The sequence below is a fragment of the Microcaecilia unicolor genome, chromosome 8 (genome assembly GCF_901765095.1).
Source record: "Microcaecilia unicolor chromosome 8, aMicUni1.1, whole genome shotgun sequence".
Classification (NCBI taxonomy): Eukaryota; Metazoa; Chordata; class Amphibia; order Gymnophiona; family Siphonopidae; genus Microcaecilia; species Microcaecilia unicolor.
The window spans coordinates 198,747,210-199,035,567 of NC_044038.1; the positions used below are offsets into that span (position 1 = coordinate 198,747,210).

Consider the following 288,358-nt stretch of genomic DNA (forward strand, 5'->3'; position numbering starts at 1 on the left):
GGAGCGATAGGCAGTCAAATCTATCAGCAATCATATAATCATAGACTCCTACATAAAAATAGATAACATCAAATATGAGTTATATTTAAATTATAGAGGAAAAGCCTCAATCCTGGCGTGGGCTCCTTGTGTTGTGAAACAACGTTAGGGAGCACCGCCCGATCATCACTGGCTCAAAAACCTCTATTAAAGTAACCCACTTGTATTTTCCAATTTTAATCAATTTTCAACTTAATGGGTACTTAGCTTGCTGCTGAAAAAATTCAGATGAAGCTCATCTATTATTGGTTAATGTTATGTTATATTATACAAGCTTATTGTCTGCAAATACCAGTATATAGTTCATTGCGGATTACATATCATGGAAAAAAAAATAACTGACACATAACCTCAGGAGTAACATATCTTGGATCAAATTATCAAAATTATGAAAAACAGGTTATAAACGTAACTAATTATATACTACTAGTAAAAAAGGCCCATTTCAGTTTTTAAGGAAACGGGCGCTAGCAAGGTTTTCCTCGTAGTGTGTATGTTTGAGAGAGTGTATGTGTGAGAGTGACTGTGAGAGAGAGAGAGAGAGTGACTGTGCGAGTGTGTGTGTGTGTCAGAGAGAGAGTGAGATTGGGTGCGATTGTGTCTGTGAGAGAGTGTGTGTGTGTCAGAATGACAGTGTGTGCGAGTGCATATGTGAGACACAGCGAGACCGAGAGTTTGCTGAACCCCCTTCACCTCCCCTCTTCCACCCCTGTCTGAGTTCCTGAAACCCCTCCCACTTCTTCACATGTCAGTTCCAGGACCCCCCTGCCACTTCTTCCCATACCCCCTCTCCCCTTCCCACTCCGCCTCTTCCCCCTCTCAGAGTTTCAGGACCTCCCTCCCCCTCCTCCTCCCCTTCTTTCCCTCCCCCTTCTTCTCATCCCCCCCTACCCCCTGATCCAGGACCCCCCTCCCCTTCCAGTTCCAGGACCTGCCCCTACCCTTCCAGTTGATGTCCAGGAATCCCCTTCCCCCCGTGTCGTTTCAGGACCCCCCTCTGTAGTTTCATGACTTTGCGAAACAACTGATAGTTTCTGAGCATGCGCATTTCTAAAGGTAAAGAATTCTACAAAAACTTACCTACCTTTGCGGAGTATCACCCACAAAAACCAGGCCAGATCAGGATTGCGTTCGATTCCAGTACTCAATTTCAAGGAATCTCACTCAACAATATGCTGATTTCTGGGCCTGACATGATTACTAGCCTAATAGGAGTCTTGAATTGCTTTAGAAAAGACCCTATCGCCATAACGCCAGATAGCCAGCAAATGTTCTACTGCTTTGTTGTACACACAGACTACAGAAACTACTTGAAATTCCTGTGGTACCATGAAAATGACTTTAACTAGGAAATTGTAGAATACAGACATTGCCTCTGAAGACTACTCCAAACAAAACAAAACACCAGTGCTGCAAAGGACATGGGAAATAAAAGAAAAGGAACACTTCTGAGCTGCACATCCATAGGTGGTATCATGTTTCAATAAGTAATATTTTGTTCTTGAACTTGAAGAGAGAACAAGAAAGAAACCTTCTGTCAGTGGAAAATTAAGCCATGAAGAAATGATGGCAGCATAGGAAAAATAAATATAAACATCGATTTCTATAATAGCAATTTGGTATACTTAGCCCCATCATAGGGAGGGAGAAAGCAATAGTGAAATAATAAGATAAAAGGAAATCAATAAGACTCAAAACAAATCTATCCATCTGGTGGAACATCTATATTTCGAACCTATTTAATCCTCTATGCTAAATGGGGAAACTATACTATATATATATATTTATTTATTTTTTTGTCATCGGAAAACTCTATAACTAAGAGGGGTCAAAACAGACAAATTGATTCCCTTGCCAACATATCAAACGTGTATAGGAGAATCTTAAAAAAAAAAAAGTTCCCCCTATTTGCAAAACCTTTAATTTTAAATCCAGAAACTGTTTCCTTCTCAGCTGTGTGGCTAACACCACATGCCTAGGATAAAGACATGGAAAGATCCAATTCTGTACACCGCAAGTATTATGTCCTCCATGACCACATGTCCTGTGTCCATTTGACAGATATACCAGTTTATTTTGCTGCAGAATCAAGCGATCGACAGACCCCGCCTCCACTGAGTCCCCCTGCCCCGTTAGATTCTTCAGAGCTTCCAGCTCTTCCAGATTCCTCAGAGCTTCCATTTACTCCAAGTCCATCATCACCACCACAACTCCAACCACAAGCGGCAACAGCAGTTCAAGAGGTGTTGCCTCTGCCTTTTCAACTTCCACTTCCACCTACCAAGCGACGTGCCTGTATTGAAAGTATACGGGTTGCGATTGGACAATTGATGACTCCTGAATCTCCAGATTTCTTTGTCCTCCAGAACATCCACATTGAACTTTCCGACCTGCTTGACAATTGGCATCTTTTCTTTCCCCCACAAGACTAACCAAATGCTACGAGAACCTACTGTTGCTGACCTCTCCGCCAGAACCCCCGGCAAAATACAGTCAAGCAAAATCAAGAGATTATTAATTTGAGATTCGCAGTTGCTATTTATTGACATTATGGACGCATAATTTGTTTTATTTTCAGTTTAGCAATAATTCTGTTTGAAAGGTTTAATTTTATTTTATTTTCTTATTATTTTCTTTTTAGCTAATGACACATCTTCTATCATGAATGGACGCTCATAATTGAACCCTTATTGTTTTTTTATTGTTTTTACTCCCGTTTTAGCAGTGACTTCCCCCATGTCCATCTCAATAACAGACTATTGACTTTTCCTCCAGGAACTTGTCCAAACCTTTTTTAAATGTAGTTATAGTAACCGCTGTTACCACATCCTCTGGCAGCGAGTTCCAGAGCTTATTCTTTGAGTGAAAAAATATTTCCTCCTATTTCTTTTTAACAATCCATGAAATTTCATTGAGTGTCCCCTGGTTTTTGTACTTTTTGAAATGCTATCTCTAACTGCCAAAGAGCCAGTAGTCTGAAAATTGGCAACCTGAGGTGCTATTTTTTGGAGTCTCTTCTCTAACAAAGAAAACTTTTTTTATCTAAATCCTCCATTTTTGTGACTGTCTCTTGTGAAAACTGACATAGCTGTCTCACTCTCTCTCCCAGCTTAGATTCAATCCTAATATCCACCTTCCAAATATCTTTCAAAGAAATTTCAGAAGCAATATCTAAATCAGTTGAGTCCCCAGAAGGGAGAAGCGGCTTAGGGAGTAGAACTGAACTGTCTCCTGTTGAGAAACGACTGTTTGTGAAGCTGTTTGAGAGTGCTTTGATTTTAATGCTGGTACTGAAATGTTTGAAAGAGTGAAAACTTGAAATGAATTTGATTCTGTTTATTTGAAAGAAAACAAAAATTGCTTTTATTCCTTGAAACTTCACTGTCAGAATGAGTTTGGGAAATATTTAAAAGGAAATTGCTGAATTTCTGAAAGGGTATTTTGAGATTTAAGGCTGATTTGATGTCCTCTGTGATTGAAAAGTAACATCAAATGCTAAAACTAATTAATGTCAATTTAATGTGAAAAGTTGGGATTATGTTGGACATAAAGGGCACTTTTTACTAAGCCATGCTAGATGTACATTAGCGTTTTTAGCATGTGTTAAGCATTAGATTACGCTAACCGTATAGATGCCCATAATATTCCTATGGCATCTGCATGGTTAGCGCATGCTAATTTTTAGTACATGCTACAAACACTAGCGCACCTTAGTAAACAGGGCCCAAAGTTGTTTTCAGCTTTAAACTTCAGAGGGTTATTTGCTTTGTCTGATCCGAGGTTATGAATTTTTGTGTAGCAGTGTTGAACTGAATTTCTACTGTTCCTTTTTTAAAAACTTTGGCTGAGATGTTAATCTTTTCCAAAGAAGAACAGTTTATTTTGGATCTGCTAAGTATTCTGTTGCTGTGCTGAATTTTTGTAGTTTTGTTCTGCTGGAAATTTCAAAACTGAGGATTCTTAACTGAAGTGTAAACATCTGAAGTGTTCATCAGTGCTAATGTTCTAATATTAGGTGCTTTAGAATTTTCACAAACTTTGAGGCCCTTTTACTAAGCTGCATAGGCGCCAACGCACGCCCAATGCATGCCAAAATGGAGATACCACCCAGCTTCCACGTTCGCTATGCGCTTCTGGAAAATACATCAAGCATACATAACATAGTAACATAGTAGATGATGGCAGAAAAGACCTGCATGGTCCATCCAGTCTGCCCAACAAGATAAACTCATATGTGCTACTTTTTGTGTATACCTTACCTTGATTTGTATTTGCCTTTTTCAGGGCACAGACCGTATAAGTCTGCCCAGCACTATCCCTGCCTCCCAACCACCGGCTCTGGGACAGACCGTATAAGTCTGCCCAGCAATATCCGTGCCTCCCAACCACCAGCCCCGCCTCCCACCACCGGCTCTGCCACCTGATCTCAGCTAAGCTTCTGAGGATCATTCCCTCAGAACAGGATTCCTTTATGTTTATCCCACTCATGTTTGAATTCCGTTACCGTTTTCCTCTCCACCACCTCCCGTGGGAGAGCATTCCAAGCATCCACCACTCTCTCCATGAAAAAATATTTCCTGACATTTTTCTTGAGTCTGCCCCCTTCAATCTCATATCGTGCCCTCTCCCGTTTATTCCTAAATCTCCATTATCCTACCTGTAATGGCCTCAAATATAAATCCACTTAAGCTTCATCCTTTTCCTTTATCAGCACCCAATTATGGAATGCACTACCAAAAGCTGTCAAAACTACTCAAAATCATCTCAACTTTAGGAAATTACTCAAGACCAGCCTATTCCGGAAGGCCTACCCTCAGGCTCCAACATAAAACCCAAAGTCCTTGAAAAAAGCATATAAATGGACCATTTTGGACTCTCTTACCTTTACCCCTTTTCCCTCTATACCCTGTTCTCTCTATCCACTCTGATTACCACAACCTATTGTATTTGTATAACTACTGGACTGGTGATAGCCTTTTCGGTCTATTGTAAGCCTCATTGAGCTTGCAAACATGTGGGAAAATGTGGGGTATAAATGTGATAAATAAAATAATTTTCTGACGTGCATAGCCGGTGCGCATCAAATGGCATTCTACGCACGTAGGTCATTACTGCCCGGTGAGTGCGCAATTTGAGGGAGAGTACTTTTGGATTTTGTGAGCTGATTCTTTAACAGAAAACATTTTCTGTAAATGGGAGGTTTAGCTTAGGGTATTTGCTTACCTGTTGTTGTTTTTTTTTTCAATTAGCTAGCTATACATGGCCTTAGAATAAGAAGACACTGATTTAGTTTACATATATACAGGAAGAATAAGGTTTTGCTTCCTTTCATTTTGTTTAAGATAGAGTAGTAACTAACAGTGTATTCATCAAAGAAGTGGCTGGTTCCAGATTGAGAGCAAAGTTACACTTCATTGGTACCCAATGCAAGAAAGCAGCGTTGACACCGGTGAAGAACAGGTTTTATCTTTGCAAGTTTAATATTTTTGTTGTGCGTACACATATTTTACATCTGTTTGCATAATTTATTTTTTATTTGAAGTAGACAGGATTTCTGAGGTTTAATAATCACTTGGTCAAAGTACTTACCTTTGAATTTGAGAATCTTGGTTAATCCTGAGGGAGTCCTGGTTAGTTGAAATCTGTGAAACGAACCAATTCCACAAATATGTGATAGTGCAAATTTTTGGTAAAAGTATTAATTGGAAATACTTATCTGATCCTGTGGTGAAAGTTTGTTCTGAAGGTGAAGATATAGGTAATTTGAAGTTTGGCTTCAAGCTGAAAATTTTAAATACTTGAAAGCTGACATTTGGTACATAAATCTGAGTGAACAATATAAATTTGATTACGCTTTTAATTTGTTATTCTAAATGTAAAACTGATTTCATCTGAATTGTTGCAACGTCATAATAAAACTAAGGGCCCCATTTACTAAGCCACGTTGTAGGTGCACTAGCATTTTTAGCGCGTGCTAAAATCGTTAGCGTACCCTAATAAACAGAGCCCTAAGATTGTTGATTTAAACATCTTGTTTCTGTTTTAATTATCAGAATACTGCTGCCCATATAATTTGCCACGCTAAACGCTATGGTCATTTATCACCTTTACTGCAATGTCTTCACTGGCTCCCTGTCGAATTTCAAATTAAATTAAATTTTCTTACACTAATGCACAAGGTTTTCTACTCTACCACTCCTCCTTATCCAGCTTCTCAGATCATCCCTTATACACCTGCTCGAACTCTCTGGTCTTTGACCAATAACTGCCTCATCCTTCTAAAACACATTGGGAATCCACACATTCTTCTGGATTTTTCTTCATCGCTCCCACTCTCTGGAACTCGCTTCCAAAGCAGCTATGTCTCGAAAGCTCCTATCCTGCCTTTCGAGCATCTCTAAAAATGTACTTTTTAAAGTTAGCTTTTGAATACTAATGGTTGTTCCGGTGAGGTTCTCTGTGATGAGGGTTGGGATCATAAGATTTTAACTAATGGGTTCTATGAACTACTGTTTTAAAGTTGTGTATATTCTTGGAGTGTTTTGTCTCTTTTCTAAACATAATGAGCTGATTGTCTGGATGTCTGATTGTTGCCTGTTTTGTCTCGAGTGACTGCTTTCCTATTATATTATGGTGTTCTTTTCCTTCATTTAAATGTTATACTTATTTGTACACTGCTTCGATTTGACTCAATGAGAAAAGCTATATCAAACCTAATAAACAATAAATGATTATATTATTATTATTATTACAAATAAATAATTATTTTAATGTGTTAAATTTCTGTGTTAATGTAAATTAAAGGGGAAACCATTTTAACATCCAACCGTGACTATAATAACATCATGTGCAATTAATTGTAACTGTTAATTTGTAATGTAATTACATCACCACTAGGAGGTTGACAGTTAGAAGGACCTTTGATTTTTCTTTCCTTTTTCCCTTGATACATCAGACTCATAGTTAGGCGAAGTTCAGCAGGGTTTCCTCCTTTGGTGCTCCAAGGAGCTCCCGAGGGACCTGGCTTACCCCTTTGGCCATGCCCTGAAGCTGCACCACAGGATATTTGTGCTTTAACGATCTGATGTCCCAGCAATGTCAGGATTCTATTGACTCCCCTTGCACCGCCGGTCATGCGCCTTCAATTAATACCACTGTGGCTTCGTCAGTTCATTGCTTCCAACCTCCCATAAAGCTGCTTTATAGATCTTCCGCCAGCAGTTGCTGATATCCCAACAACGTCAAGACTCTAACAACTCCTCTTGCACAGCTTCTCATGCACCTTCAGGTAACACCGCCATAGCTGTGCCACCTTACTGCTTTCAATCTCCTCCTTGAGGGGCCCTTTTACTAAGCCGTGTACATAAGTACATAAGCACCACCATACTGGGAAAAGACCAAGGGTCCATCAAGCCCAGCATCCTGTCTCTGACAGCTGCCAATCCAGGCTTCAAGAACCTGGCAACCCCCCCCCCCCCCCCCCCCAAAAAAAAAAATTTTTTTTTTTTAAATAAAGTTCAATGGACTTTTCCCTCAGGAATCTGTCCAAACCCCCTTTAAATTCCATAAGGCCAGCTGCTGTCACTACACCCAACATGCATCAATTTGGAGTTACCGCGTGGCCCATGTGGTAATTTCTTTTTTACTTACGTCCACTATGCTTGCCAGAAAATATATTTTATTTTCTGGTGTTGCGAAAATTGGGCGGTAACTCTGACTTGACGCGTGTAGGCGATTACCGCATTGTTAACGCAAGAGACCTTACCGCTAAGTCAATGGATGGCGGTAAGGTCTCAGACCCAAAATGGATGCGCGCCAAATTTTATTTTGCCACCTACACTAGCGCAACCCATTTTTCAGCGCACCTTAGTAAAAGGACCCCTAAGTTGAATTTCTGATCAATCTGAAAAACTTGTAGGGAAATCTATGCCAGAGATCCTCCTCAATTGAAGGGATCATTGCCACCAGAACCAGAGTTATCATTGCTGTTGAGCTATGACTTAATGCAAAATAAGATGCCTTTAGAATAAGACTTGTATTTCTTAGGCATTGTTGAGTTCAGGCATATCTCGGCGGGAGCCCCTTATTCCACCACCCTCACTCCTAGAAGAGGTGGAATTGTATATTAATAATCTCATTTTTTGTATTTAATTTTTGTGTTTTTCGATAACTATGATTTATATCCCTTTTCTCCCATGTCCAGACAAAATACACGAATATTATCCTGGACCCTATACAGCACTTCTGTTTTCCTAGAATCTGCACTGCATACAGGGTTAGTGTCTCTGAGTTGAGGCCAAAACAGACCCACAATTCTGAGATGAAATCTAGAAAATCTGTATAGTTTTTAAGGAAATTTGTCACTAGTTATTTTTCCCTTCACAGATGTCCCTTGACTGTTATCTTTCCTTTGAAGTTTTGTGCCTGTGGAGGTTTGGAAGAGGGACAGCTTCTGACAGCTAAAAAATACAAGTTATTTAGACATTATAAAGTGTACATCCAGCTGTGATATGACCTGTTGCACACTGTCCTCAGCAAATAGCACAGGATTTGGAACCAGTTCCAAAATCCCAGTGGGATCCTGTTTGGAGAGGTGGTATTAGCAGGGTGCTCAGTCTAGCCTGTGCTGAGTGAGGGAAAGACACATAATAACATTTTCTTCTCACTGGCAAGGCTCAACGAAATTTTCTTCTTCATGACTGCAAAAATTCTGAGTAAACTATTGCCTTTGTAGCCTGCCTGGTAGATCAGCCCGCCAAGTTGAAGGTTCGTGGTATAATTCCTGGGTCAAGACTTCTATTCCCTGAGTTGGGCAGGGAGGTAAGTGTGGCCAGTGGGTGGACTAATGATGGTCAAATTCAGGTCTCCAAAGGGAACCAGGTTACATGTTTTCCTGCACAGGAGGATTCTTGCAATAACATGTGTTTAAAAAGGGGGGAATCCCTGGGTGAAGTGAATGAAAGCTTATGACACCAGTTCCCTTCCTAGGTCTGAGTGAGCTGCAAAAAAAATAACAGAAGTAGGAATCTTTGTGAAGTGATTAAAAACTTTTGTGTGGTAGCAACATAGGAGTAGTTTGCCTGCTTAATTGGGGGTTACAAATTGTAAAGAAGTCATATTGGCAATAGGGAAAGTGGCTCTCAGCATTTAGGGTGGGGGCCATGCCTTCCCATGCCCAATCCAAATATGCCTGTGGGTACCAGGACACACTATGTTGTCAGCGAAAGGCTGTAATAAACCTGGGTTTGTCCCTCTTCATTCACTGTAGGGACTTGTAGTTAAGATTTGAACATGGGATAGGAGTGTGCCTGATGATCTAATGTAAACAAACTCTTCCTTAGATGGATGGATATTTCTGAACTAACAGGGTAGCCAAGTTTGAGGTTTATGGACCCTCATTTCTCATTTTCCCTGGGAAAGCAGTACCACATCTCCAGAAGCAGAGCAGGATGGGAGCCTTAACCAATGCTGCTCCAGTCTGGTGAAGAAGAAGCGCATGATCTGGTGCAAAAGGCAGTGGCATACCAAGGGGGGGGGGGCGGTGGGGGCGGTCCGCCCCGGGTGCACGCCACTGGAGGGTGCCGCGGCACGCGCCTGCTCTGAGATCGCTGATTTTGCGCGTTCGCTGCAGCTCCCCCTCTGCTCTGCCCTGGAACAGGTTACTTCCTGTTCCGGGTCAGAGGGAGCTGCAGCGAACGCGCAAAGTCAGGGAACTCTGAGCAGGCGCGCGCTGCGGCACCCCCCCAGCGGCCTGCACCCGGGGGGGGGTCCGCGCTGCATGGGGGGGATGCTGCACCCGGGGGGATCCGCGCTGCATCGGGGGGGTGCTGCACCCGGGGGGGGCGCCGCCCCGGGTGTCCGCCCCCCCTAGGAACGCCACTGGCTAAAGGTAATGGTGCTGGAGCCGTTTAACAACAGTGATCATAACATGATCAGATTTGAAATCAGCTCATGAGTAAGTACACACAGGAAATCCAATACATTAGCATTTAACTTTCAAAAAGGAGATTATGATAAAATGAGAAGAACGGTGAAAAAAAACATAGAGCAGCAGCTGCGAAGGTCAAAAATTTACTTCAGGTGTGGATGCTGTTCAAAAATATAATCCTAGAAGCCCAGGCCATTTATATTCCATGTATTAAAAAAGGAGGGAGGAAGGAAGGCCAAGCGGCAGCTGACATGGTTAAAAAGTGAAGTGAAGAAAAGTAAATCCTTCAGAAAATGGAAGAAAGATCTGACTGAAAATAATAAGAAACAGCAAGTCAAATACAAAGTGTTGATAGAGGGGAAATGGGACTTGATATACTGCCTTTCTGTGGTATTTTGCAACTACATTCAAAGTGGTTTACATATATACAGGTACTTATTTTGTACCTGGGGCAATGGAGGGTTAAGTGACTTGCCCACAGTCACAAGGAGCTGTAGTGGGAATTGAACCCAGTTCCCCAGGATCAAAGTCCACTGCACTAACCACTAGGCTACTCCTCCACTCCAGAGGGACTTTGAAAAAATTGCATTGGAGGCAAAAACACGCGGAGGGGCATAATTGAACGTGAACGCCTATCTCCATGGGCGTCTATGTCCGGAAACGGGTAAGTGAAGAGGAGGGACAGACTGTATTTTCGAAAAAAATGGATGTCTTTTTTTTTTGTTCGAAAATACGGTTTGTATGGACCAAATGCCATGTATTTGTTCGTTTCTGAGCTGGGCGTTTTTTTTTTTTTTTTTGCGATAATGGAAACTAAAACCGGCCAGCTCAAAAACATCCTAATCCGAGCCATTTGGTCATGGGAGGGGCCAGGATTCGAGGTACACTGGCCCCCCTGACATGCCAGGACACCAACTGGGCACCCTAGAGGTTAGTGCGGTGGACTTCAGAAACAGCTCCCACATGCATAGCTCCCTTACCATGGGTGCTGAGCCCCCAACCTCCTCTCCCAAAACCCACTACCCACAAATGTACAACACTACCATAGCTCTTAGGGGTGAAGGGGGCACCTACATGTGGGTACAGTGGGTTTTGGAGGCCTCCCATTTACCAGCACAAGTGTTACAGGTAGGGGGGATGGGCCTGGGTCCGCCTGCCTGAAGTGCACGGCAGTACCCACTAAAAGTGCTCCAGGGACCTGCATACACGCAGGCCTCTAGGACTTGTTGCTGCTGTAGAACCTTGGCACACCAGTTGACACCTGAAGACTAATGTCTCCGAAAACGTCCTTTATTGGAATAAGCACGTTTACTCACAGTTAACTGCAGATCAGAGGTTGTGCCCCACTGGCAAAGAGTCTCCCTGGTACTGAGATTAGCAGTAGGTCAGAGCTGGCAGAATGCTGTACAATGCCCACTTTCAGTAACGTGGGTAACACATGAAAGGGAGCTAAAACTGGCTTACAAAAATGGCCACTACCTCATGGACTACAGGAAACAAAACAGGGCACACTCTGACCCAGTAAGCAGAGGGAAAAGCACCATGGGAGTAGAGCCTACCAACTACCAACATCATGAGCATTGAACACAAGCTAGTGGAATCACGGAGCCCAATTCCCTACACCCACCATAAAGCATTGCTGATGTGACTCTGCAGTGTGCATAACAGAAAAGGTGTCACACTCACCCGAGAGCCACATCAGAACCAGGGAAAGGCTGTCACAGGATAGAACACATTCTGCTGTCATAGAGGTGGGTACGGCATTTGAGGCTGGCATACAGGCTGGGAAAAAAAGTTTGTAAAGTGGGGGTTTTTTTTGGTGGGAGGGGGTTAGTGACCACTGGGGGAGTCAGGGGAGGTGATCCCCGATTCCCTTCGGTGGTCATCTAGTCAGTTGGGGCACTTTTTTGGGACTTGGACCTGAAAAAAAAGGGTCCAAATAAAGCGGACCAAATTCTCGTCCAAAACGCCCTTCTTGTTTCGATTATCACCTAAAGATGCCCATCTGTCCTCAGCTGATAACCACGCCCCAGTCCCGCCTTCACCACGCCTACGACACGCCCCCGTCCACTTTGTTCGTTCCTGTGACGGAGTGCAGTTGAAGACGACCAAAATCGGCTTTCGATTATACCGATTTGTTCGCCCACGGGAGAAAGACACCCATCTCCCGATTTGGGTCGAAATATGGGCATCTTTCTCTTTCGAAAATAAGTTGGATAGTAAAAACTTTTTTAGGTATAATAAAACCAAGAAGCTGGCAAAAAAATCAGTTGGACCGCTAAATGACCAAAGGGTAAAAGGGACACTCAGGGAAGACAAAGCCATAATGGAGAGATTAAATTAATTCTTTATTTCGGTCTTCATCGAGGGATATTTGGGAGAGATACCAGTGCCAGAAACGGTATTCAAAGCTAACGAGTCAGAGAAACTGAATGAAATCTCTATAAACCTGGAAGGTGTAATGGTGCCTAGCTGAGATAATATTTAACCATCTCTCTGACCTCACGTGCAACTTTCTTCAAATCAATCACCTTACATAACATAGTAGATGACGGCAGAAAAAGACCTGCACGGTCCATCCAGTCTGCCCATCAAGATAAACTCATATGTACTACTTTTTGTGTATGCCTTGCCTTGATTTGTATCTGTCATTTTCAGGGCACAGTCCGTATAAGTCTGCCCAGCACTATCCCTGCCTCCCAACCACCGGTTCTGGCACAGACCGTATAAGTCTGCCCAGCAATATCCTCGCCTCCCAACCACCAGCCCCGCCTCCCACCACCGGCTCTGCCACCTAATCTCAGCTAAGCTTCTGAGGATCCATTCCCTCGGAACAGGATTCCTTTGTTTATCGCACGCATGTTTGAATTCCGTTACTGTTTTCCTTTCCACCACCTCCCGCGGGAGAGCATTCCAAGCATCCACCACTCTCTCCATGAAAAAATACTTCATGACATTTTTCTTGAGTCTGCCCCCCTTCAATCTTGTATCGTGCCCTCTAGTTCTACCACCTTCCCATCTCCGGAAAAGGTTCGTTTGTGGATTAATACCTTTCAGATATGTGAACGTCTGTATCATATCACCCCCGTTTCTCCTTTCCTCCAGGGTATACATGTTCAGGTCAGCAAGTCTTTCCTCATACGTCTTGTAATGCAAATCCCGTACCATTCTCGTAGCTTTTCTTTGCACTGTTTCAATTCTTTTCACATCCTTCACAAGATACGGCCTCCAGAACTGAACACAATAACTCCAGGTGGGGCCTCACCAACGACTTATACAGGGGCATTAAAACCTCTTTTCTTCTGCTGGTCACTCCCCTCTCTATACAGCCTATCAACCTTCTACTTACGGCCACCGCCTTGTCACACTATTTTGTCGCCTTCAGATCCTCAGATACTCTCCCCGTCTGTACCTATCAGACTCTCCCCGCCTAACACATACGTCTCCTGTGGATTTCTACTCCCTAAGTGCATCACTTTGCATTTCTTTGCATTGAATTTTAATTGCCAAACCTTAGACCATTCTTCTAGCTTCCGCAGATCCTTTTTCATGTTTTCCAGTCCCTCCCGGGTGTCCATTCTGTTACAAATCTTAGTATCATCCGCAAAAAGGCAAACTTTATCTTCTAACCCTTCAGCAATGTCACTCACAAATATATTGAACAGAATCGGTCCCAGCACCGATCCCTGAGGCACTCCACTACTCACCTTTCCCTCCTCCGAGCGAATTCCATTAACCACCACCCTCTGGCGCCTGTCCGTCAACCAGTTCCTAATCCAGTTCACCATGTCGGGTGCTATCTTCAGCCCATCCAGTTTGTTCAAGAGCCTCCTGTGGGGAACCGTGTCAAAAGCTTTGCTGAAATCTAGGTAGATTACGTCTATATCATATCCCTGATTTAATTCTCCAGTCACCCAGTCAAAGAATTCAATGAGATTCATTTGGCACGATTTCCCTTTGGTAAAACCATGTTGTCTCGGATCTTGCAACTTATTGGCTTCCAGGAAATTCACTATCCTTTCCTTCAGCATCGCTTCCATAACTTTTCCAATAATCGAAGTGAGGCTTGCCGGCCTGTAGTTTCCAGCTTCTTCCCTATCACCACTTTTGTGAAGAGAGACCACATCTGCCATTCTCCAATCCCATGGAACCTCTCCTGTTTCCAATGATTTATTAAACAAATCTTTAAGAGGACCTACTTTCTAATTCTTCCTACTTTTTTATTCATCTATATGTTACAACTTTGCCTTACCCCTCACTACCAATTATAATGTTCTAGTACATACTGTGTTGTCATTGCAAGTAATATACCATGCCATACTTTGTATTGTTGTTCGAATATTTTTACTGCTCTAATTGCCTACTGCTTATATTTGATCTATTCTTACTGTACACCGCCTTGAGTATTTCCTTCAAAAAGGCGGTAAATAAATCCTAATAAATAAATAAAAAATTTGCTGTGGCCATATGCTCCAATGTTTTTATTTGAATTATTCTGTAAGTTGCCTACTTTTGTATAATGGAACTTTTGGGGGGAATAGTTTATATTTCCTTTCGTCTTTCCAGTCTTCTGCCGTCTTTGTGGTGGAGGGCTTATGCTCCCTTCTTGCAGCATAGACTGATTTCACACACCCTCCCACGTTACTGTAATGTCTAATCAAGGCATGCAGTGGGCATTACCCTTTTAAGGCTTAGCCAGCCGTCCCCCTCCTCTCAGTCCCTTACTCTCCACCTAAGCAGCAGTGTGATAGAGAGAGAGAAGCAGAGCCGAGCAGCAATTCTCAGTGGGGACTGGAAAGAGCATCTGTTCTCTCATATCAGAGCGCTCGACAGGCTGAGAGGGGGGAAAAGAGAGGCCAGACTAGCACCGATCAAACAGAAAAGAGCCTCCACCGTGTGCACCTTCAGCAGCAGGCTGGGCCATGAAACGGGGTACATCCTGCTGAGGAAAGCCCCTGATCTCTGCCTGGGAGTGAGAGCTGGGCTAGGGGGAGCATGGCATGTTGCAGTGCCCGCTGCACGTTGATATTCCTCTGCACGGTACAGCTGGTAAGTACCAGATTTTCCTTTCTTTTGGTGCCCCCCGGGTCGGACTCAGAGGGCCAAATCGCAGCCGGGATGCAAAAGGGAAAAGGAGGTAGACGAGAGTCAGCAGAACTTTAGAGAAGCGGGGGAGGAAGGAGAGGGGGACCCAGGAGCAGTCCCACTTCCCCACCCTCCCAAGGGTGCCCCAGTCTACAGCTAATACCCTGCTAGAGTAGAACAAAGGATTTACTGCACCTTGCCCTGATTAATGGCTGGGGTGTGCCAGCAGTGCGGTGGCAAAGGGATGGGTCCGTGGAGAGGTGTTTGGCCCTTATCCCCCTTCTGTTGGATATTGCCCCCCACTCCCGCCCCTGTAAGTTCCTAAGAAGGAGCTGTTATGCTTTCACCGCACTGTCTCCCCCTGAACCCTTTGCATCATGTGGGAAGTGGGACTAAGGAATTGTGGAAAAGTGGGGGGGGGGGGGGGGGGGGGGCCGAGAAGAGAATCTGGAGAGAGAGAGAGCGAGATGAACATCAAAGGTAACCAATATCGTGAAGTTAAGAACAATGAAACGCTTTAGAAAAAGAAATCTACCAAAGGCAATCAGGAATGCAACTGGAAACAAAAGGTTTATTGAGGGGTTTATTCAAGGGGGCAAGGAAATGGGAAGAATCCTTTTTGAATAAGGCCATTGAAATCTTGATAAAGTTATATTGTTTTTTGCTTTGATGGGAACTTGCATTATCTGAGGGCCTGAGATGGATTTGCATGATGCGGACAAGGAAATGGGGCTGCTGAGACCTCTGGTTATGTCTTAGGTGCTCGTTTTTGCATGCATGTGAATGACCACAAGGGCTAACAAAAGACTTGTTATTGTGTCATGAAAGTCTCTACAGCTCCTATCTGGAGATTTCCTCTCCTAGTCAATGGCCAATAGACTGCAGGGTTTCCCTGTTCTTAAAAGGGCAACGACTAGGGTTTGTTGTAGAGCACCCTACTTTGAGGTAGCGTAAGTTACCCAGTGTCAATGTCTACTTATTAAGATTTCAGACTTTTTATTTTCCAAAACTGTCTGGCAGTACAGAATTTCAGTACTTTGATCATAGTTTCTACCAGTGTTCACATGAAACAACACCTAGTACTGACATTCAAAACCAAAATGTAGGTTAAACTCTCCTGGTTTTGGTTGTTTTCTCCCTTGTGTTTTAAGGAAGTTTAGCCGGGGCCCAAGTATTTACCTGCCTCAACCCAGGAGCAGAGCATACCAAACATTAACTCCCTCTTTTTCCTGGTTCCTAAATTGTGGCTCAAGAGCCATGAATGGATCAGGGAATAGAAACCCGTGGAGGCCGTTTAGAGCACAAGAAGCAGAAAATTTCACAGCAGGGTATTTTGGGGAAACTAGTACAACATATGACAGAAAACAGCTGGATAGAAGTATTTATTATCTGTTCAGCTTGCAGCCTAGAGTAGCAATTGATTCTGTACTGTGAGCTGCATAATACAGATGTATAACACAACAGGCAATGATAAAACTCAGATACATAATCAGAGCTGCCAAATTACCCAGTTCCAAGAAGAGATTTTAGGCCAGACCTGGATTTTTGATAGCCCCATTCTGGTTGCATTATGGGACTTCTGGTGCTGATTTCAGTGAGTAGAATCATGGACTACAAATACCACACTGTATTAGGATGTAAGTTTAAAATGAGGACTGGCTAAAAAGTCTCTCTTCTGAACTGGGTAATTTGGCAAGTAACATAGTAACATAGTAGATGACGGCAGAAAAAGACCTGCACGGTCCATCCAGTCTGCCCAACAAGATAAACTCATATGTGCTACTTTTTGTGTATACCCTACTTTGATTTGTACCTGTCCTCTTCAGGGCACAGACCATATAAGTCTGCCCAGCACTATCCCCGCCTCCCACCCACCAGCCCCGCCTCCCACCACCGGCTCTGGCACAGACCGTATAAGTCTGCCCAGCACTATCCCCGCCTCCCAACCACCAGCCCCGCCTCCCGATCTCGACTAAGCTCCTGAGGATCCATTCCTTCTGCACAGGATTCCTTTATGCTTATCCCATGCATGTTTGAATTCCGTTACCGTTTTCATTTCCACCAACTCCCGTGCAATTCCAATTCCAAGCATCCACTACTCTCTCCGTGAAAAAATACTTCCTGACATTTTTCTTGAGTCTGCCCCCCTTCAATCTCATTTCATGTCCTCTCGTTCTACCGCCTTCGCATCTCTGGAAAAGGTTCATTTGCGGATTAATACCTTTCAAATATTTGAACGTCTGTATTATATCACCCCTGTTTCTCCTTTCCTCCAGAGTATACATGTTTAGTTCAGCAAGTCTCTCTCCTCATACGTCTTGTAACGCAAATCCCATACCATTCTCGTAGCTTTTCTTTGCACCACTTCAATTCTTTTTACATCCTTAGCAAGATACGGCCTCCAAAACTGAACACAATACTCCAGGTGGGGTCTCACCAACAACTTATACAGGGGCATCAACACCCCCTTTCTTCTGCTGGTCACACCTCTCTCTATACAGCCTAACAACCTTCTAGCTATGGTCACCGCCTTGTCACACTGTTTCGTCACCTTCAAATCCTCAGATACTATCACCCCAAGATCCCTCTCCCCGTCCGTACCTATCAGACTCTCCTCGCCTAACACATACGTCTCCCGTGGATTTCTACTCCTTAAGTGCATCACTTTGCATTTCTTCGCATTGAATTTTAATTGCCAAACCTTAGACCATTCTTCTAGCTTCCTCAGATCCTTTTTCATGTTGTCCACTCCCTCCCAGGTGTCCACTCTGTTACAAATCTTAGTATTATCCGCAAATAGGCAAACTTTACCTTCTAACTCTTCGGCAATGTCACTCACAAATATATTGAACAGAATCGGCCCCAGCACCGATCCCTGAGGCACTCCACTACTCTCCTTTCCCTCCTCCGATTGAATGCCATTCACCACCACCCTCTGCACAATACATCTAAAAGGGCTTCTTTTACAAACCGCACTAGCAATTCCTGTGCAGCAAGTGAGAGGAAGCCCATTCAATTCCTGTGGGCTTCCTCTCATTTACCAGGCAGGAATCGCTAGCATGGCTTTGTGAAAGAAGCCCTCAATGCATGATCTTTACCAGAAATTAAAATACAGACAAGATAAAAGTGCAAAGCAGTTCAGCTTGAATAGTTTGCAGGTGATTTCAAACACACAAGAACTCTTTCTTGGTATATACTTCAAATGTACACACAGCATGTATCTATATCAATAAAAATAATACCTTCACTTTCTGGCTCTTAAATTATCCTGAGAACTCTATTGGTTATTTAGACAATTCCCCTGCAGCTCTTATTAGATAGAGTACAAGATCCTTCAGATTTCATCCCAAAACATTTTGTGCTGTAAGAAAAACACATGGTAAAGTTGTGTTATATCGATCTGTCTATCAGTGTCAGGACAAGTACTAATTACTCAAAGTTCAGGCTGTCTGTTGAAAAATAGATGTTTGAACACAAATGCATCCTGAGCTGAAATCGCACCATGTGTGATACGCCCTCTAGTGCCCTCACCCCTTCACTGCACAGTGGCCACCACATGGGGAGACAATGGATAGGGAGCAATTTTTGCATCCCTGTCTCCCTTCTGTGCAGCTGTACTGCCCGCACAGCCCTCAGGTGGCCCTGATTGAACAATTTCTACTCTGATGTTTTGCTACTAATCGAGAGGTATTTACTGGATTATATATTTTGTTGTTGTTATTGTTGCTGCTCTATTCTGTTTTTATTATACAATTTTATGTTGTTATCAGGGTTGTTTTTGTTAGTTGGTTTTATTGTGATTTTGAGTCCTCATTGTAATGGGGTTTTAGTTTTCACTATAGATAATGCTTTGTTTATTAAATTTGTTCATAGTTTTATAATGATGATTTTTATGTCTGACAATTTCATTTTTGTATTTACTGTATAAATGGTCTTAGGGGCACTTTTACTAAGCTGCGATTAAAACGTGGCCTGCACTGTTTATTACGTGGGTTATCCATGTGCTGAGGCCACATTTAGTGTAGCTGTAAAATGGCTGCAATTTCTTTTTTTCCATTAATTGCCATGCACTAATTTCCCAATTAGTGTGTGGTCATTAGCAAGGGAGCCCTTACAGCCACCTATTTTGTAAGCGGTAGGGGCTCCCATGCTAATCCTGTGCTAATTGGTCAGCACACACCAGCATAGGCGCCGACTCCATGGGTGCTGTGGGTGCTCGAGCACCCCCAATATTTCACCTGCCAGAAGTCGGAACCTGAAGTTCCCTTTGCCAGTCCAACCTGCCCGGTGCCCACCCTCTTCTCCCTCAACACTCCACCGCCAGTCCGCCCTCGCCTTCTTGCGTGCTGCCCATAATTTTAAAAGGCATCTTACCTCGGGGTCCCGGCGGCAGCAGTGAAAGGCGAGCAGGCTCGGCGCTTCAGCCTTCCCTTCTCTCATCTCAGCTCTGGTCCCGCCCTCATTTCCTGTTTCCGCAAGGATGGGACCAGAGCTGAGATGAGAGAAGGGAAAGCTGAAGCGCCGGGCTTGCTCACCTTTCACTGCTGCTGCCGGGACCCCGAGGTAAGATGACTTTTAAAATTCTAGGCGGCGCGCAGGAAGGCAAGGGCGGACCGGCGGAGGACTGTTGTGGGAGAAGAGGTCAGCCTGGGGAGGGAAGGAGGGGGGCCTGGAACTCGGAGGGAGGGAGAGCCTGGAACTTGGAGGGAGGGGCCTGGAACTCAGAGGGAGGGAGGGCAACCTGGAACTCGGAGGAGGGAAAAGACCAAGGGTCCATCGAGCCCAGCATCCTGTCCACAACAGCGGCCAATCCAGGCCAAGGGCACCTGGTGAGCTTCCCAAACGTACAAACATTCTATACATGTTATTCCTGGAATTGTGGATTTTTCCCAAGTCCATTTAGTAGCAGTTTATGGACTTGTTCTCTAGGAAACCATCTAACCCCTTTTTAAACTCTTCTAAGCTAACCGCCTTCACCACGTTCTCCGGCAACGAATTCCAGAGTTTAATTATGCGTTGGGTGAAGAAAAACTTTCTCCGATTTGTTTTGAATTTATTACACTGTAGTTTCATCGTATGCCCCCTAGTCCTAGTATTTTTAGAAAGCGTGAACAGACGCTTCACATCCACCTGTTCCACTCCACTCATTATTTTATATACCTCTATCATGTCTCCCCTCAGCCGTCTCTTCTCCAAGCTGAAAAGCCCTAGCCTCCTTAGTCTTTCTTCATAGGGAAGTCGTCCCATCCCCGCTATCATTTTAGTCGCCCTACAGGTGGAATGCACCACCTGTAAAAAAACAAAAACAAAAAAACAAATTCAGCACCCCCAATCATTTTGTAAAGTTGGCTCCTATGCACACCAGTGCCCCTGCACTAACTGATTAGCATAGGGCACGCTTACTCTCCACCTCCAAACACACCCCCTTTTTAGCAAATAAAATCTATTTTTTAGCACAAGGGTATCATATGCCAATTCCAAAAGTACCATGGGATGCCTGAGCATGACCCTGGTGGTGCTTTTTTAATCTGTGGTAAACACATCCCCCCCCCACCCCCCCTGCAAAACCCTTGGTTGATAAAGTGGACTGTGATGGTGTTTATAGAACACTGCCCCTCATGCTTAAGAAAAGTCCCTCTCTAACTAGCCTGGGCCGTCTTAAGAGCACTAATCTGACTGGGCCAGGCTGAGGGGGTATCTCATGGACTTTAACTACTTGAATTAAATTAATCAAAGTTCCACAGTGGGTTATGTTAAAGATCCACGTGGCAGTGTGGCTAGAGGATAGGCCTGGGCCCTTGGTAAGTACATCTCAAAATAAAAATGGGAACAATATTTAATATATAGATCTCTCCAAATGGAAATCCCACAACATATAGAGAACTCAGCTTTTTCAAAACATCAACCTACTCAATGTGCATATTAATCAATATATAATGTAATATACACCATTAAACTAATTAAAACAATAGGAAATGACAGAAAACATCCCCAATTTTTCTTCAATGTATTTCCTAAGGATGAAAAAAATAATAATCTCAATAACACATTACAAATCTATTAAAAAAAAACCTTTCCCTTGATCCCATACATTTAAAAATAATGTTCAAGATTTCACACAAAGTTCACTACTACTACTACTATAAATCATTTCTATAGCGCTACCAGTCATACGCAGCGCTTCACAATTGAACAAAAAAAGAGTGTTCTCTTTCTTTCCCTAAATAGTAGTCCCCACTAAAAATGTGCATACGTGTATAAATATCCGAATAGTAAATCTATTCACTCGACACTCTTCATCATAGAACTTGATGTAACAAACTATTCATATTACTTAATCACAAATCTTGAAGCTATAATAATTGATAGACACTTGAATCAGCATAGATGTATGCATTCAGCCCGCAATAACTACAGCCACACAGAGGGTCAAAAGTAAAACAAAAGCAGTTTATTGATATGCAGGGAGAGGAGTAACCTGTGTGTTTCACAGGTGAGGAGAAATAAACATGCAAAACCTCAGTCTCTATTCTCAAGAGTTCTCCCAGGGTACCTGCTCCTGCAGGGTTACAGCATGCACTAGTCTGGTTCCTAAAAAAAAAAAAGAGGAAAAACAGCTGTTCTCTGTGCTGGAGTCCCAGAGTTAAAGTTCTGTCCTTCGGTATTCAAAACATTTGGGCCTAACTTAGCCCTGAAGTCCAAAGTTATACTTTTCAACAGGATTCCAAGATAAACTTGGCCTACCCTAGTATAGCTTCAGCTTACATGCCTGTGATGGAGGCATAGGGTGAAAGACTTCTCTTCTCTCCTCCTGTTCTGTCCTGCCAGAGGGTTTTTAACTTTCTACTCTCTCTAAGCCCTTCCCTCCTAACTCAGCAAGCTACCTAAGCTATTCCCTGCCTTAATATAGCTCAGTTCCAACCATAGGAGCCAACTTTTCAAAATGATTGGGGGTGCTGAAATTATTTTTTACAGGTGGTGCATTCCCCCCTCCCCCTCCCTCTGTCCCCATCCCCCCTCCCCTGTCCTCCCTCCCTCGTCCCCCCTCCCCCTCCCTCCGAGTTCCAGGCACCTGCTCCCTCCAAGTTCCAGACCCTCCCTCCCTCCAAGTTCCAGGTTCCCCCCTCCGAGTTCCAGGGTCGTCCCCCTCCCTCCGAGTTCCGGGGTCCCCCTCCCTCTGAGTTCCAGGGTCCCTCCGAGTTCCAAGGTCCCCTCCCTTCCTCCCTCCTCCCTCCCTCCTTTCGAGTTCCAGGCCCCCTCCCTCTGAATTTTAAAAGTCATCTTACCTCGTCGGGGTTACGGCGGCAACAGCGGTGAAAGGCGTACAGGCTCGGCGTTTAGTTCAGTCTTCCCTTCTCTCTCTCTCAGCTCAGAGCTGAGAGAGAGAGAAGGGAAGACTGAACTAAGCGCCGAACCTGTACGCTTTTCACCGCTGCTGCCGCAGTAACCCCGACGAGGTAAGATGATGACTTTTAAAATTCGGAGGGAGGAGGCCTGGAACTCGAAGGGAGGGAGGGAGGAGGGATGAAGGGAACTTCCGGTGGGTGAAATATTGGGGGTGCTTGAGCACCCACAGCACCCATGGAGTCGGCACCTATGGTTCCAACCTCAGTGAGGGTGTGTCCTTAAGGAAAACCCTGTCTTGTACTACCCTCTCCCTCACAATCTATCTTGCCCAAAGTCCTGTCTCTGATAGCAGCAAGTGGAGGAGAAAATGTGTAACAGAATCAGAGCATGTATGGAGATCTGTACACCTGACCAATGTCTCGGAGTCCCAGCTAAACTTAGGGATGCAGTAAACCCAGGATGACAACATTAATGGTTCCATTTAAAAACAAACAAATCTGGGATTGATCTGTCTTCCATAAATGTGAATACTGACTCTGATTTGTGCATCCTGTCTGCATATGACATCATGTACAGTGGAAGTCTTGGCAGCCATTTTAAAGAAGCAGCTGCCAGTGGGTAAAAAATAGGGTTCTTTCCTGCCCCGAAGAGGCCAATAGACCACCAGGGCATGTTACGGTAGGTCCTGGCAGGAAAGCGAGAAGACCTACCTGCCTGCCTGCCAGCCAACTCATCCAGAAATCTGGACAAATGGGCAGGCTGGTAAAAACCATTCAGACCCCCAACAGTCCCCTGATAAAGAGGAGGACATGTCTGGGGGAATCCAAACATATAGTAATCCTAGCATTGGCAGATATGTTTTCACAGGGAGAGAGGTCTACAATTGGTCAGGTGTACCTTTGAATATTGCACAGCATAGAAAAAGTGTTCTTTAGCCTGTACGCTATCTGGAAATAAGTTGTGGGGCCTCTGCAAATGAAGATTGGACAGTTCATTTGTGAGACACAAAGGGAGCAAAGACACAGAATGTGGTTCAAGTACTAGGACTAGGGGGCATGCGATGAAACTACAGTGTAGCAAATTTAAAACAAATTGGAGAAAAGTTTTCTTCACCCAATGCATAATTAAACTCTGGAATTTGTTGCTGGAGAACGTGGTGAAAGTGGTTAGCTTGGCAGAGTTTAAAAAGGGGTTAGACAGTTTCCTAAAGGACAAGTCCATAAACCACTACTAAATGGACTTGTGAAAATTCCACAATTCCAGGAATAACATGTATAGAATGTTTGTACGTTTGAGAAGCCTTCCAGGTGCCCTTGGCCTGGATTAGCTGCTGTCGGGGACAGGATGCTGGGCTCGATGGACCCTTGGTCTTTTCCCAGTGTGGCATTATTTATGTACTTAAGTATTTCAGCACTGTATTTGCACAGATGAAGCAGGAAACATGTTTTGGTTTTGGCTGCTGCAGTCACTTTTCTAGTATAATATATTGTCTGTAAGATGAGTAACAATGGCTCTGTCATTTTTTTTCAGATTTGTAACAAAATCTGGGACTTTGTTTAGGGATTTTACAGTGTATGCACTGTAATTACACTGGCACTTTCTGCATTAGAGAAATTTGAGCTGTCATCTCTCACCTAGGATTGGATGGGTTTTCTTATAGGTTCACTGCTGAGTCTTCTCAGTACTCATAGCTTTGGAAGAGATTTGCCTTATCTTGGAGCCTTTCATAGTTTATTTTTTTATTTTACCACATAATGAAGCTACTTACCATTTTTATGGCCCTACTAAACATATGCAGTGCTGTACAGTAGTGATGAGAATTAAGTCAACATGTCCCTGCTCTTAAAAGCTTACAAGCAAAGAGGGGCAATGGAAGATAAAGTGACTTGTCCAAGGTCACAAGTAGTGTCAGTGGCAGGAATGGACTTTGAACTCTGTCTTCTCAAGTTCTCAGCCAATTATTCTAGCCACTATGCTACTGCCTCTTCCACATATAGGAAATAAGAGTACCCTTTTCAAGAAAATATGCCATGTTTTGATACAATCCATAATATTCTTATGGGTTTTAGAGGTATATGTAATCCAAACAGGAATCTTTCCATAAGCTTGAAAAAAAGTCCTAGAAATATCAGTGAAGTGTATGAAAGGGCTCTGCTCTTGGCTGCTACAAAGGTGTTTGACCTCCAGAGATGCCTTTACATGAATCAGTAGGATGTGGCTAGTCTTTGACTATCAGGAAACTTCAGGAATAGCTGTCAATCTGGAAGAAGTTGAAGAGTAGCAAATCTCCTGGATCAGATGGTATACATCCCAGAATACTGATAGAATTGACAAATGAACTTGCAGAGCTATGGTTAGCAGCATATAATTTATCTTTAAAATCAAGCATGGTACCAGAAGATTGAAGGGTGGCCAATGTAATGCCAATTTATTTTTAATTTTATTTTTATCAATTCACAAATTAAACAAGAATATTCTCGATTCAGAAAAAGGTAGGTAATATTAAACTTCATATTACATACATTTTTATAATAAACAATTTATATTATTATCTATTCTCTAGTCCACTATTATAGGGAGAGAGCAAGTTACAATTCCATGATATATTTGTATACTAAAGTGAACATAGGAAGAGAAACACAGACCAAATTATTATATTACGGAGTAGGAGAGGATATTGCTATAGGCTGCAAAACTGGAGTTACAACAGTCTTCGAGTCCAAAAAAGATGTTAAATGTGTAGGATCATAAAAAACATATTTCACTGAGTTTAATTTTAATACACACTTACAAGGAAAATTCAACCAAAATAAACCGCCCAGTTGCACCACCCGTGGGCAGAGTTTAAGGAAAAGTTGGCACCTCTTTTGGGTTGCTCTAGCAATATCTAGAAAAATTCTAATTTTACAATTCATGAAAAGTTCTCTATGGCAAAAAATTTGTCTCAATATCCAGTCTCTATCCGGTTGTAGTACAAAAGTCACAATCAAAGTAGCGGGTTTGGAGCCCAAATTGTCGTCTTCAAGCATTTGTGTGAGGTTTAAAGTGTCAAAAGAAACATCGGCTCCTTCAGAAATAGGTTGATTAGTATTTTTCTTTTTATGTAATAACAAATAATATATTTTACAGAGCGGAGGGTAGGCCTGCTCAGGAATATTCTATATCTCAGATAGATACTTTTTAAAAGTTATAAGAGGAGCAACAGAAGGCATTTTAGGAAAATTTATCAATCTCAATGTTTTAGTTCTCTGTTGATTCTCCAAATTTTCAATCTTATATTGCAGCATCAAATTTTCTTTAATCAAATTTACTTAAGTTTGTTGGAGCGGCTAAATATTAGTAGCATTAGAGTCAATTTTTTTTCCATAGTTAGAGTTTTTGTTTCCAACAAGGAGATTTTTCCCGAGGGAATTTGAGTATGTTGAATTACAGATATTAATTTTTGGGAAAACAAAATTTCCAAACTTAAAAGAGCTTCCCAAATGGTGTCCAAAGTAATAGTTGAAGGTTTTATAGATAAGAAAGACTTACTCAGAGAAGTTCCAATCTCTAATTCCTCCAAAGGCTTTATCTCCCTGGCAGCTTCAGAGTCAGCAGAAACGCTGACTCCCTCCTGTGCCTCACTCGTCTGAGTAGATGTATCGGGCGGTTTAATGCAGCGACCTGACCCCACTACAGGAAACACTCCCTGAGCGTCGAAATAAGGGGTTTCCTGAATGCGTCGCTGCTCCGCCGCCAGCATGAGTGGAGGCATCCGATTGTCGGGGCTGAGAGAAATTTCAACCTCAAGCTGGAGGAGCGGGTCACCTCCCACCGCTCCCTCCAGCAGCGAGGAATCCAGCCCCAAGAGAGGTCCGGGTGCAGTGAAGCAGTCCATAGGTCCAACCATGGGATTTGCAGCTGAGGGGTGATATGATAGAGGTCTACAAAATAATGAGTGGGGTAGAGCGGACAGATGTGAAGCGTTTGTTTACGCTTTCTAACAATAATAGAACTTGGGGACACAAGATGAAATTAGAATGTGGTAGGTTTAAAACAAATTGGAGAAAGTTTTTCTTTACTCAGCGTGTGGTTAGACTCTGGAACTCATTGCCGGAGAAGGTAGTGACGGCAGCTGGCCTTGCTGAGTTTAAAGGGGGTCTGGACAGATTCCTGAAGGAAAAGTCCATTGATCGTTATGAAATTTTGGGGTTTTGCCAGGTTCTTGGGGCCTGGATTGGCCGCTGTCGGAGACAGAGTGCTGGGCTTGATGGACCTTTGGTCTTTTCCCAGCGTGGCAGTGCTTATGTACTTATGTACCCCTCCTTTTAGGCATAGGTGAGTAGGAAATGTTCCTTTTACATGTCAAAGAGTGAAGGTTAGGAGCGGGGCTGCTTGACTGCGTTCCCTTCACGCTGCCATCTTGTCTCTCCCTTTTTGCTCCATTAAAAAAAAAAAAAGTCCAAGTAAAAAACACACAAAATCAAGCCATTGGGTTGTTGGAGGATCAGCATTCTTAGTAGACTTTCACACAGACATCCCAGGGGAGCAAGGGGGTACCCTAGGGGGCACTGCAGTGGACTTCAAATAAATGCTCCCAGGTACACATCTCACTGCTGCTCCCTTATCTTGTCTGCTGAGCCCCCTGAAAACCCACTACCCCCAACTGTACACCACTACAATAGCCCTTATGGGTAGAGAATGACATGGTTACTGTTACCGCAAATTTATCGCGGGTGCAGGAACAAAATTTTTAACGCCCCATGGGCCCTGTTCCCCTGGTAAAAAAAAATCCTCTCCGCCCCGCAGGTGTCAGTCAGGTGTTGGAGTCACTTAGGGGTTCTTTTACCAAGCTGCGGGAAACAGGGCCCTGCGCTAGTGGCAGGGGCCGTTTTTCCCACGCTCCAGGCCCATTTTTTCTGTAGCCGGTAAAAGCCCTCCAAAAATGGCCATGCAGTGAGATAACTCATTGAGATGGCAATAAGGGCTCCCACGTTAACCCGGCGGTAACTGGGCAACACGCAGTGATGCACGATTACCATCGGGGTATCATCGCGCAAGCCATTTCTGGGGGTTTTCTTTTCCTCCCAGAAATAGCGTGTGCTTGGGGAAGGACTACTACTGGTGGCCATGTTGGGCCAGCATGGAAATGATAAGTAGTAGTAGTAGTAGCGGTAGTCCCACAAGAGTTAGTTGAAGTGATGAAAGGGAAATCCTCTCTGCTAAAGAAGTCTTTTGCTGCAAAGTTGGTTGGAATGAAGAAGGAATCTTGCTGGAACAGAAGTCTTTGATGCAGAGTTGTGGGGTAGCCTGGAGAATTCTTGTCAGGGTGTCTGTGAAGTCCAGCAGAGAGTCAGGAGGCAGGTCAAAAGAGAGCGACCGGTCAGGAATCCATGAGCCCAGTGTCCAGAGGAAGAGAGAGAGACCCAGCAGCAATTCCAGCTCCTTTTCTACTAAAATGGTCTCATCTATTTTTAGTAACAGGTCAGCTGGTCAATGACATCATCTGGACATCTGCTGGTCCATTGTCTGAGAGTGATTGAGTTTAGATGGGCTTAGTCTTTGTCTGAGAATAGGTGGAGGTATAGTCTTTTGTTACTGTAGTCTCTGGGATTGCTGTCTTTGGAGAGGAACATCTGCTGGTCCATTGTCTGAGAGTGATTGGGCTTCTGAGTAATAGGTGGAGTTTCACTGTCTTTTACTGTCTTTTGTTACTATAGTCTCTGGGATTGCTGTCTTTGGAGAGGTGTTGATGGCCTTAGGTATCCACCCAGCTAGTTCATGTTCTCAGTAGTTTTCCAGAGAGAAAAGGAGGGGGGGGGGGGGGGGAGATGAAAGCCAGAGCAGTTTATCTGATTCTGTCCCAATAAGTCTTTGCAGCTGTATATTTTAATGATTTAGATCTGATCCAGCAAAATCAATAACTCTGACAATTAAACTTATACCATGCTACAGTAGTAGTAGCGGTAGTCCCACAAGAGTGAGCACTAAGCCCACATTGGGCTTCCTGCCGCTCTGTAAAAGGGCCCCTTACACTTTCCTGCAGTCAGCGATTCACACAGGTCAGCTCCATGGCCTTCCTCCTGCCAAGTCCTGCCCTCTCTACTGCAACTTCCTGCTTAGCGTCAAAGAAGAAGTTGCAGTAGAGAGGGCGGTACTGTCAGGACAGACGTGACAGGTACTTAGCAGGAGGAAGGCCACGGAGCTGACCTTGGTGAATCGCTGCCGGCTGGCTACAGGAAACTGTGAGTAACGGGAGGGTGTGAGTAACGGGAGGGGGAGGTTCTGGAAAAAAGTGCTGGCCGGATGGAGCCGCATGCAGATGTCAGCTGTTGAGTTAAGAGTGTTGTTTGTTTTCAGTTGTACACAGTGGAGTCCAGTCCCCAAGGCTGTGAGAAAGTGGGGACAGTCCAAACAAGAGTGAAGGTTTGTCTTCCAGGTCAGAAAGCATTGAACAATGCAGGTTTGGAAAGTGATTTGGAGACTGAAATACTCGAAGTATTGCAGGAGAGGGGGAAGAGGAATTACTGATAGTGCCGTGGAATCACTAAAACCTTAGAGGATATCATATTGATTGGGGGAGGGAGGGGCGCTCTTTCCTCCTTGCTTCTAGAGGCTGCAGAAGTGTCTACTGTGGGGAGTTTATTAAAAAAAAATATACAGTGACTGGCTTCTATCTGGACTGTTGTTGGTGTCCCTGGGAAAATCTGTTTGTTGGTTTTAGCCACTGGATATAAAGTCACAGTTGCAGGTGAAGGAGGAACCATAGATCTTTCTCATCCTGTGGATCAGGTAGTAGTAGCTCAGCCTAGTTTGATTTAGGATAAGAATATAATTCACAAAAGGCTGGACGATTTGGATATTAGGTGTCTAAACTTGAGAATGGTTGGTGAGTCCAATTTGCCCCCTCAGATCGCTTCAAGAAATAATTGAATAAAATTTTAAAGATTCATGTAGAGGCTTATCTATTATTGGCTAAAATCTGTTAGACTCCCTTCTCCTTGGCCTTCTCTAGACTGCTTTACCCAAAGACTCACAGGAACATATCTGTGGACATCCTTGACCTGACAGATCTCCACTGTATAGATAAGGAGGGGAAGAAGTAGAAAGATCCATTTTGCTTGTTGTATTCAAATTTCGTCAAGATAGGAACTCTGTTTTGCTTCTCCTTTTCCACAACTGTAATGTTCATTTTATGGGTGAAAGGATTTGGATTCAGCCATATTAATGTAAGGTGACTGTAGATCAAAGGAAGACATTTTTAGCAATAATGAAAGAGTTTTCTGATCCTGAGGTACATTTCCTGCTTTATTTCCCTTGAAAATTCACTATCTCCAGGCAGGCAGAATCCAGAGGCGTATGGAAAATCCATGGGTTTGTGCCATCCTTATATTTGCACAGTACAGGAGCAAATGCATTTCATTCTATATCTCTGGCATTATACTAAATAACTGTTTGAGTCTTGTGCAGATGGGAGTCAGAGCTCATGAAGATGGGGCGGGGACAGGGGCAGAGCTTGCGAGGACAGGGACAAACTTTGTCCCCGTGTCATTCTCTACTTATAGGTGAAGGAGGCACCTATATTTGGGTACAGTGGATTTATGGTGAGTTTTGGAGGGCACATAGTTTCCACCACAAGTGTAACAGGTAGAGAGAGGATGGGCCTGGGTCCACCTGTCTACAGTGCACTGCACCCACCACTAGAATACTCCAGGGACCTGCATGCTGCTCTAATTAACCTGAATATTACATCTGAGGCTGGCATAGAGGCTGGTAAGTAATGTTTTTAATCATATTTGGGGGGGATGGGAGGAGGTCAGTGACCATTGGGGGGGTAAGGGGAGGTCATCCCTGATTACCTCCAGTGGTCTTCTGGTTATTTAAAGCACCTTTTTGTGCCTTATTTGTTATAAAAACAGGTGTAGCTCAAAAAACATCTTAGTTTTGGTCCTGGACAGTTTTGTTTTGTTCCATTATAGCTGAAAAATGTCCAAGTGTTAGGAATGCCCAGGCCCTGCACTTAACATGCCCCTGACACGCCTCCTTTTGATTTGACCACACTTCTGATGGACTTCATAGAAAAATGTCTAAAAATTGGTTCAAAAAATATCAATGTGGACGTTTTTTTGAGAAAAATGTCCAAATGCAGATTTATGCCACTTTTTGAACATTTTTCTCTTTTGAAAATGAGCCCCCTAGGCAACTTATCCAGGTGCACACGGAAGTTGTTTTTGATCAAGTCTATGGCACCCAAAACAATGGGAAATATTTTTGCATTTTCCTGCATTTCTTGGTATTTGAGGATCTTCTCTGTTTCCACATGATTCACCAAGTGATCGCTTGGGACTGACACCACTATAATCAATGCCATTTTGGTGTTTTCTCCTTTTACCACTATATGTGGTTTTCTGGCATCCAGCTTTTTTTTTTTTTTAATTCTTTATTTATCATTTTCATTAATTTATAAGAATATATCTTGAACAGGTAAGGCAGTTTAACAGGTTACAGGCAATTTTCTCTAAAGAAAAAACTAAATAAGGAAAATATAGATTATCAACTTGTGTTAGACCCCAAATTAAAGGGGATGGACCTTAGTACTACTCAGGAGATTAGTTTCAAATATCTTTCAAAAATAAAAGGTAAAGGCTTAACAGTATATACCGCGCATTTTACTTTTTCATTAGTCTCTTTTTCAAAGGCTAATCAGACCTACTAAACTCCAACATAAATTATAAAACCTTTTTCTGTGTAATAAACTGTTTCAGGTGCTCAGAAACAAAAAATACATATTTAACCCCTAGATATTTCACATTGCATTTACATGGATAATTGAGATTAAAAGAGGCTCCCAAGGCTAATGTTGCGGATCTTAATGCCAAAAACTCTTTCCTTCTAGCCTGAGTCTGTTTAGTGACGTCTGGAAAGACTAGTACTTTTTTCCCATAAAATGGGGTTTGTAAATGCTTTAATGCAGTTTTTCTAACCAGTTCCAGGTCCTGTTGAAAAATGAAAGATACCAAAAGAGTTTGTCTTTCAGTTATTTCAGTCAAGGAAGATTCTAATAATTCCGACACATTCAAATCAGGTTCTGTTTGTGATAGTTCTTGGGGGCCATCTTTCAATTTTCTTGCTGGCAAATAATATACTTTATTGAGTGGAGGTATTTTATCTTCTGTAAATTTCAAATTTTCCATCAAATATCGTTTGAAAATATCCAAAGGAGAATAAACTAAAGTTCTTGGAAAGTTCAACAAACGCAAATTGAGCCTCCTGTTATAATTTTCAAAATACTCCAATCTGGTATGAATCAATGTATTATCTTGTATAAGCTTTGCTGAAATTTCTTTCATTTTTACATTTTCATCTGATAAATGATTCATTCTTTCAGAGACTTCATTTTTCATTGCGGTAAGGTCTTTAGACAAAGTCTGAACATTACTCACAAGAGAGTCGATCTTGCTAGTTGAGGTTAAGACCGTCTAAAGTATCTCCCATATAGCCTCGAGTGATACCGGCACTTTCTGGGCCTTAGATGAAACACAGGCATCGACTGGGGAAATCGCTATGGGGCCCAGTTGACTCGCCGTCGTCGCAGTTTTGCGGGTCGCCTCCATAATCGGCCCCAGTTGGTTGTGGCGGTTGAGATCGTGTTGGAGGGGACAACGAAATATCCTGTCCCAAGAGGTTAGCCTCTCCTGGCGCTGTAAACTCAGCGGGACCTCCAAACACCGTCGTCGCAGTTCTCGCGAGAAAACTATTGAGCGTCTGCTGGGTAGGTGTAGAAGTTAGAGCTGCCTGGGCTGCAGCTCTAACAAACGCCTTTCTCTTTGTATGCGGCATATTTCTTTGCAGGTGAAAGAATTTTTTTAGGTAATAGAGAAAGGGTTTGTACTCCTGCTGACTACTCAATGTTATTCGCGAGGTGATGTTGCTGCCGCCATCTTGCTCCGCCCCCTCGCCTCCTGGCATCCAGCTTTTTATTAGTCAGGATGGGGATATCCTAGGTGATTATAATTTCTTCGCTTTCCACAATTCTCTTAGGGTCATGATCCCAATGCTTTTTCAGTATACTGATGTTATAATACTTAGAGTTTCCAGTGAATGAGACGTGCACCTTGTTGTGCCTTTCTGTATAAAAAGTTTCTGCCATCAGTACTTAGCAACCAGCCACGAGATGAGTAACTTTTTCTAGTTCTTTCTTATAGAATCTACAGATGTCTGTTGCACCAGTTTTTTTTTTTCAATGCTTGCTGTAAACAATAGTGTCCATAATCCGCTGTCTTTGGCTGCAACTAACAATTGCTTATCCTTATCTTTAAATTCACCTGTCCTTAACCATTCGTATGTCCGATGTTGATCCACAAATAGTTCCTGGAGTAACACTTTGTATTGTTTGCCACTTGTTTCTCCCCTGCTCATCCAATTCATTGAAGAGTTTTCTCTTCCTTCGCAAATTCTGCTGCATTCTTCCCTTTTGGTGCCGATGGATTTTCACCCATTCCTTCTACTCATCGAAATGCTTGTCCAAGTTTAATGATAGAACTGAATTCTGGAAGTTTTCTTTCATATTTCAACACCTTTTGTGCGTTGGGATCCTGCAGGCCTATGATAGCATTTTGATAGATGTAATCTACTCTGTGAGACCCATCCCTCCTTCAGATCTGCGAATGTACAGTCTAGGCATACACTGATTCTTATAGATGACCTCATGGGCATGGAGGAGTTTCTCATTCACACATCTGTTTTTTCAAGGTCTTAAGAGGTCAGTCTACAATACCAAAGCTATATGAGAGTGCAGGAAGTGGCAGTTGATCAATAGCTTGCATCTTAATCCATGATGTTAATTCACTCTTCAGTATCAGTTTTAGTCTCCTACAATATTCTTTACTGATTTTTTTCTGCTCAATAGTTGTTTCTTCTTCCACTCCTACACTTATGTGTGTGTATATATGTGCATGTGTGTGTGCACATGTATGTGCATTTGTGTCTGTGTGTTTGTCACACCCTCTGGAAGAAAGCACAGCAAGTCAAGTGCCCATCTTCAAGTCTTTGCTTAAAGCCCACCTCTTCAATGCTGCGTTCGGCACCTAACCCTTACCGTTCAGTGAATCCAGACTGCCCCAATTTGACTGCCCCGATCGGACCGACCGTTCACTTGTCTATTAGATTGTAAGCTCTTTGAGCAGGGACTGTCTCTCTTTGTTAAATTGTACAGCGCTGCGTAACCCTAGTAGCGCTCTAGAAATGTTAAGTAGTAGTAGTATAAGACAGGATTCAAAGTATTCTTCAGCAATGTAAACAATGCTCTGAGTGTCCAAGGGTTCAGTTTAACAGCACTTCTTCCACACATTCCACAAAGTGACAGACTCAGGCTTCTAAAGCTTGCCGAAGCTGCACTGAAGTGGTTTGAGAGCCAGAAAAAGTAATAGTTATTGCCACATTTTGTGAGGTCCTGCAGCCAGCTGCTAAATTCCATGCTACCACAATGCCACTGGCTGCATACACAAGCAAAACCCATAAAAGATCATTTAGTCATTGTGTTAGGAAAAAGTGAAATATGTCTGTGAAATATGAATGTGGGATATTCTGTTTAATTATTATGTTACAGTGCAGTTAAATAGTCTCCCTATACATCTCTCTCACACTTTACACACAGAGCAAATCCGATCCTTTCACTATCTGAAAGCAATAACTGCAGCTAGTATTGTCGTGAAAGCAGCAGTGCTGTTATTAGTACCAAAACCAATTCCTCCTCCCTTGAGTAATTTTGAATTCATTCTATTTTCCTAACGTCATTTCGGTTATTAGCTGCACACTGGCCACCCAGCGGAATCTTTCACATTCTTGAAGTCTTGCTTCAGCTGCTCATTAATATTCCAAATTCAGAGTATGCAGATTTCTCTGATTTTAACTGCTAGTTCAGTCCTAAAGAGATATTTGTTTGATGGCTTTCTTGGTATCAGGAAAGTCATCTTTTTATTTAGGAGTCCTGGGTCTTGATTTCTGAAATGTTTGTCTCACAAGCATAAAATTTGAGAAACCCTTTGATAAATCAGACCAATAAGTGAGGGAAGTTATGTAGGATTGGTATAAACAGATAAATGGACAAACAGGTGCACCTTGAAGAAGCTCACAATTTCCCCTGGATTCTATGTAGGTGGCCCAAGTTGGGTGCCCAAATTTGGATGCAGATTTGTACGTAAACTAATTAGTCAAATGGGTGCTAATAACCAGTTATTGGTGTTAATTGGAGTTTATGATAGACACGGGGTAGCATGGAATCTTGCTACTATTTAGGATTCTGCCAGGTAAAGTTGCCAATTCTGCAGTTAAACCACGGAATTGGGCTATTTACCACTCCTCCCCATGGCTTTTTTTTGCATGGCCACAGGTTGCAGCTTCTTGGGCTATTTTTGGCCGGGTTGAGCGATTTTTAATTGCCGCAGCACGTGGGTTGGCTGCTCCTTTACAGCTCGCTTCCTATTGGTCCTAATTGGACAATTAGGAGGCGAGATCTGGCCTTGTTTAAACTGCATCAAAGTGACATGCACCGTGCACCTTTTTACTCTTTCTCTCACATGGCCTCTGTACCCCTGCTGTGGTAGCTGCGCAAACGGAGCCTAGGTGAGGTGATTGCAAGGCCTGAGGCAGGCCGCAGGAGACATGGACGGGTCAGTCGGTTTTGGTTCTGGTGGCGGGTCCCCTCCTGATTTGCTCTCTGAGTCAGAGAACAGATCATCAGGACAGGGGGACCCGCAGCTGCCACCACAGAGGAGGATGGAGGCAGAAGACAGGACAGCGGCACAGTGAATGAGTCTGGGAGGAGGGGGAGGGAGCCCACCTATGAGCTGCAGCTGCTGCATCCACGTTGTCGTGCTTTATTGTTGGTAGCATTTTTATTTAATCTCACTTATATTTTCAAACATGCCAGCTTGTGCAGCATATGGCTGTACACAGAGGAAGTATAATAAGGGAATAACTTTTCATAGGTTGAGTAGTAATTTATTATCAATCGTAATCAGTGTGTCATTTGGAATGGCTGGTTATAGGGACACCCTAGCATGTGTTATATCGTGTAGAGATTTTTTACTCCTGGTAAAGGGCCCTAAAACAGACATCATATTATGAGAATCAGGTTCTCAGCATTCAGAGTTTCTATCTATTTACTTACTTATTTATAACATTTGTATCCCACATTAAACATGATTTAGGTTGAAACATGGAAACATGTAAATCTTTTTTTCCTGTGCCTAGATCAAAAGAGAGAGATGGTTTGTGGTGGAAACTTTTGTGGGTGGGTGGATGGATGGATTATGAATTTGTACTAATTATGATTATGATAATGCTACTGATTATGGTGCTGATTTTGCTAATTATACTGATTATAATTACGCTTCACATGCAGTACTCATGCAGCCCGCACCAATGTGGCCATACTGCTGATTACTGCCGGGAACACCCCCCGTGGGAAACAGCACACACCAACTTTGAAATTACAGCCGGGTGGGTGCACTAACTGCCTAGTATTGTCAATTGGGCACATGCTACATGCATGATAGCCCTACCGCCACTTTGTAGAAGGGCCCCTGAATCTGGCCTTTTGTGAGTAATTGTTGGTGTATCTCTAGCTCTGGATGAACTAGGTATGTTCAGGGCTTTTTTTGAGGGGGTACTGAGTACTGGCACCTTTTCCATTGTCTGCGACCCATGGTCCCCAAATTTGAATGAAAGAGCTCAGGCTCTACACACCAATTCTGCCTAGTCATAGATTCTGTGACTGGTTGCAGGGGGCCTGGCTATTGTGGGGTGGGTCCCTCAGTGATCACCCCACCCCTGAAGAGTGGCTTAGCATTTGAGTACCGGCACCTTTTTTGCTAGAAAAAATGCACTGGGTATGTTGACCCTCCATTGATTAGGAATGGACTGTAGAACTGAGATTTGTGAGTTGTCTCCAGGGCCGGTGCAAATGTATTGGATGACTTAAGCAAATCTTCAGCCTCAGCCCCCCACCCCCACCCCATTAACTTTCAGGCATCAAATCTTATAATACAATAAAACATATTCTGCTACTATCCAAAGTAGTTCAGTGCGAAGCACACATAAAAGAGCTAATCATTTCTAGGAACTAATAATATAGTAATATTCAATAGAAAATCTGTCTAAAAAATGTCTGAAATAAGAAAGTCTTCACTTTTTGGGGGGACCACATATAATGAATTTTTGATTTGACGGTGGAGAAATAGGCGTTCCAAATTAGTGCAGCTTGGTATCTATACCTAGAATTAAACTTTGGTTTAGATTTTATCCCTTTCGCTGATGGAAAATTAATAGCTGATAAGTCCTAAAAAATTAAGACTACCTAATAAAGGAAAAATTTATCAGATGAATCATATAGGGGCCCTTTTACTAAGCCATGCTAAAAAGTGGCTGGCGCTGTTGTCAGCACGTGGGTTTCCCATATACTGCAGCCATTTATTTATAGCACAGTGATAAAATGGCTGCATTTCCATATTTTTCTTTAATGCCCTAATGCTAAGGGGCCCTTTTACTAAGCCGCGTAAGCATCTACACATGCCCAGCATGTGCCAAAATGGAGTTACCGCATGGCTACTGTGTGGCCCTTGTGGTAATTTCATTTTTGGCGCACATCCACTACTCATGCCCGAAAAATATATTTTTATTTTCTGGCGCACGTCAGCTACGCACGCCAAGTGGCATTTGACACACGTAGGTCATTACCGCCGGGTTACCACGTGAGACTACCACTAGGTCAGTGGCTGGCGGTAAGGTCTCAGACCCAAAAGGGACACGTGGCAATTTTGATTTTGCCGCACATCCATTTTCGGCAAAAATTTTAAAAAGGCCTCTTTTACAGGCGCGCTGAAAAATGGATTGGCGCATGCCCAAAACCCGTGCCTACACTACCACGAGCCATTTTTCAGCGCACCTTAATAAAAGGACCCCTAATTTTACAATTAGTGCATGGCCATTACCATAGGAGCCCTTACCAACACCTATTTTGTAGGTGCTATGGGCTCCTGTGCTAACTCTGTGGTAATCGAGCAGCACAGCACACTGCAATGTGCCTATCCAGCTCATTTTCGAAAGTGATCGCCGGCGATCTTCTGACACAAATCGGGAGATTGCCAGCCAAATCGGTATTATCAAAAGCCGATTTTGGCCGGCCCCAACTGCTTTTTCGTCGCAGAGCCAGCCAACCTTCAAGGGGGCGTGTTGGTAGGGTAGTGAAGGCTGGATGGGGGCGGGGCAGGGGCGTGGATACGAGATGGCCGGCTTCGCCTTATAATGGAAAAAAAAGTGGCCGGTTCGAACGAGCATTTCGACAACTGGACTTGGTCCTTTTATTTTTAGGACCAAGTCTCAAAAAATGCCCCAATTGACCAGATGACCACCAGAGGGAAGCGGGGATCACCTCCCCTTACTCCCCCAGTGGTCACCAACCCCCTCCCACCCAAAAAATAATAAAATAAAACATTTATTTGCCAGCCTGTATGCCAGCCTGAAATGTCATACCCAGCTCCTTGACAGCAGTATGCAGGTCCCTGGAGCAGTATTTAGTGGTGCAGTGCACTTCAGGCAGGTGGACCCAAGCCCATCCCCCCCCCCCCCACCTGTTACAGTTGTGGTGATAAATATTGAGCCCTCCAAAAACCCCCAAAACTCACTGTACCCACATCTAGGTGCCCCCCTTCACCCCTTAGGGCTATGGTAATGGTGTAGAGTTGTGGCGAGTGGGTTTTGGGGGGGAATTGGGGGGCTCAGCACACAAGGTAAGGGAGCTATACTCCTGGCACCTATTTTTTTTTTTTTTTAATATTTAGAAGTGCCCCCTAGGGTGCCCGGTTGGGGTCCTGGCATGTCAGGGGGACCAGTGCACTAGAAATGCTGACTCTTCCCATGACCAAATGACTTGCATTTCACTGGGTTTGAGATGGCCGGGCCCGGTTTCCATTATGGCTGGAAAACGAAGCCGGCTATCTCATGTAAACCTGGCGATCCTCCTCTAAACCCGGTGATCAATTTAGCCGGCCCCAACCGTATTTCGAAAATATGGTTTGCTCCGCCCCTTTGCGGAGCCAGCCCCGAAGATGGCCGGCCATCGATTTCACCGGCGCCGTTCGATTATGCCCCTCTATGCTAGCCAAATAGTACAGGGAAAGCCTAGTCTTCACCCAGTCTTGCCTCCGGCACTGAAAAATAAAATATTTTTTAGCATGGGATTAGCGCACACTACCACGGGATGCCCCAGCACGCCCTGTGACAGTGTTTTTTGCTATGCATTAGGCACATGATAGGATCACACAGTTAGGTGCTGAGCCAAACAAGATCCTAAATATCATTGAATTTTTCATGAAAAAGACATGGGTTTTCACTGGAAGCCAGTGCAAATCTTTCAGCAGAAACATGACTGTCAAAATTTTTGGTTCCACATACTAGCTTGATGGCAGATTTTTGTGCCATTGTAAATGTTTAAAAATGTTTCCCTGTGGATATAGAGCAGATTACAGTAATATTAGCACTTGAACAATAATCTTATAATGGTCTGCTAGAAATTATTTTCTAATATGCTGAAGTAATTTCATTTTGTAATTGACTTTATTAATAAGGGTACTAACCCGATTTTCCCTAGTCAATTTAGAATCTAAAAGGACCCCTAGTACCTCCAAAGCTGAATTTATAGTAAACTCACCCTCAGGACTTATTATTTGAAAAATGGTGGAAGGGAAGAGCATAGCCAAAGTATTTTGGTTTTGTTTTTATTCACTTTTAAGTTGTAAGTGGAGGCCCCTCCCATGATAACACGTTTATATATCGCATACACACAAATAATGAGGGCAATTTCCAAAAGTCATTTACCCAGGTAAATAGGTATTTGAAAATTGCCCACCCTTCCTTCTGGTAAAAGTATTCATTGACTGAGTTTGTGTGGCTAACAGGGTCTGTTGCTTTGCTTTGACCACAGCTGCCCACTGTAGCCCTAGGCAACCACCTACTCATGCATAATGGTTGCGCCAACCCTGGTTGTCTCTCTGTGGACTGCTCAGTGAGTGGTTAAAATCTGTTTAAATTATCTGATACAAGGCAGGGTAATATTCTTTAACAGAGAGAATATATGTGACATCACAAGCCTGCACCACAAGCTTGGTCAGATTAAGTTCTGTGATACATGTTAAATTGTGGCAGGTGCTATACTCCCAACACTCTCAGTTACTCTACAGAGAACATGCAACCACATTTATACAACAGTGCTTACATGTTGCAGCATTATATTCATATTTAAGAGTATTAGAGTTCAGGCTGTATTATCTTTCCAGCAGATGTCAGTGAATGTCGATGAATGACATCATTGTGCAATGTCTGATGGCCAATTGACCTTATTTAAGATAGGAACATGTACTGAGCTTAGAGTTCCAATTTTACTATGCAATAGCTTGAGTTTGAAAACAGTTTAAGTAATATATAGACTCAAAAGTTGTGAACCAAGCTCACAAGACAGCCCAAAGGCTCCACTTTTATAATGTCGTTAAATGGAATAATTCTGATAAAGCGAACCTTTTTAGAGGTAGTTTTTTTGTGGAATTGTATGCACTGTTATATGACATGGGCACTTTTTCCAGCACACACTACCACTAACCGTTTTGGGGTGAAAAGCGTAGAAAAGAGGCGTCAACCAACCTGGTGCTCTTGGCATTGTGCCCATTCTATGAGTTACCCTGATGCTCTTTCTTGATCATATCTGGCCAAATTTAGTTGATGACATGATTAATTATTCAAACCCTTTGAATTCTGTTTCCCAAAAACAGGGCAAAAGGGGCTGACTCAGCAGCTGTTCAACAAGGATCATTTAGGGAAAGGGGTTCAGCTGTCATCAAACAGGTCCCAACTGGAAAGAATCCATCAATTCACACAACAACAATTCAGACATACTAATGTTATGATCGTTCTGATCTGGTGGCTGGCAGGCTTCTTTCACCACCAAGCATATAGTATAGGTGTAAGAGTTAAAAGGGAGACAAGGGAGGGGATCCTATTCAGTAACCCAGGAGTCACTAAATGACTTTCATCTGTAACTTTTCAATATTTCTGGCATTGGGTGAGTATGGAACCTTGATTTCCTGGGGAGAATTATCAAATAGTGTACCTTATTCTTCAATAGTGCACATTTCTGAGCTATAGAGTACACTATTGTTGACAAAAAGAAACCCTGTTTTTTTTTTGGGGGGGGGGGGGAGGGTCCTGCTGTTTTAGGTTAAAAATTTCAAATGAATGCACATCCCCAGAGAATATGCAGATTTACCCATGGAACTTGAGTGAATGTTGCTTATTCTGAAGATATCCAATGATGAAAAACACCAACCTCAGTGGCCTGAGACAAGTGAAATACCACACTGTCCTACAGCTGAATTCTGAACTGCAAAAAGATGGAATGGTTTGTGAAAGAGTGTGGACTGTGAAATGTCACACTGATGCTATGGATACCAAAAATTGTCTACAAGCTGATCTGCAGAAAGGATACTATGGAACCTCTGAGCCACAAACTTATGTGACAGAGCATCTTATATAGGATGGTGACCAATATGGATATGATCATACAGGGGTGGCATTAATGTGCATGACAGCATAAGAGCATTGGAGCCAACTTTTCAGAATGATTGAGGGTGCTAAACCCATTATAAATTACCCCTCGGGCAAAGTAAAGGCATTCGTTCAGTATTAAGAGTACTCAAGCACCCAAAGAGCTGGCGCCTATAGAGAAAACCCATAATCTGTTCTGGGAGTACCCTGTGCACAAGACTTACTGAAGGCAGTAGGCAATGAATTTTCAAGGAAGTAAATAAACCTGCAGTGAATTTACCACTTACCTTTTCCAAAGACACACACATGGGGAGCCTTCCAAGATGCTTGGAGGTTCCTCTGCTACATCAAGAAAATTCTCTTTTCTAGGAACAATTTCATGCTCCAGATGGAGATCGTACACATCCAAGCCCACCACAAGCTGATCCGGTTTATTCTGTACCCCATCCCTGAGGGACCAAAGGAAGAAGATGTGCAATGAAACCAAGAATATGTGTTGTATTGTGTTATACAAAGCTTATTGTCCACAAATACCTATACATAGTTTGTTGCAGATTACAAATTAAAGAAAAGAATACTGAGGGGCCCTTTTACTAAGCCGCATAAGCATTTATGCCCACCCAACATACGCCAAAATGGAGTTACCATCCGACTACCACGTGGCTCTTGCAATAATTTCATTTTTGGCACAGGTCCGATACGCACGTCTTAAAAATATTTTTTATTTTTGGGTGCGCATAACGGACATGCGTCAAGTGGCATTTGGCGTGTGTAGGTCATTACCGCCCGGATTCTTCACTGCTAGGTCAATGGCTGGTGGTAAGATCTCAAACCCAAAATGGATGTGCGGCAATTTTTATTTTTCTACATGTCCATTTTCTGCACAAAAAAAAAAAGGCATTTTTTGTAGGTGCGCTGAAAAATAATTCTGTGCATGCCCAAAACACGCGTCTACTTTACCGCAGACCATTTTTCAGCGCACCTTAGTAAAAGGACCTCTGAGACATAACCTCAGGAGTTATATTATGTCATATATCACTCATCATAATTATGAAAAACATATAATAAGCATGCCTAGTTATATCAAAATTCATGAAACAAGGTTGTTTTAAGAACATTACGAAATAACTGATAATTCCAGAGCATACGTATTTCTAAAGGTAGAGAATTCCAAAAAACGCAACTAAATAATGTAGAGAAGAGTTAAACTCTGTAGGTGACAGGCACCAGTAGGTTCTAACTCCTCGGAAAACAACTGGGTTACTGCCAGCAGGTTCATGGTGATCAGACACGTTTCCAGCTAACGTGTTATCCACAATATCTGACTGCTTTCTAGAATCTATCTAATGAGAGTCCAGTGTCAATAATGTAATTCTGGCATGTAAAAATCCATCTGAACACTAGTGCATATCCCTGAACCGATCATATCTCTCAAGGCTCCATAGAAGCTGCATTGTGAGCAGAAAACAGTTACTATCACCACCTTACTATCTGTTCACATGATCATTGCCAGTCTAGAATGTAAATTCAGTGCTTGACCAAACTTAATAGCAATATCAACATACATAAGTGTAAACAAAAATAAATATCTTTATGAATAATTCAAAACCATCAAGAAAAGTGCTAATTAGAATGTCTAAATGTGCTTATATGAGAAATCTGCCAATGAATGCTATTGTGTTGTCAAGCAGTGGCATACCGGCTCTCTATCTGCTATATCTCCACAATTTAGCAAACTATTAGTCATTCAAAGCTACAGAAGCCAAACTTGCCAAACTGTGGAGGTGTTGCCGTGTTGATTTTTAATATGTCACATTTTTGATTAATGTTGTCATAATTGTATTATTCGCATTGGACTCTCATTAGTTAGATTTATATTTTGCTTCAGGGATCATTATTTTCACTCTATTTGGTTTGTTGCCTGTTCTTTCTAGAATCTGCCATACACAGCAGACCTGTAATTTGATTTTCTCTAACGGAATACTGAACACTAACAGTTGCTCAAACATTTTAATTTAACTCTTTCAGTGTGTAAATGTTATATACAACCAGCCAATTCTAACAGCTACATATTTGATCTCATTTTCAATTGCAAAATATCCAGTGCTGCATTTAATGTTGACCAATGTAGATTTTATATTACCAGTAAAGTTTATTTTGTTAAAACAAAAAATATCTCTTAATCTAGGTTATTGGGAGTAATGATTTCCTTTAAAAATTGCCCTGCATTATGAATACCTTGCTAGCATCAGGTTCTGCAGTGCTTGGGGAACCTTCACCTCACTTGAGGTGAGCTGTGATGCTAGAAGCAGGAATGAAAAGAAGAGGTGGGGGATTGACCGTGGGTACCAGAGACTAAAGAGATACAATCTTGAGTAAAAACGCTTATTGATAAAAGACTTGACACAACGTTGTGTTTCAGCCGCTAGGCCTGCATCAGGAGTCTGTATAAATAGAGGAATGGATGACCATCAAATGTCCTGATGTGGTGAGGCACAGAATGGTCTTAAGAAAGAGCTTTTGGTTGTAAACAAACGTGCCAGTTAAAATGGAACTAAGCAATTTAATTGGCACGTTTGTTTACAACCAAAAGCTCTTTAAGACCATTTTTTATCTGATCACATTAGGACATTTGATGTTCATCCATTCCTCTATTTATACAGACTCCTGTTGCAGGCCTAGCGACTGAAACATAACGTTGTGTCAATTCTTTTATCAATAAACGTTTTTACTCAAGATTGTATCTCTTCAATTTCTGGTACACACGGTCAATCCCCCACCTCTTCTTTTCATTTGTGTTTTCCCATGGGACGTTTGAGTTCTCCACGTCTGCAGATTCTCTTTGATACATGCCAGAAGCAGGAGCATAGAGAACTGGGAGCTCTCAGAACATACCCTTCATGTGTTGCAAAGGGGAGTCTGAACCCTTTCCTAAGGTGCACAGCATCATCCAGATCCTATATATGGTGCTCATAATTTGGCACTGATTGAAGATGTTTGCTCAGTTAAATTGGCTAAGGAGCCAATTAGTGCCAATAAATAAGTGTTAATTAGCACTAATCTTCACTAATTTGGAATTGGCCACACATTTTGCTACACGCTATTCTATAAAAATGTGTGCCCGAATCCCATAGCCTGCAAGCCAATAGGGGGGCATGGCCATGAGAAGTGTATGGCCGGGTCAGGGGTGTTCCTAAAATTTGCATGTAGTGTTATAGAATACCAGAGATGTGCACCCAAATTAGATGCTGAGAATTATGCCTCGTTTCAACAAACATAAGTCCTGGAACTTAAATTTGGGTGCTGAAATCGGCACTCAATGCTGTTCTATAATGGGCACTCATCTTTGAGTGCCCATTATAGAATAGTATTGAGCACCAGTTTTTTTCAGCGCTAATTTTTGAGCTCCATTTATCAAATTTTTCCCCATATGGATAGCTCTCACCAGCCATTTACCAAGTGCCCTGGAGGTTTTCCAGCCCATCTGCATAATCCTCCTAACATTCTCCGGGTTGACTCCCAGGTCCACCCTTATCCACTCGGGGCCTCTGCTTCAGGTGTCCAGCACCCCCACCAGCCTCCTACTAGGTGCTGTGAAGGTCTTGCAGCCCATCTGCATATTCTTCCCAGTATTCTCCAGAGTGCCTCCCAGGTCCATCCTGATCCACTCAGGGCCTCTGTTCTAGGTGCCCAGCTCTCCCACTGTCAGCCTACCAGGTACTGTGGACGTCTTGCAGTCCATCGGCATATTCCTTCCAGTATTCTCTGGGTAAATTCCAGGTCCACCCTGTGTTATCCTTGTCACAGGAGTTTTTTTACTCTACATCGTGGCTGTCGACCCCAACAGGCAAGCTTGATTTTATAGATCTTCTCCGTCTATTTTCGGAGATATTGGACACATACATTTTTTTAAACAAATCACATCCAGACCCTGACCCCTGAGGCAGGCATTGTTTAACGCCGAAACACGGCTCGTGTCGGGTCACTTGTCAATAAAATACTCCTGTTGTCTCAGTCTTGAAGCCCAGTGTTGCTTTTTTTGTTTGTGTACTTCTTATGTATGCTGTTTACCCTCTCTGTTCGGTTTCTACACTACCGCAGGCCATTTTTCAGTGCACCTTAGTAAAAGGACCCCTTAGTTAACTGGAATCCCACAACAAACTCAAGCAATTTTGCAAAAAATTGAATATTTGCTATAGGTCTAAAATATAGGTCTAAAATTAGAAACTAAGGATAATTCCCCATCAAGTTGTTTTATTATAGGTGTCAAAACAATGTAACCTATATCTCAGGGAAACCATCCTAGTTTAACAAATGAAACCAAACCAATTCAATATCTCATCTAGAGGATCCTTCAAGAAATAAGAAGGAATTATATCTAAAGGACAGCCAGATCTGGCCAACCTATTCACTATAGCACTTAAAAAAGACTTCAAATGAAGTCAAAGATCTGTCAGTTGGAATAACCACAAGATTCAAATCATCCAATTCCAGTTTATTATAATTAACAAATTCCTGAGAAATCTCAAAAGATTGATAAATATTTTGTACTTTTGAAGCAAAATAATCAGCCAATGCTTAAATAGGTAAATTTGGTAATGATAAATTCTCTTGTAATAAACCAAATAACCTTCTCAAGTTTAACCTCTCTATTCCCACCAACTCAGAATAGTATGTCCTTTTAGCTAAATCTATATGCCTTTTATGCTCAGACTGAACAGTCTTTCAGCAAGCCTTCTCAGCTTCACTCTTAGATCTACACCATTTTCTTCCTTTCATTCAACCATCTCCATTCTGTCTGAATGCATCTCATCTTTGTTGCTGTCGTCATGTCTCTCCTCCGTACTCTCTTGCTCCTTCCCCTGCTCTCTGCTGCAGTGGCTGTCTCTCTGCTCCAGGTGGGCCTGGGTGGGCCGGGGCCCACCCACTTAGGGCTCAGGCCCACCCAACAGTAGCACATGTTTAGCAGTAGCTGATGGGGATTCCAAGCTTTACCAGCTGAAGACTTCCCCCTGATGGTAATGAAAATGGTGTGCTCCACGATACTGGCACCTGCGAATGCTCTGTTTCAGCGCATGCAGACTGCCAAGGTGGAGAGAAGCATTTTCCCACCAGCTTAGATATTTTTGGGGCGAGGGGGAGAACACTTGTTGCCCACCCACTTCTTGCCTAGGCCCACCCAAAATCTGCTGTCTGGCTACACCCCTGCTCTGCTGGGGATATAAATCCCAATCCTGCTCCTCCAGCTCTCACCCTACTCATGCAGGTCACACCACAATGTCTCTAATCTTATTTCTGTTCCTCTCCTTTTCCATTCTTCTTTCCCTTTCTCATGTGCCCTGAGGAATGCTCATTCTGTCTTCAATAAGTTTGCTTACATCCTCAACCTCTTCATCTCTCATACCCTCTCTCGTACTCTCTGTCTGCTTGCAGTAACTGAGACTTGGCTTTTCCCTGAAGATTCTGCATCAGCTGCTGCCCTTAGAGATGATCGTCCCCATTCAATTATGCCCCTCTGTGCAATTGAAAGCAACTGAAAAACCCCAGTTAGATATAAAGGAGTTAGAGCATCTAAGAACTTTCATCTTCTGAGTGAGAGAAGGAGAGGATCAGGCCTCTTTTGTCTCCAAGGATAGCTCTGGACTGGAAAGGAGAAGTGCAGTCTGCTGTCTCATAAGCTTGGAGGGGAGCAGGAAAAGAAAGGCTTGGTTTTCTGTTCCCAAATATCTTTGGAAATGCAGTGTGGAGAGTGAAGAGGAGAGAAGAGAGAGCTACCCAACAGGCACTTAATCCTGGAGTTCAGAGGGAGAAGACATGCAGAGAATACAGTCAAACAGGAGTACCAGGTACCAAAAGGGCCCTCGGGAATCAAGGAGCCCAATGACAGTTCAAAGTTGGGTTTCTCAAGCCTGCCCTCAAGACACATCCAGTCAGTTTGGGTTTTAGGATATCCACAATAAATAGGCATGAGAAAGATTTGCATGTAGAGAAAGCAGTGCATGAAAATCTCTCTATTTCATGGCTGTTCACTGTGGATATTCCACAAAACCTGAGTGGCTGGTTGAATCATGAGGACTGGATTGAAAACCACTGTCCCAGAGAAGGGGGGAGGGGGGTCCTAGAAGTGTTTTGAAAGAGAAGATCAGACCCCTGTTTTGCCTCTTGGATGCTTTGAAGCTATAACACTACCTGTTAGCTCATGTTCTGTTTGTTTGGAGTAATACTCAATTTTATTTATTTAGATTTTGCTCACACCTTTTTCAGTAGAAGCTCAGGGTGAGTTACATTCAGGTACACTGGATATTTCTCTGTCCCAGGAGGGCTCACAATCTAAATTTGTACCTGAGGCAATGGAGGGTTAAGTGACTTGCCCAAGATCACAAGGAGCAGCAGTGGAATTTGAACCGGCCACCTCTGGATTGCAAGAGCAGTGCTCTAACCACTAGGCCACTCCTCCACTCCACTCCTATGCCACATCCCCTCAATCACAATACTCCATTCCAAACCCTGCCCTTTGACAATACCCCATCATAATACTCCATTCCATACCCTGCCCAGTAACAATAACTCCATCACAATAACCCCCATATCAGATCCACTCAATCACAATGCTCCCATCACAATACTCCATTCCATACTCTGCCCAGTGACAATACCCCAATCACAGTATCCCCATGCCAAACTTCTCTTATTTGGCAGATTTCCCACTAGCAATAGTACCATGAGACTACCGCTAAGGATTGTAGATGACATTTTGATGCCTGGAAGCAATGGAGCAGGAGCAAAAGGGATCAATCCTCCTCTAATCACTAGATCACCAGTGATATCCCCTGGTGAGTATTGGGGTGAGTAGGGGGAGAGTTAGGTAATACTCTGGGGGCTGGGGCTGTCTGTGGGGGGATATATAATTGGGGAGAGGAATGTTATAATGAAAGGTATTGTCATCAAAGAAATATTGTCAATGGAATGGGGTGTTATTCGGGGAGTGGGTCTGCAACCAGGGGATGTCAGCAGGGGGAGCAGGGACATCATCAAGGAGTATCAGTTATATGCATCATGATCAACATTGTTGTTGTTGGGGGGGGGTTGTTTGTTTCAGTGGTGGCTGCACTATTTGTCTCTTAAGGTGGCATTAAGTGCACCTGTACTAATGGCAGCCTTGACAGCATGTGATATCTGTCCATGCTGGCCACACCCTGTGTCTGCCCATAACTTGCCCTGTTCCCACCCCAACCCACACTAATAGGTAGTGAAGGATTTTTACCTCACCAGTCATTAGCATGGGTGGATACTAACAGGTAGTGAACGTGAAATCCCACATTATTATCTGCCTAACGCACTACAGTAAGCATCCTCCAATGAGCTCCTAGCCTATAACAAGTGATCAGAAGATGGGTTATGTGTGAATTATATCCAGTATCCAAAAGACAGGTTAAATGTGTATTATTTAACCAGTAACCAGAAGACAATAGGTTACGAATGTATTATATAACAAGTATCCAGAATATAGTTACGTTTGTATTATATAACTAGTACCCAGAAGACTGGTTATTGTGTGTATTTAACCAATACCCAGAAGATGACATATTACATGTGTATTATATAACAAGTTTCCAGAAGATGGATTGTGTGTTTAGTATATAACCAGTACCCAATAAATGATCGGATATGTGTGTATTATTTAACCAGTACCTAGAAACCGGGATACCTGTGTATTATATAAGAAGTATCCAGAAGATGGGTTATGTGTGTATTATGTAACCAGTACCCAGAAAACGGAAGTCTCTTTCTCGGAAAGTGCATAAAATATGCCTGAACACGCTCTGTATTTATGTTCTATTGTTGTGTCTCTCAGTATGTTTAGAAACAAGACAGGACATGTATTACATGTGAGGTGGCTAGCTCATGGTGTAGGGTTTGGGTACACAGGGGGTTAAGGAGAATCTGTTTCTGTGAGGCTAGTTGTTAACCTCCTGTGGCTCTTGGAATGAAGTGTCAGTCTAGCATAGCCAGGCTCCTGTGATGTATAACCTCCCAACTCCCACAGAGAAAGTGTTTCAAAGATTCTGATGAAGGAAATGAGAAAATTGGTACCTGGGGGTAGCAGGGAGGCAATTCTGAGGCTCAGGCAGCAAACACTAAACCTTTTCTGTTCCTTTGCTGATTCATGTACCAGTGAGCCATGGCCCTTAGAAAAAGTGAAGGGGACAGAGAAAGAGGAGGGAAAAAGCGACTTTCTGCCACCAGGCCGACCATCAACAGAACACAGAAACTATTCTTTATACTGTCCTTTTGTGCTCTATAATTTTATTTTACTGTTATAACTATTCAATATTTTTTTTCTTTTATCTTTTAGCTACTTTCTGCATTATATTGGCAACACATGTGCAAATTGTCACATCAATACATTTTACTGAAGGCTCTGTAGAGATAGAGAAGATCATTAGTTGTTAGTGTTGTTGTTTTTTTTTTTTTTAAGAAAGAGATACCATATTGGTAAAGTAATTTGTACTTATTGTAACCAGAAGTTAAAAAAAATAAAATCTTTTACCTGGGAAGGGGTGCTCCTGATGGAAGAGGGAATGGGAAGGCACCCTGGTACTTCTGCAGGGCTAAGCCACAATTTATGTGGCAGTCACAGCAGAGGTTCTTATGTGGCTGTTGCAGGCCAATTTTGAGCACAAGCAACTGAGGAGAAGCAGCACTAGAGTCCCTGGCTCTGCCTGAGCTTTGGGGCTGAGCTGGTAAGCTTGCCATGCATGCGCAGTGAATTTTAGGGTTACCATATGGCTCCAGAAAAAGGAGGATGGATTGAGCCAGCCGGGTTTTACTTCCATTGCTTTCAATGGAAGTAATTGAGCCAGCCGGGTTTTACTTCCATTGCTTTCAATGGAAAGCAATGGAAGTAAAACCCGGCTGGCTCAATCCGTCCTCCTTTTTCTGGAGCCATATGGTAACCCCAGTGATGATATCATAGGCTGTGCATGTGCAGAGGCACCAAAATGTGGACAGGAGCTTAAAAGCCTAATGTAAAAAAGCTTTGGGGGGGCTCAGGAGCAAAATAATTATTTAAATGCCCTGAGGGGCAGGAGGAAGCCCAGAAAGAGGGGGGTTGAAGTGGTCATGATCATGCCACTATTAGCTCGATTGCATGGCAAACAGCTGCAATGTATGCTGGGAGCTAAGGGGGCCAGGAAAAGCCCCAAAACAGCATGAAAAATCGCACATGAGCAGTGAGATTAGTGGTGACTGGCACTGACACCTGTTTTAAACTAAACTTTAAGAGGATCTGTTACTAAGGTGCACTAGCAGTTTTAGCTCGCAGTAAAACTCAGCTGGTGCTAAACGCTGAAATGCTCATTATGGGCATTTAGCGCCAGATGATTTTTAGCGTGAGCTAAATACACTAGCGCATCTTAGTAAAAGACCCCCTAAGTGTGTTAAGAATTTCAAAAGCTTTGGCAGCAATGAAAATTAGAGGTGCACAGAGGTGTTAGAGATGTGCTATGACCTTTTTGGGGCTTTTTCTATGTAAGAGTTGGTGAAAAACATTACTTTCCCAGTTTGGGTAATATTGAGGTTTAAAAATTCAGATTTTTACTTAAACTCAGTCAAAAAGCATGACCGTGAGATGATTTATAGTGTTTAAAAGCAAAAACGAATGTTTTTAATGATAAATTTATGATTTAAAAACAATATTTGGAGCTATGCAGAGTTCTGTGCAAGCAAGCCGCAGTCATAGAAGGTCAGCGCAAGAATCAGATTCGCTGCACTGGTCTCTGAGGGAACCTGATTTTAGAGACAGCTCAGAAGTCCACTGGGGAGAAGGTTGGGCTCTGAAGAGTCAGGGTCTGTATGGAAGTGTCTGAAACGGAGATGCTCAAAGGTTACCATGCTTGCAGCGTTTCATTTAGACTAATTTTAGCCAGTTTAAATGAAACATTATTATGCAGCTAATGCACAGAGGCTTTCACCCACTGCTGTACCATGCACAGAAGCAGTAACCAAAATGCCCATACTAATGAGTTCATTAATATTAAAATCCTTAATAATTTTGTGCAATGCACAGAGAAACAACACATGGAAATCCCCCGCCCTAACAAATAAAATCTACTGACAGCTCCAGAGCTGTCAGTAGACTTTAGTTGTTAGGGCACAGTGGCTTTTACAGCTCTCTCTGCCCAGGATTTCCGCTGGAGCATGAAAACGAGGATACAGAAAGGCAGAAGGCTGCACTGCTACATCTGTCAGCATTGGTGTCGCTGTTTGCCACCCGTTTCATCAAGCAAATGGTTCAGTATCTTCCACCCACTCTACCCCTCAGGTTTGGCAGTTCTCTCCCTCTTTCTCATCCACTCCCTCCCCCCCCCCCCCCCCCCCCCCCCGTGCAGTCTGATAACTCTATTCCCTTCTTCCTGCCATTCTTCTCCCCCCCCCCCCCAAGTCGTTCCTCCAACCTTAAGTTATTGTTGGCAGCATCAGCCAACTGAAGCAGGCCACTGCCAGCCAGCTCCATAAGTGATCTCTGTGCCATGTCCCATCTCCATGAGAACAGGAAGTTGTGTCAGAGCAGGTGGGAGACAGCACTAAGATCATTTTTTGGAACCAGCCTGCTTCAGTGACTGATGCTGGCTATGATGTAGCCAACCTTCCCCAGTCCAGTAACTCTTTATTCTCATTTTCCTACCTTTCCCCTTTGGTCCTCAAACAGAGAGGGTAGGAAGAAGGGAATAAAGATTTACTGGATCGGGGAAGGGGGAGGCAGGAGAAAATGTGTGTCTGCTTTCGGGAAGGGGTGTTGGCAGGCGGAAGCAGGTGGAGCAAGGGAACAGAGAGTTACCGGGTGGGAGGAGAAAATAGAAAGATGCCATGACTGAAGGGGAAGAGGGGGATGGATGGAATAAAACAGATACCTAACCATAGGGGTAGCGAGGGGGAGAGGTATTGGATGGAGAATGAGAGATTGGATGAGGGGGTGGGGAACAGAAGGGGATGAATTCTGGAGCCAGGGAGAGAAGGAGAGAGAGAGAGATGCTGGGATGTGAGGTAGGGTAAAATGAGAGAGGAGGAGAAGAGAGAAGATATGCTGAACCCAAAGACGGAGAGAGGGACAAAGAGCTCCTATACTGCAGGGAGGGGGAAGGGAAAGGGAGAGATCCTAGCCATGGGGGTTCAAGAGAATGGGAAGAGAGGTGGAAAAGCTGGGACAGACAGGGACACAGAGGGGTATGGTATAGGGACAAAGAAGGCAGGTGTTGAACTTGGGGAAGAGATAAGGACTTGGGGAAAAGATAAGTAGATAAGGGGCCACAGAAGGAATGATAATGGACTTGGAGAGAGAAGAAATGTCAAACAGACCGGAAACCCTGGAAAAAGCAGAAGATGATAGGGGTGGGTGGGGGTAGGGGTGCAGAGCAGAGAAAAGATGGGACTCAGGGGTGGGGTGTGTATGTTGGGAATAGAGCATAAAATGGGACTCAGGAGTTTGGGGGTGTAGAGGAACAGAACAGAAGATGAATGGGACTTGGTGATTGAGTGTGGGAAGTTGGGGGGGGGGGGCAGAGCAGGAAATTAAGGATGGGAGATATGAAGAGAGAATTTTGAGGGGATAATGAGGACCTGGCAATTGGTAGGTATGAGTAGGGGGGTGATGTGTTAGGAAAATGAGTGAGAGTATTAAATGGGGGGGGGGGGGGGTTGAGAGAGAGAGAGGGGAGGAAATGTGGGAGAAGGTGAGACATAATGTGAATGACCTGGAAAACTGGAGAGAGGATGAAAGGTATTAAAGAGAGATGGGGTTACTGGAGAGGGGTATAAGATGAAGGGGATGGGTCTCTGAAGGAGTTAAGTGAGGGTGGAAATGGAGTTAAAATGATGGTGAATGAGAGGCAATAGAAGATTGGGTAGATTATAAGAGGTAGAAGAATGGCCTAGAGGCAAGGGAAGAGAGGAGAGACAAGAATGGAGCTGGACTTGTGAGGGGAAGATAGGCAGTGGAGATAGGTGAGGGCTAAGAGGGTGAGTAAAGAGTATGGAAATGGAGCACTAGGGACTGCGTGAAAGATAAGGGGAGGGGATTGGGGAAGGAGAGGGACAGAGGGGGCAACAGGCGTACTGGAAAGGAGGTGAGAGGAAGATGGGCAAAGCTGGTAAGTAGATGAGGTGAAAAGGAGATAGGGAGAATTATGGTAAAATCAAATGGGCAGATATAAACACAGAGAAAAGTGGAGGAAAAACATAAAGATCAGTGGCAGACAGATGTAGAGATGGAAAAGAAGAAGACAAGAAGAGAGAAGAAATTGAAAGGCAAACTTGGAAAATAGTTTGGGAGAAGACTGATGCAAAAAAAGTGGAAAAGAGACTGAGACCAGCCCAATCAGAAAAATAAAATGCCCAGACAACAAAGGTAGAAATACAAAATATTATTTAATACTTTTTCAGGATTGAAATGTGTCCACTTTGGGAAAATGTACATTTTTTCTATTTTTCTTTTTTGTATAGGAGAGAATACATTTTTGTTTCTCTTTTGCCAGTATTGCTCTGCTTATAGGGTCTGGCTTTCTTGGGCAGAGGGGAGGGAGGTCTCCATTTCAGTTTTTGTATGCATGTCTTTGTAGTGTATCAGGTGAGGATCTATCCATATTCTGCATCTGCAACTGAGGTGAAGGATTCTGCTAGCATGTAGTGTCTGTGTAGGAATCTGTAACAATCCGGTGTGTTCTAGTTTCTCAGTAGTATGTATATTGGTGTTCTAGTGTCCAGTGTAATATTTATAGCACTGTCTTTTTGTAGGTGAGTTAGGGCTGTTATGGTTTGGTAAATTTGCTATATAGGTTTTGAATATGTCTTGGTTTTGTGTTATTGCTCTCCACATCCTATAGGTTCACCATATAAACAAAATCCCATCTGATTTAATCAGTGTCTGGCAAAGGAAGGAGTGCTCCTAAGGTGATAATCACAATTTGAATATTTTTTGTATGGCGTGTTATAAGAGGGATAGCTCCATTGTTGTGGAATATAGAGTTTGTGATACAGAACTAGAAGTGCAGGATTTATATAGAGATTCTATCCAATCCTGTAGATAAGTCAGCCTTCATGCCGCACAGAAGAATTTATTGAATGATGTTATCAATTATAATGGCGGCTTTACCTGGGAGCTGAAACTAGCTGCAGGAGGAGGGTTTCTTTATGCATAGAAGGCCATGTTGTCTTATTTTACTAATTTAAAAAAAGGGGTTGGGTGAGGGTGTTTGATGTAGTGAGCATCATGTGTGGAAATTTCACTTTGGCTTTCCCCCTCCATTCCTAGTTTGCCCTCCCCCCTGTTGCCACCCCAAATATTTATGTCTGGAGATGTCACTACCTGTAAGATGCCTCCAGTGACTGCTGGAGGGAAGGCAAGAGTTCTGGCTGCTTCTTTTGTGAATCTTTCTATAGATCAGGCACTGGCTTAGCATTGCGATGGAATCTAGTAAAGGATGCCGCCAATTCCCTGCTTCTAGAGAGCAAAGTCCTACTCCTACTGTTTTGGATTTTTTTTTTTTTTTGGGGGGGGGTTGTTTAATAGGACAGGAGGCTGAGCCTACTATTCTTAAGCACATTGGGATCCCCTTCCTCCCTTCACTAGACAAGCGCACAAGAGCTGTGCCTATTGCACAGCTCTTGTGGACATGCGCCAGAAACATTATGACCTCTTTACTGACCAATGCTCAACACTAACAGTGTGCATATAATTTGCAACCTGGAGTCATGTGATGCAGCAGGAGCAGGCAGACTTGTTCACTTCTGATCCTGAACCCCCTGGCCTACATCCTCTTCATTTAACTTGCTTTTGGATCTAAAACGATCATCGTTCTGTGTTCCATTTGCTTATTGACAAATACCTAACATGTTTCAGAGCCTCCATGAGTGTCAAACTAAACAAACAGGCTGGAGAAAAATCCAAGCTCCATGAGGACAAAATGGTGGACAATGGTGGGGAGCGGGTTTTACTACTGACCGTGGATCACATTACAGCTCTCACTGCTGCAATGGTTCAGACTCTGGAACCACATCTCATGCAATTCTTGGGGCAAATGACAAATTTGGAAGCACTTTGGTGGACACCTCCAGGAGAATGGGGGTACTGGAAATACATATTTGTACAATTGAGGACTCAAGCAGTAGTGGCGGTGGAGGTGGAGTCCCTGCAGGAGCAGCTGCGAACCCAAGCTGCAAAGCTGGAAGACTTAGAAAACTGCTCTTGCAGGGACAATTTGCACTTGATTGGGCTCCCCAAGACTGTGCTAGACACCCGCCTCATTTCAGTGTTGGAGGAATGGTTGGCCACGGAGTTACCACTACCTGGTGGCACAGGCTCAGTCCGTTTGGAGTGGACATAACGCCATGGGAGACGCCGGGAGGGTCAGGTTCAACCCATAGCCATGATAGTTAAAATCCACAACTATGCACATAAGACTGCACAGCTCCGTAGCTATGTTGAAATGGGAAGTTTTGCAGTTTGAAGACCTCCCTGTCCTTATCTTCCAAGACTCCTTCCCTTGCTAATGGAGAAACAGCATGCCTTTACACCTCTGTGCACATGCCTGGTGGAAGCAAACAAGCACTTTATGTTTTTACTAGTAAAAAAGCCCCGTTTCTGATGCAAATGAAACGGGGGCTAGCAAGGTTTTCTTCTGTGTGCATGTGGGAGTGTGTGTGTTCCTGCCCTCTCTGCCCTCTCTGCCCTCTCTCCCCTCCCCCCTCTGAGTCCTTCATTGTTACAGAGAGAGCGATTTGATTTCCTGCTTTGCTGTTTTCCTTCACTGTTTGTGTTAGAGAGAGAGCGAGGGCGGGGCAGACACTCATGGGGAAACCGGATATCTCTCCCCCTTCACACTTCCGGTTGGAGGCTTCATAGAATGTTGGTGTTGCCTTTTATATAGAGAGATAATCCCACCATTTTAAAGGTGTTCCACTTGGGTCACTGGCATACCTTGGAAACCATTACAGCGGCCTGAGACTTTGTTAATACTTTGGGAGCCCAGGAACCTCCTGCTACATTGTGACTAGTTTCTCTAATGGACAGTTGGTGACTCATGTTTTATTGTCTCCTATGAGTTAATCTCTAATGAGGGACCTCTATTGCTCTTGATGTTCACTGTGTATATTGGCTGAGTTTTTTTCAGTGTTTCATTTCTATGACCCTCGGTTCTGAAATGTTTCAGGTACCCTGGTTTTGATGTCCACTAGGTCCCTGCACTTTACCTACTAGTCCCTTGTCTGCTATTTGAGCTGAGGTGTCCTTGTCTTCTACTGTGCAAGTTGGGTCGGGGGGGCTATCTGCATAGTAAGAGTGACTCGTGCTTCCAGGCCCTCCTCAGAGGGACGGAAGCTCTATATTGGTGGTGTGGGTGTGATTGGGAGTGGTAATTATGGGGTAGGGTTGGGTTGGGTGGAGGGTGGGAGAAGGGGGGATAGTATGTATGGTATGGTTGGTGTGTATGTTGGGTGGTATGTATGTGCTTACATCTTTGGGGGGGAGCAGGGTGGTGGGAGGGGTTTGTTTTTTCTTCAGATTTTACTGATTGGGACAAGTTTCAGGCAGTTTTTGTTGTATTTGCTTTCTCAGGCTCTGTGTTGGTTGTTTTCAGTCTCTGAGTGAGGCTGGACTTTTGGGGCTTCTCTAGTGTAACTTTCTTTTTCCTCTCTCTTACTTGCTTCTCATATGGGTCCTTTAAGTCATAGATTGCTCTCCTGGAATGTGGACGGTATCACGTCCCCCATAAGGCAGGCTAAGTTCTTATCTGCTTTAAAGCAAGTTCGAGCAGATATAGTCTGTCTTCAATAGATAAGTCTCACTGATAGGGAACATGATAAGCTTCAACACCAGTGGGTGGGTGAAGTCTATTATTCTTCTTCTGGGGGCAGACATGGTGGGGTCGCAGTGCTTATCTGTAAGTCCTTACAATGTACAGTGCGGGTCTTGGCTAAGTCTAGTACTGGCAGGTACTTGTTTTTACAACTGACTTTGCAGGGCAGGAATATGTTGCTGCTGATAGTGTATGGCCCTAACCAGTATGACAGTATGACACTTGACATAGCTCTGCACTCCCCATCTTGGTAAATTACTGATTATTTTAGAGGACTTCAATTTGGTTATGAACCTGGCCCTAGTTAGGTCTACTATCGCTTTGGTGCAGGTTGTTCTTTCTGCAGGACCTTGGCCTTGGAAGATCCACGGTGCCTCCTCCACCCCCAACTGAGAGATTACATGCATCTCTCCAGAGCACATGGCTCTTTTTCCTGTTTCGACTATATCCTGTTGTCTACCTCAGTCTGCTGATGTTTTAACCACTGAGATTGGTCCAGAGGAGATCTCAGATCACTCAATGATTTAGGTAGACCTCAGAATGGAGCGCTTCTATCAACAACAGAGGATGTGGCATTTCCCCTCTTATTGAAGTAGTGATATGAATTTTCAAAATTATTTATCTCGCAAATGAGATGATTATTGTCAGTCCAATGAACAGCATACCACCGACCCTCTTCTTTTTTGGGAGACAGCTAAAACAATTTTGAGGGGGTGATATTATAGCCTACACTAGTGCCTTCAAAAAACATGTAAACCAGGACATTATCACCTTAGGATGGGCGATGTGAAAGGCTAAAGAGAGTCTATAGTCATTTTAAAAATTCAGGTCTCTCTAAATTCTTCCCAGAGGTGGTGGAATATTTTAACAGGCCTCTTCAAGCTAAGGAGCTCCAATGAGCGATCAAACTCACCCAACTGCATAAATCCCCAATGCGTCTTTTGGGTATATTTTATAAGATGTTGGGTTTCCTGTTATGTGGACCACTTTTGGCCTATTATAATGAGTCAGTGACCCGTGCTCCCTCACTACACTAATGAAGCAATGGTGACTTTATTACTGAAATAGGTCAAGCCAGGATATTCCCCCAGTTCTTATTGCCCCATTTCTCTACTTATGTTGACCTTTATTACTGTGATTTCTGATGATCAGGTTCGGTTTTTTCAGGGGAGACAGTCAGTCTTGAATGTCCGCAAAGAACTTTTAGCACTGGCTTACAGCAAGCATTGGGGTATCCTTATCTTGCTTGCTAGTTTAGCTGCGACCAAGGCCTTCAATCAGGTTAATTGGACCTTCATGTATCACACGTGGAGGGGTATAATCGAACTGGGCGCCCAAGTTTTCCTGAGGACGTCATCGCAGGACGTCCCCGCGAGGGGGCAGGGAAACCCGTATTATCGAAACAAGATGGGCGTCCATCTTTCATTTCGATAATATGGTCAGGGACGCTCAAATCTCCACATTTAGGTCAACCTTAGAGATGGTCGTCCTTAGAGATGGTCATCCCCGGTTTTCGGCGATAATGGAAACCGAGGACGCCCATCTCAGAAACGCCCAAATCCAAGACCTTTGGTCATGGGAGGAGCCAGCATTCATAGTGCACTGGTCCCCCTCACATGCCAGGACACCAACCGGGCACCCTAGGGGGCACTGCACTGGACTACATAAATTGCTCCCAGGTGCATAGCTCCCTTACCTTCGGTGCTGAGCCCCCCCCCATACCCCCCCCAAACCCACTCCCCACAACTGTACAACACTACCTTAGCCCTAAGGGGTGAAGGGGGGCACCTACATGTGGGTACAGTGGGTTTGTGGTAGGTTTTGAAGGGCTCACATTTACCACCATGTGTAACAGGTGGGGGGGGATGGGCCTGGATCCACCTGCCTGAAGTGCACTGCACCCACTAAAACTGGCTCACATTTACCACCATGTGTAACAGGTGGGGGGGGGGGGGGGGGGATGGGCCTGGATCCACCTGCCTGAAGTGCACTGCACCCACTAAAACTGCTCCAGGGACCTGCATACTGCTGTCATGGAGCTGGGTATGAAATTTGAGGCTGGCATAGAGGCTGGTAAAAATATTTTTAAAGTTTCTTTTAGGGTGAGAGGGGGTTAGTGACCACTGGGGGAGCAAGGGAAGGTCATCCCCGATTCCCTCCGGTGGTCATCTGGTCAGTTTGGGCACCTTTTTGAAGCTTGGTTGCAAGAAAAAATGGAGCAAGTAAAGTTGGCCAAGTGCTCGTCAGGGACGCCCTTCTTTTTTCCATTATCGTCCGAGGATGCCCATGTGTTAAGCATGCCCCAGTCCTGCCTTCACTATGCTTCCGACACGCCCCCGAGAACTTTGGTCGTCCCCGCAACGGAAAGCAGTTGAGGATGCCCAAAATCGGCTTTCGATTATGCCGATTTGGGCGACCCTGGGAGAAGGACGCCCATCTCCCGATTTGAGTCAAAAGATGGGCGCCCTTCTCTTTTGAAAATAAGCCTGATTGCCTCCTTGTTGGTGAATGATGTTAGCACAGACTCATTCCCTATTGAACGAGGCAGGGTTGTCCCCTCTCCCCTCTCTTGTTTATTCTCACTCTAGAGCCCTTGTTGTGCTGATTGTGAGGAGAGGAGGGGTACAGGGTCTGATGGTTTGTTCTCATACTCTCAAGACCTTGGTATTTACAGATGATTTGTTGTTGGTCATAACAGTCCCACAGCACTCTCTTCCACTTGCTTTGGAATTGATAGAGGAGTGTGGATTTCTTTCAGGTTTTACTCTTAATCTGAGCAAGTCTCAGGCTTTGCCCTCTACTCCTACTGTACGCTACTCTTGGGTTGGTCCTTTCCTGCTTCAGTGAGCTACCCACTCTATTTGGTACCTGGGGGTGATTCTCCCTACAGATTTGAAAACCTTGTACAAGCTAGATGTTGATCCTTTATTTCTGGACACCAAACTTCATTTGAATGTTTTGTGGGCTTATTCTTTGTCATTGATGGGGAGGATTCATTTCTATAACATACATTGTACCTAAATGGCTTTACATTTTTCAAATGTTACCCTTGTATGTGCCAGTTTCTGATGAACACCTGCTACATTGATTACTCCAATCTTACCTCTGGAAAGACAAGCGGGCTTGGATGTCTTTGCCCCATATTACTTCTCCTAGAGCCCAGGGAGGTTTAGATTTGCTGAACCTCTGCTATTTGACTGTCAGTTGCTGCATAAGACACATCAACAATTGGTTTCGTACCACATCCATGTTTTCTTGCACCTCCTTGGAATTGTTTCTTTTTTTAATGAGAACATTTTAGTGCTTGTCTTCATGCTGTGACTCTTTGACTTTCCTCCCTGGTTAACCACCTGTGGTTGTACAAGGCTTTGTGTCTTGTCTGGAAATGGGTCTAAAAGTTCCATAAACTTGATGTCAAGAGGACACCATTTCTTCATATTCGCAACAATGGAGCCTTTCTACCAGGCATGGACTCCCCAACTTTTCGTCAGGATGCCCGAGGGTTTCATTATTTGTTTCAATGCCTGATGGAGGAGGGTCATCTGAAATCCTTTGCCTCTCTTTTGGATGAATTTCATCTGCCTGCTCGTGACATTTATGATTATTTAAAACTTCAGCATTATATAACCTCTTTACCTGTTGCTTGTCTTATGGAAGAGGTATATGAACAACATTCTACTGCTTATACTGTTAGCTCTCAACGTACTCTCTTCCACGAGAGTATTTGTCCCTTCTTCAGGCCTGGTCTACTGATTTGAGTGTTTAGTTGGAGGAGGAGTGGCTGCTGCAAGGCCTCAAGGGTTTGAGGTCCCATGCTGACAATCTTTTCTTCTGGGAGATGCAATACAAAATAGTTATGCACCTTTATATTTCCCCTAGGAAGGCCCATGTACTGCATTTGTGACCACCAGTGGATTGTCTGAAATGTGGGGTTGCTGAGGCCTCCCTTGGCCATATGTTCTGGACATGTATAGTTATATCTTCCTTGTGGTGGGCAATTTCTGATTTACGTTCTTCATTTCAAAGACAGCAGCTCCTCTTTCTCTTCGTTGGATTTTTGGGGCACTCCTCCACCCTAGTCCAGTGTGGAAGGGTTTTCTTCGTTTCTGTCACTGGACTGTGTTGCTTACCTTATGAATTGATTTGCAACATTGGCTTTCCTCTATGGCACCATCTTATCAAAATGTGGTACACCCAGATGCTTGGTATTCTTTCGTTGGAACAGTGTTATATACAAGAGCTCTCCTCTCCTGCATGAGTCCAATTTCAGACCACCTGGGAACTTTTTTGGACCACTTTGACTTCTGTGGCTCAGAGCCCTATTTTGAATGGTTAATTTGTTTCCCAACCATGTTTCTTTCTTTGTTCTTTCTTGGGGGGGGGGGGGGGTAGCGGAGGTGGTAGAAAGGGTGGGGGATTATAAAGGGGGAGGGATGTTCTTTATAAATGAGTGCTCACTTTCATTCTGTTCTGGTTTTGCTGTTTTGTATATTCTTGTTTTTTTCATATGTTTTGCTGTACTGAATATTTGCTGACACGCAATAAAAATTGCGTTAACTATAATTCGCATGCTGTTAGTATTTAGCATCGGTCACTATTTGTTTCTCATTGTAATAGCTGGTATTTTCTGGTGCTGTTCTGGAGTTCTGTGCATCTCCCTCTGAGTGTGACAGATTTTAAAGAAAGTAAATTAGATAAATTGTTGATTAGGACTGAGAAGAAATTAATATTTGATTTCAATACTGTCTCCCCCTTTGGTTTAAGTAAGGAAATCAATCTGTTGGCTTGTATTTAAACAATTACCACAGTTAGATTATCTGGTATATTTTTATAGAAAAAATAAGGACTACTCCATAAGGCTATAACAGCATTTAACATTGATGATGTAGCTAAGTAGATTCTTAACATTGTATTGGTAGTCAATTTATTTATTAGCATTTCCCATGCTCCAATGATGTCATCTGCATCACTGTAACGCATCCAAGATGGCCACTGGAATGCGTAGCATTTTTCACTTTTTTGATGTTTTGCTGACGATTGCTGCATCGATTTTTGGAAAAAAAACTGGCATTTTGAAAAGAGCATAAATTGTAGATGCTCATTCCACTCTCGTTTTTAATTTTTAAATTTGTGATAGAAACACCATTTTTAAATTGTTTGTTTTGGTTCCATTTATTCATTTTTGAGTTGTTTTAGACACCTTAAACTAGACCTGTCACCCATTTATTAGGTTTTGCACACATTTTATTTTTTTTAAGCTTTTTCAGCTTTGTGGTCACTTCTGACCTCCATAGCCTGGTTATAAAGCAGTTTGTCATTTAATATGGCTGATTTCACATTCAACATTGATAGAGTAAGATGAGAAGCTGTGGCTCTGCTCCACATTTCTTTTATGTTGTTCAAGAGCTGCTGACTGTAAGTAATTAACTATTTTTGTTTTAATGCTTAAAACATTTTTTACGAAAGAGTTTTTGTTTAAGGGATATATTTTTTACCTTTTGCTTTTAGACAGTCTTGAATGTACAGTACACTTGCTGGCTAGGGGAAGCACTGTCTTTACCCTTGGTTAGGTATGTGTCCTTTTTGATTAAAAATTAGCTTGTGTCTACATATGCTCACTATGGTGTTAATACACAGTTTTTTCACTCTTATCATTTACACTATGTTCTGTTAAAAACACCAGTAGAGTTCACAATGGTTAGTGATTTTATATTCATTAGTTGTTTGCATATTTGGGATATCCTCTCTGTTTGCTTGTTTGGCACTTATATGTATATGATCTGCTTCTTTTTTTAATGCTTTGTTTTCTTAAAAGTTATTATAAATTTGATTATTTGCAACGCTTAATCACTTTTATTGCATGTTTTTAAGTTTTTTGCATGCCTGTGTGCATATATTTCATTAGATTTTTAGATTGTAAGCTCTTCGAGCAGGGACCGTCCTTCCATGTTAAATTGTACAGCGCTGCGTAACCCTAGTAGCGCTTTAGAAATGTTAAGTAGTAGTAGTAGTAGTAGTTTTACAATTTGTTTTCTATATTTTTAATGTATTCATTTTGTATGTATGTTTAATTCAATGTTGTGTTGTAAAACCCCTGATGCAGCCTATTTGGTGAAACGTGGCCACGTCGGGTCTATTCTAATAAAGATTTTCCTGGATTCCTAGTCTGATTAAGGCCCTGCAGCAGTACTGATGCAGCCCCCAGATTCATGCCACCTTAAGGGCCCTTTTACTAAGCTGTGGTAAGAGGGGCCCTGCGCTACTGGCAGCGGCCATTTTTGGTGCGCACCAGGGCCCCCTTTGCTGCAGTGGGTGAAACTTGGAAAAAAATGAAATGGCCGTGTGGTAAGTTTTCATTTTCCTTGCGGCCATTTTATAGGGAGCACTTACCATCATCCACTGAGATGGCAGTAAGGGTTTCCATACTAACTCAGTGGTAACTGGGCAGCATGCAGCACTACCCAGTTACCGCCTATGGTAATATTTTTCCCTACGTGCCGCTAGTGCAGAAAATGGCACATTCTGGGGACGGAACTACCACCGGCACCCATGTTGGTCTGATTATAGTTCAGGATTGGTGCACGGCAAGCTTGTTGCCACATTCCAACCCTTTGGTACAAGGGCCCCTTAGGTAGATGCCTAGTCCACTTAGTGGTAGAGCTGGCCCTGTCTGCAGAATTTGAATTATGGCTTCCCTAGTTCTCAGCCCACTGGTCTAAACAATAAGCTACTTGTCCACTCCATATTGATTTTTTAATTTTTTTTTATTTTTAGCACTTGATATACTGGACTGTCTGCTATTGTATCAGATCTTAGAGCAGCAAGGGGGGGAACACCTTATACTCTTTGACGTTAGGACTGTAACTGTGGCCAGTTCAAACATTTTTGCAGGTTCTCTGGCCTTCCTGGAAGCCTGATGTAGTCATGTCATTCATTTCCAGATACCTCAGTGATACTACCCTCCTAACCAGGTCCTTCTCATCCAACTTAAATTTATAACAGAAACAAGCAAAACAGCATAAAAATACAAGACATCTCTAGAAACATTATAGAAAACGAAATCCTTTTTTTAAAAAAACTTCTTTCTTTTACTGCTGGAAATTCCACAGATCACGAGTCTTTTAATTGAACCTATTTTAAACAATCACAGGGGAGGCTGCAAGATCTCAGGGACCCTCCCTTCTTCACATGCAAGTCTACTCCATTTTGGATCCTTGGCAGTGGCTCCACAAGCATTCTCTCTGGATTCCAGGTTGCTAACTATATTGCCAGTTAGCACAGATAAATGTGTGAAAAGAGGTGTGAACACTTAAGGAGGCCTTTGTGGTTATACTGTTCCATTTTCCAATTGCTTTTCTCAAGTTCATTCTTTCCTTTGTTCTATTTTTTTGTGGTTTTGTTTTTATGAGAAAACACTTGCAAAGAGGATTTCAGAGGCTTAAATTAATAAGCAGAAAAAATGTTTAAAAGTGTGGATAGTGATAATAGAAAGGCTTGGGCAAGAAGGTATATGGATAAGGATTGGATTGGTCTTCATTTTCCAAGTCTTTCTGAGCTCTTCTTGCCTAGGCACATGCATGAAGGAGGGGAAATGACCTAATCTCTCCCACGGATAAATATGGGGCGAAACCTTTGTTTCCATTGATTTCGGTGTTCCACTCTCCCTCCCTCTCCCTCTTGATGCAGCTGTTTGCCATCCTGTTTCTAAATGCTGCATCCATTTGAGGTTATGGAGTATCTCTGTCTAAAATGTTGCAATTGATTTATGGGCAAATGCTAAGTGAAAAATCCTGTTACAGTTGCAGCACCATTTAACATGATCTGATTGCACTTTACCATCTATAGAGCATTCAGCAAATACAGATCAGAGTGAATTCAGAGGAGGATCTTACAGTGAATTGTTCACTGTGGAATACTGTATCACAGTAAATTAGAAGTGGTCCCATTCCTTTCACCATCTGCTGTTGTCCCACTGGGCCTTGCTGTGACCTGGCACAATTCAAATGATCTCATGAAGTCCCTAGTCACCTGTGGCCTTGGATGAGGGTAGCAAGAGGACTGGATACAGTGTTGTCTCCCAGACAGAAGGCAGAAATGAAGCTAGACTCAATCTTGCAGAGCAGAGAGGTGACAGAGGAAGAATGCATTGAATATTTCTTATTTATGGAGGTGCTGATATTCATCCGGTGGCGGTCAGTGTTTTGCTGCTGCCATCTTTATTTCCATATATTCAATGCTGGGTCATGTCCAGACACTGGCATTGAATATCCAGGCATACATGGCTGGCTATGATAAAGCCACATAAAGATAGGACTTTTTTTTTTTGTTACATTTGTACCCCGCGCTTTCCCACTCATAGCAGGTTCAATGCGGCTTACATATTATATACAGGTCCTTATTTGTACCTGGGGCAATGGAGGGTTAAGTGACTTGCCCAGAGTCACAAGGAGCTGCCTGTGCCTGCAGTGGGAATTGAACCCAGTTCCCCAGGACCAAAGTCCACCACACTAACCATAGGCCACTCCTCCACTCCACACTTTGTTTTATGTGGTCCTATTTATGTGGTTATCTTAGCCAGTTAAGGGGCCCTTTTACTAAGCTGCATAGGCGCCTTTGTGCACCCAACGTGCGTCAACTTTGGGTTACCACCCACCTACCATGTGGCCCTTGCGGTAATTTCATTTGTGATGCGCGTTTGCTATGCACACCGGAAAATATTTTTATTTTCTGGCGCACAGGCGGTAATCGGGCAGTAATCATCATTCTACACTCATAGATCATTACTGCCCGGTTACCGCGTGAGACCTTACCACTAGGTCAGTGGCTGGCAGTAAGGTCTCAGAGCCAAAATGGAAACATGGCAATTTTCTTCCATTTTCAGTAAGAATTTTAAAAAGGCATTTTTTTACAGTTGCACTGAAAAATGATTCTGCATGCGCCCAAAACACACGGCTACACTACCACAGACCATTTTTCAATGCACCTTAGTAAAAAGGCCCCTAAGTGCTGAATATTGGCACTTAACCGACTAAGTGCTGACTCGGGCCCCCCCCCCCCCCCCCCCAGAACACCCACAAAGTAGCTGGTTTGGGTTTAGATGCTATTTGGGCATTTTCAGCAGCAGCATCTGGTTAAGTGCTTCTGAATATGCCAGATTAGCTCTAGACAGTTGATTTAAATGGCCAGGAGCCATTTCTAGCCATTTAAATTGCTTTGAATATTTACCCCAGAATACTTTGCCTTGAACTCTGAGACAGAATTGTACATACTCCTTTTTTAAGATGGGCTGAAAAATGTGACTTTTCAGACAGGAATATGTGTAGGCTGAAGAGTTAAACGTAGATCTATTTACCCTATTCCTAATGGTTCTGCTTCCTATTCCCAAAAGGTGACATATCAAGAATCTAAACTGAACCTGTGATTGCTTCTTGCTCTTGTGCTTTCAGAATGAGGTGGTCTTGTGATTTGTATTTGTACCTGCAATTTTCAGCTCTAACCACCTTTTTGCTCAGTTATACAAGTGCTAATGTTTGTATAGTTGTACATTATCTTATCCAAAATTCTGAAAATCAAAAAGTTCCAAAAACCTGGAGGTTGTCTATACGCCAGAGCTCAAATGTGCCCCAATGTGACACATGCTCAACCCCCCCCCCAAACACCACAGATTGCCCTGTGGGTAACATTGAGGAATGAACAATATTTACCAATTGACACTGATAAATTGTACAATACTTTCACTAAGCTCCTAATCCCTAATCTTCCTGAGTACCATTCTGAATTCTGAAAACTTCCAAAATCCAAAATGTGCTGGTCCTAAAGATTTCAGATAAAAGATTATGTACCTGTATTATAACCTCTGACCTCACCCCTTATGCACCCAACCCCGCTCCTACTTTTCTTAATTAAATTTACATTTATATTTACATTTATTGGCACTCATATCCCACATTAGCCTATAATAGTTCAATGTGGCTTACAATCCTAAAAAAAACAATTGAATATATTATATCTCAAAAATAATATAACTGATAACCCTTTCGACACATCAATTCCTAATCAGATTGTAACAAGAATCTATGAAATAAGAAAATGTGTAACATTTTTCTGAAGGAAAGATAATTCTCCTTGCACCTTATTTTATGTGGTAGCAAATTACACCATTTAGTTGCTTGAAATGAAAACCCAGTGGAATGTGATGTTTTATAAACTATCAAATCAAAAACTCCATCGAGTCTGCCCTATCAGTGGGACAGACACCAGATTTCTGCAACTTTAACCAGGAAGATCAGTGATCTATTAAACCACATTCACTTAACTACGACTAATCCTTGTTCTTTTAATTTTTTTAACTGAAAGCCTTGTGTTTGTTTATTTTTATCTTTGCCTTGTCTTTCTTTCTTGTAAGTTCCTTAGAGGGCCACATACACCTGGTAGTGCTATACAGAAAATGAATAATAACATTCAGTGAAAGAAAGAGCTGCTTATCCAAGAAACTGGTACCTAAACTGGTCTTGTCCCCCACCACCACCCCACCCCCACGCCATTAGTCAACAGGGTTTTCAGAATATTTCTAATAAATATGCACAAGATATATTTGCATGCACAATATAAGCAAATATATTCATGCATATAGAAATGATAAATAGTAGTAGTAGTAGTAACTCCAGATGGCTAGGAGTCCAAGGTCCAGCTTGATCAGTTCTGATCTAAGACAGGCCAGTGCTACTATGACTACTACTACTATTTAGCATTTCTATAGTGCTACAAGGCGTACGCAGCGCTGCACAAACATAGAAGAAAGACAGTCCCTGCTCAAAGAGCTTACAATCTAATAGATGCTCAATGGGACATAGACCTTGAAGTGAAACAGTTTCAATGGCCAATCAGGTTATACAGCATTTGGCTCATAGTAAGATAGTAAATAACATCAGATTAAGACCAAAATGACCCATGCACACTGCCCGGCTGTGATTTTATCCTCTTCAAGTCGATGTGCATAAAAAACCCATCTGGAACGTGGCAGCCACCTCTCCTTCCCTTTTAAGGGGGTAAAGGGTGGGCTAAAGAGTAAAGGGCCCCTTTTTCTATCTATAGGGGGCTCACAATCTAAGTTTTGTACTTTGACCACAAGGCTATAGTTATGGTTATAACTGCTGCCCTGTGCAGAGGACCCCAATGCCTTTCCATAGAGCTGATGCTGTTAGAGTTGTAACCCATTTTTATATTGATTCTTTGCTCACAGATAAATATTGAGGCTATTTACATCTCACTTGTGAAATATAATTCTGCAAACTAACGTGTAAAATGGATACCATTTAGGAGATGGCTGATCTCAAGGGGAACTTGCTACAGAGTCCGAATGGACCAGAGCACATTCCTGCAAAGAACAGATTGCTAAGCTACGCAAGATACAGGCACATTCCACAACTTCTCAGTACTACACTTCCTTAAGTGAGGCAACCATCACATTGATTTTCCTTCTGTATTTTCTCTGCCTCCTGTACTCCATATTCTGATGCTGTATTATTATTATTATTATTATTTATTGCATTTGTATCCCACATTATCCCACCTATTTGCAGGCTCAATGTGGCTTACATAGTTTTGTTATGACATTGTCATTCCAGAATATCAGATACAGTTAGTAGTGTGTAGGGATTTAGTAGGGAAGAAAGAGGAAGTGATTAGGCGGGTGATAGTAGATGTAGATTTTCATAACTGGTTAGGTTGGGAAAGTAAATTAGTGAGGCTGTTGGTTCTCGTTGTAGGCCTTGTTGAAGAAGTATGTCTTCAGAGATTTGCGAAAGTTATTTGTATCGACAATTGATTTCAGATCTGTGGGTAGAGCATTCCATATTTACGTGCTCGTGTAGGAGAAGGTAGTGGCATGCATCAGCTTGTATTTTAGTCCTTTATAGCTGGGGAAGTTCAAATTGAGAAATTTGTATTGCAATGTGACTAGGCTGCAGTTCCTTCAGGAACCACATTCAGTGTTGCTTTGTAGCCACTTACCATCTGTAATAGCACTGCTTTCTAAGACTACAGTGTCAGATCGTAGCATGCAGGTAGCGGACCCAGAGTTCACACCTCACCCAGGGCATTAGACAGCTGGTCTGGAGGGATGATTGATGGAAATTTAATTTAAAAGTCCTCACTAATGGCTAATGTTTCCTTTCTTTCTTTCTCTCACTAGCTGGCTGCACTGCAGAGGCAGGTATTTGACTTCCTTGGTTATCAGTGGGCCCCCATTTTGGCAAATTTCCTGCACATCATCATTGTCATCCTTGGCCTGTTTGGAACCATTCAGTACCGGCCACGATATATTGTTGTGGTAAGTTAAAGCATCTGGACATAAAGGTTGTTATTCAAAGCAATTTAGGGGTTACAGAGGATGGTCAGACTGGATGGGTCACATGGCCTTTATCTGCCGTCATGTTTCTATGTTTCTAAGAGAAGCTCTTGTGTGGAGCTATCAGGGGGTATTTAGTGACACTTAACTGGAATATTCCCTCTAATTGGCTAAGCTGAAAATGGCTATGTTGTGGGTGGTCCTGAGGCCAAGTTGGGGCGGAGTCGGCCTTTATGTGGTTAAGTGCCAGTATTCTGCACCAGTGGTGTACCAAGGGGGGGGGCGGTGGGGGTGGTCCGCCCAGGGTGCACGCCGCTGGGGGGGGGGGGTGCTGCGCGCTGGTCAGCTTCCTTCGTTTCCATGCTCCCTCTGCCCTGGAACAGGAAGTAACCTGTTCCGGAGCAGAGGGAGGATGGAAACGAAGGAAGCTGACCGGCACGCGGCACACCCCCCCCCCAGCGGCGTGCACCTGGGGAGGTTCTTTTGCCGGGTTGGGGGGTGTCCTTTCGTGGGGGCGGGGTCACGCTGCACCGGGGGGGGGGGCCCCGGACCTGGGGGGCGGGGTGCATCGGCGATCCGCCCCGGGTGTCAGCCCCCCTAGGAACGCCACTGTTCTGCACTTAACCGCATAAGGTAACCAGACAAATCAGACCACATAAAACAAAGTCCTATCTTTGTCCAGTTTCACTTATCTGGTTAAGGGCTGAATACTGGCCTTAAACAGATAAGGAAAAAAAAAACCCAAAAAAGCAAAACAGCGAAGATGACTAAGAAAACAAAAATAATGAAAAATTAAAAACAAGAAAATATCAAATTTGTATTTAAAAATACAAATACATAAAAAAATAAAAAATAAAAAGGACGACACTTGTTCATAAAAAATTTAAACACTTTATTAACCAAAGGATAGCAGGGAGAAATGGACTCGACACAGCTGTGTTTCGGCCATGCAGGCCTGCGTCAGGAGTCTTCTCACCGTGTGTTGATTTTTAACTCTATCCAATTGTAAAGACGAGACGCTGCTCTGACGGTTTATTCTTCACTTTGTTTTCAAGGATTACCTAAGGCTATAGTTCAGAAAGAGACACACATATTCCTTATACAATTGGATAGAGTTAAAAATCAACACACTTTGAGAAGACTCCTGACGCAGGCCTGCATGGCCGAAACACAGCTGTGTCGAGTCCATTTCTCCCTGCTATCCTTTGGTTAATAAAGTGTTTTAATTTTTTATGAACAAGTGCCGTCCTTTTTATTTTTTAATTTTTTTATGTATTTGTATTTTTAAATACAAATTTGATATTTTCTTGTTTTTAATTTTTCATTATTTTTGTTTTGTTAGTCATCTTCGCTGTTTTGCTTTTTTGGCTGTTTTTCTTGTGAAGATTGGTTTCTTCTGTTTTTTGTACTTAAACAGATAAGTACATACCCACGGAATATCAGGGCATAAAGCCACAGTAGCTAAAAAATTGCACACCACTTTCAGCTGAATATTTACTTCAAAGGGGGTAATTCTATGAGATGCCACCTAGTTTTAGGTAGTTCCAAAAGGGATAATATATGTCTTATATTGTGAACATATATGGAGGAGTAGTCTAGTGGTTAGTGCAGTGGACTTTGATCCTGGGGAACTGAGTGCGATTCCCACTGCAGCTCCTTGTGACTCTGGGCAAGTCACTTAACCCTCCATTGCCCCAGGTACAAAATAAGTACCTGAATATATGTAAACCACTTTGAATGTAGTTGCAAAAAACTCAGAAAGACGGTATATCAAGTCCCAATTCCCTTTCCCCCCTATATTCTTTAAAAAAATCTATTGTTATTTTTTATTTAAAATTTTTATTTAATGTTTGGCAGGCATGGACAAGACAAAAGCAGAGATCATACAAAATGCACTATACAGCAAAGCAAACAGTGTACCATGACCCCCCCCCCTCTCCCCCCGGTGGGCTCTGATCCAGGGAGGCAGCAAACCAAGCAGTAGTGCCAGTCATACCACAGAAACTGTTTTTTCATAAACCCAACCCCACAACAAGCTCACATCCAAATACTCATCCAGTCAGTCACCCATTCACTTTTACTTCCCCCCCCCCCCCCACCCTACAACAATATCTATATATGTTTATGTTTATTTAAGCTTGATGAATTGCCTTTTTTAACAAATAAATCAAAGCAATTTACACAAATTAAAAACATATAAAAAATAGAAAAGAACACCAATAAATAAATAGAAAAGAAAACAATCACACCAAAAGAGATAAAAATACAGCTGTATAGCTGCTACATCTCCTTCAGGTACCTTCCATCAACAAAAGCAGAAGTACGTTAAATAGTTGAAAAAAATATGTTTTCAAAATGTTTTCAGTGTCTTGACCATAAGTCAGTCAGCAACAAAGAGATTATCCAGCTACAAATGCTGGCTCCTCCCATGACCAAAGGGCTTGCATTTGGTCATTTCTGAGATGGGCGTCCTTGGTTTCAATTATCACCAAAAATCAGAAACGACCAAGTCTAGGGACAACCATCTCTAAGGACGACCTAAATTTCAATATTTGGGCGTCCCCGACTGTATTATTAAAACAAAAGATGGACGTCCATCTTGTTTCGATAATACGGGTTTCCCCGCCCCTCCATTGGGACATTTTGTGAGGACGTCCTCAACAAAACTTGGGCGTCCCTTTCAATTATGCCCCTCCACATCACATAGAACGTGCATTCAGGAGGCCAATTCTCAGGGTGGCAGAAACAGGGGTAGAGATCAGGATCGTATTAGATGAGGTCAACAGTATTGGAAGAAGTGACCATGGGCATAATGGGGGCTGAGAATGAATAGGAAAATATTGACCACAGAGGACTGGTATAATCAACATACCTGGGATTGAAGAATAGCTCGAGCATTGGAGACACGTGGAGAGCAAAGGGAGAATGAATAAGCCAAGCAAATATCAGAGACAAGGACCATCTGCCCAAAGAGGCGTCCCAAGGAGTGCTGAAGGAGCAGATCCTGCTCCTTGTGCACGCTCCCTTGGAACACGCATGTAGCATAAGCAACTCAGTGGGGTGGACAACCAGACCACCCCTAACCCTTCAGAAAAAAAAAAAACACTTTAAATCTACTATCACCTTCAGTCTGGTTTCTGGTGATTGTAGTAGAAAAACAAACAACAACAAAAATTTAATGAAAGAGGTAAGGGATTATTTACTAGAGAACTAATTTCTACTAGGCCCCTGTTGTTCCATAGGTTTGTTTTTTTATTAAGGAGCCATTCCTGAGGAAACCAGGTAGGAAAATTGGGAAAAGTGAGCAAAAAATACTCATTGCATAGCACTTTATTCATTCCAAATTTTACTTTAAATTTAATTAGGCACACCTGAATTGTTTTGCCGGCTAAGGTGTAACTTAGACTTTTGGACCTGTCCAGGTGGGGCTAATAACGAACGGCAGTCCAGAGGTGCTAAACTGTGGGAATCTGTTACAGTGGCGTAGCCACAGGTGGGCCTGGGTGGGCCGGGGCCCACCCACTTAGGGCTCAGGCCCATCTAACAGTAGCACATGGTAATGAAAATGCTGCTCTCCACAATATTGGCACCTTCGCATGCTCAGTTTTCAGCGCATGCCTGCTGCAGACTACCAAGGTGGAGACTGGAGAGAAGCATTTTCCAACCAGCTGAGATGTATTTTTGATGTGGGGGTGGTGAAGAGAACATTTGGTGCCCACCCACTTAGGGTTACCATTTTGTGTCCTCTGAAAAAGAGGACACATGTCACGCCCCCTACCCCGCCCTGCCACGCCTCATGCCCCGCCCCACCACGCCCCCTTCGTGTCCTCGTTCCGCCCCTATTCCCCGCACCCGTCATATAGTCCCCTCCCCCCGTCACATACCCCCCCCCCTCACTTACTATCTAGCCCTGGTGGTCTAGTAGCGTCTTCTCTTCGGGGCAGGAAAGAGCCCCCTCTTTCCTGCCCGGAGCGCTGCCTGCCCTTGCCTGCTGCATCCTCCTCAGTCTGGCTGGGGATTCAAAATGGCCACCGAGAGTTGAAGCGGCCTCGCGAGAATTCAACTCTCGGCGGCCATTTTGAATCCCCAGCCAGACCGAGAAGGATGATGGACAGGGGAGGCAGCGCTCCGGGCAGGAAAGAGGGGGCTCTTTCCTGCCCTGAAGACGTCACTAGACCACCAGGGAACATGGTAAGGAAGGGGAGGGGACGGGAGACCAGACCCACGGCGCCGATCGCATGCCCACGCCCACTGCACGCACACGCCTGCCCGCGCCCACGTTTGTCCAGAAATCCGGACAAACGTGGGCGCGGGCAAAATCCGCCGGACGCCCCGGACATGCCCTCAAAAAGAGGACATGTCCGGGGAAATCCGGACGAATGGTAACCCTACACCCACTTCTTGCCTAGGCCCACCCAAAATCTGCTGTCTGGATACGCCCCTGATCTGATAGTATTCCCTGGTCAGAAAAGCTCCTGGGCTCAAGCTCTTAGTCCTGCTACTGCCTTGTACATTTGTGTCCCGCTGTCTTTGATTTCATGTCTTTCTTTTCATTTCCAGTACACCGTTTGGACTGCAGTCTGGGTTACCTGGAATGTCTTTATTATCTGCTTTTACCTGGAGGTGGGAGGACTTTCCAAGGTAAAGAAAACAAAGACTTTTTCAAAAAAAGTATACCCACCCAGTTCTGAATGTACTTCAAAGTGTACATGCCCTCTATGTACTGTTCATTACACCCTATATCCTCCCCCAGATCATTGCTACCCCCCTCACAGGCCAATGCTCAAAATGTAACACCAGTGCTAGAGGCGATTAGCGTTGGAGTTAGTGAGCACAGAATGCTCAGAGATTATGTGCATGCCAGAGATTAGTTCAAATAGTATGCAAATGTAGTCAAAAAGATGTTAATGAGGTCATTTGCTATTCCCTCCCAGTGCTCAGAGAACAGCGCTCAAAACAAAGTAGACCTTACCGTTGAAAACCTAACGCCAACTCAGAGCAGGCATTATGGTGTTTGAAGAGAGGACCTCACGGTGCTTTCTTTTTAAATTCTGCTGGTTTTGGTTTCTTTTGGAAGTGAACGAAAGCCCGTGCAAGTAATAAATGTGCTCAAGTCTGAGCAACCGAAAAGTGAAAGCACATATTGGTGCCTGTTTCCGGCACTTAAATATAAGTCTTCCAAGTTTAAAAAAAATTTGAAAAGATTATATTTAAATGTGCAGAAAACAGGCGCTAATGTGTGCTTCGCTTTCGGATTTGCATGGTGCATGCGCACAAGAGCTGAGCTTACTGTGAAACTCTTCTGTGCATGCGCCAAGCACATTCCCCCTTGCTTTCACTTTTAGAGCACGTATATAATTTGAATACCATTTCCTTTAAGCACTGGCGAGCTAGTTTTCTGCACTGCTCCAGCAGTATGGGTTCCTGGCTTTACTGTGGGAGTTCTGAGCATCGGCCTGTCAGCAAACAGTGGTTCCCCATTTTCTTATTATACCCTGAGGCAAGCACAGGGGGAGCACCAGCTCCTATCCTCATATCACTGTAATGTGTGCCCTTCCTCTCCTCCCCCCCCCAAAAAAAAAAAAAATCACTGCCTGTTCTCAGAAGCTGATGCCATTCTGCCCTCCATATTTTCTCATTCCCTAAAGCAATCACTCTGCTTTCTCATCTCCCTGACATGCAGGTGGGCTGCCTCCCTGCTCCCTCTTGATCTGAACAGATTGCTGTAGGAATTGAGGAATTGCTTTTCTTTAATGCTGAGTCAATATTACATTCAGCAAAGCTGAGCTGCTAGAATAACTCCTTATCTGTTCTGCCCATCCATGTGCAGTCTGGCAGAGCTGTTTTAGCAAACACTGACAAAGCTTCTTCTGGCTAGGGGACATAAATCACAAATGTCTAGGTTTGGAAGGAAAGACCTGTGACTTCTTTACTCCAACTAATGACCTGCTACTGGGGGGAGGGGGGGCTGCAGAAGATGCTTTTCCTGAGCAGGACTAGTAACCTTTCTGTGTGAAGGATGCTGTAAGGAGCTTTCTAACTGCAGACCATGGCATACCCTCCTCTCCTTCTTAAAGGTTCAACATTTAGGACTCACGTACAACAACTCCAGAACAAGGTGGACAGTAGCCTACCCCTAAATAAACACAGGTGCTAGCAAACCCCAGGAATTTGGGCTCAATACCTCAAGTCTCTTGTAACTGATTTTAGATTGGCCAGGATAACCTGGTAATCATTTTTAGTGCAATATTTTCTGTTTGTAAGCAGCTCTGAGCTTAGTGAGATGATGTGGAGGGGCATTATGACATCTAAATCTAACTTTGGATGTTTTGTGAAAAAGTCCAGAAATTGATTAACAAACATGACCATTTTTGAAAATGAAAAAGTCTCTTTTCTTCAAAAATGGCCATTTCCTAGACATTTTGTGCTTAGTGCACCTACATTTTTGGACCATTTTTGAAAAAAAAAAAAAAAAGTCCAAGTGAAAAACATACAAAATCAAGCCATTGGGACAGTAGCGTTCCTAGGCTGGCTGACACCCGGGGTGGATCGCCGATGCGCCCCCCCCCCCCCCAGGGTGCAGCGTGACCCCCCCCCCTGGTGAAATTACACCCCCCCCCCCCGGGTGCATTTTTACCTGCTGGGGGGGAGGGATGCCGCGCGCCTGTTGGCTCCGAGTCTGCTCGTTCCCTGCTGCTCCCTCTGCCCCGGAACAGGAAGTAACCTGTTCCGCGCAGAGGGAGCAGCAGGGAGGGAACGAGCGGACTCTACCAACAGGCGCGTGGCACCCCCCCAGCGGCGTGCACCCGGGGCGGACCGCCCCCCCCTTGGTACGCCACTGCATTGGGATGTAGGAGGAGCCAGCATTCTTAGTAGACAGGTCACACAGACATCCTAGCAGAGCAGTGGGGCACTCTAGGGGGCACAGCAGTGGACTTCATATAAAAGCTTCCAGGTACACATCTCACCCTTACCCCCTTATATTGTATGGTGAGCCCTACCAAACCCACCAAATAAGTTGTACCCAACTATATACCACTATAATAGCTCTTATGGGTGTAGGTGTCACCTACATGTGGGTACAATAGATTTTTGGTGGGTTTTGGGGGACTGACACTTTCCACTGCAAGTGTAACAGTTAGAGTAGATTATGGGCCTGGGTCCCTTTCTCCACATTGCACTGCATCGACCACTAGGCTGCTCCAGGGACTTGCTTGCTGCTCTAATAGGACTGGCCATAACATTTGAAGCTGTCATAGAGGCTGATACGTATTGTTTCATTTGCATCTTTGGGGGGTTGAAGGGGGTCAGTGACCACTAGGAGAGTACGGGGGTGTCATTCTTTTATTCCTCCAGTGGTCATCTGGTCATTTAGGGCACTTTTTTATGACTTAGCCATTATTAAAACAGGTCTAGACCAAGATGTCCAACTTTTAGCCCTGTACATTTTTGTTTTGATCCATTACGGCAGCAAGGGCGTAGCTGCTATGGGGTCATGGGGCCCTGGACCCCCCTGCTGGTGACCCTATCAACCCGCCAACCCGCCGCCTGCTACCTTTGCTGGCGGGGACCCCAACCCCCGCCAGTCGAAGTCTTCTTCCTTCGTTTGGTTTCTGACCGAGTCTGACGTCCTACACGTTGTATGTGCAGGACGTCAGACTCAGTCAGAAACCAAATGAAGGAAGAAGACTTTGGCTGGCGGGGGTTGGGGTCCCCCGCCAGCAAAGGTGGTAGGCGATGGCGACGGCGGGCGGGGGGTCGAGAGGGTCGTCAGCAGGGGGGGGTCAAAGTTGTTGGAGGTGTCAACAATGGCAGGTGGGCGGGGGAGGGTCGGTGTCGGCAATGGGGGGGTCGGCGGCGCCAGGGGGGGCTAAAATGTGCCCCCTCACCTCGGCTCTGGACTCCCCTACCGTTGAAATCTGGCTACGTCCCTGTACGGCAGAAAAACGTCCAAGTGTTAGGAATGCCCAAATCCCACCCTTAACATGCCCTCAACTTGCCCCCTTGTGATTTGGATGTACTGTAGATGAACAGCATAGAAAAACGTCAAAAAAATGGGTTTAAAAATAGCGATTTGGACGTTTTTGCGATAAAAACATCCATCTGCCAGTTTATGCAACTTTTTGGACATATTTATCTTTTGAAAATGAGCTCTTTAAATGTTTAGATGCTTCCAACAGTTTCTCATTTAATTATCCTATGGCCATGAGATCTGCCCCAGTCATCCTAATACTCTTTTTTTAAATTCCTTCTGATTTTGCAGAACTGTGAAAGAGCAGCAGGCTGGTAACTGATTCTGCTGTCTGTACTGGAGAGACCTCACTAATTACTGAGAGCAACTGTCTATAAATAGGAAGGCCTGTTAGGTGAAGTCTGAGCTGCAGCCAGGATGCACAGAGACAATCAGCTAGACTGCCTTTAATATGACCACCTTAGCAGTCAGATCCCAAACATAGTAATATAGTAAATGACGGCAGATAAAGACCTGAACGGTCCATCCAGTCTGCCCAACAAGATAAACTCATTTTACATGGTATGTAATACTTTATATGTATATCCGAGTTTGATTTGTCCCTGCCTTCTGAACCAATCTTTTGTTATAACCCCAGAATAGTAGCACATAAACTGCTTTTCCATCTCCTGCAGCTCAAAGCTTAATCTCCTCAGCCAAAAGCTGGAATGTTTCACTCAGTTTCCAAAGACTGGGACTGATCATTAAAAGAGAAGCAGTTTTAATTCACTGCTTTCTAGTAGTATTGATAGGGGTGGCCTATCAGGTGAGGTTTCCCCCATAGGCCCAGAGTAGGAGAAATATATGATAAATTATGATGTGAGGCATCCATCCAGAGCAGCATTCAGCCACCTCAGTATCATTCTGCCTGGTTCAGTAGTGTTGCAGGATACTTGCATTTCCTGGAAACAGGAGCTTTGCCTCCATGTTATGCCAAATATTCTAGAGCCTCTGCTGAGGTATGTCAGTAGAGAGCAAGTTATAATGTGGGCAGCAGGGATGAGTTCTTTAGCCAAGGCTCCCAAACTTATGGAAAAGAGAACATTTTTGTATTGCTGTAAAGTGAGAGAGTTGTGTTGCTGAGACCTTAGCCACATGTTATTTTAGCCTAGGAGATAATCTTTGGGGTGGTGACTGAGTTGCAGAAAGCAGAAAGTGTTTGCCAGTCCAGGGGATTCAGTATATAAGCTTTTTCATAAGTACAACATGTGAATGTTCTCTGTGAATAAACCTCATTGTGTGCACTACAATGTTTCAGACTCCAGTGGGAGGTCAATGAATAAAGCAGAGGTTTCCCCAAGGACTAAAGCTGTTTATAAGCAGTGGGTGAAGATTCACAGCAAAAAGCAGCTAAGTCAAAGGAAAACAATAGATCCCGACAGATCCGTCAGTACATAGCTGATACCCACAGTGAGGGTGGGCAGCTTTCAGACAGCCCATTTATCTTGTTAAGTGACTTTTGGAAATTACCCTTCTTGGGAGTAATTTATAAAATGGAGCCTACTTTAAGCCCTTTTATAAAAGGAACATGGATGCCCAAGGGAGCAATTCTATAACAGATTGCCGTGTTGTAGGTGCCCCAATGCAGCGCAGGGAACGGCTATTCTAGAATGGCATCTCAGCAATCCAATGCACTGCGTACAGTGGCTATTCTAGAATCACATTTCAGCACCCCAATACAGCATGAGGAACAGCATCTTGGCACCCCAATGTAGTGTGGGGAGCAGCTATTCTAGAATGGCATTTTGGCGCCCCAATGCAGTGCATGGAGCGGCTATTCTAGAATGGCATCTGGGTTCCCCAATGTAGCACAGGGAGTGGCTATTCTAGAATGGCATCTTGGTGCCCTGATGCAGCACAGGGAGTGGCTATTCTAAAATGGAATTTGGTGCCCCAATGCAACACATGGAGTGGCTATTCTAGAATGGCATCTTGGTGCCTTGATGCAGCACAGGGAGTGGCTATTCTAGGATGTCATCTGGGTTCCTTAATGCAGCATTGGTAGTAGCTATTCTAGAATGGCATCTTGGTGCTATTCTAGAATAGCCATCCCTTTGATACACTGGTGCACTGAGATGCCATTCTAGAATAGCCACTGCCTGCACTGAAATTGGGGCATTGAGATACCATCCTACAATAGCCACTCCCTGCACTACATTGGAGTGCCAAGATGCCATTGTAGAATATCTTCTCCCCATGTTGCATTGGAGTGCTAAGATACCATTCTAGAATAGCCGTTCCCCACACTGCATTGGGACACCCCAATGCAGTGCAGGTAGTGACTAATCTAGAATACATTTTGGTGCCCCAATGCAGCACAGGGTGCACCTATTCTAGGATGGCATCTCGGCATCCAAGGGCAGAGCAGGGAGCGACTATTGTAGAATGGCGCCCAAATGCAGCATGGGGAGCAGCTATTGTAGAATGGTATCTCAATGCCCCAATTTCAGTGCAGGCAGTGGCTATTCTAGAATGACATCGCAGTGACCCAGTGCAGCAAAGGGAATGGCTATTTTAGAATGGCATCTCAGCACCTCAATGCAGCATAGGGAGCAGCTATTCTAGAACCTCATCTCAGTGCCCCAGTGCAGCATGGGGAATGGTTATTCTACAGTGGCAAAAATCAGACAAAAGATTGCCAATTAATACTGTCAAGTACTAAGCATGATGTACTTAGGAACAACAAACATAGTTTGAAATGTCTATATGCGAATGCCAGGAGCCTAAGAAATAAGATGGGGGAGTTGGAATATATTGCACTAAATGAAAAATTAGATATAATAGGCATCTCTGAGACCTGGTGGAAGGAGGATAACCAGTGGGACACTGTCATACCGGGGTACAAATTATATCGTAGTGATAGGGTGAATCGGATTGGTGGAGGGGTAGCATTGTATATTAACGAGAGCCTTGAATCAAATAGATTGAAAATTCTGCAGGAAACAAAACACTCCTTGGAATCACTGTGGATTGAAATTCCATGTGCAAAGGGGAAAAGGATAGTGATAGGAGTGTACTACCGTCCGCCTGGCCAGGACGAACAGACGGATGCGGAAATGTTAAAGGAAATCAGGGACGCAAACAAACTGGGCAACACAATAATAATGGGGGATTTCAATTACCCGCATATAGACTGGGTTAATGTAACATCTGTACACGCAAGGGACATAAGATTTCTTGATGAAATCAAGGACAGCTTCATGGAACAGCTAGTTCAGGAGCCGACAAGAGAAGGAAAAATACTAGACTTAGTCCTTAGTGGTGCTCATGATCTAGTGCAGGGGGTAACGATACGAGGGCCGCTTGATAACAGTGATCATAATATGATCGGTTTTGATATTGGCATTGAAGGAAGTGAAACTAGGAAATCAAGTACGCTAGCGTTTAACTATAGAAAAGGTGATTACGACAAAATGAGAAAAATGGTGAAAAAAAGACTGAAAGGAGCAGCTCGCAGAGTAAAAAACTTGCATCAGGCGTGGATGCTGTTTAAAAACACCATCCTGGAGGTTCAGGACAAATATATTCCACGTATTAGAAAAAAGGGAAAAAAGACTAAACGTCAGCCGGCGTGGCTAAACAGTAAGATAAAGGAAATCATTAGAGCCAAAAAACAATCCTTCAGAAAGTGGAGAAGAGAACCAACTGAAAGTAACAGGATAGATCATAAGGAATGCCAAGCCAAATGCAAAGCGGAGATAAGGAGGGCAAAAAAGGACTTTGAGAAGAAATTAGCGTTGGAAGCAAAAATACATAGTAAAAATTTTTTTAGATACATTAAAAGCAGGAAACCGGCCAAAGAGTCGGTTGGGCCGCTGGACGAAAATGGTGTTAAAGGGGCGATCAAGGAGGACAAAGCCGTAGCGGAGAAATTAAATGAATTCTTTGCTTCGGTCTTCACCGAGGAGGATTTGGGGGGGACACCGGTGCCGGAAAGAATATTTGAAGCGGGGGAGTCGGAGAAACTAAACAAATTCTCTGTAACCTTGGAGAATGTAATGGGTCAGTTCAGCAAGCTGAAGAGTAGTAAATCACCGGGACCTGATGGTATTCATCCCAGAGTATTAATAGAACTAAAAAATGAACTTGCGGAGCTACTGTTAGAAATATGCAATCTGTCCCTAAAATCGAGTGTAGTACCGGAAGACTGGAGGGTAGCCAATGTTACTCCGATTTTTAAGAAGGGTTCCAGAGGAGATCCGGGAAATTATAGACCGGTGAGTCTGACGTCGGTGCCGGGCAAGATGGTGGAGGCTAATATTAAGAATAAAATTGCAGAGCATATACAAAAACATGGACTGATGAGACAAAGTCAGCACGGATTTAGTGAAGGGAAGTCTTGCCTCACCAATCTAATGCATTTTTTTGAGGGGGTAAGCAAACATGTGGACAATGGGGAGCCGGTTGATATTGTATATCTGGATTTTCAGAAGGCGTTTGACAAAGTGCCGCATGAAAGACTCCTGAAGAAATTGCAGAGTCATGGAATCGGAGGTAGGGTATTATTATGGATTAAGAACTGGTTGAAAGATAGGAAGCAGAGAGTAGGATTGCGTGGCCAGTATTCTCAGTGGAGGAGGGTAGTTAGTGGGGTCCCGCAGGGGTCTGTGCTGGGTCCGTTGCTTTTTAATGTATTTATAAATGACCTAGAGATGGGAATAACTAGTGAGGTAATTAAATTCGCCGATGACACAAAATTATTCAGGGTCGTCAAGTCGCAGGAGGAATGTGAACGATTACAGGAGGACCTTGCGAGACTGGGAGAATGGGCGTGCAAGTGGCAGATGAAGTTCAATGTTGACAAGTGCAAAGTGATGCATGTGGGTAAGAGGAACCCGAATTATAGCTACGTCTTGCAAGGTTCCGCGTTAGGAGTTACGGATCAAGAAAGGGATCTGGGTGTCGTCGTCGATGATACGCTGAAACCTTCTGCTCAGTGTGCTGCTGCGGCTAGGAAAGCGAATAGAATGTTGGGTGTTATTAGGAAGGGTATGGAGTCCAGGTGTGCGGATGTTATAATGCCGTTGTATCGCTCCATGGTGCGACCGCACCTGGAGTATTGTGTTCAGTACTGGTCTCCGTATCTCAAAAAAGATATAGTAGAATTGGAAAAGGTACAGCGAAGGGCGACGAAAATGATAGTGGGGATGGGACGACTTTCCTGTGAAGAGAGGCTGAGAAGGCTAGGGCTTTTCAGCTTGGAGAAGAGACGGCTGAGGGGAGATATGATAGAAGTGTATAAAATAATGAGTGGAATGGATCGGGTGGATGTGAAGCGACTGTTCACGCTATCCAAAAATACTAGGACTAGAGGGCATGAGTTGAAGCTACAGTGTGGTAAATTTAAAACGAATCGGTGAAAATATTTCTTCACCCAACGTGTAATTAGACTCTGGAATTCGTTGCCGGAGAACGTGGTACGGGCGGTTAGCTTGACGGAGTTTAAAAAGGGGTTAGATAGATTCCTAAAGGACAAGTCCATAGACCGCTATTAAATGGACTTGGAAAAATTCCGCATTTTTAGGTATAACTTGTCTGGAATGTTTTTACGTTTGGGGAGCGTGCCAGGTGCCCTTGACCTGGATTGGCCACTGTCGGTGACAGGATGCTGGGCTAGATGGACCTTTGGTCTTTCCCAGTATGGCACTACTTATGTACTTATGGCATCTTGGCATCTCAGTACAGCATGGGGAACAGCATCTCGGCATCCCAATATAGTGTGGGGAACAGCTAAACCGGGCCAAATCGGTATAATCGAAAGATGATTTGGGCCGGCTTCAACTGCTTTCCGTCATGGAGCCGGCCAAACTTCAAGGGGGCATGTTGGCAGGGTACAGAAGGCGGGACAGGGGGCATGGTTACGAGATGGCCGGCTTCACCTGATAATGGAAAAAAGAAAGCCGGCCCTGACAAGCATTTGGCCAACTTTACTTGGTCCCTTTTTGTTCACGACCAAGCCTCAAAAAGGTGCCCTAACTGACCAGATGACCACCGGAGGGAATCGGGGATGACCTCCCCTTACTCCCCCAGTGGTCACCAACCCCCTCCCACCCAAAAATAAAAATTAAAAAACATTTTTTTCCAGCCTCTATGCCAGCCTCAAATGTCATACCCAGCTCCCTGACAGCAGTATGCAGGTCCCTGGAGCAGTTTTTAGTAGGTGCAGTGCACTTCAGGCAGGCGGACCCAGGCCTATCCCCCCCCCCCCCTATCTTTTACACTTGTGGTGGTAAATGGGAGCCCTCCAAACCCCCCAAAACCCACTGTACCCATATGTAGGTGCCCCCCCTCATCCCTAAGGGCTATGGTAGTGGTGTACAGTTGTGGGGAGTGGGTTTTGGGGGGGGATTTGGGGGGCTCAGCACACAAGGTAAGGGAGCTATGCACCTGGGAGCAATTTTTGAAGTCCACTGCAGTGCCCCCTAGGGTGCCCGGTTGGTGTCCTGGCATGTGAGGGGGACCAGTGCACTACAAATGCTGGCTCCTCCCATGACCAAATGGCTTGCATTTGGCTGGGTTTGAGATCGCCGGCATTAGTTTCTATTATCACTGAAAACCAATGCCGGCCATCTCTAAAGCCGGCCCAAATGTTGACATTTGGCCAGCTCCAACCGTATTATCGAAACGAAAGATAGCCGGCCATTTTGTTTCAATAATACAGTCGGGACACTGCTTTATGGGGCCGGCCTTGAAGATGGCCGCCCTTGTAGATGGCTGACCCCGTTCGATTATGCCCCTCTATGTTGTTTTAGTGGTATATCAAAATTTTAATAAACTATAACAATGGCTGAACTGTCAGTTCCACTTACTCAATTGTGGCAAGACAAGGTCAACCACAACCATCTGTTTAGCACTTTTTCATAAGGGAAGTGGTTCCATCCCTTTTATCAAATGTGTCACCCTTCTCTGAATGTTTTCTAGTTCCTCTATATCTCTTTTGAGAGGGGGCAACCTGAACTGCACACAGTAATCAAGGTACAGTTGCATCATAGACATATACAGAGGTATAATGATATTCTCAGTTTTGTTATCTATCCCTTTTTGGATAATCCCTAACATTGTGGCACATTGGGCTGAAACTTTCAACAAATTATCTGCAATGACTCCAACATCATATTCTTGTAACTCAGAACCCAACAATTTGTACCTATAATTGGGATTGTTTTCCTCTATATGCATCACTTTGCACTTGACATCTGCCATTTATACGCCCAGTCTCTTAATCTCACAAGATCCTTCTGCAAATCCCCACAATCCTCTGCTGTTTTAATAACTTTGAATACTTTTGTGTCATCTGTAAATCTGGTCACCTCACTTGTCACTCCTATCTCCAGATCATTTATGAATGTTAAACAGCACAGGTCCTTTGGGACACACCACTAGTGACCCCTTTCAAATGGATAACTGACTGTTTAGACCTACTCTCTATTTCCTGTCTTGTAGCCATTTTATAATCCACAATAGGACTCCTAGCCTATGACTAAATTCCTAAGGGGTCTCTCATGAGGGACTTTGTCAAACACCTTCTGAAAATCTAAAATACATCAACTCACTTCTCATTATCCACTTGTTTTACACCTTCAGAAAAACCTTTCCATATGTTGTCCTGTGCTGTCAGGACATAGGAAGAGGACAGTGTTCTGAGGTTGCCGGCAGCCCTCTCATACCCATCTTTTCCCAACAGTTAAAATAATTATATCAGGAATCTGGCAGCTGTCTCCCTTCTCACTTAATTATTCATGTTGTCTGAGATCTGCCTTCCACAGCTTCTTAATAAAAGGGCAGGAGGTACAGGAGGAGATGCTGGCTGCTTTTCAGTTTTCATGGTGTCTTGTATGAATTTGAAACCCATAATAAATAACAATCATAATATGCTTCTGGTAAAGACTTGGGAGTCTTCTGAGCTAAAAACTCTGTCCAATGTTTTCTCCAGCGAGATCTCTTATTTGTGCACTGTGCAGCTCATGATAGTTTCGTTTCGTTTATAAGCTGCCTATATCAAGGCAGAGCAGAAACAAACATACAAAATAAATTTAAAACAAATAAAAACGCTCCGTCATCCTGTACCGTGTTTAAACACACCAACTCACAAACTGTTACACAAAATAACCAAATACATTAATTTCTTGCTGCTGCTGCAAACCCCAATCCCATACCCTAGCTTTGAAGCACATCACATCACAAACTACCAGAGATAGATTTAAAAAGAGATATTTCAACAATTTCCTAAAAGCAGAGTCAGTGTAGAGTACCTCAGATGGGGCAAAGAAACAGCCCATGTTTCGGCTAAAGCCTGTGTCAGGACGCATACTTTCTATTTCTTGAAATTGGATCTATAGATCTCTAAAGGAGGATGCTACACACTTCAGCTTTGTTCTGACCCCTGACGCAGCCTTTAGCCAAAACACAGGCCGTGTCGAATCCTCTAATAAAATTGTTTCCTCTGCAGTTTGGCTCCGTTTGTTTGTGTGAAGTCCTCTACACTGACTCTGCTTCTTTGTGTTTCTGTTTTCCCTCTGATCTGCTGGTTCAACAATTTCCTGAACTGCACTGTTATCAGTGACCTTTCAAATATAAAGGGGTAACAAATTCCACATTGTAGGACATGCAAATGAAAAAAAAATACTCTTTCAAGTGTTTTCATAATGGCTGGCACTAAAAGTCAGACCGCAGTCTCAGACTGAAGAGATCAATGTGGAATATGCAAATGTAAAACAGAAGGCAAGTAAGAACCTTATGAATACATATTCAAAACTTATTCAAACGCCTTATGAATAGCTATCAAAACTTTAAAAACATTCCTCTGCTCAACCAGAAGCCAACGCGAGGTGCGTAAAATTGGAGTTACATGATGGAAATGAGATGAGCCAACAATTAGGCAAGCAGCAGCATTTTGAACCACCTGCAATGCTCACACCTTTGCCACTGGAAGCCTAAATACAAAGAAATATAATAGTCAAGTTCATTCAAAAAAGACTCTTCAAGACCGAATGAAAATCAGAGGCAGGCAGGGAGGGTTTTAACCTGCTTAACATTCTGTGCTTAAAGAAGGAGCTTTTTACTACACAACAAATCTATGGTGTTAAAGTCAGGTGAGAATCTAACAGGACACCTAAACTACATATTTCACACATTATCTATACCGCATAATCATTCAATAGAATCATTGTTAGTATAGATTCATCTCCCTAATCAATATAACCTCAGCGTTTTGGGTATTCAGTGACAGTGTGTTTGATCTCAACCAAGCAGCACTTCACTAAAAGCAGCAGAACTCACACCTGTATCACACATAAAGAAAAACTAAATGTCATCTGCATAAATACAATAATGTACATTCAAATTGTGTAATTTTTGACACAGAGGAATTAAGTAGATGTTAAACAACACTGCAGACAAAGAAGAACCTTGCAGCATTCTAGTCTTTAATTTCCTCAAATCTGAAAACTCATTGCCAACCCAAACTTCAAATTGTCTACCCTTCAAAAAAGATTTGAACCAAACAAACAAGCAAAAAAATACCACCAATACCATCCACCTGATATTTAAAACCATTTCACTGGCCAGGAACAGAAATATTCAGTGCGAGGTAGCTGGTTATCTCCTGCTGAATATTGGTGGTTAATGCTTAGTGGATAGCCGGTTAAATCGCGTGATATAACTGGCTATCCGCCAATATTCAGCGCATCATCGGCTAAGTTTGGCAGCAAAATTAGGCTGCCAAAAATAGATGGAATATCTGTGGCCAGTTTAAACTTAACTGGCCAGTGCTGAATATCGGCTTGGTTGGTTAAATTTAAACCAGACAAAAAAACACCTGGATATGCTATACCGCAGGGGCGTATCTGGACTCCGGCGGTAGGGGGGGCCAGAGCCAGAGGGAGGGGGCACATTTTAGCCCCCCCCCCCACCCACCCACCGCCGAGCCCCCACCGCCACCAATGACTCTCTCCACCCCCCTCCCGCCGCCAACCCTCCCCCGCTGCCGTTCTTACTTTTGCTGGCGGGGGACCCCAACCCCCGCCAGCCGAGGTCTGCTTCCACCTGCCGCTGCCGTAAAAACTTCTTCTTCAGCCGGCGGGGGACCCCAAACCCCCGCCAGCCGCCCCGCGGTGTTTAAAATTCATCTTCGGCCTCCGTGGCCGTGCTGCTGTGATAGGCGCTGTTGAAATCCACTTCGGAGTCTGACGTCGCAGCACGTACAACGTACAACGACGTCAGACTCTGAAGTGGATTTCAACAGCGCCTATCACAGCAGCATGGCCACGGAGGCCGAAGATGAATTTTAAACACCGCGGGGCGGCTGGCGGGGGTTTGGGGTCCCCCGCCGGCTGAAGAAGAAGTTTTTACGGCAGCGGCAGGTGGAAGCAGACCTCGGCTGGCGGGGGTTGGGGTCCCCCGCCAGCAAAAGTAAGAACGGCAGCGGGGGAGGGTTGATGGCAGTAGGGGGGTCCAGGGCAAAATCTGCGGGGGCCCAGGCCCCTGAGGCCCCACGCAGATACGCCCCTGCTATACCGGTCACCAGAAATGGCCTGGCATTGAATGTATGGGCTCAGTGCCCACCACGGGAGGCAGCCAAGCTATCTCCCACAGTTTGAATATCAGCCCCCATATGTCTGCATTCTCTGCAATAGAATTGAAGGGTCCTTTTTGTTACTCCAGACGTGAGCCCTTGAGCCCAGGCCGAGGCCTAGTATAGGATTTTGGCCAAGGCCTAGAGTAGACCGAACAGGCTCTACGCATCACCCCAGCCACCAAGCCCTGCATACACACTCACAACAGCCAACAGACACCACCAGAAAGTGGGAGATAGAGCATTCAGGTGGGCCTCATGGCCGATCGGGAATCCACTCACGCAGAGACCAAGCAAGCGGGCCTCATGGCCGACCAGCATACAACGATACAGGGAGCCACCACAAGGGAATACGCTAGGCTGACTATACAGCATGCAAAGGGAAAGGGAGAACTACCTAAGGAATACACAAAGTTGGCCCCACAACCCCCAAGGGGAAAAAGGGAACTGCTAAAGGGAAAAAAGAGGGCAGAGCTACTCAGCAGACAAAGATAAGCAAACAGAGGAAGCTGCCTTGACACACACAGACCAGAAAAGGAACGCTGCTCCCCATACACAGGAGACAGCTACAGCAAACAAAGGGAACTAAAACAAACAAACAAGAACAAAATACAAGGACAAGGAAGGCAAAACCACAGGGAGCAGAGCAGAAGCTCAGCACAACAAAGGGAACACCGAGGGAGAGAAAGCTAAACAAACAAACTGAAACGTCTCAAGGCACAAGCACTACGTTAGAGCAGGAGAAAGCAAACCAGGTATGGGCAGTGAGGCAATACCCAGCACACACACACACAGAATGAGCAAGCACGAGGAGAAAGGCTAAACTCCAACGTGAACACAAGCGCCCAAGCGCAGGCTGGCTTCAGCAAAGCAATCAGAGTAATCAACGCTAAAGCAATGATTGCAGGAGAAAGGTAGGCTTAAATGGATCAGGCTTCTGACTTCTGCTGGCTCAGCCCCTGGCAAGCCAATCAGGAGTGAGTCCCAACATTCCCCTGCCTATCCAGCAGAATCATAACACTTTTATTAAGGTGCGCTGAAAACTGGCCTGCGGTAGTGTAGGCGTGGGTTTTAGGCATGTGCAGAATCATTTTTCAGTGCACCTGTAAAAAAGGCCTTTTTGCGGTAATCAGACGGTAATGACCTACATGCACCAAATACCACTTGGCGTGCGTCCAATACGCACGCAGAAAATAAAAAATATTTTTCACCTGCGAGTATCGGTCACACGGCAAAAATGAAATTACCACAAGAGCCACGTCATAGCCATGCGGTAACTCCATTTTGGTGCACATTGGGCACACGTAGATGCTTACGCGGCTTAGTAAAAGAGCCCCTGAGTGACTTCAAGTGTCAAATGCTGCCAACATACCCAAATTCACCAAACAAATGTACTATTGTAGGCTTTCATAAAGGGAGATCCCTATTTTATACATCTTAACATGACCTTAAGACCCATGCTGGGATGAATACCAATGATCCTGCCTTGCATTTAGTGGCTTTTAAAGTGTCTCCTTTTATAAATACTATTTTCTCAAGATTTTTCCAGGTTGTACCACTGTTATCTGAGCTATGCCAAAAGGAGACCATGTTTTATCCTTAAAGTACAATTGTCCACTTATCCTTTTCAAGGGTAAGTTTCCTATGCAGCCACTTGTGTCATGGATGGTCCTTTTGTAGTTCATATAGAAGTGAGATCAGGAGTAGAGAAACCCTACAATGGATAATGGAAAACTAAGGCTTAGAACGAGACATGTAGAAAAGTGAATAACAAAAATAAATTAAACTTATTATGTTTTCTGTATACACCAGGGCAGCCTGAGATGGGCAGATTAAAATCTGGCCACTGTTATGGAAATCTATGAATTTTAGCAGATCATATAGTAGTGGATGGTCAGAAGAGAGGAAGGGCATTGGATAAAAACAGGGGGAGTCAACTGCATTGTATGGTGTTATGTAAATTAATCTCAAATAATTACTTCACAGTATTATTCTAATGGCCACAGCTTACTCAAGGCCTTGAATGAGGCAGGGGACTTAAAAGAACTCTGTCCTTTCAATATTCAGCGCTTTTTAACCAACCAGGAATGGCTCTTGCCGGTTAAATAGTATTTAGCTGGCTAACTGCTAATATTCAGTGGGAGTTAGCCGGTTTTCTTTGCTGAATATTCACAGTTGGCACATAGCGGATAACCCATGGATAACCAGCTATATCGTGCGATATAGCGGGTTAGCGCCGATATTCAGTTCTGGGTTTAGCGATTAAATAGGACCACGTAAATAGCAGTCCTATTTTTAACCGCTAGGAACTTAACTGGTTAGCACTGAATATCGACTTAACCTGTTAATTCCGGCAGCCAAAAATGAAACCGGATATTCAATGCTGGTCACCAGAAATGGTCCAACATTGAACATCCGGAGTCAGCGCCGACAGTGGCACTTATGCGGGCTGCCACCTGCCAGCTGAATATCAGCCCCCGTGTAACCATGTGAGTCTGTGTGTGATAGGGAATGAGGACGTGACTGATATATGTACACAGGTATCAGAAAGCTTTGGGAAAGTATCTACTTTATTTATTGTTTGCATTTGTATCCCACATTTTCCCACCTCTTTGCGGGCTCAGTGTGGCTTACAATAAGATATGAATAATGAGAATATAGTTGTTAAACTTGGTTATGGGTTACATTGTACAAGTTATGCGAGATAATCAAATTATCATTAGGAATATCACAATGGGACATCAACATTGAGACATTGGGAGGAGACAATGGGAAGCTTAAGGGCAGTGTTAAGACACAGAGGCACATGGTGTACATATTTCTGTGAGTAAATGTATGAGTAATGTGGAATTATGGGGGATGAGAGATCATAAGTGGATGTGTGATGCATTGATGAACAGTGAGTGTGGACTCTATGTGTTTTGGTTATTTCCGTAAATTGTCTCAAATAGATGGGTCTTCAGTAATCTGCGGAAGGATGCTTGTTCGTGGATCGCTCTTAAGTTGCGTGGCAGTGTGTTCCAAAGCTGCGTGCTCGTGTGAGAAAAGGTTGACGCGTGTAGCGTCTTGTATTTCACGCCCTTGAAAGTAGGGAAATGGAGGTTGAGGTATGTTCGGGAAGATCTCCTAGCATTTCTGGGTGGTAGGTCAATCAACTCGGACATGTAGGCTGGGGCTTTGCCGTGAATGATCTTGTGGACTAGTGTGCATACCTTAAAAGTGATGCGTTCCTTCAGTGGAAGCCAGTGTAGTTTCTCTCGTAGTGGTGTTGCCCTTTCATATCTTGGTTTTCCGAAGATGAGTCTGGCTGCTGTGTTCTGGGCTGTTTGAAGTTTCCTCAGTGTTTGCTCTTTGCAGCCTGCGTATAATGAGTTGCAGTAATCCAGATGGCTGAGGACGAGGGATTGCACTAGGTTACGAAAGACGAATCTTGGGAAGAATGGTCTTATCCTTTTCAGTTTCCACATGCAGTAGAACATCTTCTTAGTTGTGTTGTTTGCGTGGGTTTCAAGTGTTATGTGGCGGTCAATAGTGACTCCAAGGATTTTTAGTGTTTCTGATATTGGAAGGTTTAGGTTTGTGACCATATTATGGAACTATGAGGATACTCTAATAATAACACATGTTGCAAGGTTCTAACTGCAGGACAGTAAATGGCAATGATGAACTTAACTCCCCAAACACTCAGCCAACAATAGCAGTACTTAGCAAGAAATGGATGGTGGCTTCAGGGCTAGCATATTATGGGATTCTCAGCTGGAATTGGAGGGCGTTCACTTGCAGGAAGTGTCTTCACTGTATTGTATAGAGCACAGACAAGTTGTCCTGGATTTAGATCTGATTCAGTTACAAGTTCTCTTCCGCCCCCCCAAACCTGTATATGAAACACCGAAGCAGACTCAGATCAACACAGTGATCTGGGTCAAACTGGAAAACAGGTCTTCAGCCTTCTGAGGAGCTACAGGAGAATTTCTACCTACTTTCAGTTTTTCACCATCTGAAATGAAACAGGGAGGGGATGTTATGGGATCTCTAGATGCATGTCTTTTCTTTATTAGGACTGGGTAGCTCAGGCAAAGGGATACAAATTCTCTCACCTGAGGGACTGAAGAATCAGGGACAAGGCACAAGGATACAGAGCCAGACAGTTAAGAACATAAGAATAGCCGTACTGGGTCAGAGCTAGCCCAGTATCCTGCTTCCAACAGTGGCCAACCCAGGTCACAAGTATCTAACAGAATCCCAAATAGTAGCAACATTCCATGCTACCAATCCCAGGGCAAGCAGTGGCTTCCCCCATGTCTATCTCAATAGCAGACTATGAACGTTTCCTCCAGGAAATTGTCCAAAACCTTTTTAAAACCCAGATGTAACTGCTGTAACCACATCTTTTGGCAACAAGTTCCAGAGCTTAACTATTCATTGAGTGAAAACATATTTCCTCCTATCCATTTTAAAAGTATTACCATGTAACTTCATTGAGTGTTCCCTAGTCTTTGTACTTTTTTAAAGAGTAAAAAATCGATTCCTTTTTATCCGTTCTATACCACTCAGGATTTTGTAGACCTCTATCATGTTCCCCCTCAGCCGTCTCTTTTCTAAGCTAAAGAGCCCTATCCTCTTTTGCTTTTCCTCATATAAAGGGAGTTCCATCCCCTTTATCATTTTGGTTGCCCTTCTTTGAACCTTTTCTAATTTTGCTATACCTTTTTGAGATATTGTGACCAGAATTGCACACAATACTGAAGGTGAAGTTGCACCATGGAGCGATACAGAGGCATTATAATATTATTCTTATTTTCCATCCCTTTCCTAATAATTCATACCTGGAGGAAAACCTGCATTAGCACCCAAGGGAGGAAAGCTCCTGTTGCCACAGCAAAAGTAATTCTTTCCACAATGTCCAAAGAGAACACAATAATATGCCTCAACATACCCGAGCCAGCAACTTTGCTAACTTGGCATGGAGGAGTTAATTGAGATGTCAAGAATGGAAATGGGCCCTCTCCAAAGTTACATCTGTAAAGGTAGAGATACCTAAAATCCAGTCCCGTAAGTGGCAGAGGAGACAAGCCTGATCATACCTTTTTAAGTCTGGAACTTTCATTCTCCCATGACCCCATTAACCCACAAGATAGCACCATTGAATCTTAGGTTTCTTCCCTCCCCAAAAAAGCTTCACCAAGAGATTTTGTAAAGTCTGAAGACTGTGATAAATTAAGCAAATGGGTAGAGATTGGAGGACATATAGCCATTGTGGAAAAAGCACCACATGACACAAGTTGATCCTACCCAGAAACAATAATGGCATGGTGCTCCACTGATCAAATTGTATCTTTGTGTCCTGAAGGAGCTTATCCACATTTAGTTTGTATAGAGAAGCAGGATCCATAGGAAACCAGATACTGAGATAGCGAAAAGGTCCATGCACCCACTGTAAGGGGAAATCATCTCCCCAAGTTCTATGTAAGGAATCTGAGATCGCCAAAACCTCAGACTTGATCAAATTCAATTGCAAGCCTGAAAAATTGCCATACTCATGGAGACTTTCCATAAGAATAGGAAGGGAGGAACTAACAGGTCATCGGCAAATGCTGCTGTTTTAAAAATCCAATCAACCAATACCCGGCGTAACATGACCTTCTGCTGGTTCCTCACAAGCACATCTACTAAATACTCATTGCAACTTAATGAATATTGAGTGAAACCAGCTTCTCCACAAATGTCTTATTGTAATTTAATGTGCCGCACTGCATCCATACACTTTTATGCAGAGACTTATGCACTCACTTCTTTATTAGCTCAACTACTCCCACCAGCCTCCAATTGTTAATTCAACATATGTAACTACTTTTCTTAGTTTTCTAGTAAAATTTATACTCATCTCAAACGTGAACTTTAGTATATTGTCGGCAGTAGGGGTACAGTGCTCATCACATTTGAGATGAGTATAAATTTTACTAGAAAACTAAGAAAAGTAGTTACATATATTGAATTAATATTTGGAGGCTGGTGGGGGTTGTTGAGCCAATGACGAAGTGAGTGCATAAGTCTCTGCGTAAAAGTGAATGGATGCAGTACGGCACGGCTGAGGCTTACAGACCTTCACATTAAATTACAATAAGACATTTGTGAAGAAGCTGGTTTCACTCGATGTTCATTAAGTTGCATTGAGTATTTAGTAGATACTGTTTTAAAAATCGCATCCCCTATGAGGACTTATGAGAATTAAGAATAATTAATATTTTCTTTTTATATGTTCTTTATTTAATTTCTTGTATTAAGTTCTCTTTTCTGTGCAAGTATTATTGCTTGTAAAGTTATTGAAAGAAATGAATAAATAAGTAATAATAAAAAAAAAATCGCATCCCCAACTGCACTCTGCATATCTCCGGATTACTCTGGAGCTCCTAAGCAGTGGATCAAATGTCAGGACAAACAGTAGCGGGGAGAGGGGACAGCCCTGATGCATTCCCCTACTAATCCTAAAAGATTCAGATATGATGCCATTGGTGTAGACCTTTGCCTGAGGTTCAGCATACAATGTCTTTACTACCTGTGCAAAGAATCTTTCAATACCATAAGCTTTCAGTGCGCCATGGAGAAACCCCCACTCCACCCTGTCAAAAGCTTTTTCAGCATCAAAGCTGATCAGCAAAGCAGGGGTCCCTCTAGAGCACACTGCTCCCAAAACTGACAAAATCCACCGTATATTCTTGGAGATAACTCTACTACACATATCAGTGATGGGAGGACACTGGCCATGATCTTGGCCAGATGTTTAGTTTCATAATTTAACAAAGAAATGGGATGGAGACTCCGGCCAATCCGGTGACTTGCCAGGTTTTAACAAGACTATAATTTGCCCATATTTAGATGACCAGGCAGCTGGCCATGCAAGACCACAGTATTAAAAACCGATGTCAAAACTGGACCTTCTTCTTGTCTTAAAAGCTTGTAGAACTCACATCTCAAACCATCAGGCCCCAGAGTCTTGCTGAGGGGATTTTGCAGTATCACCCACTATACCTCCTCCACTTGAATAGGGCCATTTAACATATCAAAAGCCAATTCAGAAACCCCAGGCAAAACCAGGCTGGAAAGATATATCTCACTATCCAATGTGGAATCTTCAGTGCAACATAGCTGAGTAAAAAAAGTCCTTTAAAATATCATTAATAAACTGATCACTATGTGCCAAGTGCCCCTCCCCCACCAAACCTGTTAAAGTGGTAATTTTACTTGGTCCAGTACCTGCAAACCAGCTTAGCCAGTAAACTACTACTTTTATTGGCAAATTTGTATAGGCAGTATTTACAATAAGCTTGAGACTTCCTGGCATTATTGTGAAGAAGGTCATTTAATACCTGCTTTGTCTTCCTCAATTGAGTTTTAACACCCAGGGAGTGATGACTCCGTGAAAGGCTGAAGGTTTGAGAGCACCAAAACTAGTGCTGAGATTTGGGAGCAGGGAAGGGGGAGGGAGGTTAAGCAGGTATTGATGGCTAGGGAAGACTGTAAGTGCAATTAATTAGTTGACCAGCAGGGAGTATGGAAGAATGTATCAGTCCTGTGAGTCCCAAGAGCATTGGGAGGGCCAGATGTATTCCATATCATGTCTACATCAGGTAGAAATTAAATATTCAATTTTGTAAAGAATCAATATCACATTTGGGGCTCTTTAACTAACAGCGCATGCTAATACCATTATTGCGTGTTATCTACCACAGGGCCATTTTTTCCATTTGCAAATCACCTTTTTAGTCAATTAAAAACCTCTTATCCATTGTTCTGAAAGTCTGTAATTGTGGTGCAGCTGTGGCCTGTTCCAGGACTTACAGCTTGCTGGTAGATTTCCAAAAGCTTCTAGACTGCAAAACATAATGAGTGCAAACGGCTTTGTAAGTCACCTTTACTGTAGCATTAATGCTCTGTAGTTGGTTTGCTACTTCGGAATGATACATATGACAGACAATCCATGAGAAGAGAAATAAAATAGGTCATCAGCACTGAAATACTACAGTATAAGCATTGGGAAATTTTGACTATCTCAACAATCTCTAAATATGGCAGTGGAAGTAGTGCTCAAAAACTGAACCAAAAAAAATGGTTAGGGACCATGGAATTAGAGAAACAAAGTTGTCACATTTAACCAATTTCTTATTTGAGGTAAGCACTAAGGAGCATAGTTATCAATGTAGGCTACCATTAAGATATGTTATTTCACCACTAACTTGTGCTATTTTAGCAAAGGAGTAATTGGTGACTAGTAGGTCTGATTGCATAAAATAACTGAGGGCATGCACAGGGAGAGGATACCTATAACTCTACAGCTCCAGGCTAGTTAACAGTAAAGTAATACATCTTAATGGTAGGTTTATCAATAAGCTGTAAAATCCCCAAATATAGCATAGACTAGAGCTGGACCAAATAACGTATTTTACTATTTAGCCAAAGATAAATCATGAAAAATATTATTTGACCGAATATGAATACCAAATATGAATAATGGGCATTGAGCTTTAACATAACAAATAATAAAAGAAGCAATGTGAAATCAGAGATCAAGTGTTTATTTCAGTAGGATTTAGCACAGTAAAGCCCCGGATTATTTGTATTCAAATTTAAATCACTATTCGGTCAAATATAAATAATGTATTCGGGGCACTATTCGAGGCCGAATTGAATCAAATATGAATATTCGGTACAGATATCACATTTAGATCATCTGCCTGAATATCAAAATCCCTCAGCACTAAAAGAGAACCACAAGATACGTAGAGTTCAGGAATTAATGAAGGTATTGGGGTTTTTTTTTTTTGTTACATTTGTACCCCGCGTTTTCCCACTCATGGCAGGCTCTACGCGGCGGGCAGTGGAGGGTTAAGTGACTTGCCCAGAGTCACAAGGAGCTGCCTGTGCCGGGAATTGAACTCAGTTCCTCAATTCCCCAGGACCAAAGTCCACCACCCTAACCACTAGGCCAATTTTCTAATTGGGCCCCTACTGGACAATAAATAACTAAAGTGCTCAAGGTCCAGCCCTGGATGACAAAGCAAATGCTCCCCCCCCCCCCCCCCCCCACACACACACACCTTTGACCCACAGCTCCTGCTTGAAAACCATTGTCATGCCAGCCTCCTCCCTTTATCTTGTGCCCACAAAAGAATTGCATAACCTTGGGGGCAAATCTATGGTAAAATGACATAATATTTCCCTCTATTACTGATATACAGAGAAAATCAAGACCATAATCTACAATCTCTACTATAATAAAAGGCACCTTCAACGTTCTGAAGCTGACTCCGTGGCTTCAAGTGAAGGGTTTGTTAGGATCAGTGCATCTTTTCTAGCATAAAAGGTGCCAGTACTCAAATGCTAGGCCACCCTTCAAGGGTGGGGGTGATCACTGAGGAACCCACCCACAATAGCCAGGCCTCCTGCAACCAGCCACAGAATCTATGACAAGGCAGAATTGTTGTGCAGAGCCTGAGCACTTTCATTAAAGCTTGGGGTCCATGGGTCAATTTTAGCAGACAATGGAAAAGGTGCCGGTACTCAGTACCCCCAAGTACCCCCTCAAAAAAAGCCCTGGTTAGGATCATTAGGTTCGTAGCTCTGTCACCATCTCTGTCGGCCCCGCCCTCGCGCCTCTGATAGGTCCGCCGCCCTCGACGTCATCACTTTTTGATGTCGAGGGCGGCAGACCTATCAGAGGCATGAGGGCGGGGCCGACAGAGATGGTTACAACAGAGCGACGAACATGAAGAAAAAAACAACCCTTCACTTCAGCCACGGAGTCAGCTTCACCACGTTGCAGGTGGGTGGCTGGAGAGGAGGGAAAGAGAGGGGGCAACTACCCTGGAACTAACTTGGAGGGGGGCCAGATGGACACAGAAACTGGGATGGAGGGAGGGGGGACCCAGAAACTGGGAGGGAGGGGGGAAACGACCCTGGAACAGGGTGGGTGGGAGGGAGGGAGGGAGGGACAGCGGACACTGGAACTTGGAGGGGGTCCGATTCTGGAACTTAGAGGGGGGCCAGGCGGACCCAGAAACTGGGATGGAGAGAGAGGGGGAGGAGGGACCCTGAAACTGGGGGAGGGGGGGGGGGAAATGGCCCTGGAACTGGGTGGGTGGAGAGCGGACACTGGACCTTGCAGGGGGGGCACACAGTCTCACTCTCTCTGTCACACACACTCACACATTCACTCTTGCTCTGTCACACACACTCACACATTCACTCTTTCTGTATCACACACTCACTCTCACACACACTCTGTAAAACACACACACTCCGAGGAAAACCTTGCTAGCGCCCGTTTCATTTCTGTCAGAAACGAGCCATTTTTCCTAGTTATATCATAAATTAAAAGCCCCTTCCTCATAGCAGAGTGAATATTCTGTGAAGCAAACTGACAGGTTGTAGTGCACTGTAAAGCCAATTCAAAAGGGCACATAAATGCACTGCACAATTTGTATCTCTGTCATATTGCTTATAAATCCCTCCTCTGCCCCCATAATACATGCGTCTTGTTTTTCTTACATTGGCACGCAGCTGTGGAATGACACTGCACCTAAATTTTGGGAACATCCTTGACCCACCCACATCCCTCCCCTGGCCATGTCTCCTTTTGAGTTGCACGTGAAACAATTTAGGTGACCACATAGTTTACACAGTGCTTAAGCCAGCCCAGTAGAGTTAGAGTTCAGATCCCTACAAATCATCTTTTTAATGACGCATAGTGAAGGGACAAAAATACCTGTCAGTCTCCAGTGAATACTGATACTGAAAAGTCTTATGTTTTCTTTCAGAAGAAAGACTGGAGTAGAAGAATCAAACAGAATTGTAAGAATGGGCATTACATGAGGGAGTAGGGCTGGATGGCCTGTCTCAGTGACCCCACCATCACAAGCCACACTGTAAAAAAGCAGGGCATAAGGAATTATATCAACTTCAGCCATTTGGTGGCCTAGTTGATTGCTCCCAGAGTGTCTCAGATCCAGAGAGAAATGTGCAGATTGCCTGATGATTTCAGCAGGAATATTGAGGACTGGCCAGTGTTCAAATCCTATTGATGCTTCTGGTGACCTTGGACAAGGCACTTAACCTAAGTCCACCATGTTGAACTTCTACTTAAAAGGAGTGAGGTAAATCTATCATAATAATCATTTCTTGTCTCTCCCCAGGACACTGAGCTTCTAACTTTTAACATCTCCCAGCACCAGTCTTGGTGGAGTGAGCATGGTCCAGGCTGTGTTCGGAAGGAAGCACCTATGGTTGGCATGAAGGGCTTGGATGGTCACTCATACATTTCAGTGGTGGACTGCACCTTGGAATACCAGTACATCGAGGTCATTCAGAGTTCACTGCAGATCCTGGTGGCGGTAAGAATTTCCTTATCATTATAAATGTATATGTACTATATTGACATCCCATAGTACAGGAGACCCAACTAATACATGTTTAGGTCCCCATAGAGCTTGTGTGAATGTTAGTGGTAATAGCACCCTTGGTTCACTCATAAATGGTAAGCAGTTGTGACAGGATTATTCTTAATGACATAGATTCCTGGGATTGAAGCCAAGGTTGCTGTGAAATCTCCCCTGAGAACAAAAATCTCTTATGTAGTAACAGATGGCAGGTAAAGACCAGTTTGGTCCATCTAGTCTGCCCAGTAGGTAGATAGAGTTGTGGGTATGAATTAGACATCCTGATTTTTTAGAGTGGTTTCTTCTTTTTTTTTTTTTTAGGTAGGGGGAAGGGTGCTTGATTAGTTTGTCATTTATCTGAGCATTTTTGTGACTTTATATAGTTCAGTTTGATTGCCTTTTTTCACTCTTTATTGCAGACATGTCTCATTGGTTTCAAAAAGTTAAGTTTGATAGAATCATTGGTCCATGTATTTTTTTCAGTGTTTGGTTCTTGACAGTAAATATGAAGGATGAAAAATAACTGTTAGTGAGATAAAGTAAAACAATATATCTATTTCTAGATAGATAGATAGATAGATAGATAGATAGATAGATAGATAGATAGATAGATAGATAGATATTAAAATGCAATGCCTTCCCCCTTCTCTCCCCACTTACCCATAATTTCCAGTGGCAGCCTTAAAAAGTAGCAAACTGGGTGACAAACCTGCTTATTTTCAAAGGAGAAGGGCGCCCATCTTCCGAAACAAATCAGGAGATGGGCATCCTTCTCCTAAGGTCGTCCAAATCGGCATAATCGAAAGCCGATTTTGGGCATCCTCAACATAATGCACACTCTGGATAGTAGGGGTTGCAAGGAAATATTTATTTTTGTATTAACACATGACTATTTCTGAGATGGGCGTCCTCAGTTTCCATTATCGCCGAAAACCAGGGACGACCATACCTAAGGACGACCATCTCTCAGGTCGACCTAAATGTTGAGATTTGGGCATCCCCGACCATATTATCGAAACGAAAGATGGACGCCCATCTTGTTTCGATAATACAGGTTTCCCTGCCCCTTCACAGAGCCGTCCTGCGAGGACGGCCCCAGGAAAACTTGGGTGCCCCGTTCGATTATGCCCCTCCAAATGTTACTCCTTAACCCTGCTTTTTGTGTAAGTGTGAGAGAGAGTGTGTGTGTGTGTTTATTTTGCTTTCTTTTAGCTTTACCTGACTTTAAACTTAACTACCTTGCTTTCTGTTGATGGAGTTCCTTTCCTGTTTTCTATGTTACCCTGTACACCACTGTGTTCTGCCTGTCACCTAGAGCGGTATAGAAAGTTTTGCAAATAAATAAAATAAATAAATCAAGTTTGAGGACCCACTATATATAAAGATAAACTGCAGACCTGAAGAAAGCCACAACACAATGGCTGAAATGTCAGTTCCACTTACTCAGACATGGTACGACCCAGACAATTGCAGTAATCATGACGCCAGCCATGGAAGCCTAAGAGAACATCAAACAGATTTGTTAACAGGCAGCAAAGGCCAAACAGAAATCAGTATAGTAAAAATGTTTCAGCTGTCCATCAGTTTCCCGACTCACTTTCTTGGCATTCTGTTCTGGTGATAAAAAAAAGATTGTGATATTGTAGTTTGTTTTGTTTTGGTATATGGAGAGAATATTTATTGCATGTTATTTTTATTTCTTTTATATGTTTTGTCAATTCAAAAATCTTGACTGATTACAGCATGACACAATACATCAAATCTCAGAACAAATACAAACAATGAGGTCCTTTTACTAAGGTGTGCTAATGGATTTAGCGTGCATATTACATAAGTAATGCCACACTGGGAAAAGACCAAGGGTCCATCAAGCCCAGCATCCTGCCCACGACAGCGACCAACCCAGGCCAAGGGCACCTGGCGAGCTTCCCAAACGTACAAACATTCTATACATGTTATTCCTAGAATTGTGGATTTTTGATGCTGTGAACCACTAAGGACAATTTATTTTCTGGATTAGTGAATACCTGGTAATAAACTATTCCAAAGAATAGGACTGGTAAATTTTACTGACCCAGACCCATATTAATCTTTTATGAAAATCTAAAGTGGTGTAATAAAGAATGTAGTGAAGGACTCCTCCTTTGAATAATATCCATTGAGTAAGATCAGTCCATTGTTTCCGACTGATAAGTACATAAGTATTGCCATACTGGGAAAGACCAAAGGTCCATCAAGTCCAGCATCCTGTTTCCAACAGTGGCCAATCCAAGTGTCACGGTTGTGCCCAGGTTCCTGGCTCTCAGTCACTTCGCCCCCCGGTGGTTAAACCTGGTGGCTGCTGTGAACTGATGGCTTACCGTTTCCCATGTTCCAGAAGATATGCTGATCCGGTCTGGATCTTCCAGCCTTCCAGATTGTTTTGGGAGTTTTTGGGAACTAAGCAGTACCCATACTGGTGAACTCCCTTGTATGCTGCCTTTATTAACCACCTGAGAAGATCTCTAGTTTGCCTTGCAACAGAGGTCCTCAGAGGAGTTTTCCTTTGGTGAGAGTTTGTTGCAGTGCTGTTGTGCTTTTTCCTGATTGTGGCTTTGACCCTGCTTGTCCCCTGGTTTATTCTTCTGGCTGCTGCCCACCCAGACCCGGCTTGTTTTCTGGTTTATTCTGCTGCTTGCTGCCTGTCTGGAACCCCGGTGTGCTTTCTGGAAGTTTCCTGCTGTTCGCCAGGCGGCTGCTGTTTCCTGCAGTTCTGCCTTCCAGCCCTGTCCGGTAAGTCCTGTCGGCCGCCTGCACCCAGGGGCTCAACTCCTGAGGAACGGCGGTCAAGTGCAGGTGAAGTTTGGGCTGAATTCCTGTCCTGTTTGCTCCAGCTTGAGTTGCCTCGGCTGCAGTCTTCGCCTGGTAGTTCCTGTCCTGGGTTTGCTGGTACGTCTGTCCTGCCTTGTCTGTGTTTGGGTGATTCTCCTGCCGCTGCCGCCCCTCGGCAGTGGCCCAAGGGCTCACTAACCCTGAGATTCCGGGAGAGACGTGACACCAAGTCACAAATACCTGGCAAGATCCCAAAAAAGTACAAAACATTTTATACTGCTTATCCCAGAAATAGTGGATTTTCCCAAGTCCATTTAATAATGGTCTATGAACTTTTCCTTTAGGAAGCCGTCCAAACCTTTTTAAAACTCCGCTAAGCTAACCGCCCTTACCACATTCTCTGGCAATGAATTCTAGAGCCCAATTACATGTTGAGTGAAGAAAACGTTTCTCTGATTCGTTTTAAATTTACTACATTGTAGCTTCATCGCATACCCCCTAGTCCTAGTATTTTTGGAAAGCGTAAACAGACGCTTCACATCTACCCGTTCAACTCCACTCATTATTTTATAGACCTCTATCATATCTCCCCTGAGCCAACTTTTCTCCAAGCTGAAGAGCCCTAGCCACTTTAGCCTTTCCTCATAGGGAAGTCGTCCCATCCCCTTTATCATTTTCATCACCCTTCTCTGCACCTTTTCTAATTCCACTATATCTTTTTTGAGATGCGGCAACCAGAATTGAACACAATATTCGAGGTGCGGTCGCACCATGGAGCGATACAAAGGCATTATAACATCCTCATTTTTGTTTTCCATTCCTTTCCTAATAATACCTAACATTCTATTTGCTTTCTTAGCCGCAGCAACACACTGAACAGAAGGTTTCAACGTATCATCAACGACGACACCTAGATCCCTTTCTTTGTCTGTGACTCCTAACGTGGAACCTTGCATGACGTAGCTATAATTCGGGTTCCTCTTTCCCACATGCATCACTTTGCACTTGCTCACATTAAACATCAACTGCCATTTAGACGCCCAGTCTCCCAGTAACGTAAGGTTCTCTTGTAATTTTTCACAATCCTCCCGCGATTTAATGACTTTGAATAACTTTCTGTCATCAGCAAATTTAATTACCTCACTAGTTACTCCCATCTCTAGGTCATTTATAAATATGTTAAAAAGCAGCGGTCCCAGCACAGCCCCCTAGGGAACCCCACTAACTACCCTTCTCCATTGAGAATACTGACCATTTAACCCTACTCTCTGTTTTCTATCTTTTAACCAATTTTTAATCCACAATAGAACACTACTTCCTATCCCATGACTCTCCAATTTCCTCTGGAGTCTTTCATGAGGTACTTTGTCAAATGCCTTCTGAAAATCCAGACACAGAATATCAACCGGCTCACTTTTATCCACATGCTTGTTCACCCCTTCAAAGAAATGTAGTAGATTGGTGAGGCAAGATTTCTCTTCACTAAATCCATGTTGACTTTGTCTCATTACTCCATGCTTTTGAATATGCTCTATAATTTTGTTCTTAATAATAGTCTCTACCATTTTTCCCGGCACCGACGTCAGATTCACCAATCTATAATTTCCCGGATCTCCCCTGGAACCTTTTTAAAAAATCCGCTTTACATTGGCCACCCTCCAATCTTCTGGTACCACGCTCGATTTTAAGGATAAATTACATATTACTATCAATAGTTCCACAAGTTCATTTTTCAGTTCTATCAGTACTCTGGGATGAATACCATCCAGTCCAGGAGATTTGCTACTCTTCAGTTTGTAGAACTGCCCCATTACATCCTCCAGGTTTACAGAAAATTCGCAGCTTCGAATACCATTTCCGGCACAGGTATCTCACCCAAATATTCCTCGGTGAAGACCAAAGCAAAGAATTCATTTAATCTCTCCACTACGGCTTTGTCTTCCCTGATCGCCCCTTTTACTCCTCGGTCATCTAGCAGTCCAACTGATTCTTTTGCCGGCTTCCTGCTTTTAATGTACCTAAAAAAAATTTACAAAGCCGCACAGGAATCGGTAATGCGGCTTTGTAAAAGAAGCCCTATGTTAGGCTCAGTGTACAATAAAGTTTATTCTACTTTATATCTCTTTAGTCTCGGCATCCTGAAGTCATTGGTCCACTTCCCACTTTGTTTTTCTGTTCAGGCTCAGTAGGCAGGTCAGACAATTTGCTTTACATACTGTTTGTGTATGTATGGTATTTGATTTTATTAGTTTTATTATGGTGCTTTTATGTTGAATTGTGTATGTAAGATTGTAATTCACCTTGGTATTTAGCAGAATATAAATAAATAAATATTTTTAATTTTAATATAATTTGCAACTCAATTGGTAGCCAATGTAAGCTACACAAAACTGGTATATTGTGTTCATGATAGCGGCAGCCAACCAGTAGACAGGCTGCTGCTCTTTGACTCAGTTGTAAAATACAAATTAAAGATCATGGAAACACAAGGGGCAAATTGCAATAATCAATAGAGATGAGGAATAAAGGGGGTTCTCTAAGGACCTCCTGTCTCCTTCCTCTCCCAAAAGCACTTTTGTCCTGTACCTAAGATCCTGCTTGATCTGCCAGTGTAACATCCCCAGAATACTTTTCTGCTTACAGATGTGATAGATTTGCCCACTCCAATAGGCATGTCTTCTTCTGGCCTTGGGCACATCCCTTAACCCTTCTTTGTCTCAGGTACAAATTTAGGGGCCCTTTTTCTAAGCTGCACTAAGAAATGGGTTTAGTGTGTCCTTACGTGGGCCTTTCCTGTTTGCTAGGCCCATTTCTAATGTGGCCATAAAAAAGGCTTTTTTTTCTGTTTCTTGAATATTTTGGCGATGCGCTAACATTAGCATTAATGCATGACCATTGCAAAAAAATTAACGGAGGAGCACTTACTGCCTCCTATTTAGGAGGCACTAAGAGCTCCCACATTTTGGATGCGCTAACCAGTTAGCGTAGTGGTAATGTCAACTTGCTAGTTATTAGCATATCCATGTCCATTCTCTGCCACTGACATGCCTGCTTCAAAAAAAATTTTTAAAACCCATACCGCATGCTTAGCATGCGCAGATGACAAAACTAACACATATCACTTTAGCGCATCCTGCGTTAGGCCATTTTTACTGCATTAGGCACATATTAGCACCTAACATAGATTAGTAAAAGGTCCCTTAGGGGTCCTTTTACTAAGGTGCGCTGAAAAATGACTTGCGGTAGTGTAGGTGTGGATTTGGGGCATGCGCTGATTCATTTTTCAGTGTGCCTGTAAAAAAGGTCTTTTTTTAATTTTTGCCGAAAATGGACGTGCTGCAAAATCAAAATTGCTGCGCGTCCATTTTGAATCTGTGACCGTACCGCCAGCCATTGACCTAGCGGTATAGTCTCACTTGATAACCTGGCGGTAATGACCTACATGCGTCAAATGCCACTTGGTGCGCGTCCAATACGCATGTCCAAAAATAAAAGAATTTCTCGGCTACGCTTATTGGGTGCGCACCAAAAATGAAATTACCCCAAGAGCCACATGGTAGTCGGTTGGTAACTCCATTTTGGTGTGCGCTGGGTGCATGTCGATGCTTACATGGCTTAGTAAACGGGCCTCTTTGATTGAAACCTTTAGGAAGCAGGGAAATACTTAGAGGGGCATAATCGAACGGCGCCGGCCAAATCGATGGGCGACCATTTTTGGGGCTGGCTCCACGAAGTGGCGGAGCCAAGCGTATTTTCGAAATATGCTGGGCGCCGGCCAAATAGCTCACCGGGGTTAGATGAGGTGGCCGACTCTGATTTTCAGCCATAATGGAAACCGGAGCCGGCCATCTTAAATCCGGCGAAATGTAAGGCATTTGGGCATGGGAGGAGCCAGCATTTCTAGTGCACTGGCCCCCCTGACATGCCAGGACACCAACCGGGCACCCTAGGGGGCACTTAAAAAAATTAATTAAAAAAACACAATTAGCTTCCAGGTGCATAGCACCCTTCCCTTGTGTGCTGAGCCCCCCAAATCCCACCCAAAATCCACTGCCCACAACTCTACACTATTACCATAGCCCTAAGGGGTGAAGGGGGGCACCTACATGTGGGTACAGTGGGTTTTGGGGGCTCCCATTTACCAGCACAAGTGTAACAGGTAGGAGAGGATGGGCCTGGGTCCACTTGCCTCAAGTGCACTGCACCCACTACAAACTGCTCCAGGGACCTGCATATTGCTGTCAGGGAGCTGGGTATGACATTTGAGGCTGGCATACAGGCTGGCAAAAAATGTCTGATTTTTTTTTTTTGTGTGTGTGTGGGAGGGGGTTGGTGACCACTGGGGGAGTAAGGGGAGGTGATCCCCGCTTCCCTCCGGTGGTCATCTGGTCAGTTGGGGCACTTTTTTGGGACTTGGACCTAAAAAAAAAGGGTCCAAATAAAACGGACCAAATTCTCCTGACGACCTGCTTTCTTTTTTCCATTATCGGGCGAAGCCGGCCATCTCAACGCACGCCCCCATCCTGCCCACGTCCCGCCTTCGCTACCATGCTGACATGCCCTCTTTCAACTTTCGCCGGCCCCATGACGGAACACAGTTGAAGCCGCCCAAAATCGGCTTACAATTATGCCGATTTGAGCGATCGCCGCCCATCTCCCGATTTGTGTCGGAAGATGGGCGGCGATCACTTTCAAAAATCAGCTGGTTAGTGTACCTGAATATAAGTAATCTTGAGCTACTACTGAAAAAGATGAGTTATATCCAAAATTCCTGCTCTGCTTTCTGCATTATTTTGTCCTCAGCCAATATCTTCCTGCCTTGTTATTGAGGACAGAACTGAATAATAAACACTTTACAAAAGTTCAGTCCTACCGCTTAGGTCACCAAGGGGTATGTTTACGAAGGTGCGTTAGCGTTTTTAACGTGCCTGTAAATTTAAGGCACATTAAACGCTAACACACCTATACGTTTCTATGGGCGCGTTTGCACTTAACGCACGTATACCATTTGCGCGTTAAAAATGCTAACGCGTCCATAGCGCCGCTTAGTAAACATAGGCACAAGTGTCACAGACAGGAGCGGATTAAGGATACTTTGGGATCTGGATGGTGCCTCGGCCATTGGCCCCACTATGGTTACCCTTAATTTAAAATAAAACAGCTGGAAATGCTACAGCTTAGTAATATATTATTATGCACTTTAGCACTCGCATAAATCACAATTCTTTGAAAGGAGGAAAAGACCTTAATAATCTCAGCTCACTTATAAAATGTCCCAAACGTGGTCCAGGGAACATTCAGAATGAGAGCTTCATAGAGCATTTGATATAATCTTTGGGCAAAAAAACCTCCCATTATGGACATTTCATGAGTGAGCTGATATTACGGAGGTCTTTTTCTCCCTTCAAAGAAGTGTGATTTATTGGATATGTGAGTGCTGTTTTATTTTGTGGGGATACAGTGTGTGTGCTGGAAAACTTTGGTCCCATTTATTGATATTTTTAGTGTACCCTTAATTTATGGTTTATGGTTTAAATTTAATTTGATATACCACTATTTATGAAATACAGCACAATGGTTGACAATAAAACAAGTCTTTGAACAGAAAAGAACTAAAATGACAGGATAGAGAAATAAGATGAAGGAATAGAGAGAATGCACATGCAATCAGAGCAGAATGCGGTTCACAGGTGCCCAGTGCCAGGCAATGCTCAATGGCTGTCTCCAAATGTGGCATTAAATAAATGGCTGCTAAGGGCTGATTTACATTTGGGGAATGACCATTTGAAGCGAAGTGTAGATGATAATAAGTTCCATATAGCTCTCAGTTTAAAAATTTGACTTCTTTGTCATGTACGTCATTATGAGCACGTCCCTCCTGCTAAAGTTCTATCACTGGCTCCCTGTAGAACAGAGAATTATGTTCAAACTTTCACGCTTTTGAGGCTTTTCGGTTAGGTCTTCCTTGTTATCTTTCAACTCCCTACTCTCCTGCTTGTTCTCTCCGTCCGCGTCCTGTCGACGATCTCCGTTTAGTACTCCCAGGTCCCAAACAGGCCCCTTTGGAATCAATACGCCACTGTGCATTCTTTTTTGCTGCTCGCTTTTCATGGAAAAGAAATTTGGGCCGAGTCATCTTTTCACAAATTTAAATTAGCCCTAAAGACCTGGCTATTCAATCTAGCTTTTAATCCTACTTAATGGGCTGTGGTCTTTTCATCATGAAGTTCCATTTCCCCTTATCTTTGTTTTTAACTCTCACTCTCCTCCACCCTTACTGCTCCCCTTCTATTTTCCTCCTTCTTAATTTTTATGTGTGATGAATATCTCCCCTTTGCCTAATTTTTGGTGTGAAATATATTGGCTTGTATAAATGGTCCCTGCTTTTCTATATGAATTTTGTAGTTCTTTTCTGACTTTTCTGATTTTGGTATGATAACTGCTTTGATCTGCTGAGTTAGCAAATATTAAATACATTCTGTAAAACTAAATGCCGAGAGGCATTTGCAGATTTTCTATATTGTTTTGTTTTTGCTGAGTGATTGTGTGTGTATGTTTTGATGGAAGCTCTATAAGTATGTAGACTGTAGATATGTAAATATTTTGCTGTTCATATATGAGCTAGATTTACCCTGCTGTTTCAGTACTGAGACTCTCATACTGTTCTACTAATGCATTTCTACTAATGCGTAGCCAGGTTGTGATGCCAAGGGAGTGGAGAGGCCTGTGCATGTACTGCATAGGTGCATGCACGAACGCACAGCGTAAATGCAACAGACCGGCTGAAAAATAGGCACCGTCCAAAGTCTGTTTGGGAGAGTGGTCACTCCCCTGGTGCCCCACCTAGCTACGTCACTTCTCCTACCCTGAAGCATTACCTGGAATTCCAGTATTGAGATTCACACACCCCAAAGTTGTCAATGTACCACACTCACCTGTGTCTTATGGAAATTATTATTCAAGTACTAAGACCTTCGCACAACTCTGCCAAAACACCACACTCCTGACCCCCAACATCTCCTGTTATTCCAGTGTGAGAATCACATACACTTTCACATGACTCATGAGCCTTAATGATTCTGAATTACATTTTCTGACAATTTTTTCATCCTCTTTTTTTTTTAGCTGGTGGGATTCGTCTATGCCTGTTATGTCATCAGTGTTTTTACTGAGGAGGAAGACAGCTGTAAGTACTAGGCCATGGAGCTCCTGCCTGGGGAAATTCTCTTGCTGAGCAGTAGATGTTTGATTGGGGTTGGGTGGGGAGCAGCACAGGGTGATGGCAGATGTGACTAATAGCATTGAAGTTCTTTTAAGATAGGGCACTTAATAAATCTGGTAAACAAATATGTTTGTGTTACAAAAACCTGTTGTTTCATCCTCTCTCCCAAACTCCGATTGGCTCTTTCAGTAAAGACATCATTCTCACTACTTGACTGGCATCCAAGCAGTATTCTTCCAGAATCTGTGTTCTATCTCCCCCCCCCCCCCCCCCCCCTTCCATTTCTCAAGTCTCTCTGCACAGCTGTGAATAAATAAATAAATAATAGAAGCCTGGTCTTTGATGGAAATGTATTCCAACTGCAGCAGCAAGCAGCAGGAATTGCTTAGGCAAAAATGTTTTACGGGCACAGGCTATTAGGAAAATAGGAGGGGGTTACCTGAAAAACAGCTGCAGTTTTCAGATTATTAGCAATAAATTATATTTTTGACTTTGTCTCTCCGTGGAGCTGGAAGAATTCATATCAATGTGCCCTGCCCAGGGTTGAAATGCCAGCCTGAATAATTAACACTGACAAATCATTAATATTTCACACTCCCGCCTGAAGATCCCTGCAGGAAGCTGAACAAACTGTGACTGCATTGTAATTCTCATTCCCATTTGCAGTTCCTTTTTAAATGTTTCTTTGATATGCAATGGAGAGTAATTACCAGGGTCAACATGCCCTTTACAGAAAGCAAGTATGGACAACATTTTCAGGACAAAAAACATATATGCAAAAATTGCTTCTACAGTGAAGCCCCGATGCTCTAAACTCTGGCGTTGTGCCGGAGAAATACTGAACAGTGTCCCAGGACAACTCCCTACTCCTCAATGCTAATGATATGCAAATTTAAGCGTGTTCATAGTGTTGAGCATCAGGGAGTTGTTTGGGAGTTAGAGGCAGGATGGTGCCTGGCGCATACGTTCAAAAGTTATGTATTAAGCACAACTTTTCAGCACATGCCCAGGATGGCAGCTGTCACTAGTCCTGGTGGTCCAGTGGACCCCAGACCCCCCCCACCCCACCCCAAAAAATACATAAAACCCTAGGGACCCCCCCCCCCCCCCGAAAAAAAATAAAGCCCTGGTGGTCCAGTGGGACCCCTGGCCAGGACCCCCCTCTCTCAAAGACTAGCCTAGCCTTGGTGGCCTAGCAGTGGCCCCCTATAACTTCCCTACCTTGAAGAAGGAGGAGGGAAGGAGTCCTAGTCCCTCCTCCTGCCGGGTGCCATTATCAAAATGGTGGCATCCTGCCCTCCCCGGTGCATCCTGGGATGTACTGGGCTGGGCCTAACTACCAAATAGCCAGCAGCAGGAGGGACTAGGACTCCTTCCCTCCTCCTTCTTCAAGTTAGGGGGGTTGAGGAACACTGCTAGGTCGGGGTCCCACTGGACCACTAGAGTTTTATTTCTTTTTGAAAGGTGGGCGAGCAGGTCTGGGGTCCACTGGACCACCAGGGCCTTACATGTTTTAGGTGGTGGAGGTTCTGGGGTCCACCAGACCACCAGGGCCTTATGTGTTTGGGGGGGTGGGGTGGGGGTTTGGAGTCCACTGGACCACCAGGGCTTTATGTGTTTTGGGGATGGGAGTTCTGGGATCCATTGGACCACTAGGTCTTTGACAGGAGGTCATCCCAGAAGCGTAGCCAGGTTGAGGGCGCGGGGGGAGCAGAGAGCAGATTGCTGGGCGCCGGCGCATATTTTAAATGCGACAGATTGTGTCAAAAACAGGCGCTGAGCTGTCGGAAATCCGTTTGCGGGAGCGGCCGCTTCCCTGGTGACCCACCTAGCTACGCCTCTGGGTCATCCCCTCCCCATGAAGTGGTGTATTCACACACAAAAAATATTGGGGAAACACTGTAAAGAGAGTAAATCATGATGTATAGAGCTTGTTAGTCAGTCGCTCTTGTGGCCAGACTCACTGAAAATGAGCCCAGCTGGGGATACAGCCTATACTGAACTCTCTGTGTACCCCTTCACTAATTATTTAGTTTAGTAGAGAGTTTTACTATACTCGCTTTTGGAATATGCCCTTGTGTCCCGTTTTTGAGGGAGTTCATAGGGATTGACTTTTTGTATACACACATTTGATTTTGAGCACCAGGGTCTGAATGATTTGTGACTCAGACTGGAGAGATTAAGGTGTTCTAGTCCAAGCTTATCCAACCTTTTCTATTGGGGGCCACATTTTATATTTTGTAACATTCAGAGGGCCACAACACACATGCGCACGCATGCTCTCTCAGAATCATCCAGTCATGCACTCTTTGAGAACACTCAGAACAAACTTTAAATTACACATTATTTATTTATTTACTTATAACAATGTATAACAAAATACAATAAAATTGAAAGAAATGCACAAGCAGTCCTAAAATCCAACGTCAAGGAAATAAATAACATTGAAATGTCTTTCTAAAAACAAGAACAGATAGTTTCCTGATCTCACGTGGCAGACTATTCCATTCCTTCCCATTCTCTCTCCCAGTTTAGTGAAAGGTGTCCCTTTATTATATTTATGACCTGCATAACGCTGTCCTCATTTGTACTTTTCTTCTACTGTTGGCATTAAAAAAAACACACTACAAACAGTAATAAAATTCTAATTTTGCAGAGACAGCAAAAATACGCATTAAAGATAACATAATGTTAAACTGCCTGCAGAAAGAAAATGTGGGCAGGTTAGCGTCTATACAAGAAATATGCTACCTGCCCTACTTTCCAGGGGGCAAAAGGCCGGCAAATGGAATTTCAGCTCCCTTCCAAAAACACACATTCTTTCAGTCTTCCAAAGCATTTGGAAGCATCATTCTCTCCCTCCCTGTGTTACCCAACACCATAAAAGGAAAAAAAAAATGTTTTAGCGGAGATGTTTACTTCCAAACACTCACTATATAAACTTAAAAAAAAAATCCACAACAACAAAATTTGTAATTAACCTCAGTATTTACATTCACCCAAATAAGATTTTATTGTTACAGATCCTTTTTTTTTTGTTTTGTTTGTTCTTTTTAATCTGTTGTTGTTGACTTAAATATTAATAAATAACTATCTGGGCCATTTGAGCAGCACAGCACCTCACAATGCATTTGAATGCATTTCAAAGTTAGTCCTTCAGAAACATATGCAGTCATTTTAAAGTCCTCTTTTGGTTCACCTGGCTTCAACTGCAAATTCCTCCAGTGGGATCCCTGCTTCCCTGCTATGACTCTGTCTAATCATGAGCCATACGGCGCTGGATGTTCAGGTTGGTCTCGCAGTATCAAGTCTCATGAGACTTGAAACCATGGGACCAACCTGAACTTCCGGTGCTGCACAGCTCAAGCTTGCGGTTAGACAGAGTCATGGTGGGGAAACAGAGATTCCACCAGAGGAATTATCTGTTTCCACCAAGTATCTGTGGGCCAGAAAAATGAGACTGGTGGGCCGGGTTTTGGCCTGCAGGCCGCAGGTTAGACAAGCCTATTCTAGCCCACCTAATATGCTGTAACCAGCGTCAGGTGATGGAGAAGATCAAAAGTCCTGCTTCCCTACAGCTGCTCCTAGCTCACTTTAGTGCCCATCCTATATACTAATATCAAATGCTTTTAATAAACAATACATTTTGGACATGTAGTCCTGCTTCACTTACATAAAGTGCAGTTGTTATGACTTCTAGAACAGAGGTTCTCAAACCTCTCCTGGGGGACCACCAGCCATTCAGGGTTTCAGGATATCTCTAATGAATATACCTGAGGCAGATTTGCATGCCTATCATTTCCATTTTATGCAAATCTCTCTCATGCATATTCATTAGGGATAGCCTGAAAACCTGACTGACTGGTGTTTTCTCCAGACAGGTTTGAGAACCATTGATCTAGAGCACATGCCAGAGGTACCCAGTGCTGAATCTAATCAGGGCAGACAGCACACATGAATAGGAGACTGAGTTTAAAAGCAGAGACCTGAGAGAGGTTTAAGTAGGTGATGGTAGGATTTTGCTAGTGTATTGACAAATGTGATGTAGGAGTTGGAATATTTAACAGAGAGGACTCCAGCTATGCATATTATTACTGATCAGCTAATTACTTATGTAGTACAACTTGGCAAGAAAATCCAGCCTCAGTCTGCATATAAGGAAGTAAATTCTAAAGGTTCGCACCAGCTGCCAAGGGTAACTGACACTTAGGCTAGCTTTGGGTTCAACATTTTGTTTTGAACTGTTCTTCCAATTGAGGAAAATGGTGAGAAGGGTTGTTTGTGAGATTAATTGAGAGAGGGAGGCTATAATTGATAAAGTGATAAGGAATCAATACTGCTGAATTAGCAAAAAATTGAGGTTGTGGGTGGGGGGGATAGATTCAATCTATAGCAGGGGTTCTCAACCCAGTTCTTAGGATACACGAAGCCAGTTCTGGATGTCAAGATATCCACATTGAATATGCATAAGTTAGATTTGCATATAGTGGAGGCAGTGCATGCAAATTTATCTCATGCATATTCATTTTCAAGGCAGCTACAACCAGACTGGCCTGGTGTGTCCCAAGGACTGGGTTGCGAATCGCTGTAGTGTAAAGAAAAGCTGAACATGGGTTTTAGAAAAGTCTTTCAAGTCTGCACATAAAAAAAGACAGATCTTGCATCATAATGGCAGTGCAGAATCTAAACTTCCTTTTCCTAAAAAAAAAAAAAAAAAATTAGAGAAAAGATTTAAAAACAAACCCAGCATCCATCTGAGTTCTGAGATACCTATTCATTCCCAGAGGGTGTTTTTTCTTTTGGGAGGGGGAGGGAGGGATATTTTACACTGAAGTCATCCCATAGGTTGCCTTTCTACATTGGTTTCATACGTATTTATTTGTATTGTATTTTTGGGGATTTACTAACTGCCTTGATGAAGAGATTCTCCCCAAACAGTGTACAGCAGGTCTAGTTTAATATAATACTTACAATTTTGTTAATAGCATAACAATAGTAAAATAACCAAATATAAAAATAAATACAATCAATGTGATAAATTTGGAGACAGGTAAACTGAACCTTAATAGCAGGAACATGATACAGTATCAGAAATATACACTTTATAACTGCATAGTAGAACAATCACATAACAGAAATATGATAAATGTCAGCAGGGTACAAATGATACCATAATAAGCAGCATGGAAGAACATTCACATAGCATATGTGATGCCTCATGTCAACCAAAAAAACAGCAGATAGTCAATATAAATTATAAGATCGTGAATCAATAATGGAAAAGGGAGAGGACCTCAGACTGGTGATATCTTCAATCAATAAGATTGTATAGATCTAGTCACCATAATATAATCCCTGGTCCTCTACCGACCTCCTCCCTGGGTGTTCACTCATACACTTATAGTGCATATACAATACATAAAGCAGCCATAGTACAAAACATTTTAACAGAACACAATACGACACACCTGAACAATGAACACACTGGAACATTCTAAATAACAGATATGATGCTCATGTCAGTACAATACAGTGAAACATTTTAATAAGCAACAGAGAGAGCAAGTGCAACTGAAACATACAGATGTTTACTGGTCAATATTCAGCCAGTGGGGATGAGCACATTATGTTTAAGTGGAGGATTTCATCATTCAGGCAATAGACTGCTTCTTTCCTGTTCATCTGGTTCTACTAGTGCAGTTTTATTCTTAATATCAAAACTCAGATTCTCCTAAAAGAGATCTTCAACAGATCTCCACAGAGACCTGCAAGAACAACTGAAATATATTTGCACAGTTGTTACAGCAGCAGGGCTGCTCTGACAATACTTGATGGCATGACAGTGTAGCTGTGGAAATAGCAAAACACAGGAAAGCTTTCTTTTTTCAATAGAGGAATGGGCTGTGCTAGCCAGGATTTAATTCCCAGGTATTGGGGCTCTGATAGTATCAACCGCAACCTACCATATATCTCCTAGAAATCAATGATCTTCATCTTTCTGTTTTACACCATTTCAAGATTACATTATTGCATGTCCAGGCGTTCGTCACTCACCTTATCTTTCATTTTTGGGTAGTTTTATTTGCTTTGGATGTTAATTTCTTTCAGTTGATTTCATTGGTGGATTTGATCCCTTTCCTCTGTACCATGTCAATGAGAAACCCAACAACCTGTTGCTCAAGCAAACCTACCTGTAAGTATCTGCTCCAGGCACTGCGCTGAAAAATGGGGACTATTTAAGGCAGCAATATCTTTTAGGGTATTTGCAAACAGTGTCAGATATTGCAGGCAGGTAGTCATTTGTTTCAGAAGAGGGAACTCCTCTGTTGCTGATAATACTTATTAGCAGAATTTAATGTTGTATATCTGCATCCCTTAGAGACAGAGAATTTTTCTCTCACTAACTCATCACATCTGCTGCACAACCTACTGATTGAGCAATCTAAAGGCAAAAGACAGTTCTCAATTACAAATCTTTCCCTTTAGTAAGATGATTGCAGTTGCTCGCAGAAGTTGGGATCATGATGCTTTTCACTTAGCAGTTCCAGTATCAAAGCTTTGTGCTGTTCACCTGCAGGTACCTGAGAACTCAATATCTAAGGGACAGCTAAAGGCACAGAACAAGTCTTTCTAATATTTAGTCAGTGCTGTATTATGTGTAGGAAATTTGTAAGGTGATTTCAGTGCCAGGAGTTGAGGATGTATATTGTTTCAGAGAACAATTAAGTGAGATATGTTGTATTAGAAATCACAGGACTGAAAATTAAAAATACATTTGTCTGAATTTGTGATTGTGGCATATTGTATACAGACAGCCTATTCTCGCTCTCATTGCCTACTGTGGTGGGGGGGGGGGGGGGGGAGGCAGGGTACCTGCCCTCACCCCGACCTTTTACCTCCATTTGTAGACACAAAATGAAATGTAGTTCAGGAGTGGCTCTGAAGCCCCATTGCTCTTCCAGCCCTTCCAGGGCTGCAAAGAGACACAACTGGGCCCAGGGCAGGGCTGGACCGCTGACATTCCTGCACTTTTCTGTCTTTGAGTCACTGCTGTGCTGCTCCCTCGCTCTGGCCTCTCCTTCTTCAATGTGCCAGGAGTCAGGACCCGGATAATTGCATTAACACAATATCACGTTAATGCAATCATCCGGGTCCTGGGTGGCAAGCAGGAGCAGGAGGACAGACCCATAAGCAGGCAGGAAGAAGTTTGCCGGCACCAGTTGCCCCCCCCCCCCCCTCGATGCCCTGAGCCCTACAGTAATTCAGGGAATTAAAGGGGCACAAGTCTACTGTTTTTATGGAACAGTCTTCAGTTTATAGTCAGTAGGGAAGGTAACTTCTCTGATAAAGGAACCAGATTGCACATTCTAACAAGCTCTTTGAACAGTTATCCAGCAAGACTGGATTAGTTTAGCTACTGCCCTGAAGTTGTGTGATGACCACTCTGTACAAAGCAGCACTTTGATGTGAAGTGGGTGGAGCAGAGTTACCTTGTAATGGGTGAACAGTGAATACTGGCACTGCAATCATGCATGAAACATCTTGGCATGTGTTTGAATTACACAGGCAGCTGCTGCTAGGTACTGCGGGTTGTAGCTATGGAATTGAATTCTGGGAACTCTCCTCCCATCCCCTCCAATTATTTACTTACTGTCTTTTTGAAGGAATTCACTCAAGGCGGTGTACAATATGAATAAATCAAACATGAGCAATAGACAATTACAGCAGTAAAAATATTCAAATTACAATACAAAGTATAGCATAGTATACTATTTACAATGTCATAATAGAACATTTTAATTGACAATGTAGGGTATAAGCAAAGATGTAACATATAGATAAGTAAGGGAAAGGGAAATGGGATTTGATATACCGCCTTTCTGAAGAGAGTAAGAGGAGTTAGAAAGTTTCACATAAGGTCAGAGAGATGGTTAACAAATAGATAGGTAAGAGAGTAAGAGGAGTTAGAAAATAATTAGAAAGACAAGATTACTAAAAAAAAAAAAGAAAGAAAGACATTTTGTCTATTGCACTGTAAAAGATGCCTCAGACCTTTTAGAGTTAAAGACAAACTGTTCTTTTGCAGTGTGCTAGGACAGGGAGATATGATAGAGGTCTATAAAATAATGAGTGGAGTGGAAAGGGTAGACGTGAAGCATATGTCTACTCTTTCCAAAAATAATAGGACTAGGGGGCACTGAATGAAGCTACAAAGTAGTAAATTTAAAACAAATTGGAGAAAATATTTCTTCACTTAAACTCTGCAATTCGTTGCCAGAGCATGTGGTAAAGGCAGTTAGCTTAGCGGAGTTTAAAAAAGGTTTGGACAGCTTCCTAAAGGAAAAGTCCATAGACCATTATTAAAATGGACTTGGGGAAAATCCACTGCTTATTTCTGGGATACGCAGCATAAAATGTTTTGTACTTTTTCAGAATCTTGCCAGGTATTTGTGACCTGTATTGGTCACTGTTGGAAACAGGATGCTGGGCTTGATGGACCTTTGTTCTGTCCCAGTATGGCAATACTTACATACTTATGTTAAGAGTCTCTTCTAATGAGAAAGTGTAGAGAGTGTGTGGAGACATGTACTTGCTCTAGATGATATGACAAAACAACCTCAACAAGATCAAGGCAGGATGACTGGGTTCTGTAGGAGGCAGCAGGATATAATGACTTTCCGCAGAGTTATGTTGCTTCTTGAAGGCGAGATGAGTGCAACAGCTCCTTTCTGGGCTCCTTCCCCGTCTCCACTGATGCTCCCTTTGCAATCACTTTACTCATTCTGTTCCCCGATCTGTTTCCCTTCTCCTTTCCTCACAGCATAGTATTATTAACGGTCTTTCTGACACTATGCTCAAAGTTATTCTGGGAGGGGGGCAATAGGGAAATACTTTCAACTGACTGGATAAGCAGTATTCCTAAATTTGAGTGTAGAGTTATCCTTCCATGACATATTTTAAAGTTAAAATGAATTGTTCCTTCTGTTAAGCCTAAAGGCATTTCAACTTTACAACTGGGGTGAGTGACCTGCAAACTGCTGGGCAATCAAATAACTGCATTCACAATCTTTAATGTGGGCAGTGGTTCAGCTTGTGAGCATTTACTACTACTATTACAAATCATTTCTATAGCGCTACCAGTCGTACGCAGCGCTTCACAATTTAACATGAAGAAAAGACAGTCCCTGCTCAAAAGAGCTTACAATCTAAATCAGGACAGACAGACAGGACAAATAAGGGATAAGGGTAAGACAGACAGATAGGACACATAGGGAAGAGATTATTGAAGAGAGGAAGACAAGATAAAGGTTACGAGCAGGTGACAAGTTAGGAATTAAAAGCAGCATCAAACAGGTAGGTCTTTAGCCCGGATTTGAAGGCGGCCAGGGATGGAGCTTGACTTAATGGCTCAGGGAGTCTATTCCAGGCATAAGGTGCAGCAAGATAAAAGGAATGGAGTCTGGAGTTAGCGATGGAGGAGAAGGATACAATTAGGAGAGATTTGCCTAGTGAACGGAGTTCCTGGGAAGTGTAGGGAGAGATGAGGGTGGAGAGGTAGTGAGGGGCAGCAGAGTAAATGCACTTATAGGTTAATAAGAGGAGCTTGAACTGTATATGGAAACGGATAGGGAGCCAGTGAAGTGACTTCAGAAGAGGGCTGATATGGGCATAGCGACTTTGGCGAAATATTAATCGTGCAGCAGAATTTTGAACAGATTGAAGAGGAGAGAGAGCGCTGAGTGGAAGACCGGTGAGAAGCAAGTTGCAGTAGTCCAAGCGAGAGGTGATGAGAGTGTGGATGAGGGTTCTGGTAGCGTGCTCAGAAAGGAGAGGGCGATATTATAGAGGAAGAAACAACAGGTTTTAGCAATCTGTTGAATATGTGCAGAGAAAGAGAGGGAGGAGTCAAAGATGACCCCAAGGTTACAAGCAGATGAGACAGGAAGAATGAGCGTGTCACATATTGAGCTTCAGGTGACGGTGAGACATCCAGGCAGCAATGTCAGACAGGCAGGCAGATATCTTGGCCTGGATTTCTGCTGAGATTTCTGGTGTGGAGAGGTAGATCTGGGAGTCATCAGTGTAAAGGTGATATTGAAAACCGTGGGCTGAGATCAGAGCACCAAGGGAGGAAGTATAGATGGAGAAAAGGAGAGGTCCTAGGACAAATCCTTGAGGTACACACACTGAGAGTGGGATAGAGGAAGAGGAGGATCCACCAGAGTAGACACTAAAAGTACGCTGAGAGAGATAAGAAGAAAACCCGGAAAGAGCAGAGTTCTGAAATCCAAGTGAGGACAGCGTGCCAAGGAGTAGTAGTAGTAGTAGTAGGCTGTGATCAACAGTGTCAAAAGCAGCAGAAAGATCGAGAAGGATGAGGATAGAGTAGAGCCATTTAGGTCACAACTGGTGGGATATAAAAGGAGCTGTTCTGCTTTAAAGAAGCACACACCCTCAATCTAGGGCCATCTTGTGCTTGGGTTACAACAGAATCAGCCACAGAGGTTCTTCACAGATACGATTTTAATGGTTTCAAGGTGTCCCATAAACATAAAGAGCAAATACAGTCACAGCTGGTGTTCTCTACCCAAAGTGAAGAATAATAGTCTGATGTGATCCAGCTGCCATACGCTGTCGTCTGCCACTTCCTTGTAACTCTTCCTGCATAGCCTTTGTAATCATCCTTTGGATGAAACTTTGTGATTGAAGAGTGAAGGAGATCTGTTCTAGATAGTAATTCCACCCCTCCCCCCCCCCCCCCCCCCCCCCCCAGTAATCTAGTGGCTGGTTTATCCTTCTACGACATGCATGCTCTTCTATCTAGTTCTGGTGTTCTTAAAATCCCCACAAATTAGAACCACAAACCCCAGCATGGGTTAGCCTGTTTCTTCTGGGAGAAGGGTCATTGGCTATGCTATTTTTCTGGTTACTACTGAAATTCAGCATTGGTGAGATCACTTCAGCATGGGATTCCATAGCAATAATCACCTCTAAATTTAAAAAGCTATTTGATCAGGTAGTGGTGTACAAAGAAACAATGGAAAATTTGAGGCAATATCTGCTTGATGATATCACAAAACCAGCTGAACCCACAATCCAAACTTTCTTGCCAATGTAATAAAGTGCAGGAGGCTTAGCAGGGGTTCTGAGCAAAGTTTTCTGCACTATTACAGCCACCCTAGCCAGAAAGGAATTTAGCATACACCAAAACCGTGCACAAAGACATTGGTGCACTGCCCATTTAAATCCAATGGTACTGAAGGTTTTAGCTATTAAACTCAGATGCAACAAAGTACACCGAAGATCTGAACACCAAGGGCACAGTTTTCTAATGCTGGAACTTTAGCCGGTAGTCTGAGCAGGAGTAGAAAGCTCATTCTTCTGTGGTTAGCACTAGTGAGGTTTCATGCCTGTTTGTTTGAGCATGAAGGACCCACAACTTATTTCTTGCTCTGTTGAGTCAATGGGGGGGGGGGGGGGGGGGGGAGGGGAACAGCATGGGAATGAGGAGCCGAGGTGATCAGATCACAGAATTTAGAGTTAACAGGGAGGTGCCATAGCTCTGTAAAGGGTCATTTTGCTATGGTGTACTAACAGATTTAGCGTGCACTAAGTGATAAGACAAAAATTTAAATACCATACCAATAATATTTATGCATGGAATAGTATTCTGGATATGGATGCAAACCTAGGTGCTGATACAGTTTTTTAATGCACAAATGATATTGTAGCAGATGCACATCATCAATTCATACATGTTTACATAGTGATTAATGTGCTCTCCTGTATCAGTGCACAGTTTTTGCATACAATTTAGTTACAGCATTGGCTGCAAAACCTTTTTTTACAGTGAGCATTAGGAAACTGTTTAGAGGGAGCATTAATGTGAATGATGGGGTGTATTGTGTAAGAGAAGGAGGAGACAGAAGTGTATGTCAGAACTGCCAAGCCTGCTTTGGAGGGCCACTTCCCACCCAAAATCAGGACACTCCCATGGAACACGGGAGAGTCGGGAGCCAACCAGGCAGAGTTTTCTCTGCCCTTTATGACCACAAGCAGCTTCATCTCACCACCAACACTCGGTGCTTTGAGATTAACAAGGAGGAAATAGGGGCCATGCAAGTTGAAGCTGTTCAGGGTTTATTTATTTAGTTGCATTTGTATCCCACATTTTCCCACCTATTTGCAGGCTCAGTGTGGCTTACATAGTACCGTAAAGGCATGCGCAGGTCCGGTAGGAACAGTTACAATGTGATATTGTGTTTGGGTAAGGTACCCATGTTTCAGGTACAATGGGGTCGAAGAGAGGAAAGGTTGTAAAGTGTCCATTTCGAGTTTTGGTTTTGCTGTGTTGCAGTTACAGTGGGGGTTGAGAAGAGGAAGGTTATGAAGTGTCCATTTCAAACTTGGATTTGCTGTGATGTGGGGTGTAGGTATTTATGTTGGGTCAGTGATATATGCCTTTTTGAACAGGTTGGTTTTTAGTAATTTCCTGAAGTTTAGGTGGTCGTAGGTTGTTTTCACCGCTTTTGGCAGTGCGTTCCATAGTTGTGTGCTTATGTAGGAGAAGCCGGATGCATAGGTTGCTTTGTATTTCAGTCCTTTGCAGTTTGGGTAATGGAGGTTTAGGTATGTTCGGGATGTTCTGGTAATGTTTCTGATTGGTAGGTCTGTGAGGTCTGTCATGTATCCTGGGACTTGGCCGTAGATAATTTTTTGGACCAGTGTGCAGATTTTGAAGGTGATGTGTTCTTTGATTGGGAGCTAGTGCAGTCTGGAGCGGTCTAGAGTTTCTTTGTGAGTTGTTCCTTGCACCCTGCATAGATTCCGTTGCAGTAATCTACATGGCTTAGTACCATTGATTGTATTAGGTTCCGAAATATTTCCCTCGGGCAGAAAGGTTTTAAGCGTTTGAGTTTCCACAATGAATAGAACATCTTCTTTGTTGTGGAGTTCACTTGGCTCTCGAGTGTGAGGTTGCGGTCAATAGTGACGCCGAGTATTTTCAGACTCTGAGATAGGGAGGGAGTTTCCAGGAGTGATTAAGGTTGTGGGTTTGTATGTATTGTGTTGAGATGAGATGATAAGGCAGTGTGTTTTTTCAGTGTTAAGTTTCAGCTGAAAAGAGTTTGCCCACGAGTCCATAGTGTTCACTCCGAGTTTGATTTCATTGGCAATTTCGGTTAGATCATGTCTAAAGGGAATGTATATTGTGACATCATCTGCATAGATGAATGGGTTGAGTCCTTGCTTTGATAAGGACTTGGCCAGTGGGATCATCATTACGTTGAAAAGTATTGCTGATAGTGGTGATCCTTGGGGTACTCCACAGTCTGCTTTCCAAGGTGGGGAAATGTTTAAGAGTGATTTCACTTGGTATGTTCTGGTGGTTAGGAAACCCTTGATCCAGCTAAGTACATTTCCGCCAATACCGAAGTAGTCTAAGAGTCATAATAGTATATTGTAGTTAATCATGTCGAATGCGCTCGACCTATCGAATTGGAGAAGTATACTTTTACCTATGGCTATTTCCTGTTTGAATTTGGCTAGGAGAGTGATTAGCACAGTTTCAGTACTATGGAGGGGGCGAAATCCTGATTGTGACTGATGTAGTATTGAGAACTTGAGGGTTGCAGTGCTGGCAGTGAAGCATTGAGAGGGGGAGGAGTGGAGGTGGGGTATGAACTGGGGTGGGAGATGGGGCCAACATCTCTCTTTTACCATATCTGGTGTACGTGAATCACAGGAGAGGTTTATATTAAAACATTTTGATATACCACCTTTTCTGGTTTACAATAATAAAAAAAATCAATAGAAAAGAATGCCATAAAAAAATAGGAAAGAATTGTTTTAATTGTTTTTTTTTTTAATTGTAATAGGAAAGAAATTTTAAAAAATGAGGAGTGTGTATGAATAGAGGGACAAAGAGGATTGCAGCTATGTTCGTTCTCTCATCTTCCCATTAACTGCAGATCTATGCCTATAGATGAGTTCTCTGAACAAGGCTTGATCTAAATTTCAAGAAAGCAGTTATAATAGGAAAACTCTGGAATCATCTGGTATCAATCAGCAAATTTAAGAACAGACTGGGTAAAAGTAATAGAAAGCAGGAGATGGTCATGCAATGATTGGAATTATGGATACTGTACTTGTACCAATAGCCACTGGAAAAGGCAGATATCAGGTTCTGAAATACCATCATCACACCTCAGATCATAAAACTTGTTAGTCTTATTCCACCTGCAGTTGTAGGTAGGGTCTGTAGATTTGAAGGACAAGACTGTAAGGAAAGGAAATATAGATGTACACATCTCTGAACATTGCAGACTCAGGCATGTGTGTTATGTAGGGAGCAGACTAACATTGTCTTCCTGGAGCCCAGCATGCAGTGTTTGCACAGTAGCACAGGAACAGACACTCTTGGATGAAAGTTTCATGTTTCGCCAACTAATTTCTGGTCTTCATGTCTTCTCTGCAGGCCTGCATAAGTAAAGGTCCCCACCACTCAGTGGAACAGAGCCCCGTCCCTTGGCAGCAATACAGACCATCAGCCAGATCGCTGATGCCAGAAGAACTACCAGACAGAGCCTACTCATTGCAATTTGTTTCTCTGCTGACATACAGGACTGTGCCACTGTTCCTAAGAACAAATTGGTCATAGATGAAACTCTAGAGTCCAGTACAGGCTGCCACCAGCAAAAGAGGCAGGGGAGCATGGTACAGACCTTCACAGTTCTGATTACCCTTCAAAACTTTCTTTTCCTGCTGTCATCAGCACTTCGGGAGGCATGGAAACTTTGTGTAATCACCGAGAAAAAAAAACAACAAGACTTTTCTACTTTCATCTCATTCTATAAAAGAGGATGTTTAGACATATGCATAGGAAGAAACAGCATCAGCCATGAGAGAACGTTTTGCAGTGCCCCATCTTTCACTCGGTTGTAATCCAAAATGTAAAATTTGGGGAGAAAAGGAACAAGTTCTAGCACCCAAGAGAGAAAATGAATTAAAGTCTTGTTTGAACCCTCTAGTAAGTTAAAATGGTACAAGAACAGAGCTCAAGCAACTGGTTATTTATTTTTCCAGCTGTTCCACTACTGAATTCAAGCACTGATAAAGTGTAGCAGCGTTACCTATGGGCAAGGTGCTCCTCGAGAACTCATCTTGGCTTTTCTAAATTCCCTCCATAGCCAGTTCTACTAGGAAAGACTCTATGTATATTCATTGTCTTGAAAGACGTAGAACTGAGGCTCTTTAAATTAACTTCTCCATTAGGAACGCCACTTGACTTTTTCCTCTGTGAAGGGTAGTGGCAGGTGGAGGAAAAGGCACTCCTGTTGAAACATCACTGCTGAATGGGAAACTACAACAGAGACTTGCAGCTTGAGTCCGAGTAGAGTGAATACAAGACTCCAGCCTACAATAACAGCCATGAACTAAAGCTGAGGGGGATTTCTCATTATTTGACTACAGGAAAGGCACAAGCAGACAGATTGAGCCCTATTAGTCACACAATAATCATAGGGTATATTAAAGATTTTTTTTTTAAATCACTCATTTAAAGTTAAGCCACAAGATTAATCACATAATCCAACCTTGATGACAGCTATGATGCAATGTGAAGAGTCAAAATAAAGAAGCATGTATGCAACACTTAAAAAAAATGAAGCCATGTTTTTAGAACTTTAAAAACAAAAATTTAAGAAACTAGTAATGCCTTCAAGTACAGGAAGTATAAACAAATATCTATTAAGCCAATTTTTTTTTAGACAGCAGTACCTTGGCATGCTCAGGATGCAGAAATCTAGATTTGTCAATAATAAATTCTGCTTTTGAGAATAAACATTCACATGGCATGAAGGTGGCTGTAATACAAAGATAAGGTCTTGCCAATTTGGAAAGAGCTGAGTACTCGGTGCAGCATCTTCTCCACCCATCTAACAACAACCTGAAATTCTCCAGTTAAAGTGGGCTGCAACTCAGCTTACAGGCTGTTCCTCATTTTCATCATCAGAGGCAGGTGGCAGATTCAATTTCATTCTCTTCTGTCATTGTTTCATGGGTGATGGAAGTGAAGGTTTATGGCTTGAAGATTTCACAACAAGCAATTATTTGATGGAAAGCCAAAGTATTTTCATGTTTCATCAGAGTAAGAATGTCAATTTCTTGAACTGTGTTTGCAAAGAACCTTTGACCCTAAAAAGTTGCTGTTTAACAAAACTCTTATAATTGGCTATGGACATTTTCCTTCCATCAGCCTTCTAGTTTATAGGCAGTGATGTACATGAATCAGCAAATGGTTGCTTTATACTTAGACCTGTGCTAAAAATAATTCACACTAAAACTGTAATGTTTCTGCCAGGTACTTGTGACTTAGATTGGCCACTGTTGGAAACAGGATACTGGGCTAGATGGACCGTTGGTCTGACCCAGTATGGCTATTCTTATGCTAAATAAAGAACCTGAATTGTAATTTATATATCACCTTATACTTGCTTTCCAGCCCAGCAATGACACCAGCTCTGCAAACGTTTTGAGCAACAAGCAGGGCTACTGTAAATGTATTACATGCCACATGTGGTTTGGGGACAAGGGACCTAAAAATTAAATGATTAGTAGTCTTTTTTTCACAGCTGTGTGGTTGTCAGGCTCTATTGTTTTGCTTTGACTGCAGCTGCCATGGGAGAAGCTTGCTATACAGTCTTAAAACAGCAGCAGGTCCAGGGTAGGGAAGAGGTTGGCTATCATGCTAGCCACAGCATCCAAGGCTGAGTGAGATGGGTATGAGCATATGAAATCAATCCATCTTTGCACAACAGCCCATAGGGTGGAAGTTAATTTTTATAACCATTCCAATAAGCCAGTTGTGCAGCAAGTTAGGAACTCTGTTCGACTCTCAAGCACTCCTTATGTTGATGGACACTACTTCACATTTTCTCCAAGGAAGCTCAAAACAAATTTTTCACACTTTTCTGAATAGCCCTCACAGCAGCACATCTTATCTCTATCCTACCGTCAGGCAACCTGAAGTGGTGGTAGGGTCTTGACTTTTCTATACATATCTTACTACAGTATTTGCAAGTGTCCACTTGTTACAGAAACACAGAGAAATACTGTACAAAGAAAAGTTACAAAGAAACACAGTTACCACTATAAACAAGAGAGAGTGGCCCAGAATCTTAGGAGATGCCACAAGAAATAATATTAACCCCATGTCGGTGGTTGAATTTGCCAACAACAGGGTTATTCAAAGTTGTTAGATCACAGGACGACATCGTGGGACTGGGAGACTGGGCATCCAAATGGCAGATTATGTTTGATGTGAGCAAGTGCAAGGTGATACATGTTCAAAAGAGGAACCCAAACTATAGGTACGTGATGTAAGGTGCCGCAGTAGGAGTCAATGACCAGGAAAAGGACCTAGGAGTCGTAAGCCATTATTAAAATGGACTTGAGAAAATCCAATACTTATTTCTAGGATAAGCAGCATAAAATGTACTTTACTGTTTTGGGATCTTGCCAGGTACTTGTGACCTAGATGGGCCAGTGCTGGAAACAAGATGCTGGGCTTCATGATCGGGTCTGTCCCAGTATGGCAACACTTATGTACTTAGAAAAGGCTAGACCTAAATTATGCCACAGATTACAACTAAACATCAATTTTAAAAAGGCATGGGATAAGCATGTGGTATTGCTAAGGAAAAGGAAGGAGTTAGGGGTTACATAGGATAGGCAGAATTGATGGGCCATATGGCCTTTATTTGCCATCATGTTTCTATGGTGGTTTTCTAACAATGGATAACTTTTTCAGGTCAAAATATTTAAGATGTGCTAGTAAAAAAAAACAAGCAAATATTTCACCCCTTCAGGGATAAGCCAATAACAATGTTGCGCCCAAGCTTCTCCCAAATCCAGAAAGATCTTCAAGGGTCCTGTGTATTCCTCATGACATCTGGCTCCAACCACAGTTCAACCATAATGTCTTATCCTTCTGCCCCTGAGCAAGGTTTTCTGCACCCCCCCCCTCCCCAATTTTTTTCCCCACTAAGGCAAATAATACATCTTATTAAGCAGAGGTATAACTTCCAGCATACATTTCAAATAATTTCAAATTCACAATAAGATACTTTAAATAAGGGACCCACCAGTAGGCTTAAGAAAGTTCAATATCAAGAGATTCAACTGTCTATTGAAATTTTCACTCTGCTCAATTTGCATGGATAAGTTAAGATTATCTTTAGTGGTTGCTTAAATAGAAATGTCGATCCTGAAAGAGAATGTAGGTTGAGGTTCTGTGAGCAGTTCCTGTTTGCTGGTACAAATTTGATTTTCTTTGGTATGAAATGCCTCATACTAAAAGAAAAGGAGTGTGAAAGCCAGCCAGAACTTCAGCCCAGATACAGCAAAACCTCGACTCCATTTGACAACCAGAAAAAGTACCTGAAGAGAGCCCTGCTGCAAGGTCAGCGGAAGAAGCTACCATCCCCTTGGGGCAGGACATGTCATTATCCCTGCCACAGACTGACATTTCACCATGTCCTGCTGCTGTACAGAAGTGACAGTGGGTCTCAAACTGGCCGATGGAACCAGAGCAGCAAAGGAAATGCTCCTGCTGGTATAGTGGCAGAAATTGCTATCAACAGGGAAAAGTTGATTGCAGCCCTCCCCCCAACCCCATGGCAATTACATACATACACAAATATTGCCATAGTAGGACACAGCAAAGGCCCATCGAGCCGAGCATCCTGTTTCCAACAGTGGGGCCAATCCAGGTTGCAAGTACCTGGAATGCTCCCACAACAGTACAGTTCATGTTACTTATCTTAAAAATAAGCAGTGGATTTTCCACCATGTCCATTTTAATAGTGGTCTACAGCCTTTTCTTTTAGGAAGCTATCCAAACCTTTTTTAAACCCTGGTAAGCCAACTGCTTTTACTACAGTCTCTGGCAACAAATGCCAGAGATTAATTACAGGTTGAGTGAAAATATGTTTTCTCAAATTCATTTTAAATTTACTACTTTGTAGCTTCATCGCATGCCCTCTAGTCCTAGTATTTTTTTAAAAGAGTAAACAAGCGATTCACGTGTAGCCGTGCCACTCCACTCATTACTTTATAGACCTCTATCATATCTCCCCTTTAGCCATCTTTTCTCCAAGCTGAAGAGCCCTAGCCACTTTAGCCTTTCCTCATAGGGAAGTCATCCCATCCCCTTTATCATTTTTGTCACCCTTCTCTGTACCTTTTCTAATTCCACTATTATCTTTTTTGAGATGCGGTAACCAGAATTGTACACAATATTCAAGGTGCTATTGCACCGCATTATAACAGCCTCATTTTTGTTTTCCATGCCTTTCCTAATAATACCTAACATTCTATTTGCTTTCTTAGCTGTCACCACACCACGCAGAAGTTTCAACATATCATCAATGCTGACACCTGGATCCCTTTCCTGGTTGGGGGACTCCTAATGTGGAACTGTGCAGTACATAACTGTAGTTCAGGTTCCTCCACATGCAGCACTTTGCACTTACTCACGTTAAACGTGAGCTGCCGTTTGGATGCCCAGTCTCCCAAGGTCCTTTTGTGATTTAACAACTTTGAATAACCGTGTGTTGTCAGCAACTTTAATTACCTCACTAGTTACTCTCATCTCTAGAGCATTTATAAATATGTTAAAAAGCAACGGTCCCAGAACAGGCCCTGGGTAAATCCACTAGCTACCCTTCTCCATTGAGAATACCAACCATTTACCCCTACTCTCTTTTAACCCACAATAGAACACTACCTCCTATCCCATGCCTTTTAAAAACCCAGATACACAATAGCGACCGGCTCACCTTTATCCACATGATTGTTCACCTCTTCAAAGAAATGTAGTAGATTTAGTGAAGGGAAATCTTGCCTCGTCAATCCATGCTGGTTGTCTCATTACGCCATGCTTTTGAATACGCTCTGTAACTTTGTTCTTTATAAAATAGTGTCTACCATTTCACCCCACCCCAACATCAGGCGCACAGGTCTACAGTTGCCCAGACTCTGGAACTTTTTTTTTTTATAAAGAGTAGCATTACATTGGCCACGCTCCAATCTTCTGGTACCACGCTTGATTTTAAAGATAAATTACAGATTACCAACAATAGTTCTGCAAGTTCATTTTTCAATTCTATCAGTACTCTGGAAAGAATACCATCCCATCCAGGCGATTTGCTACTCTTCTATTTGTCAATCTACGCCATTACATGCTCCAGGTTGAGAGAGGTTTCATTCAGTTTCTCAGCTTTGACTAACATTTATGGCACCAGATTAAATGTCTCAGGGTCAGAGCCCATCCAGGACACTGCTAATCCTGTAGCTAAAGTGAAGCACTCTCTCAAGTATAAAATTAAACAGGATGCTGTCGAACAAGAGAAACATACTCAAATAGAAATATCAACTCTTAAACAGGGATTGCAACTATGATAAAGGATAATCTTAAAATTCACAGGAATTGCCATCTGCTTATAGGGCACCAAGATTTGGGTAGGTTTGACTGCTCTTTGTCTTATTTGGTTTTCATAGTAAAAAGCAGCTATCGCCTCTAATGTGAGCCTATAAAATAAATACCCAGCCACCCCTCTGCTAGCTAAGTGCTTTGCACTCACACTAGCCTGTGCTAGAAGCATCCACTCATGCAACACAGATCCAAACCACATTCAGGAACACTACCATGCTGGAAGTAGAGCTTACAACTTCCTAGAAAACACTACAGCTAGGAAAGAACAGTAGCTTGTATTTAAGATTTCTGCTTCTAGAGTTTAAGTACCCATAAAATATTGACCATTCCAAAACACAGCATTCATCTAGTAAACTGCTGTCTGCTTGTATTCTCTCATGAGCCTTTGGTTCCTTGTTTGCTTGACTTTCCCTAAGTATGTATTTGACTTAAGCAGGGGGGAAAACCTCTTTAGTACCTAGCTACACAAATATTGATTTCTTTAACTCTGATGAGCTGGAACATAAACCCTGAAATTAGAGAACTTAACTATATTTTACAATGAAATAATCCACAATCATCATCCAACTAAAAATAGAGTTGAAGATCATTGAAGACACTCTACCCACCATGTAAGGAGGGAGGATCAAAGCGAAATGGATTATCTTAAGTCCTTAACACTGATTTTACCCCAATTTCTCAAGTGTAAGCATACATCATCCCCCGGGGGGGGGGGGGGGGGGGGAGGGGAGAGAGAATTTAGGCCTTGTGTCCCAAAGCAAGGTGTATTTTTTTCTTCTTTCCTTTTAAATACCACCGTTTAGGGCCTGATTTTGTAAGGAAAACAGCTGTAGGAGAAGTTCCCCTCCCGCCCTCAAAAAACCCATGTACCTAGGTGACCAAGATAGGTGCCCAGCTTACACCTCAATAGCACTGAAATGCTGACAGTTACCCTGTGTCTGAGGAACTGATAAAAGATGTGTGTATACATCATAGAATGCCCACCTCTATCCAACACCACAGCACCCACCCAACGTATGCTTAAGTAGAGGGCCTGGTCAGCCTATATACTAGTGTACAGTTTCATACAAAGGTCTTACAGATAACAAGACCTGTATAATGTTTAGCATAAAATGAAAATGCTCTGCTTGTACTACAGTAGCTGCAGAGCCTTGGTGCTGCTCACTAACAAGCACCTGCTTCTAGCAATTTTTAAAGTAACATAAAATGAAAAAGAAAAGCAACATGATGCCAAATCAGTCATCTTCCCTACACAGAAATTAATAAAAAAAAAAAAGTCCCATCCCCCCCCCCCCCCCCCCCCATTTACTCAGAAGTAAAAAGCTTAACCCAAAAAACTAAATCTCTTAAAGAAAAGGGTTAGTTTATATACCAAGAGTCTACAGCCAGATTTTATTTACGTTTTAGGAATCAGACCATTCAGATTTTGTTCTTTTTCTGTGCTGCTGGAGCACTTGCTAGAATAAAAGCTATTACAATCTGAAGTCAAATTAATGGCTTCTACATCGCCTTCAGCTGGTGATGTGTTGGCTGGTATCTGCTGCCCTCTAAGGGAAAGGGCACCAGCCTGCAGTTTGTTTTAACTGAAAATACCATGGTAGTGCAGAAAGCTGAGCACCATCTTTATACTAATGGAAATCCTGGTGGATGCTATGGCCACCTGCTAGAGAGCAGCTCTGTGACACAGAAAGGCTAGTTAAGACTAACTGAATGCAAGAGTCCATCCCTGTAGTCCATTTTAGCCAGACTAAGCAAAGTATAATAGCAAAGCTCATACAGGATAGCTTGCAATCAGATTTCCTTACAAGGCACTGAGATGTGTGTCTCCTGCTCTAGTACCACCACTTTTTATTCAACAAATCACCTTAGTTCTAGCTACTGGTAATGGATGGTGGGAATACCATAGCAAAACAGTTGGTGAGAGGAGCATGCTCTAAAAAATTGTAGTCTTTGTTTTGGGGAGGATTTCAGACTACAAAGATTTGAGTTGAAACAAACATTTACCATATGTGAAGTAAAATATGTGAAACAGGTCCCCACATTTCAGTTTATGAGAGACAGGACATTTGTGATCTAGCTGTAGAATGTGAAACTCACAGAAGGTACATGGGCTGTAATATTCCTAGCCTTGTAACTTAAATTCAGGATTTGTTTCCTCCATTTAGACTGCAAGTTGAGAAGGAGGGGAGAATAGTGCTCTAGAAAGCAGAAAAAGCAGACAAAATCTCACAGTGCTACTACAATGGCACTGGTCTAATCTGAGGAAACTGTCGCTTGTAGCATGGTTAGTTCCTCTAGGCTCTGACATTTATTGAAAATGTGTATCCCATAGTATGGCTGCAGTCACCTTCTCCAAACTACCAAGAGAAGATTTTTTACACTGTCATTACTCACTTTTCTACAAACTAATAGCAAAGTGTTTAAGTCAAATATTTTAGACTAGAATAGCACAGCGCAGCAGAGCAGAGCAGGTCCTTAAGTGGTTACAGTGTAAAAAGCATGAGTAACACACAGAGCACTTGAAAGTTTGGTTAAACACCTTACAGAATTAAATTTGCTTTCCTCTGACTTAGGAGAAACTAGTACCATAAACTAGGGGCTAGGTTTACTAAGCGGCTCTATGTGCGTGTTAGCGTAAATGGTGCGTACGCACGTAAATGGTGTACACGAGTTAACACTAATGCGCCCATAGAAATGTATAGGCGCGTTAGCGTTTAACATGCCTTAAATTTACAGACGTGTTAAAAACGCTAACGCAGCTTAGTAAACATAGCCCTAGGTGTGATCTCTGCCTGCCCCCCAACCATGGCACCAAACCATTTAAAATTTTGAAAGCAAAAAGGGTAGCTAATGTAACTCAAAGCAAGAGAAACCCATTTCTAGGTGCATAGTTTAATACAACCCAAGCACCATAGGAGCAACTGAAGGTAGAAACATTGGCAGACATGTGTACAGAAGGCTATATAGTTATCTAAGCAGGACAACACTGCTACCTGCATTACTGTACACAAGCTCTTTCACGTCTCTGTTTTAGGTAGATGACCATCATCAATACATGCTGTGAAGGGTTTGTCTGTAGAAAACATTAATGCACTTAATTAGTGGATGACAGCAATAGAAACCTGCTAAAAGCTTCTTGGAATAAAGCGAACACACAGCCACACTTGTACTGAGTCTCACTAGAAGAAAATGCACCCCCCCCCCCCCCCCAAGCAAGACCTAGACAAATGGAAGTTTATTGCAAACAATATTTTCAAATTTGAAAAAAAAAAAGTATAATCTCATACATTTTTAAGTTATACAACCATAATAAATTGAAAAGGAACCTTTTTACATACAAAAATCTATAGTCAGCTATAAAGCCCTACAGTACATGAGCTTTCAAAATTAGAAAAACACAACCCATTTTACAACTCAAGAATGCATCTGGTGTTGGACTGTTGGTGGGTTGAAACTTTCTATTTTCTCCAGTACCAGAGTGGCTACTAGAAATTATTCCGCACCAAACACTAGCTGCAAAATGTACAGCAAAGCAAACCCTTTCACTAGTAAATGTACAGGTTCCAAAGAGGGTATCTTTTGCAGTCTGACCAACAGCCCTCAGTCCACATATTAAGACTTAACAAGGTGTGGTATAGCCTCACCTCTGTATTAGGACATAAATGTTCGGACAGTGTCACAGATGGTTGCTCGGCAGACAGGGCAGTGCTGCAGTTTGGGGGAACATTCTGCACATACCACTAGGTGCCCACAGGGAATAAAGACGATGGAGACACTGCTATCCATGCAGACCTTGCACGTGCGTGCCTCCTGCAAACGTTGGAGCTGCTCCTCTGTGCTCAGCTGGAGATCTGAAGAGGAAAGCACAGCTTTCTGTAATCCAATCACATGCACCACCAGTGATTGACTTTAGTACAAGGAGAAAGCTTAGTCTTCCCCTCTCGCTATAGCCTAATATTACTTTACCTTCAGTTTTCAGGTCTAGTTCCTCTATCCCTGTTCTTCCCCCACCCCTGAACACAGACTTCCACAGAAGGTATTAGCAAGAGTTACTATATAGAATAAGATACAGACTAGACCTGGATCTGCTGGTCTGTATTAAAAGGAAATAAGCCAGAAGATAATTATGCTTAGTCTAAGTCAGTCAGTCATGTTTCCCTTTCTAAATGGAAAGAGATTCATAAAATGTTTCTGTAATTTAAGTGGCATGTACAATATATGAAGCAAGTATACATATGCTTATCTACCCCACCACCACCATGGAACAATATAGCGGTCCAACTTCCTATGCATGGAAGCTGGGATATACAGGCAATAAGTCTGCCCACTTGTGACTCTCATCAGGAGTGGGCCAGGGACTCAAGACAGCTAATAGTAACCTGGCAGTTTCCCCCTTCTAGCTCAATTAGAACCTGGGCTGAGTTACGAGTGCCATTTGCCGCCACTCACAAGTACCTGGGCCTCGTCACTGCAGTATCAAATCGAGGCTGGAGTCATGCACCAGGGCTCTGTATCATATGCTCTAAAATTTGGCCATGAGATATTGACTTTACAAGGCAGCCATGACTCCCTGCCCATACTCCAGGTATGAGGGACTGAGGAGACAGATGGTCCACAATGTTAACAAATAGGGCTGCTGAAAAATGGAACCGAGCTTCCAGCATGATAGAAAGCCAGCCACTCTCAATCCCAACAATGCTGGAATAAAACTAGAAAGAAAACTATGAACCCCATTTCCCCCCTCCCCCCAAAGTATGTGATCATGTGTCACCTTTTTCTCTAGGACATTTGGGTTTTGCCTCTGCTCTTGCTGCTGGAGATTCTGGGGGGGAAAAACAGGAGGGAGAGACAGACTGAGTGCTATAGAACAGGAAGCGCACATGCCACAATCTATACCACATATCCTTGTTAGACCTCCATCTGCCCCTCCCCCCAACATCGCATCAACTCTTATACAAGCTCAGAAGCACTAGACATATTTGTCCAACTGCTCCATTTCCAGGAGGTTCCAAAATCACATGCTCCATTCTATACCAAGACTGTAGAAGTAGACCCTCTTCAGATTCATATGAACCTGAACCTAGACTAAAACCAGCCTACAGCTCTCATCATAAAGCACCATGGCTGCTTTGTCTGCCATCTTGATTTGTGGTCTTAAGGCTACTGCGGCTCTTGAGTCTGACAATCAGCAATTCTGAGTAACATAAGACTAGCATAATCGGCTACAAAAGTCAAAAGTAATGCCAAACAAACATTCACAGAGCTTCCAGACCCTTATATATCCCCCCCATGCTACAAAACCCAAAGCCCCTCCACACATATGTGACAAAGCGCTAGTCACACAGTTTGAGGTACACACCAGATGTGCTCTCCCAAATTTCAAAAATATTTGAGCCTCCTATATAGGAGGCTCAAAATGGAGCAAGTGGAGGAGGGCTGGGGGCTCCAAAACATGGCTGGCTGGCATAGGCGTAGTTTGACTTTCATTTGGGGGGGGGGGGGGGGGGGGGGGCAAAAAAAATATGGGCGGAGCATATTAGCATATCATTTGCATATATACATATGCAAATGAATATGCTAATATGGAGGAAGGAAATGAAATTTACAGGCAAAATATCACAGATGCACATTTCAAAAAGCTGACATTTCAATTAATAAATTATGAATAAAATAAACTTTTATTTACCTTTGTTGTCTGATCATGTAGTTTTTCTATTCGCTTTGATCCCAGTGTCTTCTGTTTTATGCAGTGTCTTCTTTCCAGTAGGCTTCCCTCTGCTCCCCACCCTCCCAGTCCCATCCATCTCTTGCTCCTTCCCTCTGCTCCCCACCCCTCCCAGTCCCATCCATCTCCTGGTCCATCCCTCTGCTCCCCACCCCTCGCAGTCCCATCCATCTCTTGCTCCTTCCCTCTGCTCCCCACCCCTCCCAGTCCCAACCATCTCTTGCTCCTTCCCGCTGCTCCCCACCCCTCCCAGTCCCATCCATCTCCTGCTCCTTCCCTCTGCTCACCTCCTTTCCCAGTCCAATCCAATTCCTGGTCCTTCCCTCTGCTCCCCACCCACCCCTCCCAGTCCCATCCATCTCTTGCTCCTTCCCACTGCTTCCCACCCTCCCAGTCCCATCCATCTCTTACTCCTTCCCTCTGCTCTCCACCCTCCCAGTCCCATTCATCTTCCCTCTGCTGCCCCCCCCCCCCGCGAGGTCCAGGATCGTGACTCCGTTTACCCCCTCTCTTCCTCCCTCCCTCCGGTGCAGGCAGCAGTCTTCTTCAACCTTTCTGTGCTCCTGGCAGCGGTAGCGACGTATACACGCTGCCTTCGGTCTGCCCCGGAAGCCTTCTCTTCAAGTTCCTGTTCCCACCTATGCGGGAACAGGAACTTGAAGAGAAGGCTTCGGGGCAGAGCTGAAGGCAGCGTGTACGTCGCTACCGCTGCCAGGAACAAGAAAGGCTTAGAGAAGATTGGTGCTGCCTGCGCCGGAGGGTAGGAAGAGAGGGGGTAGATTATAGACACGCTCGTCTCCGTCTGCTTCGCTGCTTCCCTGCCCTGTCTGCGTCCCGCCTTCCTCTGATGTCATTACCTTTCGGGCGGGACGCAGACAGAGAGGGCAGGGAAGCAGCGAAGCGGACGGAGACGAGCGCGTGCCTGCTTTTTTTTTTTTTTTTTTTTTCCTTCTAGCGCCAGTCCACGTTATCGTCGTTTGGGGGGGCATTGCCCCCCCCAGTCTACGCCTATGCTGGCTGGGTTAAAAACTAATCAGAGTGCTGTAAGTGGTATTTACTCCAAGAAAGGGGAAATCAGTGAAGTGCCTCCAGTATCAATCCTTGAACCAGTTTGTCTTCAAAATATTTTTGTTTTAAATGATATTACAGTCATCCTATCAAGATTCTCCTTAGATAAAAGGAAAATTCAAAGTTCTTATATTCCACTTGAAATTTACCCAACCACCAATGCAAAAGCATAACCATTCAATAAAATAGCAGAAATTCAAAAGGACAATTCAAGGGGAAATTGAGCTGCCAAGTTACACAGTTCCAGGAGGGTTTTTTTTTTTATCCATCTTCAGGTTGAAGATCTCTCACTATTCGTTGTCTAATTCTACTCATTGTAGTTAAAGTGTTACAGGTTCCATAATGCATTAAATAGGTTACCTGAAATTATGGACTGGCTTAGGTTTCCCTCCTGGAACTGGGAAACTGATGCAAATGACTCCAGAGCAGTTATTAAAATGAAGCTTCAGGGTGATCTTATGAAATGAGAATTAAGGACCCAAATGTGTACCCTATGAGGAAGAAGAAATGAAGTGCTATGAGAGGACTTCCAGAGGGAGAGACACTAGTAAGTATTTGCTGGGAACATCAATATATATAAATGGCGAGTGTTGTACTCACTCGCAAATGCGCAGTAGAGACCCTCTCTGCCCCGCCCCGCGTCAATACGTGATGACGGGGGCGGAACAGAGAGGGTCTCTACTGCGCATTTGCGAGGGACACCGCCGTCGCTAACGCTCCCCCCACCTGGAGTCGCCGCCGCCACCCACCTTCCACCCGGTCGGGCCCTCGCTCCGCTATTGAAACAGCGAGGGCCCGCAGCACACAGCTCTGCTGAGCTGCCGTCGGCCTTCCTTCTTCTCTTCCTGTGTCCCACCCTCGACGACATTACATCACACGAGGGCGGGACACAGGCAGAGAAGAAGAAGGAAAGCCACGGCAGCTCAGCAGTAGAGCTGTGTGCTGCATGCCCTCACTGTTTCAATAGTGGAGCGAGGGCCCGACTGGGTGGCGACGGCGAACTCGGCAGCGGGGTGGGGGGCCTTTCAACCCCCCCTTCCTATACTAGCCCGTTTTTAAGGGCTGAACGGCTAGTAAAAACATAAGAGTAGCCATACTGGGTCAGACCAATGGTCCACCTAGCCCAGTATCCTATTTTCCAAACAGTGGCCAAGCCAGGTCACAAGTACCTGGCAAAAACCCAAATTGTGGCAACACTCCATACTACATGATTCCCATGTCTGTCTCAATAGCAGACTATGGAATTTGTCCAAACCTTTTTTAAACCCAGATACGCTAACCGCTGTTACCACCTCCACTGGCAAAGAGTTCCAGAGCTTAACTATTCATTGAGTGAAAAAATATTTCCTCCTATTTAGTATTGCCATGTAACTTAGTGTCCCCTAGTCTTTGTACTTTTGGAACGCATAAAAAAAATAGACTTCCATCCCCTTTATCATTATGGTTGCTCTTCTTTGAATCTTTTCTAATTCCGCTATATTTTTTTGAGATATGGTGACCAGAACTGAATACAATATTCAAGGTGCGGATGCACCATGGAGCGATACAAAGGCATAGTATTTTCGGTCTTGTTCACCATCCTGTTCCTAATAATTCCTAGCATCCTGTTTGCTTTATTGGCCACCACTGCACACTGAGCTGAAGATTCAGCATATTATCTACGACACCCAGATCTTTTTCTTGAGCACTGACCCTCAAGGTAGACCCTAGTATCAGTTAACTGTGATTCAGAATATTCTTTCCAATGTGCATCATCTTGCATTTGTCCACATTAAATTTCACCTGCCATTTGGCTGCCCAGTCCTCCAATTTCCTACAGTCTTCCTGCAATATTTCACTGTCCACACACGTTTTTAACAACCTTGAATAGTTTTGTAGCTGCAAATTTGATCACCTCATTCGTCGTTCCGATTTCCATATCATTTATAATTATGTTAAATCGTACCGGTCCCAGTACAGATTCCTGCGGCACTCCACTCTCCTCCATTGAGAGAAATGACCATTTAACCCTACTCTCTGTTTTCTGTCCAATAACCAATTCCCAATCCACACCAGAACCTTGCCTCCTATCCTATGACTATTTTTCTCAGGAGTCTCTCATGAGGAACTTTATCAAAAGCTTTCTGAAAATCTAGATACACGACATCAACCGGCTCACCTTTATCCACATGTTTATTCACGCCTTCAAAGAAATGAAGCAAGTTGTTGAGACAAGATTTCCCTCAGCTGAACCCATGCTCTGTCCCACTGAACCATGTTTGTCTACGTGTTCAATAATTTTGTTCTTTATAATAGTTTCCAGTATTTTGCCCGGCAAGGCATCAGGCTTACCAGTCTAGAATTTCCAGGACCACCCCTAGAACCCATTTTCAAAATTGGCGTCACATTGGCCACCTTCCAATCTTCAGGTACTACGAACGATTTTTAACGACAGGTTACATATTACTGCCCAAACCCAAAGTGAGATCATACTGATACTTTGTAACCTGAGCCGGCCTCTTCTTGAACAGAACCCAAACAAACAGTTGGAATAAACACTCCAAGAAATGGTAATTCGGTGTCTAAAACACAACAGAAGGCCAGAAAGGAGACCAAGAAACACAGAAACCCAAACAAACTTCAACTAAAGAAAATTACCACAACTGCGTTAACAGGATAGCTATCTACCAGTACCGGTGGGATACATCAATGCCAGATCAGAAGTAAACAAAACAAAGCACTGGATAATAGACAAATACCTCAGTTGGGTTTTTCTAAACGAGACATGTATCCAAGATAAGGAAGACACTATTGTTCTGAATCTATGCCCACCAGGCAGATCAACAATTTCATGCTTGAGTTCTTTGAGTACCCTTTGATGTATGCCATCCGGTCCAGGTGATTTACTACTCTTTAATTTGTCAGTTTGGCTCAGTACCTCTTCCAGGTTGACCAAGATTTCTTTCAGTTCCTCTGCATCATCACCCTTGAAAACCATTTCCGGTACAGGCAGATCTCTTACATCTTCTTCCGTAAAGACAGAAGCAAAGAATTCATTCAGTTTCTCCGCTATGGCCTTGTCCTCCCTGAGCGCCCCTTTGTGATCTAACGGTCCCATGGATTCCCTCACAGGCTTTCTGCTTCTGATGTACCTGAAAAAGTTGTTACTGTGAGTTTTAGCCTCTGAGGCAAGTTTTTCTTCATATTCTTTTAGCTTTCTTTATTAACGCAGAGGAGAATTTTCTTAACGCCTGTGCTACTGTCTCAATTGAAAGTTGTGCGAAGGTGCTCTATGTCCAAGTACCTCTATTAAATATTTTACTATTATGCTGTTAAAATAAAATTTTATGTTAAACTGTACACCACCTTGGATGAATCTCCTTATAGGCGGTTAATAAATCCCAATAAATTAATAAAATGTCCTGGTTGCTGGGGCTTCTTCTGGAGAGTGATCTATTTCATCTATGAGGGTTTCGAAGTTTGTGTCTTGTATTAGGTTCTTCCTCAAATTGAAGATCTTGTCTTTGAAGAATCTGGTGAGATCCTTTGCTAACAGGGATCTTCGTTTGTTGTCATCAAGGGTTTGGTGTTTAGAAGATTTAGAAGTTTGTATAATTTCTGTATGTGTCTTTGTAGTCCAAGTCTACTTGTTCTTTGTAGAATTTTTCAGCCTAATTTTGATTTTGTATCGCTTTCAGGTAGACCTTCTCTTGTTTGTGTGTGAGAGAAAGAGAAAAGAGTTTAGTAGCTAGACTTACGATTTTTCTATTCCTGGTGGATTGACCCTTAAGCAAGGTAAATAAATGGAGAGGCGCGGGAGAGGAGGGGGGAACGAGTTCTTCCATTCGTGCTGTGGTTGTACTCTGTGTAATGTCTGTCCTGAAGGCAGCCTTGAGGTACTGTGGGGATGCTTCTTGTGGCTGTGTTCCCAGAGGGAGTTCTTCCATCTGTGCTATGGTTGTGCTCCAGGAAGGAGTTACAGCTTCTTTCCTGACCTCCTGGGGTCCGGTGCTCATCCTCTCACGGTTGCTTCGGTGTCTGATCCGTTCGATGCATGGTGTAGGACAAGAAGAGGTAGTTCCTTTAGGGTGCGGTGCTGACCCTTGCACCAAGAGTGGAGTTGTGAGAGCCAAGGGAGGAGCAGCAGTGAAAGCAAGGCCGAGTCTTGGTTTAGTCTTCCATCTTCAGCCCGTCTCCATGCAGTGCTAAGGTCTTGCTGCATCTGGGGGTTGTGTTGTGTTCACTGCCGGCGGTCGACAGCAGTACTGGGGCAGAAAGGTGGTGTGTTACCTGGGAGAATGCCTTACCACATGAGCCAGACACAGTGAAGCGGTGCTATTGGCTTCATTTGGGCCTGATGTCCAGAGGCTCAAGGGTGACAATTTGTGTACAAGCAACATTTCACTGGCAAGTACCCCCCCCCCCCCCCCCGCCAAAAAAACACCTCTTTATGGAAAAAGTGCATGGCCCATCCTTTTTGTGGAGATGGAAACAAAAATAGTAAGGATTTATGAAGGCGTGAGAAGAAAAAAAAATTAGTCAAACTGAAGGCAAAGCTCAAATTCAAAAAGGCTCTATGATATAGCAACAAAAAGGAAACAGTATGGATAACAACCTATGGTCCTTTACCTTCAGTCTATGGTTTCTGTAAACAAAATGAAATGTGGCGATAAACTGTATTTTAAGTTAGTCCAATAAACATTGGTCTGTCTGCATATGACGAAGCTAGCCCCCCAAAAAAACCCCAACAACATCAACCCCCACCCCCCCCAGAAAATAAGTGAATCATTAAAAGCAGTCCCTTTGGAATCATCACTGGAAGATGTGAAAAACAGTTAGCCCAATTTAGGTGTGTGGGGGGGGGGGGGGGGAAGGCATCACCCAAATCAACATTTTGATTTTTGTGTGTGTGGTGGTGGGGGGGGGAAGGCAAGATGCAAAGATGTTCTTCAAAATAGCGCCACTAGACTGGAGAGAGGAAACCTCATATTAATACCAGACAGTATCATGTCCTGGGCTCTAAACGGTCACAAGGAGTGAAAGTGGTCAAAGGAAGGAGGAAATCAGAAGTCATGCATCAAAGTTGTTCTGCTTGAGAACATATGCTGATCTGCAGCAGTACCAAGATATATAAAGGGGTGATTGTTGCCAATTTTGATTATATACTTGTGTCTCATTGACGTGGCAGGGTCGGTCTTCCCTCAAACTGATGCATGATTTTAGACTCCTTCCTTTGACCACCTTTGTTTGCAACTTTTTATTCTGCAGAGGTTCGGCTTTTTTGTTGCTGCTGGGCTCTAAACTCCCGAGTTCACTTCTATGGCATGCAGAAGTGTCTAGCAATCACATATCCCATCAGCAAAAGATGGAATTTAGCGAGGCTTCCTTCTTCTGTCCAGTACATCACACTTCAGGGACAGTGTCTCTCCTTCCTCCAGGGGCCCATTTCTGATTTGAAGGATCTGTTCATGCAGGTCTTTAAAATCTTAACTACAAGGCTAGGAGCACAAGCAGAAGAAAGTATATGCTAGCCAAAGGACAATCCAACAAGGAAATGGTGCTTAAATGCACTTTTATTTGCAGCTTGAGTAGAAGGACCTCTACTTTCTTCTGCTTGTTCTGTTTCTTCATAGGAGGATGCTCCTGTTTGATGGGCCTAAAGTTAGTAACAGAACCAGAACACAGCTCCCTTCAAATGCATCTTCATTTTTAGGAACCCTGCATCAAATCTAAATCTGATGTCCAGAGTTCCCTGCTTGCTCAGCATGATGAATACGGTTTTCCATTTTCAAGTACCGAGAAGGTTGGGGGGGAGGGGGGTGTAGCTGGGTAACACTTCAACCATTTTAGCCATCACATGGAGGTAGTAAAATTAGGGGATGCACATTCACAGGTATGGTCCTATCCAGCTTGAAAAAAACCCCACCTCATCTACTCCATACTGATTGTTCTATGCAACACATTTACAAGAAGGGACTTAAAAGGCCACTCAGCAAAGAGATCGCCTGTGATGTGGTCCGTAATGCTGATCCTTCCACCATTACATGGTCAGTTCAACTCCTACCTCCGTTTCCTTCAGGGTTGCTCTCTTGTTCCATCTGGACCAGATCAGAAACTAGCTCCGAGACAGCTGTGTAATTCACTCCACTAGTCATGTATTTATTCTGCACAAGCCAGTCCACCGTGGAGGGTGAAAAGCCCATGTGCAGAGCAGCTTGCACCACAGAAGACTGCTGCAGACAGGCCAAATCTTCCGTATCTACAAAGCACAGGAAGGGATAATTTTAACAGACAATGGTGCCTTAAAATTTAATATCAGAGCTGTCCAGACCACTGTGTCCACCTATGACAGCACATGAAGTCTGGAGAGGGCGACACAGAAGCCTTGAGAATGTGCATGTGCTGAAGGTCCCTCTTTAGTATGATGGCAGGCCTAGGCAGAACTGGCAGCAGGGCGAGGATAAACCTGGAAGGGTAAAAGGGGAGCACAATATGCTGAAAAGGCAGGGGCACCCTTGAAACCAATGAAACGTTTGCACCCTGTTCCTAAACGATATGGCCACTAGTAACCGACAGCTACATGTCACTGTAAACTGCTAACAGCTTGCTAAATTATACTACCAACAATTGTCCTAATAACTCCCTTCACTCTCTAGAAAGTTTCAATAAAATTGCCTCAGATTGAGACCCTTCTCTACAGCCTATTTGACCTTTCCTATATTCCTTTGGGGTACAGGTGCCACTGTTTAAGAGCCCTCAACCTAGGACATCAGATTGCAGGGCCAGCTCTGCTAGATATGCTGCAGTTAGCTACAGACCGGTATATAATCTAACCCACATTCTGGAGTCTTGTGAAGATCCGAAAACCTCTAGGCTGCTATAACAGAATAGAGTGGGTTAGGCAACCTCAGTCCGAGGGCTGCAGCTCTGTTGGATTGTCAGGATTTCCCCAATGAATAGGCATGAGATTTTCATACAACGGAGGAAGTGCATACAAACAGGTCTCATGCACATTCATTGGGAAAATGCAGAAAACTCGAATGGGGTGCAGTCCTCGAGGGCGGAGGTTGGCCACCCCTGGAATAGAGGGACACAAGGGGGTGCGCTGGTACATCTCACGATCTAGGCACAAGAACAGTCTCCTGACTTGATGCTATGAAAACTCAGTCAGAGCAATAGGTAGCACTACCAGTGCCATTTACCATGTGGCTGCTCAGACACTGAGCACAGAGTTCTTCAGCCATCAGGAATGTCTGAAGCTGACCTGCAGTAGAACCCTCCTTCAGCACATGCCATGGATACTCCACCGCCATATACTGAACAAGAGGTACCTAGAAGCCTCCATCTGCTGAATATAAGTGTTTTAGGGTGAAATCACATTCTTGCCACTTACCTAGGGGTGATGTGAAATCCCTCTCTGCTGGTTGTGGTGAACTTCTCTGAAATCAAAAGGGATAATCATGTCATTAGTGGACAGATAAGACCCATAAATTAAACAGAGCATCAACATTCTGCTTTAGTTTGCTAGAAAAAGCTCGGGTGTTTAGTAATGGCTCAAATGACTAGCTAGCAAGAATAAATTGGTAATGCTACTAACATGAATCCAAATGCAAGGGTGAAAGACTATTTTATCCCACTCAGGAATAAGTGACTAAGTTCCTATCCATAGGCAGCATCATTTATGCACATCTGCAACACCATAACCACAGCCTTCAGGCAAAAATCAGGGAAAAGTGTACGGGGGCAGCCACCCTTATCATGGGGCGCTCAGATTCTTGCAGCCTTCATGCTGGTTGTATCACTGAATGAAAAAAAAAAATCCTTCCAGATATAAAACAAACAGTTTCCCCAGCACATTCCTGTAATAATGCATCAGTGACAGAAAAATTTAATTTGCTCAACTTGAGCTGCTCCCATGTTGCCTATTTTAACCTGAGAAGCTGGTATTTGAGAGAAACTATGGAAACTTACCAAAGACACTGGGGTACTGAAGACAGAGTCCTGGGTTTGACTGATAAATTCTCTTCCTAGAGCCTGCAGCACAAATTCACAGCTGGGGGAGAGAGTGGGATTATAAGTAATGTTGGTCCTTGGTAAACACTCTGTTCCCTGCAAACAAGCAGGTGGAAGACTAAGGGTCTACACTGCATCCTGTGAGGCATATGCCCAATTCACCACAAGAAGTTTGAGGCATATTCCAAATCTGATATCTACTGCAAATTGTTTTGCAAACCACTTTAGTTGTTTAACAACCGGGAATGAAATAGAGCAAAGAAGGACCCACCGGTCCTCATATGTTCGGCCTGCCATCTTACTCCATATCATAAGGAACAGACAAATCCAGGCCTAGGTTTATAACCTATTGCATGAATGGCACTGTAGTTCTGATTTTTCTTGGCAAAGGTAAAAACCAGGATATGATCAGTCTGTTCCTTATGACATGGAATCAGGTGGAAGCTCTGTACCTTGTTGTCAGTTGGGATGTTATCCTTAATCACATAGGTAGTCTAGCTAGCTAGACCTGCCATCCCTGTCTGATGTACAAGGATTAGCAATATAATATGATGCAAAGAGTTCTGTGGGTTACGGCCAGGGCTGGATCTGGCACTAGGTGAAACAGTCATCTGCCCTGGATGGCAGAGGCACTTTCATGTCTATCAGTATGGCACAGGGCCTTTCAGCATAAGCCTGCATTTATTCCCTGCTGCATCAAGACCCTCTGACCAAAGCCTGTGTGGTGAGAGGGGAGGGTTCTGAATATGGCAGTTAAGAGTGTGGGCTTCTGCTCAAAGCCCAATGGCATGCCAACTTTCTGCAGTCTCAGCCTGGTTGGAGGTAGGATGTCAGCAGTGGCAGGGAGAGGACGAGAGAGAAGAGTTGAGAAGATAAAAGGGCATTGGTTCTTCCATATAGACAGACACCAAGGATAAGTTGGCTTTTAATGTTTCCTACGTAGAAGGGGCTGTGTGTCCTCTTGGATGATAATCTAAAATATTTTTAAAAAGGTTTAGTCCCTTCATTACCTTGGAAACCATTTCGCATGTTCCCACCAAGGATCATCCTCATGTTCCCAATGCCTAAGTCCTCCATCACAGTAGAAACATTTCACATGGTCACTGTGGCCTGCAGAATGTAGACAGACGAGTTAAAAACATGTACATTTTTTTTTATTACACTGAAGAATCTGGCAAAAGAGAGAGTGTCAGTTCTGTGCAAATATTGTATGACTCCGGGTCAGAATGCAATGGTAGCTGTTTGATAACTTTTACAGCATCTCAGTAAATGCAGCCTGGGTTAACTGTTCCGAGTAGCTGGTTATTAAATCTGTTCCTGCATTAATAGTATCTCTTAAGTTCACCCACTTATTAATGAAAACCAGGGGGAGGGGTAAAATTGACATCGCAAATATGTTTTTCCATTCTGGTCTGCAATTGAAAAACCCTGCCTGCCGATGATATATGTGGGGCTGTACAGTCTTTAGAATGTACAACCCAGTTTTAAAAAGATGCTGGCTGATCATTTCCGCAGCTTTAGATATAACAAAAAGCCGCAGCACAAGATTTGTTATGTTATACCAGGACTTCTAGTCGGCCTTTACCTCTGCAGTTCAAGGTCAGATTACAATGAAAGAAGCCAGATCAAAAAATCCAGGAATTACAATGTTAGTAATAGAAGATTGTATCAACATAGAACGTAACCAAGGCAAACCAATTAACTGCAGACCCAGGACCAATATCACAAAATTAAAAAAAAAAGTTTCAATTTTTTCCTGAATGTTAAATAATGCTGACAGGTTCTCAATGAATGGTAAGGAATTCTACCGTATGGCCATCTGATATTGTAAAGAGAAGAAAAAAAAAAACATTTGATTTTAATTTTGTGTTAACAAAATAAAAATTATTATGCTTAATTAAACCCATCATTCTGAAGGACTGTAGCCTCAAACATTATAACCATATTTATTTTAAATTGAATATTTTTTTTTTAATTGGTAACCAGTGTAATTTTATCATATTTTGACACTGTAAATCAATCTAATGGCTCTATTCTATATAAACTGCAAACAAATTAGTGTTTTGGAACAGCAAATCAACATAAGGTTGGGGTATTCAAATCAAGGCAACAGAGATTGAACTAGGATCCTAAATGTATTCCTGCTAAACTTCCTAATAGATCTTATTTCCTGAGAACACCCCCAAAATCCTGAGGGGAGGGGAGAGCCAATCCACCTGTCTCATGGTCTATAAAGCTAGTTAGATCAGTGAGACAGGCAATATGTACTTCAGTAGGTCTCCTCCTGCTGCTCCACTTAGTGCAAACACTGACTCTTGAGGGTGAGGTGAACTAGCTATACTGTCCAGATGTTTAAGAGCAAGCTCTCAGCCACAGCTTAAAATTAGACAAAGCTGTGCTTTCAGTTTCACCCCATAAGCTTTGGTACCTCAAGCTGAGGTCACTGTGGCTCACCCCTTAAGCTGACAGGCCAAAGCTATTCTTATATAACAACCATGCACAATTGTTTTAGAGATCCTGGTGAGTTATAGCCAGGGCCACCGAGTGGGAGGGGGGGGGGGCAAAATTCCCCCGGGCCCAGCTTCTATGGGGGGACCCGGCGCCAGGGTCTCTCTCTCTCCCCCCTGCTCCCGACAGGACCCATGTGATTGTGTCCCGACAGCAGCAGGAGAGAGGAACTCAGGCACAGAGCCCTCTTAGAGGCTGGGGAGAAGCAGACACTGGGCTTCGGGCTGGGGCCTCTGGTTTGGCTGGTGCAGCAGAAGAAGTCTTCCTCCAGCCCTGTTCTTCACTCTGCCGCAGTGCCTGCCCTGTGACTGCTTTTCCCCTTACATTGCGCATGCTCGGTTTTGATGGCAATCCCTGCCAGCCAAGGTATTTGGAGTTGCAGCAGGGGACGGGGACAGCAACAGCCTGCCCTGGGCACAGCTCAGTCTCTTGGCAGCCCTGGTTATAGCCAGACTCCAGCTGAAGCCTCTCCCCTTTAATCTGCATCCAGGCAGGGCTAATTTACTGTTGACTATATATTGCACAGAGAAGTCAGACCATATGCAGGGCTGGTCTTAGGCAGGAGCAACCAGTGCAGCTGCACAGGCCCTCGCTCTCCCAGGGGCCCCGCACTGCTGACTAGAGACTGACCAATCCGGTTCTTCTCTCTGCAACATCCCACGAGTTTGGGCTTGTTTTTTTCTGGTACTCGCAGGTTGCTTATTTTAGAGTGTTTTCACAAATCTCAATTGGTTTGGGGCTTGTTTATAATCCTTACAGCCAGAGCCACTCCTGATTTGCCGGACACTGGAAGGTAACTCAGAGCACCAATCAGGATCATCCTTTTACATGCTCCCTGACCAATCACAGCTGCACTTCTGTAACAGCTCAGCCACGTGAAAAAACTGTGGCTCTAGTCTAGAGTACAGCTGTCTTCCTGCATCTACTGTACGACATCACTCAAGTTGGTGAGTGACTTGTTCCCAATCCATTCTCCATTCCTTTCAGTGCCCTATTTACTTCCTCATACTTATTTGCACACATTAAAGTTCTCTCGTGATGTCACAGCTGAGTGGTGCCATGTCGTCGATTTCATAGTTCGCCTGCTTTTGGATTGTCTAGAGGCCAATGGCCTCAAGCTGCCTCTGTTCTTGCTGCTGTGAGATCAGACAGACATAATCCTAGGTGTCAATGGGTGTTCAAGTTGTTAATCTGCACTGAATGTTTCTTGCTCCGAGTAGTGTGTTGAAATGGGTTAATTTTATTGAATATAATCTCTGTCCTTAAACTGCGGGAATGTTGGGTCTGATCTTGAGCTCTCAAATGAACTATTAATGCACCACCTAATATTATCATTGTACTAAGGAGAGTTTCTTTTTGGGGTTCATAGGATGAAAAATGTATATAATAGGTAGCTTCTCAAGATGCGATTGGAAATTTCTTTTGAACAAGCTGGTGGTATCCAAAACAATGGGAAATATTTTTGTATAGTTCTACTGCTTTCTTTTTTAATGATTGATTGCATTTCTTGGTATGTGAGGATCTTCTCTCTCCCTCTGATATACAGAATTCCTTTGGTTCTAGTAGCAGGTTGTTCATTTCCCTTAAAAAAAAATCTTTTTTAAAGAACCTAATTCTTTGTTAATTTCTATGGTTTATCTCTTGTAATGGGTCTATGGCCTATTCCTGCAGTGGTAATATTGCTTTCCCTTTTTAAGATATGACATCAGAAAGGTTGATCAACTTAAATATGTCCCTTATTACTGTGTAACTTTGTAGTGTCCCCTAATCTTTGCACTTTTTTTTGAAAGGGCATAAATTTATGGTTCCACTCAGCATTTAGTACCTGTCTAGCATATTTTTTTTTTGTTTCATTTGTATCCCATGCTTTCCCACTCATGTCAGACTCAATGCGGCTTACATGGGGCAATGGAGGGTTAAGTGACTTGCCCAGAGTCACGAGGAGCTACCTGTGCCTGAAGTGGGAATTGAACTCAGTTCCTCAGGACCAAAGTCCACCACCCTAACCACTAGGCCACTCCTACCTCAGCCATCTCTTCTCCAAGCTGAAGAGTTCTTATCTCTAATCTTTCATCATATGAGAGCTGCCCTGGGGGCTAAACAGTTTGGGGAGCAGATTTTGGTGGGACCACCCATTCCTGTAGGAGGAGGAATGACAGTGAAGGAATCAAATGACAGGAAGGTGGAGTGGCTCCTTAATACTAGATTTCCTATGATAGCATTGTGCTTATTTGAATTAGTTTTTCAGTAAAAGTTTTGCTTGATCTGTCTTTATTTGAAATGTCATAAACAAAAAAATTTTAACACGTCAACAAGGGGCAGGGGTCCCCACCAAGCTGGTCTGCATAGGGCCCCACAATTGCTAAGACCGGCCCTGACCATATGTGTGCACATTTACACCACTGACAGTTTCTACTGTTAGAGGTTCAACTTCAATCAGACTGAAATTTTCATGACCTGGTCAAGGTACACCTATGTCATTATGCAGGAAGAGAGACCAGGGTTGTATGCAGAGATACAATTTCTGCTGTTCAGGCTGCAGAGAATATGCAGCACTCAAATGGAAAGCAATCCCAATCATCAGACATACTATTTAACACCTCTATGTAGTCTGTAGTCCCCTACAAAAGGCTGCTGCAGTCATTATTGAGAGAAAAATGGGGTCAGAGAAGGTCTGTGGCACCACAGCTCTAAATCATAAATGATAATGTGTGATTGTGGCAAGTTTAACTTACTGGAGGCTCAATGTAAAGGCATATTTGAATACTTCATCTCATGTTAAGAGATCTGACCCCTTCATGGGTAAGATACAGCTAGAGGTCAAAAGATCCTGTTTGTACCTACTGTACACCACTTCAATGGTTTTCAGGCACATGGGCAGTATATAAGAAATTAAATAAATTGCTAGCCGATTTATTATGACATTTCTACCCCGCATTTTCTTAAGAAAGCCCAGGTTCAATGCTGCTTGCATTACAAGACAGTATTAATACAAGAATAAAACTTTTTAAAAATATTATTTTCATATTAGCTGAACACAGATCTAAAAAAAGCGGGCTTTAAGTAAAACTTCTAAATGACATAAGTGTCTTGATACACTTGGGTAATGAGTTCGGTACTATTGGTAAGAAAAATTAGCATTATGGATAGTTTTGTAGGTTAAGTTTTTATAACTTTGGAAATGTAATACAAAATACTCTCTAGATGAGGTGGCGGCACTTCATGGCGATAACTTAAAGAGATCATACAAGATGCTAAGATACCATAAAGAATCTGATGAATAAGAACACAGAGCTTAAATGAAATTCATTGATAGGTAACCAATGTCGACCCTTAAGAGGAGATGCTTAATACCTGCATAAATTGAATTGCAATAGTCAAATTTAAGACTAATAACTGAACTAAAGTGTGAAAGACTGAAGTTGGAAAGAATGGTCTTAATCTTTTAAGTTTGAATTAAAGACATTCGAGGCTACTTTGGAAATTTGGCAATCAAAACAAAGAAACTGATCAATTAAGATCCCCAAGGGTTTCATTGTTGAATCCAAAGAATAAGTAACAATCAATATTAATCTGAGATGGCTATTGGGTGATAAGCACTAGTTACTATCATAAATTTCATTAGTATTAAGTTTCAATTTGAAACTAAGGGTGTAAGTAGAAGCGTAAACTACACACAACGTCATTACCCACATGAGAGTTAAGACAAGCACCTCTTTTACTTAAGTCTAAAATGAGTTACCTCTGGAGACAGGCAAGGCTATTGGTCTAAATAAGGATAATGTCACATACCTACGTAGAAAAAGCCAGCCCTGACCAGCTCCTCTGGGTACACTTTAGCATATGACGGCCAGTTCCAAAAGGTGGCGAGTCGTGCATGTTCTGTTTCCATCCTCGAGTGTACCGGCTTCTTGGTGAGAGTTACCAATGCTGTATCTTCTTCCGCCATCATCTGGCCATCTACAGAGTCAGAGAACTCCCATGGCGGAGACATTGGAATGTTGCCTACATCTTTTCCCACAATGAAAGCACACATTGGGAAAAATCGCTTATGCTCCAATAGGGGGTGATCCCCATCCTCCCAAGATCTCAGGACTCCTCCACAACAGAAACACTGAACTCTGTCCCAAGGGCCCCGAAAGTGAAAACCAGCCCTGGCCAGGTCTGCAGCTTTAACAGGAAAGGCAGGGGGCCAGTGATTGAAGGTCTGTAATCTTCTCACCTCACTTCTCATGCTGGGATTCTCCAAAGAAATGTCACATGGAAAGGTGAGCTCCATCACAAATCTGCGCGAGTTACAGTAAGGATTTTCAGAAATTTCCAGCTGCAGTGGAGAAGAGTTGGACAAATGAGTGCAAATTTCCAGTGCTCATGCTGTTTTGTGTCAGGGTGAAACCTGGACTAATCCTGCTTCATCTTTTTCACTTTCTGAAAGAAAAATGGCAACCTTCCTCCTCCCCACCTTGCTGAACTTTGCCCTGTTTTGACAATATTTTGAAAATATTGACAACTGAAGTACAATACAGCTCAAGCCTTGGTAAGGTCACTTGGGGCTTCTATATGAGATCCTGACTGTAGGATGACTGCTGCTCCTGTAGTTGAAAAGGAGGGGGGGGGGGAAGAGTTGTTTTATTCCATACATCTGTTTACACATTCTGAAATATAACATGTCAGATCCTGTGTTCTTATTCCCAAAAGCCACAGATGCTTGAAGGACTCAAATGGATTACCAACATGCAGGAACCAAGAAAACCAATATGTAGTGGCTGAACAGGGCACCCTCATTCTAGTCACTAGAAGGGACTTTTAAACAGAGAAGCTGGAAGTGTTCACTGTTTGCAGTGTTTCTACTCAGAAATCAACCATGGTTAGCAGTCCATTAAATGCTGAAATGGAAAACCCCTTTAGTACAACGTGCCCACATTATCCTATGCCTAACTGGAAACAAAAGGGTGAAACCTATACAAGAGTCAACACTGTTCACGCAATTTAGTTGATAAAGACAGATCTGACACTTTCCCAGACATGTTAATCAGCTCCAAGTAAAAAAAAAAAAAAAAAAAAAAAAAAAGTGCTATACTGATCAAAGTTAATCTCAAATTCAACCCACTACAAAATAGCCAGAACATATATGTCCAAAGGTCAGCCAGCACTTTCCGGAGACTAAACCAGGTCTGACATTGCCACCTAAATTGTGCAGCAAATGGGGTCAAGAGTCATGTTTTGATATACTGCCTTCTATGGTACAAACCAAAGCAGTTTACATTTTAAGTATATGCAAGTACTTAATATTTTGTACATTACAAAAAAAAAAAAAAAAACTGCCTGTCTGCTCTCTCCCCCCTATACGTGACCATCTGGGAATCGCGCCCCCCCCCCCCCCCCCCCCCCTTTTGCCTTCCGAGTTAATTTCTTGCACAGCTGAGCTATCAGAATTAAATTGACATGCCCCAGCCTGGTACAGTGCAGAAGTACAAAATTCATTGTCAAGTAAATTTGCCTATGTTCATATTACCAATACACACACATTACCTCTAAGGATCAAGATGGAGCAACCACATCACTTAAAAAAAAAAGCCACCAGAGGGTGGACAAACACAGAAGTCCTACGTAAACAAAGCCAAGAAAACAAAAAAAGTAGGGAAATGGGATGGTCCTTCAGCAAAAAACAAAACAAAAAAAAACCAAGCTTGTTCAGATGGAATATTTGACTGTACATACACTCAAAAACATTTTGAAGACAATATGGAACCGTGTTGAGACAAAAATGCCTGCTTCAGGAGTCTAAAATAGATTTACATAAAATATATGAACAAATATCTTTAAAAAGGTATTATACATGTTGTATAATACCATATTCATGTTTTTTGCATTAATACCTCCCCCTCTATGGTTTATACGACCATTCCAGGTTTTCACATTAATACTCATCTGTTTTGTATGCCAAATGCTCTTTTTACATGCATGATTTAATTTGTAGCAATATTTATACACATCCGTTTGTATGTACCATTTTTTAAAATCCAATAGTGTAAACTTTTTATAGTTTTTGTTCATATGCATCTATTGTTCTAGGCTCCTGAAGCAAACATTTTTGCTGAAACACAGTTCCATGTCAAGTCTTTTAAACGTTTTGAGTATCTACAGCCAATAAAATATTCCATCTGAATAAGCTTGGGGTTTTTTTTGTTTCTTTTTTTTTTTTTGCTGAAGACCATCCCACTTCCCTACTTTTGGTTTCCTGGCAGCCATATCACTTCCACATACTCCCCCCCCCCCCCCCCCCCCGAGACTGCTAGTATTGATTTTTATAGTCTAAACATGTATATTCCACATTTTCTGATAGTACTCTTTCTAAATACATTGCCACAATTAGATATAACAGTAATTAACCCACACATCATTGTAATACATTTTAAGAGAAACCTTATTAACTTTTTCAAAACATTTGCGGAGATCCTACCAACTTTTAAGGTTTAGTTTCATAAACTTACAATACCAGGAAAGCTGGACCCTACACCAGCCCCACTTTAGCTTAAATAATGCTAGGAGATTAACTCCCTAGTTGCCAGCCTCGGTGAAAAAGTCACGTTACCTCCCTGAAATCACAACTAAAGAGACAGAAAGGGGGTTGAGGGTCTTTGCAGGCCTCCTGAATGATGTGGTGAAGCTTACCAGTCCCTGGTTTTCCTCATACCAGAAGCTTAACATTAAGCCCTCACCCAGGCTTTCAGTACTACACAGCGTTAGTTTTAGCAAGGGGAGGAAATACCCCATCCTTCAGCCGAGTTCCTTTGCCATGGAGAACCCAAAGGATGCCCAGCTCCAATACCCCTCTGAACCTCCAGCAGAATTCAGGTGCAACCAGGACAGTCTCCCTTTCAGCCCAATACCAAAGTCACATCAAGCTGCTCACCTACACCTAGAGGCATATTTTCAAAGCACTTTGGGAGGCTAAGTTCCATAGGTTTCTATGGAACTTTGGGAGGCTAAGTGCTTTGAAAATGAGCCTGCTAGTGTAGCTAGAAGTGGGGTTTACAGCCCCAAAGTCAGGTAGACTAAGTAACTGGAGAATGGGGGATGCCTAGTCCAAAAGTAGCCCAATCTTCAGAATACTAAAAAGAAAACCCAATGAAAAGGCATAAACTAAACTCAAATAAGACAAATTAGTACAAGGTTTAATTAGCTAGTATGTATTTCAGTGTGTCATTACTTCAAATGTTTCCCCACCTAGGATTCAATTGTCAGGCTACACATCTTATAAATTAACCCAGCAGGCTTCCCAAAGATTGGTTCATTTCTTCTTGTACACTCCTAGGGATAAATCCACAACTTTCCCAACCTACATGGCTAATAATTTATGGACTTTTCCTCTAGTCTCCTATAAGTCTCTTAAGCCCAGTTATACTACCTTGACCACTTCCTCCAGTAAGTGTCACAACTTAGTTTTACAAGTAAAGAAATATTTGTACTAGATTATTTTAACTATAATACCAGTTAGTTTCAGATTTTAGTCCTTATATTATTTAAAAGAGTAAAAGCTATTTTCTATGTAGCTGTTACAGTGATTTTATACATATATCTCCTCTGAGCCATCTTCTTTCTACAGTAAAGAGCATTAACCTCACTTACAGAGGAGCTGCTTCATTTCTTTTATGTTATTCCTCTAAACAATGTACAATTACAGCAAGAGTACAGTAAAACTAAAATAGATATAAATTACAGTACATTAACAAAAAAAAAATTTAAGTGTTACAATCATAGCAATGCCTACAAAATAAGTTTTCATGAATACAAATCAAACAAAATAAAACATGGAAAAGAAAATATGATACCTTTTTTATTGGACATAACTTAATACATTTCTTGATATATCAAGAAATGTATTAAGTTATGTCCAATAAAAAAGGTATCTTATTTTCTTTTCCATGTTTTATTTTGTTTGATTTCTATTGATAACCTTAAGAGTGGACTAACACGGCTACCACACTCCTCTACATGAATACAAAAAAAGTACACTGACTTACAGATTTCAAAATCATGTCCACATTAACTCCCCTCTCCAACATCAAAAACAGAAGCTCCATAGACCAACATAACACCTCATCTCCCCCACCACAAAACCAATAGTATCCCCAACCTTTTTCAATTTGCTTGATCTCTCTATTGTGTCCAGCAATTTCTTCCCTCACCCTTTACCATGCCTGCAGTTTATTACCTTATAACACTCACTCCATTCCCTTCCTCTAGCACCTCTAGGCCCCTTCCCCATCTCACCCCTTACCATGCTCAGAGCTCAGTGTCTTCCACCACTCATCCCATGTACCCCAGTTTCAAACCTCTTCCTACTTCCTCTCTCTAATACCTCTATTAAGCACTGTACCCAGCACCAGCCTTTATCTACCCCAATCCCCTCTCTTTCCTTCTAGCCTCTACACTGCTTTCTCTCTGCCCCACCACAAGGGAAACAATCTCTTTCCCCTTAAATCCTAATGGTGCTCAACATTTCCCCTCTCTTCTGTTTCTCGATAACCAACAGTGTTAGTCTGTCTCAGTCCCCCACCCCCCTAAGTTAACCCACAGGCTTTAATCAGACACAAAATGCTAGGGTTTTCCTTTTCTCCTACCTCTTAAGCAGGGCTTTCTCTTTGCCTTCACAATCAAGTCTACTTCAGTAAGGCAAGTCAGCTCAAGCTACAGTACCCCACACCAAGTAATACCCCAGTAAGAGCAGGCAGAGAGATGATGGCAAGTAGAAACACTTATGGTGCTCTGACTGCAACTTACCAGCAGGTACCATGCAAAGGCAAACAAGTTCTACTACAACTGCTACACCTGAGAGGGGTTCCTCAGCCTTTCTCACCAGACAGAGGAACAGGCCTCTCAGGTGTTCCTGATTAACTTTTATTAGTGCATAGCTGCCAGGACCTGGAGGACAACTGACAGGAGCCTACTCTGTATGCAAAGGAAGTGGGTGGCTCAAAACATAGGTTTGCAAGTCCCACATGTTAATTTCTATTCACGGCTGTCAGGACCCAGGGAGCCGACCAGCAAGAGCATATTATGTCTGTAAGCAAAGCAAGTACTGCCAAGTTGCCTGAACAATTTCCCCAGGTGTGGTGCTTAAGCACAGGTGCAGCATGTGGAGAAAAGTTCAGCCACACTTGCCAGAAGTGGGAGGAAATAAGGACAGGTGTACTGCCACTGCTGGGTAAGTAATGCATGTATCAACATCTGCCTTTTGCATAGAGGGTCCTGAGAAACCTGGCAGTACTAGTATCAAGGTACATCTCCTGTCATGGTTTCTGTGAAGATGATCAAATAGGGATATCCTACTTCAACAATCTGGGTCACTTGAAAGTACCTGGCAGATACCAACTTACACTAGTATTCTACTATGGTGATTATGCACATAATTGCCAATTCACCCTTTGGGGGGAATTTAGTAAATGGTACCCAAAGTTAGGTGCCAGGATGATCCACACTGATAGTATTCTACAAAAGCCGCTCTGCACAGAACAGAATCTTTACAGAATACTAGCTTAGCACTCACACCTTATTTTGGGCACAAGTACTTACACCTGCCAAAAGCTGGTGCTCAACTAATGGGAGCTGCTGCATTATTAACATTATTGTATAGCATCGCACCTAAATCTTGGGAATGCCCTTGACCCAGCCATGCCCCTCCCATGGCCACACCCCCTGTGGAGAAGCAATTGCACACCATAAAAGTTAGACAAATATGTTATTAACAGCACCTAGCGCCTATCTTTTTAGGCAACCTGCAGAGAATTCCCCCCTCCCCATGTGTCCCAGATTTACCAACTAAAAATATGGTAACGTTACAGGAGGGACTTATCCCCTCAAATGGGCTTAGATTGTACAAAGGTGTAAAGCTGCATCTATGTAAATATATTTGTAGCACAAATGTCCGCCCTCCTTTTAGCGTCTGAATTGACTAGGATAGACCACCATGGTATATCTTTACATTTCTTTTTTCAATAGTGCTCTCGTACCACTGACAGCACTTCTCTGCGGGCATCCGTGTTACCTTACCCTTTAACCCCGCTTCATGACGTAATCCGAGCACCTCATGATGACGTCCCTCACGCACGCACGTACCTGCCGGCTCCCAGACTCAGAGCAGAGGTAGCTATGCTGTCTGAAGCGCATGCGCCAGCGTACTCCGTTCCCGTTTTGTCCCGGCGTGCCGTGCGCGGCTGCTGACGTCACCGGCGATCTGCCTCGTCCCCCGCGGCCGCCATTGGAGTGGAGGTTTCTCATCATCGTTGTATATTCCCCGGCTGCTTTCGGCCCGAGCCCCACTGTCTCCTCCTTGTCTGTAACAGAACTCTGCCAGTACTGCCTGTTGTTTGTAGGAGAAGCGGCCGCTCAGGCGGGAATGTGAAAGAGTGGAGCGGCGCCCCCCGCCACAGAGAGGAGAGAGCGCGAGCGCCGGGAGCCGGCGGGAGTCAGAGAGCGAGCGCGCCCAGTTAGGCCAGAGCCGCCACCGGTGCCCGCGCTGCCCTCGCCCCCGCCCCTCGCCGTGCCGCTGTGAACCTTCGCGCTCATCACGGGCCGGTTCATGAATTATGTCTGCCACAAGCGTTGACCCTCAGGTAGGTGCGGGAGGCCGGGCCTGTGCCCTGCTAGGGCCTTCTTCCCCGAGATCCGTGCGCTGTGTGAGACTGGGTGGATTGGATAGGCCATATGCTCTTTTATCTGCCTTCATTTTCCCTGTACCCACTTCTTCCTCCTCGCAGTTGTATTTCCTTTTTTAAGGCATACGTACGAAGTGATTTTCCTGTAGACGCGGGAGGGGGGCGGGAAGATGAAATATTTCATTCTCTGTTTATTTTCTTTGACGGGGAGGAGTAGCCTAATGGTTAAAGCAGTGGGTTTAGAAACAAGGAAGCCTGGATTAAGATCTTATTGGGGCTGCTTGTGATTTATGGCAAGTTACTTAATCCTCCATTGCTCTTAGTACAGACTTGCGTTCTTCAATGTATTTCCTTGGCCTTGTAGGACTCGCAAGTGCAGTATGCAACTCGTCCTGAACTATTATTGAAAAATGAGTGTGAAAAAAGGGGATGGGATTTGACATTCTGCCTTTCTGTGGCTACAAGCAAAATGGCTTACATACAGTATATGGGTACTTTGACTTGCCCAGAGTCACGAGGAGCTGCAGTGTGGTTTACCTGGTTCTTGGGCCACTGCACTAACCATTAGGCTACTCCCTACCCCTGCTAATGCTATCGTTCGCTCCTATCTTTGCCTTTGTTTCATCCCTTTTTTTCTTCTATTCCTTCAGATTTTCTTTCTTTTGCATAAACATGACAGAGTTTTTTTTCTTTCTCTAGTATCCTTTACTTTGCAGATTGGCTCTAGCTTAGAAAAAGACTCACTGAATGTAAAAAATCTGTTAAAACCTTTTGTGGATGCATACGTTTTATTCTTGACTTTTTGTTTTGTTTGCATATTCTGCATGGGTGGCATTTGAAACTGCAGAGACCAAAAGGCCAAGATAATAAAGGTAAGGAGGTGGTGTGGTTTCCGTGTACATAATTTAAGATGTTTATGTACAACTTGAAATTTATCTATTTGCTTATATCTGCCTTTAAACCAGAAGTAATGATTCCTTATTAGTCATTGCAAAAGGATTTATATGGAGTTTTATAGCCAAATAGGTATGGTACAGCAACTGCTTGCAAGTACAGGAAACATAGACAATATGGCTCAAAGACGAGGGAAGAAAAGTGATGAGTATTATACTCCAGAGTGTTTCAACACTAGGCAGTTTTATGTGCGTTACTACTGTCCTTTCTTGAAAGGCATGTGTCAGGATCACTGCACAGGTAATTCATTAAATATTGTTTGTGTGTTTGTCAACAAACTTGATAACTTAATACAGGGTATGATTATGTGAAGAAGGGTTTATATATCAGTGTATATAAACTCTTATGCTCGCTTGTGAATATAAATAAACATAAGGTGTGCCTTTTATTTCCTCCTTATTTAGAAGATTAGAACAAGATCATGGCCTCAAAAGTTAAAGAAAATATCTGCAAGAATTTATAAATAATTCAAATAATCTTTGAACACCAGTGTGACAAAATATTCAGTATATATAGTCAAAAGCAATATAATATTTCCTTTAGCTCTGAACGCTGAATCACTTCATCTCATCCTCTTCTTTTATCTTCAAGCTTGTTAAACTTCTCATCCATCCCTGGATTTCTAACAGTACTTTTGGTTTATCACTTACCATCATAAATCCACAGCATTTCAAGGTACTCTGTATGAGCAAAATATTGATCATAATTTTAAAGGGAATAAAAGTGCCTTGGTTGCTATAAAGGTCAACATAATGGTTGGCCAAAGACTATTGGTATTTAGAGGAATGTTATAACCTTAGATGTGTCTTATCAAAGTTTATGCTAATGTCTTACCACATTAAACAAAGTTATAATTTTTCTAAATGTTAAACACATTCAGATTTGCAAGTTGTGTAAGTACCAGCCTCAGTATACCAGGAACTAGTGGAATGATGAGAACTGTTAGTCACTGCAGAAAAAGTGTACAATTATTCTCTGAAAAATGAGTAAGGTAAATTCTGATGGCAAGCAATTTACTGTTGTAGTGCAAAATGGATCATTACATCAGAAGGATACTGTTCATGACAATGATTTTGAACCCTACCTTTCTGGACAGTCAAGTCAGGTAAGTGCATTTAATAATTACTGATGGCCGAGAGCACAGATTTTCAAATTGAGTACTTTTCCTGCTAGCCATGGAAAAACAGATGGAATTTTCTAACTGCTATGGAAGAAATTATTCTTTCATTCTGAGGAGTGAAGGAAGCTGCTGACTCAGCAGATGAGGGTTTTGGGGCCTTTCCATCCCTATCTCCTATGAAGGTATTTTTGATTTTATATTTTAAATAGTGTAGTTTAATATATTTTGAAATCATCAATTTGCATATATGCTTTTTGTCAATAAAGATAGCACAAAACGACATGCAACTTATTACTGTTTCATAGAAAAATGTAGACAAAGACCATACCCTTAGGGATACTATGTAATTGTCCCTAGCTCTCTTGAATTCAGATTCTAATTTTGTCTCCACCACTCTCACCAGGAGGCCCAAATTCACCACCTTTCTGTGAAGTATTTCCTCAAGTTACTTCGGAATCTATCCCCTTTCACCTTCTGTAATAATATTAATGAAACATTGTTCCTCAAAATAACTCTTGTTTATAGAAATCATATTTTGCTATAATCAACAAGTGTTGACTCCATCTACTTACAGAGGGACAACTTATATATTTCTCTGCTAGTTTTATTTTTCATTTTTTTTAAATCAAGATAGTGATGCGGTATAGAAGTGGCCAATATATGCAGTGTTCTCCCCATGACCACCTGAAACAGAAATTTTATAATACTATGCAGTACTCGCCCTCTCAGCTGCCCCTTCATGCCAGTGGCAACGGTTTCTGGGGAGAACACTGATATGCATTTTATTCTGTGCCAGAAATTCATGGGACTTTGTTCCTCAGAAATTGGTCAGTATTCTCAATGGAGAAGGGTAGTTAGTGGGATTCCCCAGGTGTCTGTGCTGGGACCGCTGCTTTTTAACATGTTTATAAATGACCTAGAGATGGGAGTAACTAGTGAGGTAATTCAATTTGCTGATGACACAAAGTTATTCAAAGTCATTAAGTCGGGGGAGGATTGTGAAAAATTACAAGAAGACCTTACAAGACTGGGAGACTGGGTGTCTAAATGGTAGATGATGTTTAATGTGAGCAAGTGCAAAGTGATGCATGTGGGAAAGAGGAACCCGAATTATAGCTACGTTATGCAAGGTTCCATGTTAGGAGTCACGGAACAAGAAAGGGATCTAGGTGTCGTTGATGATACGTTGAAACCTTCTGCTCAGTGTGCTGCTGCGGCTAAGAAAGCAAATAGAATGTTAGGTATTAGGAAAGGAATGGAAAACAAAAATGAGGATGTTATAATGCCTTTATATCGCTCCATGGTGCGACCGCACCTCGAATATTGTGTTCAATTCTGGTCACTACATCTCAGAAAAGATATAGTGGAATTAGAAAAGGTACAGAGAACGGCGATGAAAATGATAAAGGGGATGGGATGACTTCCCTATGAGGAAGAGCTAAAGCGGATAGGGCTCTTCAGCTTGGAGAAAAGGCAGCTGAGGGGGAGATATGATAGAGGTCTATAAAATAATGAGTGGAGTTCAACGGGTAGATGTGAAGTGTCTTTACGCTTTCCAAAAATACTAGGACTAGGGGGCATGCGATGAAGCTACAATGTAGTAAATTTAAAACGAATCGGAGAAAATGTTTCTTCACTCAACGTGTAATTAAACTCTGGAATTAGTTGCCAGATAATGTGGTAAAGGCGGTTAGCTTAGCGGAGTTTTAAAAAGGTTTGGATGGGTTCCTAAAGGAAAAGTCTATAGACTATTATTAAGTGGACTTTGGGAAAATCCACTATTTCTGGGATAAGCAGTATAAAATGTTTTGTACTTTTTGGGGATCTTGCCGGGTATTTGTGACCTGGATTGGCCACTGTTGGAAACAAGATGCTGGGCTTGGTGGACCTTTGGTCTTTCCCAGTATGGCAATACTTATGTACTTATGTAAATCTGCAGGTCCTTGATTTTTTTTTTCCAGTTGTAGAAAGTAAAGCCTGCATATTTCTAACCTCCCCCCCCCCCCTTGGAGTCCAATTGCATGTTGTGGAGGAGTGGCCTAGTGGTTAGGCTGGTGGACTCTGGTCCTGAGGAACTGAGTTTGATTCCCACTTCAGGCACAGGCAGCTCCTTGTGACTCTGGGCAAGTCACTTAACCCTCCATTGCCCCATGTAAGCCGCAATAAGCCTGCTATGAGTGGGAAAGTGCAGGGTACAAATGTAACAAAAATAAAAAATACTACTTGACATGAGAATTCTGCAGAAGAGAGACGGTGTTTAAAATGTAATTAATTCTTGTGCATCTGTTTGTGACATTGCTTTATAAAGCATTACTTCTAGTAAAAACTATTCTTAATGCAATTAGGCAACAGAATTACTAGACTTCATTTTAATTGCATATTTTAAAACTTAACCATCTTACAGCTAAGTTGATGGTCAGGTCCTTAATCTTTCTCATCTATCCTGTCCGTCCTCCTGATCACAAAATTGGCAGTGCAGTGGCACATTGAATGTTTTCTGGTTGGGTTTATCTTGACCATCTTTAATGATGAAGGGTGATCTGCTCTTTAGCCTCTTGTTTGCTGAAGGGGGTGCTTTGAAACATCTGCTTCAGAAACGGGTAAGAAGTTACTCATTCAGGAACAGTAAAGCCTAGACCACAATGTTAAAAAAAAAAAAAAAAAAAGTTGTACTTAGCCAGTTGCATTGGCATACAGGAGGCACAATGCCATATCTGAAAATTGTTCCCTTATTGTTGGTTCTCAGCCTTCTGTTTCTACGTGTTTAACATTTCGTTTTTGTCTCATAAGCTCTTAAATCGCCCCAACGCCATAACGTAGTACTGGGCAGCACCCCACTGCACAGTAATAATGTAGAAAGGACTTTGGCTTCTGTATTTTGTCAAGTACTGAAAATAAAATATTAATATACCTACATGGTATATATGTGTTGCCATATAGTACAGTGCAGAAAGTTTCATTCTGTTAATCTCATATTGAACATGTTAATGTCTGAACTTTACAACAAAAGGCAAGGATACTGTTAAATTTTGTGATTTCTAAAAAAAATAACTTTCTATCTTTTCCCTTCTATATTACGCATTTCTGGAGCAATTATAGCACTTCTGAAGTAATGGAAAGCAATGTTGTCTTCTGACCTTTACAGGGCATCTGAGGTCACATGTTGAAATCTTTTAGAAATGCACTGACTTTTGCATCTTATCCAGCAAATGCCCCTGTGAGCCCATTAAGGAAAACAATTTATTGCACACTATTCTTTGTCATATTCATCCAGTAGGTTATATATTAATCTTCCTCTTTTTATAGGACTATTTACTTCTGTTTGTAAGCAGCACTTTGAGGGGCCTGACCATAAAAGTGATTGACATGAACAGTTTTGTGTATGCCCTGTCATACTACCTGTGCTCGCAAGCAAACAAGATTCCATGGGTTGTTACTATATGGTAGGAAGTGTATTTTAATATGAGCAGCAAGAGATTAAGAAAAAAAAACCTTTTAGGTTACTCCTAGAGGCTTGGGATGTGATGTTGGATAACTATGGCAAGGCTCCATCTGGTCTGCCCATTTCCAGCCCAATACTGCAGAGCCTTCCCAGTTTCTTAGAATCTTGCCTGACTGTGGGCAACATGGTATAGGGTTAAAGTACTGAAGTGTGTACCTTGTGCATCTGGTTTATGGTGTAAATGGGGTTTCAAACTCAACACTCTTTAGTATTTTATCTGTAAATATTACACATGTAACCAGGATGCTGTGAGATCCACTTTGGACAAACAGATATCTCCATTTCATTTTCAATATTTCAGACCTATTTGAGAATTGTTAGGTGGTAGGGAGTGCAAGTGTAGTATTTGACTAACTCTGCCTGAGAATAATCAGCCAGTAAGTTCGTAGTTCAGGGGGTTATTAGATCGAATAGATCTGAGTCATTGCCGCCTTTTTTTATTTTTATTTTTTCAATTTGCAATAGAGATTTGGACTGAAGCTGGAAAACTGGTATCAAACTGCCTGATTTCAGTAAATGGACCTTCCTAACTCTTTCTAGTCTCAATATGCTCTTTAAAATTCTTAACTCATGTTACCTCAGGATCAAAGAGGCTTACTAAAATTTTTAATGTGGAGATTAAAATCAGCTTTCCTTTTCTTGGGTTTTGATTCTATAACTCAAGTTCCATTCTGCTTTGAGCTTTGGGAAAGACTTATCTAATATAATCACACCTCCAACATTCTGAAGCTGACTCCATGGCAGTGAAGCCATGTAGTGTTCGTAGTAACATAGTAACATAGTAGATGACGGCAGAAAAAGACCTGCACGGTCCATCCAGTCTGCCCAACAAGATAACTCATATTTGCTGCTTTTTGTGTATACCCTACTTTGATTTGTACCTGTGCTCTTCAGGGCACAGACAGTATAAGTCTGCCCCGCACTATCCCCGCCTCCCAACCACCAGCCCCACCTCCCAATCACCGGCTCTGGCACAGGCACAGACCGTATAAGTCTGCCCAGCACTATCCTCACCTCCCTGCCACCAGCCCTGCCTCCCAACCACCGGCTCTGGCACAGACCGTACAAGTCTGTCCAGCACTATCCCCGCCTCCCAACCACCAGCCTCGCCTCCCGATCTTGACTAAGCTCCTGAGGATCCATTCCTTCGGCACAGGATTCCTTTATGCTTATCCCACGCATGTTTGAATTCCGTTACCGTTTTCATTTCCACCACCTCCCGCAGGAGGGCATTCCAAGCATCCACTACTCTCTCCGTGAAAAAATACTTCCTGACATTTTTCTTGAGTCTGCCCCCCTTCAATCTCATTTCATGTCCTCTCGTTCTACCACCTTCCCATCTCCGGAAAAGGTTAATTTGCGGATTAATACCTTTCAAATATTTGAACGTCTGTATCATATCACCCCTGTTTCTCCTTTCCTCCAGAGTATACATGTTTAGTTCAGCAAGTCTCTCCTCATACGTCTTGTAACGCAAATCCCATATCATTTTCGTAGCTTTTCTTTGCACCACTTCAATTCTTTTTACATCCTTAACAAGATACGGCCTCCAAAACTGAACACAATACTCCAGGTGGGGCCTCACCAACGACTTATACAGGGGCATCAACACCCACTTACTTCTGCTGGTCACACCTCTCTTTATACAGCCTAACAACCTTCTAGCTACGGCCACCGCCTTGTCACACTGTTTCGTCGCCTTCAAATCCTCAGATACTATCACCCCAAGATCCCTCTCTCCGTCCGTACCTATCAGACTCTCCCCGCCTAACACATACGTCTCCCGTGGATTTCTACTTCCTAAGTGCATCACTTTGCATTTCTTCGCATTGAATTTTAATTGCCAAACCTTAGACCATTCTTCTAGCTTCCGTAGGTCCTTTTTCATGTTTTCCACTCCCTCCGGGGTGTCCACTCTGTTACAGATCTTAGTATCATCCGCAAATAGGCAAACTTTACCTTCTAACCCTTCGGCAATGTCACTCACAAATATATTGAACAGAATCGGCCCCAGCACCGATCCTTGAGGCACTCCACTACTTACCTTTCGCTCCGAGCGAATTCCATTCACCGCCACCCTCTGGCGTCTGTCCGTCAACCAGTTCCTAATCCAGTTCACCACTTCGGGTCCTATCTTCAGCCCATCCAGTTTATTTAAGAGCCTCCTGTGGGGAACCGTGTCAAAAGCTTTGCTGAAATCTAAGTAGATTACGTCCATAGCTCGCCCCTGATTCAATTCTCCTGTCACCCAATCAAAGAACTCAATGAGGTTCGTTTGGCACAATTTCCCTTTGGTAAATCCATGTTGTCTCAGATCTTGCAACTTATTGGCTTCCAGGAAATTCACTATCCTTTCCTTCAGCATCGCTTCCATTACTTTTCCAATAACTGAAGTGAGGCTTACCGGCCTGTAGTTTCCAGCTTCTTCCCTATCACCACTTTTGTGAAGAGGGACCACATCCGCCGTTCTCCAATCCCTCGGAACCTCTCCCGTCTCCAAGGATTTATTAAACAAATCTTTAAGAGGACCCGCCAGAACCTCTCTGAGCTCCCTCAATATCCTAGGGTGGATCCCATCCGGTCCCATGGCTTTGTCCACCTTTTAGCTTTTCAAGTTGTTCATACACACTCTCTTCCGTGAACGGTGCTCTATCCACTTCAATCTCATTTGTACTTTTTGCAGTCTATCGCGGTCCTTCTCCAGGATTTTCTTCTGTGAAAACAGAACAGAAATATCTATTTAGCAAATTTGCTTTTTCTTCATCATTATCCACATAGCGGTTCGCAGTATCTTTTAGTCTCGCAATTCCCTTTTTAGTCATTCTCCTTTCACTAATATACCTGAAGAAAATTTTGCCACCCCTCCTTACATTTCTAGCCATTTGTTCTTCCGTTTGCGCTTTCGCCAGACGTATCTCTCTCTTGGCTTCTTTCAGTTTCATCCGGTGTCCCTTTTCATGAGTTTTTTTTTGTATTTCTGGAATGCCAACTCTTTAGCCTTTATTTTCTCAGCCACTTGCTTGGAGAACCATATCGGTTTCCTTTTTCTCTTGCTTTTATTTACTTTCCTTACATAAAGGTTCGTGGCCCTATTTATAGCTTCTTTCAGTCTGGACCACTGTCCTTCCACTTCTTGTATTTCCTCCCATCAGCTCCTTCCTCAGGTATTCCCCCATTTTACTAAAGTCAGCATGTTTGAAATCCAGGACTTTGAGTTTTGAGTGGCCACCCTCCTCTTCAGCCGTCATATCAAACCAAACCGTTTGATGGTCACTGCTGCCCAGGTGGCACCCACTCGGACATTTGACACATCCCCATTTGTGAGTGCCAGATCTAGTGTCGCTCCCTCCCTTGTGGGTTCTGACACCATTTGTCTGAGCAAAGCACTTTGAAAAGCATCCACGATCTCTCTACTTCTTTCCGATTTCGCAGACGGAACCGTCCAATCTACGTCCGGCAGATTGAAATCTCCCAACAACAGCACCTCTCTTTTCTTCCCCAACTTTTGAATATCAGCGATCAAATCTTTATCTAGGGCCTCCAATTGTGTTGGAGGTCTGTAGACAACACCCACATGGACAGAGGTTTTATCCTCTCTTTTTAAGGTGATCCATATCGTTTCTTCCTTTCCCCAGTTCCCTGTCATTTCAGTCGCTGTGATATCATTTCTCACATACAGAGCTACTCCACCTTTACGCCCCTCTCTATCCTTCCTAAAAAGATTATAGCCTGGTATGTTTGCATCCCATTCATGGGAACCATTGAGCCATGTCTCTGTGATTGCAACTATGTCCAAGTCTGGACGTAGGGTTCGTAATCGCCCCGCCTTCGAGGGAACTCTGTATAGTTGCCAGGGAAACAAACGCAACGTCAGAAGAAGAAGGGACCAACCACAGGCAATTGCAGTCGTTGTCAGTGCCTCATTCTCCGAGGGCAGGGAAGGCTGCATGGTAACATGTCAGAAGGAGAAGGGACCAACCACAGGCAATCACACTCACTGCCCCGCCCTCGGAGGGAAGGGAAGGCTACATACTAACGCCATGACCCGAGAACAGAGGGCCATGGTGGTGGGAAGCACACAGACCGCCTGACAGGACTCTCACTTTCAAGAAAGTTGAACTCCTAGGTACAGACAGTGCACTACAAATGCTGGCCCCTCCCACGACCAAATGCCTTGGATTTGGCCGGGTTTGAGTTGGCCGGCATCGGGTTCCATTATCAGCGAAAACCAATGCCGGCCATCTCAAACCCGGCCATCTGACATTTGGCCGGCCCCAACCGTATTCCCACGACCAAATGCCTTGGATTTGACCGGTTTTGAGATGGCCGGCATCGGTTTCCATTATCGGCGAAAACCGATACCGGCCATCTCTGACATTTGGCCGGCCACAACCATATTACGAAACGAAAGATGGCCAGCCATCTTTTTCGATAATACGGTCCGGGACCGCTGTTTGTGGCGCCGGCCATATAGATGGCTGCCCATATAGATGGCCAGCGCCGTTCGATTATGCCCCTCCACGTGTATCTCTCTCTTCCACTCTCTGAAAATGAACTCCAAGGTACAGACATCAAAGGAGGAGGCAAGTGGAGAGCCCTTAAAAACATTAATGGCAGAAAGTCATTACCTTGCTAGCGCCCGTTTCATTTCAATGAGAAACTGACATTTTTTTTTTACTAGTGGTAGTATAAGGACGGCGCATATAAGCAGCTAGAAAGCAGTTCACCTTTTGTATGGTAGAAGACTTAAACCAGAAAGATCCAGCTTGGATAATTCAGTGGAATTAGCTACATCTTTACCTTTAGGGTTTTCTGAACAAACATGCTGAATAGAAAGTAAAATGAAATGGTGAAAGTGCTCATGCGGGGAAAACGTGTGCCTGAGAAAGAGAAGCACATTACTAAGTCGTCATGTAGCAGGGAAGGTGGAACTGAAGGTAGTCCTTTCTGAACAATGGTGGCTGTCCATGGGAGAAGGGAGTGAGAAGATAGTTCTTCTGAAAGTCTAGCACTATGAGATACTGCTTGTGTCTTGAGGATTGAAGATAGCGCTCAAATTCTGAGGTGGTGAATGTGTATATATTTTTGGGAGGGGAAGAGGACAAGGGCATTGCTGAAGCTGGGAGATACATAGAGGAGCCCTACTATCCCACCTATGTAAGGCATGAACTAAATATAGGTCCCTTCCTCAGACTATGCTGGAAGTTCACCTTCTGGGTGTGTTTTTTGTAAACCCTCCCCACCGCCATGCCCCCTAGAAGTACTTCTTGACACTCGGAAGTGATTGCTATGCTATTCCTTCAGCAAATATTGAGATATTGAATGGGAAAGTGGAGGACAGGCTGGCTATTGGAATTGAAAAAAGGAAATTTCTATCCTCTAAGTTACTTTGTTTTGCTGTAGAAATGCTACTACTACTACTACTATTTAGCATTTCTATAGCGCTACAAGGCGTATGCAGCGCTGCACAAACATAGAAGAAAGACAGTCCCTGCTCAAAGAGCTTACAATCTAATAGACAAAAAATAAAGTAATCAAATCAATTAATGTGTACGGGAAGGAAGAGAGGAGGGTAGGTGGAGGCGAGTGGTTACAAGTGGTTACGAGTCAAAAGCAATGTTAAAGAGGTGGGCTTTCAGTCTAGATTTAAAGACGTAGGGGCTCAGGAAGTTTATTCCAGGCGTAGGGTGCAGCGAGACAGAAGGCGCGAAGTCTGGAGTTGGCAGTAGTGGAGAAGGGAACAGATAAGAAGGATTTATGCATGGAGCGGAGTGCACGGGAAAGGGTGTAGGGAAGGACAAGTGTGGAGAGATACTGGGGAGCAGCAGAGTGAGTACATTTATAGGTTAGTAGAAGAAGTTTGAACAGGATGCGAAAACGGATAGGGAGCCAGTGAAGCGACTTGAGGAGAGGGGTAGTATGAGTAAAGCGACCCTGGCGGAAGATAAGACGGGCAGCAGAGTTTTGAACCGACTGGAGAGGGGAGAGGTGACTAAGTGGGAGGCCAACAAGAAGCAGATTGCAGTAGTCTAAACGAGAGGTGACAAGGGTGTGGATAAGGGTTTTGGTAGAGTGCTCGGAAAGAAAGGGGCGGATTTTACGGATGTTGTAAAGAAAAAAAACAACAGGTCTTGGCAATCTGCTGGATATGAGTAGAGAAGGAGAGAGAAGAGTCAAAGATGACCCCAAGGTTTCGAGCTGAGGAGACAGGGAGAATGAGAGAGCCATCAACAGAAATAGAAAACAGGGGGAGCGGGGAGGTGGGTTTTGGGGGGAAAATAAGAAGCTCGGTTTTGGTCATATTTAATTTCAGGTGGCGTTGAGACATCCAGACAGCAATGTCAGACAAGCACGCTGAAACTTTGGTTTGGATGCAAGGTGAGATATCAGGGGTAGAAAGGTAGATTTGGGAGTCATCAGCATAGAGATGGTAGGAAAAGCCATGGGATGAGATTAATGAACCAAGGGAAGAAGTGTAGATAGAAAAGAGGAGGGGACCAAGAACAGAACCCTGAGGTACGCCGACAGGCAGAGGGATAGAAGTAGAAGAGGATCCACCAGAGTGAACACTAAAGGTGCGGAGGGAGAGGTAGGAAGAGAACCAGGAAAGGACAGAGCCCTGGAATCCAAGTGAGGACAGGGTATCGAGAAGTATGCTGTGATTAACAGTGTCAAAAGCAGCGGAAAGATCATGAAGAATGAGGATGGAATATTGACCAGTGGATTTAGCCAGTAATAGGTCATTGGAGACTTTAGTAAGCGCAGTTTCGGTTGTGCTGTGTTCTGATTTTTTTCTTCTCCTTGCACTGACTCATAGAGGCATATTTTCAAAGCACTTAGGCTAAGTGCTTTGAAAATATTCCTCATAGTCAGTTAACTATGATTGACAGAACAGCAAGGACCAGAGATCAGAGTTCTAGCCCAAGACAGTGATGACTTGGGGCATTAGTGACCTGAAGGGTGTGTGTCAAAGATGAAATGAAGTTGTTGGAGTCAATTCCAGTCTTGTTTCTCTTGTGAAATTTCTATGTGTGAGAGTAGTGCAAGCAGCGTGCTGATTCATATATAATTTCATTTCTCAGAATGGGTGAAAATTAGGAAGAACAACTGTACTGTCCATCTACTGGGAGGCGGGGCTAGTGTGGGCAGACATATACTGTCTGTGCTGGGGCTGGTGGTTGGGAGGCGGGACTAGTGCTGGGCAGACTTATACGGTCTGTGCCGGGGCTGGTGGTAGGGCGGCGGGGATAGTGCTGGGCAGACTTATACAGTGCCAGAGCTGGTGGTTGGGAGGCTGGGTTGGTGGTTGGGAGGCGGGGATAGGGCTGGCCAGACTTATACGGTCTGTGCACTGAAGAGGACAGTACAAATAAAAAAAGTAGCACATATGAATTTATCTTCTTGGGCAGACTGGATGGACCGTGCAGGTCTTTTTCTGCCATCATCTACTATGTTACAAATATGATCATTGATTTGGAAATGCCACTGACTTTTAATGCAAGCATTCTCCCACCCTAGCATAATGTTCCAGGAAAGTGGTTTTGTAATAGATTGTACCATAATTGGTGGTATAAATGATATAGAAGTGATACATTGGGATTGCAGCTTTCATGCTAGTTTGGATTTGTTAACTTTTATATACAGCTAAACTTGAAACGCCTTTGTTCAAACATATTACCTGTTAACTTTCTTTTTTATAAAATGCTATTATATATATATACTAGTAAAAAAAGGCCCGTTTCGGTGAGCAATGAAACGGGCGCTAGCAAGGTATTTGATTTCTGCAATGATTGTGTTAAGAGGTCTATTGTATAATTGTGTTGTGGTGGTAATGAATATTTGACATTTTTGTGTTATGTGCCATTTCATTTTGTATTTTTTGTTTTGTTGCATGGGAAGGAGTGTGGGTGAGTTGATGTTTGGTTAGGGTGTGTGTGTAGTGTTCGGTTAGTTGTCATCAGTGTGTGTGTGTCTCAGAGTGTGTGACTGTGTGTCACACTGAGTGTGTGTGTGTGTTTTTTTTTGTGTTTTTGTTTTGTTGTTGGGTGCGGTGGTTGTGTGTCTGTGAGAGAGTGTAAGACATTGTGTGATAGTGTGAGTGTGTAGGTGAGAGTTTTGTACGCACTGGGTATTTGTTGGTGGATGTGTCAGTGTGGTTCTTTGATATTTTGTTTGTATCTCACAATGTCAGGTTTTTTCCATATCATCAAGCTGATCAATCCATAGACTGGTGGGTTGTGTCCATCTACCAGCAGGTGGAGATAGAGAGCAAACTTTTGCCTCCCTATATGTGGTCATGTGCTGCCGGAAACTCCTCTGTATGTTCTCTATCTCAGCAGGTGGTGGTCACACACAGCAGCAGCTCTGGCTAGGCCTCCAAGCCTAATCCTTAGGTTTTGTTGAGGCCTGGGGTTGAGGGCTCTTTTGAGCAAGTGCAAACCTGGTGGTGCCAGGTCCCTCCTTTTCTCCCCCCTCCCGCTGGCTCCGTTAAAAAAAAAAAAAAAAAAAAATTTTAAACGTCCTTAAAGGCGTTTATTTCGACGTTTATTTAAACGTTCATTGCAGCTACTCACTGGGACACCAGTTCGTTACAGCTCGGAGCGGCAAGCAGGTAATTTTTACCTTTTTATAGCGGGCAGGGGGTTCCCCGATTCTTCTCCTCGTGGCATATGGCGTCGGAGGGCGAGGGCGCAAAGGGTCGCTCCCCGGTTCGCTGGAGCGCTTCTAGAGGGGATGCGGGGGTCTTACAGCCTGATTCGCCCTTGTTGGGTGACAGTTTCGTGACCGATGAATGTCCCGGTCCTTCCTCCGGCGTGGCGGTTTTTCCCGCCATAAACGCCCATCCCCCGCTCCTCGCCTCCGCCATGTTGGCCGGCCACGCGGCTCGGACGGCTTCTTCGGGGCCGCCCTTGAGGTTGGAGACATTAATGCCATGAACGCCCTTAATTTGGGCGAGGGCACAAAGCGGCTAAAGTTGAGCGCCGCTCTTCCCGCGCGGCTCCTTCGCGGAGTGTCGCGCCGGACGCCATTTTGGATGCGCAGCATGTTTCTCCCCCGCTCTTGCGAGCGCCGGTTGAGGGTGCGTCTAGGGCTGTTGCCCAGGCTGCGGAAGTGCACAGTCTGGGGGGTTTCTCCCCCGAGTTTGTTTTGCTGCTGCATCAGGCTTTCCTCATGCACAACGCTGCCCCTGCTCCCTCGTCTGGTAAAGAGGTTGAGGTTCCCAGAGGTAAACGTCCTCGGGTTGATTCTCAGGCCTTGGAGGACTTTGTCTCCTCCGATGTAGATGAGGGCAGCGTGTCTGAGGTCTCCCAACGGTCCTTTGCGGATTCCTTGGAGGAGATGGATCCCCGCTCGGATGGAGCGGATGACCCCTCTGCAGCGCGGCTTTTTAGCCCAGAGGATTTGCCCAACCTGTTGTTACAGGCCATGGACACTTTGAAGATTTCCTCTCCGGAGGACGTCTCTCCCTCAGCCCCTGTTGGCTCTGCCATTATGCTGGGGACGAAGCGCCCGCCTAGAACCTTCCACGTGCATGATGCCATACACACCTTAATTTCGGCTCCATGGGATGTCCCGGAAGCGAGCCTTAAAGTGGCTAGGGCTATGTCCCGCCTCTATCCTTTGGCTGTGAGTGAACGTGAGGCCTATCTGTGGCCTACCGTGGATTCTTTAATCACTGCGGTGACTAAGGAAACGGCTTTGCCGGTGGAAGGTGGCACGGCCCTAAAGGACGCCCAAGACCGAAGATTGGAGGCGGCCTTAAGGTCGTCCTTTGAGGCAGCTGCTTTAAGTTTGCAGGCCTCAGTTTGCGGCTCCTATGTGGCCAGGGCGTGCCTGACTATGGTGCAGCGGGCTTCCCCCTCGGATCATTCCTCGAGGGCTGATTGGCCGGCCCTGAAATCGGGCTTAGCCTATTTGGCAGACTTGCTGTATGATGTCTTGAGGGCCTCAGCTAAAGGCATGGCTCAGACAGTCTCTGCGCGGCGGTGGCTATGGCTGAAACATTGGTCTGCTGACCACGCCTCTAAATCCCGCCTGGCTAGATTGCCTTTTAAAGGCAAGCTGCTCTTTGGGGTCGAGCTGGACAAAATCGTGACCGATCTCGGCACGTCTAAGGGCAAGAGATTACCAGAGGTCAGGGCTCGGGCTAGTACTCGTCCCGGTACCTCCAGAGGACGGTTGCAGGAAGCCCGTCGGTACCGCCCGGGCAAGTCGAGCTCCTCTGCCCCTTCTTCCTTCAAGAGGAATTTCTCCCCCAAGCAGCATTCTTTTCGCAGAGACCGCCGTCCCGGAGGTGCTCCCTCCGGTCCTCCCCCAGGGTCTCGTACCCAGTGACGGGGCCTTGGTCCACGCCCCAGTGCAGATTGGAGGACGGCTGTCCTCGTTTCTGGGTGAGCGGACCACAGTAACTTCACACGCTTGGGTGCTGGAAGTCATCAGAGACGGCTACAAGCTACAGTTCTGCCGACCCTTAAGAGACGGGTTTGTACTCTCTCCCTGCAAGTCTCCGGTCAAGCTGGCAGTGCAGCAGACCTTGGACAGCCTGATCCGCCTGGGTGCGGACGTTCCGGTGCCAAAAAATCAGATTGGCAAGGGACGTTACTCCATTTACTTTGTGGTCCCAAAGAAAGGAGGTTCTGTCCGGCCTATCCTCGACCTCAAAGGGGTCAATCGGGCCTTGAAAGTACGGCACTTTCGCATGGAGACTCTCCGCTCTGTTATAGCGGCAGTGAAGGCAGGAGAGGTCTTGGCTTCCTTCGACATCAAGGAAGCGTACCTGCATATTCCCATCTGGCCTCCTCTCCAACGCTTTCTGCGTTTTACAGTCCTGAGACGACACTTCCAGTTCAGAGCCCTCCCTTTTGGGTTGGCTACTGCTCCGTGGACCTTTTCCAAAGTAATGGGGGTCATAGCGGCCTTCCTGCTAAAGGAAGGAGTACAAGTCCATCCTTATCTGGACGACTGGTTGATCCGAGCCCCCTCTTATGAAGAGTGCGGCAAAGCTATGGACCGGGTAGTTGCTCTTTTGGGCTCCCTGGGATGGATCATCAACTGGAAGAAGAGCCAGCTGCGCCCGACTCAGTCCCTGGAGTATCTGGGAGTTCGATTCGACACCCAAGTGGGCAGAGTGTTCCTGCCAGACAATCGGATTGTCAAGCTTCAGGCTCAGGTGGACTAGTTCCTAGTAGCCTCTCCTATTCGGGCTTGGGACTACGTGCAGCTGTTGGGCTCTATGACGGCCACGATGGAAGTAGTGCCCTGGGCCAGGGCTCATATGAGACCACTACAGCTATCTCTGCTGCTGCGCTGGACTCCGATGTCGGAGGATTATGCTGTGCGCCTTCCCTTGGACCCAGCAGTGCGCAAGGCGCTGAGCTGGTGGACGCAGACAGACAAGTTGTCTGCAGGAATGCCTCTGGTGACCCCGGAGTGGATTGTCGTCACGACAGACGCCTCTTTGATGGGCTGGGGAGCCCACTGCTTGGGAAGGACAGCGCAGGGGCTCTGGTCTCCTGCAGAGGCAAGTGGTCTATCAACCTCCTGGAACTCAGAGCCATTCGGTTGGTGTTATTGGAGTTCATCCCGGTACTGGTGTTGAAGCCTGTACGGGTCCTGTCGGACAATGCCACGGCTGTGGCCTATATCAACCGCCAGGGAGGTACCAAGAGCGCCCCTCTAGCCAGGGAGGCTATGAATCTATGCCAGTGGGCGGAAGCGAACCTGGAGCAGCTTTCAGCGGCCCCCATTGCCGGAGTCTTGAAGGTCAAGGCGGACTTTCTCAGTCGCCATAATTTGGAGCCCGGAGAGCGGCTGCTATCTGCTCAGGCGTTCTTGGACATCACGAAGCGCTGGGGCCAGCCGAGCCTAGATCTGATGGCGTCATCGGCCAATTGCCAAGTGCCGCGCTTTTTCAGCAGAGGACGGGACCCTCGATCCCTGGGAGTAGATGCTCTTCTCCAACAGTGGCCGACACAAGAGCTCCTCTATGTGTTCCCGCCCTGGCCCATGTTGGGCAGGGTGCTAGACCGGGTGGCAAAGCATCCCGGCAGGGTAATCCTGGTGGGTCCGGATTGGCCCAGACGTCCCTGGTATGCGGACTTGATCAGGCTCTCAGTCGACATTCCTCTGCGGCTGTCAGTGGAGCAGGGCCTGTTGCATCAGGGTCCCGTGGTGATGGAGGATCCCTCTCCCTTTGGTCTTATGGCCTGGCTATTGAGCGGCAGCGTCTGAGGAAGAAGGGCTTCTCAGACAAGGTCATCGCCACTATGCTAAGAGCGAGGAAGCGCTCTACTTCTACTGCTTACGCCAGGGTTTGGCGTATCTTTGCAGCGTGGTGTGAAGCAGGCTCACTTTCTCCCTTCACTGCTCCAATTTCTTCAGTGTTGGCGTTCCTGCAAGAAGGTCTGGAGAAAGGCCTGTCGCTCAGTTCCCTTAAAGTCCAGGTAGCGGCTCTGGCTTGCTTCAGGGGCCGCCTGAAGGGTGCTTCCCTGGCTTCGCAGCCAGATGTGGTGCGCTTTCTCAAGGGAGTTAATCACCTGCGCCCTCCTCTGCACTCAGTGGTGCCTGCGTGGAATCTCAACCTGGTGCTAAGAGCATTGCAGAAGCCGCCTTTTGAACCCTTGTCAAGGGCATCTCTGAAAGACCTGACGTTGAAAGCAGTCTTTTTGGTGGCTATCACTTCAGCCAGAAGAGTTTCCGAGCTCCAGGCGTTCTCATGTCGAGAGCCTTTTCTGCAGTTCACTGAGGCAGGAGTGACTATTCGCACAGTGCCTTCCTTCCTGCCCAAGATTGTTTCTCGCTTCCATGTGAATCAGCAGCTCTGTCTCCCTTCCTTTCGTAGGGAGGACTACCCAGAGGAGTACTCTGCTCTTAAATATCTGGATGTGAGGCGAGTCATCATCAGATACTTGGAAGTGACCAATGATTTCCGGAAATCGGATCATCTGTTTGTCCTGTTTGCAGGTCCTCGTAAGGGTCTGCAGGCTGCTAAGCCTACAGTGGCAAGATGGGTCAAGGAAGCCATTGCAGCGGCTTATGTGGCCGCAGGGAAGGTGCCGCCTAGCCAGCTGAAGGCTCTCTCCGCGAGAGCTCAGGCGGCCTCGATGGCAGGGGTCGGATCCGTCTCCTTGGAGGAGATATGCAAGGCGGCAACTTGGGCTTCGGCTCATACTTTCTCCAAGCATTACCGTTTGACGGTGGCTGCACGGGCGGAGGCCCGGTTTGGAGCTTCAGTGTTGGGGTCAGGGATTTCAATGTCCCGCCCTGGGTGAGTACTGCTTCGGTACATCCCACCAGTCTATGGATTGATCAGCTTGATGATATGGAAGGTAAAATTATGTATAATCATACCTGATAATTTTCTTTCCATTAATCATAGCTGATCAATCCATAGCCCCTCCCAGATATCTGTACTGTTTTTATTCTGATTGCATTTCAGGTGCAAGTTTAGTCTTCAGTTACTTCAGAAAGACTTCGTGTTCAAGTTTTTTCACTTGGATTCTTCAAGAGTTGAGACGAGTTTGTGTTACAGTGAGCTGCTGCATTCCTCTCCCCCCCCCGTTTTACGGGGCTGGATTGAGACATAAATTCTGCCGGCACTCCCTCCCGCTTCGTGCGGCTGTAGGGCAGCTTTGTACCCTTCCCGCTTCGGCGGTGTTAGGGTCAGTCAACTCCTCCCGCGGTTGCGGTTGCAGGATAAGCCAGATCCCCCCGCATCGGCGGGTGTGGTGTCCCTCCCCCGCTCCGCGGGGATGAGCTGGACGGATACCCCTCCCCCACTTGTGTGGGGATGAGCTGGGTTATTTCCCCTCCCCCGTTTCGGCGGTGGTGAGCTGGGCAGAGTGTCCCTTCGTGGGTGTAATTCTCTAAGTGCTGAGTCCTGCGGATGGAGCTTTGATATCGACATACTGAGGAGTTTCCGGCAGCACATGACCACATATAGGGAGGCAAAAGTTTGCTCTCTATCTCCACCTGCTGGTAGATGGACACAACCCACCAGTCTATGGATTGATCAGCTATGATTAATGGAAAGAAAATTATCAGGTATGATTATACATAATTTTACCTTTTGTTTGTTTTTGTTGAATTGATAGGTTGTATGAAGGGGGCTTGGAGGATTTTTTTTTTTTAGGTGTGTGGAGAGTGGGTTTTTCCCGGAATGGGTTTTTTTTTAATGTATTGTTTTGTGTGTGTGTGGGGGGGGGGGGGGTTCGGTGAATGTCCCTTGCTTGCAAAGTTTGTTTTTTTGTTTGTTTGCTTTTTTTGTGTGTGTGTTGGCAAAGTTGGAGGAAGTGTTTTTGAACTGAGGGTTTTGCAGGGGATTTGGATTCGGGTCTGCGTGTGTTTTTTTGTTGGGGGTGGAGGGTGAGAGTCTTCATCATCGTTGTTTCGGCTGCCGGCTGCAGCAGTCCAAAGCATGTAGACTCTGTCCTTTTATCTCTCATGTTCTGTGTTCACACGGGCGGGACCTGAGCTGTGTTAGAGAGAGAAGTGCAGAGTTTGGACGCTTTGGACTGCTGCTGCCATTCGCCATAACAGCGACGATGGAGGGATGGTGGCTGCAAGTGTTTTGGAGGGACGACGCGACGACCCCTTGGAGGGGGTGGGGAGGAGAGAGTGGTGTCCTGTACGTCCAGAGGTGTATCATGACGGGAGGGTGGAGGGTAGGAACGAATTGTTCGCCGAGTCGAGAGGGAGTGTGTGGGGGAGGAGGGGGAGGTCCGAAGTCGTAGAGGAGAGGGCGGGGGTCCGAAGTCGGATGAGGGGGACATGGTGAAGTGGCATCTCGGGAGGGCCGAATGACAGAGCTCTGGGGGGGAGGGGGGGGCTTACCGGCACTGCTCTTCTCTTTTTGCAACTGCGATCTACACCATGACGGAAGTTGGAGATTAGCGATGTGGCTTCATTAGAACGTTGGGGTTGTGAATTATGTCTGGAAGGGGCGTGGCTGAGGGCGGGTCTATGAGTGAGGGTGAGTGGTGGTGACAGCCTAGGAGGGTGAGTGCTCCTGACAGCCTACCCTAGGAACAGTAGATTCAGTGCTTCACAGAACGTTGACGGTGAGAATTATTTATCTAGATAGATGTTTTGCATTGGGGAAAAAAATTTCAAACCTCAGGTCTTTTCTTCTGATTCTGTGAAAAAAAAAATGAAGTTACATCAGATTAATAGAAAAGATCAAATAAAGGACAGCATGGTATCTGTTGACTAGATAACAGCCAGTATTCCTAATGAACCCAGAAGTCAAATGCTTATTGAAAAAGATATGCTTTAATATTTTTCAAGGGACTTTTCCAATCTAACCCCCCTGTTTACTAAGCTGTGCAGCAATGCTGATACAGCCCATTCAAAGCAAATGGGCTGTGTTGGCGCTAGCGCAGCTTAGTAAACAGGAGGTAATTAGTTTGTAAGGGACTTCCAAAGCATTGGTGCAGTTACACTAAAAGTGTAGTGCTTCTGATTGTGTCCAAACAGCCTGAAAAGAAGGGACTGCCAGCAAGTTTTGTTGAATAGAATATAATGCTTTTGAAGTAACATGATCAGCCATTATTTCTTTTCAGGTGTTTGGTTTCACAAGTTGAAGAGGTTTTGTTTTTTTTTGTTTTTTTTTAATTTGAAAGCAATCTTACAAGAAATTTTTGAGGACAATGGTAGCCAATGCTTTGCTGTTAAAAGGTGCATGCGTCATGTGATCAGTTTCCAATACCCCGATAATAACAGTTTTGGATAATTAGAATATACTGCTAGATTCTATATAGTGTGCCTAGAGATCCTCACTGAAATCCAGGCGTATTCTGTAACATGCGTAACTTAATTGGCTTAATGAGCTAATCATCATTGATAGCACTTAACAAGCAATAATGAGCACCTATTTGTAATAGAATTTACACACACAACTCGCTAAGCATATTCTGTAATGAACTGCAACTAAATTCTAAAGCGTGCAGTTCAAAAGGGGCATGGCTATGGGCATTTCATTGGTGTTCCCAAATTTACTCGTGTAGCTATAGATTATGGCCCAGTGCGCATGAATCTATGTGCGGGGATTTACGCCATGTTTTCATTGGTGTAAGTGGAGGCATATAGTTTTAGGCACTGGGATTTCAACTAAGCGTATTCTATATACCATGCCTAAATCTGGGCACCACTTATAGAATATACTTAGGTAGAAATGTTTACCATGTGGATTTTTTTAAGCTCCTTATATAGAATCTGGCCCCTAATATCTAAAATATGTAGACTACATAATACAGTGTTACAATATCCAAGCCTGCTAATACATACAGTGGTGGAAATAAGTATTTGATCCCTTGCTGATTTTGTAAGTTTGCCCACTGACAAAGACATGAGCAGCCCATAATTGAAGGGTAGGTTATTGGTAACAGTGAGAGATAGCACATCACAAATTAAATCCGGAAAATCACATTGTGGAAAGTATATGAATTTCTCCAAAGACAAGCAGGCTGATACTCTCACAAGTGGGTGACGCCACGTCGGCCCCGGAGGATTTTAAAGCAAAATCTCTTTACGGCGTTCCGTCGCGCGAGCGATCGTACTGCGCATGTGCGCACACCTCTTCCTGCTCGCCGTGCGGACACGCCCCTCAGTTTTTCTTTTTCCGCGTCTGAGGAGACACGGAGTTCGTTAGGGCTTCGTGTTTTCTTCAGGTCTTCGGAGTTAAATCTTTTTTTATTTTTTCATTGTACTTTTCATGGCAGGCTCATTGTGGCTTATATATACAGGTATTTTTTGTACCTGAGGCAAGAAAAAATTTAAGTAATTGCCAGAGTCACAAGGGGCTGTGCCTGAACAAAGCATATAAGCTTCTCTTTTCTTTTTTCTTGAAAGTGCTGGTATATTGTTATCTATGGGCTCTCTCTAGCCAGCAAACTAAACAAGCCCACATTTTTATGATCCATTTATTAAAACTTTACAAACGGCTCTCCAGAGCTGTGACAGCCTGCTCCAGCACACCACTGTTTTTAAGCCCCACAAGTGGTAAAGGTGTATGTCACAGGAAAAACCAGGAACCTAAGCAGGTGCATCCCTGGTCAGCCACTGAATGGGCAACCTGGTGACACAATATCAGTGGTGTAACCTTTGAAGTGAGTCTCCACCCGCCTCGGCGCCTCCTGCTCTGCAGGTCATTCGGGCGCATCGGAGGATGTGTCTTGGGCCGGATCATCTCCCTGTGAAGCGCAAGTAGTGTCTCAAAGAAACGAGACGTATTCTACTCTGCCAGGGATGCCCAAAGGAGATCATTCTGGAGTCCGACAGAGACCGATGCATGCTGGGTATAGTTATGCATCGAATAGGTCTCCACCTGCCTCGGCGCCTCCTGCTTGGCAGGTCATTCGGGCGCATCGGCGGATGTGTCTTGGGCCGGATCATCTCCCTGTGAAGTGCAAGTAGTGTCTCAAAGTAACGAGACGTATTCTACTCTGCCAGGGATGCCCAAAGGAGATGCCCAGAGCTTTGCTCCCTCGGTTATGGAGGTATCCGGGCTTCAGACATCAGTCGGTGCCGAGAGCGTTGCTCCCTCTGTTATGGAGGTATCCTGGCATTGGACGTCGATGCACCGGTACGTCGGTACCAGGTATCATCGGTACCATGGGTCCCGTCGGCACCGGGTATCATCGGTACCATGGGTGCCGTCGATGCCGAGTGTCATCGGTGCCATGGGTGCTGTCGGTACCGGGTATCATCGGTGCCATGAGTGCCGTCGGTACCGAGTATCATCGGTGCCATGGGTACTGTCGGTACCGAATATCATCGGTGCGTCGGTACCGAGGAGTATCGATGCCGACTACATTGGTACCATGGTCGGTGTTATGGGTCCCGTCGGTACCGGGTATCGTCGGTACCGGGTATCATCGGTACCATGGGTCCCGTCGGCACCGGGTATCATCGGTACCATGGGCGCCGTCGATGCCGAGTGTCATCGGTGCCATGGGTGCTGTCGGTACCGGGTATCATCGGTGCCATGAGTGCCGTCGGTACCGAGTATCATCGGTGCCATGGTACTGTCGGTACCGAATATCATCGGTGCGTCGGTACCGAGGAGTATCGATGCCAACTACATTGGTACCATGGTCGGTGTCATGGGTCCCGTCGGTACCGGGTATCATCGGTACCATGGGTACCGTTGATGCCGAGTGTCATCGGTGCCATGGGTGCTGTCGGTACCGGGAATCATGGGCACCATCGGCACCAGGTATCATGGGCACCATCGACTATCGGTACCAGGTATCATCGCCCATCGGTACCGAGTATCATGACTGCCATCGGTACCATAGTATCAAGTACCATGGTACCATTGGTACCGGGGTCCATCGGTACCATGTGTATCATCGGTACCGTCGGTGCCATGGTCTAGCAGTCTGGTTTCGATTCCCTTGCATTTCCAGACTTTGTCCTTGGCTTCGGGACCATGGGTACCATTGGATGCCATGGGTGCTACCGCCTCCTGCGGCATCTGGCTTTTCACCTGGTCTCCTTCACCGATGCTGCCTCTGGTATGGGTGTTCGCATCCTACTGGGGCAACTTCTCGACCCATAGTAGCCTCCATATCGGACGTGTTTGGATCTGAGCTGCTCTGTTTGAGTAGTTAGTTCAGTTCAATGATGGTCATCTGACATTACAGTGGAGATTGTGAATCCCAATGCCCAGATGCTAGAGGTCCTGGACTACTATCTTCACCTGAGTCTTCTGCACTCAGAACAGATAGGAGTTTTAAGAACTTACTTTGGCGCCCCCGGGGCCAGAGCATTCATCCTTAGCCTCTTTTGGAGAATGGCGTACCAGGCTGGCATGATCGCATCCCAAATCAAGTCTTGTCAGATCTTTACGAGCATTCCCACCGGAGTAGGCTACACCTTTTCACCAAGTGGTCAGGTAGCACACGGTGTGTCGCAGGTTCCTGTCCAAGGGCATTTTCGACACTCGTAATATAACACCTAGATTTCTGCTCTAGGTACAGTGATGCGCAGACTCTCATGACTGTGTGCCTCTCTCCTGGAGGAGGAGACTCAGCAGAAAACTGTAGATATGCTGTACATACACTTCCTCATCTTGGAAGTTCTTTAGAGAGAGGAGTAGTTTTCCTTGTGCCTTAAGGGGTCGTACCTATACTCCTACTTCTCGACAGCCGGTTCGGACTATGCCTCAGCACGCTCGTTCTAGTCAGCGGCGTGCACCTAATCAGGCCCCTGCAGCTATTCCCCAGGAAACAGAGGGGTTTTGACTGGCTCCAATTCAGTATAGCCACTAAAAAATAAAAAAAATTAAAAAAAAAAAAAAAAATGTCCGTACCGGCCATTCTGCCTGTCGGGGGGAAGTTTACATTTTCTCCACCAAAGGTGACTTCATTATCCTCCAACCGGTGGGGTTTTTCAACTAGTCCGGTTAGGATACATTCTCAATCTGGAATCAAACCCTCCACATTGTTCATTGGACGCTTAATCCTTTAGCTTCCATCAAAAGTGAGTACTTGCAGAGGAACTCTCTGCTTTTCTCAGCGCCAATGCAGTCGAGCCCGTTCCACCAGGGCAAGAAGGGTTGAGATTCTATTCCAGGTCTTTCTTTGTGGGTTGCGTCCCATCATAGACATAAGGGGCCTAAACAGATTTGGTTCGGGATGCTTTCCCTGGGCATCCTTCTTCCCATACTTCAGGAAAACGATTGGTTATGCTCTCTGGATTTACAGGATACTTATACTCTCTTTGCATCCAGAGTATGTTTTTTTCCTAGTGCCTGGCTGTTGTTGCAGCGTATCTTCATGGACTGGGAGTGCATGTCTTCCCTTAACACGATGATTGCCCGTCTCAACAGATTACAGCACAGTACATATTGAGACTTCTAGACACATGGCTTCCGCAGTTCATGTAACTCCCATGGCACTTTTGCACATGACATCCGCTCAGTGCATCCTAGCTTCCCAGTGGTATCAAGTTTAGGGTATCTAGAGGATGTAACCCGACTGTTCGCCAGTCTTCGGTATCCCCCTCAGAGGTGGTTAATTCTCTCTATTTTGATTCTGAGGCATCTTACTCAGTCAAAAGCTGCTGACGAAGGTTGCATCCCTCCTGGCTATCCAACCAAATTATTTTAATTCAACAAACAATCGGGTTGTGATGTACTCGATAACAAAGGAGTACTGGATCTTGCCCTCTGAGTTAGGATGCCATGCAGATGTAGCGGTGGGCCCGCAATGCGGCATGTTTTCTCCAAGCCACTTATCTAATTGGCGTAAACAGCAGTCTGGCCGACAGGCTGAGCAGGATAATGCTACAGTTGAGCATGCCTATAGTTCGAAAGACCCCTCAGTGGATCTTTTTGCTACTTAGTCCAATCGCAAAGTCCCTCAGTTCTGTTCCAGGCTGCAGGTTCACGGCAGGCTACCATCGGATGCTTTTCTCCTTCTTGGGAGACAGGTTTTCCGTATGCGTATCCTCCCATACATCTGGTGGAAAAGACTTTGCTGTTTTCTCAAGCAAGATTGTGGAGCCATGATTCTGATTGCTCTTTTCTAGCTGCGTCAGATAGGATTCCCTCTTCTTCTGGAGTTGGAATGTTTTCCAGCTCTCATTACGCAGAACGAGAGGGCACTTCTACATCCCAACCTCCAATCTCTGGCTCACACGGTCTGGATGTTGAGAGTGGGGTTTCATTGAGTTTTCCAGAGTGTCTCCCGACTCTTGCTTGCTTTCAGAAAAGATTTCACAAAGAGGTGTTATTCTTTTTCATGGAAGAGGTTTGCCGTCTAGTGTGACAGCAAGGCCCTAGATCCTGCATCTTGTCTTATACAGACCTTGCTTGAGTTCTTTCTACACCTGTCTGAGTCTGGTCTCAAGACCAACTCTGTCAGTATTCATCTTTGTGCAATAGAGCTTATCATCAACGTGTGAAAGGTCAGCCTTTAGCTGTCCACTTCACGAGAGGTTTATCTCTCCCCCAATATTGAGAGAATTCCTTGTATGTGTCTAGGGGAGATTATTTCTGTTGGGCTTAGCACCCACAATAATTTTGGCAGTTGGCTCTTATGCTTCGGTCAGAGTTCCTATCACTCCTTATCCAGTATCTTGGGGTCCCAATGTCGTTTTCATCCAGCTGCTGCAAGCTCAATTCGGGCCACTGGATTCCTGCCATCTGAAGTATTGGACCTGGAAGGTCGTTTTCCTTAGTGGCTGTTCCTTCAACTCGTAAGGTCGGTGAGCTTCGGTCTCTAGTAGCTCAAGCGTCTTACCTTACTTCTCATCTTAACAGAGTAGTTCTCTGCATGTAGACAAAGTTCTTACTGGCGCTGGTATCAGAGTACCAGCTGATCCAGTCAGTTGTCTTGCCAACATTCTTTCTCCCTCATCTTACAAGCCCTGGCGAAAGCAAGCTCCGCACTTTTTGCGTGGAGCAGACGAGCTCCCTCGGACGGTCCGCCCAGTTGTTTATTTCTTTTAATGCCAGTTGCTGTCGGAAACTGCATAATTTCTTCTTGGATAGCAGAGTGCATCTCCTTTATTTTTGTCCAAGCTGGACTGACTCTAGAAGGCCATGTCACGGCTCACAAAATTAGAGCCATGGCTGAGTCGGTGGCTCATCTAAGATCAGTCACTATTGAAGAGATCTGCAAAGCTGCGGTGTGGTCATCAGTCCACACATTTTCATCTTACTACTGCCTTCAGCAATAGCCGACTCGTCAGTCGGTTTGGGCAGTCGGGGCTGCAGAACTTCTTTGGGGTTTAGAATCCAACTCCAACCCTCCTAAGCCCATTTTTGTTCTGTTCCAGGCTACACTCATTTAGATATTTCTTCTTTTCAGGTCAATTTTATTCTGGCCTCGCCGTTGCGAGACTCAATTGACCACTGTTGTTGTGTTGTGTAAGCCTGGAAGCTAGGGATACCCCACTTGTGAGAATATCAGCCTGCTTGTCTTTGGAGAAAGAGTAGTTACTTACCTGTAACAGGTGTTCTCCGAAGACAGCAGGCTGCATATTCTCACAAACCCTCCCACCTTCCCCTTTTGGAGTTGTCTCCTCCATCTTTTGGATTTAACTGAGGGGCGTGTCCGCACGGCGAGCGGGAAGAGGTGTGCGCACATGCGCAGTACGATCGCTCGCGCGACGGAACGCCGTAAAGAGATTTTGAGATTTTGCTTTAAAATCCTCCGGGGCCGACGTGGCGTCACCCACTTGTGAGAATATGCAGCCTGCTGTCTTCGGAGAACACCTGTTACAGGTAAGTAACTACTCTTTATTTGCATTCTGCAGAGGGAAATAAGTATTTAATCCCTCTGGCAAACAAGACCTAATACTTGGTGGCAAAACCCTTGTTGGCAAGCACAGCGGTCAGACGTCTTCTGTAGTTGATGATGAGGTTTGCACACATGTCAGGAGGAATTTTGGTCCACTCCTCTTTGCAGATCATCTCTAAATCATTAAGAGTTCTGGGCTGTCGCTTGGCAACTCGCAGCTTCAGCTCCCTCCATAAGTTTTCAATGGGATTAAGGTCTGGTGACTGGCTAGGCCACTCCATGACCCTAATGTGCTTCTTCCTGAGCCACTCCTTTGTTGCCTTGGCTGTATGTTTTGGGTCATTGTCGTGCTGGAAGACCCAGCCACGACCCATTTTTAAGGCCCTGGCGGAGGGAAGGAGGTTGTCACTCAGAATTGTACAGTACATGGCCCCATCCATTCTCCCATTGATGCGGTGAAGTAGTCCTGTGCCCTTAGCAGAGAAACACCCCCAAAACATAACATTTCCACCTCCATGCTTGACAGTGGGGACGGTGTTCTTTGGGTCATAGGCAGCATTTCTCTTCCTCCAAACACGGCGAGTTGAGTTCATGCCAAAGAGCTCAATTTTTGTCTCATCTGACCACAGCACCTTCTCCCAATCACTCTCGGCATCATCCAGGTGTTCACTGGCAAACTTCAGACGGGCCGTCACATGTGCCTTCCGGAGCAGGGGGACCTTGCGGGCACTGCAGGATTGCAATCCGTTATGTCGTAATGTGTTACCAATGGTTTTCGTGGTGACAGTGGTCCCAGCTGCCTTGAGATCATTGACAAGTTCCCCCCTTGTAGTTGTAGGCTGATTTCTTACCTTCCTCATGATCAAGGATACCCCACGAGGTGAGATTTTGCATGGAGCCCCAGATCTTTGTCGATTGACAGTCATTTTGTACTTCTTCCATTTTCTTACTATGGCACCAACAGTTGTCTCCTTCTCGCCCAGCGTCTTACTGATGGTTTTGTAGCCCATTCCAGCCTTGTGCAGGTGTATGATCTTGTCCCTGACATCCTTAGACAGCTCCTTGCTCTTGGCCATTTTGTAGAGGTTAGAGTCTGACTGATTCACTGAGTCTGTGGACAGGTGTCTTTCATACAGGTGACCATTGCCGACAGCTGTCTGTCATGCAGGTAACGAGTTGATTTGGAGCATCTACCTGGTCTGTAGGGGCCAGATCTCTTACTGGTTGGTGGGGGATCAAATACTTATTTCCCTCTGCAGAATGCAAATAAATTCATATACTTTCCACAATGTGATTTTCCGGATTTAATTTGTGATGTGCTATCTCTCACTGTTACCAATAACCTACCCTTCAATTATGGGCTGCTCATGTCTTTGTCAGTGGGCAAACTTACAAAATCAGCAAGGGATCAAATACTTATTTCCACCACTGTAAATAATGTGTAACAGTATTGGTTCACTTTTTTTGTAAGAAGTTTGTCTATAGAACGAATCATATATAGTAGGAAAAAAACATTTCTTACACCTATTTGAGATATGTAACCTCAAATCTAATTTATCTTCTATAATAATACCAAGAGTTTTTGTGGAATTGACCACTGGAATCTGACAGCCTGCAAGTTGAAGTTGAACTGGGGTAACACTTTTTTTTTCTGTAGAAAGGAAGAGGGCCTTAGATTTTCTGGATTCAATTTTAATTTGTTATAAAAGCCAATCGGATATAATTTGAAGCTTTGGGCCCTGTTTACGAAGGTGCGTTAGTGTTTTTAGTGAGCGCTAATGCTAGAGACACCCATATATGCCTATGGGTGTGTCTATTGTTAAGCACGTGCTAAAAGCAGCTCACCTATAGCGCGGCTTACTAAACAGGGCCCTTGGTGTTTAATAGAACACAATCATCTCAAGAAAACAAGTTCAAGAGAATGAATTAAGCTAGCCAGCAGAACTTTATAGATGTTAAATAATATTGGTTCAAGTATTGACCCATGTAGAACTCCACAGTTAAACATGAACATAGTTGACAGAGTGCTTCCATTTAACAAGAAATTTGTTTTATAAAGATAAGAACAAAACCATTCCAAAGCAAATCCTGCTAATCCAATTTCAGCTAACCTGTGCAAGAGCAGCTCATGATTGACTAGATCAAATGCTGCTGATAAATGCAACAATATCAAAAGGACAGTATTATGTTAATTCAAATTGGACTGAATAAATGTGAGCAAACTTATAATAGCACTTATATTTCCTGAATTCTGTGTGGTGTAGATATTTTATCCATAAAGTCTTCTAATTGTAATTGATGTTCTCCAAAAGCTTTGTTGTGAATGGCAGGTTGGATATTGGATGATTATTTGCACTTTTCTGACAACTGACAAGTTAGATATGACCCATGAACTGCATAGCTAAACCAGGCTCAAACTTAAAATGCCTGAGCTGCATATTTCTTTACTTTTGGCTGAAGCTATGAATGCATGGTCATGCTGATCTAGCAAGGAGTGCTGTTCCCCTCCCCTGACAGAAATGGTGCCACCAACTCTAGCTCAGCAAGGACACAAAGAATATGTAAACAGTTTGAGAGAGAAGATGTTTTTGAGGTGGCTAGACAAAATAAAGATAAGACCTGGGTCTTGGAAAGATTCCTGTAGCAAAATGGCAACTATAATCTTTTGTGAAAGAAACCTTGGACTTCTGTTTTTTCATAAACATGTAGATAATTGTGTTCTGCATTCCATAACATTCAGATAGTGTGTTCCATTTTATGTAAACAATGAAATAAGACAGAAAATAGCTGAAATTGCAAGGTTGCATGATTTGGGAAGGAATTTCCATTGTGCAAAAAGAGTATATAAGTGGCTGCTGTGTGGTGTTTAGTCAGAGGCTGAGATGACCAACTGAGTGACTCTTTACCACAGTGGTCTCTTTCCTCTCATAATAAATTATTATTATTTGTTACTGACATTGCTTTGTTGTTACCTAATTTGGTAAGTAATAAAGACTTCCCCCTTCGAAGGAACATAGTCTCTGTCTTCTCTGCTTTCTCTGTCCTCTCTGTTTCCTCTGTCCACTGTATCTTGGGGTGGGTGTAAGGAGGCAGAAACCCTATTTGCCCCACAGGGCCAAATGGTATATTTCATATGATAAGTAGAAATATATCGAAGAAGGAATTCCCATTTATTATATCTCTTCCCTGAGACTAGGTAGTTATCAGAGGAGACCTTGGACTCCACGATAAACAACAGATATAGAAAGTCTTCCAATGATGTGGAGCAAATCCTTTTTCCTTGTCATCAAGCAGATGAAGCCATTACATATGGGTTATGTCCATCAACCAGCAGGGGAGCTAGAGAGCACTCAAACTTTCACAGTGCCCTCTTGGCCAGCTAGCTCCACTGCCTCTTCAGTATTCTCTATCTCCCTTAGCAGGGTGGCTGCAGCTTGTTCGAGCTCCAGAAAAATCTGCCGGGAGGTGGTTCCTGGCTTGCCAGTTGTTAACCGGGGTGTTGGAGGCTATAGCAGCTTCACTTTAAAGGCACATAGGTTAGTCCTTTCCCTGCCTTACCCATACCTCTGTGGATGTGGACATATTGCCTTGCTTTCCCTGTCCTTACCCACCAACAGTGGATGCAGGCATATAGGTTCGCCCTTTCGCTGCCTTTCCCTCTCATCTGAGCCTCCGGAGTCTTCAATACCTCTGCTTTCCTCACAGCTTAAAAAAAAAAAAAAGTCACGTCGCGTTTTTAAACGCAGAGACGCTGTAACAGAGGTTTTTGACCTGATTTTCAGCAGGATCGTAGTTGTACACTAGATCCTTTGAGGTAAGAGTGTTTTCCAACTCCTCCGGGGTGGGCCCGCGATCGGGGCGATTTTGGCTCGAACTGCCATTTTGGATTTTACCGCCGTTTTTCGGCGATGGCTGCGGACAATGTAAAGCGCTGTTCCACTTGTGGCAAGCGCAAATCAGCAGCAGGGCTCTGTAAATCGTGCTGTATTGGCGTAGGAGCCGGCCCGAGCATGGCGAGCGATGTTTCTTCCCGCTCTGAGCTGGCAGCGGGCGCCATTTTGCTTACACCGCATGGCGCGGCCTCTGTGGACACGGAGAGACCTGAGCCGGGTGGGGCACCTCAAGATGAGGTTATTTCAGGAGTGGCTAGCACCGGACAGGATTTGGGTGCCCAGGGTGAGATTTTCTCCCCGGATTTTGTGCTTTTGCTGCATAAAGCATACATGATGAAAAGAGCCCTTCCTCAAGGGTCGCCTGAGGCTCCTCTGATTCCCCCCCCCCCCCCCCCCCCCCCCCCCCCGATTGGATTGTGGCCTGGGACTGCCCAGTGAGGCTTTTTTCCCGGATGCTTGGCCTAAAGATAAGCGCAGAAGGGTTAATTCCCCTTCAGATTGTGGTGCACCTTTTTCCCCCCCATGGTCGGGGTATGAGGATTCGGAGAACTCTGACAGACGTTCTTGGTCTGAGGAACCAGAGTCAGGTGCGGATTTACCACAGGATCTGGATGATCCCTCCGCGGTGAGGATTTTCCACCGTGATGAGCTGCCAGCGCTTATTTCAGATACCCTGCAGGCCCTCTCGATTGAAGATCCTGACAGTGGCATGGCCTCCTCGGGTAATCCCAGGATGGCTAGTACCAAGAAAGCTGCTCGGGCCTTCCCTTTGCATGACTCCATCCTAGAGCTTGTTTCGGCTCAGTGGGCTGACCCCGAGGGACCTTTGAGAGTTTCCAGGGCTATGGGGCAGTTATACCCTCTGCGTGAGGGACATATGGCTCGTTTTCAAATGCCTACAGTGGATGCCCTAGTACTGCGGTGACAAAGAGAACTACCCTCCCTGTTGAAGGAGGTGTTGCCCTGAAGGACGTTCAAGACCGTAGGCTGGAAACAGCGTTGAAACGGTCCTTTGAAATTGCAGGTCTCACTGTTCGGGCGTCTGCATGCAGCTGTTATGCTGTGAGAGCCTGCCTAGCTTGGCTCAGCCCGGAGATGGAGCGGAGCCCTTCTTGGATGTGGCTCCGCGGATGGAGGTGGCCTTGTCCTTTCTGGCTGATGCCCTTTATGACCTTGTCAGAGCTTCGGCTAAACAAATGGCAGTAGCAGTGGCGGCTCGCCGTCGTCTGTGGCTACGACACTGGGCAGCGGACATGGCCTCTAAGCAAAGGTTGGTGAAGTTGCCTTTTCAAGGACTTTTCCTATTTGGTGAGGAGTTAGAGAAAATTGTGAAAGGCCTGGGTGATCCAAAACCCCAGCGCTTGCCCGAAGATAGGCAGAGGCCTTCCTCTAAGGGCCAGGCGGTCCACTCCTCGTACAGACCTCGCTTCCGTGAAGCTAGAAGGTACCGCCCGGGGCATTCTGCTGGGTTCACTTCACGTGCCCGTGGTCAGCAGAAGAACTCCTTTCGCTCGGACAAGCGTTCCGCAGCCAGTGGCTCAAGACCAGGAGTTCAGGGGCGACCCTCAATGATGGTGCGCCGGCCCTGTCATCGGAGGACGGCTTTCCCTCTTTGTCGAGGAGTGGGCCAAGATTTCCTCAGATCAGTGGGTTCTGGACCTGATCAGAGATGGATACAGAATAGAATTCAACGCCTCAGTAAGAGACGTGTTTGTGGAGTCCCGATGCGGTTCTGCCGTCAAACGGGCGGTGGTGGAGGAGACTTTACAAGGTCTGATTCAGTTAGGGGCAGTGACCCCGGTGCCTCCCGCCGAGCAAGGCTGCGGCCGATACTCCATCTACTTTGTGGTGCCGCGAAAAGGTGGGTCCTTTCGCCCTATTCTGGACTTAAAAGAAGTGAACAAGTCCCTGAGAGTGCGGCATTTCCACATGGAATCCCTGCGCTCCGTCATTGCGGCGGTTCAGCCAGGAGAGTTTCTCACGTCTCTAGACCTGAAAGAAGCTTACTTGCACATACCGATTTGGCCCCCGCACCAGAAGTTTCTGAGGTTTGCGGTGTTGGGAAAACATTTCCAGTTCAGGGCCTTGCCTTTTGGCCTCGCCACAGCTCCCCGAACCTTTTCGAAGGTAATGGTGGTAGTAGCTGCTTTTCTCAGGCGAGAAGGTATCAGGGTTCACCCTTACCTAGACGACTGGCTCATCAGAGCAAACTCTGCAACAGAGAGCTTACAAGCTACAGCCAGAGTGGTCTCAGTACTGCAATCTCTAGGCTGGGTCGTCAATATGGCCAAAAGTCACCTGTCCCCTTCACAATCTCTAGAGTTTTTGGGGGCCAGGTTCGACACAGTCTCGGGCTATGTGTTCCTACCCGAGCTAAGGCAGTGCAAGCTTCAGAATCAGGTCCGTCTGCTCATGAGGATGCCCCGCCCGCGAGCTTGGGACATTGTCCAGCTGCTGGGATCGATGACAGCAACGATGGAAGTGGTACCCTGGGCGAGAGCGCACCTGAGACCTCTACAGTATTCCCTACTCCGGAGATGGTCTCCTATTTCTCAGGATTACCAATGCAGACTTACTTGGCTCCCTGCGGCCCGTCTCAGCATGGAATGGTGGCTCTCGGACAGCATGCTGCGGCGAGGAATGCCGCTGACGCTCCCCGTTTGGTGCCTAGTGGTAACAGATGCCAGCCTGAAGGGCTGGGGCGCACACTGCAAGGGGGAAGCATGCCCAGGGTCTATGGACACCCGAGGAGTCGGAGTGGTCCATCAACCGCCTAGAGTTGAAAGCGGTGTTTCAGGCGCTTCTGGCCTTTCAAGTGACCCTGGAAGGATTGGCTGTCAGAGTGATGTCGGACAACGGTGGCCTATATAAATCGACAAGGTGGAACAAGGTGCAGAGCACTAGCCGCGCAGGCCGAACTGATTTGCCACTGGGCCGAGCTGCATCTTCAGTGTCTGTCGGCAGCTCATATTGCAGGTCAGAGCAATGTGCAGGCCGATTATCTGAGCAGGCATCAGATCGATCCAGCAGAATGTAATCTGGCAGACGAAGTATTCCTGCAGATCTGTGCCAAATGGGGCAAGCCCGTGATGGATCTAATGGCGACAAGTGCCAATACCAAAGTCCCGTGCTTCTTCAGCAGACTGAGAGATCCTCGCTCGGCAGGGTTGGATGCCTTGGCTCAACCCTGGCCTCCGGGTCTACTTTATGTGTTTCCCCCATGGCCCTTGATAGGGCGCCTGCTCTTGCGGATTCGGCTGCACCCAGGAGAAGTGGTCCTCATCGCCCCGGATTGGCCAAGGAGACCTTGGTATGCAGACCTCCAACAGATGCTCCTGGAGGCTCCTCTGCCGTTACCTCTGGTACCGAACCTGTTGACTCAGGGACCGGTAGCCATGGAGGACGCCGGCCGCTTTGGTCTTAAGGCATGGCTATTGAGAGGGCGCAATTGAGGGATAAAGGTTATTCCAATAAAGTTATTTCCACTCTCCTGCAAGCCCGCAAGCGGTCCACTTCCGTGGCTTATGCCAGGATTTGGTGCCTGTTTGAGTCTTGGTGTGCTTCCAGAGCCATTGTTCCAATGCGGGCTCTTGTCTCGCCGATTCTGGACTTTTTGCAGGAAGGTGTACAAAAAGGCTTGGCCTATAATTCCCTGCGGGTGCAGGTGGCAGCGTTGGCCTCCCTTCGTGGTAAGGTGGAAGGCATGTCTTTGGCTGCTCACCCAGATGTGGCACGGTTTCTTAGAGGGGTGCTTCGGCTCCGACCTCCAGTGCGAGCACCCTGTCCAGCTTGGAACCTGGGGCTAGTTTTGAAAACCCTGCAGGCATCTCCTTTTGAGCCGCTTCGGCGAGCATCGGAGAAAGACTTGACACTGAAGGCCGTTTTTCTGGTGGCCATTACCTCGGCGAGACGGGTGTCAGAGCTCCAGGCGCTGTCCTGTAGAGACCCATTTCTGCAATTTTCAGAGTCCGGAGTCACGGTTTGGACCGTGCCTTCCTTTATGCCTAAGGTGGTTTCAGCCTTTCACTTAAACCAGCCTATTTTCTTGCCCTCTTTTTCAGAGGAAGAATTTCCAGAATCTTTTGGGCAGCTGCACCTTTTGGATGTGCGCAGGACTCTGCTGCAGTATCTGCGAGTTACTAACTCTTTCAGGACTTCTGATCATCTGTTTGTTTTGCTATCCGGTTCTCGCAGAGGGTCTCCAGCGTCTAAAGCCACTATTGCCCGCTGGCTCAAAGAAACTATCTTTTCAGCTTATCTGCTGGCCGGCAGGGTTCCGCCTGTAGCCTTTAAGGCACATTCTACTAGAGCGATTTCTTCCTCTTGGGCTGAAACTGGAGCACTCTCTCTTCAAGAGATATGCAGTGCAGCAACATGGGCTTCTAAGCTCTCCTTTGCCCGACATTACAGGCTGGATGTGGCTGCCAGGAGGGATGCACGTTTTGGTGCACAAGTGCTAGCGCGTGGTGTGGCTTGTTCCCACCCTATCTAGGGATTGCTTTGTTACATCCCATACGTAATGGCTTCATCTGCTTGATGACAAGGAAGGGAAAATTAGGTTCTTACCTTGGTAATTTTCTTTCCTTTAGTCATAGCAGATGAAGCCATGAGCCCTCCCTGTATGATTGTCTGTATGCTGTGAATCTGTTTTTCAGGTTCTGTTCTAATTTCCTGAAGTTCCTTCCTTGGGAGAAAGTTGGAAAACAATCTTCAGGATTCATGTTGAGTTTAAATTTAGGAGGATGTGTTCATTCCCTCCAGCATGTTTTTTTTTGGAGGATGTGTTGATTCTCTCCAGGAGGCGCGTGTGTTCCCCTCCAGTTCTATAAATAGGAGGATGAGTTCATTCCCTCCAGTGTGTTGGGAGGATGTGTGATTCCCTCCAGGAGGCGCGTGTGTTCCCCTCCACTTATACAATAAGGAGGATGAGTTTATTCCCTCCAGGAGGATGTGCATTCCCTCCTTTGAGTTCATGCCCTTGTGATGGGCCATCGTTCGCTGTGAGGAAAGCTCTTGTGATTCCCATTGCGGTTTGCCATACTGCTTTGGAAGCTTCAAATACTGAAGAGGCAGTGGAGCTAGCTGGCCAAGAGGGCACTGTGAAAGTTTGAGTGCTCTCTATCTCCCCTGCTGGTTGATGGACATAACCCATACGTAATGGCTTCATCTGCTATGACTAAAGGAAAGAAAATTACCAAGGTAAGAACCTAATTTTCCCATTTAAACTCAGACAAATCATTTATGCAAATAGTAGTCATTCTAGAGTGACATCTTTTAACTAAGTTAGCAGCATGGGATTTTGTGGGGCTGTTGTGGGCCTCAAGGACTATGAAACTTCTACAACTGATGAGATAAGAATAATGAATTTTGTAAGTGAAAAGAGGTTTGCAGTATGGTTGGAGGATACGTAGTTTGACTGAGACACAATTTTGTAAAGATAACATTTTTTCTGAAAAATAACTTGCTAAAGTTGAACGGATGGCTACAATCAGCAGTCAGGCACCTTATTCTTTGGCATTCAGCTGCAGAGGCTTTTTTTCCCTCCTAGTAACTCTAGATAGGGAGTTGCTAAATATGAATCAAGTCTGGATTTCAAGGGAGCCAAGTAATTCTGGGACCAATTTCATGTATGTATTGTAAGCATTATAAATACTCTGGAAACAGGATATGCTGGGGTTTCTTGAAGATCATATTTAGGACTAGTAAAAAAGGCCCGTTTCTGACACAAATGAAACGGGCGCTAGCAAGGTTTTCCTCGGAGTGTGTATGTTTGGGAGAGTGTATGTGAGAGTGACTGTGTGAGAGACAGAGTGAAAGTGTGTGTGTGTGTGAGAGAGAGAGTGAGTCTGGGTGTGAGTGTGTCTGTGAGAGAGGGTGTGTGTGAGAATGAGAGTGTGTGCAAGTGCGTATGTGAGACACAGTGTGAGAGAGAGTGTGTGTGTGAGACACAGATTCTCTGTGAGAGTGAGTGTATGAGACCAAGCGAGTGTGTGAGTGACTGTGTGACACATAGAGAGTGAATGTGATACAGTGCGAGACAGTGTGTGAGAGTGTGAGTCAGAAAGACATTGTATGTGAGAGAGAGAGAGTGTGTGTGTGTGACAGAGATACCTCCCTTCCTGTGTGTCTCTGGTGTCAGGGCCCCCTCTGTCTCTGGTGTCTGAGATTCCCGCCACTGCACCCAAGCAATTGGTGTGCTGGGGGGGGGGGGGGGGTCCAGGTTGGAAGAAGAGGGGTGCGGGGGGTTCAGGAAGCGGTACCAGATGCGAGTGAGGGAGTGTGTGTGTGAGTGTGTGGGGGGGGGGGGGAGGGCAGGGGGTTCAGGAAGCGCTGCGAGATGAGAGAGAGTGTGTGTGTGTGGGGGGGGGGGGGGGTTCAGGAAGTGCTGCCAGATGAGAGAGAGTGTCTGTGTATGTATGTACGGGGTTTCAGGAAGCCCTGGCAGATGAGAGAGAGAGTGTATGTGGGGGGGAGGGGGTTCAGGAAGCGCTGGCAGATGAGTGAGAGAGTGTGTGTGTGTGTTGGGGGTGTGTGGGGGGGTCTGGAAGTGCTGCGAGATGAGTGAGTGAGTGTGTGTGGGGGGGGGGGGTGGTTTATCAAGTGTTTCCACATGAGAGTGTGTTGGGGGGGGGGCTTCAGGAAGCGCTGCCAGATGAGCGAGAGTGTGTGTGTGGGGGGGGATTCAGGAAGCGCTGCGATATGAGAGACTGAGTGTGTGTGTGTGTGGTGGGGGGGGGGTTGCCACGTGAGTGAGTGAGTGTGGATGTGGGGGGCAGGGATTTCAGGAAGCGCTGCTAGATGAGAGAGAGAGAGAGAGTGTGTGTGTTGGGGGGGGGCGTTGAGGAAGTGTGGCCAAATGAGAGTGAGTGTGTGTGGGGGAGGGATCAGGAACCACAGCCAGATGAGTGAGTGTGTGGGGGGGCAGGGGTTTCAGGAAGCGCTGGCAGATGAGAGTGTGTGTGTGTTGGGGGGGGGGGGGGGGCGTTGAAGTGTGGCCAAATGAGAGTGAGTGGGGGGGGGGGGGGGTAAGGAAGCGGTGCCAGGTGTGTTGTATGGTTCAGTTTGGGGGGGGGGGGGGGGAAGGAAGGATGGATGGATGGATCGATCTATCTATCTATCTTGCTTTTAAGAAGAAGGAATGAAGTGCCTCCTCCGCGCGATGCCCCCCTCCCGCCGCCATCCCACCCACCGTTGCGTAGTTTTGCTGGCGGGGGACCCAAAATCCCGCCAGCAGAAGTCCTGTGTGTGTGTGCTGAGTGAGTCTGACTCCTCCAGCGATCTTCGGCGTTGCTAGCCTGTGCAGGGTGGGGTTCTGTGCGTCTGACGTCCTGCACGTGCACGTGCAGGACGTCAGATGCACAGAAGCCCTGCCTGCACAGGCTAGCAACGCCGAAGATGACGCCGTAGTTAGCAGATAGGACTTGTGCTGGCGGGGTTTCGGCAAAGCAATGCGAAGCTGGGTGGCTTAGGAGGGGGTTGTTGCGGGGGGGTGTTGGACCTCCTTCTTTTGACCTGCAGCTTTGGGGGGGGGGGGCGGCTCTACCATTATGTGGGCGGGGCTTCTAGTTTTTGAGGTTTGGGGGGGGGGGGGGGTGTGTTGGATGTCGGAACAATGGTCTCCGGAGTCATGTGGACTCCGGAGCTTTGGAGGTGGTTTCCGTTTCCGCGGGTGGGTCGGCAGGGGGAGGAGCGTGTTTCCCTACTCCTCCTCCCCGTGCATGGGTGCGATCCGTTTAGTAAAAAATTTATTTTTCCGCCCTCGACGTCATGACATTTGACGCGAGGGCGGGGCACGGGTCTGTGGGGTGGCTTCACCACCATGAATCCACGAACCGTTCTGGGAGTCTGAGTGACTTCAGTGACGTCAGTGTCCTCAGAACGTTGAGGGTGCGTTTTATTATAGTAGATTAGATTTCAGTTTATGTAGATTCAAATGAAATTCAAAGAATTTGAAAGGGCCAGTGTTTTCCCTACTCATGCTTATAGTTTGCATGTTTTTCATAAGTTACAATTATTCTATAGCTGATACATCAACTAGCTTTTCTAGGGAGTATTAAATCAGTTTTATAACTGTACCTGGAGGGAATAGAGAGGTTCACAGAAGTGTGATCACATTTTTTTATTAAGATCTAGTGCTTTGTTGAGCTTGTGAAACCTACACAAGTCAATGATTGCTATAGTGTGTTCTATGGCTATAGTGCTACACTTGTGGTATTCACTGTTAAATGACACAGATCCTCTTGGTAACCATATTCATGCTCCAGACTGAGAGAGAAGAGAAATTTGAAGAACTGAGTCATCTGTAATCAAAATCCCATCAGTTGGCTGTGGTTGCTGTGTATGGAATACATTGGGTCTAGGACTGGCATCAACCTAGGTTTCCAGTGTGTGCCCTTCGCTATCAATTATAATGTTCTATTAGGTATTGTGTTGACATTGTAAATAGTATACTATGCCATACTTTGTATTGCTTTTGAATATTTTTGCTTCTCTAATTGTTGCTCGTGTTTGATCAATTCTTACTGTACACCGCCTTGAGTGAATTCCTTCAAAAAGGCGGTAAATAAATCCTAATAAAATATATGACTGTTTAAGTGTAGACTGCTGTATCTTACACTTAGAAATGATGGTGTAAAAGAAGAAACCAACTACCGTGGGTTAATGATATCAAACTAAGTCTTAAATAAAATGTACAGTTATGGCCAAAAATTTGAGACCGCCACCATTTTCATTTAATAACATACACATGAAACACATCAGATTTTAAAGCTACAAATTGTCTATTGTAGGGGGAATGGGACTTGATATACCACCTTTCTGTGGTTACAATCAAATTGATTTACATATCATATACAGGTACTTCTTTTGTACCTGTGGCAATGGAAGGTTAAGTGACTTGCCCAGTGTCACAAGGAGCTTGCACTGGGAATCAAACCCATTTCACCAGGTTCAAAGCCTGCTGCAGTAACCAGCAGTGTGGGCCTCAAGGACTGTAACATTTTTAGCATCTAAATCATTGCAGACATTTTCTGCTGGATGTAAGTATTTACAGTGATATTTTTTTTTTTTTTTTTTTTTTTTTAGCTTTATAAAAATTTTGAATATACATTCCATAATACTATACCCTTGTAAGAGAAATCAGTGTTATTACCATGAAAATTTAATATAACACTATAAATCCACAGTTAAGGGGGCAATTCGCAGTTCCATGAAATATACAGTTAGAAGAAGAAAAAAGAAGAATGAAGCTAAATTTCTATTTATTACATTCTATGGAGTAGATGTTGGCACTTAGGAGTTGGTCTTTGAGGTGTTGCTGGTAGTTTAGAATTCAAGAAGACTTCTAAGTGGTCCGAATCAAAAAATATATTGTATAAAATTCCATTTAAGAACATAAGAGTAGCCATATTGGGTCAGACCAATGGTCCATCTAGCCCAGTATCCTGTCCAAACAGTGGCCAAGCCAGGCCACAAGTACCTGGCAGAAACCCAATTAGCAGCAACATTCCATGCTACCAATCCTAGGGCAAGCAGTTGCTTCCCCATATCTGTCTCAATAGCAGACTATGGACTTTTCCTCCGGGAACCTTTTTTTAATACCCAGACCCGCTAACTGCTGTTACCACATCCTCCAGCAAAGAGTTCAGAGCTAAACTAATTTTAGTGAAAAAATATTTCCTCCTATTTGTTTTAAAAGTATTTCCGTGTAACTTCCTGGAGTATTCCCTAGTCTTTCTACTTTTGGAATGAGTAAAAAATCAATTTACTTCTACTCATTCTACACCACTCAGGATTTTGTAGACCTACCTCAATCATATTTCCCCTCATCGTCTCTTTTCCAGGCTGAAGAGCCGTAACCTCTTTAGCCTTTCCTCATATGAGAGGAGTTCCATCCTCTTTATCATTTTGGTCGCTCTTCTTTGAACCTTTTCTAATTCCGCTATATCTTTTTTGAGGTATGGCAATCAGAACTGAATGCATTACTCAAGTTGCAGTCGTACTATGGAGATACAGAGGCATTATACTATTTTCAGTCTTGTTCACCATCCCTTTCCAATTCCTAGCATCCTGTTTGCTTTTTTGGCCGCCGCCACCACACACTGAGCTGAAGATTTCAGTGTGTTATCTACAACAACACCTAGATCTTTTTCTTGAGTGCTGACCCCCAAGGTGGACCCTAGCATCAGGTAACTATGATTCGGATTAGTCTTTCCAATGTGCATCACCTTGCATTTTTCTACATTAAATTTCATCTGCCATTTGGATGTCCAGTCTTCCAATTTCCTACGGTCTTCCTGTAATATTTCACAGTCCGCACGTGTTTTAACAACCTTGAATAGTTTTTTGCACCATCTGCAAATTTAATCACCTCATTGCAATTTCCATATCATTTATAATTATGTTAAATAGCACTAGTCCCAGTACAGATCTCAGCAGCACTCTACTGTTCACCCTCCTCCATTGAGAGAAATGACCATTTAACCCTACCCTCTGTTTTCTATCCAATAACCAATTCCTAATCCACACCAGAGACTTGCCTCCTATTGTATGGCAGATTTTCTCAGGAGTCTCTCAATGAGGAACTTTATCAAAAGCTTTCTGAAAATCTAGATACACTACATCAACCGGCTCACCTTTATCCACATGTTTATTAACGCCTTCAAAGAAGTGAAGCACATTGGTGAGGCAAGACTTCCCTTGGCTGAACCCATGCTGACTGTCCCATTAAATCATGTTTATCTGTGTCCTGTAATTTTATTCTTTATAATAGTTTCCACTATTTTTTGTTTGTACCGATGTCAGGCTTACCAGTCTGTAATTTTCTGGATCACCCCTAGAATCCTTTTTAAAAATCGTTACATACTACTAACAGCAGTTCAGCAGTTTCATGCTTGAGTTCTTTGAGTGTCCTTGGATGTATGCCATCTGGGCCAGGTGATTTACTACTCTTTAATTTGTCAATTTAAGTACTTCTTCCAGGTTCACTGAGATTTTTTAGTTCCTTCGCATCATCATCCTTGAAAACCAATTCCAGTACAGGTGATCTCTTACATCTTTAGTAAAGACAGAAGCAAAGAATTCATTCAGTTTCTCCATTATGGCCTTGTCCTCCCTGAGTGCCCATTTTGTCCTTCGTGATCTAATGGTCCCATAGATTCCCTCGCAGGCTTTCTACTTTTGATGTTTCTGAAATGTTGGTACTGTTAGTTTTAGCCTCTGCAGCACTTTTCTCTTCATATTCTGTTTTAGCCTTCTTTATTAATGCTTTGCATTTGACTTGCCAGTGCTTATGTTGCTGCTTATTTTCTTAATTTGGGTCCTTCTTCCATTTTTTTGAAGGACAATCTTCTGGCTGTAATGGCCTCTCTTACTTCACCTTTTAACCATGCTGGCTGTCGTTTTCTCTTCTTTCCGCCTTTGCAAACACGTGAAATTCATCTGGACTGGGCTTCCAAGATGGTATTTTTGAATAACATGCATGCTTGATTTTGTGTCCTAACCTTAGCAGCCAATCCTTTGTTTCTTTTTAACCATTTTCCTTGTTTTATTATAGTCGCCCTTTTGAAAATTAAATGCAGCTATGGTAGATTTCCTTTGCAGGTTCATCCCAGATAGTAGCTCAAACTTGCTCATGTTATCACTTTCCCAGGGGATGCAACACCGCCACCTCTCGCACTATGCCCTACACACCACCAAGGAACAGATCCAAAATGGCTCCCCCTCTTGTCAGTTCCTGGATCAGTTGCTCCAAGAAGCAGTCATTTATTACATCTAGAAATTTTATCTCCCCGGCACTCCCTGATGTAACATTTATCCAGTCAATATTGGTGTAATTGAAATCAACCATTATTATAGCGTTACCAAATTTGCCAATTTTCCGAATCTCATTACATGAAAAATTTAGCTAAAATAAAGCTCCCAATTGTACCTGTGGTCTCAATTCTAGGAAAAGCTACTGTCCCTGTCCTAGAGACATTTCCTACTTGTTTATAAAAAAAAAAAAAATCTTCTGAACTGTCCTAGTTGACTTTTAAAAGGTATGGCAGTTGTGTTTTTTTCATTCTGTTTATATCTGGTTGAAGCTGTACAATTCAGCTGTTGGTGTGTTCTACCAAGTTAGATGAGCACAGTCTTCTTCAACATGAGCTACTTATTTGGCTTACCAGATTCAGCATGGTAGCACTTTTCCAGTTATGGAAATAATACAGCCAAAGAAGTTTGGTAGCCAGAGCTGGCTCAATTGCACAGTTCTTCCATTCAGCTGTGGTGCACTTGTAGTGCACAGCTCTTTATCTTCCTGTGCTTCATAACCCCTGTGTGGCACTGTTGACCACCTGGGTTGCTTGGTGGCATTTGTTGTCCATCTGGGTTGCAAACTTTCTGCTCCTACTTGTATTGCACAGGACGGCAGCCTCCTAGGTTGTGCGGTTGCAACAACAGTCTTGGTTGCATAGTGCCTCAGGCCACTTCTTTGTGTAGTGGTAGTCGTCACCTATATTGCACAATTGCAGCACCCCTTTGGGTTTCTTCCTAGTAGCAGCAAACACCTATATTGCACAATTGCAGCACCCCTTTGGATTTCATCTCGGTAGCAGCAACCATCTGTATCGCTGTCCTGGGCGACTGCTGGTCTAACTCTCCTGCAACATCTACCTTTGTGGCCCCTGCTACATCCACCTCTATTATGTAGTTGGAATAGTCACCTATTTTGCACAGCTGCCGGAACTGGGCTGTTTCTATAGTTGCAACAACTGCCAGTACTAAGCTTAAGCAGCTGCTTGTTTTCTGTCCCTGTAACAATCAGTTCCCTGTAACAATACCAACATGTCATAGATGTGATAACCATCTGTCTTGTACATCTCACAATCAGCTGTGTTGTGCGGCAGAAATAGCCAAGTTTCTAATGTACCTTTTGCACTTGCCTACATGTCGTTTCATTCCAAGTCTTTATAGTGCTGTTCTAGTAGCCATAAAATGAGTGGAATGGAACAGGTAGGGCGCGCGCAATGAAGCTACAAAGTAAATTTAAAACAAATCTGAATGAATATTTCTTCACTCAACGTGTTATTTAAACTCTGGAATTCATTGCCAGAGAATGTTGTAAAAGCAGTTAGCTTAGCTGTGTTTAAAAAAAGGTTTGGATAACTTCCTAAATAAAAGTCCATAAGCCATTATTAAAATGGACTTGGAGAAAATCCAGTGCTTATTTCTAGGATAAGCAGCATAAAATGTATTGTACTGTTTTGAGGTCTTGCCAGGTACTTGTAACCTGGATTGGCCACAGTTGGAAACAGGATGCTGGGCTTTATGGACCTTCGGTCTGTCCCAGTAGGGTAACTGTTGCAGCATCTGTAGATATGGCTTCAGCTGCAGCGTGCAAACATATGGCTTCAGATGCAGCGGCCACCTGTATGAGGGCAGTTACCACAGTTACCTCTACCGTTTTGCCGCCTGTATGGTTCAAGCTTCTGCAGCTGTCTCTCACCAGTCACCACAGCCACCTGTATGACGCCAGCCATTGCACCTGCCAGTATTATACTAGCTGCCACAACGCATCTGACACCAGATCATGGTTGCCTGTATGGCACTACCTGTCGTGGCTGACTATATGGCACCAACTACTGCAGATGCCTGTATGGATACAGCTGTGCACTTCTATAACTCCTGCTACAGTGATGGCTTGGATGTCTCCAGTTTTGACATCCGCATCCTATAGCTTCAGCTACCGTGGCTACATGTATAACATTTTATGCATTTGCTTATGCTGATTGGCTTCATCGGTAGTCTGTTCTTCTCTGTTTTTGGTAGCTATGTGCCTTGTCTACTCTGCACGGCTATTTAGTGTATGACGAAGCCAAGTTTATCATATATTTGGAATTGAATAAAGCAGTTCTTGTGGACTTCCATAGTTTGGTATTCCTCTGTGGGTTGTCACTGCTTTTCTTTGTTTTGTTAGGAAAGACTAATAATCTGACGTCCCTCAACAAATCAATCAGGCCTAGCAGGTCTTTGTTTCAGAAAAACAGTACAGTTTTGCCGGTCACCCATATGGCTCAGGCCATATAAACCACCTACTTTGTGTGATTCTACACACTAGTTCTTTTGCGGAGCTAACTGGCATTATCCACGGCTGTTACACTACTTCAGGAAGTCTCTGCTACTGTGGTATTATTTTGAGCCTCATAGGCTCCCATTCTTAGTTGTCCTGTCAGTGTCTCATTTCATGGCATATCTTGGAGCCCTTATGCGCTCTTCTTGCTCTTATATTTGGATTTTCATGTCTGATTAGGGCACTCTTTGGCACCGGGTCAGTCAGTAGCCATTCTCTTTGGACCCCGTTGGTCTCCCTTCTTTATTCTCAGTGAATGATGAAACAAAGAGGCAATTGCCTCTTTGCTTCACCTATTTAGAGGGTGCTCTCACACAGCTGATTGCATGCTTTGGGAAGGGAGACTACTTAATTCTACAATTGATTTACAGAAGCACCTTAAGGAACTGATTTATTAGTTTTTGTCCACAAGCACAAAATAGAAAAAAAAAGTCAATTTCAAAAAGAGCTACTTCTAATGTGGGATTCCAACCCCCCCCCCCCCCCCCAAAAAAAAAAAAAAAAACTTCACAGGGGACAGTGTTGGAAGGGTGGTAAAGGAGAAGCAAGCCAAAAACTTAGATTTAATTAATTTGTTGAGGCCTGCAGTAAGGTATCTTTTAAAAGTTATTATTCTGCTACAACCAGTGCCTTAGTAAAATTTATGAACCGCAAAAATTTATGAACCGCAACGTCTTCCACCTGGCCAGATTGTCTAAATTTTCTATTTTCCTATGACACTGTAATTTTCTCCTACATTAAAGTTAAATGCTTCTCTGAAGATTCCTCAAAATTTCTCTTTAGAATAGAAATATTTTTCCATATCCAAGGTTTTCATATTCATTGTCTGTAAAGTAGAAAGTCATTTTAATACGTAACAGTAGTTGCTAGCTTAGTAAAGGAGAAAACCTCCATTTTCTCCATGACATCCCAGAGGGATTCCAAGGTGATTGTAGAGGGTTTCTGAGGAAAAGACTTCATTGGTTCTGGTTGTAGTTGGAGCAATCCTGTTGGTTTCACTTTCTCAGCCAAAAACTCTCCAAGGCTAGTTCCTCTTGCAGCAGAGGCAGAATTTCAACCTCTGAACTCGGCATTCCACTCCAGAACTAACGACTTCCTCGGTAATGGAGGACCACACCCGCAAGCGATCCCTTGTCCCTGGCATCTGAGGAGGGCTCCAATGATCTGAGCTAAGGGTGATATCAGCCTCTGGCAGTGAGAAGCACTAACCTCCCAGCGTTCCCATTGCAAGTGCAGAATCTAGACCTGGCATTGATCTTGGAATAGCAAAACGGTCCATTGGTCTGGCTACAGGAGACCCAGCAGGGAAGGTATGCCATTTCCCCCTTCTCTTAGGCATAACTAATAAAACGAATCAGGATACTCACGAAAATAACAGGCAAGCACGGACCAAACTCTTGTTCAGCACTTCCTTCCTGTAGCCCGTCCTTTACTCTTAATAATTGTATATGTTCTGGCGTTGATCTGACTAGTTTCCTCCAGAATTCTAGAGTTATCTCTTGAGTCCTTGCAGCTTTGATCCAGTATATAAGGTCTGCTTCAAATGTGGAATTGTGTACGGTCACTTTCTGCTTCATCACTGTCAACACATTTTTAATTATGTTCAAATCTGTGCTGTTGCCCAGCTAAGGTTCTAACAGTTGTATTTGTTCATGAGCCAACCATGCCTTAATAGCTTTTGTTCCATGGCATGGTGTACCATCCTGTTGAAAAACGAGTTGTTTGTGAATTCGCAGTTTCTCCTTCAAAACATTCATCAAATAAACAGTTACATTGATTATGATATTCTTTGGCATAATCCACAGCCCCGCTCAACCAGATCTTGATATGCACTCCAAACCATAGCCTTTGGTGTTGTTTCCCTGTAAGTATACACATCTTGAGTTGTGTCTGATTTTAAAGGTCTCCTTATGTATCTACAAAAGCTGTAGAACTGAGTGAGATTGTTCATCTGAAAACATAATTCTTTCCCATTAATCAGCTGTCTGCTTGTGACAGAAAGCGAGGTGATCTTCGATATTTTTGGCAGACAGCTTGTAGGCCTATAACTTGTAGGCCGATCGAAGTCCAGCATTAATCTCCTTGGCATTGTCCTGTTGCTTGGTTTCTTCAGTGGACTACCTGCAGTTCTGGCTCTGCTAACACTTGATTCTCTTGGAGAATGTTTCACTGCCTTTATGATAGCGTTGCCCATTCATTCATCCATAGCTCTTGGTCGAACTGAATGTGCATGAGACTGAAAACTGTTTAGCTCTTCATTCCGTCTGACTGTTGCTATGACAGTTGGATGAGCAACTTTTAGCTTCGTTGCAAATGCTTATTGTCTTTTCTTTGTACAGAATTACAATCTGTGCATGTTTTCTCTGGGGTAAACTGTTTCCCACGTACCATGCTGCTGCACACAAGTGAAAACCCGTAGCAAATCAAACCAAAGAAACCAAATATGCACAGTATCTTTATAAGTAGACATTACGTAGATGCCTTAGATTTTCATTTTGTTGCACCTTGTAAACAAACTTATATTCAGTTTTTCTTTAACACCACAAGATTTTGTTCTCAACTTTGCAACAAGTTTTATTGGATCTGATTCTTTGTTACATTTAAGTTAATCAACTCTAATACAGTGGTCTGAGATCATTAAACCTCTATTACAGCTATGACATATCTATTCTTACATTTGACAAACAACAAAAGTTTGATTTTATACCAAAAATTATACAAATAAGAATATTATAAGGTGACGCATACTTTTTATGCAGGAATGCAAAAGCCAACATGTAATTATGTGCCAGAGCTGGTGATTGGGAGGCGGGGATAGGGTTGGCCAGACTTATACAGTCTGTGCACTGACGACAGTACAAATAAAAAAGTAGCACATATGAATTTATCTTCTTGGGCAGACTGGATGGACCGTGCAGGTCTTTTTCTGCCGTCATCTACTATGTTACTATGTAATTATGAACCCCCTTTGCCGCCGCCCCCCCCCCCCCCCCCCCCAAATCTTACCTTCTAAGTGAGATTTATTTAAAAAAGTGCTGAAACTATTAAATATTTAGCTCAAAACAGACTGTAGCCCAAAGTATCCAAGTAATATAGATAATCAAGAACCTAGTGTGGTACAGATGAAAATTGCTAGGTCGCAAACTTTTGGCCATGACTTGTAAGCTTTATAACATGAAGAGCATTGTTTAAAATGTGCTTTTAAATATGATTTTATATTATCTTAATAACAGGTAGGTAGGTTGATGGCAGAAGCCAGAAAGTTGCTTGGGCTTATAGGGAGAAGAATAGCCAGTGAGGGGAAAGGAGGTGATATTGCCTCTGTATAAGTCACTGGAAAGACTTCATTTGGAGTACTGTGTGTGTGCAGTTCTAGAGACCGCACCTTCAAAAGAACACAAACAGGATTACTAAAATGATTTTCTTCAATGTAAGGCATATTGGGATTGGCTTAAAAATCTAAACATACATACCCTGGAAGAGAGGCATGAAATGGGGATGTGATGGAAACATTTATATACGTCCAAGATATAAATGCAGAAGAGTAAAACCTCGCGGTGGAATAGAGGCTGTAGAATTTAGGGTCGTAGGCAGAGAATGAAAGGGACCAGACAAGAGTAAGGTAATATTTCTTTACAGAAAAGGTAATGATGAATGCATGGAATAGCCTCCCAGTGGAGGTGGTGGAGAAAAGGATACTATCAAAAATCAGGAAAGCCTGGGAGAAGAGGGGATTGAATAGGCTAGGCTGTTGATTTACATGGGCAGACTCTGTAGTCCATATGGTTTGTTTCTATGATTTCTTAGCCCTTAGTGCTATTTTGCACCACTAAAAAGATAATAGAGATTCACGAACAGCTATCTGGGCAGCTTAGAAGCTATGAAGTGCAACTTGATTCTTAACACTGTTGTAAGATAGATCTTGCCTGTGTTTATACCATTGTGGAAAGAGCAATACTGTATTAGTTGTTTCGCTAAAGTTGTTGTAAGGCAGATTTCTGGTATCCCATTGGTAAGCACTGTGTGGAGCTCTGTAGCTACCGTCCCCCCCCCCCCCCCCCCCCCCCCCCCCCCCCCCCCCCCGAATCCTATTCTAAAGTAAGGGTAAAACTGCTTACTAGAGCCCTAAATACCAACAGTAAAAATGGGTAGAAAATGTTAGTATTTTCTGTTCTGAATATCTGTGAACTTAACACTGTATTGCAGATAAATGTTATTGTTCAAATGCAATCATATCAGCGCACAGTTAAGGAATATACTATGTGTACATACAGTTTAACATTTTGTTCTTATATTTTTCTCCAACAGAGTAATAGCTATCCTTCAATGACTGATCCATACTTATCCAGCTATTATCCACCGTCCATTGGATTTCCTTATTCCCTGAGTGAAGCACCTTGGTCGACTGGTGGAGACCCTCCTATCCCCTATCTAACCCCTTATGGACAGCTTAGTAATGGAGACCACCATTTTATGCATGATGCTGTGTTTGGACAGCATGGGGGCCTGGGCAATAATATCTACCAACATAGGTTTAATTTCTTTCCCGAAAACCCAGCGTTTTCTGCCTGGGGCCCCAGTGGGTCTCAAGGACAGCAGACTCAAAGCTCAGCATATGGGGGTAGTTACAGCTACCCTCCTAGTTCACTAGGTGGAACGATTGTGGATGGACAGACCGGCTTTCATAATGATACATTAAATAAGGCCCCAGGAATGAACAGCATTGAGCAGGGCATGGTTGGACTTAAGATTGGTGGAGATGTGACGACGTCAGCAGTGAAGACTGCAGGATCAGTTGTAAACAGTCCTGGAATGACAACAGCTTTGTCTGGTAATGGTGGACCGAGTATAAGCATACCAACATCTAAACCAACCTCTTGGGCTGCTATTGCCAGCAAGCCTGCAAAACCACAACCTAAAATGAAAACAAAACCCATCCCTGTTATTGGAGGAGCCTTGCCACCACCGCCTATAAAGCACAACATGGACATAGGAACTTGGGACAACAAGGGACCTGTGCCTAAGCCACCTGTGCCCCAGCAGGTGCCATCACCACAGTCCGTTCCTTCGCTGCAGCCACAACAGATTGTACAGCCCATCCCGACTCAGCCACCTCCACTTTCACAACCACAGTATCAGAATGTACAGCAGGCCTCTCAGAATCGCTGGGTGGCTCCTCGCAATCGGAATGCTGCCTTTGGCCAAAGTGGAGGGGCAGGAAATGACAGCACTTTGGCAGGCAGCACCCAACCCAACTCCCTTCCAGGTGTTGAGTCTCACCCTGTTCTAGAAAAACTGAAAGCTGCTCATAGCTACAACCCCAAGGATTTTGACTGGAATCTAAAAAATGGCCGTGTGTTCATTATCAAAAGCTACTCTGAGGACGATATCCATCGCTCTATCAAATATTCCATTTGGTGTAGTACAGAGCATGGCAACAAACGTTTGGACAGTGCTTTTCGATCTATGAGTAGCAAGGGCCCAGTCTACTTGCTCTTTAGCGTCAATGGGAGTGGACACTTCTGCGGTGTGGCAGAGATGAAGTCTCCTGTGGACTATGGCACTAGTGCTGGTGTCTGGTCTCAGGATAAGTGGAAGGGAAAGTTTGATGTCAAGTGGCTGTTTGTCAAAGATGTACCCAACAATCAGCTGCGACACATCCGACTGGAGAACAATGACAACAAACCAGTTACAAACTCCCGTGATACACAGGAGGTGCCCTTAGAAAAAGCAAAACAAGTGCTTAAAATTATTGCGACTTACAAGCACACAACCTCTATCTTTGATGACTTTTCCCATTACGAAAAACGCCAGGAGGAGGAGGAAGTGGTGCGCAAGGTAAACATACAACATTGTAAGCAGCTAAAATAAATTATTTTGGGATCAGAGAGTGAACGCTAATGGGAGAGAGATAAGATACGAGCTCTTTTTTTGTGTGTGTGTGTGTGTGTGTGTGTGTATCTATTTCAAGCTTGTTTGCTTTTCTCTTAAAACAGTTTGCAGCACATATGTTTACTACTAACTCTATCCTGCAATGCCAAAGACCTGTACTTAGAGAGTGGTTAGGTTGTGATAGGGTAAGAAGGGCAGGGTTGAGGTGTGTCATAGATGTGTAAGGCATAAATGAGCAGAACATGTTTAGTGGTCACTAGGGACTGCTCTGGAGATCATGAGCAAGTAAAAAACTGCTGCTGTTTGAAGTATTCAGATTGATTCTGGTTCCATTTCCCAAGTTTGTGTTTATAAATGCTAATGAACCAGCATGTATTGTGTTCTTTCTTCTTGGCCTGGCAGGTTTCCATCTCATTTAGAATTTAAGCTCACTTGGAACAGACTCCTCCTGGACCTGTGATGCCATTAGTTTGCTTTCAAAGCTACTGGTGTTTTCTCCCATTTAGGCCAGCCATCACGTGACTTCGGTACACCCCAGAACTACATAAACATTGCCTTTGGCCAGCCCAGGAATCGGAATCCAGACTGAGGAATTGATTCTGGGTCTCTTGAATGTTATGCAGCTGGGTACCTGGTCAAAATAGCCCCAACAAAATAGCTCCAAACAAAAAAAGCACCCGACATAATAGTCCTTGACATAACAGCCACTGTCAAAGTGGCCTGCCCTCAATATAACCCTTGGCAAGTTAGCCCCCACCCACCGACAAAAGGGCCCGATCAGGCTGCCCAGAATATGGGACTGCATGTTTTTCCTAATAATCTTACCTTGCCAAACAGGATAAGGTTGGTAGGACTATAAAAATGATGACAATATTATTATTATTATTTTTTTTTTTTTTTTAATTAGCATGTTGATGGAACAATATTTTCTTTAAATAGCATGAATGCCAGTTTGTAGCTATAGAATTTTGTTTATATATGCTTTATGCAATTGAATGCTGGTAGTCTTTATCAGTGAAGATTTCAGTTTTAGTTTATTATATTTTTGTGGTGTTATTTTTTCTTGGGGGGCTGTTTTGTGTAGGGGCCATTTTGTCAGGGGCTGTTTTGTTAGGGTGTGAAATGTCAAGGGTTATTTTGTTACAAGGCTTTTTTGTCAGGGCTATTATGACTGGGTGCCATGCAGCTGGCATGCTATCCCTGAACCCCCCCTGAGTCAGTTCATGGATTGTAGTGTAGAACTCTAGTAGTACTGGAGGAAAAGTAGACTTCTTGTATTGAGACCTTTTAATGGCCCATAAGTACATAAGTACATAAGTAGTGCCATACTGGGAAAGACCAAAGGTCCATCTAGCCCAGCATCCTGTCACCGACAGTGGCCAATCCAGGTCAAGGGCACCTGGCACGCTCCCCAAACGTAAAAACATTCCAGACAAGTTGTACCTAAAAATGAGGAATTTTTCCAGTCCATTTAATAGCGGTCTATGGACTTGTCCTTTAGGAATCTATCTAACCCCTTTTTAAACTCCGTCAAGCTAACCGCCCGTACCACGTTCTCCGGCAATGAATTCCAGAGTCTAATTACACGTTGGGTGAAGAAAAATTTTCTCCGATTCGTTTTAAATTTACCACACTGTAGCTTCAACTCATGCCCTCTAGTCCTAGTATTTTTGGATAGCGTGAACAGTCGCTTCACATCCACCCGATCCATTCCACTCATTATTTTATACACTTCTATCATATCTCCCCTCAGCCGTCTCTTCTCCAAGCTGAAAAGCCCTAGCCTTCTCAGCCTCTCTTCATAGGAAAGTCGTCCCATCCCCACTATCATTTTCGTCGCCCTTCGCTGTACCTTTTCCAATTCTACTATATCTTTTTTGAGATACGGAGACCAGTACTGAACACAATACTCCAGGTGCGGTCGCACCATGGAGCGATACAACGGCATTATAACATCCGCACACCTGGACTCCATACCCTTCTTAATAACACCCAACATTCTATTCGCTTTCCTAGCCGCAGCAGCACACTGAGCAGAAGGTTTCAGCGTATCATCGACGACGACACCCAGATCCCTTTCTTGATCCGTAACTCCTAACGCGGAACCTTGCAAGACGTAGCTATAATTCGGGTTCCTCTTACCCACATGCATCACTTTGCACTTGTCAACATTGAACTTCATCTGCCACTTGCACGCCCATTCTCCCAGTCTCGCAAGGTCCTCCTGTAATCGTTCACATTCCTCCTGCGACTTGACGACCCTGAATAATTTTGTGTCATCGGCGAATTTAATTACCTCACTAGTTATTCCCATCTCTAGGTCATTTATAAATACATTAAAAAGCAACGGACCCAGCACAGACCCCTGCGGGACCCCACTAACTACCCTCCTCCACTGAGAATACTGGCCACGCAATCCTACTCTCTGCTTCCTATCTTTCAACCAGTTCTTAATCCATAATAATACCCTACCTCCGATTCCATGACTCTGCAATTTCTTCAGGAGTCTTTCGTGCGGCACTTTGTCAAACGCCTTCTGAAAATCCAGATATACAATATCAACCGGCTCCCCATTGTCCACATGTTTGCTTACCCCCTCAAAAAAATGCATTAGATTGGTGAGGCAAGACTTCCCTTCACTAAATCCGTGCTGACTTTGTCTCATCAGTCCATGTTTTTGTATATGCTCTGCAATTTTATTCTTAATAATAGCCTCCACCATCTTGCCCGGCACCGACGTCAGACTCACCGGTCTATAATTTCCCGGATCTCCTCTGGAACCCTTCTTAAAAATCGGAGTAACATTGGCTACCCTCCAGTCTTCCGGTATTACACTCGATTTTAGGGACAGATTGCATATTTCTAACAGTAGCTCCGCAAGTTCATTTTTTAGTTCTATTAATACTCTGGGATGAATACCATCAGGTCCCGGTGATTTACTACTCTTCAGCTTGCTGAACTGACCCATTACATCCTCCAAGGTTACAGAGAATTTGTTTAGTTTCTCCGATTCCCCCGCTTCAAATATTCTTTCCGGCACCGGTGTCCCCCCCAAATCCTCCTCGGTGAAGACCGAAGCAAAGAATTCGTTTAATTTCTCCGCTACGGCTTTGTCCTCCTTGATCGCCCCTTTAACACCATTTTCGTCCAGCGGCCCAACCGACTCTTTGGCCGGTTTCCTGCTTTTAATGTATCTAAAAAAGTTTTTACTATGTATTTTTGCTTCCAACGCTAATTTCTTCTCAAAGTCCTTTTTTGCCCTCCTTATCTCCGCTTTGCATTTGGCTTGGCATTCCTTATGATCTATCCTGTTACTTTCAGTTGGTTCTCTTCTCCACTTTCTGAAGGATTGTTTTTTGGCTCTAATGATTTCCTTTATCTTACTGTTTAGCCACGCCGGCTGACGTTTAGTCTTTTTTCCCTTTTTTCTAATACGTGGAATATATTTGTCCTGAACCTCCAGGATGGCGTTTTTAAACAGCATCCACGCCTGATGCAAGTTTTTTACTCTGCGAGCTGCTCCTTTCAGTCTTTTTTTCACCATTTTTCTCATTTTGTCGTAATCACCTTTTCTATAGTTAAACGCTAGCGTACTTGATTTCCTAGTTTCACTTCCTTCAATGCCAATATCAAAACCGATCATATTATGATCACTGTTATCAAGCGGCCCTCGTATCGTTACCCCCTGCACTAGATCATGAGCACCACTAAGGACTAAGTCTAGTATTTTTCCTTCTCTTGTCGGCTCCTGAACTAGCTGTTCCATGAAGCTGTCCTTGATTTCATCAAGAAATCTTATGTCCCTTGCGTGTACAGATGTTACATTACCCCAGTCTATATGCGGGTAATTGAAATCCCCCATTATTATTGTGTTGCCCAGTTTGTTTGCGTCCCTGATTTCCTTTAACATTTCCGCATCCGTCTGTTCGTCCTGGCCCATTGTGAGAAGAATGCAGTTCCCATTTTTAAGGACATGATGCGCATTTATCAAATATGGTCCATGCTGCCCTCAGTAGCTGAATGTGTTTTTGGCCAGCAGTGAGTGCATTGTGCAAGGAACTGTTTTGTGGAGGTTGTTATTGGAGGTACAAGAATAGAATTTTAAGTGTAGTGAGCTGTTAGTACTGTACTGTAGATGCTGTTTGTTGGATTTTCAGGGGCAGTAAATGGTCTTATTTAAACATTAGCACAGTTGTTTAATATGCATATTCAGCCCTGCTACAAATATATTTTGTTATTTTGGATTTAGCTTACACCTTAGTAATAGCTCAAGGTGAGTCACATTCAGGTACAGTAGGTTTTTCCCAGTCCCTGGAGGGCTTACAATATAACTGTACCTGAGGCAGCAGAGGGGGTTAAGTAATTTGCTCAAGATCACAAAAAGCAGCAGCAGCAGAATTTGAATTGGGCTTCCTTGGTTGTCATATGTGTAATGCCCTTGCTCTAGGCCTGCTACTAAGGGTTTTTAAGCTAAATATCACCACTATATGGATAATGTCTTGGTGCCTGCCTCCCTCCCTTTGCCTCTTCACTAGGATAGGCCTAGACATATTTTCACTGAATCTAGAAGCCAGCTGAAACCTCTTTTTATTCTTCTTCCACACCACACCCAAAGTTGTCCATGGTGATGTTTGGAGGGAGATCAGCAGCAGCTCCTATAGAAGCTGATTTACTAAGGCTGTTTTTCCATTCTGTGTCTGTAGGCAACAAAAGTTTGTTTTTTGTTTTTTTTAAGTAAATCAGTCCCTTAAGGCACATCACTGCCAGAAGCCAGCCATCTCCCTTCTGGAAGCGTGGTATCAGCTGTGTGACATCACCCACTTGATAGGTGACACAAAGATGTAATTGCCTCTTTCACATATTACCATGGCATTGATCTCCTCTCCCCTTTGTATCCCTTTCTCCACTAGCATTCAACCAGTCCCTCATACTCCTCCCCCACCCTGAGCGTTCACCAGGTTTCTCTCTTATATGATCCCTTTCCTACAGGCTTCACACAGTTTCTTGTTCTCATACCCCATCTCCCAGTTTGTTCCTCTCAGCTTTCTGACTGTAGCTGTAGACAATATAGGTTTCCTACTTCCCCGCTCTCTGAAAGCTTGAGCCACACAATGCAGGAAATTCAGGGTAGTCTGAAGTCTTGTGAGCTTCCCAAATTTCTGCACCATGCAGTTCAAACTTTTCAGAGAGCTGAATCAGAGTAAAGAAGTAGGAAACATGTTTTCTGTAGCAACAAGAACAACAAAAAATTTGGGGAGAAGAAATCCTGTATGCCGTGGTGATCCAACACCTGGGAATTGTCAAGCCCATGGTAAGATAGTATTGGGGTGGTTAGACATCTTTTCAGCCTTTCACTATCAGCATAGTGGCTGAAGCTACACAGAAAAGGAAGTTAAGTGTATTGGCTCCCAATAAAGATATAATTTTTTTGAAAATTGACCCCTATGTTATCAAAAATAATTTTTAAAAATCTCATCACTTTTCTGATAAGAACATAATTATTTGCCAGTCAGCACAAAACCACCAACAATTCGGATGGGTAGCAGAAAGCCTTATCAGTTTTCTGACTAAAGTCTAGAGATGTATTATTAAGCTGAAATTTTTAAACATATAAGCATTAATCCTGAAATGTTATGTTTGCTAGGGTAATATTTTCTTGGATAAGAAGTGAATCTCTTGGGTATTTACTTTGCTGTGATATTTGGCATTCAGCACTTAATGCAGAGTGGAACAAAAAAATTTTCAGTAGTAAGAAATAAAGGATAAGCTCAAAAATAGGCCTATGATAGAACTAGGTAAACAAGAAAGCAGACTATACTAAAAAAGAAATCGTTTATTAAAACAATACCCGTTATGGCCACGTTTCGCCCTCAGGCTGCGTCAGGGGTAAAACTAAGGAAGGGGGTAACACCAAAATACACTCCTTAAAGAAAAAAATCTAAAAATAATCAATGCTTGTTGCTTTGCTCGATATTAACACTCCTTCTTGCTGTGTTATCCCTCCACACCAGTCCTGACGTGTGATATATGCAGTCCTATAGCAGATGGAGAATGAAAACTACTGGCTTCAGTCAAAGTATTTTGTGTTGTCTAACCCTACCAGTTCTCAGTCTCTAGCAGATGGTAGACATGGGATCCTGTGCATTCTAGGACTGGTCCGAAATAGGTAGGGATGTTTTTGATGTTCCTATTAAAAAGAAATAAATTGCAGTTTGCAGTGAAGGTTTGGCGGCTCATTTCACTGTCACAGTCATAGGGGGCAGGTCGCAAAAATTTTACCAGAAGGAACCAAATCATCTCGGACCAGTGGGTTCTTAAGGTAATTCAAAAGTTGTGGCCTGGAGTTTGCATGCCCTTTACCAGACTATTTTTGAGTTCCCTTGACACTCAGGTAAAAGCAAGAGTAGTAGGGGAGACACACTCCAGAGGCTGGGACAGCTTAGAGCCGTGATCACAGCTCTTTCGGAAGAGTGCTGCCAAGGCAGTACTAAGAGAGTGAACAGATTTTTGACCCATTCTGGACCTCAAGCAAATAGTCTCAGGGTTCACGTTTTCATGGAGATTACCCATTTAGTTATAGTAGCAGTTCCTGACATCCTTAAACTTGACAGAAGCATACCTCCGTATTCTCATTCAACAAAGTCATCGGAAGTTTCTTCTCTTTTTTGCAGTATTGGACCAGCATTTTCTAGTAGTGTCTCATTCTCTTTGGACTGGCAACAGCTCAGTGAATTCCAAAGTGATGGTTGTAGTAGCAGTGGCATAGTACAAGGAGGGTTTTTGGTATATGCCTACTTAGATGATTGGCTGATCTGAGCAAAATTCTTCTAGGAGAGCAAAGAGGTTACAAATCAAGTGGTCAGATTTAGGAGAACTTATGCCGGTGGGTCAACATGGCCAAGAGCAAGCTCTAGCTCTCCCAAGTAATAGAATATCTGGGAGTGTGTTTCAACATCTGGTAAGTTTGTCTTCCTAACCGAGGTCAGCGAGGAAGTTGTCCCAGATCAGGGGGCTTTTCTATAAAGGAAGCCCTCAAGATAGGGATTATCTACAAGTTCTTGGTTCTATGGCAGAAACTTTGGAAGTGGATCAATGGGCCAGGTCTCACAGGCGGCCTTTGCAGAGAGCATTGTTACCTCATTGGTCTTAGCAATCACAGGATCTCAAAGTCCACCTTTCCATTTATGGGAGAATGAGGAACAGTCGAGAGGTGACTTCGATTCCAGTCTGGAGTCTCTGAAGTAGATAACTGTGATAAAGGAAGACAGCTTCAAAGGCTGGGAGGATGCACCATCTTCAACAAGCAATACAAGGTCTGTGGTTGACAGAAAGTGATATGGTTAATCGGTCATCTAGAGGCACGGGCAGTTGTTAGTTTTGCAGGCCTTTCTTCCATTGTGTCAGGGCAAGCCAGTCTGAGCAGTATTGGCTAGTGCGAATTGCCATGACCTATGTGAATTGCCAGGGTGGCAGAGGAAATTTCCCACCTCATGGAGTGGGCAAAAGTATGCTGGTAGACCTGTTGGCGCATGTGGCAGGAGTGATGTTCAGGCAAATTTCCTAAGCAGAAACACACTGGACCTGGGAGAATGGAGTGTATTGTGGGAAGCCTTTGCAAGATTGAAAAACCTTGGTGCTTTTGTGTTGACTTCTGTTGCCACAGAATCCATTTACTGGTTGGCCCCAATATTGGACCAGTCACAGGAGATAGTATTTGGAAGCAATTGACACCCCTGGTGCAGTCTTGACTTTGGGAAGTGCTATTCCCTCCATGGCTAATATTGAGGAGAATCATTCAAATTATAGGAAGCCACGATGGGTTGATGGTGCTGGTTGCACTGGATTACCCGAGGGGGCTGTGTTACAGAGATTTGATGGGTAACTTCTAAAGTAGAAACCAGGACCCATTTCCTTTCTTTCTTATGCCTTAGCTCTTGAGAGGGCTGGGTTCCTGAAGAGGATATTCCAGCATAGTGGTAGCCATTCTTGTATTCAAGACTGAGGTCCTCGTCCTTGGCTTATGTGAGTGTGGAAGATTTTTGAGGCTTGGTGTCGTGGTCTCTTGCAGGCTTTATCTGGTAGGAAGCAATTCTTGTTTGTGAGGAAAGAAAAGGTGGTGTTTCAGCTAGTACCCTCTTTCCGTCCTAAGGTGGTATCCTCCTCTGTTAGCCAGAGTATATCACTTCCAGTGTTGGAGAAAGGGAGTGTTTCTGAGGAAGTGAAGCAATTGCATCACATAGATGTCAGAAGAGCAATACGTACATACTGTCGGGGAGGATTTAGGCATTCAGATTTTGGGTTTTTTGGAGCTCTGAGAAGAGAAGGAGCAGTGTCAAAAATGACTCTAGTGAGGCAGATCAAGAGAGCTATTGCCTCGGCATACATTCTGAAAGGACGAGACATTTCCTCGGTTCTTAAAGCTCACTCCATGAGGGGTCAGGCAATCTCTTGGGTGTAAAATAGCCTTATTCTCCCACAGGAAATCTACAGGACATCCATTTGGTCCTCTCTGCATTCATTGTTGTTTAGATGTTCAAGCATGTGTGAGAGCAGGATTTTTGAAATCCCACCCTAAGTGATAGCACAGTTCAGATGTGTGGAGTAGTTAAGGAGAAATTAGATCTTACCTGCTAATTTTGTTTCTTTTAGCTCCCCTGTCCCCAACCAGTCCAGAACCCACCCGGTTTTCAGTGTTTTTAGTAGGGGAGGATCTGGGTAAAGATAAAAGAATTTGGTGGTTGTCTTCAGAGTGAGACTGCTTGTATTAGGCTCCTGATTATTAACATTTCTGAGTTTCTGTTGCTAATTGTTCTCTAATTGTTGGGGGTTGGTCTATTAATCATTTTTTAGGATTATCTTCTTGCTTTGCTGTGAAAATAGACTGCACAGGAATCTTATGGTGTGTTTTGAAACTAGTAGATCTGTCTCCTTCTGCTGGTATATCCATACGTCTGGACTAGTCTGGAGGGACTACATAGTAACATAGTAGATGACAGCAGAAAAAGACCTGCATGGTCCATCCAGTCTGCCCAACAAGATAACTCATATTTGCTGCTTTTTGTGTATACCCTACTTTGATTTGTACCTGTGCTCTTCACTATCCCCGCCTCCCAACCACCAGCCCCTCCTCCCAACCACCGGCTCTGGCACAGACCGTATAAGTCTGCCCAGCACTATCCTCACCTCCCAACCACCAGCCCTGCCTCCCAACCACCGGCTCTGGCACAGACCGTACAAGTCTGTCCAGCACTATCCCCATAGGAAAGAAAATTAGAAGATAAGGTCTAATTTCTCAATTTCAAATATGCTCTTTAATCTGTTGGTGCAAAAAATTAAATTTGGCAAATTTTTATGTGGAGATTGATTTTCAGCATAGTGTTCTTAGCACTGACATTTTTTTTCACTTGTCCATGTGACATTTCGAAGTACCTCTTTTATGTGACATTTACAAAGAATATTTATAATTTCACATATTTGTTGCATGGTCATTTTATAGGTCTATCATAGGCCTACTTGTGAGGCAAGTTTTATTATTGTACACCCAATTATTTGGAGAGAAAAATAAAAGGGATCCTATTTGGAAACACGGTATAGATATGTATGTGTGCGTGTATGCACATGCATAAATCTATACCTGTGTATCATCTGACCTTTGCATAATCTGGCTCTTCTCACCCCTCCCTCTCGCATGTGCCGCTTTCATCCACCTATAGCTCTCTGTACATCCCCCCATAAACAGTTGAAACTGCATCTCGCACCTTATGTGCTCCGCCCATCAGTAATACCCCCTCCCCGAGCTACCTTTATAGTCCCTGGTGGTCTAGTGGTGAAGTTGGGACAGGAGCAACCCTCAGTCACTTGTTCTGGAGTATTTTGTGATTTGTCAGATGAGTTGTTGCTGCGCCCTTGGAGTAATTTTGGCAGGCTAGCCACTCCTGGGAAGATTTACCACTGTTCCAAGTGCCCTCCATTTGGACGAGATGGCTTGCTGTGGTTCAGTGGAGTCCCCACAGCTTTAGAAATGGCTTTGTAATTCTTTGACTGATATTGTAACAACTTTTTTTTTTCTCATCTCTTCTGGAATTTCCTTTGATCGTGGTATAGAGTGTTTGTAGAAACATTGTGGAGACGATTTCACTCTCGTGGCAAGGTTCAATGTATTGTAAACTTTAGATTTAACATGGCGGGCTGCATCAAGCCTGGCTATGTTCAGTCAACTGAATCTAATTATGAATTAAATTTGGTCAGTTGATTAAGAGAGTAGTTACTTTTTCATATGGGTGTTAAGGGTATTGGGTAATTTTGTTCCTTAAATAAATGAAAAAATAGTTTAAAAACTGTGTTGTGTTTTTTACTCAGGTTCCCCATGGTTTTAGATCTTTAAACAAAATGTAATATTAGACAGGGGAGGGGAGACTTTCACATCACTTTGTGTATATGTGTAGGTATACAGATGTTTGTCTAAGTAGATATATACATACATCTATATACATACACAGTCTATATGTGTGTGTATATCTGTATCTAATCTATAGATGGGAGTATATATTTATAAAATACTTTCCCTCTGTTAAACTTTATTATTGAAAGCTAGGCAAGAATATATTAACACTTTATTCCTCAGGTAAGAGCTAAAAATGACAGTGTCATAAAATGCAACCAAATCATAGAATATTACAAAGGTTGCATGAAGGTGGAGGGGGGAGTGTTTGTCTAATGGAGGTTGTGATGTATTTGATTGTTACAAGTTGGCAGAGAAACAGTAGAATTATTTCTGGTAGTGAGTGAAACCCCATTGTCTGCTAAGTCTTTTTTTTGTATGAATGTGTGATCCATTTTATCTTCAAATGTCTTATGTTCCTGTGTAATTATGAACTTTTGGGTCATAAGGTTATTACTGCTGTTTCCTATTCCTAATAAATATTCCATCATGTAGATGTGTTAAGCTAATTTTGGGGATTTATAAGCAGCCTTACATTTATTAAACTAAACAAAGTGGAATTATATCCTAAAACATGCATAACCAAATAACGAGACACACACATCCATTCACTTCCTGCGTAGCTACCCTTTCACCATTCCCCCCTAGCACCTGCTATGGCTGTTAGGTCAGTTCACTCCCCTATACTATAATCTGGCATCAATTCCTTATCAGAAAGTCAGAAACAATTTTGAGTGGAAACTGAGCCAGTAAAAATTTACTTTATTCCAGCTTAAAAAATAAAAAAATTATAATACTTGGTAAATGTATCAATTTAATCTTTAAATCTTTGTCCTGGATCTAAAGTTATATTTACCAGTACTTTAGATCCAGAACAAAGATATACTGCCTTTCTGTGTTACAACCAAAGCAATTTACACATTCTATGCAGATATTTTCTCTGTTCCTACTGGGCTTACAGTCTGTTTTTCTGAGGGTTAAGTGACATTGCCTGGGGTCACAAGGAGCTGCAGTGGGAACTGGGGAGCCCAGTTTTCCCTTTGTCTTGGATTTAAAGTACTAGTAAATAGTAAAATATTTACCAGTACTTTAGATCCAGAACAAGACATTTAAAGCCTAATATCAATAGGAGTGGGAGTTGAAGGTTTGGTGTACCAACTCCAAAGCCCTGTTCCTTATAATAATAAGAAAATGCCAAGTCTTCAATCACTTTCAGACCCTCTATATTAATCATGTTTATGTCTTAGCTAAATGGGCAGTGTTCCACAATTTAGTGGCAGCTGGGTGAATGGCAGTATACAAATGGAGCTGAAATACAGATTTAACCAGCTAGATAGAACAATATCAGATCATATAGGAGGGCATGAAGGTGTGAGAAACACGGTACAGTACTTGGCATGGCTTTTACTGAACGGTCATCAGTGTTTTCTTTTACACCCATACCAGACCAGCCCTAATGGGTTATATCCATCCACCAGTGCAAGGAGACAGAATAGTTTCAAGTAATTCGCCCCTTAAGGGTTTTCAGCTTGGAATGTTCAGTATTTTGTTTTCTGTCTCTAAGCAGATGGTGGACAGATCATGCAGCTCCTTCTTGGTGCTTATCTGTTAGCTCCTGACCTGGTTTCCAGGTGTCACGTGAGCAGGATGTTCCTGCTGGTGAATTCTGCTCATTTTATTCCTGGAAGTTATATCTGAGCTAGGATGACACTTGGTGGGGTAGAGTCCCTCATCTCCCTGGTAGGGTGACATCCAGTGATTCTTGGTCCCTCCCCTCCCCCTTCCTGGTGGGGCATCTATAGAGAGCCAAGTGAGACTAAGGATTTCTGTTTTGGGCAAACCATTTCCTGCCTGGCAAGGTTGCAATTGTATACTTTCTTTACTGCAAGTGTTGGCATCACTGAGGTAAGTATCTTTTTATCTTCCTGCTGGTTTTTAATATTTTGTCAGCAGTTCAGAAATCGGTGCTTTTTAAAACTTTTAGCAGACTTCTGTTCACTCAGAGCTCCTCCTTTGCTGAGGCACGCTGATTGTGTGGTCTTTGTTTGAACTTCTTTTAGTTTTTAGCACTGCTGATTACATTTAGCAGATGGGCAATTAGTACTTTGTTTTTTGTGCCTTTCAGTTTATGCAATTGCACCTAACTTCTCTGTTTTTCAGTGAAGTAGTTTCCTTCCCACCTACTTCATTTTGAGATGCTGGAACCTTTTCTTTTCCAAGTCCTTCCCCTAGCAGTGCCCTCTTGACAGGCTGCTGTTCTCTCACTTCAGTTCAACTGCGATAAGAGCTGTGTTAATAGGTCATTCTGGGCCAAAAGATTTCAATTTCATGTTTCAGCTGACTTTGTTAGCTTTGTATCACAGTTCTGATTTTTTTCAGTTCTTCACAGCTATCACATTGAGTTACCTTTCTCCCTTAAATTAAAGCTCTGATGGGCTCTTATGGCACTCCTTTGTTTCTGTTTTCATGTGAGAGGGGTTTAAAAAAAAATCTGTAACTGTCGTGGTAAGCTCACCGATGGTCATTTCAATTGCAGTTATAGTTGCTGTGGCATGTATACATTCATGCAGCATTCACAAGTTATTTTGTATTCTGCTAGTTTGCAGCAGAGTAAAGTGCTCCTTTTGGGGTTGTGCTTCAGCTTGGCTTCTTATTAAAGTATTGCTCAGTACAATGTCTAATTTTGGGTTCTGCTCAACAGCATTCTTTTCTTGCGATTGTTCTCTAGTATTGTAAGAAGGCACTATACCCTTTTGTTTCCTCTTATACCTACCTCAGATAGCTTAGGGCAACCGGTTCTGGTCTGTACCTACAAGGCTGAATTTTTGCAGAATTTTTTGTTCAGCACCCTCCTTGGTTGCTTCGTAGCAGCCTACTTTTCGTCTGCCTGCTGACAACAGCCAAATATTCTGCGAAATGGGAGTTCTTTTGTGTACTGCTGTGTGGCAGTAATGTACTCTTCTGTGAGATAGCAGTAAGATCTTATGCTGCACATGTCAACAATGTCCTGTGCTGTTTTTTGAATCCATCAACCTATGCAGATGTTTCACAGGAGTGTCCTGTGCAGATATTTAGCAGCAGTGTCAAGTCCTGCTTTTAGCAGTGAAGTTCTGTCTAGATTTTTGGGCAGCACCCTCCTCTGCTGCTGTGAGCATCATCCTGTAACTGCTAAGTAGAAGCAATGGCCTGTGCTACTGTGTAGTGGCAACAGCCTGTGCTGCTGTAGGGCAGTGATGTCTTGTTATGCTGAGTGGTGGCAGTGTCTTTGGCTGCTGGATGACAGCAGCCTTGTAGTTTCATGTATTCATGGTATTGACAGTAACCCAGTCACATCGACCTTTGGGGTTTGCTGTAATCGTGAGGAAAAAAAAATCATCTAGGTCATGGCTACATCAGCCAACTTGTGGCTTGCTAATATCTTCCCAAGTTCTTCTCTGTAACCTCTATAACTGTGCCATCACTACTGGGTTGAGTGGATTGCACAGCTGTCAACTAGTGGCATGGTATTGCTGGGCTTCCCCTTTGCTTGTGCCTTTTTCAGTTGACTGTATGGTATAGCCTTTTCCAAAATTTAGCTGGGTGATATAGCAGTTTTGATGGTCTACCTGGTGCTCCTTTCTCACTACTTCTATCTCAGCTTCATCTAGTGTCTTGAGACATGGACCTGCTTGCAGTTGGGGTCGTTCTTACGTAACAGCAGCATGTAGGGTATGTTTGAGGCAAATGCAGAGGTGGCTTTTAAATGTGAGCATGACTTTAATAGTGCTGGGCAGACTTATACGGTCTGTGCCCTAAAAAGGACAGGTACAAATCAAGGTAAGGTATATACAAAAAGTAGCACATATGAGTTTATCTTGTTGGGCAGACTGGATGGGACCGTGCAGGTCTTTTTCTGCCGTCATCTACTATGTTACTATATGTTACTATGTTACTTTAAATGCAGCATCCTCAGTTTTAGGTTAAACCTTCCCAGTTTTGGCGTTGCATCCTCATCTGTGGATTCAGATACAGCGTCCTTAGGAATGAATTTGGATGAGGCAGCTTCAGTTACAGCATGAACAGGAGTAGTTTCAGTGACAGTATCCACACTTCTGCATGGAATAGTGACCACCTTTCCTTTGACTTGCCACAATCAACTGCACCACTTAATCACAACCATATGTATGTGACCACATACTGCAGTCACCTATCTCCAGCTCTCACTACTACCTCTCTTTGTGAAGGAGTAATCTCATGGTTAGCAGCCCACTGAAAACCAGGGTAGGGAACCAGAATTTACTGTATCTGGTTCCACTGCTATTTTTACTCACCTGTGTGGGGGAACACCTACTATAGTTTCATGCATGGCACCAGTTACCACCTTAGTCCCTTCACATTATCTAGCACAATAGCCAGCGTCTTGCCAGCTATGACAGTTGGCTCGTTACTGCTAGCTGAAATAGGTGCCTTGGTATCACTGGCTTTGGTTGCTGCTTCTTTGGCATTGACTACAGCGGCTGCCTGTTTGGTCCTGGCTGTAGCTACAGTATGTAGCCACCTTTGGGTTACAGGCTACCATGGTCACCTGGGGGTGGGGCTGGATACTCCAGCTGCCTATAGGAAGATGGCTACACTGGCTGCCTGCATAGTGTGAGACGCAGGAGAAAACTGTTGGACGTTGGCTACTCCAGTGGTCTGTAGGGTATTGGCTAATTTGGCTGTCCATAGGATGCTGGCTACAGCAGCCTTTAGGGTGTAACTACAGCAGTTGCCTTTTAGGACTTTGGCTACACCAGTTGCCTATATGGTGCTGGCCTTAGCAGCTGCTTGTACTACATTGCACACGGCAGACGTCCGTTGAGCTCTGGCTACAATGGATGCCGGTATGGTGTGGTATTCCGTAGTCGTCTGTATGGTTACTTGCAAAGGTGGTGGCCTATATCTTTCTAATTATAGCTTCCGCTTCCCATCTTGCTATTGTCATACACCTTTGCAATTCATCAACTCCTCTGGTGCCTGAGACTCTAGTATGCTGTTTTCCTTTTTGTTAATGGATGCCTGTCATAGCTTGCCTACTCTGACCATTGTTTGTTGTGTGTTTTGGAGGCCTTCTGTTATGCTACTCTTATACAGACCACATGGTTCATATATCCTGCAGCTTTGATGTTGCACTTATCTCTCAGGGTCACTGAGGCCTTGCCCAGCATGGTTACGTAGCTTCAGAAGTCTGCAAAATTGAATTGCATGAAATTGGGCTAGGCCTATGGGTTTCATCCCTATTTAACCTGGCTGTGTTTGGTGCATTTATTTCAGGCCCTTTTGTTCCTTTATTAACAGAATATTAGGGTTTCGGTGTCTGAGTTTGGCCTTCTAGGCTATTCAGTCAGACTCTTGCCATTTTACTTGGGCTTCGCTGGCCTTATTTCTTGGTTTTATGTTTCCAGAGCCATTTTTCAGTTTACTATTGGTTTTCCTGCCGTCCATTTTTCAGCACCTCTAGCACTCTTTGGAGATTTTGTGTTTCCTTCATAAGCTGTCCTTGATTTTGGAGTGTTCTTGCACAACATTTTTTTGGAATGCCTTAGATTAAGGCTTCTGCTAGTCCACACATGTCTTGCATTTTCTCCAATGCTATGGGCTGGCATTCCTATCTGTTCATGGAACTCCATACGGTACCTCTTCTGTGACCTTTATTCCTTATCTTTTTTTTTCCGGGGAGATGTTCCTATTCTGTTTATTCACAGAAGTTATTTTCCTTGCTGCTTTTGCATTTTTTAGTCACTACTGTTCTACATCCCATTAGTTTGGACTGTCTGGTATGGATGTAAAGGAAGGAAAAATTGTCTTGCTTGATTTTCTTTCCTCGAGTCCTACCAGACCAGTCCAGATCCCTCTCTTTCTGATTTTGCTTAGGTCTTATGTTGCTACATGGATGTCATTTCTTCAACTTGCCATATTTGTTCCATTTATGTCATACCTCTCCTGGCTCTGTGAAATATCTATCAGTTGAGTATGAGCCATACTCCAAGTCAGAACACATCTCCTGACTCAGTGAAGTATCTGTATGTCAGTTGAGTAGAAGCCATACTTCATTACAGCTCAGGCCACATCTCCTGACTCTGTGAAATATCTGTATGTCAGTTAAGTATGACCCACTCTGTATGCTGCAGCTAAGGCTGAATGGCCTTATTGGTCAGATTTTTTAATGTTCTTCATTGTAGATGTCAACCCATTGCTTGGCTATTAAAATACTAAACAGTTCAGGCTGCACAATACCCTTAAGGGGCAAATTACTTGGAACTATTTTCTCTGTCTCCTTCCACTGGTGGATGGTCATAACACATTAGTCTGGACTGGTCTGGTAGGACTAAAGGAAAGAAAATTTTATCAGGTAAGACACCAGTTCTCCATTTCTACCCATCAATTTAGGAGACTGACATGTTTAAGTTCTTTTCCATATTGTCTTCGCCTTACTAGTTTAAACATTTGGGTTGTGTTCCCTTCCTGCCAGCAGATGGAGGTAGGAAAATTTGATTTTTAGGATGGTGCATCCAGAAATTCTCCAGCATTTTTTCTACCTCCAGCAGATAGTAAGGTTCAGGCTGGTGCAGCACATCCCAGTCTGCATGGTGGGGGAGCTAGGCCTAACAGACTTTGTCCTAGTGGAGTGCAATCAGTCTGTGCAGCCCCAAGTCAGTGACCGCAAGTTCTAGCTTGGTGTAATTCAAGGCTGTCTTTCAGGTGCTTTGCCTGTGGAGGGAGTGTTTCCCTCCTCCCCTCCAACGCTCCTATGGGAGTGTTCCTCTCTGGCTCCCTCTCCTGCCTAATTTAGCCTTATTCCCCTATTTGTCAGAGAATACAAGGAGCAAACCTTTAGTTACCTGTAGGAGCAACCAGGGGTCAGTGGGTTGCTTTGTGCAACCCAGGCAGTGTTCCTTCTGTGGACCACAGCTGTGTCTGGGCAGATGCACAGTGGCCCTGTGTGTGGGCATTCCTGCTGGTCAGCACTAAACTGTGGGAACTGGTGACTTGAGTACAGCTGCTGGTTCTCTCTCAGCTGTGATGGGCCTTTTCTGATTTTTGGAAACAGCTGTGGAGGATTTAGGGGCACCCAAATCGCAGTGGAAAAAAAACATAGTAGATGACGGCAGAAAAAGACCTGCACGGTCCATCCAGTCTGCCCAACAAGACAAACTCATATGTGCTAGTTTTTGTGTATATCTTACCTTGATTTGTAACTGTCATTTTCAGGGCACAGACTGTACAAGTCTGCCCAGCACTATCCCCGCCTCCCAACCACCAGCCCCGCCTCCCACCACCGGCTCTGGCGCAGACCGTATAAGTCTGGCCAGCACTATCCCTGCCTCCCAACCACCAGCCCCGCCTCCCACCACCAACTCTGCCACCCAATCCCAGCTAAGCTCCTGAGGATCCATTTCTTCTGAACAGGATTCCTTTATGTTTATCCCACGCGTTTGAATTCCGTTACCGTTTTCCTCTCCACCACCTCCTGCGGGAGGGCATTCCAAGCATCCACCACTCTCTCCGTGAAAAAATACTTCCTGACATTTTTTTTGAGTCTGCCCCCCTTCAATCTCATTTCATGCCCTCTAGTTCTGCTGCCTTCCCAGCTCTGGAAAAGGTTTACCCTGAGTCTCAGGACCCACAGTCCCAATGGCATTGGTGGGAACAGCAGCTATTTTGTTGCTGGCTGTCTTATCTGTGCAGCCTAACCAGCTCTAATCTGTGGCTAGATGGGGGAGGGGGTCCTTCCTCTTCCTCCACCCCTCCCCCACCTTTGCATAGGGGGCTAGCAGGGGCCCTGGGTGTAGAGTGGCCCCAGCAGGTGTCAAGCTGATCAAAGATGCCCTGGCCAGTGATGGCAGCCCCCGGATTAGGTAGATCAGGTCACAGCAACCCTGAAGCGGCTTGGACTCCATGGGGCCTCTGTGGGTGGAAATAAGTTCTGGAGATGCAAGCTGGCCCTCAGTGGGTGGGTGGACTCTCTGGGAGCCCTTGAAGAGGGAAAGGAGCCTTCTCAGACTTGCCCTCCTCAGGAAACCAGAGTCAGACCTCCCCCCCCCCCCCCCCCCCAGGCCCTCCAGAGGAGGAGGAGTGCTTGCTATCAATTCTGTTTTGGAGAGAGCTGCTGCTCCATCTCGCTGACTGTGTCAGGGTGGCATTACAGCTGACATCGCTGTTGGTGGTCAAGCCGGAGGAATGGGACCCTATGTTAGAGTCTCTTGGGCCCTCCGAAAGCTTTCCTATTATGTAGGTCACACATGGAGAACACTGCACATGGTCATCACATTGGTACATCCAGGTGAATTCTCGACCTCTTTGGATTTGATGGATGCCTATTTGCCTACTTCCACATTCCCATCAGACCCAACTGCGAGCACTTTCTGTTGTTCAATGCACTAGGCAAGCATTTCCAGTTTTGAGCTCTTCCTTTGGCTTTTCGACAATTCTGCATAGCTTCTCCAATGTGATGGTGTTCATGATGGCCCATCTCTGCAGTCAGGGGATCCAGGTCCACTTTTATGTCAATGACTGGCTGATGAGGACTGACTCAGAGGCACAGTCCCGATTAGCCATGATCCAGGTGATTCATTTCTTGGAAGGTCTGGACTGGATCGTGATCATGACCAGAAGTTGTCTGACTCGTCCCAGAACTTGGAATACCTAGGTTCCTCTTCAACATAGTGCAGGGAGCTGTATTCCTCACAGAAGAGCGTATGCACTAGTTCTCCGAGGACAAGCAGGCTGCTTGTTCTCACTGATGGGTGACGTCCACGGCAGCCCCTCCAATCGGAATCTTCACTAGCAAAGTCCTTTGCTAGCCCTCGCGCGCACCGCGCATGCGCGGCCGTCTTCCCGCCCGAAACCGGCTCGAGCCGGCCAGTCTTCTTTCGTCCGCACTCGGTACGGTCGTGTTTTCGTCGTGTCGAGCCCCGGAAAGTCGACCTCGCGTGTCCTTTTTCGACGTGTTTTCTTCGGAAAATCCAAACTGCTTGGGAAGTGCTCCGGAAGCCCTCTCGGGTTTCGTTTGCCCCTTCCCGTATTTTTCAGATTTTGCCCCGGTAAGTTTTCTTTCGTCGTCGGGGTAGGCCTCTTTTCGGCCTCGGAGATTTTTTCTCCCTTAAAGTTTTGGTGCTCACTTTCGTCATTTCGGATTTTGATTTCGCCGGCGTGATTTTTCCGCCCATGACATCGAAGCCTTCCAGCGGCTTCAAGAAGTGCACCCAGTGCGCCCGGGTAATCTCGCTCACTGATAGGCACTCGTCGTGTCTTCAGTGTCTGAGGGCCGAGCACCGTCCTCAGAACTGTAGTCTGTGTTCCCTGTTACAAAGGCGGACTCAGGTAGCGAGATTGGCCCAGTGGAACGTTTTGTTCTCGGGCTCTTCGTCGGCATCGACACCAGGGTCATCGAGTGCATCGACGTCGTCAGCGTCCAGACCTTCTTCCTCGGCAGCCAGTGCATCGAGGCATCGGCCCTCTGCATCGGCGCCGAGACATCGGATAGCTGCATCGACGTCGGTGGTACCGGGACCTCGTCTGCTGATGTCGTCGGACGGTGGTGCATCGTCAGGAGTGCAGGTGAGGGCTGTCCATTCCCCTGCTGGTGGCGGTGAGCCTTCGGGTGGGTCTCCCCCTACCCTGAGGGCTCCTGCGGTACAGCCCCCCCGAGATCGACCTCCTTCGACCTCGGCCCCGAGGAAGCGACGGCTGGATTCTACGTCCTCCTCGTCGGTGCCGGGGAGCTCCGCTGACATGCTTCGGAAGAAGTCGAAGAAGCATCGACACCGGTCTCCTCCCCACGTCGGCACCGAGAGCTCTGGGTCGCCGAGGGAGTCGGTACCCAGCAGGCATCGGCACCGAGAGGACCGCTCACCCTCTGTTCAGGAGGTATCGATGCGCTCCACTCTGGACAGCCCGGAACAGCCTCCACGCCCGGAACAGGTTCTGACGTCGACGCCTGCATCGACCTCCATGCCTTTCTCTGCAGCCGCTCTGAACGAGAGCCTCCGGGCCGTTCTCCCAGAGATTCTGGGAGAGCTGTTGCGCCCTACCCCTCCGTTACCGGCGGTGCTTGCGCCTCCGGTACCGTCGAGCGTGGCGCCGGCTGGCCCATCGCCCGGGGTGAGGTCCCTGACGTCGGTACCGCGTGCGGTGCCGACTGCGGCCACCTCCCAGGAAGGCTCCCCGACTACGTCGGCGGAGGGAGCTTCGCCGATGCGGGCGAGGGAGTCTACCTCTCGACGCCCCCATCGTGGACGTGGCTCCACTGAGTCGAGCCGGGCGAGGTTGCAGACACAGGTTCGTGAACTTGTGTCTGACACCGAGGGTGAGGCCTCGTGGGAAGAGGAAGAAGACCCCAGATATTTCTCTGACGAGGAGTCTGAGGGTCTTCCTTCCGATCCCACTCCCTCTCCTGAAAGACAGCTTTCCCCTCCTGAGAGTCTGTCTTTCGCTTCCTTTGTCCGGGAGATGTCTACGGCCATCCCCTTCCCGGTGGTTGTGGAGGACGAGCCCAGGGCTGAAATGTTTGAGCTCCTGGACTATCCTTCTCCACCTAAGGAAGCGTCCACTGTTCCCTTGCACCATGTCCTGAAAAAGACATTGCTTGCGAACTGGACCAAGCCATTAAGTAATCCCCACATTCCCAAGAAGATCGAGTCCCAGTACCGGATCCATGGGGACCCAGAGCTGATGCGCACTCAGTTGCCTCACGACTCTGGAGTTGTGGATCTGGCCCTAAAGAAGGCTAAGAGTTCTAGGGAGCATGCTTCGGCGCCCCTGGGCAAATACTCTAGAACCTTAGACTCCTTTGGGAGGAAGGCCTACCATTCCTCTATGCTCGTGGCCAAAATCCAGTCTTACCAGCTCTACACGAGCATACACATGCGGAACAATGTGCGGCAGTTGGCGGGCTTGGTTGATGCGCTCCCCCCTGAGCAAGCCAAGCCTTTTCAGGAGGTGGTCAGGCAGCTGAAGGCGTGCAGAAAATTCCTGGCCAGAGGGGTGTATGACACCTTTGATGTTGCGTCCAGGGCCGCTGCTCAAGGTGTGGTGATGCGCAGGCTCTCATGGCTGCGTGCCTCCGACCTGGAGAATAGACTCCAGCAGCGGATTGCGGACTCGCCTTGCCGTGCGGACAATATTTTTGGAGAGAAGGTCGAGCAGGTGGTAGAGCATCTCCACCAGCGGGACACCGCATTCGACAAGTTCTCCCGCCGGCAGCCTTCAGCCTCTACCTCTACAGGTAGAAGATTTTTTGGGGGAAGGAGGACTGTTCCCTACTCTTCTGGCAAGCGTAGGTACAATCCCCCTTCTCGACAGCCTGCGGCCCAGGCTAAGCCCCAGCGCACTCGCTCTCGTCAGCAGCGTGCGCCTCAGCAAGGCCCCACGGCTCCCCAGCAAAAGCAAGGGGCGAGCTTTTGACTGGCTCCAGCAGAGCATAGCCGACATCCAAGTGTCAGTGCCGTGCGACCTGCCGGTCGGGGGGAGGTTGAAAGCTTTTCACCAAAGGTGGCCTCTCATAACCTCCGATCAGTGGGTTCTGCAAATAGTCCGGCAAGGATACACCCTCAATTTGGCCTCAAAACCTCCAAATTGTCCACTGGGAGCTCAGTCTTACAGCTTCCAGCACAAGCAGGTACTTGCAGAGGAACTCTCCGCCCTTCTCAGCGCCAATGCGGTCGAGCCCGTGCCATCCGGGCAAGAAGGGCTGGGATTCTATTCCAGGTACTTCCTTGTGGAAAAGAAAACAGGGGGGATACGTCCCATCCTAGACCTAAGGGCCCTGAACAAATATCTTGTAAAAGAAAAGTTCAGGATGCTTTCCCTGGGCACCCTCCTCCCCATGATTCAGGAAAACGATTGGCTATGCTCTCTGGACTTGAAGGATGCCTACACACATCCCGATACTGCCAGCTCACAGACAGTATCTGCGATTTCAGCTGGGCACACGTCACTTCCAGTACTGTGTGCTACCCTTTGGGCTCGCCTCTGCGCCCAGGGTGTTCACAAAGTGCTTGGCTGTAGTAGCAGCGGCACTTCGCAGGCTGGGGGTGCACGTGTTCCCATATCTCGACGATTGGCTGGTGAAGAACACGTCCGAGGCAGGAGCCCTGCAGTCCATGCAGATGACTATTCGCCTCCTGGAGCTACTGGGGTTTGTGATAAATTACCCAAAGTCCCATCTTCTCCCAGCACAGAGACTCGAATTCATAGGAGCTCTGTTGGATTCTCGGACGGCTCGCGCCTATCTCCCAGAGACGAGAGCCAACAACTTGTTGTCCCTCGTCTCGCGGGTGCGAGCGTCCCAGCAGATCACAGCTCGGCAGATGTTGAGATTGCTAGGCCACATGGCCTCCACAGTTCATGTGACTCCCATGGCCCGCCTTCACATGAGATCTGCTCAATGGACCCTAGCTTCTCAGTGGTTTCAGGCTGCTGGGGATCTAGAAGACGTGATCCACCTGTCCACGAGTTTTCTCGAATCCCTGTATTGGTGGACGATTTGGTCCAATTTGACTCTGGGACGCCCTTTCCAAATTCCTCAGCCACAAAAAGTGCTGACCACGGATGCGTCTCTCCTGGGATGGGGAGCTCATGTCGATGGGCTTCACACCCAAGGAAGCTGGTCCCTCCAGGAACGCGGTCTACAGATCAATCTCCTGGGGTTGCGAGCGATCTGGAACGCTCTGAAGGCTTTCGGAGATCGGCTGTCCCATCAAATTATCCAAATTCAGACAAACAACCAGGTTGCCATGTACTATGTCAACAAGCAGGGGGGCACCGGATCTCGCCCCCTGTGTCAGGAAGCCGTCAGCATGTGGCTCTGGGCTCGCCGTCTCGGCATGGTGCTCCAAGCCACATATCTGGCAGGCGTAAACAACAGTCTGGCCGACAGACTGAGCCGGATTATGCAACCTCACGAGTGGTCGCTCAACTCCAGAGTGGTGCGCCAGATCTTCCAAGCGTGGGGCACCCCCTTGGTGGATCTCTACGCATCTCGAGTGAACCACAAAGTCCCTCATTTCTGTTCCAGGTTTCAGGCCCCCGGCAGACTGGCATCGGATGCCTTCCTCCTGGATTGGGGGGAGGGCCTGCTGTATGCTTATCCTCCCATTCCTCTGGTGGGGAAGACTTTGTTGAAACTCAAGCAAGACCGAGGCACCATGATTCTGATTGCTCCTTTTTGGCCGCGTCAGATCTGGTTCCCTCTTCTTCTGGAGTTATCCTCCGAAGAACCGTGGAGATTGGAGTGTTTTCCGACCCTCATCACGCAGGACGAAGGGGCTCTTCTGCATCCCAGCCTCCGGTCCCTGGCTCTCACGGCCTGGATGTTGAGAGCGTAGACTTTGCCTCTTTGGGCCTGTCAGAGGGTGTCTCCCGTATCTTGCTTGCTTCCAGGAAAGATTCCACTAAGAGGAGTTACTTCTTTCTATGGAGGAGGTTTGCCGTCTGGTGTGACAGCAAGGCCCTAGCTCCTCGCTCTTGTCCTACACAGACCCTGCTTGAATACCTTCTGCACTTGTCTGAGTCTGGTCTCAAGACCAACTCTGTAAGAGTTCACCTTAGTGCAATCAGTGCATACCATTACCATGTGGAAGGTAAGCCGATCTCAGGACAGCCTTTAGTTGTTCGCTTCATGAGAGGTTTGCTTTTGTCAAAGCCCCCTGTCAAGCCTCCTACAGTGTCATGGGATCTCAATGTCGTTCTCACCCAGCTGATGAAACCTCCTTTTGAGCCACTGAATTCCTGCCATCTGAAGTACTTGACCTGGAAGGTCATTTTCTTGGTGGCAGTTACTTCAGCTCGTAGAGTCAGTGAGCTTCAGGCCCTGGTAGCCCAGGCCCTTTACACCAAATTTCATCATAACAGAGTAGTCCTCCGCACTCACCCTAAGTTCTTGCCAAAGGTCGTGTCGGAGTTCCATCTGAACCAGTCAATTGTCTTGCCAACATTCTTTCCCCGTCCTCATTCCTGCCCTGCTGAACGTCAGCTGCACACATTGGACTGCAAGAGAGCATTGGCCTTCTATCTGGAGCGGACACAGCCCCACAGACAGTCCGCCCAATTGTTTGTTTCTTTTGATCCCAATAGGAGGGGAGTGGCTGTAGGGAAACGCACCATATCCAATTGGCTAGCAGATTGCATTTCCTTCACTTACGCCCAGGCTGGGCTGGCTCTTGAGGGTCATGTCACGGCTCATAATGTTAGAGCCATGGCTGCGTCGGTAGCCCACTTGAAGTCAGCCTCCATTGAAGAAATTTGCAAAGCTGCGACGTGGTCATCTGTCCACACATTCACATCTCATTACTGCCTGCAGCAGGATACCCGACGCGACAGTCGGTTCGGGCAGTCAGTTCTTCAGAACCTGTTTGGGCTTTAGGATCCAACTCCACCCCCCGAGGGCCCTGTTTTGTTCTGTTCCAGGCTACACTCTCAGTTAGTTGGTACATTTTTTTAGGTCAATCTCAGTTACGTCCTCGCCGTTGCGAGGCCCAATTGACCATGGTTGTTGTTTTGAGTGAGCCTGGGGGCTAGGGATACCCCATCAGTGAGAACAAGCAGCCTGCTTGTCCTCGGAGAAAGCGAATGCTACATACCTGTAGAAGGTATTCTCCGAGGACAGCAGGCTGATTGTTCTCACAAACTCGCCCGCCTCCCCTTTGGAGTTGTCTTCCCTTGTTTCTCTTTTGCTACATACGAGACTGGCCGGCTCGAGCCGGTTTCGGGCGGGAAGACGGACGCGCATGAGCGGTGCGCGCGAGGGCTAGCAAAGGACTTTGCTAGTGAAGATTCCGATTGGAGGGGCTGCCGTGGACGTCACCCATCAGTGAGAACAATCAGCCTGCTGTCCTCGGAGAATACCTTCTACAGGTATGTAGCATTCGCTTTACAAGATAAGCACAGGCTGTGTTCTCTAGAGGCCCCACAGGCACGAGACTACATATAGCTCCTTGGCGCCTGTGTTCTTTCAAGACCATCTTTTGAGCCATTGATGATGGCCTCCCTTAAAGATCTCACTCTGAAGACAGTTTTCTTAGTGGCCATCTTGTTGAAAAGAAGGGTTTTAGTTGAGGCCTTGTGCTGCAATCCATTTCTGCCCTCTGGATAGTTCCCTCATTCTTTTTGAATGTCATTTTCCCTATTCCATGTGAATTGGGAGGTTTCCTTGCCTTCCTTTCCAGATCCAAGGATTCAGATGCTCTATCCAAAAGACTAGAAAGTAGGGAAGGACCAACAAAAAGTAGAAAAAGGAAACCTTGGAGTCGAAAAATGACAAACACAAAAGTTTACTATAACTTAAAACTTAAAAAAAAAAAAAAAGGGCCAGTAGGTCTACATAAAACAAATCTCCCCCTCCCCCCCCCCCCCCCCAAAAGAAAAAAATAGTAGGAGTTTAGAAGGACTCGACACAGTGCTGTGTTTTGGTGCAACCACCTGCATCAGGAGTCACAATGTGGTTCTAAACACAAGTGTCTGTTGTTGGGGGTTAAATAATCATCAAAAGGAAATTATCAGTATAAGTGCTTTCGCTGCTAAACACTCCAAAGAGATTTAGTGTATACCACTGAGCCTGTTATGTTGGGAGTCTGTGTCCAGTCCTCCTGAACTTCTCCTGTTTTAGGGGGGTTTGTTTTACGTAGACCCGTTGGCCTATTTATTATTATTATTTTAACTTTGTGTTTGTCATTCTTTGAAGTTTCTTTTTTTCTAATTTTTGTTGGTCTTTCCCTACTTCTTTTTTCTTCTGTATTTTTTCATAGGGACTTTTATTCCTTTTTGGTATTTGCTATTTAGAAGACTCCACAAGTTGGATGTCAGGAAAGGTTTACTTTGGTACTTGCAGGAAATGAATACCTTATGTGTCTCTGATCACTTGTTTGTGCTTTTTTGTGACCCATGTAATATTCCATCATGTATTGGATTGAGGTGGTGGTGGAAGCAGCCTATGTTTGTTGCAATAAGCAGGTGCCAAGATGTTTGAGGGCTCATTTGACTTAGGTGCAAGCAGAAGCCTGAGCGGTGTTGCCTGAGGATATCTGCAGAGTGGTGACCGGTCATCACTACATTCTTTCTTGAGGCATTACAGTCTTGATGTGCTGGTCAGCCTTTGGCAGTGCAGTTATTCAGGGGATTCTGCTCTTCCCCCCTCCCAGTGAGATTCTGTTTGGGTACATTTCCACTTGTTCAGACTGGTATGGTAGAGATGGATGGTGAAATTTAGTTACCTATTAATTTCCTTTCCTTTAGTTCTGTTATACTAGTCTGAGATCCACCCTTGACTGCAATTGTGTGGGACTCATTGAGGTCTCGCTTTTGCTCTCTAGTAGTGCATGTGCATATTTTAGGAGTTAAAATTTCTATGCTGCAGTGATCAGATGAGGCTTGAGTGTGGCACATTTGACCTTAATCTGCTTTGGCAGTGGTATACTGGAGAATTCCAGGGGGCACCAGTCTATGTACTGGTGGTGATGATGCTGGAAAAATCAGTCGCCATCTGCTGGTAAGGGGGGATACAACCCACTTGTTCATACTGGTATGGCAGGACTATAGGAAAGGAAATTAATTGTGACTACATTTCACTTTTTCAAATACTGTGGAATAAAAATATAGTTGCCTGGATGCTTTCACACTGTTTCTTTCATAGCTTGAAAGTTATATTGAAAAGAAGGCTTTAATAAATTTTCATTTTGTGATGTATATTTTGCTGATTGCAACTTATGTACTACTGATAAACTTCCCAAGAAGGTGATTTAGAGAAAATCGTCTCTTCACCTGTTAGACTCTCAGCAAATAAGAGACTAATATGAATTTAATCAGTTAATCTACATTAATATGAGTTAAGCACACAATAAATAGGCCTCATTGAGATGGGGCTTGCATTATTTAATGTGTATTAATACATAATAGTGTGCTTTAGTAGATAGAGCATGTTTGGATTTGAGATGGTTATGCGATGTGGCCAAGGTTACAAGCAGTGTCACTGAGAGAAGCAGGCTTTGAACTCTGGCTTCCACTGGCAGCCCATTGTTGTGACCAGTGAACGGCTACTCCATTTCATTGTTAACCTCTGCAGTGTTTTACCTTTATATTCAGGGAGGTGCAAGCACAATATTGTTTTACTTTTATATTCAGGGAGGTGCAAGCACCATATCAGCTGGGAACAAACCAAAGGGCAGCTCTGAGTGACTATAAGGAAGAAGTGAGCATCTTGGCTTCCTTAAAGTGAGTGGGTTGATGTGCTTACATCTCATTAGATAAATTATGCAAGGTCAGCTTGCTTCCTTGGTGACAGCAAGTGCAGGAGCTGGAAACATCTTAGATCCCTAAAATAAATACTATTACCCATAGATCAAAGTAGGGCAGTCCAGAGCTGTAGGCCCATGAGGACAGTGTATTTCTCTTGCCTAGACATACAAGAAAACCCATGGAGCTACCACAGACCCCACTCCTCCTACCCACCATATTACCCTAAGAACAACATCTCACTTCTGCATGCTTCTTTCATGTGTGGGAGGACACTCGGGGATGGGGGAAATGTCTTGTACTGACCCCACAATGTCAACCTTCCAGTTTTCTATTTGAGATGTGTGAAGAGGCAAAAAGAGCACCATGAGGAGAGAGACATGGGGTGGAGGAAGGAGGTTAATAAACATCTTCCTGACTCAGATGGGAAGTACATACTGTACACAGGTTTACAGGATTTCCATGATGAACATTTTGTTCCTAAAAGTGTTCTGTGGAAACTTGGGATGTTCTAACATCTTTTCCAGCTTTAGCAAGTAAATTTTTTTTTTTTTTTTTTTATACACATTTTGGTAGATTCATAATCCCAGATCCCAGTTTTTCTAGGGAAAACCTCAATTTGTTTATGGCCTCTTTTTGGGGAGAATGGGATGGATGTAGGGAGTGTCTTGTGTCCTTCATCCACTGAGTTTTCAGTCCTGTGGAACCCTTCAGCCCTTTTGAAAGTTAGGAAGTTGTGAGGCATGAGAAAGCTTGGAGTGTGCATGCATGGGAAGAGGATTGTATTGCTTTCTCCCCCTCTCCTTGGGTTCATTTCCAGAAAATTTCTACAGCTACACAATATGGTCTTGCTGCCTCTTTGATTTGTATAACTATTCCTATCTTTTCTTTTACAGGAACGCCAGACCCGAAACAAACAATAGCAATAAGCCTATTCAGTGTGCTATGTAACCAGAACTGATCTCAGATTCAACTGTTGGGGTGGGGAAGAGAAGAAATTCTTAAATTAGAATTAAACTGAAAGTCTGGTGCTGGATCCTGGCATTGAGAGAGACTAAAGCTTTCCACTTCAGTGTAAAATCTCATGCAGGGGAAAATGACTGACTGTCATCTTTTACCTACTTCTTAGAGGAGTGTAGTTTTTTTTTTTTTTTGTTCCTGTTTTGTTGCTAGGTGAATCTGTATTCATCTGTATTTCTGTAAAAATCCTTAAGAATCCAGTTTAATAAAGATGGATATGTTCTAATTTGCTTTAAAGGCAGTAAATAATAATGGAATATAAAATTGAGATGCAAATTCAAATACTTCCCAAAGATTTTTTTTTTAAATTAAGAATCCTCACTTGCCAGCAATTATGCTCCTAATTTTCCTGTTCAGTTACTTCCTAAACTACCTTCATGATTTAAAAAAGAAAAAAATATATCTATATCTATATCTATATACACAGTCCTTTTTGTGAGATTTTTGCACATAAGCTTTTATTTAAACATTTCCACACTTCAGAAATAGTGAAGCTCTTTTATATGCCTCCCATTCATTTTGTCTAGATGACATTTACTTGAAAAATTGTGCTGACATCCTGATTTGATTTACTAACATTTTTCCCCATCAGAAAAATCAGCTTGAGAATAAAAATTTTAAAAACCAGTTCTTACGTGTGAATCTGTTTGGAGGCAAATCTGCTTCCTTTAGCTGCTGTGCCCATTGCTGACATGGGCATGACTGACTGCTCCTGCCACATACTGGTGCTGCTGCTTTTGTGGGTTCTGTGGCTTTAGTAATGTGATTGACATTTCAGGGCATTTTTGACTAATGTTTTAAAGCATTGAGGGTCTTCTCATGGTCAAGTTTGGAATATTTCAGTTTGTCCTTTACCCTCCCTTTATCCTTTGTCATTTCTACTTATTTGTTATGTTTTAAATTGAAATAAATGTTCTCCTAGGAGATATTGAAGGGGGTAGAGTGGTGGATTGCATCTTACCTGTCTTTGGCATTTTGTGTATGTCTAATCCACATTCACACCTAGTTGTTGTGTTGGCTTAGTAAGAGAAGTGTTGCCAACCTAATTTGACCTCTGTGGATGATACCTTTTCTTTTGTTTCTGATGCTTCAATTCAGGAATTTTTTTTAAAGTGTGAAAATCATGCTTCGTTTAGTTGTCCTTATGATTTTACCAAAAATAATTCTCTATTACTGGCTACAGTGTGTGAAAGCTGGATGGACTGTGCTGCTGTAGCAAAAGACCACTGCAGAATGAAAGGTCACAGTTTGGACACAAGACTGGATCTCCTACTGAACAGTTCTTTGGATAACCATGTTTGGGCTGGATTCTGTTCAAGGGATGGCATGGAGTTTAGTTGGCACCACTGGGAAAAAAAATTCTGAAGTGAAACACGCTGTTTTGTTGTACCTTTTTCTGGACAGAAGGGAAAATGTATTGAAGAGGCAGAAGCTGGATCTGTATCTAAATGCATGGGCCGCTGGTGCTCCTCGCTGTTGCTCTAGCACACGCAAAGCTGCACGCCTTTTATTGTACAGGATCTTTTACTATATTAGAAAAGCAAATATCTTCTGAAAACTATTTACTCTAAAAAGGACCTTGGATTTAAATAAGAAAATTTAAAGTGTATCATTTAGACTTGTATTTAGCTCGTATCATTTCTGTCTCCGGACTGTTGCTGCCTGGGTGGAGTAATGGATGACATTGGGTTAAACTTTCCTTTCCTCTAGGAGACTTACAAGCCTTAATAAACAATATCTATTTAGCAAGTTTAATGTTGTATTTCCCCCTTTGTGTGCTGATTTTCTTCTAACTGCTATTAAATTACTCAAATTATGAAGTCAGCTGTGGTGAAATTATACTACCAAAACTTCTGTGAGACCAGCTTTTGTCAGCCACTAAAGAATCTGTTCATCTCTAGCTGTTTGACTAGCATATACAGGTCTTGCTGTTTGTATTTCAGGATTATCGGGACCCAGAAAAGGAAGTGGGTGTATAGACTTTGACTTCATTCCATCTGGTAACAAACAGTACATAGTGCCCTGAGTAACCATTGATGGGAAATGAACAGTGTTTTATATGAAATCATACTGTTCCATGCCGGCAAGTACTATAAGCTAATTAAATTGATACCATCACCAGTAGCCTTTCCCTGAAGATGAACCAATTAGGGCATAGCCTTTAATTAATGGGGAAGTGATGTTGCTTTAACCTTTTGCTCTGTAAAATATATGTTGTCCCAGGGTTGATGTTTTAATTGGCTCAAACAGACCTTAACCATAAAAATGAATTTGACAGACCATAATCTGAACCACATTGGCTGAGAGTTTTTATGTGAGTAATAGAAGAGTTATCCAAAGTTGTAAGTCAGTGGTATTCCAAGATCACACTGGTCTTCACCTCCATTTTGTTGTAGTTTGAAGTGAAGAATGTAGTTACTTTACTGTTTCCAAATACAAAGAATGTATTATCATTTTTAAATTTTCATAAAATATTTTTAGAACTGGAATTGGTTCAGAAGGGTCTTTAGAACTGTAAGCTGTCAATGAATAGACAATTATTTTCTAGTGCTCGTTTTTAATTCTCACTGCCTATGACCTTATAGGTATCTCAAGGAATGAGCAAATGCTGTTCTTTCTACATTTGGATTACTGCAGTCCCTTTCTTGGTCTGTAAGTTTAGTCTCATTGCCCAGCTGAGCTATATGTAGCTGGATAGCCTGATCACTTGTCTAATGGTATTATTGAGAGAGAGCTTTCTCCCTCATAGTCTCGCATATTAGATTGGCTTCTAGTATTTACAGAGCCAACTTGTTGTAAAGATGGAAAGGGTGGATGTGTGTGTAAACATGCACTGGACCCTACCCCTCTCTCCTTACACTTTTTAGCCAGGTCTACCTATTTTCTATAATGTTTGCTGAAATGTAAGTGATATTGTGTTGGAACGTTTGCTCATAATTTGCACTGAAACAGTACCGAACATGTCATTTATGTCTTTCTAAACTGTGGAACAATTTTTGTTGCTGTACATTTGAGGGTGTGAGGAAACCTCACCCAGGTGCCCCATTCTATTTGTTCAATCACTTTTTCTGTACTCCAAGTTTGTGAAGTATTAATAGAAATTCCTAGGTTTGCATGTCTCAGGTACCATCCACTAACCAATAATTGTTTTGATGAAGTAGGGCAAGGTTAGCTTTTCCTCTTCTGTACTCCATCATGTTTGTTTCTGGTGAAAATCAATATCAGTAAAATACTTAAATATTGAATAAAAAAGAGCCAATAACGGTGCTCTCCCAAAGTAGGAAAAACCTTTGAAGAAGCTTCCCTGCCCCTTGATAGGGATTCCCTTGCTCACTCTGATTCTCCTCCTCTCGCATCCACCGGATGCCAGTTTGTTCTTCCTTGTCTTTGTTCAGTTGTCTCTGCCCAAATTTAAGACCTTTCTTTCCATATGCCCATTGCCATTGGGACACCAGCGGCACCTTTGGGTACCCAACTGCAAGGATAGAAGCAGACTGTCCATACAACAGGCCTTACTGGTTCCTGCAGGAGTGATTATCCAGGAGGCAAATCTGATCTGTGCAGGTGCTAGACTGGTGGCTGTTTTAACACTACACCAGCTGCTTGGAAAAAAAAAGGGGGGGGGGGGATTTCAGCATTACAGTGAGACTGCAGCTATCCTGTGCCATACTTCAACAAAGCATAGCCTGCTGTTATGTGCTTTGGCTCCACTGCTGCTTCCAATTGTGGCAGACTTTGTCACAGTAAGAGCAGTAAAACTGCCAAGCTGAGAGTTTGTTTCAAAGCACACCATCTCCCAATGGGTTGTGAAGTGTATCCATTTCTGCTACAGCTGGACCACTCTTCTCTCTCCAAGTCAAATGCCTATCCACCATCTAAGAGCCAAGTCCACTTGTTGCCAGTCTGACATATATGTTCCCATCCAGGATATCTATAAAGCAGCAAGGGTCCTCTAGCCATACCTTCACAAGGCACTACTGTCTTGATTCCAAGTCTCAAATGGACAGGGCATTTGGAAAGCAGTTCTTTCTCTTAGCCTAATTCATCTGCTACTGCCATCCAACATCTCTTCCTCTACCTGGTCACTTTTTCCCTCACTAACAGTATGCAACCCCAAGCTATACTATCACCCATTAGTGTGACTGCATTCCCCTTGTCTAACAATGGCGAAAATGAACTTGCTTACCGACTTGGATTGTGAGCGCTCCTGGGACAGAGAAATATCCAGAGTACCTGACTGTAACTCACCTTGAGCTACTACTGAAAAAGGTGTGAGCAAAATCTAAATACATATAACAGGTTGGTAATGCAGACATACTTTCCTGTACTTCAGTGGCAGCTAAGATATTACTGAGGTGAGAAGCGGAGGAGAATCTGAGTGAGCCTGAAAATCCCTGAGCAGGAGAGCCTTTGAAAAGGCTCTTTCCTCTCTGCTTTGGGAGAGCAGTACTACTGGGAGCCACCAGAATGATGATACCCATTAGTGTGCCTACATTCCTCAGCTGTCTACAGTGAAATATATGTCCCTGAATGTTTACATTCTTGGGATCGAGAGACGTTGGAGCAATTCCTTTTATTACAGTTAAATAGGTTGCCACACATTTATACTTAAGGACTGACAGAGAGCAGGTGCTTGGTGCCATCTTGTGGCTGTGATTGATAGCTGCATGTAACCATTTTACTAATAGAAAAGTGACTGGTTTGTAGCCCTGGGATTTGATAACTGAACACTTCTACTCGGTTGAGGAATTATTTTATAAAGCATTTTCCATGTGCAAAGCTTGTTTTATGGCAGAAAAAAAAGCATCTTCGAACTACATAACATTCATATATAAAAAGTATGCCTGTAGGAAGTGTGTGCTATGTTTATGCAACCATGAGGGCATAATTTGGGCAGAATGGAGACAGTTGTACACAGGTAGGTAGAGTACAGGTGTAAATTTGTGTGGCAGACTGAAGCTGAATCTGGGAACCTATTTTATAAAGGTACATAGGCACCTGTGTTACTTACAACATAAGAGTAGCTATACTGGGTCAGATCAGTGGTCCATCTAGCCCAGTATCCTGTTTCCAAACAGTGGCCAAGGCAGATCACAAGTACCTGCCAGAAACCCAAATCGTAGCAATATTCCATGCTGCAAATCTCAGGGCAAACAGTTTCTTCCCCATGTCTGTCTCAATTACAGACTATGGACTTTTCCTCCAGAAATTTGTCCAAACATTTTTTTAAACCAGAGACGCTAACTGCTATTACCACATCCTCCAGCAAAGAGTTCCAGAGCTTAACTATTCATTGAGTGAAAAAAAATATTTTTTCTTATTTGTTTTAAAAGTATTTCCATATAACTTCCTTGAGTGGCCCCTAGTCTTTGTACGTTCTTACAGTAAGCTTCTGTTTGTGTGCTTGTCTTTTTTGTGCTATGTGATATAGTACTTCTTAGGTGTTCATACAGCAGTATACACATGTGAATAAATAAAAAATGGAATGAAAGTCTTGATATAAAATCAAGGTCTTAAACACTGGAACACAGGTTCTGCTCATTGCTTTCCTAGACCAGGTTCATGATCATTCCATAATCCTTATGGCAATTGTTTGGAGACACCCCAGCCAATCAGGTTTTCAATATATCCACAATAAATATTTATGAAAGAGATTTACAGACTAGTAAGCTTTGATGTCAGTACTGGGTAAAATAATGGAAACTACTATAAAGAATAAAAAAATACAGAGCACATAAATAAACCTGGTTAACGGGACAGAGTTGGTATGGTTTCAATCAAAGGAAATCTTGCCTCACCAGTTTGCTTCAGTTCTTTGAAAGCATGGATAAAGGTGAGCCAGTTGTAGCATATCTAGAATTGGTTATTGGACAGAAAACGGTAGGGTTAAATGTACATTTCTCACAATGAAGGAAGGTGATTAGTGGAGTGCCGCAGGGATCTGTACTAGGGTTGACGCTATTTAACATATTTATAAAAGTTCTGGAAATCAGAATGACAACTCTGCAGCTCCTCAGTACCTCTACACTCTTTTCTGCCCCTACACTCCTTCCCAGGACCTCTTAACTAGACAAATGTGACACCCTGTCCCAGCCCCTTAAAACTGAACACAAGTTAATAAAGAACAGCACATCCACTTTGGATTAGGTGGAACAACTTGGCTGTAGCTTTATTAGAAGATAAAACTGTATGTAATACAGACAATCAAAAAGCAGGATACCCGAGCCATACTGTAAGTTCTTAAAAGCTAATTCAGACACCCAGTCTGCCGCCATAAGCAAGACTGATAAATCTACTATGTGTGGTACACTTGATGCTCCCACCATGCAGCAAGGTGTGTCCAACCCAGGTGCAGTGAAACCCATCTGTACCAAACTGTAACTTGATGAATTAGCACTCCTCCAATCACTTGTGCTCAGGTATTCCTGCCCTCCAAACCGCGATGTATGTAATATAAACAATAGAGCCAGGGTGGGTGGGAGTGTAGGCTGCTCCCGTTTGTATCCTCAGGGAAGGAAGAGGGCGAGTGCAGTAACTCTGTGGCTTTAAACCCATGGCTCTGCCCCCCCTTCCCTACAGGGAACCCCCACATGGCATGAAAACTCTCTTCTGGCTGCCAGGCCTCCCCGCCTGTTGCAACTCCCCCTCTTCCTCAGCCGATGCATGGGTGCAAGGCACCATGTTATGGGTTGCTCCGTGCACTGCGGCCTCCCACCTTATTCTTAATATAGGCAAACGTGACCAGCCCCTTAAAACTCTGACCACAAGTTAATAAAGAACAATACATCCACTTTGGATTAGGTGGAACAACTTGGCACAGCTTTATTAGAAGACATAACTGTATGGCGTGGAGGAGTGGCCTAGTGGTTAGGGTGGTGGACTTTGGTCCTGGGGAGCTGAGGAACTGAGTTTGATTCCCACTTCAGGCACAGGCAGCTTCTTGTGACTCTGGGCAAGTCACTTAACCCTCCATTGCCCCATGTAAGCCACATTGAGCCTGCCATGAGTGGGAAAGCATGGGGAACAAATGTAACAAAAATAAAAAATATATAATACAGTCAAAAAACAGGATACCTGAGCCATACTGTAAAACTGTTAAAAGCTAGCTAGTTCAGGGTAAATCTCTCTTATCTGTACTCTTCTCCACTGCCAATTCCAGACTGTGTTCCTTTTATCTTGCTGCACCATACGCCTGGAATACATACACCTACATTCTGACTTCCTGAGTTAGTACATCAAACCCCATCTCTGGCCATCTTCAAATCTAGGCTAAAAGCTCACCTTTTTTGAGACTGCTTTTAACTCCTTACCCCTATCCACTTGTTCAATACCCATGTCTCTTTTATCATTCACACTTAAATTAATTCCCTTATTCCTTATTTGTCCTGTTTGCCCTAATTAGATTGTAAGTGTGGTTGAGCAGAGGCTGTCTATTTTGTTCAAGTGTACAGTGCTGCATACATCTAGTAGTGCTATAGAAATGATAAGTAGTAAATTTGCAGATGACACAAAACTATTCAAAGTTGTCAACACACGTGGATTATGAAAAATTGCAGAAAAGACCTAAACTGGAAGACATGGCATCCCAAACGGTAGATGAGATTTAATATGGATAAATGCAAAGTGATGCACATTGGGAAGAATAATCCAAATCATAGTTGCCTGATACTGGGGTCCACCTTGGGAGTCTGCACCCAAGAAAAAGATCTAGATATCATTGTAGACAATATGCTGAAATCTGCCCAGTGTGCAACAGTGGCCAAAACAAACAATGTTAGGAATTATTAAGAATGGGATAGTAAATAATACTGAGAATACTAAGCACCAAGCACCATACAGATCAAAGGGTTTACATCTGTGAATACTGTGCCCGCGCCTTCAAGAGCTCCCATAACTTTGCTGTGCATAGAAGGATTCATACAGGTGAGAAACCTCTACAGTGTGAGATCTGTGGTTTCACCTTCCGTCAGATGGCCTCTCTGAACTGGCATATGAACTGCCTCTGGTGACCACTACCACTCTCCAGGCCGCATACTGTTGTTTCTTCTGCGCTTCGTCTGCGCTTACTGGGTATTGCTACAGTTCCCAATTGTGGATCGCCTTGCCGAGAACTGTTCATACCACTCTGGTCCATCTCAGCATCTGTATTACCACTGTCCATCTTGGTCTCTCTTCCCTTTCCCTTCTTACCCTGTTCCTTCTCCCCTATCTAATGTAATTGTAATTGATTCACCTGTGCATTGTAAGCCACTTTGAGTCTGCTTCGTGTGGAAAAAAGTGGGGTATAAATGTTCATAAATTAAATAAATAGTGCCTCTGTATTGCTCCATGGTGTGACCTCACTTTGAGTATTGTGTTCATTTCTGGTCACCATTTTTCAAAAAAGATATAGTGGAATTAGAAAAGGTTCAAAAAAGAGTGACCAAAATGATAAAGGGGATGGAACTCCTGTCATATGAGGAAAGACTAAAGAGGTTAAGGCTCTTCAGCCTGGAAAAGAGACAGCTGAGGGGGGATATGATTAAGATCTACAAAATCCTGACTGATGTAGAACAAGTAGAAATGAATTGATTTTTTTTTTTTTTTTTTACTCTTTCAAAAAGTACAAAGACTAGGGACACTCAATGAGTTACATGGAAATACTTTAAAAACAAATAGGAGGAAATATTTTTCACTCAAAAAATGATTAAGCTCTGGAACTGCGCCAGTTGATGTAGTAACTGGTTAGCATATCTGGGCTTAAAAAAAGGTTTAGACAAGTTCCTGGAGGATAAGTCCATAGTCTGCTATTAAGACAGACATGGGGAAGTCACTGCTTGCCTTGGGATTGATAACATGGGAAAGGGAATGGGACTTGATATATTGCCTTTCTGTGGTTTTTGCAACTACATTCAAAGTGGTTTACGTGGTGTATACAGGTACTTATTGTTGAGCTTGGATCAACTTTACTGTGCTTTGTTCTACTGTCCACGATTTGCCTGCCTCTCCCAGTGTTTAAATCTTTCCCAATGTCAGAATCTAGTTCAATGCGCCTCCTTCTCTGTGTCATCTACATTACATTCCTAGTATCTATATGTTTGCACACCTCCATGGTAGGAGGTGGCTCTCTTCCTCCCTGCTTCAAGTGCTTGTTCCAGGCTTATCCCATTCCCACCTGTTTCACACTAGGGATGGGCAGTTGTTTCGAATGAATGGTGTTTGCTGTTAAGAGTGTGTGCTATTTGCACATAGTGCACATACTTTCTTGATAAGTGTGTGCAAGTGCCCCTGGTTTACATATATGCGTAATATTGGGAAAGAGTGTACTATGTGCAAATAGTATGCTCTCTTTAAGAAAAATGTGCACTCTTAATGATATTTGTTTCCACCCAAAAAATGAATATGAAAAATTTCTGGGTGCCCATGCCTATTCTATCCTCAGTCTAATACTGCATTCTTGTTTTTGCATAATGGTCCTTTTATGGTCATTTCTTGGCCTTTCATCTCACATCAAGCATAGGGGTTGAGCCATGAGCTGAAAATAGTCCCTTCTTGGCCTTTTGGTTAAAAGTGAGAACCTGTACAACAGGAAGGGTTAATGTCCTGCCACCTGTGCCCACTGGAAGCTATTTAAGATCCAGTAATGTACATTGACACCTGCTGACCAGGCTGCCAATATCATGTACTTTTTACAGCTAGTTTCAGGATATTCCCTGAAGTGATTTTAGTGCTTTTAAAATACCATGGAAGCAACATCCTTTTGAAATTCTGACCCTGGGCCAATTTGTCAACACATTTATGTTATCTACTTTGTAAAATTGGTCATTTTATGTATTTATTCATTTTGAAACCAGCCTAGATCTCATTTAGATATCACAACCTGCAACAGCCCTCGTATTCACAGCAAATATATAAATCAATAATAACAAAATTCTATGCAAAGAATAGAAATATAAAATGGGCATAAAGTGCAACAAGCATTGGAAACAAAATAAAAAATAAAAGAATAAATGAAATCTAACTTGTACTGTGAATTATAGTAGAAGAATGTATCACATTAAGAAGAAAAATCTTTAAAGTGACTACAAGGAGCTTAGTCTTATAGGCCTTCCTAAAAGGTAAGCATTTAGTACAAAACGTAATTTCCTTTAGGACTGTATTACATATATCTGAAACAAAACAGTGTCTTTTTCATATGTGAGAATATCTAACAAGGTGCTCTGCGGTGACCTTGAGGATCTTTAGGGCTCATACAGGGTCTGTCTGTCCTTTGAAAATCGAGAACCATCCTTTAAAAATATTCTGAAATCTAAGTGCCTTGAATCTCATCTTAAATGCAATTGGAAACCAATGTAGGCACTCAAGCGGCAATATGATTGGAATGCTATAAGCCCATTCAAATCCTTTCAATTGCATGCAGTGCATATTTGTTATGCAGTGCCATGTACAAGTTATTACAATAATCCAGTATGCTAAAAACCAATACATCAATCACTGTAGCAAGATTATCTCCCAACAATATAAGACTGAGGGTTATGAACAAGCCATAACTGGTAGAATGAAGATTTCAGGACACTGATAACATGGAACCACAAGTTACTGCAGAATCAGATAACACCCAGAACTTTCAACTTAAAAAAACGGGGGCAAAGTATAACCATCAAATTTTTAACGATTCTGCCCCCCCCCCCCCACCCCATTTTCACTTTCCTAAGAACATAAGTGTTGCTATGTTGGGACAGACCGAAGGTCCATTAAGCCCAGTGTCCTGTTTCCAACAGTGGCCAATCCAGGTCACAAGTACCTGACAAGATCCCAGTGTAATACATAAATAAAATTCATCATATCATTCTACATCAGAACAGTAAAACAGTCGAGTGGAGAAATATTTGCTTTGGTTTGTTTTAAATTTACCACTTAGTAGCTTCATTACGTGTCTCCTATTCCTAGTATTTTCTTCACTCAATGTGTAATTAAACTCTGGAATTCATTGCCAGCAAATGATCTGCAGTGCTTCAGTTATACTGAAGCTGACAAACAGACTTTTTTTTTTTCAATCATCCAATTTTAATGGCATCAAGAACTATCTTATTTTATTTTTTATTTATTTGGTGCATTTTTACCCCACATTTTCCCACATAAGCAGGTGCAATGCGGCTTACATTGTCAAGAGGATACAATTCAATACAGTGATGGCACAGAAACAGAATGTGACAGGAGGGGAAGGTACATGGGAGGACATGGTATATGACAGGGGTGAAGAGCCAACAAGAGATAGAGGTTAAACAGAGGAGTAGCCAGGGGGATAAGCCTTGGTGAATAAGAAGGTTTTTAAGGTCTTCTTGAACTGATGATGGTCGACGAGCTCCTTAAGCTGTCGTGGCAGAACATTCCAGGATTGTGGACTGATGTAGGGGAAGGACGAAGCATAAAGCGTCTTGTATTTTACATGCCTGCAGGTGGGGTAATGAAGATTGAGGTAGGTCCTTTCACATCTCAGGGCATTTCTAGAGGGCAGATCGATTAGAGTAAGCATGTATTCAGGGGCTTCACCATAAATTATCTTGTGTGTAAGTGAACAGATTTTAAATGTAATACGGTCTTTGATAGGGAGCCAGTGTAATTGAATATGGAGTGGCTGAGCAGGAACAAAGCACTTGATTGTCCAGGCGTAAGTGGTTATCCAACACAACTCCAAGGATTCTCAGGCTAGTGGAGATTGGAAGTTGGCAGTCCTTAATGGTGAGTGTACTGTGGACAACTTTATTGTACTGGGACGAAAAGATAAGACATTGTGTTTTGTCTTGATTAAGCTTAAACAGAAACGCCTTAGCCCAAGAATCCATGATGAAAAAACTGGCGTCTATTTGATCAGAGATTTCGGCTGGTGTTGACTGGAAAGGGATGTAGATGGTCACATTGTCCGCATAAATGAATGGGTTAAGGCCTAGTTTAGATAGCGCCTTTGCTAGCAGAATCAGCATGACATTGAAAAGGATTGGTGAAAGGGGTGAGCCCTGAGGTACCCCACAATTGGATTGCCATTGCACAGAAATGTTGGAATTAGCTTTGACTTGGTAGGTACGAGAGGATAGGAAACCCTTGATCCAGTTTAGCACATTCCCACTTATTCCGAATGTGTCCAGCTGATACAATAAAAGCTCATGATCCACCATGTCGAACGCGCTGGACATGTCAAATTGGAGTAATAAGATTTGGTTCCCAGTGGATATTTCCATTTTGAAATTAGACTGAAGGATAACCAGAACTGTTTCGGTACTGTACTGCTGACCGAACCCTACTGAGAGCAATGTAGACTGTCGAAGTTCCTCATGTAATCAGTTAACTGAGTAGTGACCAAACTTTCCATTGTTTTAGTGAGTAATGGGATTGAAGCTACTGGCCAATAATTTGAAATGTCATCAGCATTTTTGGGGGGTTCTTGGGAATTGGTGTGAGAAGAATAATTCCATGCGTAGAAGGGAATAGACCCCGTTCGAACATGAAGTTGAGATAGGAGGTAAAATCCACGATTAGTATAACTAATCTAATACTATTGCTTGTATTTACTAAGGTTTGCTATACGTGCATTAGCGTTTTTAACACACATAAATGGTTTATGCGCATTAAACGCTAATGTGCCCATAGAAATGTATAGGCACATTAGTGTTCAATGCGCCTTAACTTTAAAGGTGCGTTAGAAACGCTAATGCACCTTGGTAAACATACCTCTATATGTTGATTAACACTCCAATGTAGGTACCTTTGGATATCAGAGTAACACAAGCACTTAAACCTCTTTGTCTTGTCCTAGTGGCTACAAATTAATTTATGCCAAATTGGAGACGTAAGGGACCCCACCTTTTAAACCTTGCAGATTTGACTTTTATGAGTCAAAATAAATTTGTTGTATGCCCAGAAGAAGAAAGAATTCAAACTACACATGTATTATATCATTGATATTGAGGGTCATGAGGTGATTTAACAAAGATCTCATGAGCCACAGACAGGGAACCTGCACCCTGCTTCCTTCTCCTATGATAAACATCCATCAAAATTACAGAAGACCCCTCTATATTATGCCTGTGCCAAAATCCCATCTGGAAAAGCTTCTTTTCTATGATATCTTGCAACTGGACCCACGGCCCTCTCTATTTCATTTAAATTCAAATCCAAATTCTGTTTCTTAAGAATGGGAGTGAACTTCTTGCTGTATTTATGGGGTGAAAGTCCTTTCTGAAGATATGGGCTGATTAACCCCTGTAAGAAAATTAACACATTTCCATAGTCTTTCACAAGCCACCCTGGAATTGGATCACAAGGCCTATCACTAGGTTTTATGGCCTTTAAAACAGGCTATAATTAGCCCTCTGATAAAGATTTGAAGAACCTATATTTGGCCTACCCAGAGTCCTCCTGAGATACATCTGTATGGTGTGATATCTATTTGATGGGCCACCTCACCCTGATGCTATGATCTATCCTATAAAGTTGAGCCTTCCTCTTCACTAGTGTGTATCAGCTGCACTTCCAATCTGTTCACTATATTAAAGAGATTTTGGCTAGGATGAGCTTTCCTATTAAATAATACATCTTTATTTCCTTAATTTTCAAATTGCCCGCTTTTTAGGTGATTCTTATAAATGATGCATGCACCATCAGTGATGTTCCAGTTGCCTAGGTCTTGTACTATAAATGGCCAGGTTTTCACAGCTGCAGTTTTATCCAGAAATACTTCCAACTACCAGTTTTCAGACTAACAACCTACAGCTGTTTGAAATTTTGTACCATCAAAGTTTTCTAAACACCCAAATGCTGTTAAATATTCCTTGGATCTAAAAGTTATTTGCTTTTCCTTTGGGAAAGGAACCAAGAGCCACAACCTAGTCTGTTAAAATCAATCTGGTGGTGGTATTGAAAATTCACATTTTCTCTTTTCAGGGCAGGTACTGGCTCTACTGCCCCCAGTGGTGTGAGCTGAGGCTGAATGTATGTGATTGACCTAAGTCATTCATATTGGTTATTGTCATCTTCCTCTTTCACCTCCTTTTCTTCCTCTTCCTCCTTGTTCGTGCAGTCTGTCTGCAAGTCTCTGTGAGAGAGTGTGTACAGTCTATGTGAGTATTTACACTAAGGAGATATTGTTTGCTGGTGGCAGCTTCCTGGCTCACTCTATGCTCTTCCTGGTGGATTTTGGTCTGGTGAAGAGAACAGCTTCATATAATTCAGTTTACAAACTGAATTATCCTTTTTCACACTAAAAAAAAATGTTTCCAAATGCCTGACATTAGATGTGGTTTATGTCCCAAAGTATTAGTCCTCATTATAAATGTTATGAGGTTGTAATTTGAGCCCAGGCATTAAAAAAAAGTCTTCCTTTAATCTCTGCTTTTTAAAAATGTTCCATCCTCAAACAAGAATAACAAGTCATAGGGTCCAAGGTTATGACTATTTACACAATCCCAGAGGTCTTCACTTTCTACCTTATGATGGTGCCAATTCAGTCAACACTTTGCATAACTATAAAAAACTATACAACATTCAGCTTTTAAGAACATCTTTCAAAAACACAGTCTTCCCATCCTCATGGAAGGCTGACCTAGAAAACTAAGAGAGCTGGTCTAGATGGGCATCTGGTCATCTTTCAGCAAAAGCGACCTAAGAACATAGGTTGTGCCATGCTGAGTCAGACAAGAGGTCCATTGAGTCCAGCAACAGGTCATAGCTACTGGGCAGGATCCCAAAGAGTAGGTCCATTTCTTGCTGCTCATTCCCAGGGATAAACAGTAGTTGTCCCAAGGCTACCTGTTTATGGACCTTTTCTTCAGGAACTTGTCTGAACTTCATACACCCAGCTAAGGTAACTGCCAATGAATTATACAGCTTGATTGTGTGTTAAGTGAAAAAAACAATTTTGCTAATTTGTTAGTGGCACTTATTGGTTTCATGAAGTACCCCCTACCTAAGTAAATGCTTATATAAGAACATTCTGTTTATAGGCATATCTTTTTAGATTCTATATGCTTCTAGGGAAATAATGTTTCTTGTGAGAACAATCTGCATCATCACATGCTTTTTGTGGTCAAGATATATTCTTTTGAGATCTCTCCATATGAATAAAAGTGTAAATTCAAGGTGGATTTAGAATGCAATTTCATCCCATGAGATTCCTCTTCAGGTATTTAAAAGGGAGCCTGTGCTAGCGTCAGCGAATGTTTTTGATGCGCGCTGATGCTCCCTTTTACTGCAGCAGGCAAAAAGCTGTCTTTCTCTGGAACAGAAATGGCTGTGCAGTAAGTGAACCACTTGCCGCGTGGCTATTTCTAGGGGGACCCCTTACCACCACTCATTGCGGTGGCGGTAAGGGCTCCTGCACTAACCCAGTGGTAATCGTTGGGCAGCATGCAGCACTGCCCAATTACTGCTGGGTAAACACCAGTGCTACAAAAATAGAAAATACTTTTGTAGTGTTAGAAATGGCACACGCTGGGGGTGGGAACTACTGCCGGGCTCCGGTGGTAGTTCCAGATTGGCGCACAGCAAGCCTGTTGCCTCATGCCAACCCTTTAGTAAAAGGACCCCTTAATGTGAATTCAAACTTGGTGTTTGGAGGCAGGGGAGGAACTTACCCTCATGTGCCTGCTGATTTTTCTGTTTTTGTTTTTTGTTTTTTTTTTGTGGAGCTTAGTCTTCGAAGAGCTAAAGAACTGGCATCTGTGAAATTAAAATTTGTGCTGAAATATAGAATAGAATGGCAAGGGGAAAATAGGGGCACTTAGGCAGAAATAACAGGGGCCAAACTTATCAATTTGTCTACCAGTATGTCATGTACCTTATTCCTCAGAATCTGTCATTGTTTCTACCTCTGACAATGTAATCCTGTAACTGTGATGTCACAAAGTGAAGCATACCAACATAGATGAATTAAGAGAAGAAATTATCCTTTTCTAAAAGACAGTGTCTTGGTAACAGTGAGAAAAAAAAAAAGTAAAAAACTTGAATAGAAAGGAGCACAAAGAGGTTTTGTGGGGGGGGGGGGGGCTTGTTTTTGTTAGAGACAAGCCTGGGTCCCCATTAACTGCAGCTGGGCTGGCTCACCATCGGCCAGCCAAGGTTAGTTAGACTAGATGGAAGGCAGTGCAAGCAGGCAAAGGGAGCTAGTCTATTGGGTCATTTAAGATGTAATAGGAATTCCTGCATGCCTTCTGAAAGGGGATTGGTTAGGGAGAAAGAGAGGGTCAGACTAGTGGCAGATTCTAAATAGTAGTCCTCTCTGAGGATCAGGGTGCTCCTGCTCTTGGAGGTGGCTTACCCTCCTGCTCACCTACTTTTTTTCAATTTCCTAGGCATGTGGGTTAGTATTGCTTTTGGGCTGATTATTTCGGTGCTGTTGGGCTTTGGTTGTCACAGCACCAGACACCCAAGCCATAGGGGTTGTGGCTCATGGGGGCTGAACCATAAAGGAAGGCAATGTGGGTCATAAGACAGGCATCATGGAAGTCCATGCCTGCATCAGGGCTTTTGCTTGCAAGGTGGAGCTAAAAGGAGGAGATCAGCAGCAATGGACTGGAAGTGGACTTGCTGCTCTGCTGACAAGGTGAGCAGTGTGGGAGAGAGGTATTCCTGAAAATGTTAACTGTAGCTCGGAGGTGTTATTATTCTGAGTTGAGGTTCAAGTTTAAGTGTTATTAATAAACAAAGCTGTGGCCTACTGTTTAATTCCAAAATTGTGTTCTAGAGTTATTTGCACTATCAGGGGTATGGTGCCAAATGTGTGTTAAGTAAAGGGTATTGGATAAGAGGACAAAGGGGGGGGGGGGAGTAATATGTTGGCACTGGTGAGTTGGTCCCAGCTCCAAGGTTAAAGTTTCCACAGTCTTTTGGTCTCTAGGTGCCACAAAGTGAGAATGATAATAATGGTCTTTATTTTAGCTTCTGTTTCACTTGATTAAAAAAAAAAAAAAAAGTGCCCAGCAGGAATCCAAGGAAAGGGATGTTGGAAGGGCTCATAGAAGCAGGTGATAATTAAGTTCTCAAATTTCAAAGATACTAAGCTAAATCTGAATAATGACATTTCATCTATGCACTACGGGTTAATACATCAGCCTATCTCTCTGTTGCTTTCATTTGTCCCTTTATAAAATCTTGATTTTGGGTAGCTATGCATTTCATTTTTAGCTCATTAGACATATAACTATGAATCTTTATTTCTGCTCTATTTGCTCAAAACAAGCAAAGTATTGCAATAGTCAGAGCTGCAAACTGGCTTCAGAATAATTTGATGATGTCCTGGTTGTACTTCATTGCATGAGGGGGCTTTTAAGTTTTATTTCTCTATTAGGTGCTCTAAGAAAACCAAGACTACAAGTCCCTACATGCAGTGGGATGAGCCTATAATTGTATCAGCCTGTTCTGAATACCCAGATCTGGTTGACAACCACAATGATAACATGTGTCACTATTATAGGACCTCTCTCATGTATACAGATTATATACACATGTTCACTTTTTAAGGCTTCCACGGCACTGACATACACAGTTTGTGATATTAAAAATTAGTTACATATCATAAACATATACATGTACAATATCAATGTGTGAGAAACATTTGCATCCTAAATGAACAATAAACTATGGGACAACCTTTTCAGATCCATCAAAAACACTTCTGGTAAGTTTAAATTGTGTCATATGATTCAGGCATGATCAACTAAGGATTAATGGTTGAGGAATGCAAATTAAAGCTACTGTGTATTAACAAGACCCAGCTTCTGAGATGCTAGAGTTATCTTCTAGTGCGAATACCTGTACCTATTAGGGGTCCAACAGTTACTACACTCAAGCTGACTGATTTAGATAGGTTTAAATGCCTTTCAAGAGGGTGAGTATAGTTCCTTTGCATCTGTTTCCTGTTGCAATTAGTGAAAAAGGTACATAAAATTGAATTGGTTATTTCCAAGTGTACCTCACCATTCTAATTTTACGTTATCCTAACTTTTAGTATGGTTATTTTTGTTACTTTGTCATTTGTTTGCTCTACACTGCTTTGGGTGAATCTTCTATAGTTTCACTTTTAGTGGAAAAGCAATATGACTTTGGTGGGGGTTGGGGTTTGTTTGTTTGTTTTTTAGGATATGTGGGAGTGGAAAAAGGGCTGAGAACGCTCATTGCAGTTTACATACATTAAATGAAGAGAGAAAAACTGGCAGATGTGCCTCAAGGTAACCAGTTTATCCCAAGCCCGATTATTAATGGGAGGTGGGGGATGAGCTACCCCTTCCTCCGGACAAGCTATGATAGCTTTCTAGGCCTTCAGATGTGGAGGTCCAGTGCAGTGCGGGCTGATCCCAATGGGGAAGGAAAGGTCAGCTCTGCTGCCCAATTAGACAGCTTACATTTAAATTGTTGCCTGGTTGGAATTGTCCTCCATTGGGGATAATTCTTCCATGGCTTAGGAGAGGGAATTTCTGGGAGTATTTAGTTCGACCCCATCTGAGATCCAGTATCTTTCCTGCTCCTCAGAGGTGGCTTGCTTACCCTCCCTGTCCTCTCTTAGTTATTCTCAAATGTTAGTGCCTGTTGAAGGGTCGTGGTTGTCTTTATTATTGATTGTTGTTACAGTTTTTGTTTTCAAAATGAAGTCCTTTTGGACGGGGCCTCAGTGTTTATCAGGAAGTCCATGCCTATATATATTTTACTTCTAGCTGCTATGGTGCTGAATCTGGTTACAGAGATTTGCATTTTGTTGCACTACACTTCCTAGCTTTTAATGGCGAGTAGTCTGGTTTATCGTTTCTAAATAATTAGATTTGACATATCTTTTGTTAGCTTGGGTTTAAGTATTTCACCAATAAAACTGCAGCCTGTTTTATTCCAACTAAGTTTCCTTGGATTCATTGCTTTATGATTTACTGTTGTTAAAATATTAATGTTGAATTAGGAATGTTGTTGCAAGGGAAGGGAAATATAGGGTGAATAGTCTCGTATCCTCTATTAAATGCGGACCAGTCAACTTCCACGGTGGAGGTGGACCCTATTTATTAGATCAGCGAGCTGACAATCAGAAAAGCAAGGGTTCTACTTCCACTGTCCCTCCTTGTCTCTTCTTCCTGTACAAACTTAGAAGTCATTTAACCCTCCATTGCATCACTTAGGGAAATACCTACTGTAGTTAAGTGTAACTGGACTTGCTCTATTACTGAAAAAGGTTAATCCCCCTGCTTTGTCCTTCAAAGATGTAGTTAAGCGCATCCACATTATATGCTGCACAACATAGTCCCAGGAATTCACATCATGGCTGCCAATGATTTTCCCAAACATTGCCATAGAGGTTTTGCACTTAATACAAGTTCAAAATCGAAGGCTAATACATGATCTTTGATAATAACATCACTTTGTATCTGTTTTTCATTGAAGGCGACTAACGCCTTACGGTATTATGTAAGCCACATTGAGCCTGCAAATAGGTGGGAAAATGTGGGGTACAAATGTAACAAATAAATAAGTGGAAAACTTTTATCACATAGGTTCTGATGGAGGTATATATAATTACAAAAAAAATGTTTAGACAAAAATGTTAATAAAATAAAACTTTTTTTCATGACTAGCTTTTGGGAGCTAACACCCTTTCCCTCGTGTCTAAATAGAAAATCTGTTATCTAGTAGAAAGCAAATTCTTGCAATTTGCTTGAGGCACCAGCAGGTGGCACAAACAGAAGCAAAACCCGCAGCCTGTATAGACTGGCTTTCATGCAATTCGAAGTGGAATCTGATCTGCTCCAGTTATTACCAGACTCTACGTTTTCCAAGGTTAAATTGTTTTAAACTTACACGAAAATTATTGTGCTTAGACAAACTATTATATAAACACACTTGGCCTGCCTGAAGGGATAAACAGACATTAGACATGGAAAGCAAACAGATTAAGCAGATGCCATTTTTAAAAATTCAGTTAGCATATGAAATGCGTTTCTCATACGAAGAAATTGTACACCCAGAGTAATACAAACGCCGAGCTATTAAAGTTTGTAGTGTGAACTTCATTTTAAGGCAGTGATACCTGCTTTTTCCTCCCTACCTATGATAGTCTTACAAAAATAAAATAAAAACTGTACAGACGTTGATTTATAGGTTTCTCTTTATTTTAACGTTCCGTCCCATGTTAATAATCAATATTACAAATCTAGTAAGAAAAATAAAGGAAATGGTTAAAGATACAAAAAATGGAATAATAAAATGTATTTTATTGGTTTTCATAAGCGTAGGAGTCCTTCATGGGCCAACAGGATGTGAAGTGAGAGTGACACTTCCGTTCTCCCATACTATTTCTGCATCAGGGTTTTTTAAACAGCAAATTAGTGTCTTACTGCCATATTAGTCTGTATTGAGGTCTTCAGCAAACCTTAAAGTACCCTAAAGCCTGGACTGTAGACAGAGGTGAAGGCAGCAGAGACAGAACTGCTGCTTCCCTCTGAAGGGAGTGGGGGGCTCTCGACTTCCTCACAAGAGTAAGAAGCTCGAATACAGCAACCCCAAGCTCACCTTCCCCAGGGTTTCTTCATGCCCTCTGTCCTTGGGCTTCTGAGCTTCTGCCTTTGTTGCTATGAATGCAGGAATCCAAGCTTCATTTACACCTGCGAAAGCCCCCTTGTCTTCCACCCCCCCCCCCCCTCCTCACCCTTAACCTATAATGTATACTAAAGATTGAATGAGGCCTGCCTATCGCTCCCTCCCCACTAGAGCCTTTATTTTAAAGAGACAGCTGCCTAGGAAGAAGATCCATTGTTACCATTATTAGTAACCAGAGGGAAGGGGAGAAATGGGGGGGAACCTAAAACAACAACAACTGAAAGAAAGGAAAAATCGTCGGCATGTATCTGGATTTGTAGGGTGGCATTTGTTAAATGTTCTCCTCATTGCCACTGTAATGAAGCAGTGATGCCACTCTCTTGGCATTCACCGCGTGCCTTAATTGTATGGACATTAAATCAAGGTCCGCTGTGAACACGTAGAGAGGGGTTCTGGGTGCCCCTCAGGAAGGGGCATTCATTCTACAGTCAAATCTCGACAAGCGCCTCAGTCGAACGAACAGCAACCAAGCTTCAATACTTCCCCTCTTGCTATCTGCAGCCACCTTACTACTCGCCACTGACAGAAACGTATGTAAAAAAAAAAAAAAAACCTTTGTGCCCTGTGTCCCTAGGTGAACTTTGCAGAGCAGAATAAAGAAATAAACTGGATAGTAGAAACACTGATAAGCAGAGAAGCAAGATTATAACACCAATACATTTCTTTTTTTACAGCAACTGAAAAACAGACTTTCAAATTGCATCTTTAAAATACTGAGGATCCAGTAATAGATATTTTAACCCGCAATGCATTTACTGTAAAAAAAAAAAAAAAAGATCATTTTCAGAAAAATAAATATACCATAATATTAACTGGCTGTGCCTTTTCGATGTTCTAAATAAAAACTGCGGTTCTGTAGGTTTCCAGTGAAAGAGGAAAAGAGGGGCCGGGTGTACCCCGAGTCTGTACCCGCTCAGCTATTCTAAGAATCCGACCGAAGCGCAGCTCCCCGAGCCTGGGGCAGCCTTAAAGCGCTTCTGTTGACACTTCGCCTTTCAGGCACTTGTTTATTTCGGTATTTTGAGAATATTGAACGGCAAACCAACCCCCCCCCCCCCCTCCCCAAACACCCCCAATCCCCTCCCCAGCCTTTCACAACTGAAGCGCTTTCACTTTAGGAAGGTTGAATTTTTAGTGTATTACAGTCCTAAAGCTCGCTGTTACAGAGACGTAAATACCAGCCAGAAGCGTTTTACCCAGCTCAGTGCAAGGAGCCTTCTACATGTCTGTAGAAAGAAACCCCCCAGTCCGTGTCCTCCGTCACATCCTTTGCCAGCATACTCCTCGGGATCTGCAATTCTTATTTTTTTTTTTTTTTTGGGGGGGGGGGAAGCGCTGTAGAGGTGAAGACGATAAAGAGCTTCTATTCTTTCTCATTATCTTTTCAATGTTAGTCCCCTCTTGTCCTGGACAAATGAAGAAGACCTCATCAGAGTGACAGCCAGAGGCAAAAGCAAGCAGGGCTCCCAAAGGCAGCGGCAGACCGAGCAAAGTCTTCAGTCCCTCGTTCCCATCCTCCCTCTCCTCTCCTTTCCTCTCAAAGCTCTTTAAAGGGCTTAGGAGACAGCTTATTCCCTCTCTTGATCTTCCTAGCAGAGGGGGGTGGGGGGTTGGGTACCCCGTCTTCTGTCTGCTGAGCCGATTACAGCCTCCTCTCTCCATCCTGGCTCTCTGCACATCTGCTGATTGGGTTCTGCACAAGAGGATTACATTGGGACCCGATGACGTCATAGCTAGGACACAAGTTCTCCTCCATTAACCAAATCCTCATCAGCAACCATGTCCTTGAAAGTATAGGGGGTAACATTCTGGACCCGCAGCGGCACACATCCGCCTTCCTCTCATGCTGGGTGTATTAGTCTGGAAGAGATTCTTGCAAATGAGAGCTGAAGCAGCGTTCACAATACAGCAGTGCATCGAAAGCCTATGGCTTGAAAATCTTTTCATTAAATGAAATGACTATAAATCGATATAATCATTATTTTTGGCATAGGTGACGAATTTGACCGTATTTATCCGCTCTGTAAAATGTAAAACGTTTCTGGTTATTACTGCTGGTTGCCACAGAGGGTACCGGCTCTGTGCTGGCTCCTCAATAAATAAGTGGCACGTATTGGGCAGGGATATCTGTTTTGCCATCTATGTCTGCCTCCTCCCCCTTTCCTGAAATAGATAAAAAGAAAGGGTGAAATCATGCAGAAAGCGGAATAGCTAATAGTATCCAATGCAGGTTCACATCAGCTGATATCTTTTTTTCGCTTTTAACCCCGTCTACACCTCTGGAAGGCACTCGATTATATTTTCTAGTACAGATTATTTTTGCTTGCATGAAAGTAAACAGTGCCTCGAATCAACAGTGTCTTTGTGTCCTTTCTGTTTTGGTCTCTGTGCTCAAACATTACAAAGTAGATCTATATCAAAGTCCTTCCATGGTAGGAATTTCGGTTTTCTTGTGGTTTGGGCATCTTTAGTATGTGCTTAGTCTAATCATGATTACCTGTTTACATAGTGTTATGTGCTATTGATATCCAGCTCTGTAGTAAAAGAGTGTACACCACTGCCCAGTGGAAATGTAAACCATTTATTTTAAAACCACACTTGTCCACAATTTTTTCATAGCTACATGGAGTCAGATACTTCCGGGAGCCTTAACAGTGGGGATGAATCATAAAAATTCTGCTCCGTTATTGCTGTTATATGCTCCAGAGTAACAACAGAAAAGTGATAATTTGGATCTGAAATATCATTCAAGTATAGTGGTGTTTTTTTAAAAAAATTTACTTCAGTTTATTTTTTTAATGTCATAGATATGTTTTTTTTACCACAAATGTAAAGAAATACAAGGGTAAAGGATTCGGGTACAGAGAAGTTTAAAAGTGGAATTAAAAGGCGTCGTGATGATGGCGTTTGAGGAACAATATATTCAGAGAACCTGCTAAATTCAATATAAAACGTTATTTCCCACATAGGTACGTGTAATGTATAGAGAACATTATTATTTTTAAAGTTTCTTTTATATTTTTAGTCTTAGTTCTTAGATAGATAGATAGATAGATAGATAGATACATACATGCATACATATCTACATTAGGAAACGTTGATTTCATCGTTCCCTATCCTTAATTTTGTGAAAACACTCCTGTGCTCGGGCCCCACTGTCTACATTCTGAACCGAACCTCCACTTTGCTGGCTTTGTAAGCATTTTTTTATATACATGTTTACAGGGAGTTTCAATCTACATCATATTTGGATTTACAAACATCTTTTAAAGCCCCTCTACCATACTACATGATCATTTGTGACATGTTATTTCATGCAGAGTACATGTAGAATTTTATTTATCTGCTTCCGGTTGGTGGTTGTAAGTGGAAGAGCACTGACTAAAATTGCACAAGATAAATGTTTTATTATTATTATTATTTTAAATTGCTTCCCGCCGAGGAAAATCTTCCAACTATTGTTTTCAACACATATTAATACTTTAGCTTTTTACAGTTTATTTCCTATTAAAGGAAGCACGACTTCACTTCCATCTTAAGAAAAGGCGCCGTCAGTCCCCAAGAACCTGGCCTGTTCTGTTATGTCTCAGATTATATTGTCAGACCACTGAAACAGTAAAGGAGAAGGAGGATTGATGAAAGCAAAGGTAGGTAGCAGTTTCTGCCTCTGTCTGTCTGTGTCTGTGCCATTTTTGTGAGTTCTATTCTGGATCTGTGGAATAAGGATTTGGAAGCGAGAGACAATAGGGCCGGTGTCGTGCGCAGTTGAGAAACAAATGAAAAGAAGAGGTATTCGCTGTCCATGGTGTTGAATGAATTGCTTGAGACTTTCCAGTTACTGCCCCACCCCCACCCGTCCAGATACTCTCTCTCTCTCTCTCTCTCTCTCCATAATCTTCCATTTTACTAGAAATTATGCTACTTCTATCACAATCGGAATATTCTCATCTTTGAAATCAAATTCCTGGGAAAACTGAATTAATGGAAGACTCCAAACTATGTATTTATGTTTCACTGTTCCAATATTCCAGTTTCATGGAAAAGCATAGGATAATTTCCACTGGAAGGGCTTTCACTAGATCATAGCTTTGACGTCTATTCACTCCAATCACTTTAGGGCTATAAATATATTTTCTCTCTCATAAATTCTTTCTGGTTATCTGTAGCAACTTCGTGTGCAGCCCGTTTCCCCTTTTTGTTCAGATATTTAGCATTTGACTTACACTACATGGCGGAAATCTGTGTAATTATAGCCCATGTTTCATTTATTTACTCATGTGTCTTTTTCCTGGAATTTTTTCTCTATATATCCAAGGTGTTTCTCCTTCCACTAAAGGCCCTTCTTTTAGTGTGACGATAAGAACTTATGCTCTGTAAATTCACCTTTAGAAACCCCCAAATTGAGATTTTTTTTTCTCCCAGCAATTTCTCCTTTTTGGTAAAAAAATGAAAAACAAGTGTACCGGTAGAACAGAGCATATGACATACAAATGCCCACTTCTCTGTTTTCTCACCACCCACTATTTTCCAGGCGGAACAAAGAAACTCCAGGGTCAGAATCTGAAACATGTTACAAATCCTTTATCCCTTTATCATATCCTTCTCTGAAAACGGCCTCATATAAAAGCAATACTTGGAGCTCTTAAGCTGAATTCCTCTTCAAACTGAAAAATAACGCTATTTTTGGTTCAATCCGTATAAGGACCTTATCGACAAATACAAACCATTTCATTCCAGGTACACACCGGAGGGGCTTCCTGTTATAATTAAGTCAGGTTGGTATTTTTCATTAAATTATTGAAAAAAAATTGTCTGTGCTGCAGAATTCCTTAGACTGGGAGTCTATGCACTAGTTAATAACTTAAGTCTAAGAGCAGGAACCATGATGAAAGGCCCATGAGAAAATAGGGCTGTTTCACTACTCTAAAGCACGCAGGTTTTGTTAAATGCACTGGCCGGTCTCTTACTTTCATATACCAGAAAATATACAACAATTCTTGCATTTCTTGAATTATTTTCAGAGAAAGGCTGTGTAGCTTTCAGGAGACGTAGAAGGACTTACAGGAGGTATTAGTTCATTTTGTTTTTGTTTCAGATTCTTTCCTTCTTTATTTTGTCCTTGGCTGCAGTTTTAATTTTCATAATTTGAAATAATATTTAAATAAAATGAAACCAAAATAAATGAGCGGGGCGACTGCTAGACATTTTAAGATATCTTTCTCAAAGAAAACCCTTTTCTTCGCCCCCACAGCTCGTTTGCACGGAGATGGAAAAAGGAGGCGGGGCGTTCAGGCGTCCTCATTCCAGGCGCATTGAATCGTATTCATTCGGACTGCTCCTAGCGCTCTTTGGACAACAAATCTACACCATCAGGAGGTCAAAGCCCCCCACCCCCATCCCTTCCTCAGAGTTCCCGGTCTTAAACGCATACAATAGCCATCAGCTAGTAGCTCAGCTGCATCATAAGAGCATTTGAACATCCACCAGTGAAGGAGACAGGGACATTTCCCCCTCCTCAAATTTTAAGATATTATAATAACCGAGAGAAACAAATTATACAGAAGAAGTCCACAGAATCCACAGTTCTTATAGGAGACTATCCACCATCAAATGTCCCTTATGATCTCTCTTCTTGCTCCCAAAGCAGCACAGCAATATCTATCTATCTATCTATCTATCTATCTATCTATCTATCTATCTATCTATCTATCTATCTATCTATCTGCTGCATTGTTCAAGGGGTTCTTAGTTTTCAGACTTTAGAGCACAGACTGTTGAGCCATACAAGCTGTGGTTTTGATTTTGTTAAAAATGCAGCAAGTGCGTTTCAATCCTGCATCACAATCACAGATTGCAAAGAATGTTTGGACATATTCAAGGACCCTAGTCACTCAGACTCAATCAGACTGTAAAAAAAAAAAAAAGTTATTCGTACAAATGCGGAAAGCAGTTAAAACTGTGCAGGGCACATGAAAAGCTCCAATTAGTATCGGTGAAAATGTTCGCTGTATTTAGGTGATACTTAGAAAGGGTTTTCCTTTGTGTTTTTAGAGAAAAAAATCTTCCTTGAGTCAAGGCCCTAAATTTGGGTTTTCACAGCACAACCTGCCTTTTGCCGTCAGTTTGACCCCTACCCCTGCTCGGACACACTTGGAACATGCCGATTTTTATTTAAAATCAGGTTACTACTGCTCAGAACCTACCAGTGTCCCCGATTTAGATCATACAGGGATTTCCCATTTGAAGGGAAGTTGTATTTCTTTTCAGCTGTTCAGTGTTCCCCTCCCCCCCCCAGCCCCACCCGCTGTGCTTCTGCTCTGACAAGGTGACTTTCAGTATTGATGGGTGCTCTGCTAGTTTAACTGCTAAACCCTTTTTCTTTATATTTTTTGACTGTCAAGAATTTGTTGTGACAGATTCATGCAAAATGCAAAAAAATAAAATAAAACAAATTATATTTACCGTGGCATGCTAATTGTATGTGTTTAAAAATGGTCTCCAATTTATGCAAAATTATAAAATTCTTTCCAGGGAAAAAAAGCTCCAGTACCCAAGAGATGGTAAGAAATTTGTGAAGCTTTTCTTCAAAGAACAAAAAGTGAAAAGAGAGAAGACTTTGTATAGTGGAAAAATAAGAATGTATATCAGAAACTGTAGGAAAAGACAGCCAGATGGCAGGAAGTCGCGGGGACACGTTGCCTTCCTATAGCTCATCTGACTGAGATTTAGGGTAATATTAATCTGCAATGTGCAAGCACCTCACCAGGGCAAGCAGGAGATCACAGGTTGAAAATTCAAGTTGCAGCATAATGTGATTTGTCCCCTTGCTGGAGGGGAAGATTTTGCACACATAATCTACAACAGCCACACTTTTTTCTCTATAGAAATCGCATTTTGAAATTCTGATAGGGGGAAGGGGGGTCAACTCAAAGAAAAGGCTGGCCTGGGAAACCAAGCTACTTTTAAAAGGCAAAAATAGGTTTGCATGTTCACCTGCTTTGCAGTGAACGAATCCTAAAGCGTAAAGGTCATTTGAAGGAATGTGTCCGTGCTTTCTACTAGTTCGCTCCAGAACTGAAATCTGGGATTATCTTCAGTATGAAAGGACAAATGCTTGAGGTGCACACGTTGTGAATAGCTCCTGTGACTGGTGTAAATAGGAGAGAACAACTAAACAGAATTCGTTGCAGTAATTTCTATTTATTGTTTCTTATTTTATATAAACTTGTATTTTCATGCATCCACAACGTGTTTGTTTTTGTAATGCATCACAGAAAGGAGTAACATATGCATAGTTATATCATTTACGAAGAGAAGAGTCATGATACACACGTTCATAAGGCATGAAACGAAGACGTACATGTTTCTTTCATTTCACATATTAGAAAAATGGTGAATTAGGTGTGCAGAGTCTCATGGTACCCTACAATAGGTATAGTACTATTTCTATTTATGATATAATACTTATTTTGAATATATAAGCATAGTCTTAGCAAAAACAACCGAATTTATGTATAGTAGGTGTGTATATTCTTAATGATTGATTGATTTAACAACAAAGAGGAAAAAAGAGCGCGCAATATAGGGATTTTAAAATCGAAACATGTTATTTCTAGCATTACCTTTATTTATACGCTGTCTTATCTCAGAACCTGCTTTTACAACACGATTGACAGTGGAGTAAAGTGCAGATATTACTCTTTTTTTTTGTTCATGTCTGCTGAATGGACTACTATATGTGGGTTTTAATAATTAGAGTAAAGAACCGATAGTGTGTCTGAAATATTTTCACTTATTTATCAAGCAGTAAATACACACAGTCCTATCCCAGGGATCGTAAATCCAGGTGCAGTCTAGTATTCACAAGCTTTCTCCTCAATAATGCTGAAATGGGAGTTTAGGCAGAAATATCTATCGAACACAACAGAATAACTCCACAATTCTTTACAGAAATTTATATTTTTCCCCATGTAAGCCGTCTAACCTGTAGACTTTACACCCTTTGTCAGTCTTTGAAAAAGCCAAGTCATGTGTACACATTATGGGAAATAAATTATGCAAAAACACCCACCCATTGAATGCAACATAAAATAGGGTGGGATTCTTAAACTTAAAAACATTTCAAAATAGGGTTGTTGGGTATGTCTGTTTTTAACCCCTTAAATTTAAGGTCAAAATAAACTGTTAAACGAAATATATGTCCTGAAGGTGAGAAAACCACATGCTTTGAAAACTGTTTTTTTTTTTGTCTAGTTGAAGTAAAGTTTTCCTTTTCTTTCTGCTTTGTTTTCTCGCAGCCCTTCGACCTCTTTTTCTGTGCATTGTGTCTGCATCTCGTCCAGGCCACTTGGTCACTGCCTGCTCCAGTCTCAAGCAAATCACTGGGAAAGGTCCACACAGGCACAGCGGGACTGCTGCAGAGGCGCTCACCCACTGAGCTGGGGTCAAAGAAAGCCCCTTCACCTCACTCCCGTTGTGCTTAAGCCGCTGTTACTCTTTGAATAATTTGCAAATCAGTTGTATTCAATGAAAACAAAACAAAAACAAAAAACACGTTTTTATCGGCATTTAGCAAAGCTGATATACTACCTTTGAAAATGTATTGACGGCTACGGCTAACTCAGATGCTGGAAGCATATATTGTGTTAATGGAATAGCTTATTCTTGACATTTTTGATGTTTTGCTTCTTAATTTGGTGATCTGTTACATTTGATAGCTGTGTTAATACTAATTGTAAGTAAAATCTAGCGTCACAATATGGCAATAGAAGGTGAACGCAGAAACGCTCTGATGCAAGAGGAAGCTAGATTTTACTTCTCTGTTATGAATAATAATATTCTGTTTATATATATATATATGTTATAGATACATTGACAGATAGTTACTGAAGACTATGCTCTTTTTCGTTACATTTTAGCAGACTTTTTCCAGATTTAACATTTTTAATTAAATTATTCGTCTTGATAATGTTTTCCTAAGCTCTGCATTCAGCTCCGTCACGAGTAGCTTTAAAGAAAAGTGTAATTTTGCAAACAGATTCTTCAGAGCCGGGCCTGAAGTGCCATCAGCGCTGTGTGTGAATAAGCAGCCAACACCTCCAGGAAAGAGTGATTGTTCCGGGCGGAGGTTCCTGGGTGGGAGGCCTGCAGGGGCCTGGCCTGCACAATAACCGCAGAAGGGAGGCTTTGAATACAGGGGGGCCCCCTTTCAGTGTTGGAGAGAAATCAAATGGAACCTCATTGGCAGCAACCGGTCTCTTTAAGTTTCCCCATCCCCCCCCCCCCCCCCCCAAATCAGTCCCCAAACAAGAGGACTTCGACTCTCCTTGAACCAAAGTCCTAATTCAAAAACAGTCTGACTGGACTAGACTCCAGCTTATTTTAGAAGGATAGTTTAAAGCAGTGTTTTGTAAACGAAAACTAGAGACTCTGACGGGCCCTCTGCTTCTGTCCTCAAGGTAAGGATGGAAAGACTTTTTTAATTCTTCAGAGGCTTAGAGGCATGCTTTCCCGAGATTTTCTCTTTAGAGTTTTTCTAAGTGACTAACTGAAAGGTTCGGCCTTTTTATTTTCTGCCAGAAAGTCCCATCTCAGCCTATTTCCGTCTTTCTCATCCCTACTCTCCAGATGTTGCAGCATTCTGCATTCTCAGTGTATTTAATAAATTCCTGATCTGCAGCTTGTCTGCAAGTCAATTAAACTGCCTTTTCTTTCAGAGGCGAAAACTGTGTGTAAATACTTATCACGATATCTCAGCTAAATGTTCTTAATAAACGGCTCTATGGCAAAGTAACCTCGCATTATAAAGCTGTAGATTGCACCTTTGTATCTGGGAAGAAAAGGGGAATTATACTGTGTATTAAACAACTTAATACGCATTGGCCACTAGCTAGGAATGAAAGTGGATCTTCCTGTTCCTTCGAGTTTCTGTTGACAGCTTAACGTGTAATGAGCCAAGCAGATTGTCTTGAAGTATCAAGTAAGGTCATTTATTTCTAGGTATTCTTGGAAAGGTACAAGTTCAATTTTTACTATAATTATCTATAGGACATGACACCTCGGTTCTCACCCCCAACATGCACAGGCTATATAAATATACTCTGGTCCGTTAGAAGTCACTATATTCTGTATACATGTAATCCACTTGACGTACATGGTCTCTGTATGTAGCCCTTACATATAAATAGTAATAATAATAATAATTAAAAAAAGATATGAATCACATTTTCCAGAAAATAAACCTTTTAATTCTCTATTAGGAAGAATCTCAGGAGCCAAGTCACTGATCAGTAAACCTCTCCTTTCGGTATAGTAGTATCCTATATCCTTCCTCAGTCTTTAGGAGTTTTTTAGACCCTGTATCTGCAGAGCCAGTGCAACAGGCAAAAGTGGACAAAACAGTGTCTAGAAAGAAAATAAATCAACTGTTTTTAAATAAAAGTGTCATGAATTTATCAGTAATTGGAGAGCATGCTTGAAGTGTTGATCCCTAATTATTCTCACATAAATAATCTACTACTAAAACTCTTATAGGCTAATGTATGTGTGTGATTACTATGTACTGAAACATATAATACATAGTGCATGTCAGTTACATGTAGAAATACAATGGTTTGTAAGGGATGGAAGGAGACATATTTTAAATATATATAGTATGTGTGTGTGTGCGTTGGGATGGGATGGGGGCTGAAATGTAAAGTCTTTTAATTAGTTACAGTATAAAGGACATTTGTGTCTATCCAAGGAAATAGTCATAGGAGCCAACTTTTGAAAATTATTGGGGTGCTAAGCCTAATGGAAATAACCCCTCCTTGGACACATATAAGGATTTTTCTCAATATTGGGGGTGCTCAAGCACCCACAGCACCCACAAAGTCGGCTCCTATGAAAATAGATATAGACACACACACACACTATTTATTTATTTATTTATTTCAAAGGTTCTAATCTGCTTACAACCAAGCAGAGCACAATAAAAACATTCTCTCTCTCTCTCATGTCAACTGTGTTGTAGCACTACACACATACTGCTAGCCATAGGTTAGTAAAATCTAATCCCCCCCCCCCTCCTTACACACCTCCGTCTAAGCATAGGTTAGTAAAAGTCTGGGTAATTCCTAGCAATTACATTAAGGATGATTTTTGCTGCTATTCTAAAATGTTCCACTTTTCCTGCTGTATTATTAGGATGGATTTTACATTTTCTGTTTTACATATTTATGAATTCTAAAAGCTACTTTGGTCAGATCTAATATGTCTTTCTTTTGTTTTCATACCAACCTTAGGCATTTCTGGTTCCCGGCATTTTTAGGTCACTGGAATCAGTGGTTACTTTCTCTTACAGTGATTCTGCAGTCTCCCTTCCCCCTCCCCCCCCCCCCCCCCCCCCCCCCCATAGATGCCTATCTGGGTCCCTGGTTTCAACACCAACTGGAACACGTTTCTCTGTTGTTTCACACCTTAAAGAATCCCTGAAATTTCCTTTAACTTAAAATAGAACATAATTTCTCTTTTTACTTTTTGTTTTATAATATGCCATTTTAATGTGGATTAGGGCATATTGTTACTATTTGCATAACAATTACATTAATTAATTTTATGAGCCAGAGAAATATTTCTATCTGTAGTATTTATGTTTAAAAAAAATCTCTTACAATAATGTTGCACATATTTGGAGGCCAGAAATGTTTCCAAGCAAACAACAACTGACTATTTCATTTGAGATACTTATTTGTTTAATATTTCTAGGAACATTCTATAGTGGAATACAGATTGGAAGTTGATTCTACTTATCATAATACTTAAGGAGCTATGATAAAAAGACTTTTAGTATCATAGAAACTATTTTAAGTACCTAAAGTATTTTTTATTGGCTTCAAGCAGAAAGAACAGAAGAAGGCCTCTCCTTAAAGAGAACTGAGTCAAAAGCAGCCACAAAAATTCAGGCAAGCTAATACATTTTCCAAACAGTTATCTAACATTTCAGCAGGAATCTCCAAATGTGACTCTTAAAAGGTGTAAAATAAAATCTAATCTAAATGAATTCCCTCCCCTCCCCCTTCCCCTCTCTCCCTCCCCTCATACACACACTCTCACTTAAAATGTATCACCAATGGGTCCTGGATGGTCCCTTTGACAGTCCATTGCAATTAATGCTCAGCAGAGTTCAATAGAGATCAGATTCATTAAAGCTCCACTGCTTCCCTCTCCTCCCCTCCTCACTATTTCTTCACCTCAGTTCCGTCACCAAATTCTCTCCTCTTCTCTCTTGAAATACACAGTAAAGCAGAAACACATTACAAACTGGTCAGTTACAATACACATCATCTCACAATCATGAATGTTTTGGACCCTGTACCTATATTTGATCTTTCTTGCGTATAGTGTTAGCTTTTGTACTGCTATATGTTCAAAGTTCAAATATAACTTGTGACTGCAAGCTGCTATGTTGTACATGCTGTGTGAAAGAGTTGAATAAATGATATGTGTGTATATTAGCTTGTGTGATAGAGAAATGTATGTAGTTAATAGTGCTATACAGTTCTAAAAGTATTCACTGTGTATGATGCATGCTTCGTAACATAGCATTACTTTTGTCTTTTGACAATAATATCTTGGACTTCTGATCACTCTGCAGTTCTGAGGGATGAAAGGTGTACATGTGAAACGGTGTTTGTATGTGGTGTGTGTAGAATGCAAGACTGAGTGTGCAAGGTGGGAGATATCATTAACGCAGGGAACTGTGACTTACCCCTTCCCGCTGCCAATAACAAATAGATTTCTTAAAGCCCCCCTCCCCCTCCACCAATGACTATGAACATGACTATCTTAGCATAGGAAGTTGTACAAACATCAATAATGAACAAGACCAAAGATCTCTCTATATAAAAGGCAACCCCAACGTTCTGAAGCCTCCACGGAAGTTGAAGCGCCCGAGATATCCGGTGTGCCCTGGAGTGTCTGCACCGCCCTTGCGTCAAAACGTCATGACGTCGAGGGCGGAGCTATAACACTCGGAGGGCCGAAACGCGAGGCGAACGTGAACCCCGAACAACGCAAATAGCTCGGAGGGACGGAGGGAGGGTCTGCACCGCCCTCACGTCAAAACATCATGACGTCCAGGGCGGAGCTATAACACTCAGAGGGCCAACACGCGAGGTGAACGCCAACGCCCAACAAGGCAAGTAGCTCGGAGGGACGGAGGGAGGTGGCCCCTTGCTAGCGCCCGTTTCATTGCGCTCAGAAACGGGCATTTTTTCCTAGTATGGTAATAAAAGGCCACAGCTTCATTTACTACAAAATGAACAACACCTGAACTAAAAATAAGATTACAGTTAACATTTTTGACAGCCAACAGAAATCTACCCACCCTGAGCAGCTAGGTAGCTAGCATTCGAAGAAAATAAAACTCATCCAGGCCACAAAGTGATCAGTTAGGGCTTAGGGATCCTGCATGGCTCTCCATGCACTGCCACCAAGTGTACTGGCCCAATATATTAAGGTTTGACAACAGCAATAAGCTGAGGTGTACAGTCAGCTGCGACAACCAAGAATGTACAGAACTGAAATGCAAAGATCTACATCCTATAGCAAATAACAGTAAAAAATTAGGGGGGGGGGGTATGCAGGCAGGAACGCTTCCTCTGAACCAGGCTTGATCCTCAGTAGTGTCAGCTTAAACATCAGCTACCTACTCTCCTCCCCCTAAAACCAACCCACCTACCCTGAAGGGAAGTTTTTGTGCTGAGGCACAATTTTAAACAAAAACTCAGCCACAACTGCCCCTCTTCAAGTTAGCTCCACCTCTGCTCAGAAAACAGCTTGGGAAAGGGGGTTGCACAGGTCCCCATTAAGGCATGTCCTCAGGATGGGCCCTTGGCCTAGAAACAAGTGTAAATAGGAAGGGCAGAATGATGCATATACAAGGAAAATGCTTCGATTAGGGTCAGAGATATGAAAATAGACTAACATACTTTTTGAAACGTGACTACTGACACTGGGGGGGGGGGGGGGGGGGGGGACCAGGCAGCTGCCCTGGGCCCCACATCCCCAGGGGATCCCAGTGGGCTAGCATGTCTTCTCCTTCTCTCCACCCCCATCTGCCATCTCCCTCAAATTCCCAATCTAAATTTAAAATACATTTTTCTTCACAGGGGTTGCTGGTGCAGCAGTGATTCCTGATATGTTGTCTACGGCCTTCTTGGCACTATCCCTTTGCTGAAGTCTGCCCAGGTAGAAACAGGAAGTTGTGCCAGAGGTGGGGTGGTCCACAGCAGAGGATAAATGCCGAGGAGGCCACAGACAGCATATTGGGAATCACTGCAGCACTGGTTACCCCTGCAAAGCAAAATGTATTTTAAAGTTAGACTGGAAAAGTGAGGGAGATGCCAGATGAGCGAGCGTGGAGAGAACATAAGAATAGCTATACTGTGTCAGACTAATGGTCCACCTAGCCCAGTAACCTGTTTCCAACAGTGGCCAAGGTCACAAGTAACTGGCAAAAAGCCAATTAGTAGCAATATCCTATGCTTTCAATCCCAGGGCAAGCAGTGGCTTCCCCCATGTTCATCTCAATAACAAACTATGGAGTTTTCCTCCAGGAACTTGTCTAAACCTTTTTAAGACTTGGATATGCTGACCGCTGTTACCACATCCTCCGGCAGCAAGTTCCAGAGCTTAACTATTCTTTGAGTGAAAAAATATTTCCTCCTATTTGTTTTAGAAGTATTTCCATGTAATTTCATTGAGTGTCCCCTGGTCTTTGTACTTTTTGAAAGAGTGAAAAATCAATTCATTTTTACCCGTTCCACACCACAAAAGGTTTTATAGACCTTAATCATATCCTCCCTCAGAAGTCTCTTTTCAAAGTTTAAAAGCCTGACCTCTTTGGCCTTTCCTCATATGGGAGGAGTTCTATTTCCTTTGTCATTTTGGTTGCTCTTCTTTGAACCTTTTTTAATTCCGCTATATATTTTATGAGATACGGTGACCAGAATTGAACGTAATACTCAAGGTGAAGTTGCACCATGGAGCGATACAGAGGCATTATAATATTCTTGGTCCTATTTTGCATCACTTTCCTAATAATTCCTAGCATCCTGTTTGCTTTTTTGGCCACCGCTGCTGCACATACTGGGCAGAAGATGTCAGTGTATTGTATACAATGATACCTATATCTTTTTCTTGAGTGCTGACTCCTAAGGTGGACACTAACATCAGATAAGTATGATTTGGATTATTCTTCCCGATGTGCATCACTTTGCATTTATCCACATTAAATTTCATCTGCCATTTGGATGCCCAACCTTCCAGTTTCCTTAGGTCTTCCTGCAATTTTTCACAATCCCCATGTGTTTTGACAACTTTGTGTCATCTGCAAATTTTATCACCTCACTCATCGTTCCAATTTCCAGATCATTTATAAATATGTTAAATATCACCAGTCCCAGTACAGATCCATGCAGCACTCCATTATTCACCCTCCTCCATTGAAATACAATGGCCATTTAACCCTAAAATCTGTTTTCTGTCCACTAACCAGTTCCTAATCCACAATAGAACATTGCCTTCTATCCCTTGACTTTTTAATTTTCTTAGGAGTCTCTCATGAGGAACTTTGTCAACTAGATACACTATTCAACTAGGTCACCTTTATCCACATGTTTATTCAGGCCTTCAAAGAAATGAAGCAAATTGGTGAGGCAAGACTTTCCATGGCTGAACGCATGCTGCCTCTGTCCCATTAAGCCATGTTTGTCTACAAATTCAGTAATTTTATTCTTTTTAATTGTTTCCACTATTTTGCCTGGCACTGAAGCCCTTTTTAAAAATCAGTGTTACATTAGTCACCCTCCAATCTTTAGGTATTACGAATGATTTTAACGACAAGTTACAGATCACTAACAGTAGATCAGCATTTTCACGTTTGAGTTCCTTCAGTACCCTGGGGTGTATACCATCTGGTCTAGGTGATTTATCACTCTTTAACTTGTAGATTTGGCTCAGTATGTCTTCCAGGTTCACTGAGATTTCTTTCAGTTCCTCCACATCATCATCCTTGAAGACCATTTCAGGTACAGATAGATCTTTAACATCTTCTTCCATAAAGACCGAAGCAAAGAATTAATTCAATTTCTCTGCTATAGCCTTGCCCTCCCTGAGTGCCCCCTTTGCTCCTTCATGATCTGTCAGTCCCACAGATTCCCTCACAGTCTTTCTGCTTTTGATGTACCTGACAAAGGTATTACTATGAGTTTTTGTTTCCACTGCAATTTTTCTTCATATTCTCTTTTAGCCTTTCTAGTTTGACAGTGCTTATGTTGTTTCTTATTTTCTTCATTTGGATCCTTTTTCCATTCTTTGAAGGATGCTCTTATGGTTCTAATACCTCTTTCACTTCACCTTTTAACCATTCTGGCTGTCATTTGTTCTTTTTTCTTCCTTTGTTAATACATGGAATACATCTAGTCTGGTCTTCTATGATGTTAGTTTTAAACAACATCCATGCCTGCCCACAGGAGCCCCCTGGAGCAGTTGTTTTTTAAGTAGACTGGGGAGAGGGGTTCAAAGAGAGGGGGAAATGCTGGACCAAGGGTAGGAGCATAGGTGAAGGGGAAGCAATGATGAGCCCAGAAGAGAAGAGGGAGAGAGATTATGGATGATGGGATGGAGGAAGGGAGAGAAGTTGGATCTGGGGGTGATGTGGAGGAAAGGGAGAGAGTTACTGGATGGGAGGGCAGTTGGGAAGAGAAAGGGAAAGATGGTGGACCTGTGAGTGGTGTGGAGCATGGAAGAGAGAGATAGTGGATGGGAGGACAGTTTGGAAGAGAAAGAGAGAGATAGCAGAGTCAGGGGTGATGATGAAGGGAAAGAATTTGAGAAGAGAAAGGGAGAGATGGTAGACTTGAGGGTGGTGGGGAGGGAGGGACAGTTGGTGGATGGGAGGGCAGTCTGGAAGAAAGAGAGAGAAGTTGGACCTAGAAATGGGAGAGAGGGGAGAAATGTTGAGTCTGGGGATGGAAGGGAGGGAGAGATGCTGAACAATGGGCTGGAGGGAGGAAAGAAAGAGATTTTGCATCAAGGGGGAGGGATGAAGAAGAACAGAAAAGAGAGGGAGTAATATTGGACCACAGGGGTGGGGAGAGAGAGAGAGAGAGAGAGAGGAGGAGAGATGGCTCCATTTAGGGGGGGGGGGCAGGAGGGAAGAGAGGTGGGACATGAAGATGCTAGGGAGTGGAGGGAAAGGGACAGAGAAATGTCAGGCAATGAGAGTGGGGTGGGCTACAAGAGTGGAGAGAGGGAGAGGAGAGTCTAGAACTGGTGGAACAATGTGGGAAAGCTCAAAATGGGGTGGCAAGAAGATGAGTGAGAGGTGAACAGTGAGTACAGAGGTAGAAATGGAGTAATGGGGAGTGGAAGGAAGGAAATAGGAGACTGAGAAAGGAGTGAGTTGGGAAATGGGAGAGCTAGGGACCGAGAGGAAATGGAAAATTGGATAGGTAGCTGAAAATTAAAAAGAAAGGAGAAGGTTGAGAGGCTGAAATTTAAGTGAATAGAGGCAGAAAAGAAAAAAGGGAGAAAATAGGTGAGGAAATGGAACAAGAGTGAAGACAGGAGAAAAGAAAAATGGACAGCAGACACTGGAAAGAAAATTAGTAGAAGACAGGCAAGAAAGCAGAAAAGAGAAACTGGGACCAAGATGATGGAAAAACAAAATGTCCAGACAACAAAGGTAGAAAAAAGTGTTTTATTTTGAATTTATTAACTGGAATAGGTGAGCTTTTGGACATGTGCATCATAAATGTTTTTTGTATTGTAGTCAGTTTCATAGCCAGATAGCTGATTTAGGGAGGGGAGGGGACTTGAGCCCAAAATGGGTGAGCACTACATTTTCTCTCCGCCCAAATGCAAAATGTAAATACCTGAGCTGGTGGGGATCCCCAAGCCCCACCAACTGAAGACCTCCAGTCTGGCAGCCAGAAATCTCCAAGTTCTGGGGTGGCAGTATCCCCAAACTACCACTGCCACCATCCCTCCACCAGGCTTGTTTGGCTTTCATGCATGCGTAAAAGCTGTGCAGGTGTAAGGGGGGCATCAGCTGGTCTGAAATACTGCTGCTGGCTGCAGAGCTTTGAGAGTTGAACCTGAGGAGGGGGAGAAGGTGGTTAGCTGGTGATGTTAATATAAGGGGGCCTAAGCCTTTTGTGGTTATGCCACTGATTGTGTTCAGTACACCATGAAGTACATTTCTAATTTTATTTCTCCAGTGTTGCAATACTTGACAGGTTTAACTTCTTGGGGTTCCAGTTCAGTTTTGGTGTTCATATTTCTGATTTGTGATCCTTTGTTCTGTATTTGGTGAAGGTCTGTCAGTGTTTTGCTTGCAAAGAAGTCATTGAACATTGTTCTATGTGTGGTAGTATTGGTAGATGGGGAAATTGGGAGAGAGGACAGGGAGGAGAGAGGATTAACAGGTCTCCTCCTTAATTTCTGCCTTGGGCCACAGCATGTCTAACATCAGCCCTGCTGCTAGCCACAGTGGAAAAAGCAGTATTAGCCCTTTAAATGTGACTTTGGCATGGGACATTTTTGAAAGGGCCTAAAAATTGAGGAAAGCTATAAAAAGAAAGATTTTGGGGTTTTCTAATAGATGAAAAGAAAAAGATTTGTTGTAGCTAGCTTTCTTATTTTTGGAAAGCAAAATACCAAAGTTTGAAGCATGTGAAATTCCTTGGCATAAGAAGTAACCTGAACTGAGTGACTGTGGCTGTGAATGGTTCAGGCTTATACCAGTCTGAGCAGGAGCGAAGGTGTCTTTCTCAGAGGGTTCTTAGAGGCAGGGGTGTAGCTATGGGGCGCTACAGGGGCCCGGGCCCCCGCAAATTTCATCTGGGCCCCTGGTTTGGCTGGCAGGGGTCCCCAACCCCCGCCAACTGAAGCCTTCTTCAGCGCCGGTCTACGGTGCAGACGTGTTCGCTGCCCTGGCCTTCTTTCTTCTTGTTCCTCCTGTGTATGCTGATGCTCCTGAGTGCACACTGACGCTCCTGAGAAGGAGCGTCAGCGTGCACAGGAGGAGCAAGAAGAAGAGCAGGGCAGAGAACATGGCTGCGCCGGAGACTGGCACTGAAGAAGGCTTCAGTTGGCGGGGGTTGGGGACCCCCATCAGCAAATGTATTTGTTTGTGAGGGGAAGCAGGAAGGAGGCAAGGCAAGGCGGTGGGGGGTGGCGAGGAGGCGGTGGGGGGGGGCGGCGAGGCGGCACTCAAAATGTGCCCCTAACCTTGGGCTCTGGGCCCCCTCCCACCGTGAGGTCTGGCTATGCCCCTGCTTAGAGGTGTACTTGTATTTAAGGGGCCATTTTACAAAGGCTCTTAAGGGCCTACGCACGACCAACGTGTGCCAAATTGGCATCACCGCCCAGCGACCGTTTGCCCCGGGCAGTAATTCCAAAGCTGGCACATACTGAAAACACGCAGTAGAAAATATTTTCTATTTTCTACCACGGGGTGCTTACCCAGGGGTAAATGGCAGTTAGCGCGTGCTGCATGCTTACTGCCGGGTAGCTTGTGAGACCTTACCGCTAAGTCAATGGGTGGCGGTAAGGTCTCAGACTGAAAATAGACATGTGCTGGTTTTCATTTTGCTGCATGTTCATTATCCGCCCCAGTACAAAAAAAAATCCCTTTTTTCCAGACCAGCGTGCGCCAAAAATATGTGGCCCACACAGCCACAGGCCACTTTTTGGGTTCACCTTTATAAGTGGTGAAAACAACTTATGATCACCTAAAATTCAGAAAATTATTAAAGACTCACCTGTGTGGAAAGGCATATCCGAATGACCCAACCTAAGTGACTCAACCCTGCAACACTTCACTATCAAAGATCGTATTGGACATTGACAAACTCTTTTACCTCAACCCAACTTGATTGAATCTTATCTTCCCTATCCCAATACAACATTTTGTACTAATCCCATACCGGAATTGGCGAATACCTTCACGGTATTATGTAAGCCACATTGAGCCTGCAAATATATGGGAAAATGTGGGATACAAATGTAACAAATAAATAAATAAATATCTTTCTTGAAACTATAATTAAAATCTCTTTTCTCCCCTTCTCCCAAATATCTTATTAATAACCTCTTTTATGGCAGTTGCTATTTTGAAAAATCTGAATTTTGCCTTCTATTCACCCTCCAAAAGGCAACATAATTTGTGGCAATGAAGTTATGCATGATCCGGCTGCTGTTTTGCTCTGGTGGGAGTATGCTGTGTGTTACTAATACAATTTTAGATGCTGGTGCTCTGTCCAGTGTTTGTTAAATTGAGACCTCTGCTTACAGGATATTACAAGGCCTAAAGATATCAGTTTATACAGGATGTAATATGTAAAGCAGATCAGAACATTTGCTATAATCTGATTGGTCAATAGATTATCCACTCATCTGTTTACTCTGAGTATTTAAATGACTTTAGCTTACATTGAGCACCAGTTTGTGCTGAGTATTGCCTGAGTCTTCCTTGATGTAATTTGCATATATTTGCTGCAGCATCACATTCGTAATCCAATGTCAGACAATTCCCATTGTACTAACCCTGAGGGTATTAAATAGGTCTCCTAACACAATGATGACAAGCAGAAATAATTATCACACAGTATACAGGCCAGATATACAAACACATGCCTTGGGTAGATATTCTCTGTGATTTACTCTGTTGTTATGGTGTACTGTAGAAATTCAATACAACTGGCTGCTTTACCCTTGTAGGCACAGATAACCTAATTCTTTTTCTGGAACCTGAAAGAACCATATCACTCAGACAGTATTCCAGACCCTATAATCCTGTGACTTAATGATAATATTAACTCTGGATCCCACAGCTGGTCCTATTTACACCCTATTACCTGTAGTGATCATGGGGAGGGGAAGAGGATGATAAACTTTATTAATTATTGAGCATTGTGTGGAGCGTCAGAGCATGTACAAGTCCTAATACCAGAAGAAGCCCCAGTCGTGATGGCCCGAGTCTCTGCTACTTTAGCCTCTCAGTGTGTAGCTTACTGAACCCCTGAGGATGGAGGGGGGGAGGGAGGAAGGGAGAAGGAAGATAACGAGTACAGTCTCCATTTCCATCCATTATTCTCGGTTCATTTCTTGGTCTTGTCATGTAGTAACAGAGAGTGTGAAAGAAAGACCACTCAGACTAAACTGATTGGGTTTGGTGACATCTGACATTTTATTAACCCACCTGTCCAATTATATCACTGGTACATGTTGGTGGGATACTAATACAGATAGATACCTAGATAAATTGGTTTCTTTAGTATTTAGTACCTCTACTCCTAATATATTAGACATATGCATGCAGCCAGTACTGGGGTGGAAAATCTGGTAGTATATTTCTGCCAGAAAGCTTCTGAAGAGCAAATGGGAGAAATAATATTATTATTATCCAATGGGCGATGAATAAACTACAAAAGTAAGAGAGGAAGATAAACTGACTTGCCAAAGGTCAAGCCAGAGCAATGAAGGCAACCTTCTGTCCAAGGTTCCATCCTGATTCAGCGTAATACTCCCTTCAAGATATAAAATTGTTACAGCCATATAGTTTTGAGTAGTAGGTTTAGTATTTAGCAGGTTTTCTCTGCATATGCCCTTCCCTCCTTTAAACTACCAAGGTATGGAACAGTTTTCCTAAGGTTATATTCCTGGTTAAATCCTGAATGTTTTTAAGTGATGTGTAAATGCAGCCTTCAGGTTTACCACAGTGACACTTGCTTAGATGTCTTAAAAAGCACTGTAAAATTTGAATCTTAGGGGCACTGGTTTTAAACTTCTTCCTGAAGAGCCTCTGGCTAACATCTTTCCACCAAAATCTCTTCCCCACCTCTTCACCTTGGCTCATTTCCTTCTATCCCACCAGCTCATTTGCCTGCAGGGATTTCCTGGTGGTCTGAGTGTAGAGAGAGGTAAGAACATGTGAACCATTATGTATATATAAATGGCTTCATGCATGTATCCGATATATGTTAATATCATAGGAAACAACAATGTTTGTATGTGTGCGTCTAGGTGTGTGTTTAGTTGTGTATGTGTGTGTGTTGTGTGCTGTATCACTCAGAGAGAGAGAGAGAGAGAAGCAGAGTGAGGCTGAATCTTTCTGCAGTCATAATCCAGTATAATAAAGAAGCCTCAAATTTTATTTTTATAATGCATAAGGTTTCTTGGGAATTTCTGCCAGAAAAGAGGATGAATTAGCAAGTGGCTACTGCCCATTTATGAATCCCTCATATGAATATTCAGAATTTAATTGGCTTAAAAATACCTATCTAAATTGGAGAATATCTTAAATTTTCTTGCTTCATGCATGGATTAGAAATGAGTGAACATTAACCTGAAAACTCTTAGAGTTTCCTTGGAAAATTTAAATCTCAGTAGGTGAACTGGTTTGTAGGTGGTTATGATTCTCCAGGGAAGGTACACTTTAAAAAATAATCTACAAGAAATCCTTGGGATTGAGACTAAACTCACAAAAATAAGGCAAGAATCATACATTGCCATTGATCCTGACACCATCCTCTGTCTCTTCCTCTGTAGGCACATATTTATTTTCTGGGTTTTCTGAAGAATGGAGCTTATATGATTAATTTTCTCAGATTATTCCAGCACATAAAGTCTTGAGCCAATGCTAGGCAATGCATTTTTATTTTCTGAGGACTCCTATACCAGGCTAAACCTTTGCTGCAGTTTTGGGACTGAGTTCACAAAACTCTCTCGTTGTCTACAGGTGCAGGACAGAGTTCTCCAAAAAAACACAATTTACTCCTTTATTATGTAACCACAAGTGGAATGCTTGTTTTGAGTAGTAACCAGTTCATAGCCAAACCAAAAATCATGAAGTCCAAGATAAGTATAAATTGGAGCTTGCCCAGGCTGCTTCACACTCAGAATAGCCCAAGATATCAATCTGGCTTTGGAACACACAATAATAATCTTGACTTCTGAAAGCAAGACTCGTATGACATTCTAAGCTCATATAACATCTTCTTTAGATAATTCTTATGTTGGCCCAATAAAAGTCATCATAGCCTTCAAATGATCCATGATTCTCCATGACTAATGTGGTTACTGAATGCCAAATGGAAGAGACTCCTTGAAGAAGCCAGGATTGGAACAGATACCCAGGCCAGTAGGAAGCCACGACAGGATCTGAACTGCTTCCTGCTACCGAGCCTTCCTTCTTAGGTAATCTGGCTCAGGCTTATAGCAGGAACACTATGGAACTCGTTTTATAAGCATCTAAACATGTAAATAACGCAGGATGCCGAGGTTTCACGGGAGCGTGGTTTGGATGTGGTTAGGGTGGGACAAAAACATACACATGTATCTCCTATATTATCATACTATGGTGCTGTCTACTTCAGTGGCCACAAGCTGCACAAAGTTTGCAATGGCTTACTCATCCTCTTATTTATTTATTTAGATTTTGCTCACACCTTTTTCAGTAGTAGCTCAAGATGAGTTACATTCAGGTACTCTAGATATTTCTCTGTCCCAGGAGGGCTCACAATCTAAGTTTGTACCTGAGGCAATGGAGGGTTAAGTGACTTGCCCAAGATCACAAGGAGCAGCAGTGGGATTTCAACTGGCCACCTCTGGATTGCAAGACTGGTGCTCTAACCGCTAGGCCACTCCTTCACTCCACTTAGTCTGGAAAATATCTATTTACTATATGTTATTCACTTTGAGTATAGGTCTGAAAAGGCAATCCAACCCAATCCAATTAATCTGACCAATGAAAGAAGTAAATGAATTTAAAGAGGTGATGTGATCAGATATTGGGATTTATCACTCTAGGTGTGTTGTAGGAAAGTTTGTTTAGCTCTGCAGTTTTACTTCTGGGTGAAAGTCAGGAGCAAAATTACCAACGCATTCTGTCTTTTACAAAGCGGCGGTAAACCCAACGCAGGCTTACTGCTTGCTAATCCAGAACTACCGCTGGCCCAACGTGGCTGCTGAAGGTAGTTCCGAATGCAGTGTGTGCCATTTCTGATGCTCTGGATTTTTGCTGTAGCGCAGCACTAACCCAGCAGTATTGCTGCACGCTGCCTGGTTACCGTTGGGTTATTGCGGGAGCCCTTACCGCCACCTGGTGGTAAATGTTCCCCACCGCATGGCCACTCAGCAAGGGTTATCTTACCGCATGGCCATCTTTTTGGGGGGGAAATTTTACCTGCTGCAGTAAAAAGGGCCCTGGCACGCAGGAAAAACTGTCCCCACCGCTACCGCAGGGTCCTTTTTCCCGCAGCTTAGTTAAAAAAAACCTTATATGTTCTCAAAGTGTCCAATGGAAAGCCACAAAAAGAGATGGAATTAGCACAAGATTTAAATGTGAGCAGTACCACCAATTGACAAGGCTTCAGTTTGGCCACTATCTATTCACACATCTTTCATGTACAATCACAATTGCATCATCTTAAGAAAAAATCCATCTCAAGTGGATAGTAGCTGGAGTTTTGTGTCCAATGTATGTGTACATTTTTTTTCTGTGTAACTAAAAACTGGAATGTATGATTTAAATTATTGCATCCTAACTATGCCTCAATGTAGGGAAACTGAAATGTACTTAAACCTTGAACCAAGAAATCTGGTTCACAGTTCTGGTCTTAAATACATTTCATCCTGAATCAGAAGCCAAACATAGATATGTGTGAAGACTGCAGCCCTCAGGTATTGCTACAGTTTTGCTGCTAAAAAAAAACCTTCCATCCTCACTTAGTGGCCCTTTCACTAAGCGGCGGTAAGCCCACCGTGGGCTTCCATGCACCAATCTGGAGCTACCGCCAGCCCAATGTGGGCGATAGTGGTAGTTCCACCTCCAGCGTGCATTTCTGGTGCTAGCGGAAATATTTAAAAAATAGGAGCAATCTTACCGCATGGTCTTGTCTTTCTTTGGCCTTTTTACCTGCTGTGGTAAAAAGGACCTAAGCGCATGGCCCTTTTTACAGCAGCTTAATAGAACAGGAGATTGAGAATCAAGAAAGCCAGGGTTCAAATCCCACTGCTACTTCTTGTGATCCTGTGCAACTCACTTATCGCTCTATTTCCTTAGGTACAAACATAGGGGCCCTTTTATTTCAATTGCACTAGAATCTGGGCTTAATGCATTGTAACATGGGATTTTCTCATATGCTATACCCAGATTTTACATGGCACTGTTTTAGGGCTTTTTCCTTTTTTTTCCAGGTTGTGCGTCATTAGCGCACAGTACCTGCAAAAAGTTAATACACGTGGAGGGGCATAATCGAAAGGGACACCCAAGTTTTCCTGGGGACGTCCTCGCAGGACGGCTCCAGCAAGGGGCGGGGAAACCCGTATTATCAAAACAAGATGGGCGGCCATCTTTCATTTCGATAATACAGTCGGGGACACCCAAATTACTACTACTACTACTATTTAGCATTTCTATAGTGCTACAAGGCGTACGCAGCGCTGCACAAACATAGAAGAAAGACAGACCCTGCACAAAGAGCTTACTTTAGGTCGACCTTAGAGATGGTCATCCCCAGGACTTGGTCGTTTCTGATTTTCAGCGATAATGGAAAGCGAGGACGCCCATCTCAGAAACTACCAAATCCAAGCCATTTGGTCGTGGGAGGAGCCAGCATTCGTAGTGCACTGGTCCCACTAACTGAATGGAAAAAGCCCTTCCCTTACCGATTCCTTAGCGATTCGGAAAGCAAATGGCATGCGTGAAGGAAATCGCATGCAAATGAGCTGCTCGGTGTTAGCTCATTTGCACATGATTTCCTTCCTAAGGAGGGGAAGCCAGTGCAGAGCAGCCAAGCGTTATGCGTGGCTGCTCTGTGCATACCAAAGACGGCTTCATACATGCAGACAAGCTGCGTGTATAATAACTGTCTACAATCTTAGAAAAACACAAGTCCAGGTGAAAACGTTCAAGTGCTCATCAGGGATGTCTTTTTTTTAAGAGTATGGGTGAAGGACGTCCTTTGCTATGCCTCCATCCCTGCAACGGCAGTCCAAAATGTGGATGTTTTTGTGAGAAGGATGTCCATGCCTTTGCTATGCCTCTGACACCCCCTTTATTTATTTATTTATTTATTTGGATCACAAGTAGCAGCAGTGGGATTTGAACTGGCCACCTCTCAATTGCAAGACCAGTGCTCTAACCACTAGGCCACTCCTACACTCCACTTCCTTGAAATTTGCCCATCCCTGTGGGGGGGGGGGGGGCAGTTCAGGACGTCCAAAATGTTTGAAAGAAGGATGTCCATGCCTTTGTTATGCCTCTGCTGACACACACATACCCCCCCTCCCCCCCCACAGGGACGGCCAAATTTCAAAGGAGAGGAGTGGAGCAGTGGCCTAGTGGTTAGAGCACTGGTCTTGCAATCCAGAGGTGGCCAGTTTAAATCCCACTGCTGCTACTCGTAATCCAAATAAATAAAGGGGGTGTCAGAGGCATAGCAAAGGCATGGATGCCCTTCTCACTGAAACATCCATATTTTGGACGTCCTCAACTGCCATCGCAGGGACAGAGGCACAGCGAAGGACATCCTTCACTCTAAAAACTTTTGTCTTTTTTTTTTTAAGAGTATGAGTGAAGTTGTTTTTTTCGGGGTGGGAGGTGGTTAGTGACCACTGGGGGAGTCAAGGGAGATCATCCCTGATTCCCTCCGGTGGGCATCTGGTCATTTAGGGCACATTTTTGTGGCTTGGTCATAAAAAAAAAGGACCAAGTAAAGTCAGCCAAATGCTCGTCAGGGACGCCCTTCTTTTTTCCATTATCGCTTGAGGACGCCCATCTGTTAGGCACTCCCCAGTCCCGCCTTCACTACGCCTCCGACACGCCCCCAGGAACTTTGGTCATCCCCGCGACAGAAAGCAGTTGAGGACGCCCAAAATTAGCTTTTGATTATGCCGATTTGGGCGACCCTGAGAGAAGGACGCCCATCTCCCGATTTGTGTTGAAAGATGGGCGCCCTTCTCTTTCGAAAATGCCCCTGATAGGCGTCCTTTTACCAAGCTGCAGGAAAAAGGTCCCTGTGCTAGCAGCAGGGGACATTTTTTCCTGTGTGCAAGGGTCCTTTTTACTGCAGCAGGTAAAAAGCCCCCATTGAAGTGACGATAAGGGCTCCCATGCTAACCCAGCAGTAACCGGGCAGTACTTGACGATGCCCGATTACCGCCAGGTTACTGCCGCACAAGCCATTTCCAGGGGTTTTCTTTTTCCCTCAGAAATAGTGCACACTCAGGGCAGAACTACTGCTGGTCGCTTTGGGCTGGCAGTAATCCTGGAAGAGCGCGTGGTAAGCCCGCGTTGGGTTTATCACTGCTCTGCAAAAAGGGCCCCTAACTTTTTAATGCTTCCATGCTTATTCTCTACTCATGTCATGCCCCCTCGGAGAAAAATTCTTTAAAAATAAATGATGACCAGTTTATTGGTCAAAAACAGGGAAATAACACAAAATGTTTTACCGTGTTTATATGGTATCCTGTTCTTATGTGCTGACTGCACATTAAGGGCTTAACATTACATTTCATCATGTTTGCTAACACCAATGGGTTCTTTAAATGGTTTACAAAAATACAAAAAAAAAAACCCCAAGACAATCCCTTGGGAAATTGCATTAAACAAATCTCTTAAAAAGTAGTCTTTACATTTTTCCTAAATAAAGAGAGGTTAAGCGAAGTATTAAAAGATGGCTACAGATTCTTCCATATTTTTGGAGCTTGTAAAGCAAGGAGTTTTCATATGTTTTAAATCTTTTAACTCCTTTAAGAGTTGGAGAAAAAAAAGGGGAATTATAACATGAGCTTCTAACTCTATTGTTGGGGGGGGGGGGGGTGAACCCCAGATGGCTTAATAAATACACCAGAGAGTCAATTTAAAATTCCATATAACACACAAGAAAATTTAAACACAATCCTTGCTTCAATAGGCAACTAGTAAAGTTCTGCATAACACAAAGAGATTTTATCATTCTTCTGCAAAGAATAGATTAATCTTATAGCAGTGTTCTGAATTGTCTACAATTTTTGAATGGTTTGTTTGGAAGTACCCAAATAAATGAGAATACAATAATCTAACTCAAATCGTAGCAATGATTGCACAAGTAACCTAAAGCTGTTCAAATTCAAAACATTTTCCAATACGTCTTAATTTTTTCAAAAGAAAAATAGAACTTTTAGTCAAAGCATTGACATGAAATCCAATGGAAAGAGTTTGATCTAAGTAAATCCTCCAAATCTTAATCACAGATGATATGAATACCTGGTCTGATCTATCATTACGTGATCTGACAACAGATCTGGATTAATATCAAGCAATAAAAATTAGTTTTATCAGTATTTAATTTCAACTTATTTTGCCACATCCAGGAGCTTATTAATGTTAAATATTTTTGAACCACAGAGGTTATCTGAACAAAAGATAAATAAACCGGAATCATTGCAGTAATATTGTCTGCATAGCTATGGGCCAAGAAATCTTCCCTAGTCAGTTCTAAGCCCAGTGAATGAATAAAAATGTTAAACAATGTGGGTGAAAGTGGAAAACTCTGAGGAAGTCCACAGGGATTACGCCAACTGTCTGACAAAACCCTGCCCTGTTTAACCTTGTAAGATCTGGTGATCAGAAAATTTCTGAACCGACTTAAAACATTCAATGAAGCAGTTATCGGCCACCGCTGATCACGGTCGGTTTGAAGAGATTTTGAGAAGGGAAGAAAAGAAACCTGGCAGCCAAAGCTAAGTGTTATAAATTGATTTGCGGGCTGTTTTGGTAATAAAGTAGGTTTTTGCCGATGATGATGAAGTCCTGCTCCTGTACTGTTAAGCAAGTCCAGGAGCTTCTCGAGGCTTTTCCTCCTGTAACACTCCTTGTGCTTGCTCACGTTGTAAAAGAGAACCCTCTATATTGCATGTTGTGCATAATTGGGTATTTGGGTATCTCTCCCTTTAAAAGTATTATTTAGTCCAATTTACGAGAAAATAGAGTGGGAAGTGGACCAATGACTTCAGGACAAAGAGACTGAGATGATATTCACGGAGCAAACTTTATTGTAGACTCGACACAGTACTGTGTTTTGGCCACAAGCCTGCCTCAGGAGTCTAAAACATTTTTAATTAAAACAATATTTACAAAAATTATAATAAAAACAGAAGAATGTAAACATAAATTACAAAAATTATCATACAAAAAATATCATGAAAATGTTTTTAAAAAATTATTATTATTGACGACGAGCATGTATATAATATATCAAATACATAAATAGAAAAAATTGGTACATTAAAATGTAGGATAGATAAATATACTCATATTACTAAAAATTGTAAATGACGATCAAACATAAAATTATTGATATATAACTGACATTTAAGAATGTATTAAAAACATGATAATTTTTGTATGATAATTTTTGTAATTTATGTTTACATTCTTCTGTTTTTATTATAATTTTTTAAAATATTGTTTTAATTAAAAAAATTTTAGACTCCTGAGGCAGGCCTGTGGCCGAAACACAGTACTGGGTCGAGCCTACAATAAAGTTTGCTTCATGAATGTCATCTCAGTCTGTTTGTCCTGAAGTCATTGGTCCACTTCCCACTCTATTTTCTC

General features: G+C 43.6%; 3 protein-coding genes and 2 long non-coding RNA genes across 17 annotated transcripts; 2 read left to right on the plus strand and 3 right to left on the minus strand.

Moving 5' to 3' along the window:
* The first annotated feature begins 14,705 nt into the window (after positions 1 to 14,705).
* On the plus strand, positions 14,706 to 124,769 carry NKAIN4 (sodium/potassium transporting ATPase interacting 4). 3 transcript variants are annotated; one of them, XM_030212962.1, is made up of 7 exons: positions 14,706 to 15,016; positions 69,020 to 69,157; positions 73,736 to 73,816; positions 98,949 to 99,146; positions 109,128 to 109,188; positions 115,333 to 115,417; positions 123,704 to 124,769. In XM_030212962.1, exons 1-7 carry the CDS (start codon positions 14,963 to 14,965, stop codon positions 123,711 to 123,713), a joined length of 627 nt encoding a protein of 208 aa, XP_030068822.1. In that variant the 5' UTR covers positions 14,706 to 14,962; the 3' UTR covers positions 123,714 to 124,769. The 3 variants fall into 3 exon arrangements, with proteins under 3 accessions (XP_030068822.1, XP_030068824.1, XP_030068823.1); XM_030212964.1 differs by lacking the exon at positions 115,333 to 115,417; XM_030212963.1 differs by lacking the exon at positions 123,704 to 124,769 and having other exon boundaries at positions 115,333 to 115,421.
* LOC115476541 lies at positions 54,347 to 75,605 on the minus strand. The gene is made up of 3 exons (XR_003943194.1): positions 75,595 to 75,605; positions 69,487 to 69,490; positions 54,347 to 54,420 (listed from the first exon to the last, which is right to left on the minus strand). It is a non-coding gene; the product is annotated as an uncharacterized LOC115476541 (long non-coding RNA).
* LOC115476540 lies at positions 97,753 to 107,006 on the minus strand. Its single transcript, XR_003943192.1, has 3 exons — positions 106,888 to 107,006; positions 100,427 to 100,429; positions 97,753 to 97,763 (listed from the first exon to the last, which is right to left on the minus strand). It is a non-coding gene; the product is annotated as an uncharacterized LOC115476540 (long non-coding RNA).
* A 7,599-nt stretch (positions 124,770 to 132,368) lies between the features above and the next one.
* Positions 132,369 to 157,089, minus strand: BIRC7 (baculoviral IAP repeat containing 7). Of its 7 annotated transcripts, XR_003943224.1 has the most exons (9): positions 155,642 to 155,787; positions 150,807 to 151,606; positions 145,517 to 145,616; positions 144,465 to 144,546; positions 143,887 to 143,932; positions 142,558 to 142,752; positions 136,875 to 137,005; positions 134,493 to 134,543; positions 133,532 to 133,572 (listed from the first exon to the last, which is right to left on the minus strand). XR_003943224.1 is itself a non-coding variant. In XM_030213266.1 (8 exons), exons 2-8 carry the CDS (start codon positions 151,291 to 151,293, stop codon positions 133,373 to 133,375), a joined length of 1,161 nt encoding a protein of 386 aa, XP_030069126.1. In that variant the 5' UTR covers positions 151,294 to 151,606; positions 157,071 to 157,089; the 3' UTR covers positions 132,369 to 133,372. The 7 variants fall into 7 exon arrangements, 6 of the variants coding, with proteins under 6 accessions (XP_030069126.1, XP_030069129.1, XP_030069124.1 ...); XM_030213266.1 differs by lacking the exons at positions 136,875 to 137,005; positions 155,642 to 155,787 and adding an exon at positions 157,071 to 157,089 and having other exon boundaries at positions 132,369 to 133,572; XM_030213269.1 differs by lacking the exons at positions 136,875 to 137,005; positions 155,642 to 155,787 and adding an exon at positions 155,802 to 156,020 and having other exon boundaries at positions 132,369 to 133,572; positions 150,807 to 151,338.
* Positions 157,090 to 157,211: 122 nt separating this feature from the next.
* Positions 157,212 to 239,851, plus strand: YTHDF1 (YTH N6-methyladenosine RNA binding protein 1). Of its 5 annotated transcripts, XM_030210991.1 has the most exons (6): positions 157,212 to 157,633; positions 158,523 to 158,547; positions 159,655 to 159,734; positions 207,810 to 209,339; positions 236,971 to 237,060; positions 237,978 to 239,373. In XM_030210991.1, the coding sequence occupies exons 1-5, from the start codon at positions 157,607 to 157,609 to the stop codon at positions 237,022 to 237,024; spliced, it is 1,716 nt and encodes a 571-aa protein (XP_030066851.1). In that variant the 5' UTR covers positions 157,212 to 157,606; the 3' UTR covers positions 237,025 to 237,060; positions 237,978 to 239,373. The 5 variants fall into 5 exon arrangements, with proteins under 5 accessions (XP_030066851.1, XP_030066850.1, XP_030066852.1 ...); XM_030210990.1 differs by lacking the exon at positions 236,971 to 237,060 and having other exon boundaries at positions 207,810 to 209,355; positions 239,285 to 239,851; XM_030210992.1 differs by lacking the exon at positions 236,971 to 237,060 and having other exon boundaries at positions 239,285 to 239,402.
* The last annotated feature ends 48,507 nt before the right edge of the window (positions 239,852 to 288,358 follow it).

Bases quoted from the DNA above. Each gene is read 5' to 3' on its own strand.
- NKAIN4 (XM_030212962.1), top strand. From the start codon at position 14,963: ATGGCATGTTGCAGTGCCCGCTGCACGTTGATATTCCTCTGCACGGTA. The intron at 73,817-98,948 runs GTAAAGAAAACA...GTCTCTCCCCAG, and splicing joins AGGTGGGAGGACTTTCCAAG to GACACTGAGCTTCTAACTTT. The intron at 99,147-109,127 runs GTAAGAATTTCC...TTTTTTTTTTAG, and splicing joins CACTGCAGATCCTGGTGGCG to CTGGTGGGATTCGTCTATGC.
- BIRC7 (XM_030213266.1), bottom strand. From the start codon at position 151,293: ATGGAGCTCACCTTTCCATGTGACATTTCTTTGGAGAATCCCAGCATG. The intron at 143,933-144,464 runs GTAAGTTTCCAT...TTTTGATTTCAG, and splicing joins TCAGTACCCCAGTGTCTTTG to AGAAGTTCACCACAACCAGC. The intron at 142,753-143,886 runs GTAAGTGGCAAG...TGTGCTTTGTAG, and splicing joins GGATTTCACATCACCCCTAG to ATACGGAAGATTTGGCCTGT.
- YTHDF1 (XM_030210990.1), top strand. From the start codon at position 157,607: ATGTCTGCCACAAGCGTTGACCCTCAG. The intron at 158,548-159,654 runs GTAAGGAGGTGG...TTACTGTTGTAG, and splicing joins AAAAGGCCAAGATAATAAAG to TGCAAAATGGATCATTACAT. The intron at 159,735-207,809 runs GTAAGTGCATTT...TTTCTCCAACAG, and splicing joins TTTCTGGACAGTCAAGTCAG to AGTAATAGCTATCCTTCAAT.